At 44.8% G+C, this 288,358-nt stretch overlaps 5 protein-coding genes and 1 pseudogene across 8 annotated transcripts; 5 read left to right on the plus strand and 1 right to left on the minus strand.

Annotated features, from left to right (window-relative positions):
• The first annotated feature begins 35,867 nt into the window (after nt 1-35,867).
• MYH10 (myosin heavy chain 10) lies at nt 35,868-175,432 on the plus strand. 2 transcript variants are annotated; one of them, XM_060080534.1, is made up of 42 exons: nt 35,868-36,160; nt 42,786-43,161; nt 56,960-57,116; nt 70,355-70,382; nt 86,320-86,422; nt 93,082-93,174; nt 110,574-110,637; nt 112,431-112,529; nt 114,307-114,450; nt 114,704-114,799; nt 118,998-119,116; nt 119,744-119,896; nt 123,815-123,988; nt 126,418-126,591; nt 127,320-127,434; nt 131,808-131,870; nt 140,857-141,050; nt 141,144-141,265; nt 143,150-143,219; nt 143,308-143,468; nt 144,674-144,782; nt 144,885-145,016; nt 145,900-146,106; nt 149,790-149,927; nt 151,030-151,153; nt 152,442-152,613; nt 153,684-153,896; nt 156,350-156,494; nt 157,039-157,245; nt 158,362-158,466; nt 159,651-159,803; nt 160,145-160,393; nt 160,677-160,889; nt 162,468-162,680; nt 163,725-163,886; nt 168,264-168,392; nt 168,752-168,840; nt 169,719-169,842; nt 169,911-170,119; nt 171,446-171,554; nt 172,922-173,094; nt 173,856-175,432. In XM_060080534.1, exons 1-42 carry the CDS (start codon nt 36,102-36,104, stop codon nt 173,998-174,000), a joined length of 6,084 nt encoding a protein of 2,027 aa, XP_059936517.1. In that variant the 5' UTR covers nt 35,868-36,101; the 3' UTR covers nt 174,001-175,432. The 2 variants fall into 2 exon arrangements, with proteins under 2 accessions (XP_059936517.1, XP_059936518.1); XM_060080535.1 differs by lacking the exon at nt 131,808-131,870 and having other exon boundaries at nt 35,872-36,160.
• A 7,910-nt stretch (nt 175,433-183,342) lies between these two features.
• Nucleotides 183,343-218,651, minus strand: NDEL1 (nudE neurodevelopment protein 1 like 1). 3 transcript variants are annotated; one of them, XM_060081190.1, is made up of 10 exons: nt 218,563-218,651; nt 210,411-210,508; nt 208,414-208,567; nt 206,912-207,060; nt 204,835-204,971; nt 201,872-202,045; nt 197,308-197,399; nt 191,943-192,094; nt 188,000-188,076; nt 184,505-184,593 (listed from the first exon to the last, which is right to left on the minus strand). In XM_060081190.1, exons 2-9 carry the CDS (start codon nt 210,494-210,496, stop codon nt 188,034-188,036), a joined length of 987 nt encoding a protein of 328 aa, XP_059937173.1. In that variant the 5' UTR covers nt 210,497-210,508; nt 218,563-218,651; the 3' UTR covers nt 184,505-184,593; nt 188,000-188,033. The 3 variants fall into 3 exon arrangements, with proteins under 3 accessions (XP_059937171.1, XP_059937173.1, XP_059937172.1); XM_060081189.1 differs by having other exon boundaries at nt 184,506-184,593; nt 188,042-188,076; XM_060081188.1 differs by lacking the exon at nt 188,000-188,076 and having other exon boundaries at nt 183,343-184,593.
• A 17,813-nt stretch (nt 218,652-236,464) lies between these two features.
• On the plus strand, nt 236,465-236,922 carry LOC132478702 (ubiquitin-conjugating enzyme E2 B-like; annotated as a pseudogene).
• An 18,685-nt stretch (nt 236,923-255,607) lies between these two features.
• On the plus strand, nt 255,608-256,240 carry RNF222 (ring finger protein 222). Its single transcript, XM_060080423.1, has one exon. The coding sequence runs from the start codon at nt 255,608-255,610 to the stop codon at nt 256,238-256,240; it is 633 nt and encodes a 210-aa protein (XP_059936406.1).
• Nucleotides 256,241-263,672: 7,432 nt separating this feature from the next.
• RPL26 (ribosomal protein L26) lies at nt 263,673-268,857 on the plus strand. Its single transcript, XM_060080947.1, has 4 exons — nt 263,673-263,774; nt 264,580-264,752; nt 265,889-266,029; nt 268,686-268,857. The coding sequence occupies exons 2-4, from the start codon at nt 264,585-264,587 to the stop codon at nt 268,812-268,814; spliced, it is 438 nt and encodes a 145-aa protein (XP_059936930.1). The 5' UTR covers nt 263,673-263,774; nt 264,580-264,584; the 3' UTR covers nt 268,815-268,857.
• A 3,753-nt stretch (nt 268,858-272,610) lies between these two features.
• KRBA2 (KRAB-A domain containing 2) lies at nt 272,611-278,630 on the plus strand (the record flags this gene model as incomplete). The annotated part of the gene is made up of 3 exons (XM_060082787.1): nt 272,611-272,764; nt 272,956-273,141; nt 274,796-278,630. Coding segments are annotated over 3 exons (1,596 nt in total), but the record flags the coding sequence as incomplete, so codon positions are not given.
• Between the last annotated feature and the right edge of the window lie 9,728 nt (nt 278,631-288,358).

A 288,358-nucleotide genomic window follows, 5' to 3' on the forward strand; every position in this document is an offset into this window, starting at 1 on the left:
TTTAATAGATGAGGATACTGAAGCACACTTTTTCTTTAGTCTTACTGAGATATAATTAACATACAGCACTGTATAAGTTCAAGGTGTACAGCATAATGACTTGACATACATATATACTGTGAAATGTTTACCACAGTAAGTTTAGTTACATCCATCACCTTATATAATTACAAAAAAAATTTTTTTCCTTTTGCTGAAAACTTTTAGGATCTACTCTTTTAGCAACTTTCAAATATACCAATACAGTCTTTTTTTTTTTTTACAGTAGTCATAATGTCATACATTACATCCCCAGGACTTACGTGTCTTTTTTACTTGAGGAGGGGGTTCTTTTTATTTTCGGCTGTGCCATGTGGCATGCGGCATCTTAGTTCCCCAACCAGGGATCGAACCCGCACTCCCTGCACTGGGATCGCGGATTCTTAACCACTGGACCACCAGGGAAGTCCCAGGACTTACGTGTCTTATAACTGGAAGTTTGTACTTTCACCCAGTTCCCCCACCCCTACTCCCTTCCTCTGGCAAACCTCAAATCTGATCTCTTTTTTTATGTTTGGTTTGTTTTGTTTGATTCCACACATGCGTGAGATCATACAGCATTTGTCTTTCTCTGACTTATTTCATTTGAAGCTGTATTTTAATGGTACCCCAGATGAGTCTTACACCAGGAAAAATCAGGAATTGCTGTAGGGAATGGGACATCTCTAACCACCCCCAGCCCTGTTTTGGAGAAAGGAAGAGAGAAAGGAGATGGAAGCTGGGAGCGCTGGCATTAAGGACTCAGACATCAGGAACTGAGTTCCTGAGTCCTTCTGCCCCCCTTGGTGTCCCCACCTGCCATCCAGCAGCCCTGGAGCTCTGAATTTCTTCCATGAACTTGCCCACACGCTGGCACCCAGGAGAGGCAGCAGGAGGTCAGCACAGGGGTTGGGGGACACATTCCAGACCAGGGTTTAGGGACTTGGGGCGGGGGGGTCTGGCAGAGTAGCTTTGTGAGGCCTTGAGCCAGGGCTTGACTTTTCAGAGCCCCAGTTTCTTCATCAGTAGAATGGGGACAATTAATAAGCTCATTGATTGTCACATAGTCAATAAATATTACTGAGGTCTGTCAGGGTCTATCTTCAGGCTGCCGGCAGCATCCAGTGAGGTATTGATAGAAGAAGTGCTTTGAGCAGAACGAAGCTCTTTATCAGCATTTCCCGAGTGTGCACCAAGGATGTGGGCTATTAATAGCGCTCCATGAAAATAAAAAGGGTCTGTATTCAGTGAAGGAAGTGCTTGATTAAATCGAATTAAACCGTCTTTGATTTAGGACTTCTTGGAGTCTTTTATTGAATGTGCACTGACTTGCCAGGGCTGAGGCTGTGTGTGAGGGGGGCTGGGAGGGTAGAATTCAGATCTTAGACTGGTTTGTTTGGTGATACCAATAATTAGTGTAGTATCTCTTGTGTGTGTGTGTGTGTGTGTGTGTATGTGTATGTGTGTGTGGTGAAATATACATACCACAGACTTATCCCCACCATCCATCTCTAGAACCTTTCCATCTGTTTTCAAATGGGAACTCTGTACCTATTAAACAGTAACTCACCATTCCCTCTCCCCCTAGCCCCTGGCAACCACCACCCTACATTCTGTCTCTACGAATATGACTACTCTAGATACACTATATAGGGACTTCCCTGGTCGTGCAGTGGTTAAGAATCCGCCTGCCAATGCAGGGGACGAGGGTTTGATCCCTGAACCAGGAGGATCCCACATGCCAAGGAGCAACTAAGCCCATGAGCCACAACTACTGAGCCTGCGAGCCACAGCTACTGAAGCCCACGTGCCTAGAGCCCGTGCTCCGCAACAAGAGAAGCCACCGCAATGAGAAGCCCGTGTACCACAACGAAGAACAACGCAGCCAAATACATAAATAGATAGATAGATACACCATATAAGTGCAATCACACATTATTTGTCCTTTTGTGACCGGCTTATTTCACTTAACATACTCACTTAGCATTCATCCGTGTCGTAGCAGGTGTCAGAATCTCTGTCCTTTTCAAGTTGAATATTACCCCGTGATATGTAGAGACTGCATTTTGTTTATCCATTCATCTATCTGTGGACACTGGGGTTATTTCCACCTTTTGTCCATTGTGAATGATGCTGCTGTGAACAGGGGTGTGCAAATATCCATTTGAGTCCTTGCTTTCAGTTCTGTGGGGTAGATACCCAGATGTGGAATTGCCGGAGCATCTCTTGGACTAGTGTTCTGTGGAACACACTTTTGAAACATTGCTCTTTATAGCTCTGAGGGAGCACTGTTTAAGTGAGAAAATTCCCGAATTTTCCAGGGATGTTCCTGCTGTGGCTGATGCAGTGGGAAAACATCCTGGGTTAGGAGTTCGAACTCACATTCCTCCCTGATGAGGACCTCTGTGGACCTTAGATTCTGCAGCGGTTAATTGAGTATGACGAACTGGACGATCTCTTGAAATCTCAGATTCTCGGACCTAACTTGGTCTCCCTCCCACATGATCTGGCACCAGGATGAGGGGTGGGGGGCGGGGGGAGGGCCCGGTCCGGAAAAGAGATGGTGTGCAGCTACGGGACAATTAAATGTCTTTGTCTTTCAATCTCAACATTTTAATCTTTTTTACACCTGTTTCCTTTGGTGGGGGAAAAGGATATTTAGCTCTTTCCTCACCTTCTTGCTTCAGGGTCTCTATCTCCGAGTTGTCCTTTGCGTCTCTAGAGCTGGTGTCACAGCTGTGGCCTTCCTCTGCTCTTTCTCCTCAATCAACCAACTGCTAGGAGGAAAGAGAGAGCTGCCTGTATTTCCTCTTCACTTTCCTATTGGAAAAGTGACTTTCCTTTTCTTCTACCATTAGAAGCACAAAAGAAAGAGTAGTCACAGAAATTTGTCTGTAGGCTACAAATGATGAACCTCAGAAGCTCCCCTGTCCCACGAGAGAGGAGCGATTTTTCACTTTCTTCTTCAAAAACAGAGTCTTCCCTCTCCCATTAGGAATCTCTGGCTGCTACTTGAATTTTAAGTATAATAGCCAGGTTTATACATTAAGCAAGCTTTGCCTGGTTTGCTTAGCAACGGCTCTAACTTTTATAGCTCGTTCTAAAGGAACTTGCAGATTTCATGATAATAACATCCATCTCACTGATCCAGAAGGGAAGAAATCTTAACCTTTCAGAATGATGAAAATCTAAAATTAAGCCACAAAGCAAAACAAAACCCTCCAAGCCTCTGGAATAACCTTCACAAAATCCCACACTAAAGACAAGAGCTTTATTTGTGAGAAAAGCCTTTAGACCTGGAAATTCTATTCACTCTTTTTTAGCAGATCCTTCTCAACAGCGAGTCAAGACCTGGGAGGGAACCGCTACAGACAGACGTGTTAGCAGCAGTGTTAAACCATCTGGTAGCTTGAGGACAAAGGAGACGGAAACCTAAAAAAAGCAGACATGGAACTGTGCTGTGACATTTTTGACAGATTCCAATCAAAATGACTAAGGTCAACAAAGTATTGATTTTTGTAAAGATAAGCTTCAGTTATCTGGAAAACTCATTTGTTTTTGAAGAATTTGGTGCCAGCAGAGCTGCATAATTGAAGTATCACTGTGTTTTGAACCAAAAAGAAAAACCTAGCAAGACGTTCAGAGATTTAAAATCTATCCATTGGATGAGTCACTTAGTGGTGTGTACAGGGCTGGAGGATTGGGTGAGGTCTCGGCTAAGACCAAACTCCTAGATTTTTTGAAAGTTTGGTGGTTCTGTGTAGGAAAACCCAACACTTTAAATGCACAAGCTGTCCTCTTGTTTAAGTAGAGACTGGGATGTTGGTCTTGATTTAGAGGAAAACCTTTAATAGGCCTTTGATTCTGTAAAGGTAAAGTAGCCGTGTTACCCTGTTCTGGATGGGGAGGTTTGCTTCTCTGTATGATAATGTAAATGAGTGTCTTCCCGTGGGCAGAGCTGCAACACGGATGTTTCTAAGATTATTGTTTCTTCTGGAAAGATGTGTGATGGGGTCTTGTCCAAGACTAGGAGCAGTTATCAGAAGGTCCAGGAAAGCTGCCTGGAGCCTTATCTTCACTGCAGGCTGACTGAGTCCCCTGAAGGCAGCTAGATGGGCACGGCCTGAGGCCACCTGGACACTCCCACAGATTTCCGCCAGGACAGGTTATTCTAGAACAACCATGCAACCTAAGACCTTAGGAAATGTGCTGACTCCAGAGTACTGTTCTGATGCCCTTTTGGGGGCAAAGGGCAAGACCATATTTTTCTGGGTGTGGGTGGGGTTTCCCCTGCAAGGAATGGTTGTTCCCCTGATCAGTCATCCTGGGATCCAAAATAGGGACTTGGGGGCTTCCCTGGTGGCGCAGTGGTTAAGAATCCGCCTGTCAATGCAGAGGACCCAGGTTTGAGCCCTGGTCCGGGAAGATCCCGCATGCCGCGGAGCAACTAAGCCCGTGAGCCACAACTACTGAGCCCATGCGCCACAGCTACTGGAGCCCATGCACTTAGAGTCTGTGCTCCACAACAGGAGAGGCCACCGCAATGAGAAGCCCGCGCCCCGCAATGAAGAGTAGCCCCCGCTCGTCGCAACTAGAGAAAGCCGGCATGCAGCAACAAAGACCCCACGCAGCCAAAAATAAATAAAGAAAATAAATTTATTTAAAAAAAATAGGGACTTGGGAGGAACTTTAGACTCTCCTAGGGGAAAACTGCTCCTTGTGCATTGAGCTTTGAGGAAGGAAAAGCCTAGACCCTGGAAAGGAAGGGTTTATTCAGGATACTCCCGTGGTGGGAGGGAAGTCGAATTCTGCGATGGACAACACGTCAAGGGCAACTGAAAGACACCAGAAGGCGGCAGTGTTGCCAGATAAAATGCTGGACGCCTGCTTAAATTTGCATTTCAGATAAACAACAAATACTATCTTAGCGTAAGTATGTCTTGACTATTGCATGGTTCTTAATATTGCACAAGACATGCTGACACTAAAAAATTACTTGTTGTTTATCTGAAGTTGAAAGTTAATTGGGACAGCCTATATTTTTCTAAATCTGGCAACCCTAAGAAAGGAACCTCTGTGAAGACCCTCCATGCTATCTCTCTTGTTACCTCCAAGTTTCCGGTATTAATATATGAAATAAGTCTGGCTCAGCCTTGCTAGGGACACTTGAGGAAGAGGTCTGTGCTCTGCTGGGGTGAGCCAGACGGGCTGGGAGAGCTCGTCATTGCCAGAAGAGTCAGGCTCTGGGGGTGGGGGGAGGTCCTTGGGGAGAGGGGAGTAAGGGAGTTACCCAGGATGTCAGGGCTGCTGGAGGTGAAAGTGGAGTCAGGACAGATGTGTAGGTCCTGTGGGTATTTCGTCTGGCGTTCTAGAAAACTTGCAGAGGATCCTGGTAAAAGTGTGTGGTCAAGGGGGCTAGGGCCCTGGCTACTGTGATTGGGTCAGCATGAATATATCAGCTGATGACGTCTGGGATACTTGGGTTACAAATTCAACTTGAGGCATCAGGGTTGGAGTCTGTGATTCATAGTAAGAAATGTGTATTTGGTCTTTGATTCCATTTCTGGCACAGAGCTCCTAAAACCCTTAGCATTGCCTGTGTCTTTTGTTATGTTAATGGTGAGACTCTTGGAAAACACCTAGAGCTGGGGCTGGTGGCTGGGAGAACCAGCCACACGTGATTAGAGGGTAGGAACTTTCAGTCCCACCCCCCTGACCTCCGAGAAGGGCGGGGCTGGTGAATCCATCACCAGTGGCCGGTGATTGAATCAATCAAGCTTCTGTAATGAAGCCTCCATAAAAACCCAAAAGGAGAGGCTTTGGGGAGCTTTCGGGTTGGTGAACAGGTGGAGGGTCTGGGAGAGTGGTGCCTGGAGAGGGCGCGGAAGCTCCCCACACACCTTCCCGCACACCTTCCCACACACCTTCCCGCACACCTTGCCCTCTACATCTCTTCCTTCCATCTGGCTGTTCCTGAGTTATAGCTGTCAACTGAAAAAAAAAAAACATACAACCTAAAGCTGAGGATTATGTTTTATTCGGTGGACTTTCTGAGGACTTAAGTCCGGGAGGCAGCCTCTGAGTTAGCTGTGAGGGACTGCTCCGAAGAGGTAAGGGGGGAGCCAGGATACATAGGAGTTTTTGCAACAAAAACCCAAGTAGTTGGAACATCAAAAGATTACTGTTAACGAAAGAAAAGCAGACATCAAGTTAATGCATTTAGCGCCGTTCTGTGTATGGGAAGATGCAGGAGTCCGGGCTCCTTGAAATCATTCCTTTGATATGCACCTTAACTATCTAGGGTCAGTATCCTGCTTTTCTCCTTCCTGAATCCCCTCAGGGTTCAGAGTTGGGTGGCTGCAGGGGCTGGTGGCTTGATCACCTGCCACATACTTTGTTTACTAATATGGCAGGTGACATTTCTCATCCACATACCTTTTATAATAAACTGGTAATCTCGTAAGTAAAACGTTTCTGTTCTGTGAGCCGCTCTAGCAAGTTAATCGAACCCAAGGAGGAGGTCATTGGAACCTCCAATCTGTAGCTGGTCGGTCAGAAGCACAGAGCTGGTAACCTGGGCTTTCGATCGGCATCTGAAGTTGTGAGGGAGGGGGCGGTCTTGTGGGACTGAGCCCTTAACCTGTGGAATTGGACGCTGTTTCCATGTAGATAGTGTCAGAATTGAGTAGATTTGTAGGGCGCCCAGCTGGTGTCGGAGAACTGCTTGTTGGTGTGGGCAGCCCCTCCCGCCCTGCAAACACACCCACGTTGGAACTGGGTACAGAACCCTTATAGGAACATTTCTATGCAAGGGTGTCCTTTAACATCCCAAGTGATTATACACTTGGTATTAACGTGCAACTTTTCCTGTTGTCTGTGTTTCAGCTGAGGCCCCCGCGATGAGAACATAGGATGATAGGTGCCCACATATTCTCAGGAAAGGCTCCAGATCATCTATGCAGAACTCAGTAAAGTGATGCCCCCAAACTGATCAGGGCCTCAGAGCATCAGCCACTGGAGGCTATGCAGGCAGAGCTGAAGTGTCCACAAGGAGACTGGAAGGGGAAGGTTTCCCCAAAATCATGGGGTACAAAGGTGAGGAGGGGGTGCCCTTCCCTTTCCCAAGCCAAAGTGCCTGGCCTGTGTCCCCCTGGGGTGGCCTCACACTGGAACCTGCCACACCTGGAAAATAAAGGTGGAGCAGCTCAGGGCAACTTCCTGGGAACGGGCTGCACTCGCATTGTGTGTCAGGACACGGGTGAGTGGACTTTCCCACGGGCCCTGTGCACCTGTGGACAGTGGCCAGGCTTCAGTTCTCTGGAAAAGGAACTCCGCAATGAAGCTAAAAAGAATGATGCTGTGTGAAAGCAGCCCAACCAAAAAAAAAGAGTACATACTGTATGATGCCATTTATATAAAGTTCTAGAGAATGCAAATTTACCTCTATTGCCAGAAAGCAGATGAGTGTTGCTTGGGGGTGGGGGAGGGACAGGAGAGAGGAGTCACTGAGGGCCTCAAGGAAACTTTTGGGAACCATGGAATGTTCATTATCTTGATTTCTGGTTCAATGGGCCTCTTCAAAAGTCAAAACTTATCGGTAGTACACTTTAAGTATATATAGTTTATTGTAGGCCAACTATATCTCAGTAAAGCCGTATTCCATGTGAGTGGGTCTTCCGCCCCCAGCAGGAAGAGGTTGGATGCAGAAACTGGTCCTAAGTGGTTAGCCGGGTAATATATTACCTGGGCCAGAAAGTGGTGCTGTGGGATATGACTCTGGGGAATTCATAAGCATCTGACCACCTGCCACACCCAGAGGGCACTAAAACGGAGTAAGCCTTCTCCTGTCTCTTATCCTCCCCATCCCATCCCCAACCCTAATTCTGCAAGAGCCTGAGGCAGTCAGTTGAGTGGGGAAAGGGTGAAGGAGGAAAATCAGGCAGCCACCCATGACCCCCTTCCCCGTTGCAAATCTCCAAATGTGGGGCAGGAGAGAAGCTTTCCAGTGGTTGAGAGATAGGAGTTTTGATCTCAGTTTTAAAATCTCTAATGATGAAATCGTTTAATTCCTGAAAGACGATGGTGTGGAACAAAGTTGTTTCCTGCTCTGCATACCAGTGAGTCCAGCTCACTCAGTAACCGGTTATGTTTTATTGTCTACCGACCTAGTCTCTTCTACCTACTGGGGATCAAGTGATCTGCTGTTTATTCTTAATTACCTCCATGGGAAATGAAGAACAACAGAGCATACACGGGGATCTTGCCAGCTAAAGGAGTGTTGAAAGAAACAACAAAACATTTTCGGGCAAAGTGCACAATCTTTGGGTGCCTTGATCCCCTCATTTGTGAAAGGGGGATGAGGTTAATAGTCAGCTTAGGCTAAGTTGTGCTGTAATGACAAACAGCTCCAAAGACTAAGTGGCCTACACTAACAAAGATTTATTTCTTGCTCATATCACGTGTCTATCACAGGTTGGCTTTGGCTCTTCCCCCTGGGACCATACTGAAGGGGCAGCCCTTTTCTGAGACATGGCTGGTGTTAGGGCAGCAGGAAAAGAGTGGTTGATGGTGGATCCATGCACTGGCTCTTTTTTTTTTTTTTTTTTTGCGGTACGTGGGCCTCTCACTGTTGGGGCCTCTCGCGCTGTGGAGCCCAGGCTCTGGACACGCAGGCCCAGCGGCCGTAGCTCACAGGCCCAGCCGCTCCGCGGCATGTGGGATCCTCCCGGACCGGGGCACAAACCCGCATCCCCTGCATCGGCAGGCGGACTCTCAACCACTGCGCCACCAGGGAAGCCCCAATGCACTGGCTCTTAAGGCTTGTTTTTTTTTTTTTTTTTGGCTGTACCCGCGAGGCTTGTGGGATCTTAGTTCCCCGACCAGGGATTGAACGCAGGCCCGCAGCAGTGAGAGTACAGAGTCCTAACCACTGGACCACCAGGGAATTCCCAAGGCTTGTTCTTAAAAATGGCGTCTGTCGCCTCTGTACATTTCCTTGGCTGAGCATGATATCAACAGGGTGGGGAGAGACAATTCTCCCATAAGGAAGGGCAGAGAATATTTGGGCCAATAATGCAGTCTACTGCAGTACCTACCTACCTATATAAACTGCTTCAAATAGTGTTTGATCAGGCCATGGAAGTGCTCTATAAGGACTGTTCTTAGTACTTTCTTTTCCTCTTGAATTTTTGGGGACTTTTGCTAAGGAGGCCAGTTGCTCGCAGACCCTGATTTAGGAAGAGTCCCTACATCAGCTGCCCAATTCAGCAAGAACTACCAAAACACCAGAGAGGAACCCTAACAAAGAGGTTGCTGGAACCCAGGCCCCAAAGCCTGATGTGGTGTCTGATTGAAACATTCTAATGAAGAGGAATAAATAAAGCTGTGTTTTACTGGGCTATTTCTGAAAGTCTCTCCCGAAAGACAGGCGTCAGGGGATTGGGCGATCATTCCTCAGCTATTTCAGGAAGACTAGGACACTGCAGTGTTATTCTTGTCTCCAAGCAGACTGCAGTAGCTCCGCTTCTGTCAAGTGCTGAGACCATGGAGGGAGCGAGGCCGGGCTCTGGGCCGGCCGGGCTGTTTCCTCTTAGTATTGGGATCAGTATTATCTGGGCTGGTCACTGGCCACCAGTTTCCCGGGCAGCACCATGGGGACCCAGACTATCCCAGCAGGAGACAGGAGGTCTTCCTGGTGTGTGTTGCATTTGGGGTTTTAGATTGGGCAGTCAGAGTCTGCGGCTGGAGGCTGTCATGGAATCATAGGGAGGGGGATTTTTCACTGTCGTTGAGCCTCGAGGCCACTGCAGCCACTGGATAGGGACCATTCTTGGGTCTCAAAGACTCTTCTCGGCCCCTCCGAGCCTTTCAAAGCCCTCTGATCTACAGCATGCAAGAGACCCAAACTCTGATTGTTGCAAGTGGGGCACTGAGGCAGAGGAGCTGCAGAAGAGGAATAGCTAGATTTGTGATCACCTTTCAGTTCTTATTAGGACAGATTTAACTTTATTCTCTTTCTTTTAATGGCTTAAAAGCCTTTCCAGCATGCGCCCTACAGCTACTCTCTCCCTTATCGCTTTTCTCCTTATCAGTTCAATTCAAAATGACAGACGTTTATAGGTTACTTTCTGACTAGTGAAACTGGCACTGCCTGAGGTCTTTGGATGGTACAGACAGACTTTGAACCCTAGTCCTGTTGTTCACGAGTGGCAGTAAGTTTACAAGGGTCTGTACTGCAGGGCCAAATGTGATAAGGCTTCACAGAGCTCGGGAGTACTAGGCATTCATGCCGTAGGCAGATGATGAGGGCTTCCTGCAAGAAGTGGAACTTGAGCTGGGCTTTGAAGGGTGATGTTCCCCGAAAAGATTTATTCATGCTCTAACCCCCATACCTGTGAATGTGACCTTATTTGGAAATTGGGTCTTTGCAGGTGTGATCAAGTTATGATTTGGGATCATGTTGAATTAGGTTGGGTCCCCATCCAGTCACTGGTGTCCTCTTGGGAAATTTGGACACAGACACAGACGGGGAGGATGCTCTGTGACACCAGAGGCAGAGATTGGAGTGATGGGCTACAAGCCAAGGAATGCTGATGATTATTGCAGCTACCAGAAGCTGGAAAGAGGCAAGGAAGCAGCCTCCCCTAGAGCCTTCAGAGGGAGCATGGCCCTGCTGCTACCCTGATTTCAGACATATAGCCTCCAGAAGCACGAGAGAATAAATGTCTGTCGGTTTAAGCTACCCCGTTTGTAGTAATTTATTATGACAGCCCCAGGAAACCAGTATAGATGGGTAGGACTTTGAAATGGAGGAAAGGACTATGTGTAGACAGAGCCACTATGAGTGAATGTAACAACTGTGGAAAGCCTATGATGTCCTTGGGGAATAATCAGTAATTTGATATGGCTGGGGCAAAGGAGGTAGAGAAGAGGAAAGAGCCAAATTTAGTGGGAGGTAATGGAAATACAGACTGGCACCCAGAATACCTGGCTAAGGAGTTTGGCCTTTATCTTGTATGGGATGGGAAGCCATTAGCTTTTTTTTTTTTTTTTAATTTTTGGCTGTGTTGGGTCTTCGTTGCCACGCACGGGCCTTCTCTAGTTGTGGCGAGCGGGGACTACTCTTCGTTGCCGTGTATGGGCTTCTCACTGCAGTGGCTTCTCTTGTTGAGGAGCACGGGCTCTAGGCATGCGGGCTTCAGTAGTTGTGGCACACGGGCTTCAGTAGTTATGGCTCGCGGGCTCTAGAGCTCAGGCTCAGTAGTTGTGGTGCATGGGCTTAGTTGCTCCGCGGCTTGTGGGATCTTCCCGGACCAGGGCTTGAACCCATGTCCCCTGCATTAGCAGATGGATTCTTAACCACTGCACCACCAGGGAAGCTGCATTAGCATTTTTGATCAGAGTCTGAACTGTGCTTGAGATAAATTACTTTCATTAATCAAGGGTAAGAAATTGCCTTCCCATTATGGCTTTGGGTTTCTTCTTGTCCTTCTCACTGGTTTTGGCCCCAGTGATGTTAGATGATGCTGGGCTTAGTGCCACAGAATGGATGACTCAAAAGTAGGGATATGCAGAAAAGGCATTTGAAAAAATTCAATGTCCATTTATGATAAAAACTCTCAACAAGGTGGGTAAAGAGGGAACCTACCTCAACATAATTCAGTGCAATCCCTAGAAAAATTCCAATGGTATTTTTCAAAGAAAAGAGCAAATAATCCTATATGGAACCACACACACACACACACACACACACACACACACACACACACACACACACACACACACACACACACACACACACACACACACCCCAAACCCAAACAGCCAAAGCAATCTTGAGAAAGTAGAACAAAGTTGGAGGCATCATGCTTCCTGATTTCAAACCACATTCAAAGTGATAGTAATTAAAACAGTATGGCATTGGCATACAAACAGATACATAGATCAATGGAACAGAATAGGGAGCCCAGAAATAAACCCAAACATATATGGTCAGTTAATTTATGACACAGGAGCTAAAAATATACAGTGGAGAAAGAATAGTGTCTTCAATAAATGGTGCTGAGAAAACTGGACAGCCACATACGAAAGAATGAAACTCCACCACTATCTTATACCATACACAAAAATTAACTCAAAAATGGATTAAAGACTTGAATGTAAGACCTGAAACCATAAAACTCCTAGAAGAAGACATAGGTGGTAATCTCTTGCACATAGATCTTGACAATTATTTTTTTAATCTGATACCAAAAGCAAAAGCAACGAAAGTAAAAATAAATAAGTGGGACTACATCATTCTAAAAAGCTTTGGCACAGCAAAGGAAACAATCAACAAAATGAAAAGGCAACCTGCTGAATGGGAGAAAATATTTGCAAATCATATACTGATAAGGAACTAATATCCAAAATATGTAAATAACTCATACAACTCAATAGCAAAAAACAAACAAACAATTAAAAAATGGGAAGAGGATCTGAATAGACATTTTTCCAAAGAAGTCATGCAGATGGCCAACAGGTACATGAAAAGATGCTCAACATCATTAATCATCAAGAAAATACAAATCAAAACCACAATGAAATATCACCTCACACCTGTCAAAGTGGCTATTTTCAAAAAGACAAGAAATAATAAGTATTGACAAGGATGTGGAAAAAAGGGAACCCTTGTGCACTGTTGGTGGGAATGTAAATTGGTACAGCCACTGTGGAAACCAGTATGGAGTTTCCTCAAAATATTAAAAATAGAACTATTTATATGATCCAGCAATTCCACTTCTGGGTATTTATCAAGAGGAAATGAAAACACTAAGTCGAAAATATATCTGCACCCCCCAGATACTTGCGGCATTGTTTACAATAGCCAAGATATGGAAACAACCTAAGTAAACAACTCAATGGGTGAATGGATAAAAAAAATTGTGGTGTGTATATATCTAATGAAATATTATTCAGCCATAAAAAAGAAGAATGAAATCTTGCCATCTGACACAACATGGATGGACGCTGAGGGCATTGTGCAAAGTGAAATAAGACAGAAAAAGGCAGACACGGTATGATCGCTCTTACATGTGGAATCTAAAAACAAACAAATAAAACCCACAAACTCATAGTTACAGAGAACAGATTGGTGGTTTGGGGTGGGGGTGCCCAGAAGGATGGGGTGGGAAGAAAGAAAAAAAGAAATACTGGGGATAGTTTGACTGATTTATCACTAAACTGTGCTTTCCATAGTTGATGAGCGCACAATATTTGCTGAATGAAGTGAATGAATTGGCTAGTCAACTTTTGGTTTAGGAAACAACAACCATCCAAAAAACAAAAAAACCCCCTCTATTATATACTTTATATTAAATATGGGGAGTGGGATTGAATGCTGCAAAAATAACCTAAAAAAAAACCTATTTAAAAAAAAAGATAAGAACAGGGTCTAATTTGCGTTTGCATCCTTAGCGCATAGACTAGGTAACACGTGTTATTCAGGACTTTAGCTGTAAGTAATAGAAAACATTTTGCTTAAATAACCAGGGAATTCATTGGCTCACAAAACGGGGGAAAAAATGAGAAGGTGTATTAGTTTCCTAGGGCTGCTGTGATATTGTGATTTATAACACGAAGTATATATTTGGTCTCCATCCCAGTTCCTGGCGCAGAGCTTCTAAAACCCTTGGAATTTCCTAAGCGATGAGAGCTATAAAAGGTGTCTTGTTACGTTAATGAGGTGACTTTTGGAAAGCCCCGAAGTCATCTAAGGATGGGGGCTGGTTGACAGGGGAACCAACTGTGTGACTAGAAGTTTGGAACTTTCCATCCCACCCCTGACCTCCAAGGAGGAGAGAGGAGCTAGAGATTGAGTCCCGTCACCAATGGCTGATGATTTAATCACTCATGCCTACATAATGAAGCCTCCATAACATCCCGGAAGGACGGTGTTTGGAAAGCTGGGTTGGTGAACACGTGAAGGTTCTGGTAGTGTGGCTGCCTAGAGAGGGCATGGAAGCTCTGAGCCCTTTCCCCACTTGCTTTGTGCGTCTCTTCCTTCTGGCTGTTCCTGAGTTATGTCCTTTTATAATAAACCAGTAATCTAGGAGGTAAAATGTTTAAGTTCTCTGAGCCACTCTAGCAAATAAATCTAACTCAAGGAGGGAGTCATTGGAACCTCTGGCCTATAGCCAGTTGGTTAGAAGCTCAGGTGACAGCCTGGACTTAAAATTGGTATCCGAAGTTGGGGTGGGGACAGTCTTGTAGGACTGAGCCCTCAACCTGTGGAATCTGATGCTTTCTCCAGGTAGACAGTGTCAGAATTGAGTTGAACTGTAGGACACCTTGCTGGTGTCAGAGAATTGCTTGGTATGGGGAAGCCCTCACGCATCAGGGGTCAGAAGTATTGTGAGTTTGGCAGAAGTGTGAGAGTAAAGGAGAAACATAGGAATAGTGTAGGTTTCCTTCTCAGCTGCCCTAAGAACCTACCACAATCTGGGTGGCATAGAACAACAGAAACATTCCCTCACAGTTCTGGAGGTTAGAAGTCTGAAGTCAAGGTATCAGCAAGGTTACTTCCTTCTGGAAGCTCTCTCCCTCTCTGGAGGCTCTAGGGGAAATTCTGTTCCATTCTTTTCTCAGCTTCTGGTGTCACCAGCAATCCTTGGCTTGTAGACACATCACTGCAATCTCTGCCTCCATCATCACATGGCATCCTCCCTATGTATCTGTCTCTAGATCTCTTCTCCTCTTCCTGTAAGGATTCCCATCTTCTTACAAGGACACCCATACAACCTCATCTTAACTTGATTATATTTGCAAAGAAACTATGTCCAAATTAAGTCACATTCACAGGTGCCAGGGGTTAGGACTTCAACATTTCTTTTTTCTGTTTTTAAGAAATTGTTTAACTATTATCATTTTTTAAATTTTTATTTATTTATTTGGTTGCACCAGGTCTTAGTTGCGGCCGGTGAGCTCCTTAGTTATGGCTCCCCGTCTCCTTAGTTGCGGCACACATGTGGGATCTAGTTCCCTGGCCAGGGATCGAACCCGGGCCCCGTGCATTGGGAGCTTGGAGTCTTAACCACTGCGCCAGCAGGGAAGTCCCAGGACTTCAACATTTCTTTTTGGAGGACACTGTTCCACCCACAACAGAGATATAGCTGGCTTCAGGTATGACTGGCTTCAGGAGCTCAAGCAGTATCATCAGGGCTCTGTCCCTTTACTGTTCAGATGGGCTTTCTGCCTGATGGCCAACAGCAGACCAAGGATGTAAATATGTGGTGGTGGTACAGGTGGGCTTGGGCCGGGAAGTGGTGTTAAACAGCTCCTGTGTTTCATACTCATGGATGCTGAGAGGGATAGGGAACCAGGAAAGATGACAGTTAGGCGTGACTGGTGAGGAAGGGCAAATCAGAGACAAATGGAAGGTGGTTTGGATAAGGACCAGAGATGGGGGAGGGGACAGAGCTAGTGAGCTTTCATGGGCCTGGATACCCTGTTACCTGGTTGGCACAGATCTCCTTGTTTGTTTGTTGGTTTTTTGGCTGCACCACACGGCTTGCAGGATCTTAGTACCCCGACCAGGGATCAAACCCAGGCCCCTGGCAGTGGAGGCGTGGAGTCCTAACCACTGGACCGCCAGGGAATTCCCAGCACAGTTCTCTTTAAAAGCGTCCAGTAAAGAGCAGGTACCTAACACTAAGCTTGAGGAAAAGCACTCCTTTTCCATGGAGATTGGTCGCTTCTCCCAGGATGGGTGGGGTGGAATCTGTTGTCTTCCCTCTCCAGCTTCCATTCTGCATTCCTTGGTTAACAGCCCCGTCATTTTCCTTTAGGATAATTCCCTCCACCACCGCCTCCAGCTCTAGCTCCTGGGGTCTCTTGAAAACCCAGAACTGGACAATCAGGACAGTCCATCCCTTTGGCTAGAGCCAAAGTGATTGGCTCAGGGAAAGGCCTCCTCCTCTGTGCCTAGTGAGTTCTCATCCCTAAGCTTTTTCTGGAACTATTGGGAAAAAAGAAGCACCCTTTTTGGTGGAGGGTGTGAAATTGGTAGGGTGTAAGTGTGAAGCTGCTAGGGACCATCTGTGCCACCAGCTGGCGAAGGCTGCCTCTGAAAGAAACCAAGACAGAAGAAAACAGCTGAGAAATGGAGAAGAGGACCTGAGGCCCGGTGATGTGGTTCTAGCAAATGTATCGGAGCCATTCACCCATTTATCCTCCTGTTTGTCCAACACATATTTATTAAGGATCTACCAAGAGCTGAGTTCTTTGCTAGTTTCAGTAATAAGTAAACAAGACTTCATGAACTCTGCCTCCCAGGAGTCCCTGGTCTGTGAGGAAGTTAAAGACATGGTTTTACATTATAATGTTAAAAAGGCAGAAAAGGGTACATTTTATGAGAGCCCCAGATCAAATGATGTGGAAATTCAGGAGAGAGATTATTTCCACTAGGGAAATTGACATTCTTGGATGTCTTTGGAAGGCAAGGAGGATGTGGACATACACGGATGAGACGAAGGGCGTTCCAGGAGGAGGAACTGTATGAACAAAATAAAAATTATGGGGTGTCAAGGGGGTGGACCAAAGCTTGAATTTGGCTGGAACATAAGAAATAGGAGGAATAGGAGAACTTGGAAAGTTGAGTTCAAAGAGCGATCTTAGGGGCTTCCCTGGTGGCGCAGTGGTTGAAAGTCCGCCTGCCGATGCAGGGGACACAGGTTCGTGCCCCGGTTCGGGAAGATCCCACATGCCGCGGAGCAGCTGGGCCCGTGAGCCATGGCTGCTGAGCCTGTGCGTCCAGAGCCTGTGCTCCGCAATGGGAGAGGCCACAGCAGTGAGAGGCCCGCGTACCGCAAAAAAAAAAAAAAAAAAAAAAAAAAGAGCGATCTTAGAAGGCCAATGGGGACAGGCTAAAGAGATTGGGCCATATTCTGCTGACAATAACTTTCTTTTTTTTTTTTAAACAGGACTCCTGCAGCTTCTTCAAGAAAACCAACTGAGTGGTGTGGAGCATGGTTGGAATGGCAGGAGACCGAATGTAGGAGTCAGTTTTCCAGGTAAGAAGTTATAAGATCCCAAGCAAGGTAATGTTGCGGTAATGTATTGCTGCATTAACAAATCACCCTGAAACTTAGTGGCTTCAAGTGACAACAATAGTATCACATCTTATGATCCTGGAGATCAGGAATTTGGACTCAGCTGCAATTGTGTGGACCAGCCCAGGGCTCAGCTGAATAATTCTTCTATTCAACAGAGCACCCGACTGCAGTCACCCAACGGTATTCAGCTGGTAGGCTGAGACAGTCTAGAAGGTCCAAGAGAGCACTGCTCTTATGTCTGGCTCCTTGGCAGAAATGGCTGGAAGGCTGATCTCAGTTGGGCCTTTCTCTCTCTCCAAGTAGTCTCTCAGGGCCTGTCCAGCAGCCCAGGGCTATAAGCGTGAGAGTTTCAAGAGACAGGAAGTGGAAATTGCCAGCCTCTTAAATCCTGGGCCTGGGGAGTGGCACTCCATCACTTCTACCATATGCTATAGGTTCAAGTAGTCACAGAATCCACCAAGGTTCAAGGGTTGAGGACATACACCCCACATCTCAATGGGAGCATTGTCCAAGAATGGTGGCTCTCTTTAAACCACCATGGGTAGTAACAGTGGGAATGAGAGGATGACAGGTCGAAGCTAAATTATAGAGGGAGAAGTCAGAGGACTTGGCAAGTGCTTAGAATCATTCACTGATGAAATATTTATTGAGCATCTACTATGTGTCAGGCAGCGTTGCAGACACTGAGGACACGGCAGTGGACAAGACAGATCTCTGTCCCCTTGGAGCTCATATACTAGTGGTCTGGAGAGTGAAAGATGGTTTCCAGTGTGTGGACCTGGCAGCATGGAGGTGCCACTATCAGACAGAGGAAACCCAGCGGGGCCAATTTGATTGAGTTTGATAGTATAACCGAAAAACTATATTCTCAATTCTCCCAGCACTTCAGCTGTAATCATAATAGCAGTAAAAGCCCTCTGACTCCAAGCTGTTGAGGAAATCCAGGATTTTGCCTCCAACCTCAGGCAGCGCCTATAAGATTACGAAGAGAAAGACTGGCACTTTAACAGCCTCATAGATGTCCTGCCTTCCTCCAGCAGGAAGAGCCTTGGAATCACGCAGATCCTCTGCCAATTATACTCCAGTAACAAGGAGGGCGCTAATGTTGGAATTCACACTCTGACCCACTCAGCTTACTTCCCGCATGAATTTTTTTTCGGGAGGACTTTTCCATTGACCCACATTTTAAAGAAACAGAAGTCTCTGGCCTTAGGAAACTATTTTGGGGCCTTTGGGAACTCAGATTGGTTTTATTTCAAAGAGACTCAAATGCCCATGATACATTATTGAATTTTTTTTAAAAAGCAAATTGAAGAGTAATAGGTATAACATTCATGGAAAAAACTATTTTATACATGCACAGCGAAAGGCTTGGAAGGATATTGTATCAGTTAGGATGGGTGAGGTTGTGTCCCAGTGCTAAATCACTGTAAAAATCTCAGTGTCTGCCACGATAAAGGTTTGCTTATGTACACCAGGGTGTCATGGGCTGGTTGTGGCTTTGTTGTCTTCACTCTGGGATCGAACTTTCTGGAACATCGTGGCAGAAGAGAAAACCATGTTCTGGCTCTTAAAGAATCTCTGTTCTTTGGTCCAGCAAGTTCCATGGCTAAGCCTGAGCACAACAGGGTGAGGAAGCATACTCCTGCCTTGGAGTAGCATACTGACAATATCTGAGCAGTAACACAAAATCTTTTTTTTTTTAAATATTTATCTATTTATTTATTTTGGTTGTGTTGGGTCTTAGCTGCGGCACGCGGGATCTTCGTCGTGGCATGCAGACTTCTTAGTTGCGGCATGCGTGTGGGATCTAGTTCCCTGACCAGGGATCGAACCTGGGCCCCCTGCATTGGGAGCGCAGAGTCTTACCCACTGGACCACCAGGGAAGTCCTAGTAATACAAAATCTTAGCACAGAATCTACTGAAACATTGGTAGTGATTAATGCTGAGGTCAAGGGCCAGGGGTTAAGGAGATTTTATCTTTCACCTTCTACACTCCTGTATTATTTTAATGTTTTTCAAAAAGCATGCACTATTTTTGTAGTTAAAACCACATTTTAATCTTACTTATTTTTAAGTTTTTATTATGGAAAATTCAAACATAAGCAAAAGAGAAGAGTTTGAGGACACCCCCGACCATGACCTGTCACCCAGCTTCCAACCATTAACTCATAGACAGTCTTGTTTCAACAGTAATGCTACTCACTCCTCCCAGATTATTTTGAATGACTCCCAACATCATATTATTTTGTTTTGAATATATCAGCATGTATCTCTAGATAGGGATTCTTTAAAAAAAACCCAAAAAACTATAATATCATTATCACAACAAAAAAATTAACAATAATTCCTTAATATTATCAAACATCTAATGAGTATTCACATCCCCCAATTGTTCTATCTGTATATAATTTTTTAAACAGTTTGTTTGAATCAAATTCCAAATCAGGTCCATATATTGTTTGCTGATACATGTTTTGTCTCTTGATCTTGATCCACAGTTCTCTCTTCCACTCTCTTTCTCCCTTCTTTTTAATTTCTTTGCAATTACTGTTGAAGAAATCAAGTTGTTTGTCCTTTAAAATTTCCTGCAATCTGAGTTTTTCAGATTGCTTTCCTATGGCTATGTTTAACATGTTTCTCTGTCCTCTGTATTTCTGATAAATTAGTAGTGAGATCTAGAAGCTCAGTCAGAGTTAGGTTTGATTTCTTTTTTTTTTTTTGGACAGCTCAGAGGTTGCATTCTATACTTCCACCAGGAGAACCATGTCAGGTTGGTTTTGTTTTTATTATGTTAGTATCCACTGATGATTATTGTCTAGATCCAATATTTGCAGGGGGTTGTAAAGCAATGACATTCCAATTCTACTATTCCTTTGTCATTTATTAACTGTCATTTATTAAGGGAAAAAACTTTTCCCTAGTCAATTCTTTGTCTATCCTGCAGTTACAGTTTATATAGGAAAGGCAAGATAAATGCTTGATATTTTTTTAACGTCTATTTACTTGTTTTCTAAGTCATGAGATTGTTCCCTTGCCCTCTTCAAAGATAGCCCATGAATTTGTTTTTTTGTTTTAATCATTGTGAACTCATGTATTTAAACATATTTAACATGTTTCAATTCATTACCATTGTTATCATTATGATACTCAAGCTGTGGCTCCTGTATTTGGCCAGAGGGAGCCTCTTCAGATTAGCTCCTATGTCCTTTTGTCATAACTTAGTAGTTTTTGATATTTTGTTTCCTTGCTTTCTGTTATGATAAGATATTCCAAGCTCGTCTTGTATATTTCCTGTCTCAGACCTGGACTCAGCCATTTCCCTGAGGAGCCTATTTTTGATAGCATTTGTAGACCACAGTATAGAGCCACCAGGGGTGCTCATTGCTCTAGGGGTGCCCACTGTTTCTAGGCTTCCTCCGTGGGCAGAGCTAGGAAATACTTTTTTTTTTTTTTTTTGCTGTACGCGGGCCTCTCACTGCTGTGGCCTCTCCCGTTGCGGAGCACAGGCTCCGGACACACAGGCTCCGCGGCCATGGCTCGCGGGCCCAGCCGCTCCGCGGCATGTGGGATCCTCCGGGATCGGGGCACGAACCCGTGTCCCCTGCATCGGCAGGCGGACTCTCAACCACTGCGCCACCAGGGAGGCCCGGAAATACTTTTTTTAATGACAGAATATTTTCATCAATTCTTGCTTAAATTCCAGTTCAAATGCAGTACTGCAAAGTGTTTACTTAACCTCATTGATCTTACATATATACCTGCTTTCTCCTATACTGAAACGCCTGGTTCCTGGCAATATAACAGAATTACTCATCAGGTTTAACCCACAGAGTACACGTAACAGTGTCAGAATAGCAATATCAACCCTATCACGAGCAATATGGTTACTGAAGATGGTTCAAGATTTCTTCCCCGCTCCCGCCTCGTTCCTTCCTTCCTTCCTTCAAACAGTTCTCTTTGTCCTTAGGATTATCCCACTAGGAATGTGCACTCAAGTTTCTATGCTTTCAGGTCCCTTGGAATACTTTTGGGCTGTGTGGTTATGGCTCAAATTGGATAAAGAGTTGGGTTCTTTTTTTTTTTTTTCCACTTACTTTAGATTTTCAGTGAAGACCTTTTTTTAAAATTATTTATTTATTTGTTTGTTTGCTTGGTGCTTTTTTTTTTTTTTTTTTGGCTGCGTTGGGTCTTCGTTGCTGCACGGGCTTTCTCTAGTTGGGGTGAGCGGGGGCTACTCTTTGTTGCGGTGCGCAGGCTTCTCATTGCGGTGGCTTCTCTTGTGGAGCACGGGCTCTAGGCGCACGGGCTTCAGTAACTGTGGCAAGTGGGCTCAGTAGTTGTGGCCTGCAGGCTCTTGAGCGTAGGCTCAGTAGTTGTGGCACACGGGCTTAGTTGCTCCGCGGCATGTGGGATCTTCCCGGACCAGGGCTCGAACCCGTGTCCCTTGCATTGGCAGGCATATTCTTAACCACTGAGCCACCAGGGAAGCCCCAAGACCCTTTTTTTTTTTTTTGCGTTGTGGAGCACAGGCTCCGGACACGCAGGTTCAGCAGCCATGGCTCACGGGCCCAGCCGCTCCGCAGCATGTGGGATCTTCCCAGACCGGGGCACGAACCCGTGTCCCCTGCATCGGCAGGCGGACTCTCAACCACTGCACCACCAGGGAAGCCCCAAGACCATTTTTTTAAACTTTAATTTTGTTTTAGTTATATAAAATATTTACATGGTTCCAAAGTCATGTCTACCAAACAAGATATATTTAGAGAAGTCCAGCTTCTATCCTTGGGACTCTACTCTATTTCCTTTCTCTCCCTATAGATACTTTAAAAAAATAATAAAGTATGGCTTAACTTTTGTGATAAAAAAAAAAACCAATACATTCTTTCTTATATTCTGTACATACTTTTCTCTACCTTGCTCTTTTCATTGGAGATGACTCCAAAGCAGAACTTTCCTTATAATTTGGTAAAAGGATTCCCACCCTGGGTCCCTGCTCCAGAATCTGTGTTTTAGGGGGCTCCATGTATCACAAACACAAACAATACACTTGTTAAAGAGTGTACAAATGCAATAGACTCTTACATAATAAAACAGGGTTCCCCGGTAATGCAGAGTGTACCTGTTTCCCCACCAACCTTGCCAAGAGTGTGTTGTAAAACTTTTGAGTTTGGGCCAATCTGATAGGTTGGAAATGATATCTGTGTAGTTTTCATTTATGTTGTTCTTATTATGAGTGAGTTTGGGCATTTCTTCATATGATTAAGGTCTGTTTTCATTTCTTTTTTCTGTGAATTATCTATTCATATCTCTAGCTCATTTTCCTGTAGTGTTACTGGTTATTTTCTTCTCCATTTTTAGAAGCTCCTAATATACTAGGAATGTGAATCTTTTGTCTGTGAACAACTACAGACTTTCTCTGTAGTAGACTCTGGATTAGATTTGGTGGGGCGGTTCAACAAAATATAAGGCGTCATCCATGCCCTGACAGGAGCTTACAAGATTAAATAACTACAAGGGATATAAGTAATTTTATGAAACAGTAAGAAAAGAGAGACCTCGAAGGAAAAGGATGAGTGACAACCAATTGGCCACGGTACTGGGCAGTGACTAAATGCTGTGAAGGTCAGAAGAGCCCAGTGCCTTGTGCTTTCCTACTCAAAGCCCTAAGCATCCCCTGCCTGGACCCACACTTTTCCCAGCAGGAGCTGGCGTTGGTCTGGCACACAGATTCCTTGGCTGTGTTTCTTTGACAATTATAACTGAGGAATTCAGCTTATTTTGGGTGAAATCCCTGGAAGTCCAAGTTCAGATCTCAGTCTGGGCAATGCAGCCACATTTCCAATGAGTAACTCCTTCCAATATAACTCCTGGCAAACGACCCTATCAGTCGCGGAGAGAATGTGCCGTCACGGTGCGGTAAATAGTAAGACCACTGTGTGGGGCTTGACTCATCTGTCAGAGAAGGGGTATTTTGAAACCTTGACCTCATTTGCAAACATGTGTTTGCACATACCTTTCGTCAGATGCAAATTTTCCATTCCCAGTTTAGCTCTTCCAGATTTTCCCCGAAATGAAAGATGTGGCCATGAAGAGAGAGAAACTTTTAATAGGTCTTGACTCCAGGTATGTTCCGGGGAGCTCATTTGTCTCTAGGCCAACTTCCTGTTGACTCAGCAGCCAGGACGAGGGAGACAGAGGAGCAAAGTACCAGAATAGCAGCTGCCATTTACTAAGCGGTTACCTGTGTGCCAGGCACCGTGCTTATCACTTTATGTACAGCAGCTCCTGAACTCATGCCATGACCCTGACAAGTAGGAAGGACTTGACTTCATCCAAGGTCAAGTCACTACTGAGCTGGGATTTGAACTCAGGCTGTGTCTCCAAAACATCTCTGTTTAATCATTGCGCTGGATGTTATCAAGATATTACCTGCTTGGTCTTGAGCCAAGAGCCTCTGGCCCATCAGTTCCCCAACTGGAAAAAGTATTGGGCATTTTCACAGGCTGTCAGGCATTGCAGGGAAGAGAAGGTAACTGGATGTCTCCATGATTTGTGAATAGATGCTTTGGGGGAAGAATGGGCATCCCTTTACTTAAATCTCCCTCAGGCTTCTAGACCTATCTCCCCATTATCTTGATACCCTGTGCCATCCTCTCCCCTCTTCTGTCCAAGCTGGGAACCAGCCCTATTTCCATGAGTTCTTCCCCACTCCTCCCCCGCTCCCTGCCTAAACACACGAGCATCTTCTGAATTCTACAACCCTTTCTGAGATGCTCTGTATTATTTTTCTCTGCACACAGTAGGAGTGCTGCACACAGTAGGCACACCACAAAATTGTCGCGGCTGAAAATGACAACACACAGAAAATCCTGTATGGAGAGTGGACAGGTGACTTAGGGCTGAGTCCTCGCTCTGCAGTGATTTGCTCTGTGCTATTGGGCAAGTCCCTGACTCAGTGTCTCATCTGTGAAATGATGACTAGGCAGCTTCTACAGGCTCTTCCATCCATAAAGGTCTAGATTCTGTGATTCCCACATGTCTGTCTGAAGGGCAGATGCAGGTCTGGAGCTCCTTTGAGAAAGCTGGGTTCCTGGGCAGCTCCTCTGCCTCCCGCCAGCCAACTCTCAAATACCTGGTATGGAAAATAGTGTTATTATTATTATCAGTGGGCTCACACCCATCAGTGTTTTCAATAGAAGGAAATTGGGAAATCTTTCATGAGAACATTCAAGGGCAGAGCAGGAACCACCCTTTCCGAATATGCCAAAAATGCTGCACAACTATGAAACTTGAGTCTAAAATTGAGGAGAACAGGGGCCTTTGCTTGAGCTCCCCAGTGGTGTTTCTCACACTGAAGAGCTTCAACAAGGCTCCCTGACACAAGTCCTCCTGGGAGGACTTGTCCAGGTGGATTTGTGGAGAAAGGGGCCTCCAATGGAAATATAATAGCATAAGCAAAGGGGAGAAGATGGCCAGAAAAAAAAAAGCAAGACAGGGGCCTCCCTGGTGGCGCAGTGGTTGAGAGTCCGCCTGCCGATGCAGGGGATACAGGTTCGTGCCCCGGTCTGGGAGGATCCCATATGCCGCGGAGCGGCTGGGCCCGTGAGCCATGGCCTCTGGGCCTGCGCATCCGGAGCCTGTGCTCCGCAACGGGAGAGGCCACAACAGTGAGAGGCCCGCATACCGCAAAAAGAAAAAAAAAAAAAAAAAAAAAAGCAAGACAGATGGAGGAGGCCAAGGAGAGGTGATTATTAGGAGAAACAGCTGTAATGAAGGAGCAGGAGACAGGAATTTGAGAAGGTAGGTTGAGATCATATTAAGCAAGATTGTGAAAATCAAGCTGAGGAATTTTTTTTTTTTTCTTTTTTGGCTGTGCTGCGCAGCTTATGGGATCTTAGTTCCCCAACCAGGGGTTGAACCCTGGCCCTCGGCAGTGAAAGCACGGAGTCATAACCACTGGACAGCCAGGGAATTCCCTGAGGAATTTCTTATTTTTTCTAGGATTTCATTTCCTTTCCCTTAGAATCTAGCCCTTTCAGTAGAAATCATATCAACAAAAATAATTTTTGAATTTTATGTTATTGGAGAATTTCAAAGATATGCAAAAGTAGAGAGACCAGTAATGCAATGGAATGAATGTTATTTTGGGGGGACCAAAATCCATACGTTGAAATCCTAACCCCTAATGTGATGGTGTTAGGAGGTGGGGCCTCTGGGAGATGAGTAGGTCATGAGGGTGGAGTCCTCATGAATGGGATTAGTGCCCTTGTAAAAGAGACCCTGGAGAGCTCCTTCCCTCTTCTGCCACATAAGAACACAGTCAGAAGACAGCCATCTATAAACCAGGAATCGGGCCCTCATCAGACTCTGAATGTGCCAGCACCTTGATCTTGGACTTCCCAGCCTCCAGAACTGTGGGAAATGAATTTCTGTTGTTTATAAGCTATCGATTATATGGACTTCTTTTATAGCAGCCTGACTGACTAAGACAAGTGATAATAAACGCCCCTGTACCCATCACCCAACTTCAACAATTCATGGCCAAACTCCTTTCATCTGTACCCTCTCCACTTCCCCTCTTCTATGCCATTTTAAAATAAATCCCATGGACTTCCCTGGAAGTCCAGTGGTTAAGACTCCATGCTTCCAGTACAGAGGGCATGGGTTCGATCCGTGGTCTGGGAACTAAGATCCTGTATGCCGTGCGGTGTGGGGCGGGGTGGGGGACATATATATATATGTGTGTGTATATATATATGTGCATATTAAATCCCAGACACTGTATTCTTTCATCTGTAAATATTTCAGTGTAAATTTCAAAAATAAAAGGACTCTTTAGTGTCACATAACCACAATACCATAACCACGCATAAAAAAATGAGCAATAATTCATAATTATCCAATATTCAGTCAACATTCAAATTTCTATTTGTTTCATAAATTTTATTTTATACACACACACACACATATTATTATTATAATTTGTTTTATTGCTTGAATGAGGATCCAAAAAAGGTTTCATTGCATCAGGATCCAAAAAAGGTTTCATTGCAATTGGTTGATGTGTTTTTTTAAATCTCTTTTAATCTACAGCAGAGCCTCATCTTTTTGTTGTTGTCTATTTATTTATTTATTTATTTATTTATTTTTTGCGGTACACAGGCCTCTCACTGTTGTGGCTGCTCCCGTTGCGGAGCACAGGCTCCGGACGCGCAGGCTCAGCGGCCATGGCTCACGGGCCCAGCCGCTCCGCGGCATGCGGGGTTTTCCCGGAGTGGGGCACAAACCCGTGTCCTCTGCGTCGGCATGCAGACTCTCTACCACTGTGCCACCAGGGAAGCCCTGTTGTTTATTTTTTCCTTGCAATTTATTTGTTGAAGAAAGGAGATTGTTTGTCCTGTGGTGTTTCCCACAGTCTGGATTTTGCTGATTACATTCCTCTGATGTTCCTCTGTCCTCTGTAGTTTCTGTAAATTGGTAGTTGGGTCCAGAGACTTGATCTGATCCAGTTTGAGCACTTAAGGATAGCTAGATTCTATGACAAGACTTTCTAGGATTCAAATGCTGGGCCAAGCCTTTGCAAATATTATCATATTTAATCCTTAAAATAATCCTGTGGAATCTGTGCTATCATCATCATCATCACCATTATACAGATGAAAACACTGAGGCTTTGAGAGATTGTATCACTTGACCAAGGTCACATAGTTGTAAGTAGTAGAGCCAATTTAATTGATTGCTGAGTCCAGACGTTTATCTGCGGTGCCATACTACCTACTGTGAGAGGCCCTGTGTGACACTGAGATGCACTTTGAATACTGAGATTATCCCTTCACATTTCTCTTGCTTAGATGTACAGAGAAAATGCTCCTAAGTGTAGAGGTACCTGTATGTCTATCAGAGAGGACCTTTATAGGTAAGCTATTTGTGAGGTCTATGTGTGTATATATAACTTCCAGTTAGCATTGTTTGTCTACCTTTTTCTTTAATCTTTCGGCCGCACTGCATGGCATGTGGGATCTTAGTTTCCTGACCACACCCCCTGCATTGGCAGTGCGGAGTCTTAATCACTGGACTGCTGGGGAAGTCCCCACCTCATATATATATATATATATATATATATATATATATATATATATACACACACATTTTTTAAACATTTTGGGAGGGATTTATTTATTTATTTATTAGAAATTTATTTATTTTTATTTTTGGCTGCATTGGGTCTTCGTTGCTGTGCGCCAGCTTTCTCTAGTTGCCACGAGCGGGGGCCACTCTTCCTTGTGGTGCACAGGCTTCTCATTGCGGTGGCTTCCCTTGTTGCGGAGCACGGGCTCTAGGTGTGGACCTCAGTAGCTACGGCACGCAGGCTCAGCAGTTGTGGCGCACTGGGCCTAGTCGCTCCACAGCATGTGGGATCTTCGCGGGCTCGAACCCGCGTCCCCTGCATTGGCAGGCGGACTCTCAACTACTGTGCCACCAGGGAAGCCCCCCACTTCATATTTTTAATTTAGTTTTTATAAGAACTTTGATAGCCATAAATGATTTTTTTCTACAGGTTATGCATTCTTCATTTAAAACTCCAAGCCAGGGACAATACTCTTAATATACATCTAGAGAAAATAATGGAAGAACACTATCAGCTTCCTGAAAGGCTGTGTATAAGTCCTTTCAAAAGGGTAATGAGGGCCTCCCTGGTGGCGCAGTGGTTGAGAGTCCGCCTGCCGATGCAGGGGACACGGGTTCGTGCCCCGATCCCGGGGGATCCCGCGTGCCGCGGAGCGGCTGGGCCCGCGAGCCATGGCCGCGGGGCCTGTGTGTCCGGGGCCTGTGCTCCGCAGCGGGGGAGGCCACAGCAGTGAGAGGCCCGCGTGCAGCAAAAAAAAAAAAAAAAAAAAAAAAAAGGGTAATGATACTGCTCGTGAATATCATAGTCATGGCCAAGAGGAACGCTACTGACTGCTAACTTGTGCCAAGACCTTTACAAGTGTTACCTCACTGTATCTAAGCCTCATAGCCACCCTACTAAGCAGGTATTGGTACCCCTGTTTTGCACAAGAGTAAATCAAGGCACAGAGAGGTTAAGGACATACCCACTATCAGGCAGGATTTTTTTGGGCTGCACTGTGAGACTTGTGGGATCTTAGTTCCCTGACCAGGTATCGAACCCAGGCCCTCGGCAGTGAAAGCATGGAGTCCTAACCACTGGACCACCAGGGAATTCCCAGGCAGGATGTTTTACTTTAAAAAAAAAAAAAATTAATTAATTAATTAATTATTTGGTTGCACCGGGTCTTAGTTGTGGCAGGTGGGCTCCTTAGTGGTGGCATGCGAACTCTTAGTTGCGACATGCATGTGGGATCTAGTTCCCTGGCCAGGGATCGAACCTGGGGCCCCTGCAGTGGGAGCACGGAGTGTTAACCACTGTGCCAACAGGGAAGTCCCCCAGGCAGGATGTTTTAAACCAGGGGTCCCCAACCCCCAGGCCGCGGACCGGTACCAGTCCTGTTAGGAACCTGTTAGGAACCCAGCCGCACAGCAGGAGGCGAGCAAAGCTTCATCTGCCGCTCCCCATCGCTCCCCATCGCTTGCATTACCACCTGAACTATCCCCCACCCTGCTCCCCCGTGGAAAAATTGTTTTCCACGAAACCGGTCCCTGGTGTCCAGAAGGTTGGGGACCACAATTTTAAACAACAACAAAAAAAGCCTTTGATAAAATATATCTTTCAAGAATAGACTGATTTGGATTTTTAAAACAATCTCCAATGAGATGCCCACACGCTTTTTTTTTTTTTTTTCCTGAAGAGTCATACCCAATTTTAGCAAATCCAGGGCAATTTCTTGATTTTCTCTTCACCTAGTGAGTAGGACCAATGCAAACCAGGCCTGGCTCCTTAAGGCCGAGGTGGCAATAATGCTGCGTCATATAATAGCAATCAGGCTTGATTTCAAACTGCGGTTCTCTGCACCAAAATGTGACTCCCCCTCTTCCCACCAGGTCTGATCCACCAGGGACCACAGGTACTCTGAGACCAATGACCCTGTTTTCATCTCTAACCATTGACCAGACTTCAGACTTCTCCAGTGACCTGTTCCTCTTTCCCTCAAGACAACCTGGACCCTCTAGGAAACTTGCTTATTGTTTGTTATTTGCCAACATTCACACCAGCAGCTGTTATCACTTTGCTAATAACATTTCCCTTTCTTTTTGCTTCCTGGTCTTTTCCCTGCTGCCTCGTCCTCTCACCTCTCTTTTCATTTGTTCCTTAAATATTTACTGATGGAAATTACACTGGAAGTTTGGGAATCCCCAGATGTGTATAGGGTTCAATGTCAGCTTCCAGGAACCTCCAGGATTACTTCTCACCTTCTTTTCTGCAGCAAGTATTCCGTTCTTTAGTCAAATGCTGTTACTTCCCACCGTCTCCTGGTATCACTTTTCCCTGCCCATGCTTCGGTTCCTTGCATCCTTGCCCTTGCAGCCCATTATCCTCCACCATTGCAGTCCTGATAGGGATTCAGGCTCAGCTGAAATGACACCTGGAAAGCGGGAAGGGATCTCCTCATGCATTCATCCACCCATCCATCCATTCTTCCATCTTTCCATCTTTCTATTCAACAAGGATTTATTAAGCATCTGTTCTGTATCAAGCACTGAGCTAGTTCCTGGGGATGCAGCTGAAAACATTGACTTTGCCTGCAAGGAGTTTACACTCTAGCACTGTGGGGTCCACTGTGGTAGCCACCAGCCACATGTAGCTCTTGAGCACTTAAAATGTGGCCAGCCTGAAATGAGATGTGCTGTAGGTCCAAAACACACATCAGATTTTGAACACTTAGCACAAGAAAAAGAATGCGAAATAGCCTATTAGTGATTTTTTTACATGTTGAAATGTAATATTCTTTTTATATTGGGTTAATATGTTATTAAAATTAATTTCAATTATTTTGCTTTACTTTTAAAATGTAGCCCCTAGAAAGTTTAAACTTAGATATGTGGCTTGCATTGGTGGCTCCCATTCTGTTTCTCTTGGACAGCACTCATTTCGAAGGAGGATACAGGGATGGAGACAAAAAAACTTACAAGGAGTTTTTATAGGTGCTTTGATAAATGTGTGTACAGGGTACAGTGAGGGATTATTTTTATTCAAGAGGCCATGAGAAAGTGGAGGAAGGGAATCAACTTATACTCTGCTAGGCACTTGCAGATATCCTCATGCACGTTTGAGGCACTTTAACATCTTCATATGTTGGCTTGGCACTTTAAATATCTGTTAATCTTTGCAATTGCCATCACCACAACCTGACCACATCTTTTCCAGGCTACTTAGACCAAGTCACCATCATCTCTCAGATGGACTGTTTGTGGCAGCAGCCTCTTAACTGGCCTACACTGACCCCCACTTAAATCCATTCTCTGTATTATGACCAGAGGGATGCTTCCAAAACACAAACCTGGTCATTTTACTCTTCAGTTGAAAACTCTCCTATAGTTACCTCGCTGTCCTCCAGATGAAATCTAAATTCTGCCTCATGGTTTACACGTACGATCCGGCCCCTGCCTACCTCCTCAGTCCCTTATTTCACACTCCTCCACGCTTGTTCACTTTGCAGTAGCTTTGCTCTGAAATTCTTTCTGAGCTTGGAAAGCCCTGTACTCTCTCTCTATGTATTATTTTTCTCTGAAAGTATTTTCTTCCTTGGTTTGTCTGGTTAATGCCTTATTTTTCAGATTATATTTTCAAAATGACTTTCTCTAAGAAGACTTTCTGGAACTTCCCCCACCCCCACTCCTGCCACCATTCTGGGTTAGGTGTCCCTTATGTGTCCCCGGATCTTGCTGTACTTCCCATAATGTAGTACTTATCATGCCATATTGCATTCTTTTTTTTTTTTTTTTTTTTTTTCTGGCTGCATTGGGTCTTTGTTGCTGCACACGGGCTTTCTCTAGTTGCTGCGAGTGAGGGCTACTCTTCGTTGCGGTGCGTGGGCTTCTCACTGCGGTGGCTTCTCTTGTTGCAGAGCATGGGCTCTAGGCACGTGGGCTTCAGTAGTTGTGGCTCGCGGGCTCAGTAGTTGTGGCATATGGGCTTAGTTGCTCTGCGGCATGTGGGATCTTCCCGGACTAGGGCTCGAACCAGTGTTCCCTGCACTGGCAGGCAGATTCTTAATGCCTGCGCCACCAGGGAAGCCCCATATCGCATTCTTGCAATCTTTCTGGATCAGAGTCCTCTATGAGAATCTACTAAAAACTGTACAGCTTCTCCCCAGGGCGGGGGAAGAAAAAAGAACAATACGTTTTGCATACAATTTCAGAGGTTTTATAAAACCCCTAAAACTCTTTAGGTTTCCACAGACTCCAGATTAAAAACCCCTGCTCTCTTCCTAGACGCAAAAGACAGTAAGCATTTCTCACAGGTACAAATTGCTCTAAGACATTAGGATGCAAGGACTATCGTGCTTTTGTTTTTCTAAATCACATTAAATCTGAGTTAGCCTTATCCTGACTGGCTGGTGAGAAGTCTTAAATTAGTCATTTTCAGGAAACTTCTGTTTTTTTTCTTTTCCTCAAAAAACTCCAGAGCTTAAGGGGCCCAAGAAAATTCTGGAAGGTTCCTTCTTTCTCAGATCATTAGAAGTTTTCTGTTTGTTTGTTTTTAACTGTTCTTCCTTCTGTTTCAAAATGCCACAGTTGAGCACCGATCCTTCCTGTCAGTCAGGAATTATTTCCCCAGGGTGGGCTGTGAGGGCTCAGTACAGTAGCCTCTGCCCTGAAGTCCTGCCACTTCCAGGAATCTTGTTGAAACGGGGCCCCTTCTATTGGACACCCCAGATCTCCTACTCCTTCACCACTGTCAGGGAAATAGCTCTTTAACTCAAAAATACCACCCTTTCTCATATCTCTCTGGAATGATCTGACGTGAAATCCCTTGACAGGCATGACAGAGACTGAAAACGCAAATAGATGCCTAAAAAGACCAGGAAAAGAATGTCAATGAATAAAGCAGGTTGGCTTCAAGAGACAACAGGGAGTAGTGGTGACTGAGGCATGTTCTAGAACACAAGCTTTGTCTAAAAATGAGCAGCAGCTAAGGCATCAGCGAATTGGCACTGAATTTCCAGATCTTCTGTGTTTTCAAGGGAAGCCAGAAATCTGGATTTTCTTGAGAGAACTCTTTTTTCTATATTTTTAAAACATTACTTATTAAGGTATATTTTAAAAATCATGTAATTCACAGTATAATATTCAGTGACTTTTTAGTAACTTTATCCAGTTGTGTAACCATCACCATAAATCAATTTTAGAACATTTTCATCATCACAATAAGATCCCACATGTATATTTACTGTCCTCCCCACCCTGCCCTTACCTCAGGCAACTACTATTGTACTTTCTGTCTCTATAGCTTTGCCTTTTGGGGAGATTTCATGTAAATGGAATCATACAATATGCGATCTCTCTGTCTGACTTCTTTCACTGAACATAATGTTTTCAGGGCTCATCTGTGTTGCTTTCATGAATCTGTAGTTTGTTCCTTTTCATTGCTGAATAGTATTCCATGGTATGGGTATACCACATTTTGTCTACCCATTCACCAGTTGATGGACATTCCATTTTTTTCTGCTATTATGAATAATGCTGCTATAAACATTTGTGTGCAAGTTTTTGTATCCATATATATCTTACTTTTTTGTTGTTTTTTGGTAGATACTGAAGGATAGAATTGTGAGTTACATGGTACATTCATGTTTAACTTTTAAGAAACTGGCAAACTATCTTCCAGAGTGACTACACCATTTTCCTGCCAGAAAATGACTGAGGGTTCCTGTTTCTCTACACCCTCGCCAACATTTGTTATTGTCTGCCTTTTTGATTATAGTCATCTTAGTGGGTGTGAAGTGGTATGTCATTATGGTTTCGATTTGCATTTCCCTAATGGCTAATGATGTTGGATAGCTCTTGACTTCTAAGTGTTGGAATTCACTCAAATTTATATAAAAAAATGCTTCATATCAGCGCTGTACAGACGGAACAAAACAGCTTAGAACAAAACAGGTTCATGGCCTGGAACTGCCCTGAGGGAATGAGTTTGGACTTGTGACCTAGACTCTGCAAAACAGTGGTCTGTAACCTTTTTCTTTTGGGGGTAAAAGCAGCCTAGACTGCCAGCAAAAATTACTATGGAGAGAGGACAAAGATTTCTCACTCTTTTGTAATGAAATTGTAGATTAGAAAAAAAAGAACAATTTTCAATCTATATATTCATAATGCCATTTTTTCCCCCAGTTAATCATCCTGTTACATATTTGTTGAATGAGTCCTTCAGGTGTGTATTTGTATCCTTTTTTTTTTTTTAAATTAATTTATTTATTTTTGGCTGCCTTCAGTCTTCCTTGCTGTGGGCGGGCTTTCTGTAGTTGCGGTGAGCGGTGGCTACTCTTCGTTGCGGTGTGCAGGCTTCTCACTGCAGTGGATTCTCTTGTTGTGGAGCATGGACTCTAGGCGTGCGGGCTTCAGTAGTTGTGGCACACGGGCTTAGTTGCTCTGCGGCATGCGGGATCTTCCCGGAGCAGGGATTGAACCCGTGTCCCCTGCATTGGCAGGTGGATTCTTAACCACTGAGCCACCAGGGAAGTCCTGTATCCTCTTTTTAGAGATGAGGTTAAGGAATTTGTCAAAGATTAAAGCTCTAGTAAGTGGCAGAGATGGATTCAAAGCTCCTAAATCCCGCGTTTTCCTGATCAAAATGGCAAGAGGTTCAGGGATGGAGCTACATGGGGTGAGACTGGAGTCAGAATTCTGAGCCTGGCTTGCTAGATGACTGAGGTGGAGGAGGACATGATGGGGGAGCAAGGGAGAGGAAGGAATCAAGGAGGTTTCAAGGCTGGTTTCATTAACAGACAAAGGGAAGTTGGGAAGAAAGAGTTTGGGTGGAGGGATGAAGTGGAAGTGGGAAGAAAATAGGTTTGGGGCCTCCTGCTTTTGCAGTTGTCCTCCCATCCAGATAGGGACCTCTGGCAGACAGTTGAAAATGTAGGGCCCAAGGGCTGCATAGATGCCATGGCTAGAGATGCATTTGGGGACAGTTTCTATATTTTTTTGGCCACACCACACAGCTTGTGGGATCTAAGTTACCCGGACCAGGGATCGAACCCGGGCCTCTGCAGTGAAAGCGCCAGAGTCCTAACCACTGGACTGCCAGGGAATTCCTGGGGACAGTCTCTTTATTATTGATTTCTCTTCAAGACTGACATCTTTGCGATGTTGAATTCTGGTGAGCTTCCTGCCCTCCTCTTCTGATGGTCCACTGAGTTTGTTTTAAAATTATGGGAAACCACAGACTTGGTGGCTGATGGGACTGTTTGTTTGTGAATGCTCTAAGCATTCAGAAATGACTTAAGTGGCTGGCAAAGCTGAGACTCAGGCGTTAGAGATGGAGTGTTTGGTGTTCTCTAAAAAGTTTTTTTTTTTTTTTTAATTAAGAAGAGGAATACTGTTCACATGCTATGTACAGTTAACTTGTACTCCATGTGCAGGCTGCATTAAGGAGGACAGACTTCATGGAGCCAAGTCACAAGACACCTGGACAGGGGGCAGCTTACTCCAGGAGACTGATGGGGGTGGGGGACAAGATGCACTAGGACAAAGGACAGTACAGGACCTGATTCGGACTTCCCCAGGAGGGACTCTGCACTCAGCTGCCTTGAAATCTTCTCTGAATTGCACCACCTCCTCCTTATCGTTTCCTGCCTTGTTTTGTTTTTTGCTTTATTCACATTTTACCAGACCGGAAGTTTCCTAGGCCTAGCCACTTACATCATAAATAATAAAATGCACCCATATTCAACATGAAATAACTACATCTTGCTGTAAAATTTTTTTGAAAAGATTTGGATAAACTTCAGTTTTTGTAAGAATAAATCATTTTGTGACTTGTGACTTAAACTTTATTATATTTATATATAATTAATTAAGGGTCATGTTGCAGTTGACTAGATATTGCAGACGTTTCATTAAATATTGATTAGCTTTGATTTTTTTGGTTCCCTTTCCTTATTTGGGAGCTTTTTTTTCCTTCTTCTTCAGGTCTCAAACGTTTTCTAAGGCCTTTGAAAAGTTAATAGGCCCTGGAGGATAAGACAGCTCTACAGAACCTCCTCATAGCCCCTCTCAAGTAGAGAGCTCTGTTGAATGAATGAATGAATGAACGAACGAACGAATGAATGAGGTTAAGTCCTTTTCCCAAGTCTTCTCTCCAAGGGGGGTTCGCTTCTCAATCCTCTGGAATCTCAGCCCAGCCAGGAGTCTGGGTAGGGAGGCGTCTCCCCTTTCAAACATCAAAACTGCAGCAGCGGAGGAAGCTGTCCGGCGGCCGCCGCTCAGCGGGCCTGGGCAGGGTCAGCCAGGGCCCGGTCCGGGTCAGCCCGGAGCCGGGGGTCGCGACAGTGGCGGGAGCGCAGACCGCCGACTGAAGCCGGGGCCCCAGCTTCAGGGCCGGAGCGCATGGGCAGAGCAGTAGCCCGAGACTTGCCTCCCCTCCCCCACTGCAGGTGAGCCGCCGAGCCGCGGCCCCCACCCCCCCAGCTGCCCCGGGAGTGACGTAAGGCCTCTGGACCGCGCTCCGGCCCCGCCCCTGCAGGCAGCGCCCGCGGCCCGAGGCCCGCGACTCCGCGGTGGAAGCCGGTCCCGCTGCGGGACACGCCGGCTGCGACAGGCAGAGGAGGCGGCGAGGCACTTGACTGGGCTGCCCCTGCAGCCCGACGCCAGGGCGAGGCGCGTCCAGGCGGAGCTCGGGGCTCCGGCCGTGGCACACCTGCCCCGCCGTCCGCACGACCGAGGCCGCTGCGGGGTCCGCACCCTCTGCCCCGCGAAATCGCGGGGCGCCCAGCCAGCCGCAGCTGTCCATCTCCGCCCGAGCCAGCCAATCGCCCGCGACTGCCCCGGCCGCACCTCCCGGAATCTCTGACGGGCGTGCGGCTCAGCCTATGAGATGGGGGTCTCGGCGGCCTGGGCTGGGAGCGGGAGCCAATGAGCATCATTTCAGGTGGGTGGAGGGAGCGGACCTCGGGAAGGTAGCTTCTTTCGGGTTGCTAACGTTTTCCCTTGGAGATGGGCGCGCAAACGGACCAGTGGGTCTGGGGGCGGTGGTGACGGGCGTGGAGCTGGCCCAATGAGGGTGGGAGGGGGTGGGGCAGCCCGCAGTAGCAGTGCTAAAGGAGCCCGGAGGAGGCAGCGGTGGGTTTTGGACTGAGGCGCCGGATCTGTGGTCGCGGCTGGGGACGTGCGCCGGCGCCACCATCTTCGGCTGAAGGTGAGAGGTGCGGCTTCCCGGGTCCGAGTGCGGCGGCCGGGGACCGAGGGACGGTTTGTGGGGGAGGAAAGGATCCCCGGCTGGGGGCCCGGGCGGCGGAGGAACGGAGCCGAAGCGGGAGCTAGGGAAGACTGAAGGGGTTCTGGGCGGAGGGTTTGTGCTGCAGGGGCCGTAGATTCGTGCAAGGAAGGACCTTGGGGGTGGTTAACGGGACCCCGGTGGGTGGAGAGACCCCTGGAGGGGCGGGGAATGAGGTCCTTGAGAGTGAGACCCCTGCAGGGATTAGGGCCTGGGTGTGCGGGAGGACGACCCCTGGGGGGCTGGGGATGGAGATCTGCGAGTGGGCATGTGCTGACCTGGTACTAGGCGTGCGGGATCCGTGGGGCGCGGGGTTGGGGGTGCCTCGTGCCCTGGTGGGTGTCCCCGGGGATCCCGCGAGCCTGTGCTTGCCTCTCGGGAGGGGAGGGAGTCCTGGGGCGGGCTGGAAAGCGCCATCCGGGTTGGGGGTGGGGGAGCGCTGGACGGGGAGGGCCACTGAGTGGGTTAGGCCGGGTCCGGCATCCCGAGTGCGGTGAGGAGTTCGCCGAGGGCTCGGAAGGCGGGCGGCGCGCCGTGACCTGCGGGGTGAAGGGACCGGAGGGCAGGGCTGCGCACGGCCCGGGAGGCGTGCGGCGGCGGGTGAGGGTCTCAGCAGCCAGCCGCCGGCTTGGGGAGGGTCGGGCTCCGCTGGTCCCGGGGGAGCTGGGCGGGAGAGTGGGGGGGCGTCTTCCCAGGCGCTCTGGGGACGGCGGGGGCCGGGGGTGGACGCCCGGCCAGGCCCGGGCGGTTTGGGGGGGCGAGGCGGGAAATGTGGCGGGGGCGCGCTGCAGCAGGGCGGTCGGGGGGGGAGGGTCAGCCCTCGCCTCGGGATCCCTTTATTGTGTAAGTGATCTGGGCATGGCTCGGCGCGGAGTCTCTTCCTGGCCTTCTGCAGTGGGGGTCACACCCTGATCCCATAAAATCGGCCTGGAATGGGGTCGGAGGGAAGTTGAAGGCGCGGAGTCCCGGCGTCCGCGGGGGCTTTGTGGGCCTGCGGTGGGCGGATGCGGCCCGGGGACCGGCGAGGCCCCCAGCCTGGCCTGCCTGGTAACTAGGGCCTTGGGAAGGAGGTTGGCGACTCTGGTCTGAGCTCGGCTGGTGAGTTTTGGGTAACGTGGCCTCTGCCTATGACCGTTATCTCTGTTCCTTGGGGCCTCTGCAGTTCCCTTCGAGATCACTGCGGTGGAGGGAAGGGGGTGGGGTGGGGTAGGGGAAAGCAGGCAGGGTAGATCCCGACTGCAAATGAAACAAAGACTGCTGTTTTCGCTGAATAATATAATACCAAATATAATACTTCGGCTTTGCTGAGATTTTTGTTTTTTAACATTGAAGCTGAGGATTCTTTGAGTCAGGCTTAATTATTCTTGATAGTATCTCACTCTGGAAAACTTTAATGTATTTATTGTTTCATTTCCTTCATCAATCCACCTTTATTAATTACTCTTTCAGTTCCATGCTTTTGATGTTTAAGTATGCCCTGTCTGTCACGGACTCTGGAAAAGTGGCCATTTTATGCAGCTCCTTACTTCTGCATCTTAAATTCAGTTCTTCCTCGTCCTTATCTGGAGAAAGCATATGGTGTAATTGTGTGATATAGCACTAGCTTTTGCTGCAAAGGGATGTGACCCGAGAGGTTGGCTTTTTATTTGGGCTCCTTAGGGAAATCATTTCAATGAAGACAGGCTGGATGGAAGGTGAGATGGAGGAAATTTTGAAGGGCACGTTGTATGGTGAAAGACTATAGGCTTCAGCGGATGATGTACTTACTTGTCATATAGGAAGAATAAAAATTCCTGGTGTCGGCTCCACGTTTCAGAAACATTTAATACGGTGTAAAGATACTCACAGAGGTGGCTTGGGCCATGAATAGCGATAGTGTCCTTTTGCACTTAGTTTGTATTTCTGCTCATTTGGTTGAACAGAATTCTGATAAATGAACAGACTTGCAGGTCTCTGTAATGTAAGTGACCTCTGTGGTAGCGTTACACAAATTGGGACAATTCTGTTTTAGCTTATCGGTCTTAGAGAGATGCGCTATCATATGGATCCCTTATCCATCATTTTTGTTTAGCTTTTTATATGCAAGATATTCATAAAACTGTTTTCCTGTGCCTGTACCTATAGTAGGTGCTGGGAGGCAGTCGAGAAGTTTCCTGGGTGATATTTCATTGAGAGTCTAAAATGGCCTTGGAGATGGAGCCCAGGGGTGTGTGTGTCTAAAAGCAAATGAAGGGGATGGGGCTTTGGCTCTGTAGGGAGCTAATTTGTGCACAGATAAATGATTCACCTGTAATTAGGCAGTTATTTCAGATGACACCAAGAACCTTCAGATTCTGTCTGTTGCAAAGATGTTCCTGTTTATTCCTTTTTTCCCCCAATATAGGTATTTTTTTTCTATAAAATGCAAAGCCTTTGCTAGATTGTGCTAGTGCGTTCATTGGCCAAGCCTGTATTCTTTTTTTTTTTTTTTTTCTGGCGGCTTGTGGGATCTTAGTTCCCAGACCAGGGATCGAACCCCGGCCCCCGGCAGTGGAAGCGCAGAGTCCTGACCACTGGACCGCCAGGGAACTCCCTGAGCCTGTGCTCTTGAAGCCACGATTGATAATTGATCGAGAGGCAGTATGTAGTGTAGTACATGCCCTTCAGAGTTTTCTCCTTCTCACCTTCCATCCTTGTAGCATGTGCTCCGGAGCTGAACTGAGTTTACTCCCAGCCCTGCTCTGCGTTAGCTCTGTGACCTCCAGCCAGTTATTGGCTTTCTCTGAACCTTGGGTTCCTCATCTGTAAAATGGAGATATTAATAGTACCTACCACGTAGGGCTGTTGTGAGGATTAAGAGTTAATACATACATAAACTGCTTAGAATAGTGCCTGGCCATGATTAGTGGTATATAACAACAGTATCTGCTGTTTTCAAAATTCTAGTATTATCCTTTCCGAAAGGCAAAGCATGTGGGAGAGGTTTCCCTATTAAATACCAGCATTATCAAGATTAGGTACCCAATGTACAATGGAATGAAAAAAATACAACATATTTGGCAACCACAAGTGAAGAGTTAAGATGAACAAAACATCTTCACTGGCCTCAGGGACTCTGTCAACTAAACAAGGGTTTGAGCACCTACTACCTGAGTCCTCTGGTACAAAGGCGAGGGAGGGTAAGAAGAATGCCAGGAGAGCAGTACAAAATGTTAGGAGAAGGAGAAGGATTAAATTGCCAGGTTGACCTGAAGAGAGCTTCTGAAAGGGTGGCGTTGGGTTAGGATTTGAAGGAATGGTTAGCTTTTGGTGGTGGAGGAGAAGCTGAAGCTTACAGTGAGGGTCGGGACCATTCATGTAGTATTGACCAATAGGTATATAGAGGCCCTCCTGTGGACCAGGGGGTAAACTCACCGTATGGCAAAGACAGGAAACCATCCTCATAGTGTTTAGTTAGTTGTAGAAAACTCTGGAAAAGTAAAAATTAAAAGTAGTTTGTGATCCCACTACCCAGTGAAGACCCAATGACTATTTGTTTCTTTTAAAACAAAAAGAAAAAAAAGTGTTTATGTAATCCCCCCCCCCAACAAAATCGGGAGCATATTGTAATCACACTATTGTGATCTATTGTGGGTTTTTTTCCCTTATATTAAATGATAGGTGGTTCCCCACCTAGAAAAAGTACATACTGATAAATTTAAAATGTGTTGATTTGATCAAATAATTTATAAATCTGTGATTTACTTAAAAAAAAAAAAGAAAAAAGACCTGCCCTAGAAATGACCTAAGTTACTGTGATTTATAGTCATTTGCTAAATCTAAGCATATAATTACATGTCTAATGTAAAAGTAAAGAAATGTGTGCATACATACAGGCAGCAAGGCAGTTTCTGAAGTGTTGTATGGGGTATACAGTTTATACCTAATAAGAATAAGAGTAACTTGTTATCGTATTTTGTTCTAGTTGGATATTTTCCCTTTTAAGAGACTGTCCTTCCTAAGGCAGAGTGTGTGTCCTATTATCTGTATCCACATTCATCCAGGATGATTCCCATTTCAGAGCCATCCTCTTCCTAGCAGTGGGTAGTGAGTGTATGTATAGGTTGGGAAGACAGAAAACTTGTTAATAATCTTATCAGTGCAGTCCGGAGAGGTGATGGGTTCTTGAAGCTGTTCTTCAGAATGTACATGTGTGCATGAATATTTTCTCTATTGCCCTCTCCCACATGGATGCCTAAGAAGGCAACTGCAAGTATAGTTAGAGAGCATATTAGCAATTCTATCGGTAGAAGTCTTAATGTTACATGTTTTGTGATTTTTTGTTTGTTTTATTCTGTTTTGTGATTTTTGTTTTATCCAAGTGTATACTCCTTAAAACGTTAGCATATCCTTTAAATCAGGTTATGAATTCGTCTAAAACATTGGTTTTCAACCTTTTTTTCTACTCCTACATACCTGGTAGTAACAGTGGTTCACCATGGCAACCAGAGAACTGTGGAGGAATGGTTCTCAAAGTGTGGTCCAGCATTATCTGCAGCATCTGGGAGTTTTTGTTAGAAATGCAAATTATCAGGTCCTCCACCCCAGACCTACTGACAGAAATTCTGGGAATGGGGCCCAGCGATCTGTATTTTAATAAGCCCTTTAGGTGTTGCTGATGCCCTTGCCAAAGTTTGAGAACCATGCTCCAGGGCATGAGTGTTTGTAATCCTTTGCATTGTAACAACCAGTTTCTGAAGAATCTTAGATATTTGATTCTAGTACCTTCTTACTGGGACTGAAAGGGCTAGTATCTTGTACCCACTATCAGTGTTTAGTGTTTTAGGACAAAGATAAATAGATCCCTTTAAGAATCTGAAGAAAGTTATACGTGTTCTCCTCAGAAAAGCAACAGATATACAAAAAAGTTGTACAACGTTTTTAGACCATTTCAGTGATTTCATGGAGCTTGAACTTTGTCTACAGCCTCGAGGTTAAGAACCTCTTAACAACTTTGGATGACTTTATGATTTCCCTTGCAGCCTTCCATTCTCTTGCCTACCAAGAATCCCCATCATTTTGGGGAGAGGGAAAAGTTGGGAGGGTTTGATGGTTACTCACTTGCCTTCTTGCATTGATTTGAATGAGATTTGTAACAACCTGGAATTTGGAGTAATAACAGAAGTATTTAATGATGGTGTGGGATTCCAGAAAGATGTTGTCAGGCAGGAATGATGAGTCACATCAGAAAGGTGAGTGACGAATGTAAATCCTGTCCTGTGATCCAAAAAGTCAGTCCCACAAGTATAAGAGGAGAAATAGCTTCAAGGACCGTGAGTGGAGCTTTCGCTGACAGTTCCTTGTGAACCAACCGTAAATGAGCACAGTAAATCACTTAGGTCTTGAGATACTGTTCCTTGTAAAAGTCACAGAAGCAGTGCTTTCCCCAGTGTGGCCTAAGGCTGTGAACAGTTCCTTTTCTTCTGCACTGGTCAGACTGTGTCTGGAATATTCTGTTTGCTTCCAGTCCCCACACTCTAAAGGGGCATGGAGTCTGTTTAGAGGCGAGAGACCAGAGTGGAGGAGTGAGTCCTGATGAAGGACGGGATGCAGGAGAGGAACCAGCGGGGAGCAGCTGCGGGCCTGGGAGTGGAGACCTGAACAGCCCCCATCACATACTTGAAAGGCTGGGTGTGATGCCAACTTAGCTCATCCCCTGTGGTCTCGTGATCACACTGAGGCCACATGGGCCATAGCGAAGCTGCAGGGGGCTGGCTTGGGGTAATTGTAAGGAAGAACGTTGAGTCTGTTGTCTGAAGGTAGGATGGGAGTCACATTCTAGACCTGAGGGTCGGTCTGCTGGCAGCCACCATGCGTTTCTGTGGCTATCAATACATCCTGGTGGTCCAGCAGCACTCCATGGGCCTTTTGTCATGAAACTTTGTTTTCTTTTTCTTCCTTTTCCTTTCCCTTCTTAAGTCCCTTTTAATTTGTGGTGAGGGTGAAACAGGAGATGGAGAGGGAAAAAAGGGTGAAACTGGAACTTTGCTTTTCCTTCCTGCTTGTTTTCCAGCCGTCAGTGACAGGCTACATCTTGAGTGGTCCTCAGACGACCAGAGTCATCATTTGTGGTCACGCCTGAAATTTACCTTGGAAACCCAGTTAGTACGGCCATGGAGAGGGCTCCCCCAGCTCCTTCACTCAAAGTTCACGCTTTCTGTTTACCAAAGCGTTTGTTTTAAGTTTCTTAGAAGAGTAAAATTTGTGAACCATAGTATATTTTGAAATATCTGACTTTGTCCTCCTCCTCCTCTTCTCGCAGAGGCAATCGCTCTTGGATCCTCCTGTTCACAATGGCACAGAGAACTGGACTTGAAGATCCAGAGAGGTATCTCTTTGTGGACAGGGCGGTCATCTACAACCCTGCCACTCAGGCTGATTGGACGGCTAAAAAGCTAGTGTGGATTCCATCAGAACGCCATGGTTTCGAGGCAGCTAGTATCAAAGAAGAGCGGGGAGATGAAGTTATGGTGGAGTTGGCGGAGAATGGAAAGAAAGCAATGGTCAACAAAGATGATATTCAGAAGATGAACCCACCTAAGTTTTCCAAGGTGGAGGATATGGCAGAATTGACGTGCTTGAATGAAGCTTCTGTTTTGCATAATCTGAAGGATCGTTACTATTCAGGACTTATCTATGTAAGTATGCCCTCTGAATAATCATGTGCAGTGGTGACCGGGAATTCATGGAAATTATACATACTGTCCTAATCAACGTGGAATACCCACATACTCTCTGTCTAACATGTCTGTTTCTATTAAAGGTAGAAAGATTGTCCCTTGCTTACCCAAGTCTTGCTTTGCTTTAAATCTTAACACAGAATTTTAAATAATCCAATCTGCAATTAAATAGACTAAAATGGTATTTGAGACTTTTGTGTAGTGGTGCTCTGGAGCCTAATAAGAGGGGGGAGAGCGTGTGGCAGAAAGATAAGGGAATTTAATATGGTAATAAGAGTTGCATTAGTGGTAGGATACAGATGGCAGATTGGTAGGAAATCCAGTGTATATCCAGGGGGTATAAAGTGGCGGGGCTGCAAGCTTAGAGGTTTCAGAAAGGAGCAAGATCAAGGTCATTGGGTACAGGGAAGTCGGAACGCTGAATGCTGAGGTTTTTAAGAGGAAACAGTTCAGGGTGTGATTGAGGCTGGGGTTGTCCTGTGGTTAGCAGTTGACACATGTGTCACAGTTGCTGACGGTGTTGTGACCATATAGAAGTTCCCGAAAGTAATAAGGGATCGGGTTGAGAGGGAAATGCAAGCCAGATACTGAAAGAATCTCTAATGCCAAAAGAGGCTTGAAGGGATGGTGGACACGGGTGGCAATGATTTAAAGAAGGCAGGATAATTAGCAGCAACATGGATGGACCTAGAGATTATCATACTGAGTGAAGTAGGTCAGAAAGAGAAAGACAAATATCATATGATATCACTTATATGTGGAATCTAAAATATGACACAAATGAATTTATCTACAAAACAGAAACAGACTCACAGACATAGAGAACAGACTTGTGGTTGCCAAGGGGAGGGGGCGGGGAGGGATGGATTGGGAGTATGGGATTAGTAGATGCAAACTATTATATATAAGATGGATAAACAACAAGGTTCTACTGTAGAGCACAGGGAACTATATTCAATATCCTGTGATAAACCATAATGGAAAAGAATATGAAAAAGAATGTGTGTGTGTATAACTGAATCACTTTGCTATACAGTAGAAATTAACACATTGTAAATCAACTATACTTCAATAAAATAAATTTTAAAAAATAAAGAAGGCAGGGTAGATAGAATGTAGATTTAGAATGAAGAGAAGTAGAGGGAAAGGTTGACACTGTAATGGTCTGAATTTGGAAAAGAAAAGTTGAATTTTATGCAGAGTGTGGTACTAACGTCCATGTATAATTCAGAACTTCAGCAAAGCAGAAGTCGTCTTCCCATAGAATTAGTTTATTTAGTGGATGTTTACTGAGCAACCTACTATGTTCTAGGTGCTGGAGAGAGTGTGGTGAACAGGCCAGGCCAAATCTCTGCCTTTGTGGTACATCCTGTATGGGAATAAAACAGGGCTGTGGGATGGCTTTCCCTAGCGGGTCAGGGAAGGGCTCTTTGAGAAGGTAGCATCTGAGCTGGAATCTGACTGATAGGAGGGAGCTAGCTGTGGGAACATCTGAGAATGAGTAGTTCATTCATGACCTTTGCCAGAGTAGTCTGAATCAAGCCTGGTGGTCTCTTTTATTTTATTTTTCCTCTATGAGTTAGGATGCAAAGTAAGGGTAAGAGGCACCAGGGTCGGGAAGGTGGTTTGGAAAGGGGAGGAAGCCAAGGATAAGAAAACAATTGGAGATCAGCTTGGTGCTTTGTGACCACCTGTAGGGGTAGGATAGGGAGGGTGGGAGGGAGGGAGACGCAAGAGGGAAGGGATATGGGAACAGATATATATGTATAACTGATTCATTTTGTTATAAAGAAGAAACTAATAAAAAAAAAGAAAACAATTGGAGAGCAGCATTGGGAATCCAGCTGAGACTGAATAACAGAATGTGTAAGGTGGCCACATTTTTGTCTGGAGAGAAAGGAGTGGAGAGAGGGAGTGAGAAAACTGGGAAGTAAAGAGATTGTGGTCAGATCATTATGTTGACATCTGAGATTTGAGAGGTGGATCAATTTTGGATGATACTTGGTTCGGTGAATTGCGAAGGGCTGGAAATGCAGGGACATAACCAAAAAGCTGTGGAGTGCTGTGCTCTGGAAAGGAGCCTGTCTGCCCCCTGACCCCACCTTGCCCTCCAGGGCTGCTGCAGGGAGGAGAGAGGAGGGAAAGAGAAAGGGGAAGGAAGTTGTGGGTAAAAGGGAAGGAGGAGGGAAAAGACAATTTAGTTTATTTGTAGCCATTTCTCATGATAATTCTAAGACTTTGCAAGTATCTTTTATTGAGTTTGTTTGATTTTTTTCCAGCTTAATTCAGGGACAACAGGAGTGAATTTCTGGGTTTCTTTTCAAAGCATGGCCCCCTGGGCTTTACAGAAGGAGAATCTGAGTTTTTTCTTTTTTCAAAATTTATTTATTTATTTATTTTAGCCTACGTTGGGTCTTCGTTGCTTCCCGTGGGCTTTCTCTAGTTGCAATGAGTGGGGGCTACTCTTCATTGTGGTGCGCGGGCCTCTCATTGCAGTGGCTTCTCTCGTTGCGGAGCATGGGCTCTAGGCACGTGGCCTTCAGTAGCTGCAGCACGTGGGCTCAGTAGTTGTGGCTCACAGGCTCTAGAGCGCAGGCTCAGTAGTTGTGACGCATGGGCTTAGTTGCTCCGCTGCATGTGGGATCTTTCCGGACCAGGGCTCAAACCTGTGTCCCCTGCATTGGCAGGCAGATTCTTAACCACTGCGCCACCAGGGAAGTCCCTGAGTTTTTTCTTGAAGTACTAAGGTCACAGCAGAGGTGAGGGTTTGGGAGTATCACACCTTCAATTAGTAGGGTGGAGAAAGGGTTCCTATGGAAGATTCACGTTGGAGCCCTTGACTCTAAAGAAACTTACTAAGAGAGTGGGGCTGTGGACGGCCGTGGCTGCTGAACATTGAGTGAAGGGTGTAGTATTGGGCTTTGGAATTTACCCAGCACTTGAAATTGATCAATTGAGGTACCATGGTATAGACACTATAATAACTTGGATAGGACCTTTGGGACATATTTCTTTTTTTTTTTAAATAAATTTTTATTTATTTATTTATTTATTTTTGGCTGTATTGGGTCTTTGTTGCTGCACACGGGCTTTCTCTAGTTGCGGCAAGCGGGGGCTACTCTTTGTCGCGGTGCACCGGCTTCTCATTGTGGTGGCTTGTCTTGTTGTGGCTCGCGGGCTCTATAGCGTAGACTCAGTAGTTGTGGCTCAGAGGCTCCAGAGCGCAGGCTCAGTAGTCGTGGCTCACGGACCCAGTTGCTCCACAGCATGTGGGATCTTCCTGGACCAGGGCTTGAACCTGTGTCCCCTGCATTGGCAGGTGGATTCTTAGCCACTGCGCCACCAGGGAGGTCCATTGGGACATATTTCTATAGATAAGACATAACATGTTCATTTAGGTAAGTTACTAACAGGTTTGGTTATGTTATTTCCTTCTATTTTCTTTGGATTTAATCTCCCCAACTTCTACCTTCTCAGGTCATTAATTTTCATCTTCTTAATAAAACTACTTAAAAACTGCATATGTCTTCTCTACTACGTTTTAGCTTACTTCACACATTTTGACATGTAGTATTTTTAGTGTTCAGTTCTAAATATTTTCTAACTTCTATTATTTCTTATTTAACTTATGAACCATTTAAAAGTATACTTTTAAAATTCCTAAATGTTTTTTAAGTTATCTTTGTGTTATTGATTTTTAAATTAATTGCATTAATATAGTTCATATAATAACACTCCTTGTTTTTGTGAGACTTGCTTCATGTAGCATATTGTCAGTTTTTATGAGTGTTCTGTATGTTGGTTAAGAATGTGTTTTCTGTTGGGTGTGGAGTTCTATATGTGGCCATTAGACTAAGTTTTTTAATTGTGTTTAAACTTTACTAATTTCTGTCTTCTTGGTCTGTTGATTATTGAGAAGTGTCTTAAAATCTCCCAGTGTGTTTTCTCAAACTAAGAATGCATTCCTTAAACATATAGTTTAGTTTTGCCTGTTGATGAATTTTTATATGAATGCATATCTTAATACATACCTTTTTGTGTCAGTATTGTTGCTCAGCATTACAATTCTAAGATTCACCCATATTACCTGTGTCGATGTAATTCAGTTGTTCTCAGAGGTGCTCTAGAGACTCCTAGGGTTTCTTTAAGACCCTTTCATGGGATCCTTGAGGTCAAAACTATTTTCATGATTACTGAAGACTTTATTTGCCCTTTTATTGTTGACATTGGTACTGATGGTGTAAAAGCAATGGTGAGGAAAACTGCTGACACCTTATCGTGGGTAAAAGCAGTGACCCCAAACTGTACTGGTGGTCATACTAATCCAGTTTCACTCCAGAATGTCTTTGGTAAAGTAGGAGGAATGATTGAATTTATTTCAGCTCTTGAGAACACATCTTTTTTTTTTTTGCGGTACTCGGGCCTCTCGCTGTTGTGGCCTCTCCCGTTGCGGAGCACAGGCTCCGGATGCGCAGGCTCTGCGGCCATGGCTCACGGGCCCAGCCGCTCCGCGGCATGTGGGATCTTCCCGGAGAGGCACACGAACCCGTGTTCCCTGCATCGGCAGGCGGACTCCCAACCACTGCGCCACCAGGGAAGCCCGAGAACACATCTTTTAATATTCTGTGTGATAAAATGATAAGTATGCATAAAGCGCTTCTGCTGCATATTGAACCAGGATGGTTGCTTTGAAAAAAAGCACGTGTGTAACTATTTGAGTTGCAAACTAAACTTGCTACTTTTTTTTATAGAATACCTTTTATTTGATAGAATGGCTGATAGATAAGCTTTGATTAATTCACACTGGGGTATTTGGCAGACATTTTCTTGAAAATGAACAAAGTGAGCCTGTCATTTTAAAGGAAACAATTGAATGTATTTGTTGACAATGATAAAATTTGAGTTTTCACATGAAAATTAGAATTTGTATCTGCCACTGTGAACTTGACAGCTTGTCAACACTTAAAACCTTCCTGATGAGATCGAAGGCAATATTAATGAATGTGATTTTTTTTTTAAATGTCATATAGTGTGAAATGTCATCATTTGGAAGACTTGAACAATTCATTGAACCAGAGTTTTCCAAATGATGTGTACATGATGTTACAAAATCATGCCTGGGTAAAAGATTCATTCACCTGTGCAAGCTTAGCCAATGGATTTGATGTATGTAACAGAGTATGAAAAGTTCATTGACAGGGTGTCAGATGCTACATTGAATCTAATCTTTAAGAAATTCTTACTTGTCGAGTTTTGGTGTAGTATCGAAGAGGAATATCTATAATTACATGAAAAGGCTGTTAAACTACTCCTCCCTTTTCCGGTTAAATATCAATGTAAGGCTAATTTCATCTGTTTCAGTCAAAACAACATCACAATAGACTGAATGCTGAAAAAGAGTGTTGAGTGTTTTCTATTAAGAAAATTGAGTGTTTTCTATTAAGCCAGACAATAAAAGATTTGCAAATATAAAACCGTACCACTCTTCTCACTTTTATTTTGGAAAACAAAAGGTTATTTTTCATAAGAAATGTTATTTATTGTTATTTTTAAATGAATAAATACACATTTAAAAACTATGTATGTACGTATATTTGTATAAAAATATGTAAAACAAAAGATCTTTAGGATCTTTAACAATTTCTAAGAGTGGTAAAGGGCCCTGAACTATAAAAGTTTGAGTATTTTGTTCCTTTTTATGGAATGTAATGTTCCATTGTAAGATTTTGGACCCAATTTATTTATCCTCTCAACTGTCTTTGGACATTTTTTTTTCCAGTTTGTGGCTATTATTGTACAAACAGTGCTTCAGTGAACAGTTTCGGACATGTCCTGGTGCACATAAGCATGGCTTTCTATAAGGTATATAACTAGGAGTGGAATTTCTGGGTGATATAGGACATGCATATCTTTAACTCATCTTCAGCTTTTCTAGATAATGCCTGTTAGTCAGATTCCAGCAGGAAAAAGAAGGCCCTCTAACTAGGTATTCTGTGAATTTAATAAGGGGACGATTTACAAACATGTGAATAGAGTTTAGAAAACAGATGCAGAAATGTTGCAGTATCCCAGCACTGGTGATGGCCGAGAGCCCTGGACCCATCTTCATCTTTAAAGGAACAAAGAGCTGTACCTCAGCTGGGAGAGGATGCCATGTGGAGAGGGCTTCCTGGTAGGAATTGTGGCCGCCTTTAGAGGGAAGCGGACAACTAGCAGGGAGGGGCCTGGGGGATAAACATCCTGACTTCATTCTCCCCCTACCCTCAATCTCCTGCTGCCTAACTCAGTTTGAAGCCAGAGGAGAAGGGCATTTGGTGATATATTTCTTAAGGTCAGCCTCAGTTCCATTTGGAATTTAATTTTGTGTATGGTATAAGGTAGGGGCAAGGTTAATTTTTTTTCCCCAAATGGCTATTCAGTTGACCCAGTGCCACTTATTGAAACATAGCCCTCTCTCCACTGCTCTGAAGTGCCACCTTTGTTGTAAATCAGATGCTCATAAATGTGTACTTGACTACCTGTTCTGTTTCATGGGTCTGTGTGCCTATCCTTGGGCTGATACCACATTGTCTTGATAATTACAACTTTATACTATGGCTTGGTATCCAGTATGGTAAGTTCTCTCATTTGTGTTCTTTAAGATTGTTCTGGTTGTTAGGTCCTTTGCATTTCAGTATAATTTCAGAACCCACTTGTCAGTTTTTCATACACACACACACACACACACACACACAGCCTTATTGGAATTTCTATTGGGTTTTTGCTGATTCTGTAGTTCATTTTGGAGGAGAAATGAGATCTTTACAATATCTGTTCATCTAGTTCATTTATTTAGTTCTTAATTTTTCTCAATATGTTTTAGGGTTTTTTTTGTAGAGGCCGTGTATATCCTTTGTTGGATTTATTTTTTGTAGGATTTATTTTTAGGTGTTTGATTTTTTTAATGCTATTTAAATGGTGTTTTAAGCGGTGTTTTAGTTTTTATTTTTTAAATAAATTTATTTTTGGCTGTGTTGGGTCTTCGTTGCCCTGCTTGGGCTTTCTCTAGCTGCAGTGAGCGGGGGCTACTCTTCCTTGCGGTGCGCGGGCTTCTCATTGCAGTGGCTTCTCTTGTTGCGGAGCACGGGCTCTAGGCTCGCAGGCTCAGTAGTTGTGGCACACGGGCTTAGTTGCTCCACGGCATGTGGGATCTTCTGGGACCAGGGCTGGAACCTGTGTCCCCTGCATTGGCAGGCGGATTCTCTACCACTGCGCCACCAGGGGCGCCCTAAATGTTGTTTTTAAATTGTTAACATTAGGTAGAAATACAGTTGCCATGTTTTTTTACAGTTAACTTTTGTGTATTGACTTTATATTCACCAACCTTACTAAGTTTATTTATTGATTATAATAGTTGAGCTGAGGATTCTTTTGGATGTTGTGTTGAGCACACTCATGGTGTCTGCAGATAATGACATTTTTATTGTTTCCTTTCTAATTCTTGTACATTACTTTATTGCATTGTCTAAGAAGTGTAAATGTTTGTTGAATAGTAGTGGTTATTGGAGACATCTTTGTATCATTCCTGATGTCAGAGGGAAAGTTTTCAATATTTCACTATTAAGAAAGACTTGTTTTGTTTTGAATATTTTTAAATTAGATTCAGGGAAGTTTCCTTTTGTTCCTAGTTTTTAATCCTGCATGGATGAATTTTTAAAAATACTGATTGGTTGTTAATTTATCACATGTTTTTCCAGTTTCTGATCAGGTGATAGTGTGATTTTTCTGGTTATTTTGTTATTGTAGTGAATTATATACTATATTTTTTAGTGTTAAGACTAACCTGGCAAGGACCAAGTATTCTTTTTATGTATTACTGGATTCCTAGATTTTGTTTGCTGATATTTTGTTTAGAGTTTTTGCATCTATATTCATACATGAGATTGACTTAAAAATTTCCTTTCTTATGATGTCCTTGTCATATTTTGCTATCAAGATTATGCTGGCTTTATAAAATGAATCATGGAATATTTTATCTTTGTATTTTCTCTGGAAGAGTTTGGATAAGATTGATGTTATTTCATTTTAAAATAATGATATAGTTTCCTTTGCGGGGAAGTTTTTCTTTCATAGATATAGAATTTTTCAGATTAAAAATTTTGGGTATCAGTTTTGATATTGAGTTTTTCTGGAAATTTGTCTATTTCATGTAAATTTTCAAATTTATTGGCATAGTGTTGTTCAAAATACCCTCTTTTTTCCTGTAGGATTTGTAGTGATGTTCTCTCTCACTCCTGATACAGATAATCTGCTCTACCCTTTTTAAAATGAGCTTCACCAGAGGTTTATCAATTTTACTAATCTCAATCGTGTCTTAATTACTTGAGCATATTATTGTCCAAGTGTAATAATACAAGGCAATAAAAGTAGACTCACAGGGAACCCACATATTATCTTGGATTTTAGTCACAACTGTTGCCTTACGTGCCACTTACTGTATATAAAATTGTGAAGTTAATTTGAGGCTCTGCATGATATCAAGCTAGTTCTAGAGTTTTGCTCTGGGCAGGCAGTTAGATGAAGGGGATCGAGCACGTGTAGATCAGTCAGGGATTTACATCCTTCCCAACTGGGCTTTGGGCTGGTCTATTTCTGGTATACTCTAAACTCTCAGGGTGTAGCAGTTAGGGTCCTAGCTGAATGCCTGGGGTATTTACCCTCCTCCGGAGTAGCTTTTTTTTTTTTTTTTTTTTTTTTTTAAACCAAGGTCTGTTGTGCTGTTGAATTTCCCATAGTCTGGATTTTGTTGATTGCATACCTGTGGTGCCTTCTGTAAACTGGTAGTTGGATGCAGCGCCTTGGTCTGATTCAGATTCAGGACGCACAGGATGCCAGCTGTCTCTCAGTTTACAATGTTGAGATGGATCAGTGACTCAGTTTGGGCTTCGTCAGCCTGATTTGTGCTTTAGGAATGTCTACCTTCACCTAAGGGTTTTAGAGCCAGTGGTGGGCACTGTCCTGATCCATCATTTCATTAGGAAGCAAAATGGTGATAGTCTAATGTCATCATTCCTTCTGTTATTATTAGCTTGATGAATTTTTTTTTAACTCAATGTGTATTACAGCACCTCCCCGCCCCAACCAGGCACAGACAGTTTTCTTCAAGTTTATTTTTGATTACTGTTCTTTTTACAGAATTTTGACCTTTTTTCCTCCCTAAGGAGCAATGATTAATATTTTACTTATCCTTTCTTTGCTCTCCATGTTCATCTTTCCTCTATGTCTTTTTTTTTTTTTTTTTTTTTTTGCGGTATGCGGGCCTCTCACTTTTGTGGCCTCTCCCGTTGCGGAGCACAGGCTCCGGACATGCAGACCCCGCGGCCATGGCTCACGGGCCCAGCCGCTCTGCGGCATGTGGGATCCTCCTGGACCCGGGCACGAACCCGTGTTCCTTGCATCGGCAGGTGGACTCTCAAGCACTGCGCCACCAAGGAAGCCCTCCTCTATGTATTTTTAAAATTGGTTTTATCTTTGTACCTTCTTTTATTATTTACCTTTGTTTTATCTTTCTTTAAGAGTCCATGTTGTATTACATTCTGTTGCAGCCATAAATCTGTTCCCTAAAGTTTTCTTTTAGCTTATTTTGTAGAGAATGTCCAGAGGTCATTTCTCTCTCTGAATATTCTGGAAGATGATCCTTTCCTTATTACATAGGGTTGTTGTCTTTTAAATACACATGTGAATTTTATCTAGGTGTGGTGTTTGCAAATGGTGTGAGTGACCTATTCTTTCTTCTCTTCCTTTCCTTTCTGGGCGGTGGTCTGATTTCTTCTGAGAGCTGCGGTCGGGGTGTAGGCTGGAGTGATGCTCCCAGTTCAATCCCCTGTTCCTAATAAGAGACTGTTGTATCTGCTCTATTGCACTGATATCTATACTTGCCTCTGTTTCCTGGTTCTCTAATCCTTCAAAGCTATGAAGTAATAATGTATATGCATATCCCTGTTTTCTTAGACTGAGGCCTGCCCTAAAGGATAGCAACATTTCCCAATACTGGATAGGAGATGGGCATTCCGGGCAGAGTGATCAGGATATGTAGAAGCCTGGAGGCATAAAGCAGCACAGACTGTTAGGAAAATTTCAAGGTTGTTTTGGTGCTAATATTTTTTTTTTTTACATCTTTATTGGAGTATAATTGCTTTACAATGGTGTGTTAGTTTCTGCTTTATAACAAAGTGAATCAGTTATACATATACATATGTTCCCATATCTCTTCCCTCTTGCATCTCCCTCCCTCCCACCCTCCCTATCCCACCCCTCTAGGTGGTCACAAAGGTGCTAGTATTTTTGTATAATAACTGTTACTTGGTGTCTTAAAGCCTTTGCAAACTTCTTCAAGGCTTTGCAGTTCTTCAAAATGTTCTCATGGCTTTAGGATTCCAGTGTTTCCAACTGTTCAGTAGGCATTCGTTCTCCCAGGCTCCCTTATTGTAATGAATCTCCTTTTAACGTGCCACAATCTCAATGTTAAAAGGGGATTCAGTATCTTTCCCCACAAATCAAATGATTTTTCCCGTCCACTCGTCACTTTTCCATCTCTAAAGCTTGACAACCTTGGAGTCATCTTTAACTTGACGACCTCAGAGTCATCTTTACCTTGAGCCTTGAATGGTTTTCTCTATTCAGAGTCCTGACTGCTGTTGAATCTCCAGCCCGCTTTCTTCATGACTCATCCCTGCTCCGTTTTCGTCTTGTTTTTCTCTCCTGTAGGCCTGTTACTGTGCCTGGAGAGGTCTCTACCTCCTGCTTCCCACCTCTTGCCCCTTCGGTCTCTTTTCCACATGGCTGCCAGGTTTATGCTGATTCAGGAATGCCTCTTTCCTTCCATCACTCTTCTCTCCTGAACCTCTGATACCTGATCCCCCGGAGTGGACAAAATCTGCCTGTCTGGGCTCTTTTCTCTCACCTTCCACAGAACAAACTGTTGTCAGCTAGGCTGCGCTTCACTCTGCCGTGGATATACCCTGTCACCAAGTTTTACATTCTTACTATTTTATTTTTAAAATTTTTTAAATATTTATTGATTTGGCTGCTCCAGGTCTTAGTTGCGGCATGTAGGACCTTTGTTACGGCATGTGGGCTCTAGTTCCCTGACCAGGGATCGAACCTGGGCCCCTGTATTGGGAGCACTTAACCACTGGAGCACCAGGGAAGCCCCACATTCGTACTATTTTAATAGGAATTCCTTTATCCCTCCTTTTGACCTAATAGTCTTTAAAAGAGACCCTCTAGGTCTGGACTTAGTACCTAGTTGTACGGTTTCTGACAAGATGGCCATGACCTTCAGTGGGGTTTGTCGTGTGTTCCGCTCCAGAGTTTCTCTGTTTAAAAGGCTTGTTCATCTTTCTTTTTTTGTATCACTCTCTTTTTGGTGCCTTATATTATGTCTTGTTTGCTTTGTGTATCTTTATTGTCTTCATCCCCTAGAGCGTGTAAGAAGGTGCTTAGTATCTTCTGCATGTATTCAAATGCTTAATAATGACATTTACTTTGAACTTAAGGCCTCCAGAGAAATTAACAACACATCGCCCTCCTTCCATATGACTTGGGGAAGACAAAAGTGGTACAGTACTGGTTCAGTGCAGGAGCCCAACATTTGAGCTAATTTTCAAGATTAGAAGCTTAGCTTTTTAAGCACTTCAATTTACTATTTCCACTTAAACCTCTATTACTGCTCCTCTTTGGCAAGCATAGGATACTGATGATTATTCAACCTTGTTTTTTGATGACTTACTCATATTTGTGAGATTTACTCATCTCTGTAATCTTAGTCCTCAGAAAAGTCCCCAACACATGATAGACACACATGTTGGAATGATTTCTGATTACAAATATCATCATTAGGATCTGTTACCATGCCGTACATGCTATGGGATGTTAAACTGAATTGGCGTATTTTAACTTCCTTGGAGGTTTTGGGTTTTTTTGTTTTGTTTTGTTCTGTTTTGGCGGTCTGTAATTATTTTCCTCTTACAAAAGAAAGTGAAATGCAGAATTTGTAGCTTCATGATCGACTTTTATCTCATTTTTGAAGAAAAAGTGGAAGTTGTATATATAACAGTTCATTGAGATGTGTAGTTACGATTTGTCAAATTTCCTGTGTATAAATTAAACTCAAAAAAAAATTAAAATGTTGAGATTGCCTCTCCTTAGTTTTCTCACCCTTAATAAAATCTGTTTTTATTGTCTCTCGTTACCTTTTTGTCCTGTGGGTGGCAGAGAGAGGCTGGCCTAGTTAGACTAGAGACTCGCTTGGTAGAAGGTGCCAGGCTGCTGGGTGGGTGGCCTGAGAGCCAGCCCAGGTTCTTGGAGGTGTGATGCCGGACATGAGAAAGCCAACGGTTTCAGGCCCAGCGGTCACCCAGGGAGGGGCAAGTAATTACTGTGGCCTCAGGCAAACAGTAATCAGTTCAGAAATCAGGCAAACAGCCCAAATCAGTGAGCTCAGAGCAGGGCCCTTGCTTGCCTTTGTCTTATTCCCAAGCGCTAATCTAGGTAGGAAGTGCATTCCACATCCCGAGCCTGGGTTGGGAGGGAAGCAAAGATAAAGGAGAACAGCTGCGGTGGTAGTTCTGATCACTGAAACTTTTTTTGGCCTCCTTTCTCTTTTCAGCATCATTCACTGCAGCGTTCAGAATAGAGTGAGCTCGGCAGTGCCTCCTGGTGGCCACTGCCAGGGCTTTCAGCCTTTCTGAACACAGCTTGTTGGTTAGAAGCCCCTCGGTACTCCCTGGGGAGCTGAGCACCAGTGGTCCTCGGCCTTTTCTAGGATCCTCTTGCCTTTAGATTTAGAATCACCCGAGGTAAAGGGTCTGCTTCCCGGTGCAGCTGAGGTGCCTTCAGCCCCGCCAGGACTGGAGCATCTGGCAGCAATCCTAACCGCTCTTGATTTTCCATAATTCCCAGAGTCAGTTCTCAGAAATCATTCCATGTGAATTAAAAAAACCCCAAAGGCAAAAGTGCTCCTAGTATTAATTCTGAGTAATGATTACCCTACTGATGAGGAAGGCTTTTATCTTCTAGACTGGTGGCTCTTAAAACTTTTTGAGGGCCCCCAAAGAGCTTTTGTTTATATTTCATGATATTTACTGTGTTTAGAAAGTAAAACACAAATTTTAAATATTTATCAACTCATTTAAAAATAAACCTATAATAAGTTGACATAAATTATTTTTATGAAAAAAACCCCTATATTTTCCAAAGCAAAAAAAAATTAGAAGAGTAAAAATGTTTTACACTTAAGAAAAAAACCCTTTAATAATAACCTTTCCAGATAATTGTGGATATTCTCCTTTGATACTGTACCCAAACTTGGCCACCGGTATTTCCTTAAAGATGAGTTGCAACGTGGAATCTGAAACTACCTTAATGAACTTTTCATACCTCGCACACTCATGAGAGAATGAGTGTGAAAAAGCAAATGACATGTTGTTTGAATAATGACCCGTGGCTTCATGAAGCCATGAAGCATATATTATTATTTCCATTTGACAGATGAGGGAATTGAATCTAGGAAGTACCACTTAATAGGCTCTCTGTGGGAGAACTACTTGTGGTTTGGAATTGCCCATTATGGGTGAGATTTAATTTTAGGGATAGACTAATTGTGCAAATGATAAAGGTCCCCTGTTCAAATTACTGTGTGGTTTGTCTCCTGATTGGATCCTGTGGATATATGCAGTTTTTTTTTAACACTGTATTTTATTTTTATCTATTCTAGACCTATTCTGGACTCTTCTGTGTAGTCATAAATCCTTACAAGAATCTTCCCATTTACTCTGAGAATATTATTGAAATGTACAGAGGGAAGAAACGTCACGAGATGCCTCCACACATCTACGCCATATCTGAATCTGCTTACAGATGCATGCTTCAAGGTAACTGGAAATGTTAGAATACTACTCAGAATTTCTTAAATGTAATTTGGTTTTTTTTAGACTGTCTCAATCTTTTCTACAGAGGGCTTTACTTTTTTTTTTAAGATTAAAAAGAAAAGTGATAGATGTTTATTGTAGAAAAATTATGAATTCTTAAGATTAGACTAGGCAATATGGCCATTTCTATAGGCATCCGGTAAGTGTGCTTGGTGGTTCACAAATACTTCATGTTAATTTTTCTGTTAAGAAGCATCTAGTTTTTATATATGTTTGATCTCGCCACCACAAGACAGTATAATCAAAGCTCTACTGCATTAGTTTTTAAAACCAACAGGAAGAATAATAGAAAAGGTGGATGCATCATTGGGGAAAGAAAGATTATAAAATATCTTTTATTTAAATGCATGAAAAAGGACACAACAAAAGTTAAACAGCATGTGTGGAGTTGGTGGATTTTGATTGTTTTCTTTTTGGGTTTTGAATGAAATATAAATTTGAAGAGTCCTTAATTGCAATTATGGCTTCAGACACAATGATTTATGGAGGAATTTTTTTTGAAAACTAGAATGGAGCAGTTTTGAATGCATTTAACGTTATTGTGTAACAAGACTGCATTTTTTTTCCTTTTAAATTTTTAAAAATTTTAATTTTCTTGAAGTATAGTTTGATTTACAATGTTGTGTTAATTTCTGGTGTACAACAAAGCGATTCAGTTATACATATACATGTTCTTTTTCTTTTTTTTTTTTATTTTGGTCACGCCACGTGGCTTGTGGAATCTCAGTTCCCTGACCTGGGATTGAACCTGGGCCCCGGCAGTGACCTGACCCCGGTGGCCCCTAACTACTAGACCACCAGGGAACTCCTTTATATATTCTTTTTCCTATTCTTTTCCATTATGGTTTATCACAGGATATTGAATATAGCTCTCTGTGTTATACAGTAGGACCTGTCAACAAGACTGCATTTAAACGTGGGACTTCCTAGCACTATGTGAAATCTTCTATAGTAACTCTCCCTCTCTCTCCTTTTATTTTTTTTAAAAATGAATTCTGTAAAATAAAATAAAATCTACGAGGTCTTCAGGAAGCAGAGTATGTTGCATCCACCTGTCATCAAATCTCAGGTCCTGGAAAGGCTGCCTGGGTGCTGGGTCCAAAGGGTAGTGTGAGGGAGTTAATATGCATTTCCTACTCAGGTATCATTTGGATGCTTCTTATATACCTGGTCCTTGGAGACAAACAGGAAGTGCTTTAGGACTAGAATAGTGGCATAGATGGGTAAGAAGAGGTTCAGAATCCAAAATGAGCTTAGACTTAAAAAAGATTCAATTTAATAACCCTTTCTTAGGTTCAGAGCCAAGAATGTTAAGAAATGGCCACGACTGTGATAAATTGCAGTCAGGTGATGGAGAAGGAAAATCATCAGCTTTTTGTTTTGTGTCTCATTCTGTGTCTCCATTAAGGAGAATGATCTTTACGTGCAGAAAAGTATTTGTATGAATGAGCAAACTGCCTTATATGGGAGAAGAAATTGGCCAAAGTACACTCCTCCTCTGATTGAATGCATATTTTCTCTTCTAAACAAATACATTCTCACAACTGAGATTACTGAACCCCTGTTCTTTGAAGTATTGTATAGAACAGGAGTTTCCAGAAGGCTGGGATGGTCTCACATTATATAATTCTAATTTTTAAAAAGAGGAAGAAGCTCCCCTTTATATTAAGCTCAAGAGCTCCCACTCTTGAGCTTACTATACCTGCCAGGAAAGATTCTAGAATCTACTGTTAATAGTCTAGAAACAGCATGAAAATATTCCTCACATTACTTTACACTGAGTAGGAAGGGAAATATAGTAGACAGTGTTATCAGAGAATTAGGACTTCTCCATGGCGTTCCATGGTCCCTGTGATCTCCTCGTGGTTGGATGCTGCCAAGTTGTGCCTGAGATGCTGATTAATGATAGAGGTTGGCCAGGCGTCAGGGTGTGCACCAAGGGGTTTGTGCCTTTTCCAACATTCTAATCAATATACTTGAAGACGTAGGATGCATGCCTGTAAAATTTATAGATGACATGAAACTGGGAGGAAAAAGAAATACACTTGATGAAAAGAAACAGAGTTTTTAAAAGCTCTTGACAGGTTGAATGGTGAATTGACTCTAGTTAAGAGGGATAAATGTTAATGCCCCACTACTGGGTTTCCAAACCAACTATATGAATACAGAATGAGGAAGATGTGGCTTACCAGTATATGGTATGATTAATATCATCACTAATGCTAGAATGAACCTGTATTGAATATTATTATGTGCCAGGCACTGGGCTAAATGCTTTATGTGTATTATTTAATCCACAACAATCCTATAAAGTAAATAGAATTGCCGCCCCTATTTTGCTGAGGCACAAAAAGTTAAATAACTTGACCAAGAAAATGTAAATAGTAAGAGGTATGAACGAGGATTCAAAACCAAGACAACGTGACACATTCTTATCCACAATCATAAACTGCCACTTGAAAGTTAAAAGAATTAGTTGATAGTTTTGATTACGTAGTAATTTAAAACAGACAATAAAAAACAAAAAAACCCCACTCTAACCAATTCCACTGTATTTTATTCTATAAGTAGGGAGCTACCTGCTGATATAGGATACAACACAGTCGGGTGGGACGTCTGCTAGAGCAGTCAGACAACAGTCAACAACATGCAACTGCTCATGAAGCTCAGACCAGCTACCAATGCTCATCCATCTAGGTTTTCAATTACAAACGTGAGCAAATAGCTAAACGTCAGTGGGCCTATGAAGAGGACCTGTAGCTTGACAGGAGACCATGTGGAGGATTCAGAGCAGGTGGTCCTACTGAACAGAGTTTGGTTTTTTAACACAAAAAACAGAAGAGAGCTTCATTTTTTTCCTTAACTTTAGATTCTAGGGGATATTGCATCAGTAAAGTGCAGAAGGACTTCCCTGCTGGTCCAGTGGTTAAGACTCCGTGCTCCCAGTGCAGGGGGCATAGGTTCGATCCCTGGTTAGAGAATGACGATCACAACATGCTGCATGGCGCAGCCCCCCAAAAAACAGCCAGTGGGACTTTAAAAAAAAAAATGCAGTGTGTGCCTGGCACATAGTAGTTGTTCAAGAAATATTGATTGACTGCATGCATGAAAGTAGAGTCATTGGACATAAACTTGCTTGCAAAAATCACCAACTCTGAAAGCGTGGGATAGCAGAATTGACATAATTGGACTAAAGCAATGAATTAGCAGACCGACTCAAGTAGTTCTTCCAGAATACACAACAAAAAGAAACTGATGGAAATTATGGCAGAAAGAGTAGGAAACATGGTATATACTCTACATACGTGTAGACATGGTATAGACTCTCAGGGGCCATGAGAGAAGTGATACTTTTGAAAAAGTTTACCAGAACTGAAGAAGGACTTGAGTCTTGACACTGAGAGGGTTCACTAAGCCCCAGGCAGGAATCTTTTTTTTTTTGGCAGTACTCGGGCCTCTCACTGTTGTGGCCTCTCCCGTTGCGGAGCACAGGCTCCGGACGCGCAGGCTCAGCAGCCATGACTCACGGGCCCAGCTGCTCCACGGCATGTGGGATCTTCCCGGACCGGGGCACGAACCCGCGTCGCCTGCATCGGCAGGTGGACTCTCAACCACTGCGCCACCAGGGAACCCCAGGCAGGAATCCTGAAAGGAGACACATGCCTGGTCTAACACAGCGTGGTGTGGATAGGGCAACATCAGGTGATCTCGGTGGAGAGGGCGTCAGCGGGCTCAGACTTCTCATTCGCAGTCCTGCATGTTAGAAACTGAACGCAGCACACTGAGAGACCTGTGCCCGGTAGGTAATCATGCGAGGGGACCTAAGGCTATTACTATTCCAGGCTCCCCCAGCACCCCGTGCGCTCCTCCTCCTCTGCCCTTCCCCGTGGCTGTCCACCCCAGCCAGCTTCCACTCAGTAGCAGCCAACACTGCCTCCCACCTTCTGTTGACCTAGACAGATGTAAAGGCAAATTTTGCTGTTAACAGTAGTTGCAGGGGCCCCCATGCATATCTAAGACCTGAGATTCTACCTTCTTCCTGGAGTCTTAGAATGAAATCCACATCTCCTTGTTCTTTTGTTTCCCAGTCACATCTTCCTTTCCGCAATGCTCTCTTTTCATTTCTGCCTCAGGTAACTCCCACTCTGTGATGTGCAAACTTCCCTACGTGTTCAATGTCTTCTTCAAGTGTTTTCTTTTCCTCCGGGCTTTAACTGAAACTTGGCTTTCCCCTGAGTATGGGCCCTCCACTCCGATCCTATGCGCTAGGAGATGGGGTCAGTGTCCTTACTCGCAGTGCATCTGCTGGACTATTAACAAATACTCTTTCTCCTTGAAAACACTGCCCCTCCTCTGCCTGCCCCTCATCGCTTGTAGCAGCTTTCTTCTGGGTTCCCCTCCTCCCCTCCCACCTTAGTGCATCTGACCCCCAACACGTGGTCGTTTCCTCTCTGCCTCAAGCCCTGCCATAACCCTGTGTTACTTCCTAGTTTTTCGTGAACAGCCAGCCCCCGGTCTCTTAATCTTCTCTTAATCTTCTTCTCTTCTGACTTACGCTGCTGACACCCTAGACTGTGCCACCTTCTGAAATGATCTTATTTTTCAAATATTTCAGAAATTCTATTGCAAAATCCTTCCGTCCTGGCAGTTCAGTCAGCAAGTCTCCTGACCGTGTTCTTTGACTCCGTTTAGATCTTGGGTCCAAACGCTGTTCTCCTTTTCCCCTGTGGATTATCAGTACTGCCTGACTTTCTTCCTTGTGTAGTTTAGATTTTATAGTCTGTCATTTCAGCGTCTTCTGTCAGTATCCTACGCCCCCTGTCCCTTTGTTCTTTTGTTAACTTACTTGGCAAAATTTTCACCCTAGGTCAATCAAGATATTTGTCTTTTTTTAAGGCTCTTACTTGGGTTGCTGATGCCTCTGGAGTCTGCTGTTCATACAGCTGAACAGATCAATACTCCTGTTAATTTTGTGACCATGAGCCCAGACTCCAGGCAGAACACTGCTTGCTAATCCTTCCCTGATTGTCTATTAAGATTATAACCTCACTCTCCCTAATGATTGTCTCAAGCCCCTGCCCGCTTCAGCTCCCGAGGTCCCTGCGTCCCCTTCTCCTCCCCAGCTGGTGGCTTCTTCCCCTGATCCATGGAGAAATTAGAAGCCACCAGAGAGGAGCTGCCGCAGCTTCCTGAGCCAGATTTACAAACCGTCCTGTCCTGCGCCCACTCCTGTGAAGGCAGTCCTCCCAGCTCCTTCACCTCTGATGCCCGTCCCATCTCTCCTAGGAATCCGTCTCAGGAAGCTCACAGTGTTGACTGTCTTCTGCTTCCCTTTTTAGAGGCTCCTAATGTTAGCATTGAATGTGCTGAAGTTTTCCCCGTTACTTTAAAAAAGAAAATTCTCTCTTCCATCCTCTCCTTCCTTTCACAGCCGGGTTTCTTGAAAGCATCTGCTGGTTGGTAGGTAGATATGGTTGGTGGTAGGAACTTGTGAAAGCGCTCCTGTTTTCTCAGGGAAAGACGAAGCAGGGTCCCAGCTGAGGGTGAGGAGGAGGGAGCAGAGATGGGAGATTTAAGAGAGGAACGGAGGGAACAGAGATGGGAGATTTAAGAGAGGAACAGTGTGACATAATTCTCTAGAAGACTCAGATAATACTTACATTTATACTGTTGACATTGTGTCACATATTTAAAACAACAGCTATTGGAAATACAGGGGAAATGTGACCCACAATTATAGAGGGAGCTTTAATGTGTTTCTCTCAGAATTTGAGATAAGTAGGGAAAAGAAAGAATATAAAGAGTGTGATGAACACAATTTAGCAAGCTTGATTGGAAAATGTGTATACAGTACTACTGCCCATCAAGCAGAAAGAACATTTACAACCTTGGCTTGTAATTTTGATGCTAAGTCACCAGTAAAAATCTCAGATCAGGCCACATTCTCTGACCACAGTGCAGTAAGACAAGGTATTAACAGATTTCCACCTGGGTTTGTTCTGTAGGAGTGTTGATTAATGAGTTCTTCTTACTGTTTTTGCTGTTAGCCATTCATCTATATGGCTTTTTTGGTAAAAGAAGAAATCAAAACCGCTATTACAGATTCTTTAGAAGTTAACCACAACAAAATATCACATGTAAAAAATTGATGGCTTAAGGCAAAAACTGCTTTAAGAAAGAATTCATAGCTATAAATATTTTTATTAGTAAACAAAAATTTATATACAAGCCTTTTTACTCACAAGATAGATGAAAGACAACTTTATGATAATTTATTAAGCTGTATTGTCTCATGAGCTTTTCTGTGTGTCATTTCACACACACAAAAGAAGTTCTTTAAAAGTACAGCCTGGATGTTAACTTAAGACTTCTTGTGGTGATCATTTTGCAGTATATACAAATATTGAATCATTGTGTTGTACACCTGAAACTAATATAACATTACTTGTCAGTTATACCTCAATTTTTTAAAAAGTACAGCATGAAATGAACCTAAACAAGAGGAAAAACATAAAATTGTTAAGTAAAACTTGAACTGGTTCCACAAAAAGACCGTAAAATAGACAAACAATTTGGCAAGTGTGACTAAGAGAGAACCACCAGAAAGAATAAAGGTTTTATAACACTATGAACAGAGACAGAACTGACTCAAAATAAGGTGGAAAACTTAGAACAATGCCAGTGGGAGAAATGGTAAAGATTGTCAGAGGTTTTACCTTTATGTCTCAAAGACACAAGGCCCAGATAATTTTAGTGGTGAAGTCTATCAAATCTCAAGGACTAGATAATTCCTGTGTTATCTAAATGGTTTTAGACCATTAAACAATGCAGAATAGTCTGGATAACATCAAGATCAGAAATTGTCAAAGAACTTTGAATGCTTAAATTACTTTTTACTTTTTGTTAAAAAGTAATATGTGAAGATAGTTGAAATAAGCAAACACACCGTACAGCAAGGCTTACATTATTGAAAAAGAAACAAGAGATACCTGTCCTACCCCTGCCCATTCTGGATTTCCTCTTTAGAGGAAATCATATTTTAATCTGTTTCTTCTTGTGTATGTATATATTTCAAAGTAACAGGCTTGTGATATTCTTTATTTCTTTCTTTCTTTTTTAACTTCTGGTGTTTTCTATAGACTTCCTATTATGAAAGAAGAGTTTTTAACTGCCCACCCCCATCTTCCTGACAGGAGTCAAATCAACATTTTTTGGCATTTTAGTATTCAGCATTTAAACTATTTCTCCTACGATCACGTTTCCTTTCTTACACAATTTGCTGTTTTCCCTGGGGTTAGTAATTTTCCTATTTTGGGGGAACAGACTAGTTCTGCAATTACTACATTGATTTGACAGAACTACAAGTCTTCTTTCAATACGTAGACATGTATCACATAATTTATCAGTGTCTTTCCTCCCTTGGAGACATACCTCTGGGGACCCTTTATCCTCCAGTCTGTACTTAGTGGTCTTCAGACTTGCCTTCGCCTACACTCTGGAAATTCCTTGCTTCTTTCTGTGGACTGCTGGATCAAAGGGTATGTGTGTTTTAAGGGTATGTGTGTTTTGTGTGTGTGTGTATTTTATTTTTGGCCTCGCCTTGCGGCATTCAGGAGCTTAGTTCCCCGACGAGGGATCAAACCCGTGCCCCCTGCAGTGGAAGCACGGAGTCCTAACCACTGGACCACCAGGGAATTCCTCCTTGCTTCTTTCCGTGGTTGTATTTCTTAATTTATGGATCCCATATGCTGTTATTTTGGATGGAGAATAACCTCCAGTAGCTTCCTGAGAAACACTGGAAATAACCAATTGTTCTACGAATAAGTAATTACTTAAAAGGATGGCTCACTTACGTAGTGGAATCCTGAGCAGCAGTCTTGAAATGATGTCTGACACACCAAGGGATGTCCTAGTATAATAAGCACATATACCACCCCTCTCTTGTTTTAAGAATAAGTCTTTTAAGACTAGGATTGATATACATCAAAATGTGAACCTTTAAAATGTAGGTTAAAGTATTCTTTTTGAAAAATGTTGAAACTGGATACAAGTTTCTTACATTCGGAGAAAGGAAAGCAAGGAAAACAAACCATCGTTTAAAAGGAACATCAAGGAAGGCTTCAAAGGTCAGAAAACAGGTTAACACCAAATACAGCGGTAAATATAAACACTTTTAACCCCCTATAAATAACAGAGCCTAATATAATCATATGCCCCTTATAAGAGAGACATCTCAAAGTAGAAAAATAATAGCAGTGCAATGATGGGCATTTCCTCGGCCAAATGGGTACAAAAAGGGAGCACCAATTAAAGTCATCTCAAGTCTAAAGTAGACGTCACAGCAGAAACAGGGACAAAGAGCATTATTTTATGCCAGGAAAAGGAATGTTTTACAATGAATTACAGTTGCCTTGAATCTATGTATTGAATCTTATAATGTGGGAATACAGGCAGTGGGAGACAGTAACCCTCCTTACCCTGAGAAGCTGTCAAATGCAGGAAAACCCTTCTAGTGATTGTGTTAGAGAACTGTTATCTCATTGAAGATACAGGAAAATAAATAAAGACAATATCATAGTGATAAGTGCTGTGAAGAAAACTAAGAGGGTACAGGCATCAGAGTGAAAGGGTTAGTGAGGGGATGAAACAGTGATTTCACTGGGTGATAAGTTTAAAGATGTACTTATTCTTTAACCAAAAATATATATGGTAGCAGTGAACAAAAATAGGCAGAACCTGAATAAGAAATTGCAGAACTTTTTTAAAGTCTTAAATGTAGAGGCACAGCATGTTGCTGAATGGGCAAACTAAATACATACGATTTTAGTAGGTATCGTTTGCATACAGTAATATTCAGCCTTTTTAGTGCATAGTTTTTTGACTTTTGACAAATACATATAGTTGTGTAACTACAATCAAGATACAGAACAGTTCTATCTTCCCCCCAAATTTCTACACTTTCCTTATAGTAATTCCCTCCCCTCTAGTCCATGGCAACCACTGATTTTTTTTTCCTTTGTCACTATAGTTTTGCCTTTTCCAGAACATCATGTAATCATACACAAGTTAGCCTTATGAGGGTGGCTTCTTTCACTAACACAGTACATTTGAGTGTCATCCACCAATACACTCCTTTTTAGTTCTGAGTAGTATTCCATTGGATGCATGTTCCACAGTTTATTTATTCACTTACCATTCCAAGGGCATTTAGATGTTTTCCAGTTCTTGGCAGCAAAGACACTAGAAACATTTGTATACAGGTTTTTTGAGTATAAGTTTTAATTTCATTTGGCTCAGTACCTAGGAGTAGGATTGCTCGGTCACATGGTAGGTGTATGTTTAACTTTATGAGAAATTACCGAACTTTTTCCAAATGGCTGTGCCATTTTTCAACCTTACTAGCAATGGATTAGATTTCCAGTTCTGCATCCTGTCAGCACTTGGTATTGTCAGTTTTTTATTAAATTGTAGTCTCTCTGATAAGTGTGTGGTGATATTTCATTGTGGTCTTAAATTGCATTTCCCTAGTGACTAATGATATTAAGCATCTTTTGATGTGCTTATGCCACCTGTATGTCTTCTTTGGTGAAGTGTCCAAATCTTTTGACCATTTAAAAAAATTGGGTGGTTTGTTTTCTTATTACTCATTTTTGAGAATTCTTTGTCCTTTTTAGTTACAAGTCCTTTATTGGGTAAGTGATTTGCAATTTTTTCCCACTCAATCTGTGATCCATCTTGAGTTAATTTTCATGTACGGTGCAAGGTATGGATTGAAGATCATCGTTTTGCATGTGGATATCCAGTTGATCTTGGCACCATTTGTTGAGAAGACAATTTTTTTCTCCAGTGAATTGCCTTTGTCAGGATTCTCAATTCCTTTGATCTGTATGTCTGTCCTTTTGCAGATATCATACTGTCTTGGTTACAATAGCCATATAGTAAATCTTGAAATCAAATAGTGTATCTTCCACCATCATTCTTTAAAAATTATTTTCTCTATTCTAGTTGCTTTGTCTTTCAATATAAATTATAGAAATTAGCTTGTCATTTTCTAAAAAAGGTCCCACTCTTCACATTTTGATTGGATTGCATTGACTCTATAGAACAATTGGAACAGAATTGACAATAGTTTTGAGTCTTCCAATCCATGAGCATGGTTTATCTCTATTTATGTAGATCTTTAACTTATTTCATCAGTATTTTATAGTCTTTAGTATATAGATCTTGCACATACTTTGTTAGATTTATATCTGAGTATAACATATCCCTTAGTATAACTAAGCATTTCCTGTTTTTAGTAGTGTTAAATGGAACTTTAAAATTTTTAGTTTCCAATTGTTCACTATTAATATATAGAAATATTATTTTTAAAATATATATTGACATATTTTGCAACCTTGCAAAAGTCCCTTATTCTGAAAGGTTTTTTGGTGGATTCTTTGGGATTATCTCTATAGACAATTATGTCCTCTACAAATAGAGACATTGTTATTTCCTCCTTTTCAAGTCTCTGCTTTTAATTATTTTTCTTCTTTGTGATGTTGAATAGGTGTGAGAACAGACATCCTTGTCGTATTCCTGGTCTCAGGGGGACAGCATTCAGTTTTTCACCATTAAGGATGATGTTAACTGTCTGCAGGTGTTTTGTAGATGCCCTTTATCAAGTTGTTGAAGTTCCCTTTTATTCCTAGTTTGCTGAGTTTTTTGGTTTTGTTTTTGTTTTTGCTCATGAATGGATGTTGTTTTATTGTATGTCTTTTCTACATCTATTTAGGTTATTGTTTCTTCTTGAGTGAACTTTAGTAGTTTATGTCTTTTAAAGAAATTACCATTCATCCTAGTTGTCAATTTTTTTGGCAGAAAGTGGTTCCTAATGTTTCCTTATTATCCTTTCAGTATTTCTGGGATCTATAGTGGTTTTCCCTTTCTTATTACAGATATTGGTAATTTGTGTCTTATACCTGATCATTTTGTCTAGAGATTTATCAATTTCATCGATCTCAAAGAACCAGCATTTGGTGACTTTTTTTTTCCTGTTTCCCATTTCATTGATTTCTGTTCCTTATCATTTTTTCTTCTACTTATTTTGCGTTTAATTTGTGCTTTTCTAGTTTTTTAAGGTAGGAGCTGAGGTGACTGATTTGAAACCTTTTTCACTGCTGAAAATATGATTTAATTCAACATGGATTTAGAGTACCTCCGAATGTGTTTTTTGAAAGGTGCTTTGGAAAATAACTGAGCTATCAAATGAGTCTCTACTCTTTAGAAGGCTAGTTGCATTTTTGAGCATGAAGTTATTTCCCTTAAATGTCACTATAAGGCTGTCTCTGGTTATATTTATAGGTTTTTAGAGTATAAAGTTCATTGTAAACTATGAAGTGGAGTTCTATAGACGTTGCTCAGACCAGGAGAATTTGGGGTGTGAGAGTTCATGTTTAGAGTGAATAATATGCAAAAACTTGGTAAAATCCTAGTTTTATAGGTGAAGAACCCGAGACCAGGAAGGAATCAATGCCTCATTTATAGATCTGTGGGTAGTTTGTGGTGGGGCTGGAACTAGGACAGAAGATTCCAGTTCCTGGTGTCTTGCCAGTGCCCGGCCCGGCTCCTTGTACTGGGTTCTCTCAGTGGACGGATGGCTGACTGTTAATTCTGGGAATAAAGAAGCAAGACAGTCTGTGACCTCAGGTAGCACATGCTGGGGGGGCGGGCTGTTGGCAGTATCGTTTGTCTAACTCCAGAATACTGGTCAAAAGAAGGAAACAGGGAGGAGCCTGAGGAAGAGGGTCTGGGGAGGCTCCTCAGAGGAGATACAGCTGAGCTGAGCACAAAGGGCAGGTGGAGGTAATCCAAGTGGTCATGGATCCGGGAAGGACATGCCAAAGAAAGGAGATGGCGCATCCCTGGGAACGGGAACCCATAAAAGGGCAGACATCAACTATGTTGCCCATGGCAGCCAGAAAGAAGGAGAAAACAGTGGTTAGGAGCTATTATTAGGAATTAAATTAGACTCAAGGGGTCGGGCAGTAATATGCTCTTACTATAACTCAGTTTATATACAGTATATGAATGGATTTGTTTCTTTCAATAATATTATATGAAAAGAGTATGACATAGTGAAGGAACTCTTCATTTCTCTTTGATGGAGGTTATCTGTGCCTGAACTACTGTGAGACCTTCATTGGGCACATGATGGCTTTTCTGATGGAAAAGCAAGCACAGCGTAGGGAGCGACGGAAATGCTACCTGGGCCGGGCCCTCGTGACCACAGTTCCTTTTGAGGCAGTGACAGTCTTGGTCGGGAGTGTTGAGGACACAGGCACTGGAGGCAGACAGGCCCGGGTTCTCACCTGCATCCTTGTCCCCCAGTAGCTATGTGACTGGAGGATTAACTTCCTCAAAGAACATTCTCGTCTGTAAAATAGAGATAATGAAGCTCATAAGTGATTGGAAGTCATACAACCTACACAGGTGGTTTTGTCCTTGGACTACATACACATGGGTTTGCATTTCACCTTTTCAGTTGAAAAAGTGAGCTGAATATGAATACTTAAATCATTCATCACTATAAAATCATGTTAGATTTTTTCCATCATACGTCCTTTTGTTATTTTTGGTGTATCTCACATTCTGACTTGAGACAGTGGTTAAACCTCATATAGATGTTTATCCTCCTTCAATCTTCTTTTCCACTCAGTGTTTGATACTTTTTGGGTTTTTTTCTCCTTTAAGGTCAAATTAATAATGAGTCCTCTCTGGTGGTGGGTTTTCTTGAAAGGCAGTGGTTTCCAAACCTGGCCCTGCATCAGAATCACCTGGGGAACCTACTTAAAAAGAGGCTTTTCAATCCCTCCCCCTGAAGGTGGAGCTCCGCGGAGTTCATTTTTATAAAACTTCCCAGTTGACTCTGATGGGCTCCAGGTTGATGAGACATGTACAGTCATCTGAGCCTGGATTGTTATCTACCCCAGAGATTCTGGCATTAGAATGATGAACTTGACTGGACTTAGGACTGTATAATATATAATAGTGTTGGGAAGAGTTAACTTGACCTGAGAACAGCAGAGTTACTAGTATTTTAGAGGCTGTCACTGCAACTTTATTATTATATCAAAAATTTTAAAAACCAGGCAAATGGTCACTTTCTTTTTTTTTTTTGTTTGTTTTGTTTTGTTTTGTAGATCGTGAGGACCAGTCAATTCTTTGCACGTAAGTAAATGTTGAACATTCAGACTTCTTTTCGATTCTGTTGGAAAGTAAAAGCCATTATTTTTTTGTATGGGGGAAGGGGGAAGGGAGAGCAGTCACTTAAGAGGTTGATGTAAACCTCGCAGTTGTTGTTTTAAGACTACAGTATATAAGTTGCTTAAATTTGGTGTTACTCTTTGGTTGTCAAACTGGGCTTTTCACACATTTCATAACGTTAATCTGTGAAACTTACATCTTTAGTTTGTTTGTCCAAGTGTTGACCTCTTGGACATTTTGGGAATTTACCCGTACCACCCAGGAAGCATTATTATCACGTGCCTGTGTGCTGTGTGTGAAGTGCTGGAGAGTCAGGATTGAACAGAAACCATGTCAGGAAGCTTGGTCAGATTCGCACGTTAGGAAGGTCACGCTGGCTACGGTGGGGAGGATGGATGCACGGGGAAGCGTGAACACGTAAAGACCAGGTGGGAGGCTGTTGAGTTAGCTCCGCGAGGGATGGAAGTGATTTCAGGTGGAGAGGTGGTCGTGGAGCCAGAGGAAAGTGGGTGGATCTCGGGTGGAGTTTAGTTTAGGAGACAGGCCCAGCGGGACTCGGTGATTTACACGCTTGAGAAAGGGGAGCTCAGAGAGGCTGGAGTTGTGCCAGTTTCAGGGTGTAAGGAGTTCCGGTGGAGGAACAGGTTCGGGGTGGGAGGCAAGGAGTTTGGTGGAGGACACTGACTTTGAGGTGCCTGTGGCTCTCCAGAGTGGAGCTGTCACTAGGCCGTTGGCCCCGTGAACGTGGAGTCAGAGCTGTGCCCGGAATGCAGAGCCGGCGGCCTGGGTGACGGCAGCCACGCGGTGAGGTCGCCTCAGAGTGTGGGATCCCCGGGAGGGGCGACCTTCAAGGGCGGGGGAAGAGGGTGAGACGCCGCAGAGACGCTCAAACCGTGGGCCACAGAATGGGTCAGCAAGTCAGACGCCCTTGAGATTGAGTGAAATATACAGAACCATGGGTGTGGGATTTAGCGCTAGAGCAGGAGGCTGGCGGTGGTTGACTGAGGTGCACTGGGGGTGGGGAGGGAGGTTGAAGCCAGATGGCAGTTGAGGAATGACGGGGGCGGTGTGTGTGTGTGTGTGTGTGTGTGTGTGTGTGTGTGTGTGTGTGTGAAAAAGTTTTTAAAAAATCAAAAAGCCAAGTGTAGGCCTGCTACTTCCACAGGGTTTGAGAAAGTGAAAATTGCAGCAGTGGATTAGTGATGAGAAATCGACTTTTGTTGTTTTTTTTTTTTTCTTTTTTTCTTTTTTTTTTTTTTTTTTTTTTTTCTTTTTGCGGTATGCGGGCCTCTCACTGTTGTGGCCTCCCCCGTTGCAGAGCACAGGCTCCGGACGCGCAGGCTCAGCGGCCATGGCTCACGGGCCCAGCCGCTCCGCGGCATATGGGATCCTCCCAGACCGGGGCACGAACCCGTATCCCCTGTATCGGCAGGCGGACTCTCAACCACTTGCGCCACCAGGGAGGCCCGACTTTTGTTGTTTTTGATGGTGTGTTTAATGTGGGAGAGGTTAAATGCTGTAGAGGGAGATGGGGGCAGGGCAGAGAGAACTGAGGGGCGCGGAGGGCACGGGGTGGGTGTCGGGCCGGGACCTGGGGGCACGCGAGGCCTCTAGAGTGACAGGGAGGCTGGGAGTTGAGAAAGTTCCTATCTCGTGGCTTCTTCCCATGAAGAGAAACCTTGGTGTTAATAAGATGGAGGAGGGAAGAAGCAGAAATAGCTGACACTAGTCTCCCTGTTGTGTAAGTTTTCTTCCAGCATTGTTTAGCCTCTGAGTTATACGAATCAGTATAAATTTATTTATTTTTAAAATTATTTTATTTATTTTTGGCTGTGTTGGGTCTTCATTGCTGCCCACGGGCTTTCTCTAGTTGCGGCGAGCGGGGGCTACTCCTCGTTGTGGTGCGCAAGCTTCTCATTGCGGTGGCTTCTCGTTGCGGAGCATGGGCTCTAGGCACGTGGGCTTCAGTAGTTGTGGCTCGCGGGCTCTAGAGCGCAGGCTCAGTAGTTGTGGCGCACGGCCTTAGCTGCTCCGCGGCATGTAGGCTCTTCCTGGACCAGGGCACGAACCCGTGTCCCCTGCATTGGCAGGCGGATTCTTAACCACTGCCACCAGGGAAGCCCCTGAATTAGCTTTTCTTAAACCACAAACCACCCTGACACTTAATGACTTAAAGCAGTTTTCCCAGCAGTTGGGTTGGGCTCAACTAGGCCTTTTTAATGAGCGGGGCCAGGCTGAGCTGTCTCACCTGGGACGGGGGGTGGGGAAGGGGGGAGTTGCTGGCTGGCTGGCCCGGCTGCCTTGGTTGTAGGTCCTTTAATTCTCCAGCAGGCCAGCCCTGGTTTTAACATGGTGACAGGTGCCAAGAGCAGCAGGAGAGCGAGCTCCAGTGCATAAGGGTTGTGCACACTTGCTGCCGCCCCATTCCCAAGCCAGATGTGTGGCCAAGGCCAAGGTCAGTGTGTGAAACACTAGCCAAGGGGGTAGGTACAGCAGGATGTGAAACAGTTGGGGCCGTTGCTGTGGACCATCCCCCACAAGGGTGTTGGAATGGAACCAGATTCAATCCAACAAAAGCGGGGACAGTTTTTGTAAGTGGGTGCAGATGGGAGTCACTGAAATGAGAGAACTGAGGACAACTGTCACGATGGACCCTGCCTGGGATATGGGCAAATGAGGGGGGATTGATAGGGAGGAAGGAGTTGGGTCAGAGAACTAGAGGACAGGTCCCCCTGGGGACACCGGGGCAGAAGGAGCAGGCAGAGTGGGCAGTGTGGCCGCAGGTGATGAGATGGGAGCACCTCGGTGTGGCCACAGGAGTGGGCAGCTGAAGCAGAGCGGGAGCAGGAGGTCATCAGGGTTGAAGGTCATCGGGGTTGAAGGTCTTCGGGGTCGAAGGTATCAAGGTGCCAAGGGGCCTGGGTTGGGGGTGTGTCACTCACATGAGGAGAGGAGAGGCTTGACCACACACACCACACCACACACACACACACACACACACACACACACACACACACACACACACACACTCACACACACAAGTGATAGTGTGAGGATGGTGGCCTCCAGTAAGCCCTTCAAAAAGCTAAACTATTTCACTTAGAGGAATGTCCTTTATTCCAAGATAAGACCCTTTCCTTTTTTTTTTTTTTTTCTTTTTTGAAACGGGAATGGAGGTTTTTGTTTGTTTTTAATGATCTTACTAGACAAAATAAATCCAAGTGTCAGACCAACCGTTATGGCTGTATGTGACCTCAGAGAGGCGGGGACGAGGGGTAGAGGCCTTATAACAAGAGGGTCTGGAAGCGACATGAGGGAGAGTGAGAAGGATGCCCCTGACTTTCTTCCTGATCGTGTACGTGTGCAGGTGTGTGACGTGGAGCAGGGCTGGCGGAGGAGGGAGTGCTCAGTGAGGACACTGAGAACGTGGGTGACTTTGCACACTGTGGAGTGGGGGGCCCAGAGAGTACAGAGGAAAAGAGGGGGGCGGGGGCAGGAAATAATGGGGTTTGGGATCAGGAGAAAGAAAACATAACATGAGAGCAGAGGAAGGACACTTGAGGCAGTGAGCAAGGCTGGCAGGGGTGTGAGTCTGAAGGCTCCCCTGCAGAGTTCGTCTCTGGGCCCTGGTGCATTGGGGAAGGGGCGGGGGGGACTTGGGCCTTTGGGAGGCAGCGGCCTTGGCTGGTCCTGGCTTCTAGAGGGTTTCTAGCTCAGGTGGGCAGCCATGCAGCCAGGTGAGTTTCTAGACCCTCATCCTTGTCACAATCCCTCAGGACTTCTTAAAGAATCAGTGAACCTTCCAGGCATAGGGGACAGCGGTGAGAAATGGTGTCAGGCAATTCCACGTAATTTGGTCTTACGTGGAGCACAGGGTGTGAAGTAGGGAATAAATGCCAGTTTAAACTCAACATGCCTAAAAATTAACCTTTATTCTTACACAGACAAGATGCGTCTCCCAATAGCTTTCTTTCCGACATCAATGCTGTGTGTTTCCAGACTCAAGGTTTAAATCTTGCCCTGTGTTTGGACTCCCTGCTCTCTTTCATATCCCTATTTCTGGTTGTCACCTTGTTTCATATTTCTCCTGTCTTGTCCTAGCCCTACCCAGCAACTACTATCTGGCCCATCTTGGTGGACCCTGGCTGACTTCCTTGCCTTTTAGCCTCTTTTTCCCTCCAGGGAGGAAATATGCCCATCGATACAGCCAGTTCCAGCCCACACTGATTTCCCCTCATCAGGCCCTTTTTTTTTTTTTTTATAAACGGCAATTCATTACCTGTTTAGGTCGTGTGGGTCTTGTTTTATAACTAGACAGTAAGGTAGGAACTGTGACTTACCTTCATTGCTTTTTAATTAACCCCTGAGAACCTGGCACACTGTTCTGAACATACTTAGGAAATGGATAAAACTGCAAACAAAAGAATGCATCTCTTAAGTAGGAATCAAGGAAATAGGCTTACGTACAGATTAGGAAGTTTTAGAAACTAGTGAATACTGTATGTGTCTTCAAAGGGTAAAACCTTTCTGATAGCATTTTATAAAGGCATTTTATTTTGAAACTTCAAACCTACACAAAAATAGAATAGTTGGTAACCCCCATATACCCATCCCCTACTTCAGTGATTTTTTAATTTTTACATTTTCTTCATTTTTTTCCTTTTTTTAACCTTTGCTCATGCATTTCCCCAAGTTTTTATTTTAAAAAATTCAAACCTGAATTTTACTGAAAAGTTGAAAGAATGGTACTTTAAGTGCCCGTATACCCTTCACTTAAATGTCAGTTCTCTTTGGACACACACAGCACTTTTTTTTTTTTTTTAAACCATTTGCAAGTTTGCAGGCATCCCGACACTTTACCCCTAGGTACACAGCAGGCGTTTCCTAAGAGCAAGGCATTCCCACATAACCACAGACCATTGTCACACTTGAGAAGATTAACAATGATTCAGTAATGTCATCTCATGTACAATCCATATTTGAATTTCTATAACAGTCCTCAGCATGTTTCTAATAACTTTTAAATCCTGTCAGGCTCTCACACCTTGCATTCCTTACATCTCTTCATTTTAATTCTATATTCTAGAATAGTCTGTTCACTTTTTTGCTTTACTTACTTATTTATTTAATTCCATTGGCTGTATTCTTCCAAAAAGTCAGTTATTTAGAACGTGATCTGCAAATGTCTTTTTTTTTTTTTTCTTTTTGTGGTACGCGGGCCTCTCACTGTTGTGGCCTCTTCCGTTGCGGAGCACAGGCTCTGGACGCGCAGGCTCAGCAGCCATGGCTCACGGGCCCAGCCGCTCTGCGGCATGTGGGATCTTCCCGGACCGGGGCACGAACCCGTGTCCCCCGCATCGACAGGTGGACTCTCAACCACTGTGCCACCAGGGGAGCCCTGCAAATGTCTTTTTAAAACTGTTTCAAAGCACTTCTGACCCTGACTTCCTACACTGCACACTGCTCTACGTGGGCCTGCTCAGCAGACACCAGCCACAAGCTCTGGGGTTCCCAGGCCACCTGTACTTCTGATGAAATAAATAACTACACGTTTGGGGCTTGCCACTACCCGCTCAGATTCGATACTTTGCTAGAATGACAAGTCAGAGCCAGGCAAAAGAAGAGACACAGAGGGTGAGGTCTGGGGGTTCCCAAACGCACAGCTGCCATATACTCTGGTCACTTCCCTTCCCAGTGCATCAGTGTACATTACCAACCAAGAAGCTTATCTAAGCTTCAAAGTCCAGAGTTTTTATTGGGCTTCATTATGTAGGCGTGATTGATTGAATCAGGGTCCACTCCCTCTCCCCTCCCAAGAGATGAGGCTCATGTCACATGGTTTAAAGCCCAAACGTCTAATCACCGGTTTGGGCTCTCAGCTTGGCCAGTCCCCATCCTGGAGCTATTGAAGTGCCCACCATGAATAACAAAGACATTCCAGGTACTTAGAGGCTCCCTCCCAGGAATCAGGAACAAAGACCAGCAATTCTTTATTATACAGCACTGGTGAATATAAAGTCGCCACAAGAATCTAGTCACTGAAGCTCCATGAAATGAGCGTAATAAGTGAGCTACCTTCTTCTGCTCAGGAGCGAGAGAGGAATAGAACTTGTGTGCCACCTGTCTGCAGTGTCACGGTAACAGTGAACCTGCATGCAATATGCAGGGTACCAGGTGCAGGACATGGACCTCTCCTCTTTGGGTGGTTTGGGAGCTTGGGTGACCATTTTGGATAAGGACTGTTTGGAATGTCTGGAAGCAGGAAACACTTGGGGGAGGGGCTGACTGCTGTTTGACAGACCAAAGGTCAGTGAGCACTGATTTACTCTTGTCACCAAAAGTGCCCATTACAGGCATGCAATTAGATGGTCATTGTCATTTTAGACTGACATTTGCATCCATGGATAGGCTTGGATTTATGAGGTAAGTCTCCTAGCAGCTGGTTATCTCTTTGTGGACACAAAGTAGCAGTCATCCAGTACCATGTTTGTTTTCTTTCTTTTTTTTAAAATTGAATTTTCTGAACATTTTATTATAAATATTTTCAAACATAAAGCAAAGTTGAAAGAATTTTGCAGTCAGGACCCATATATCTATCACCTAGATTCTACCATTAATATTTTACTATACTTGCTTTATTATATATATATATTTTGTTGTTGTTGTTGTTGTTTGCGGTACGCGGGCCTCTCACTGTTGTGGCCTCTCCCGTTGCGGAGCACAGGCTCCGGACGCGCAGGCTCAGCGGCCATGGCTCACGGGCCCAGCCGCTCTGCGGCATGTGGGATCTTCCCGGACCGGGACACGAACCTGTGTCCCCTGCATCGGCAGGCGGACTCTCAACTACTGCGCCACCAGGGAAGCCCCCGCCTTATTATATATTGATCTGTTCATTGCTGTATCCATCTTTCAATCCATTTTATTGTTTGTGTTGGGAGGAAAACTTTTCCAGCTTGGGTCCTGTGGTTGGGTGTCTGCAAATTGACAACGGACAGATTAACAGGAGGAAAGACGAGGTGTATTCACGCATGCATGTGGGAGTGCTCAGTGATGAGTAACTTGCTGAAAACCAGAAATAAAAGGCTTAAATACTAAATTTAACAAGAGGAGGAGTGCTATAGGAGGATTAGGGCTTCTGGGGGAAAGTATGGAGGGTTCTACCGGGCTTTATGATGCCAGTGGACAGCTGAATTTGCACTTCCTGGTGCTAAGGGTCAGACTTCTCCCAATCCGGAAACTCCCTGGGATGGGGGTCCGTGGCAGCTGTATTTTCAGGAGGCTTTGCTTAAGGTGAGATGGCATTCCTTTCTGTGGCCGCTGATTGTTTAGATTGTTTTCAGTTTAAACTGAAAAACACTTTGATGGGCTGTTCATCTCTGCATCTGATGCATTTGTAAACGTCAGCACACTTCCCCCTAAATACTTCATACATAACGTAACTAAAGTCCAATATTTACATCTTTATCTTTTGAGATAAAATTTACATATAGTGAAATGCACAGATCTTAAGTATGTAAGTGCTGAGTTATTTGTGTAACGTAAACCCCTATCAAGATAGAGAACATTGCCTTTATGATCACCCCAGAAAGTTCCCTCCTGCCTCCAGCCAATTCCTACCCTCACTTCTTTTAGCCTCACCATATTTTAATTCTTAGTAATTCTATAATAATCTACCAGTTATGATATTTAATAACAAATAGCTTTTCATGCTTATATCTATTACAATCTACATTGTGACTTGAGAAATATGAAAATGTTAAACAAGGTATCCCAGACTTAAGAAAATATGATATGTTCCCTGGTGCCTTTGAGGATCCACCAAATAAAGAACTCTAGGAGTACGTAACCGGGGTCTTCTTAAGTTTAGTACACAGCTGAGCTAATTAAGATTTCTGTATGAGAAAAACTAGTCAGTTTTATTTAGTAGTTATTTTATATTAAGTACCTATGTTTGCAAGGGTATCACAAAGAGAAAATACAATTGGAAGCACCATTTTTTAAAAAAACCAGTACTTAAGTAATTTGACAGCTCCTGTTTAAGCTCTACTTTTTTAGTCATTTACTCTCTAATTTACTTTTCCCCCAGAAGGATGAACTTGTAAATTACCCTCTGGCCTCATGTGCGTACAGCTCCCCAACTAGCCTTTATTTCTGCAGACTCAGGCCAGGCAGTGTGAGCTCTCCCACTTATGACCAAGCAGGTGGCTTAGATCCTTTATTCTAGTATCCCCACAAGGACTTCTTGATCATGGGAGAGCACCCAATGTAATTGGAGGTGAAATCCTGTTAAGAGTGTAATCCTCATGTTGACTTTCCTTCTCATTATAATTAAAATGCACAGTCACCCTTGGTGAAGAAGTTACTCTGTTCTCTAAGCCCCCTTTTAAAGAATACTCTGCTTACATTTTATGACTCTAACTGCTGGTTAACTCTAGTTTTTCTCCTTTTACGTGTGTTTGTATATAATGTAACAATTGTATTATAAAACAATGGTTGCTTCATATCAGTCTTCTATCAGGATGTGACAATAGATTATTTTTGTTGTTAAGGAATTTTATGTCCTATACAAATACTACATTAAGTGGTAATGATAAGCCATCCTGGATTTCAAACAGTTAGTTGATTCTTGCTATAAGTAACCTACCTTAAAAGTTTTAAGTTAACCAAATCTATAGAATTGATTAAATAGCTAAGGCAACCTTGAAATAGACCCCATAAATGTAGTCATCTGATCTTGACAAAGGATCAAAGGCAATACAATGGAGCAAAGATTGTCTCTTTAACAAATGGTGCTGGAACAACTGGACATCCACATGCAAAAAGAAAAAAAAGAATCTAGACACAGATCTTATACCCTTCACAAAAATGAACTTAAAATGAATCAGAGACCTAAGTGTAAAATGAAAAACCGTAAAACTTCTAGAAGATAACATAAGAGAAAACCCAGATGACCTTGGGTATGGTAATGCCTTTTGTGATACAAAACCAAAGACATCTATGAAAGAAATAATTGATTAACTAGACTTCATTAAAATTAAAAACTTCGGGGCTTCCCTGGTGGCGCAGTGGTTGAGAGTCCACCTGCTGATGCAGGGGACGCGGGTTCGTGCCCCGGTCCGGGAGGATCCCGCATGCCGCGGAGCAGCTGTGCCCGTGAGCCATGGCCGCTAAGCCTGCGCGTCCGGAGCCTGTGCTCCGCAGCGGGAGAGGCCACAGCAGTGAGAGGCCCGCATACAGAAAAAAAAAAAAAAAATTAAAAACTTCTGCTCTGCAAAAGACAATGTCAAGAGATCAAGAAGATAAGCCACAGACTGGGAGAAAATATTTGCGACAGACACAACTGCTAAAGGACTGTTATCCAAAATATGCAGAGAACTCTTAAAAGACTCAACTGTAGGAAAACAACCCAATTTAAAAATGGTCCAAAGACCTTAGCAGACACCAAAGAAGACACACAGGTGGCAAAGGAGCACCTGAAAAGATGTTCCACATCATGTCACCACTACACACCTTCTAGACTGGCCAAAATCTGGAACACTGTCAGCATCAAATGCTGCTGAAGATGTGAAGCAACAGGAACTCTCACTAGCTGCTGGTGGGAATGCAGAATGGTGCAGCCCCTTTTGAAGACAGTTTGGCGGTTTCCTACAAAACTAAACATACTCTTATGATACGATCCAGCAATCAGACTCCTTGGTATTTTCCCAAAGTATTAAAAACTTATATCTACACCAAAACCTGCACTTGAAAGTTTATAGCAGCTTTGTTCGTAATTGTCAAAACTCGGGAGCAACCAGGATGTCCTTCAGTCGGTGAATGGATAAATAAACTGTGGTACATCCAGACAACAGAGTATTATTCAGTGCTAAAAAGAAATGAGCTATCAAGCTATGAAAAGACGTGGAGGAGCCTTAAGTGCACATTACTAAGTGAAAGAAGCCAATCTGAGAAGGCTGCATACTGTATGATTCCAGCTAGATGACATTCTGGAAAAGGCAAAACTATGAAGATAATAAGTATCAATAGGGCTTCCCTGATGGCGCAGTGGTTGAGAGTCCGCCTGCCGATGCAGGGGACACGGGTTCGTGCCCCGGTCCAGGAAGATCCCATATGCCGCGGAGCGGCTGGGCCCGTGAGCCATGGCCGCTGAGCCTGCGCGTCCGGAGCCTGTGCTCCGCAACGGGAGAGGCCACAACGGTGAGAGTCCCGCGTACCGCAAAAAAAAAAAAAAAAAAAAAAAAGTATCAATAGATTGGTGGTTGCTAGGGGAGTGGGGGGCGGAGGGGAGTTGAATAGGCAGACCACAGAGGATTTTTAGGGAAGTGAAAATATTCTGTGTGATACTATAATAGTAGATACAAGGCATTATACATTTGTCCAGACCCCACAGAACACCCAGAGTGAACCCTAATGTAAACTGTGAACTTGGGGCTCATCCTACGTAAATGTACCATTCTCGTGGCTGATGTTGATCACAGAGGAGGCTGTGTGGGTGCAGGGGTTACAAGGGAAATCTCTGTACCTTCCTCTCAATTGTGCTGTAAACCTAAAATTGCTCTAAAAAAATAGTCTTAAAAAAATAGTGAAGGCAACAAAAAGTGTGTTGTAGTTAAAAAACCGTTGTGTTGTTGGATAGGTTTTTTGGTTTTGTCCCAGCTCTCCCATGACCCTAGGTCAGACAGTGAGCTTCTCTAGACCTCAGTTTGCTTTTCTAATGACTCTTTGCTTTATGTGTCCTCATGTCTTAAAATGTGGGGGTTTTTAGATTATTGTGGCTGCATCTCAATGATAGCTATATTATGGGGAACGAGTATGCAAATCAACTTGTAAATAGAAGTTTAAAATGTTCCAGGCAAATGTTCCAGAAAAAGGAACTAACATCTTTGCAAATGTTATCTCCATGTATCTTTGCAATGCCCCTGTTATCTCCATTTACATACCACGGCTGACACTAGCTGGTATTAGTGTTTAATAGAAGACTTGAACCCAAGTGTATCTTGATCTTCCTAGTAAGCTGCTTTCTAATAGAACAGAGTTTTGAAACTGTAGGAAGTCATTGAGTAATGCCATTTATATATATGTATGTTTATATGTTTTATGTAAAATATGTGTTGTTTTTCAAATTGAGGTTATCTAAAGCAAGAACTTCAGGCAAAGGGTGTTTTTGGAGCTAGACTGAATTTGATGTTACAAATATCCAGAGAGAATAAAAACAAAACCAATTAAGATCTGGGAAAGGAGGGTTCTCTTCGGGGAAATACCCACAGTCCAGAAGGGATTCAGAGAAAGATCTCGGAACTGATCATGCATTAACTATCTGCATCACTGCTTCTCACCACTGTTGTTTTTTATGTTATTGTTTGGATTGCACATTGCTTTGAGAAGCCAGTGAAAGCCACAGATCTCTCTAGAAAACACAGATACCTTCAGGTTAGAAACTCCTGATCTTTTACATCCGTATGTGCTGCAACAGACAACAGGGCACCCCACCCAGCAGGCTGCTTGCTCTGTTCTCGCGTTAATCTTGCACTTGTGCCCCAGAGACCAGCAATGAAACAAGCAGTCCTTTACAGTATAGAACTACTGCATTGGTAGATCTTGTCTTGTTGGTGGAAATGAGGTCAGATTCTCTTTGTCTTCTTCACTCTTTGAGGGCTTGACCTGTTGTTACCTTTGAGGATTCTCCTAATTTTCTTCAAGAGGAGTCTGCTGAGCTTTCTTTGTGGTTCCCTTGACTGTTTACTTTTTTTTTTTTTAATATATTTATTTATTTTTGGCTGCGTTGGGTCTCCGTTGCTGCACGGAGGCTTTCTCTAGTTGTAGTGAGCGGGCGCTACTCTTTGTTGCCGAGCGCGGGCTTCTCATTGCGGTGGCTTCTCTTGTTGCTGAGCACGGGCTGTAGGTGCGTGGGCTTCGGTAGTTTGTGGCTCACGGGCTTAGTTGCTCCGCGACATGTAGGATCTTCCTGGACCAGGGATCGAACCTGTGTCCCCTGCATTGGCAGGCGGATTCTTAACCACTGCGCCCCCAGGGAAGCTCTGCCCATTTACTTTTGTTCAAGCTGCTTTATTTCCCCCTTTTCCATCTGGGACAGATGTGCCATTTCCCCTTAAAAAACCTTTCTTCTAAGAATTATATTCCTTTGATCCTGCCACGTCTTTCACAGTCAGATCCGAGGTTATCACCGTTTGACTTCTGTCAATTTCTTTATCATCACTGTTGACCATTGTCATAGTTGTTACCACTACTGACATGTATGGAGAAACTTCTGGCTGGGTGCCATGCTATGCTGTTTACATGCATTATCTCAGTCCTCTGAAGTAACCAGATCTCATTTTAAAGGAGTATAAACTGAGGCTCAGGGAGCCCAGTAACTTGCCCAAAGCCCCATAAGCTAGGAAGTGGTAGATGGGATTTGAATCTAAGTAGGTCACCAGGACACCATGGCTCACTTCTTAACCACTTTACTAATACTATGGAGAGTTTAGTAATTCACATGCCCTCCTATATGGCGGATGAACAGCTGAGTGGACAATAATGGGTAATGTTTAGTGACTACTAATTATAAGCTTTAGATGGACTGTATTTTTTTCCTTCACAGTAACCTTACGTGTCAGAAGCTATTAGCCCCATTTTGCGGTGAGAGTATAAAGCTGTCTCCCCTCTTGGGACCTCAACCGTAAGGTATTGGAATACATCTGTCTTTGAAGCAATATTTTCTATTAGCAGAGGTACCTTAGACCTGAAATATGGAAAATGTAGCAGAGTTCATAGGTGGTTGTCAAGTACAGCCAAGGAAGTGTGACAGATGGGGGCAAAAAATGCTTTCAGGACACACTGAAGCATGTCCAGTTGAGAGGGGTTAGCTGAGAAACCTCAGAGGCAAACCAAGCTGACGAGGACCAATCACAGCTGTTTTCAAGACAAGTCATCACCAGGCTATATGAGGCTCATTTCTTAATGTAATGAAAAATTATCTGTTTGAAACCAACAACCAACATCATGCTTAGCTTGAAACACTAGGTGTTTTGAATAAAGTTAAGAACAAAACAAAGAAAACCGACATCATAGCTCTTACCAAATTACACATGAATATAATCCAGATTCTTTCCCATGGCTCCAGGGTACATCACATCCACCCCTTCCCACCTCGCCGCTGTCTGCCTTGCTAGTTATTTATCTAAATCCTGCACTCCGGCCGCCAGTTCCTGGGATATACCAAGCTTTTTTCTGCTTTGAGGCCTTTGTTTGCATTTGTCTTTCCATCCCCCTGGATGCTCTGCCCCAGGCCCTCTCTTGCCTGGTCCTGCTCACCTTTCAGGAGGCTCCGCCCCGCCATGGCATCTCCAGGGAGTTGTCCTTTGCTTTTCTGCCTTTTCCCTTTCAGTCGCCTCCTTGTTTCCTTTGTCGCCTCCCTCACATGTAATTATCCCATTTGTTTTTCTTGTTTACTTTAAGTCTCTGATCATCTTGAGCTGCACAAGGACCCTGTCCACAGCTCTATCTCTAGCACTTAAAAGGATGCCCGACACATAGAAGATGATTTGCAAATATGTGTTGAGTAAATGAATGAACGAAAATCATTATCTGTGTACCAATGGTAGCCAGGTAGAAAATATAATGGTGGTGAAATTAATAACAGGAAAAAAAATTATCAAGTAGAGCCTAGAAATAAATTTGTAGGACGTATATTCATTTATTCAACAGAATTCAGCGAGTACCTGCTATGCTAGGCACTGTGACTTAAAAGATGAATAAGACAAACATGGTCCTTGCCTGTTTTGAACTTAGAGAAATACAGAATTTAACTGAGACAGATGAAGCCATCATTTCTCTTAAAAATAGCAAGTGTATTATTTAACTCAAAATTCTGTCTGACTATTTTTATGGGGGTGGCGGGCAGGAGGAGATGGGAGAGGTATATAGCAGAACAAAATTATTTGAAGTTTATATGAAAAAAATTAACCTCAGAGACTACTTGATTTATTTTTTAAAGACAGTGGTGGGTGCTCTGGTTAGTCATACTTCCAAACTACTGCAGTGTGGTACTGGCTTTGGAATAAGTCATAAGTGTAAGGTAAAGATAACATTTCAGATCGCTGGGTAATCAATGTCTTGGTCAACCATTAATGTTGGGATGTGGACTGAATCATTTGAGGGGAAAATGAGATTCAATCTTGACCTCAGACCATACATTTTTTTTTTCAAATTACTTAAAGACTTAGTTGTAAAAAGTGAAACCATCAAAGTCTTGGAAGAAAATATAGATGGTTTTAATAATATAGATGATATAGAAATGAAAATATAGATGGATATAATGTTAGTGCAGGAAAGGCCTTTCTAAGCCTGAATAGCAGGCAGAAACCTTAATAGAAGGTTTGGTGGATTGGAGTACCTAAGACTAGACTTAGATGGCAAAACAAAGAAGGGGACAGTTTTTAATACAACAGTAGATGGTGGTTAATAAGCTTAATATGTAAAATATTCTTAGACACCAGTAAGTGGGTTGTATCTAGAATCATCAAATCTTGGAGCGGGAAAGGGTCTAATCCTATTCCTACATTTTACCAATGATGATGTCCATTTCCAGAGAAGTTAATTTCCTTACTCAAAGCCATACAACTAGGTGATCAATAGGATCCTTTTGCCCAACCCCTCGGGTGTTTGGGTGCAGAGATTTAGGGAGGTAATGCAACCAGGAAACCTAAAGAACTCATGTTGGGGACAGTTCAGATAGTACAATTCCAAGTACAATTTCAAGAAAGGGTCAGAGTTCGAAAAAATAGATTTTCAAGCCTTAAATAAAAGAGGCATAGAGGATCACTAGTTGGCCGTGTGTATAATAACATTTTTGAGTTCCTGGGGTGTTTTTGTTGTTGTTTTTTAGAAAATTAATTTAGTTATATATTACAGTTTTTTATTTTAATCCAAATTGAGATTTTCATTCATTGTCCAGGTAGAATTGAGATTTTATTCATTGTCCAGGTAGGTTTGCTTTGCTCGGGTCTTGGGGAACCTCAAGTATTTGATCAGAGAGGCCATAATTCAAGTATCACACTGTATGCTAGCAGCTTGCCTGAATTTCAAGCTTAGTACTGAGTAGAAGTAAAAAGCAACCTTTGAAATGTGCCAGCCTCATTTGAAAATAGAAATCATAGGAAGGGATAGCATTTGTCCCAGTTCATAACAAAATTCGTAGTATTCCTTCATTTTCTCTACAAATTACGTCCTGGCTGTGTGTCAACACTGCACAAGGTTACGTGGATTAAAAAGAAACTACACAAACATACAAATCAGCAAACGCATGGGGCCTTATCCTTACCTCGGGGGAGGCTGGTGATCACTGTGAAGATTTGTGTATGAGGTTTGTACAAGGTGCCACGTGGGTCTAGGGGAGAGAACCACCGTCAGCCTGGTCTGAGGGATGAGCCAAGAAGGCGTCTAGTGGTCTTGAAGGTGCTGTCAGTAATCAGCGGACATCCCAGAGTTCATTCAGCTCCTTCAGATTAAATTACCTTAATTTAACTGTTTTAGGAATTCTGTTTCCAGTGCTGGATATGTTTCTGGTGCTGAGGCATTGCTTCACAAACTTCACAAACTAGTAAACTTCACTTCTCTGGCAGAGCGCCCAATTCCAAGGGGAAAAAAAAAATTGTTGTGAGCATTTAACTCTGTCCCCTTACCGGCATCTACCAAAAAAATATTTGGGTTAATTTATGCCATTTAAAAATAATAATTTTCCAACTACTGGTGATAGGTTTTTTTCCTTCTTCTTCCCTACTTATTCTCTTTTTATTTTCTACTAATTCTTGTTCCAGCTCAGTTTAATTTTGTCGATTATAGTTTGGGAATGTGTGTGCTGTGCTTTTTGTGAAGCAGCCTATGTTAATATTTCTTCCAGGGGCGAATCGGGTGCCGGGAAGACAGAAAATACTAAGAAAGTCATTCAGTACCTTGCTCATGTCGCTTCTTCACACAAAGGACGAAAGGACCATAATATTCCTGTAAGTGTTTGTTCTGCTGTTGTCTTTTAAAACCCTTAGATTTATTCTTTTGTAATTTCAGAAACAAGAATAAGGAAACAAGGGTACTCAGTATGCTTCTGTAATTGACAGCTCCTTTGTCTCCGCCACTCACCCCCCCCACCCCCCCACCCCCACCCCCACCCCCACCCCCCGCCCAGCAAGGAGGGAGCTAGGGCATCAGGAAATTGTTAGTAACTAGCGATTCCACCAGGGCAAACTGGAATTACGGTTGTAACTCGAAGCCTAATTTCTTACAAAGCTGTGGTGGGGATAGTTAAACATCGATGAGCAGTGTTTAGGAAGATTTCTTCGTTTCCACCAAAAGAAGATCCTCAGATATTTTCAGCGCTTCTTCCTGAACTTACAGAGCTTACCACCCACAGCAGCCTGAGGGGAGGATAGAAATTTGGGGAGAATTGATGATAGAAAAGGGGTGAGAATATAAACGTCAGTTATCCTTAATCTGTAGATATGAGAAGTGGTAGTTAACACTCCCTGAGAGATGCCAGGCAAAACAGCTTTCACGGTTCTAAACCGCACATTGACTTGGTGCTTTGGATGTGGCTTACCGCTAGGAAAAGACCCAAACTTGCTAACGTTTGCATTTATCTGTTTGTAACGAGCAGCAGGAATCACCTAAACCAGTGAAACACCAGGCAAGTGCTTTTCTTTATGCTTCTTAGTCTTGAGTGTTTGCACTAATTTCTGTCTTTGGATTGAGTCTCTACTAGAAACAAATACCATTAGTTCTGAGCAAAATCTCCTATGAACAAAATATTTAGTTGTGAAATTGTGTCGCTTTGAGGCTTATTCTTTCCTGAGAAGCAGCATGCCATTTTGCTTTACCTTTGTTTTATAGAGGAATTTTAATATTTATTTACCCTTTCATCATGTGACATTGAATCATATGTTTATGAAGCATGTAAACTTAGGGTTTAATGTGTCAATTACCAGGTGGAATTACTTTAATACTTCTTAAACAGGTGGAAACCTAACTTTATTGCCACACATTAAATTTTGAATTTGCGGCTGCAGCTTTAAAAGTTGCAACTTAAAAAATTTCTAATCTGTTAACATTGTAGGGCCTGGTAAGTGTTTTAACCCAAAAGCCTCATTGTATTTAATACATAAATTTAGAATTTTCTTTATCCAGGGCAAGTAGCAGAGGAATGTGATTCTCCCTAATTATCAGATGCCCGCCTTTTAGCTCCGCAGAGCATAGCAATGAACAAACCATGGACCGGAGCATTTCCTGCTACTTGGCAAGAGAGGGAGGGCAGAGCTGAGCCAGATGCCTTGGATAGAATGGGACGTCTGTACTTGGACATCCCATTCCCTCGCACTGGAACGGTTCTGGTTTGTCTGTCTTCCACAAGCATAGTGGTGCAAAGCTAGCATAGAGCAAGAAATGATAGTGTTATGAAAACAATCTTGTAATATAAAGAAATGATCAGAAACATCTAAAGGAATAGTCCCAGATACTGAGATTTTCAGATATCTTTTTTAGAATTCTTAAGAAATTCTCAGACACTAAAGCTGTACTATACCTATGAAGGCCCAGGATATCCTTTTGCTTTTAGCTGTAGACCAGACCAGTGATACACATTGGGAGGATGAATGAAATAATCATTATCCTATATGATATTTAAAGGCTTCTTTGCCAGTTAAAGAAGGAATCTCTAGACCAGCAACCAGCTTTTCTTTGTGTTTTAGAGTACATGCTAAATGACCTTTTAATATGTACTTAGATCACTAGCAAAATAGTGTTAAATAGTTAACATACAGATTTAGTTTTTCCAAATCCTCTGTGGATTACATAAATCATTATTGTTAACATTTTGTTTCGATGTCATCTTAAACTACAGAGTGGGTCCCTGTTGTGTGTGAGTAGCATGCCTACCCCTAGATTTTATTTTGGGTCAAATCAACCCCTGTAAGCAGGTATCCTCCGAGAAGGCGAGGCGACAGCTTCTCTGGGCCGTGCTGCACTGTCATTACTGATTTGCATGTCTTGTTGCATGTTCTCACTCTGCGCAGAATCTTCCCTGTTGCTTTCCCCAAGGTTATGTTAAAACTAGTCAAGTAGTAGCTATGCCATGTTTTTAGAAACATGAGAAGACTGCTGGTTCTCAATTACTTTTTCTTCCCCAGCACACCTGAGGAATATGAGATACTCCTGAGCATAGGGACTGGTCACACCCTGGGGAGGGTTGAATCAAGAACTTACTTCTCTCCCCACACCCCCTCCCCTTCCCGGGCACCCATAGGCATGACTTCCTTACCCCATTTTGAGGATGACTACCATAAAGTAATGGTTATACTTTGCAAAGGCAGTGTTTCTCTTGGTTTAATATCACTGGTTTCCAAATTTATGTTGAACTTTATTGGCAAAACTTAGATTCCCAGGAACAATTTGTGTCAATTGCTAGCATTTTATCACTAAACAGCAGTATAAATTGTAAAAACAAAGTGGAAGGCATTTGTAGGCTCCTGATTTTGTGAGTCTTTGTCTCTTTGCTCATTCTTTTTTTTAAATAACTTTATTAAGATTTAAATTCATGTCCCATAAAATTCACTCCTTTAAAGCGTACAGGTCAGTGTTTTGGTTTTTTTTTTCAGTGTATTCCCAGAGTTATGCAATTATTACTACAATCAATTTTAGAACATTTTCATCACCCCAAAAAGAAACCGTATACCTATTAGGAATCACCTTCCATGTTCTCCCAGCCCCTGGAAATCACTCATCTACTTCCTGTCTCTCTGCATCTGCCTATTCTGGGTATTTTATATGAACGGAATCATATAATATGTGGTTCTCACTGTGCATGTTTTCAAGGTTCATCCGTGCTGGAGCATGTGTAAGTGCTCCATTCCTTTTTGTGGCCAAATAATAATCTGTTATATTAAATTTGTCACGTTCTGTTTATCCCTTCACCAGTTGATGGCCATTTGGATTGTTTCCACTTTGGCACCAATATGAATAGTGCTGCAATATATAAGTTTTCACGTAGCCATACATTTTCAGTTCTCTTGGGTGTATGCCTAGGAGTGGAATTGCTGGATTGTGGTAATTTTCTGTTTAACATTTTGAGGAACTGCCAAACTTTTCCATAGAGGCTGCACCACTTTACATTCCGTGCAATGTTTGAGGGTGCCAGTTTCTCCATATCCTGGGCAACACTTGTCATTGTCTTTTTATTAAGGCCATCCTAGCGGTGTGAAGTGATCGATTTTTTTATGTTTACCTTATAACTTCATCTTCATTATAGAAATATGAACAAATGTAAGAAATACATTTTCAAAATTAAGGTCACAATATTTAAGAAGTGAAACGTTTACCTATCAACTTTTACTTACCATAACAAAATGAGTCCTGGTTTGGCTTAATGCCCCAGCCAACAGCAAGTACAGCTCCAGTGCCCATATTCCGCTCATCGTAGGTCACTGTTACAGACCCTCGATGTCTGGCACAGTGTTCAGGGCCACTCCAAAGCCTGGACATGGTACGATTTCAGAGCAGATTTGAGGGCGACTAATTTCTTAAACTGGACCATCCCCTGGGAATGACTCCTTCAAGCCAGCCCACCTCCCCACTGACTCCTGAGTCATCCACCTCTAGATGGCAGTTTCCGGATGACTCTGTATCTACTGGTCTAAACTGCTTTGAACTAAGACAAAAAGGTGATAGATAGCGAGTAACAAGCACAGAAATTAGAGCCTGCCACTCGAGATTAGAGTCTGGTTCTAAACATGGCGATTGACTGCTGCCGCCAGCTTCCAACCCTACTTTCTGGTCAGTGGGACGCCTGCAGCTTTGCCCATCAGGCCTACAAGGTGCAGCAAGAGTCCAGCCCGAGTCCCCTTGCTGGCTGAACTGGAGTTTTGAAAGAGGTGTATGTATACATATATATATCATTTTTTTAACCAATTTAAAACTCATCCTATATCTATCATATAGCAAGTGTATATAATAAATTATGTAATAAACACAAGGGTATAGTTTTCATCACGATTGGTAAACCTTTAAAGCATCATATAATTCTAAATACTTAGAACTTTAAAAATAATTTAAATAGCTAATGCTGATTTCTTTTCCCCACATTCCCAAGTGACATTTCTCATTACTATATAGAATAGAAAAGGGACATAGCCCATCCAAGTTCCAGCAGAAAGGTTAGCACTTAGTCACTGTCCCCTGATGGTTTGTAAATGGCTTCATAATTTGGTTGAGAGCTGTTAGCCCTGTTTATCTAAATGTGAAATTATTCAATGCAGAAATGATAAATTTTAGTGGTAATTTCTTAAAGATCATTTTTTTGTGTTTTTAATATTAGCTCTGTGTCAAGCTCTTTGTGATTCATTTATGAGTTTTTGAGATCTTTACTTGGTCTCCGTGATGTCAAAAATCCATTGGAAGAGAAGTACCACCACATTCCTGTTAATGTAGTGGCCTCCAAAGCAGGGACCCAAGCCTGCGGTTACCACAGTGATTATGAGGACCCTTAACCCAAATCTTACTTCCACCTCTGGCTCACCACCACCGCCTCCCCAAATACTACTAGAATGTCTTTGGACCGCTGATTACCCATCCATTCAGCAAACATTCATGGAGCATCATTTTGGCATGATACTGACTAACCTCATGCAGGGTATACAGCCGGTGCCTTTAAGCCAAGAGAAGAATGGAATCAGGATCAGTGGATCACATGCACACATGTGCATGTACACACACATGCGTGCATACACACGCGAAGGAGAAAAGAAAAGAATCTATAAACTTGACCCAAAGAATTCTTGAAGCCATGTCTAGGGAATATTAAAATGAGGTATACAATATTTATTTTACCTCCAAGTTAGGAAAATATTTTAAAGATAGATTATTATTGAAAATATTTTTATTATGATTTGGTAGGATAGTGTGTAATTTTAAGGAATCTGTATTCTAACTCCTTAATCCAACCATAGGAGTGTCAGGTAAAGGCAGTGCCCCACTTACCAAGTCCGGGTTTTTCTGACAGTTTCTACGCCCTGATCACACGGATTGAGTTAGGTTAAGGGATTCTAGAGCCCAAATCATTATTGCGGCGCCAGTGCACCAAGAGCTTTGCGAGATGTTAGCACAGACTCAGTGATGGCTGTGACCGCTAACCTCCAGGGGAAAGGCACTTCTACGTCACAGCACAATGGCTGCTATTCTTAGTGATGACTCTCAGACATTAACATTGGTTCAGGACACCATGTTTTAGAAACTTTGATAGCATGTAGCATTTAGAAAATTTACATCAGAAGTAGTCTGGTGTCTTGAAGTCCATAAATGGGAAGATCCCCTGTACAGGGAGCATATTATCTAAAGCCAGGAATGTGAGTTGATGCCACGTCATGACATTCACATGGCAGGACTGGTTCCTGACTGGTTTCAGTCGAACACAATAGTAGACTCTAGATAAAACCTGGGAAAATAATCCAGACAATCGGACAATCCAGGTAAATGCTCTAGAGTAGACGTGTAACACTGCAGCGCCTCACTGTGTGTCACGGGCTTCAGGAACATTTCCTACCCTTTCATTGGAGTGAACCACACCACCTAAACATCCAGCCACACCTGGGTTAGATGCCGAGACTGTGTGTGTGGCATAGATTTGTTCCCGATTTTGGAGTCGATGATAGTGTAATACGTCACAGAGCAAGTGGCCATTAATTTTAAAATCTTATGTGAGCTTCCTTGTACTCTTTTTTTTTTTGCTTAGAGAATCACAGTAGCTAGCAGTTTTTCTTTCTTGAGGTCTAGTATACTGCGGGTATTTTAAAATACAGGGGTAAGATCTGTGTTTGGAAAGAGTAGATTTATTTAAGTCCTACAGTGTAATTCTGAAATTACATTCCAGGGATCCAGAAATGCCTCATGCTTCCCCATGCAGCCTTCTGTTGTGTTTCGTGATTAAAGCATATATTAATATACTTACGTATTTTGTTTGTAAAATCTGTTTTACAGCTTAATTTGCATATAAGTAATGACCATTATACCAAATACAGTGTACTTAGCTTTTTAAATACGTGCAAGAATTCAGTAGCATCGCCATCTTTGTCATCTCTGAAACTGGAGATGAGGACATTGCCCTGTCTACATCGTTAAGATACTATGTGAAACCCTTGGAAAAATGGCAAGTCTTATTACCAGTACAGTGGAAATTATTAGAATTTGCTGCCTTAAATCTTTGGAACCAGGCAAAGTAGAAATAAGCAGAAGTATAAGTATTACTATGTCCTCAATTGAAGTATCATGCTAAATTTCATTTCATGAAAACCAGTTTGCTTTATTTTTAAAATTCTCCACTTAATTTATGTGCCCCGTCCTTAAATTTACCATCACTGTGCAGTGTGACATTTTCTTCTCCTTGTGAGCACATGATAGATGCTAATTTTTTCCTTTAGCAGAGCCCATTAGACCAAGGTAAGAATCCAACAACAAAGCTTGCTGGATAGCAAATAAAATGAAAACACTGAGCAAAAGAGGCAGTGTTTGGTTTTGCTTTGTTTTTTTTTCCCTGAGGACTGGAGTAGACATGTTAGATTAACATATATTTGCTTTTATTTGTGTGTGTGTGTGTGTGTGTGTGTGTGTGTGTAATGTCTTTTAGGGGGAACTTGAACGGCAGCTTTTGCAAGCAAATCCAATCCTGGAATCATTTGGAAACGCAAAGACTGTGAAAAATGATAACTCATCTCGTTTTGTAAGTTTAAAAGCACCAGAAACTTTTCATTCCTCAGACTTCTAGTTGAATGTCTACTATGATTAAGCAAATCAAGTACTTTCCTTCCTAACAGATGTAGTATGGAACGGGGCTGTCCAATAGAAATACAATGCAAGTCACGTGTAATTAACATTTTCCTAGTAGTCACATTTTAAAAAGCAAAACAAATGGGAAAGTAATTTTAATCATATGTTTATTATATATAGTTATGTATATAGATAGTTATGTATTATTCTGTGGATGTATAATTGTATAACCTCTCTGAACTTATTTCTTCGTTTTTGATTGGGGATGATATATAATTACGAGGTTGGCGTGGAGATTAAATGAGATGCGTGCTGAATACTTAACACAGAACCAGGCACGGTAAACACTCAACAAGCAAAGTTGGAATTGGATGTGGTAAATTGTTCTTTTCATACATTACCATTTCTATGGGATGTGGACCTCAGAATAATTTGTCCCTCACATTTTGTCTCCTCAAAAATTTCCTCTCAGCCGTTCGACTCTCTTAATTCGCTGAAAGCTTTACTTTCTTCCTCAGCCCGACCGGCTTGCACACCTAGTCTGGGGATGTTATCCTGAGTGACAGCCGGCTCAGGGTGACTTACAGGACACGGCCCTCCCCTTTCCAGCTGCTTAGAGTCGACACTCGAATAGCAAATCATTCAACTTCTGTTACTTCTACTTAAGTCATTCGAGTTAATTCTATGTTTTTCCTCCCTCCTCTGATATTAGACGTCTTGGTTAAAGTTAAGAAGGCCAGAATCAGAGACTTCAATTCTAACAATCCCTTGATGGGCAGTTTCTGGAAATCGGGTTCACTGTGACATTCTTTACTCTGGGTCCGCACGTTAATCTCCTGATGATGAGGTTTCTGTGATTAGGAGATGCCACCAGATCACAGGGGACCCAGGAAATACAAAGGTAGCTAGATAACCCTCTGTATGCCTTTGCCCGGGCTGCCAAAACAGAGCACCACAGACTGGGTGGCTTAAACAATCGACATGTATTTTCTCACAGTTGGAGGAAGTCTGGGATCAAGGTGTTGGCAGGGTTGGTTTCTTCCGAGGCCTCCCTCCTTGGCTTGTGGATGGCCGTCTCCTGTGAATTCACGTTCCCTTCCCTCTGCGTATCTGTGTTTGTTCTTCTCTCATAAGACCCCAGTCATATTGGATCCGGCCCACCCTAGTGACTCATTTTAGCTTAATTACATCTGTGAAGACCTTTTCTTTAAACATAGTCATGCTCTGAGCTACTAGAGGTCAGGACTTCAACATATGGATTTGGGGGTGGGGGGTGATTCAGCCCGTAACACCCTCAGAGGTAGTTTAAGTGCAAGAGACTTTCCAAGTTATGTAACAAGTATGGGACTATTTGCTTGGAATATTGTTTATTCCCAGTAAGATAAAATCTGAAGATTTGCTTAATCCAAGTTCATTTAGTAATTATTTTAGCTTTTTCTGTACAAGTGGGATAACAAATGTGCCCGTGTCAATAGGAAGCATGGCTGTGACTTCTGGCTCTGGGGAAACTGAGCTGCTTTTTGAGTTTCTATCACTCTGTGGATCATCAGCACTGAGCTGGAGCCACAATTAAATCTGAAATTCTTCCTCCTGAAAGCCCTGTGTTTAGTGGCTGTGTCATGGGATGGGAGACACAGTGAGCTACCAGCTTTGGTATGTGAATCTCCGTGACGATTTTCAAGGACTTCTTAGTGGAAAATGTTTTATTTTACCACATAAATCAAGTTACCAGTCTATTCTGATTTCTACCTCCCCCCAAAACCACACTCTAAATTCAAGAAAAACACTTTTGTACCCATTAGTCTCATTTTTGCCTAGAAAAGATAAATTGCTACTAACCAGTCATGTGTGTCCTTTGGTAAAGAATGTAGCGATTCTGTTACTAAGTGGTAAAGATTCATCTACTGAGGTTTTGTGTTTGGGACAGATAGACCTGTTGCTATGTAACAAATTCCCCTAAGACCTAGTGACATAAAACGTTTATCGTCTCAGCATTTCTGAGTGCTGGTTCTGGCCCGTGGTCTCCCATGAGGTCGTCATTACTGTGTGATTGGCTAGTGCCGAGGCATCTGAAGGCCTGCTGAGGCTGGAGGAGCTTCCCAGCTTACTTGGGTAACTTTTGGCAAGAAGCCTCAGTTCCACACCTCAGTGGTCTCTCTGCAGGGACGCTTGCTCACAACATGGCAGCCGGCATCCCCCAGAGCAGGTGACCCGAGTCCCAGAAGGTAGGGGTTATTGAGGCCATCTTGGAAATTGGCTACCAGAGATCATTAGATTTCCATATTGACATATGTAGGTTATAATCTGTAATTTGCATTACTCTAGATCAGTGGTTCTCAATTTAGGGTCCCCTGGGGATCCCACATTTGACATCTCGTGGGTGGAGGCCAGGGATGTTGCTAAACATCCTACAATGTACAGGACAGGCCCCACAACAGAATTATCCCCAAATGTCAGTTATATAGAGGTTGAGAAACTCGGCTCTAGTTTGTTCCTTTAACTTGCAGTCTAAATTAAGCTGATCACTTTTTGAAATTCATTTGCAGAACAATTACTGTACTTAAGTCTCCTTAATGCTTGTTATTGACACATCCTGTTCCAAAGGTTGATAAAATAATTCTGGTGGGAACTTCTTTTACATTCTACTGGTGGGAAGAATTTCTTAGATTGTTTCCTAGTAAGATTGATTCTAGCAAGAATCACCCATTCAGTGTGAATTCTCAACAAACCCTGATTCAGCTGAGGTTCCACCTTCCAAAGTGCTTGTACTACTGAATAATCATCATTAAGTATGCTCAATCTAATATAGTAAAAGCTAATCCTTTTTTTGGGGGGGAGTATAATTGCTTCACAATGCTGCGTTAGTTCCTGCTGCACAATGAAGTGAATCAGCCATAGGCATACGTATATCCCATCCCTCTTGGACTTCCCTCCCACCTCCACCCCCATCCCACCCATTTAGGTCATCACAGAGCACTGAGCTGAGCTCCCTGTGCTATACAGCAGGTTCCCACTAGCTATCTATTTTACACATGGGTAGTGTATATATGTCAATCCTAATCTCCCAATTCGTCCCACCCTCCCCTTGCACCCCTGTGTCCACATGTCTGTTCTCTACGTCTGTGTCTCTATTCCTGCCCTGCAAATAGGTTCATGTGTACCATTTTTCTAGATTCCACATATATGCGTTAATATACGATATTTGTTTTTCTGACTTACATCACTCTGTGTGACAGACTCTAGGACCATCCACATCTCTACAAATGACCCAATTTCGTTCCTTTTTATGGCTGAGTAATATTCCATCGTATATATGTACCACATCTTCTTTATCCATTCCTCTGTCGATGGACACTTAGGTTGTTTCCATGTCCTGGCTATTGTAAATACTGCTGCAGTGATCATTGGGGTGGATGTGTCTTTTTGAATTATGGTTTTCTCAGGGTATATGTCCAGTAGTGGGATTGCTGGGTCATATAGTAATTCTATTTTTAGTCTTTTAAGGAACCTCCATACTCTTCTCCGTAGTGGCTGTATCAATTTACATTTCTACCAACAGTGCAAGAGGGTTCCCTTTTCTCCACACCCTCTCCAGCATTTATTGTTTGTAGATTTTTTGATGATGGCCATTTTGACAGGTGTGAGGTGATACCTCATTGTAGTTTTGATTTGCATTTCTCTAATGGTTAGTGATGTTGAGCATCCTTTCATGTGTTCGTTGGCAATCTGTATATCTTCTTTGGAGAAATGTCTGTTTAGGTCTTCTGCCCATTTTTGGATTGGGTTGTTTGTTTTTTTGATATTGAGCTGCATGAGCTGCTTGTAAATTTTGGAGATTAATCCTTTGTCAGTTGCTTCATTTGCAAATATTTTCTTCCATTCTGAGGGTTGTCTTTTCATCTTGTTTATGTTTTCCTTTACTGTGCAAAAGCTTTTAAGTTTCATTAGGTGCCATTTGTTTATTTTTGTTTTTATTTCCATTTCTCTAGGAGGTGGGTCAAATAGGATCTTGCTGTGATTTATGTCATAGAGTGTTCTGCCTATGTTTTCCCCTAAGAGTTTTATAGTGTCTGGCCTTACATTTAGGTCTTTAATCCATTTTGAGTTTATTTTTGTGTATGGTGTTAGGGAGTGTTCTAATTTCATTCATATGGTAGTTCTATTTTTAGTTTTTTTTTTTTTTTTTTTTTTTTGCGGTACGCAGGCCTCTCACTGTTGTGGCCTCTCCCGTTGCGGAGCACAGGCTCTGGATGCTCAGGCTCAGCGGCCATGGCTCACGGGCCCAGCCGGTCTGTGGCATGTGGGATCTTCCCGGACTGGGGCACGAACCCGTGTCCCCTGCATCGGCAGGTGGACTCTCAACCACTGCACCACCAGAGAAGCCCTATTTTTAGTTTTGTAATGAACGTCCACACTGTTCTCCATAGTGGCTGTATCAATTTACATTTCCACCAACAGTGCAAGAGGGTTCCCTTTTCTCCGCACCCTCTCCAGCATTTATTGTTTGTAGATTTTTTGATGATGGCCATTTTGACAGGTGTGAGGTGATACCTCACTGTAGTTTTGATTTGCATTTCTCTAGTAATTAGTGATGTTGAGCATCTTTTCATGTGCCTCTTGGCCATGTGTATGTCTTCTTTGGAGAAATGTCTGTTTAGGTCTTCTGCCCATTTTTGGATTGGGTTGTTTGGGTTTTTTTGATATTGAACTGCATGAGCTGTTTGTATATTTTGAGGATCAGTCCTTTGTCAGTTGCTTCGTTTGCAAAATTTTCTCCCATTCTGAACGTTGTCTTTTTGTCTTGTTTATGTTTTCCTTTGCTGTGCAAAAGCTTTTAAGTTTAATTAGGTCCCACTTGTTTATTTTTGTTTTTATTTTCATTACTCTAGGAGGTGGGTCAAAAAAGATCTTGCTGTGATTTATGTCAAAGAGTATTTTTCCTGTTTTCCTCTAAGAGTTTTACAGTATCAGGTGTTACATTTAGGTCTTTAATCCATTTTGAGTTTATTTTTGTGTATGGTGTTAGGGAGTGTTCTAATTTCATTCTTTTACATGTAGCTGTTCAGTTTTCTACTGCACTGCTTATTGAAGAGACTGTCTTTTCTCCATTGTATGTTCTTGCCTCCTTTGTCATAGATTAGGTGACCATAGGTGCATAGGTTTATCTCTGGGCTTTCTATCCTGTACCATTGATCTGTATTTCTGTTTTTGTGCTAGTACCATACTGTCTTGATTACTCTAGCTTTGTAGTATAAAAGCTAATCTTTTTAGAAAAGATTTTTGATTAAGGCAGTATTCTTAGCTATTCATTCAACCAAGAAACAAACGTATCTTTAATATTGACTTTGGGCTTTAATTCTTAGAAAGTCAACTTTATATTGATACGTACAGTATTTTTTTAAAGAATTTAGTAGCTAGCTACTATTATCATAAGGCATTAACTGCACAATACAGCAAGAACTTGATTTTAGCAGGTCCATAAAAAATAGTGAAGTAATTAGTTCCGTTGACTGACTCTTGTTCAGTTAAAACACCCTTTAGCAGTTTCCTGTGGGTGTTGCCAACACTGGTTCTCAGGGGGTTAGAGAGTAGCCAGTGTAGACTCATTTTTAAATTAAATTTTATTAATTTAGATTTTTTGTTGTGCATTTCAGTTAACTGTTAAGCACCTATTCTTTGCCAGGCACTGTGCTGCTTACTTGTTATCTCCATTGGATGTCTAATGGATTTCTTGAATTGACAAATGGAACTTTTATTTTTTGGTTCAAAATTTCTTTTTTTAAGTCTGATGTCAGTAAATGGTACCATCAAGTCACCCGGTTGCTTAAACTTAAAATAAAAACAACAAAACCTAGAAAAACAAAATACCTAGGAATCACCCTTGATTGAGCCTTTTTCTCATGGCCCATGTCCAAGCCAGGAGTGAATTTTGTGGTTCCACCTCCAGAACGTATTTCACATCTGTCCACGTTTCTCCTTCTCCCTTCCCTAAACTCCTTGTTCGTCTCAAACCTGGTCTGAGGAGGTTTCCTCTGTATCCTCTATCCCAGTGTCCTGCTGATTTCCCTTGTAGCACTTAACACAGTCTGTAGTCGGCGCTCTGCTTATCTGTGATCTCTCTCCTGCTAGCATGTAAGATCGCTGGCGGTAGGGACCCCATCCACCTTGCTCTCTGGATCCTTAGTTGCCTCTGCCTCCCACATGTAAGTACATAGTAGGTGTATGTATTTATGGAATCCATTGTTACAGTGTGGTTGCCTAGTAAGTGCTTGACACTCTTCTATGCCCTGGGAATATATCAGTGCACAAAACAAAGGTCTGCAACCTCACAGAGCTCACCTTCAGTTGAGTTTTACCTTTAATGTGTTTTTGATGACATGCCATCATGTACAGTTGAGCTCAGGGAGTGTTGCATGTGCCAGGCTCTCTGAGAATATGCATGCCCCAGTTTGGGGTTTTTTTTTTTAAATTGAAGCATAGTTGATTTACAGTATCATGTTAGTTTCAGGTGTACAGCAAAGTGATTCAGTTACACATCTTTTTTTCATATTCTTTTCCATTATAGGTTCTTACAAGATATTGAATATCGTTCCCTGTGCTATACAGTAAATCCTTGTTGCTTATGTTTTATATGTAGTAGTGTGTATCTGTTAGTCCCATACTCCTAATTTATCTCTCCGCACCCTTCCCTTTTGGTAACCATAAGTTTGTTTTCTATGTCTGTGAGCCTGTTTCTGTTTTGTAAATAAATTCATTTGTATTATTTTGTAGATTCCACATATAAGCAACATCGTGTGATTTGTCTTTCTCTGTCTGACTTACTTCACTCAGTATGATAATTTCTAGGTCCATCCATGTTGCTGCAAATGGCAATGTTTCATTCTTTTTTATGGATGAGTAGTATTCTGTTGTATACATATGTACCACATCTTTTTATCCATTCATCTGTTGCTGGACACTTAGGTTGCTTCCATGTCTTGGCTACTGTAAATAGTGCTGCTGTGAACATTGGGGTGCACATATCTTTTCAAGCTAGAGTTTTCGTCTTTTCCGGATATATGCTCGGGAGTGGGATTGCTGGATCATATGGTAACTTTTTACCTTTTTAAGGAACCTCCACCCTGTTTTCCATAGTGCATATGCCCCAGTTTTAGAAGTGTGGGCAGAAAAGGTGCGTGGGAGCTGCTGGCCCCACAGCCAGGCCAGCCTGGGGTTGGGGCTGGGATTGGGGTTGGACGTCAGACCGAGTGACGTGACGTTAAAAGATGAGTTGTGTGTACAGTGGAATTCCGTGTAGTCATTATTTACAAGCCACATGCCTGCAGTGAAAATATTAGAAACTATAAATTCTGTAAATTTTAGAATCCACTTGTTTACATTTCTTTGATCTGATATAGACAAGTAATTTCCTGAAGAATATCTTTTCTTTCAAAGGTGACTAGCGCATGGTTTGTATTGAAGGGGATTCTTTAGGAGAGCATTGCCCTTATGAAAATAATCGTTCACAGTTAGTCCAGCTCTCTGTTTATGGGCAAGTGAAATGTGTTCCAGATGGAGGAGATTTATGTAAAATGAATGTCTTGTAATGAAACTTTAGAAACGGAGTTCAGTTTCAAAATGATTGTATCAGCAGATATGTCTCGTCTTAGAAAGTTTTAGTAGGGATCACTTTCCATATCTGCACAAATCTTTTCCTTTATTTCTTCTTTTTTTTTTTTTTTTCATTTGCAAAGATTTAAGCCGATTTGGCAATTCCGTGTTATGTACCTTGTGGTAGCTAATTAGCCTCTAATTTTTGAAGCTAGATAAAGCCTCCAGGTGCCTTCTTACCCCTCTCAGCTACCAGGTTACAATGAAAGTGAGTCAGAATTCTGCACCCTCACGTGTATTATCGAGCAGGCACCAAAATCAGTTTTGTGGGTAAATTGAACACAGTTGCTGCTCTGTCTTGTGTCGTCTCACAGAGCCTTTCTGTAACGATTTACCGAGGCAAATGTGACAGTACCAGACACAGAACATGGTCTGCACCACGCAACCCCCATCCTCCAGATCCGCGGCTGCCCTCCCAACCCTGCAGCCCCTGGGGCTCACTGCAACCTTGACACCCGGCCCACACCAGACTGGCTGGCGGACATCTGTGTATTTCCAATCAGCCCATGGCTATTAATGTCACTCATTTTTCCCCAGGAATTTCTAACATCGGTTACACTAAGTAACAGGGCCACTTAGTTCACAAGAAAACTCATTTTACTAATTAACAAAGCTTCCGGTGTAATCTGGAGATTAAGATAGCTGAAGCATTTAAAATAGCCATCTGGCCTTGGGATTAAATCCTAACTAATTACTTCCCGAATGGGTTTTCCCATTTAGGGCAAATAGCTGCCTCCAGAGTGGAGATATTTCCTGGAGCAAACTAATGCACATCCATGGCACGCTATCTATACTAACATGTTTTCAGGTAAATTACAGATCTTATAACAACTTTAAATACCAAATTAGGAAGGGGGAAGTTATTTTTAGAGCATGAAACAAACCTGCATTGTCCCTGTAGTAAGTTGCTAGCAATGTAGGTTTAATAACTATGGATACGTCATAACCACCCACTGAAAAAGTTCCAGAAAGTCGGTGTCGATTCAGAAGGAATAAAATTCTTTAAGTAAGGTAATTTTCTTCTTATTTTCTTGACAGTATCAAAATATCCAAGTTGTCCTATTGCACCTTTGGAGTGAAATTCTTTACAGTTTCTGTTTTACATAAGAGAGAGGGTTCTAGCCATCTTTGCTGTTCAGACTCTTGCAGTAGCATGCTGTCTTAGTTGTCCTTGGATTGGGAAGCAGTGTGCATGGCATCAAAATGCATCCTCTATCATTAACACATAATGTACTTGTCCTATTTTTTGCTTTTCCTTTGTTGTTGTTTTTATTGGCGAAATCCTGGTTGAATATTCTGAGTACCATAATCTGACCTATATGGGAATCAAATACAGTGTGGGCATCTTCACCACAAGTTTCTTCACATCATGTCTAAAAGATGAGAGGACCCAACCCATTTAAAAGTAAAACTCTGCTTGTTTTCCACTTTAGATTTGTATGTTATTAAAAATGTTAATTCTGAAAGAGTATTTATTATGTATGTGACGGAAAAGCTTTTCAACCTATATATTTTATTTTCTCCCCTGACCCCGCCCCAAGACTAACACTGAAGTGATTTCACATCCCCTGGCCTGCCTCTTACCTAATTTGCCAGGATGTTCAACATTAAGGGGAATATTTAAATCCTAGACCATTTGGGGGATGTTTAGTAAAGTATTTCTTTTTGGTTCAGAAATTTTGCTTTTTTCTGTTGTCAAAGTATTGGGCTTCCCTGGTGGCGCGGTGGTTGAGAGTCCGCCTGCCGATGGAGGGGACACGGGTTCGTGCCCCGGTCTGGGAAGATCCCACATGCCGCGGAGTGGCTGGGCCCGTGAGCCATGGCCTCTGAGCCTGCGTATCCAGAGCCTGTGCTCCACAGCGGGAGAGGCCACAACAGTGAGAGGCCCGCGTACCGCAAAAAAACAAAAAACAAACAAACAAAAAAATAGAACCAAGATTTATTAGTTACTAAGTAGATTGTTTTCAGAGTTACTGGTTTCTTTTGGGGTCAGGACAGGGCCAGAGGGACACCCCCAGTCCACTCTGCCTTCTCCCACATGTAGGCTTTCTCATTCCATCCTCTTTTTTCATTAGTTTTTTTGCCTGGCCCTTCTCCTTTAGCCAAAAGAGATTTCTCTGGCACGAGCTGTAATGGTTAGAGCAACTACGGATGCCAGTTATAAAAAGGAAAGGGAACCGATTTGGCTAGGGAACTGATGAGCAAATTAGATGTCGTATGTTGGTGACTTTGTTTATCCAGGTAAGTGATCACATGTCTAAATTATTTGGGGACATTTCTTTTTAGGTTACCTGTTCAGAAGCCTGTGTTTTTAGTTCAGAAGAACTAAAAAACTTTAGTTTTTTTTTTTTTTCTCCTTTGAATCTAACTTCCTTTTTTAGTTTATATTTTCTCATGAAGTAAAGGAAAAATAAGTTCACCAAATATAAAATGGGTAGTGTTCAATTTAAAATTTTAAAGTTATTAGAGTTTAACATTACCAGTGTGATAACTTTGTCCTTTTGCCCAAATAAAGAATTTCTTTTGTTTAATGAATTTTGAACTTCTAATGTAGAGTGGTAAAGAAAAGAGAATAGGAAATAGTATAAGAAGTTGAAAGCTTAAACAGCATGTAGATAAATACATAATAAATTAGACAAGTTATTGAAAGCTGAAAGTTTGTATTACTATATAATGAATTTTTAAGTGAAATATTCAGTAAGAATTAGGTGATATGATATTTTGATTAACCTTTCTGCAGGGTTAAAGTGAGAAGGGTTAAAGTGAGAAGTTTGAAAAAGTATCTGAGCAGTTGTGTTGGCAGTGTAATCTTTGCAGCTTTGAAGTAATAACATTGTCTTGACTACTCTCTTAAAATAGTAATTTTTTTATTAACTCAATGAAATAGTGTATAGATGATACAGCTGTTTAAAATTTGTAAAGAATTTTAATCCTCATTATAACATCAGGACTTGATTTTAGTTTTTGAGTTTCTTTTTTTTTTTTTTTTTTTACGGTACGCGGGCCTCTCGCTGTTGTGGCCTCTCCCGTTGCAGAGCACAGGCTCCGGATGCACAGGCTCAGCGGCCATGGCTCACGGGCCCAGCTGCTCCGCAGCATGTGGGATCCTCCCAGACCGGGGCACGAACCCGTGTCACCTGCATCGGCAGGCAGACTCTCAACCACTGCGCTACCAGGGAAGCCCCTTGAGTTTCTTTTTTGAGCCGTTCTAATGATTTGTAAGGACTGATAGTTTTGAACTTTATTGTTTCTTAAGGATCTTCCACAAAACAAGAACAAAAATGACTTATTTTAAAAATAGCATAAAACTCATTTTCTCTCATAATTACCATATGAGTCCTTCGGGCCATTTTATAAATCTAAGAAAAATTAAGGGTTTTAGTGATCTTATTTTCTTCTGTATTTTGTAACATTTTGCTATTTCATCATCCTTGGAATTGATTCATCATTACTCATCAGTTATTCCCAACGGTGTTTAAAAAGACTAAAATAGAGGCTTCCCTGGTGGCATAGTGGTTAAGAATCCACCTGCCAGTGCAGGGGACACAGGTTCGAGCCGTGGTCCAGGAGGATCCCACATGCTGCGGAGCAGCTAAGCCTCTGTGCCACAGCTACTGAGTTTGTGCTGTAGAGCCCGCACACCACAACTACTGAGCCCACGGGCGTGCCTAGAGCCCGTGCTCTGCAGCAGGAGAAGCCACCGCAATGAGAAGCCCGCGCACCACAACAAAGAGTAGCCCCCTCTCGCTGCAACTAGAGAAAGCCCGCGCACAGCAACAAAGACCCAACGCAGCCAAAAATAAATAAATTTATTTATTTTTTTTTTTAAAAAAAGACTAAAATAATAAGACTAATGGAATTGCCTAGAAGGAGGCTATAACAGTGACTGTTGCATCATCCTTTCGTTTGCTTATTGTATTGCCCCAAAAATTGCATTATCTTTCAAGAAGGTATGAAAGAATGCTACAGACAGCATTTTTGTAGTCTGCTTTTAGATTTCAGTGAACATAGTTGAAAAAATCAGAAGTTTTCACCTTAGTGACAGAGAACTGACAGAGGAACACATTTCACAGATACTAGATGAATCAGAAGATGAATGCAAAGAGGCAGCGTTGTAGACTCTGATGACAGTGAAATTTGTTCTGTAAGTCTCAGGTTGAGTCTTCAAATGGTGTAGCCTTGAATTTTCTCAAACTCAAGAACAATCTATTGGGCCTCCCTGGTGGCGCAAGTGGTTGAGAGTCCGCCTGCCGATGCAGGGGATACGGGTTCGTGCCCCGGTCTGGGAGGATCCCATATGCCGCGGAGCGGCTGGGCCCGTGAGCCATGGCCGCTGAGCCTGCGCGTCCGGAGCCTGTGCTCCGCAACGGGGGAGGCCACAGCAGTGAGAGGCCCGCATACCGCAAAAAAAAAAAAAAAGAACAATCTATTTCTAAAGACAAAAAGGAAATATGTCATTGGCATCCAGTTAGTCATTCAACAGGAAGGATTTCCTAACTCAGAATTTTGTAGTAAGAATCTGGACCGCTGGTTTTACTAAACGGCCGTGTGACAGTGTTCTTTCATCTTGTGTAATGTTTGTGGGTCAGCATTTATGCAGTATGGTTTGTAAAGGGACAAATGCTGAAGGCAGAATAGTATATGAAAGTGATTGGAAGGAAGTAGACGGTGTAGAAATGAAGAGATTCATTGGATTGACCATTCTAATCGGTGCTTGTAAATCTAAAAATGAAAATGTTTTACAATTACAGAGCCAAAAAGGACTTCCACTCATAAACAAAATTATGGGCTGTCCGAGGTTTTAGGTATTCTTCCAGTATTGCATTCTGACAATGCAAGGGCAATAATAAGTGAGAACCTGTTGGTGGAAGGGAATAAAGGTATTGATAGTTGCCACTCTGAACAGCTGTTACCCCAGGATGTTGTATCTCTTGAAGATAAGGGAGTAGTTTTGCTTACAACTTAGAGGTTGAAATCAGACTGCAGTGTATCACAAGACTACTGCTCTCTGTAGTAGTTTTATTTTAAGAGAACATGAACACAGATCCTCCCTTTAAATTACCATTTAGCTTGAAGCTAACGGATCTACTTGATAAACTGTAAGACTACTCAGCTCCACTGGGCTGTTTCTGGGAATCCTTCTTCTGTTCCCATAGCACCGCCTCTCAGTCCTTTGGACGTGCCCAGACCATGTTCTTCAGGTTCCAAAAAAACACTGCCTTGGTTCTCCTGAAGTTGGGGGGCCACTTGTCAGCATCTCTCAATGCCACAACCATATTATTTGTGTAAACTGGTTGTTTGTATAAAAGTAATACTTATATGATATCACAAGAGCCCGTCTGAAAAGGAGGAAAAGTTTTTTTCTCACATTAAAAACAAACAAAAAAACTTTCTCTCCCGCTATAAAATAAAACTAACCAAACAAGCAAATTGTGATTTTTATTTTGTGACGCTTAAGTAATTAACAAGTTCTCTGGAAGAAATTGTTCAATACTCACCAGCAGCCTCTTAAAGATTTGCATGGTAGTCCGATGGAATTTAAATTGTTACCTCATTAAGTTCGGTGATACAAGATCAGCTTTTAAGCTAGAGGGCGTTGCTGGTGTTTGTGTCACCATCCTCATTTCCAATTTCATGTTCTATTCTGTTGTCTGCACATACTCAGTTACAAATGTTAGACCCGTGTCCAGAGTTGTTTTGGTTTAGCCAATGTTTTGATAACTTATAAATGTGGTGAGTGACTTTATACATGACTGTGTGAGGGGTGCTAAGAGGCTGTTTTTCACAGAATGCCTTTGCTTCCTCCAGGACTCATGTTTTTCACCTCCCTCTTGAACCCTTTGGGGTTTAGTGGCATCTGAGGCAGACCCTTAATGGAATGCGTGTCTGTTATTATGACGGCATGATACCTTAGCCATACCAAACTAGCCATGCATTTCCTGTGCAGAACAAGGCTTTTAGAAAATATGAGATAGAATATTTACATTTTGGTGGCGGGGGGCGGTGTTTGAAGGACACTTTGGAAATGGTGAAGGGGAGAACTGGGGTGGGGAGGCAGCTCCTTGGTGTGTACATGAGGGAGACTTCACTGCTGGAAATCAGCATTAGGAACTTTCTCCCCATCTTCCCCATGTACGATCTCTTTTCACCTTGTTTTCCTAGCTTGGTTTGAGTTTATTAAAATTGGAAAACTGGGTGAGTTCTTACTGAGTGCTCATAATATTGAGCAAAAAATATGAGTTCTTTTTTTAAATTTAATTTATTTTTGGCCGTGTTGGGTCTTCGTTGCTGCGCGCAGGCTTTCTCTAAGTTGTGGCGAGCGGGGGCTACTCTTTGTTGTGGTGTGCAGGCTTCTCATTGCGGTGGCTTCTCTTATTGCAGAGCACAGGCTCTAGGCGCGTGGGCTTCAGTGATTGTGGCTTGCAGGCTCAGTAGTTGTGGCACACGGGTTTAGTTGCTCCGTGGCATGTGGGATCTTCCCGGACCAGGGCTCGAACCCGTGTCCCCTGCACTGGCAGGCAGATTCTCAACCACCGCGCCATCAGGGAAGCCCCAAAATATGAGTTCTTGATTTTCGTAAGTTATCCCTTTTTTCAGTTTTGAAAATCAACATTATTGAGATATAATTTACCTGCAGTAAATCACAGTTCAAAAATTCTGTGGTAGCATCCGAATACTGACTACTCATTTTTTTCTACTTAAAGTAAATATTTATACACTGAAAAAAATAGCATTGGAAAGGTGAGAAGAGTCCTGAAGTCATAGGTAAAAGAATGGGCAATTGGAGTGGAGACACAAGTGAAGAGTGTAAATCGGCATTTCATGAGGAAGTAACGTTTAATTTAACATTTATTGTAAATCTAAGGAATAGATGTTTAATTATATATTTTTAAATGATGTTTATCTAAGGAGGCCTAAGATATCTCCCTTGATTATTTTTTAAAATTAGTTTATTGAGTTACATTTTGCATACAGTAAAATTCACCCCTTTCAAGTGTACAGTTCGATAGATTTAGATGAATGTAAATAGTAGTGTAACTGGCACCGTGATCCAGAGATAGAATATTCCCATCCTCCAAAAAGTTTCCCTCCTGCCTTGACATAGTTAGTCCCCTCCTCCTAACTGTAGCTCTGATAACCACTGGTCTATTTCATCTCTATAGTTTTGTTTTCTTTAGAATGTCAAGTAAATGGAATCATGACATAAGTGTAGTGTTTTCCATCCAGCTTCTTTCACACAACATAAAGCTTTTTTAGATCCATCCATGTTGTCGGGTATATCACTGGCTTGATCATTTTTATTGCTCCGCGGTGTTCCATTGTGTGAATATACCACTATTTCTTTATCCATTCACTCTTGATGGACATTTGGATTGTTTCTTTTGGGGGACTGTTAAGGAGAAAGTGGCTGTGGACGTTCACGTGCAACACTTCGTGTCATGTGGTAACTTATGTTTAACTTTATAAGAAACTGGCAAACTGTTTTCCAAAGTGGCTGTACCAGTTTGCATTCATTCCAGGGTTGTATGAGAGTCCTAATTGTTCTATATCCTTGCTGGTCTTTCTTAAAAATTTTACAGAGTGGATATGTAGTGCTCTCTCATTGTGCCAGTTTTAGTTTGCGTTTCCCTAATAACTAATGCTATTGAGCATCTTTTTTTTTTTTTTTTTTTTTGCGGTACGGTGGCCTCTCACTATTGTGGCCTCTCCTGTTGCGGAGCACACGCTCCGGACGCGCAGGCTCAGCGGCCTTGGCTCACGGGCCCAGCCGCTCCGCGGCATGTGGGATCTTCCCGGACCGGGGCACAAACCCGTGTCCCCTGCATCGGCAGGCGGACTCGCAACCACTGCGCCACCAGGGAAGCCCTGAGCATCTTTTCATATACTTACTGACCATTTACATATCTTCTTTGATGAAGTATCTGTTTAAATCTTGTGTCCAATTTTTTTTATTGGATTGTTTGTCTTGTTACTGGTTGTAAGAGTTCTTTATATATTCTAGGAACAAAATCCTTTATCAGATAAATGTTTTGCAAATATTTTCTGCCAGTCTGGTTTCTCTCTCTTATTTTTTTAAAATCTTCTCGACAGCGTCTTTTCAGTATATGTGCTGCTGAAACGAGCACTGCAGTGTCTTTTAAAGAACAGAAGTTTTAAATTTTGATGAAATCCAGTTTATCAGTTTTTTATTGTATGGTTTATGCTTTTCACATTCTATCTAAGAAATCTTTGTCTAGCTTAAGGTCATAAAGATTTTCTCCTGTTTTCATTAGCAAGTTCTTTTAGAAAGTTTTCTTTTACAGTTTTAGCCCATGCATTTAGGTCTATGATCTATTTTGAGTTAATTTTTGTATATGGTGTGGGGTAAGGGTCTAGGTTCTTTTTGTTTCATTTTGCATATTTTTCAAGCACCACTTGTTGAAAAGACTGGCCCTTTCCCTGTTAAATTACCTCGGCACCTTTGTCAAAGATGAACTGACCGAATGTACGTGGTCTGTTTCTGGACTCTACTCTGCTGCATTGATCTGTATCTCTGTCTTTAATCAATACCACACTGTCTTAATAATTTTATAGCTTCTTGAAATCCAGTAGTGCATGTCCTCAAGCTCTGGTCCTCTTTCTCAGAATTGTTGTGACTTTTCTAGATCTTTTTCATTTCCCTTAAATTTTAGAATCTGCCTGTGCACTTCTATAAAGAAAGCCTTCCAATCCCTTGCCTTTTTTTTTTTTTTTTTTTTTTTTTTGCGGTACACAGGCCTCCCACTGTTGTGGCCTCTCCCGCTGCGGAGCACAGGCTCCAGATGCGCAGGCTCAGCGGCCATGGCTCACGGGCCCAGCCGCTCCGCGGCACGTGGGATCTTCCCGGACCGGGGCACAAACCCATGTCCCCTGCGTCGGCAGGCAGACTCTCAACCACTGCACCACCAGGGAAGCCCCCCTTGCCTTTTCATTTGCTGAATAATAGTAGTATGTTTACCAGTATCAGTCCTTGAATTCTTGATCATTATTATGTTCCTTTATTTTGCAAAGTATTTAATTTGGCCTTTTATATCAGTATTTATAAGTAAGATATTTGCTTTTATTTTGCTTTCCCTTTTTTATGATATCTTTACCAGTTTGGGTATTCAGTGTTATGATAACTTTATAAAATGAATTATGAAAGAATCACTATTTTCTGTTTTCCTGAAACAGTTATGTAGTAAAGCAATCAAATATTCTCTAGGAATTTGCAAAACTATTTAAGACCAATCCATCATTTTTAAAGGGATAATTATATTTTATTATTTTCTATGATTATGGTCCGTTCAAGTTTTCTCTTGTTGTTTTCCTGAATGGATTTCTGTTTTCTTAGGAAGTCATCTATATTATTTACTTTTTTCAAGTCTAACATTATAGGGCTGGGCATAGTGTTCCTTTAAAGCTATTAAAATCTTTCAGATTATTTAGAAGAGCTTTTAAAAAGTTCTAAATGCTTAGGGTTTCATTTTTATTATGTCAAGGAAAGTAACCTATCCTAGCCCTACATTTAAAAAAAAATTTATTGAGGCTTTTTCTTTTTATTTGGGGCAATATATAAGATCTGCTTTTGTAAGCAATCCATGGATACATGACAGGGTACTTTGGCTTATTGTTTGATTATAGTGTTCAGATCTCCTATGTCCTTAATTTATTTTCAATTTTCTCATTGTGATTTATTTTCAGGGCAAGTTTATTCGGATCAACTTTGATGTAACTGGCTATATCGTTGGGGCCAACATTGAAACATGTATCCTTTTTCATAATCACATTATTCAAGATAGAGAATGATTTAATCTTCCTATGGCCTCGGGGCAACCCTCTGTGGTACCTCTCCCATTATCCAGATGATAAAACTTTAGCACAGAGAGATTGTGACTTGTTCAAGTACCTTCAACTTCGGAATATGAACTCCAAAGTGGTATTTTGTTGTCGTTCGTTTTTAACACCAGGTCATGATCTAGTCACATGGCTGGGGAAGTGGAGGGTCCCACTGAGGTGAAGGGTACCTGTACATCAACCCAGGAAGTGTTTGTGTGCTGTAAGGACATTTAGGTGAATACCGCTATGTTGAAAACATCTTCAGTTACTGCTGTGTTAGCCCATTTTTTACCATCTACTTCTGATACTAGTGGGGTGAGCGTGTCCCATCGACGAAACAAACCTTATTAATGTACAGAGCTGAAGTAGTTTCAGTTAGTGTTAAGCAGAATAAAACTAGAGGCAAAAAAAGTCAAATACATAGACTAGTCTTAAGAAATGTCACATGCATAGAATGGCCTTAAAGAATGATAGGTATATAAAGAATTAATTTGATTTAAGAGATAATAAATTAGAAATGATTCTGAATGATAATGTGTCAGTTAGGAAAGATACAGGTGACAATTCTCTGATACTTGTTAAATACTCTTCAGTGGTAGAAATACACTGCTTCTATCCCTCAGGTGAGGGATAAATCAAACTTTTCCTGTTAATTCAGGACTTTGTTTTATGCCTCTAAATATGCTCAGAGCCAGAAAACACAAGAAGCACTTGAAAATGACAGACGAATGGAGCTAGAGTTCCTTCATACTGGGGAGCATCGTTCATGTGAATGTACTTTTCGCCGAATGTGGAGGATGTGTTTGGGGTAGTCTGATTTAAAATCAGGCTGTATGGCACACACATAGTTCACTTTGGTGGCCCCTGGGAAGGTTTACTTCAGAGGAGTCAGTCCTCTCCCAAAGCAGTGAAACTGAGACTCTGAGAGCCCAGTGTAGCTGTCAACCCAGAGACACGCCGGGAGCATCAAGGCCCCGTGAACAGAGAACCCAAACAGGCCCCAGATGTGCGTCCTGATACCCAGGTGGAGGCGCGGTGTTATGACGTGCAGGTGCTGAGTGGGGACTCGCAGGGGTAGGACAGGAGTTATGCACATGTATTTTGGAGTTCAACAAAGTTTTGATTTGTACCTCTACCACTTATTAGCTGTTTTTTTTTAAGTTTTTCTACATAGGATGCTTCGCATTTTTATTATTTATTTGTTTGTTTATTTGTTTATTTTTGGCTGCGTTGGGTCTTCATTGCTGCGCGTGGGCTTTCTCTAGTTGCGGTGAGCAGGGGCAACTCCTCGTTGTGGTGCGGGGGCTTCTCATTGCGGTGGCTTCTCTTGCTGCGGAGCACGGGCTCTAGGCGCACGGGCTTCAGTAGTTGTGGCACGTGGGCTCAGTTGTTGTGGCTCATGGGCTCTAGGCGCACGGGCTTCAGTAGTTGTGGCACGTGGGCTCAGTTGTTGTGGCTCATGGGCTCTAGATCACAGTAGTTGTGGCGCATGGGCTTAGTTGCTCTGTGGTACGTGGGATCTTCCTGGACCAGGGCTCGAACCTGTGTGCCCTGCATTGGCAGGCGGACTCTTAACCACTGCGCCACCAGGGAAGTCTCAGCTGTGTTATTTTGAGTAATTTCTTTGTGCCTTGGTTTCCTTATTTGTGAAGTTGTGATAGTAATTCTGATGTTAAAAGGCTTTTTCTGCCTTCAGTGTCACCCTTAACCTCCTTTGCTCAGACCTTCTGGAAAAATCTCGTGCTGTTCGTCAAGCAAAAGATGAACGTACTTTTCATATCTTTTACCAATTGTTATCTGGAGCAGGAGAACATCTGAAGTGTAAGTTACAAAGTTTTTTACTCTTTTATATTCAGTTGAGTATCTTTTTTAATATTAAAACAATTTTTTTGAGAAAGAGAACAGTTTTGGGAAACAGATTTATACACATACACCAGAATTCTAGCTGGTTAAATTAGGAAAATGATGTTGAATTTCCAAGCCATGGGGTCAGTGCTTTAAGTGGCAAGCATATAGGTGGCGTTATATTATCTTTTGTACTTTTGTTTCTTTTCTTTTAAAATAATTTTAAATTAGAAGACAAATGATGTGTTTTTATACACATTCCATTTCAAAGTTTATAAATACAAAAGTAAGAAAAAATAAATTTATTTAATAAAATTAACTTGAATAAACATGTGTATTCCTAGATTTACAACTGAATATGTGTTATGCTTCCAGTAGTACTAGAAAGAGCCTGTGCGGATTTTTATTTATTTATTTTGTGAATCACAGGTTTAGGGTTGGACAGGGTAAAAAGTAAATTCTGTTGTGGGTCAGAGTTTTGCTGGGTCAGGAGGGAGGGGAGAAGGTACACAACTTTCCAGTTTCTTCTGAGTTTCAAAGTCCATGCTTCTTCTCTAGAATTAGTATGTATATTATTTAGATATCACAACAGACATATAAAACCCAGTAATACTTTTCTCATCTGGGGTCTAGGCTTTTGTTAACCATAGGTCATCTGTGGAAGCATTAAACCCAGAAATCAGTTAAAGAAAGACCTGCAAGGAAAAAATAATAATAATAATAAGCAGCAAGTAAATAGAGTAATTGCCAGTGAGAGACTAAAAATTCAAGATTATACATTAGGTAATGCTGAAGGGAAGAAAACCCTCAGGCTTTCAGACTGGCAGGTATTCTTAAGTAGTAATGAATCGGAAAAAAAAGACACCGTTAAAAGAAGGAGATTAAAAAAAAAAAAAGCAAGCAATACCTGGTAGAAGCTAAATGTGATGTAAATAAGAATTAAGGGATGGGGGTGATCGGGAGAAATCCTCTGCAGCAGAGCCAGTTACACAGAAAGCTAGGAGCACGTGATAACATCTGCTGAAGGGATAACGACCTGTTTTACTATTTTGAGTGCTCCTGAGAACGTCCTTCTGCTCTTAAGAACACATTTCTTGAAGGAGTCAGTTAAGTTCTCTCTAACTCATGGACCCTGAAGTATAGAGTCAGTGGGAGTATCCGTTATAATACCCTGTCAGACTATTACTGTGTCAGACAGCACTCTCAGAGGCAATGTACCACTAAACAGACTGACTTGGAGAAAGAGTTTCAAGGCATTATCTGGGCTCAGCATTTACCTGGTCCATATTCTACACCTTCCATATCCAAGTCTTTATCTAAGCCCATGCAGTCTTCACGTGGACCTCAGTGTTTGCTATAAACTCCTTGCTAATATAGGAACATAGAATATGGGTTTGAAAGCTTTCCCTCAAAAGATGCCTAAAATATTTAAGTCTGAAAATCAAGTTTAGTTATCTGGAAGATTATCATACCCCAGCCTTCTGATTTCAAATATAATATTATACAAACCGCTGTTCCCAAAAGCCCCTGTTTAGATGTTTGTTGTTTATATCATCATTTTCCTTCATTGTACAGATAATGGAAAACTGTCTTATGTTTGTGTATTTAACATGAGCATATAAAGAAAGAAGGAGTACGTGGTGGTGATGGGTTGGATGTTCTTCTGCCATGTGGGTGCAGTTTGAAGGTGGGGATGTGCTTTAGTCTGTTGTTGACTATTTATTATGTTGTATTCTGTTATGTTTTCTTTCAGCTGATTTGCTCCTTGAAGGATTTAATAACTACAGATTTCTCTCCAATGGTTATATTCCTATTCCGGGACAGCAAGACAAAGATAACTTTCAAGAGACAATGGAAGCAATGCATATAATGGGCTTCTCCCACGAAGAGATTCTGTGTATGTGTGATTTCTCTAATAAGATTCTGATGCTCAGTTTTCATAAGACTTATAAATTGGGGATAAATAACCTAAACTAGAAAATGATTGAGAAACTAATGGGAACTGCCTGTAATTTTATGAAATCCTGAGATTTGTCTTACTGAAAAATTTTGTATAGCTAATTTTTAGCACAAAATAAGTTAGAATATGTCTCTGCTACATTTTGATGCAGTATCTTAATTAATTTTTTTCTTTTTATATCAACATAAAGCAATGCTTAAAGTGGTATCTTCAGTGCTACAGTTTGGAAATATTTCTTTCAAAAAGGAGCGAAACACTGATCAAGCTTCCATGCCGGAGAATACAGGTAAATTGATGAATACTGATTTTATTTCTATTTCCGTGGTCTGTTGTCGTGTTCTCCAAAAACATGTTACAACGCAAGCATCAAAGCCCTCCTGAAGTGTTTCCGATGAGACTCCACGTGCCTAGGAGTAAGGGTCAGTCTGATTCCATAAAGGAGGGAAGAGAATGGGGTGCAGGGTGAGACGCGGCAGTGGAGACTCTGCCTTAGCCATGGGGCGTTAGGACTGGGCGGGTGGGAGCGGGCACAGGCTGCAGAGACCACAGGGCTCATCTGAAAGGGAGCTGCAGCTGCTAGGTTCTATAGCCAGTTTTCTCCTTGCCAGCAATATAGGCCCAGGGCTGCCAACTAGAAATGATTTTTCAAAGAAAGGTGGAAACCTAGATTTTAATATGAAATCTTCAAGCTTTTAAATATCGAAAATGGATTGAAATTCACACGGGTCAAGGACAGAAGTTTGTGAACCATAAAATGTGTTTGCAAGCCTTATGAGGTCTGCTTCCGAAGGTCTGGAGACAAAAAGAAAACTGAGGAATCAGTGTATTGACTCCAATGCTTGATCACCCGAGGACGTTATCCTGCCTCACAGGATCCACCGTGGCCAGTGAAGGCTGACATGCATCACAGTCTCTGCCCTGGAAATCGGCCTTCTTTGTTGTAACCAATATTAATTTAATTCTGTGTAACCCTTTTCAGGGACCTGTCCGTCTCCTGATACCTCATCACCACCATTTCCTGACAAAGCCTTTGCACCTCATCTTAAATGTTTAGATTTCCAGGATCATGAAATGTATCATTCAGTCAAAGTATTTTAATTGTCATTTGGGCCAACTTCTTCTATATAGCTTTCACGTGGTTAAGTAAGACTTAAAATCGAGCAGTTTAAGATTTAGAACAAGAAATGTATTAGTGTAACTTTGCTTGGAAATCTTGACCTAGAGGTAGAAGAGAATCAGGTCACCCTTCTGAAAGACAAGGCAGCCAAGTGTGTTTCTACTTTTTAAAATATAATGTGATAGGTTTTCTGCTTGTTATTTTTTTTTCACCTTTTAAAAATATTTATGTATTTATTTATTTATTTGGCTGCATTGGGTCTTCGTTGCTGCACACAGGCTTTCTCTAGTTGCAGCGAGCGGGGGCTACTCTTCGTTGCAGTGCGCGGGCTTCTCCTTGCAGTGGCTTCTCTTGTTGTGGAGCATGGGCTCTAGGCGCACAGGCTTCAGTAGTTGTGGCACGTGGGCTCAGTAGTTGTGGCTCGCGGGCTCTAGAGTGCAGGCTCAGTAGTTGTGGCGCACGGGCTTAGTTGCTCTGCAGCGTGTGGGATCTTCCTGGAGTAGGGCTCGAACCCGTGTCCCCTGCATTGGCAGGCAGATTCTTAACCAATGCACCACCAGGGAAGTCCTCTACTTGTTATTTTAAGATAACTTTTAGCTTGTAATGGTTGGTTTTGTTTTCCTTCTTTTTTTAATGCCCTTGATTTGTTATTTTTCATACGATTTTATAGACTGGCATTTGAAAATTTCCCTGAAAATCTGGAAATGTCTCATAATGGCAAGGCTTTCCCCCTCTTTTTGTTTTTTCTCCATTCTTTTCCTTTCTTTTCTTCCTTTCTTCTTTCCTTTATCTCTTTCTAGCTTTCTTTTTTTCTTTCCATCCTTCCCTCCTTTTTCCTTTTTTCCTGCTTCATTTACAGAACAGCTGTTTTTTTTAAAAAAAAAAAACTAAAATGGCTCCAGTGTCATTGCTTCACTGCTGTTCACTACATCACCAGTAATGAAAGTAAAATAAATCTCTTTCTAATTGTATGAGAAGCTTTAAAAAATTACAACTCTATAAATAATTTTTCTCAAATTATTACCTATATTAGGTAGTGGTGGTTAATTAACACTTGCTCTGTTGCAGTGTGTAAGAGTTTGTACTTTTTAATTACAGTAAAATTTAAACATTTAAGAGAAGAGAGAAGAGTGTAAGGAACTCCCAACATTCGCGTCACCTGGCGTAGACAGTCACCAACTCATGGCCTGTCGTGTTTTATTCATACCACCTCTCACTTCCCCTTTTCTGGATTATTTCAAAGCAAATCCCAGATATTTCATTTGTAAATATTTCAGTCTGATGCTTGACTCAGGATTAAAAAATAAGGGCCTGAAGTGAGCATATACACTTTGACTTCTTTTAGTATTGGCGATATTTCTACTTTCTCTTACCAGCGTTTTTCAGGGTATCGATATTTTTAAAATTTTTAATTGTGATAAAATTACACATAACAAAATTTATTTTGACCATTTTTAAAGTGTACGGGTCAGTAATGTATATTCACATCATTATGCGATCAGTCTCCAGAATTCATCTTGCAAACTTAAACTCTAAAACAACTCCCCATTTCCCCTTCCCCCAGCCCCTGGCAACCACCATTCTAGTTTGTTTCTATGAATTTGACTAGTCTAGGTACCTCGTAGAAGTGGAATCATTCAGTATTTGTCTTTTGTGACTGGCTTATTTCATCAGGTTATTAATATGTTATTATACATTAATTTCCCGTCGCATTTTTACATGTTGGTACCAAAGAGGCATTTCTTTAAAAAGACTTATTCTCTACTATTGTCTATAGTACTAAAAGTAAAATTATCTTTATTAAACATACCAATCTCTATAGCACATTCCTCCTTATCCACTCTCCGCCCCATGAATAAGGTAAATATAGCAAATAGCTGTTAACCAGTGGTACCAGGGCACCACAAATTCGAAAGAAAAAAATACATTTAATCACAGAAATTTATCACAAACGTAATAATGAACCAAAAGGAAGAGCACGTTTTGATTATTGGACTTCGGATATAAGGCAGTTTGAAACTAGATAAAATCTGAAAAAACAATCACAAACAGACCAAGCAAGAGCTGGGAAATTAGGGTCATTATTGCTTCTTCAAAAACAAAAACGAAAACCAAAAAAAGACAGCCAGATCTAACCACCTATCTATCTGCAGGAGAACAGAGGCTGGAGGCACATGTTAAATGACCACGGGGTGCAATCAGGATGAATGGTTCCATTTCCAGTGATGCTGAAACATTTACACGCGCCTCCCTGGAGTTGCCTTCAGAGCAATATTGGCAAATTATTACCTTTTAGATTGAATATGACTCTCTTAAAAAAGCATAAATGGCAAATAAGAGGATAATAAGGCTTAGAAGTAGAAAATGTGATGCAATTATAAGGGAACTTGTTTTCCTGGTAGAGGAAAGTAAGCCAAGATATAACCACACTATAAAGTCTATTTTTTCGCTGCTAAAATGATGTTTATCATGATAAAGCAAGAGAGTGTAGGCAATTTGCTTTTGCTTCTTTGTATTTTTCAACTTCCCATTCGATACGTGCACACAAGCAAACATATGTAGGTTAACTAAAAGGAGGCAGGATGTAGGGGTTGAGGAGGGCAGCTGGTAAAAGCTGGCGAGAAGAGTCACAAACCAGAGGAAGTGCTCCCTGAGGCACGGCCTGCCCTGCCCACCCAGGGTGCTGCTAGGTTGCCGACAGTTCACCTGGATCCCAGGGGGGTAGGAGGCAGTGCGTCTTTGAGAAAGAACTTGGTTATGCTTCTAACGTGATTTAAAATGTACTTACCCTTATAGAATTTTATTGTTGTTTTAACACTTAATCAAACATTTATTGTAATAATTGGAACACTTGTTGGACCTTAGTGACATTAGACAGTGAACTTCTGCTGAGGAAGGTGCCCTAATGCTGGTGAGAATCAACAGTAACAAAATTAGCAGCTTTTTATGTGAGCCGAGAAATCAAATAATTTTAATAACCTTTAGGCTTCTTGCCTACTAAAATATTATTAGGATCACTACATGGGCATGATAAGTTGTCTCGGTAACATGATGATTTAAACTATTTTAAACACCATTTTTCTCATTCTGTGCATTATCCATGGGTTCTAAGACTTAGTAACTTGCATTAAATTACCCAGAATAAGTAATTGCTGACTAATCGTCTCTTATATAGCCTAAGGATGAGTATTATTAATTTGAAAGGATGAAGGTAGTTTTCATCAGACCTAAAACTTGCCCAGCCTTATACCTTATATTTAATTTCTTAATAATCTGATAACTACTAAGTGTTTCAAGTGTTGACTGAATATATTGTGACTCGATCATGAGTAGAAGCCTGGTATTTAGGAGACCTTTTACCCTCTAGTTGCCCAGAAACTCTGCCATCTTCTTGGCATGAACGTGATGGAGTTCACCCGGGCTATTCTCACCCCCCGGATCAAGGTCGGCCGAGACTACGTGCAGAAAGCACAGACCAAAGAACAAGTAAGTTTAACATCAGTTGCTGTCACACATTTGTTTGAATGATAACCGTGGCCATTAGACCTTCCGATGGGCATGTAACCAACTGAATCAATAGAAGCTCTATTATATGGATGTTTCTTGGTACTAATTGAGTACTTTATCTCAGAACATTTTTAGCGGTGACTTGTTAAAAAAAGAAATCTGAAATATCGCCTTGAGTTTTCCCCAGGTAGATAGATCGTCCATGTTCCCCAGGACATGTACCTCGGGATCCCGCCCAACAGGGGGTGCCCTGCTTGCTCCCTTGTCCCTGTTGGGGGGAGGGGAGACAGCGCCAAGAATGCAGGAGTCGGATTCACCCGTTTCCTGGTGGACTCTGGGCAGATACGCTGCCTAGGACCCCAGCGGCAGAGGGAAGAGTTTATTTTTACTGGGCATCTTCAGCCATTTCCTACATTGATTATCTCCAGTTTACATTTAATTGTACTAATACCCTCTGTTGATGTATAAAATTCAGAGAGGATTAAGCAGTAAGTGCCCTTTTAGGGTTTTGGCGGGCGCTGTAGATCATTAAACTCCCTCCATCAAACAGCTGTTAGTGTTTTGTTGAGATGATCTCCGGAGTAAAAGGTTGATGTCTAATTACAGGCAGATTTTGCAGTAGAAGCTTTGGCAAAAGCTACCTATGAGCGGCTCTTCCGCTGGCTCGTGCACCGCATCAATAAAGCTCTGGATAGGACCAAACGGCAAGGGGCATCTTTCATTGGAATCCTGGATATCGCTGGATTTGAGATTTTTGAGGTATATCTTTCTCCCTCCTGCTCTTGCTTCCTTCTGTTTATTCTTTTAACAAAGAACACTTAAGGCTCCCTCTGTACCAGCTGCAGTGCCAGCCACCAGGGATATGATGGTAGATAAGTAGGTACAGTCCCTGCCATTCTATTGATGGTAGAGAGTCAAGCATTCAGTGACAGAAACCCAAAATTCTCAGAATTTTGGATAATGAAGTGAGGGGGGGCTGTGATAGAAGGAATTGGGGGGGGCCACTGTGGAAGATGTGTCTGCAGCAGTAGGAGTGGAGCGCGGGAAGCCCCCGGCCTCAGGAAGAAGCCCCAGCATAATGAGAGTAGGTCCAGTGGTCCTGTATGGGAGGGAATTTGTCAGATGTGAGAAACTGCTAGGAAGCCAGTGGGATGAGATGTAGCTGACCAGAGAGGCAGAGGAGCTGGAGACATGGAGCGTGAGATGGAAAAGCAGAAGCAGGGAGACCGTGGAGGATGGCGTTGCCATAGCCTGGCGGCCCGATGACACTGGCTTGAGCGCGAGTCAGGAGCAGCTGTGTGAGATCAAGAGATGAGGAAACATAGTGGAGTGTGTTCTGAAGATACACCCACAGGATGTGGTGATGCACCTCAATATATTTCATTACTAATCTGACGAGATTTCTTCAAACACTCACCATCCATCCATTCAAAGGTTTGTAGTCACATACCTGCTGTGGTTTTGCTAAACGTTGATAAAATTTTGGTCTCCCAAAAATGTGTATCTTTATCTCTCCTTTGATAGACACTATATAGCAAGGCACAAATACTCAATTAAATACTTCTTGGGATCAGTGTGATGCTTTGACCAGTTGGATACTGAATTGTCCTGTTTTAAAATGAACCCCTTTGGACTATATAAGTCTGTCCTCATAAAATCTGAACTGTTACTGGTATAAGCAGTTTTATCCCCCAAACTGCCACTAAAAAAAAATTGCTTTAATACGTTTTATGTTTTTTAATTTATTTATTTTTGGCTGCGTCGGTTCTTCGTTGCTGCGCGCCAGCTTTCTCTAGTTGTGGCGAGCGGGGGCCCCTCTTTGTTGTGGTGCTCGGGCTTCTCATTGCAGTGGCTTCTCTTGTTGTGGAGCACGGGCTCTAGGTGAGCGGGCTTCAGTAGTTGTGGCTCGCGGCTCTAGAGTGCAGGCTCAGTAGTTGAGGCGCACAGGCTTAGTTGCTCCGAGGCATGTGGGATCTTCCTGGACCAGGGCTCAAACCTTTGTCCCCTGCATTGGCAGGCAGATTCTTAACCACTGCGCCACCAGGGAAGCCCCAAGATTGCTTTAATATGTATGTATTGATTTGTGAATAACTGAAAAAAACATGAAAGGTGGCTGCGTGCAAATTGCATGTCTGGGGCCTCCCTGGTGGCGCAAGTGGTTGAGAGTCCGCCTGCCGATGCAGGGGATACGGGTTCGTGCCCCGGTCTGGGAGGATCCCATATGTCGCGGAGCGGCTGGGCCCGTGAGCCATGGCCGCTGAGCCTGCGCGTCCGGAGCCTGCGCGTCCGGAGCCTGTGCTCCGCAACGGGGGAGGCCACAACAGTGAGAGGCCCGCATACCGCAAAAAAAAAAAAAAAAAAAAAAAAAATTGCATGTCTGTTGCCTTCCTGTATATAAACAATCAGAAGATACAGTGAAAGAAAAGACCCCCACTTCCAGCTGCCAACAAGAACAGATGAAATACCTAAGAAGAAATGGGCAAGATTTAGTTGAAGACAACTTTACAGTGCAACTATGAAAAAATGAAAGACTTAAATGTAAAAATATAGCTTGTTCTTCAATGAGAAAATTCAGCATTGTAAAGATGTAAATCTTCCCCAAATTTATCTTTTTTTTTTTTTTTTTTTTTTTTTTGTGGTACGCGGGCCTCTCACTGTTGTGGCCTCTCCCGTTGCGGAGCACAGGCTCCGGACGCGCAGGCTCAGCGGCCATGGCTCACGGGCCCAGCCGCTCCGCGGCATGTGGGATCCTCCCAGACCGGGCACGAACCCGTGTCCACTGCATCGGCAGGCGGACTCTCAACCACTGCGCCACCAGGGAAGCCCTCTTTTTTTTTTAAAATATGTTTTTAACATCAAGAAAGAAGAGCATAGATTTTATTTTATTTATTTATCTATTTATTTTTGGCTGCATTGGGTCTTTGTTGCTGTGCTTGGGCTTTCTCTAGTTGCAGCGAGCGGGGGCTACTCTTCGTTGCGGTGCACGGGCTTATCATTGCGGTGGCTTCTCTTGTTGTGGAGCACGGACTCTAGGTGCATGGTCTTCAGTAGTTGTGGCGCACGGGCTCTAGAGCACAGGCTCAGTAGTTGTGGCGCACGGGCTTAGTTGCTCTGCGGCATGTGGGATCTTCCTGGACCAGGGCTTGAACCCTGTCCCCTGAATTGGCAGGCCGATTCTTAACCACTGTGCCACCAGGGAAGTCCCCCAAATTTATCTTTAAAGTGAACATACTTGTTTAAAACCTATTTCAAGGGGTAGAGGAGGACTAGGCAACCTGCTTCTAAAACTAATTTGAAAAATAAGTTAAAGTATAGATAGTAAAATTCTGAAAAAGAAATGAAAAGAGGATATTAAGAGATAAAACATTATAAAGCTGTAGAACTTCAGAAGTGTGGTTTTGACATGAATATACACAGTAAAAAAAAAGTTTTAGTTAAGTTTTTTAAAAAATCAGGGTAACACACATTTATGAGTGCACAGACTATTTCTGGAAGGATCACAAGAAATAGGTGACAGTGGTTGCTTATAGGAGAGCAAGTGGGTGATTGGAGTGAACTTCTCAGTGCAACTCTGTACATTTTTAATTTTATACCATGTGTTACCAATTTAAAAATTGATTATTTTAAAATACAGTTGGTAGCTTAAATATGAAGACAATTAGAAATCCGTTAAAGAAAAATACCATCACATGTAGTAGCTCAGGCTAAATAGAGCACTAAGATCTCATGATCTTAAGGCAGAGCAAAACCCATTCACATAAACATAACCAGGCACCATCGGGCGGTCTGCAGGTGTTGATGTGGGTCCCTAGAAATACGGTGTTGAACACGGCAGACTCTGCCCTGGCCCTCCTAGCGTGACCTCGTTCTAAGACGCTGAGTGTGACACCTCCCAGGGAAGATTGGAATGGCTTTTTCAGACTAATAAATCTATTCTTTGGGGCTTGATTAAACCTTCCCTAATTACAGATCACTTTATAATGAAAGAGGTTGTTTATGGGCCCATGGTACTTGTGTGGACAGCATAGAAGCAGAAGAAAAGGCTGAGTACTTCTCATATAAGGCGACTGCTTTAAGAAAATTATCCCTGTTACTTCATCCATCCATGTTTCATCCCATCAGCAGCACAATAGAGAAATGGGCAGATTTCACAGAGAGGGAAAAAGAAATGTCTGTAACAGATGAAAAGGTTATTATTCTTTTTCATTATTGTTTTCCTTAACTCACTCTGGAGCCGGTGGCAGAGGAGGCCGCAGCCCATCTGTCCTCTGGACCCTCAGACCTCACGGAGACGCGCTTGCCTCCTTGGCCTCTGGCCTTCCCAAGTCTCTTTGTTTCTCTTCTTTTTTCTCACTTTCTTTCTCATTTATTCATTTCTCTTCATTAACCATTCGCTAATCAAAATGGTTTTATTTGTAGATACTCAGCACACTAAGTTTATCATTTTCTCATTTTAGCTTTGCAGTAATGTGATATGGGTGTGTGTGTGTGAGTGTGTGAGTGTGACAGAGTTTAAGAGAGACCCCCCTCGGTTTAGTCACTGTCACCTGATGGACTCAGTAGGGTAGTCAAGACCTGATGAATAACGCTTCGAGAACTTTCTGAGAACGAGCTAACTCATTATCCCTCCCCCAACCCCACCCCCCGTTTGGAACGTGGCTCTCCTGGCACCTGCAGCTGAACTCCTTCGAGCAGCTGTGCATCAACTACACCAACGAGAAGCTGCAGCAGCTCTTCAACCACACCATGTTCATCCTGGAACAGGAGGAATACCAGCGTGAGGGCATCGAGTGGAACTTCATCGACTTTGGGCTGGACCTGCAGCCGTGCATCGACCTCATCGAGAGACCCGTAAGATCCTCTCCCCGCCCTCTGGCTCTCGGCTCCTGCTCAGGCGGTGCCTTGAGTTTTTTCTCACCATCAACTGAGACGGGAATTATCCTGTCTCGTGGGTGCTAAGATAATTTTCTAGTCTAAATTTCCTAGGAAAGGGATGCCCATTTGAAATATCCATTTGAAAAGTGAGTAGCACGCCAGTAAGACCCTTCCTGAGCTGTCCTTTCTCACGGCCGTATCCTGTCCTCGCGTGGGGCCGTGTGCTGGCAGACGTGGTCCTTCGCTGCCCGCAGGTGCCACGGTGGTGGCGGCAGCTGCCTTCACTCCAGCGCTCGGCATGTGTCAAGGGTGTGGGGCTCTCCTGAGCACACATCTGAGGTGATAGAGGGGCGCCGTGTCTAGCTGGGAATAAGACAGGTCATGCAAATCCATTCTGGGGGGTAACTAAAGCTTATCCTCATAAGTACAAAGATGCTTTTTTATAAGGTTTTTCAAAACCTTGTAAGAGGTTATAATCATAGGGAATTTAACTATAGCATATAGAATGACACGGCATCATGGTTCCAGTGTAGGTCCTTTCGAAATGGAGAGTGAGGACAACTTTTTCCAGAAGGAAAATAGCTAAAACGACTCTGTCGGGGCACCTGCCTGTCCCGGGCATCTGTCCTCATCTCTCACAAACCCAGGCCCCGCCTGGCTTCTTACAGTACTCTGACCACGAGACAAAACATGGTCTCCCAAACTTAAAGCTCTTTAGAAATCCCCAGTGAAAAGGAAAAGGGATGAGAGATCTTGACACTGAAAGATGAAGTAGGAAAAATAAAAAGGAGACAAAATCATGGATCTTCTGAATCATGCTGTCACTTAGTCCTTTAGAAAAGATTAAACTATATTTGGCTCCTTTTTCAGAATTTAGAAATATTTTCATTGAAACAGATTAAAAATGTAAAAATTATGGCAGAAAGATGGGTGTTTCACTTATCTTAATCCAGAACTTCATTTCTCAAAGTTGTCAAATGAGTGGGGTAAATTGGGTTAAATGCCATCCTGGACCCTAGGATCACCTAAGCCTAGTGGCTTTAGATTATAGTGTTCTTTTAGCAGCTCAGAACCCCGTAAATCCTTTCAGGTAGAGGGGCCACAAACTAGACAGCCAGGGAGTAAGGGTCTCAGTCCTGGGCTCCTGGAGTGGGGAGGATTCTCTCAGCTGCTTCTACCTGCTCTGTTCTGTTAACCTCTGCCTTCCTGTGACCGCAGTATTACACTGTTCCATTCATGTTTAACTAGAACCTCCAGTTACTTTTTAAGCAATATTTGCACAGAGCCAGCTCTTCTGCAGTAAACATAAAGGCCTTGTGAGTTGAGGAAAACTGGTCTTAAGAGATTTATTCCAAAAGCTGATTTCATTGTTGTGCCCTAGAATTGGTACGCTCAGTCTTGTATCAGAAACTTGCCATATTTGCAGTATGGCAATAAACGATGACCCCTGAAGCACTATAAAATAGGCCATCGTTGTTTAAATATTTCATTTAGCTTTCATGTGTACCCCACTTTCCTCCAAAAAAGACGTCGTTCCATTGATTTCCGAGCTCCCAGAGAAAGGCAAGCTCTGGGCATTTTTTAATTTGAGACATAATTCACTATCGTAAAATTCACCCTTTTAAAGTATGTAATTCAGTGAATTTCAGCATATTCACAGAGTTGTACAACCATTACCACTGTCTAATTCCACAACGTTTTCATCATCCCAGAGGGAAACTTCCTACCCTTGGCAATCACTCCTGTTCCCCTCCCCCAGCCCCTGGGCCACTAATCTATCTTATGTCTCCGTGTCTTTAAGTCTCTAAGGCTTTTTTCAGTGAACTAGTTGAGTGCAATAAAGGCTCTATTTTATTTGTTGATAAACCAATGAAGTAATTGATAACTTCTTTCATCACCTTCCATATATTCTACTTAACAATAGTTTTAAATATTTCACCAAGTGTGAAGTGCTCGTTTTATTTAATCATCACTTAAATAGAAACTTAAATTGACTAGGGTATAAAATGTCTGAAGCATTCCAGCTAGTTGAGGGTTTATAACAATTTATCCAGCCAGTCATTGAATATAAAGATTCAGTTTTGTCTCTACACCTTTCAGTTCCTTTCTGGTGTCTTTTATTTGCTACTTTTGGGAGAGTTATCTACTTGGAATTAGTTTTTTATAAGTTTGTGAGATACAGTAGTCATCCATGTTCTTACCAGTACTTCTTGAGCAGTTTGAGATCTCAGTGTTTGCATGATAGTTACGATTTGGCATTACCTGCTACCCTAGCAGTTTGATTTGCACAGATCTTCACGAAGCTCTAACTGTTTTGGAAGTTAAACTGCCAAACCTGGTGGAAAACATCCTTATATGTACAGTGACGTGCAAAACGTGTCAGTTCTTCTTGCCTCTGTTATCAGGCTAACCCTCCTGGCGTGCTGGCCCTTTTGGATGAAGAGTGCTGGTTCCCTAAAGCCACAGATAAGACCTTCGTTGAAAAACTAGTTCAAGAGCAAGGGTCCCACTCCAAGTTTCAGAAACCTCGTCAACTAAAAGACAAAGCTGACTTTTGCATTATACATTATGCAGGGAAGGTAAGAGTGAAAGAACTCCATTAAAAGTGCTGTGTTTGAGATTTTGCTGCATTTGATGAAGGTTGTAACAAATGTGCTGATACACACTTATAAACCCTTAAATATAGTACATATTACAAATGCACTTCCTTCGAGACAACCCATTTTTTGGATTGTTCTATGAACTTATTTGGGGGGTGGAACAAGGGAAGTACAGAGAAAGGTTTGTTGCAGGGCCAAGCGAGGAGAACGGGTGGCTCATGCTCAAAACCCCTGAGCCCCCGATAGTTTGGGGGAAAGGTTTTTTTTTTTTTTTTTTTTTGGCGGTACGCGGGCCTCTCACTGCTGTGGCCTCTCCCGTTGCGGAGCACAGGCTCCGGATGCGCAGGCCCGGCGGCCATGGCTCACGGGCCCAGCCGCTCCGCGGCATGTGGGATCCTCCCGGACTGGGGCACGAGCCCGTGTCCCCTGCATCAGCAGGCAGACTCCCAACCACTGCACCACCAGGGAAGCCCCTGGGGGAAAGGTTTTTATAGGTAAAATTTGGGGTGAGGGCTGCAGGGTGTGTGACTTTCTTCTGATTGGTTGTTGGGGAGGGAACAGGGCGGGGCTCCGGGAATCTTGGGTTGAGTCTGCAGTTGCCATCCTCCACCGGGGTTGGGGGGTCTTGTGAACGTTTTAGGTTAAGGCTGGACATGTTTCTTGTTTTTGTCTTTTCCCTCTTGCCGCACCCGGCTCTGGCCCGGCAGGTGGACTATAAGGCGGACGAGTGGCTGATGAAGAATATGGACCCCCTGAATGACAACGTGGCCACCCTCCTGCATCAGTCCTCTGACAGATTTGTGGCGGAGCTCTGGAAGGATGGTGAGAATGTGCTTGCGTTTGTAATCGAACTTGGCCGAATCTTTTACAGTTAAGGCTTATATGTGGTTCTTTTACTTATAGATGTGTGTAGACTTTTTTACTTTAAAGCTGTTTATTTTCCCTAGAGCAGGGCTGCCGTTGTATCGGAATTTACCCACTTTAAGAAAACTTGGGTAATAAGACATCTGCCTTCTTGGTCAGGTGCTGTAGGAACATTCTACTAGCAGAGCCATAAAGAACTACACAGTTGCCTCAGGCCACCCTGGTCCCAGTGCAGTTGTAATCCAAGGGTGTTGGGATACAAAACCTGAGAAGCCTTGTGCGTCTTCTCTGTGTTGTGTCCAGGTCAGCCGAGCTGCGTCCTCCCCCGGTGCCCTGCCCCGCCACACACACGCAGAGTGGCTGGTGAATAAACTCAGACCATCTGCATGTAGATCAGTTGTTTTTATTTCCGTCAGTCCTCATAGTTCTTTTGTTTACATGAACCTCAGGTGAAGGTTTTGGTGATTTTATCATAGACTAGAGATTTTGCCGGTACCAGAAGAACAAAGCAGCTGTGTGTCTGTATGTGTAGTGGGACCAGCATCTTCTGGCAGTTAGCTCTCTCTACACTTTCATCCTGGTTGTCCCCACCGCTTCACTTGGCCTCAGGTCATGCAGTACCTTAGTTTAGCTCTGGATCTGCCCCTGCCTAGGCTTCGACCCTGAGGCCAGGCCTGTCAGTTAGCTGGCTCACTTCTGCTTTTTCTAGAGCATCTCAAGACCTTGCCATCTAGCCGTCTCCTCAGGTAGAGAGAAAGAAACCCCGAAGGCAGATCAGAGGGCTTAGGGCAATCAGGACAAAAGGAAAGAGACAGAAAGAGAAGAACAACCACAGAGAAAGTGAGCAGGGGGATGATGACCCTACCAAAGACAGCCTAGTCAAGGTCACGTACATCGGCTCCAACAAGTGCGAGGGAACCTGCAGGGGTGGGCACACTGCACACCTACACGCACGTGTCCTGGGGAGAGATCGTGTGCATGAGGCAGTGTACAGGGAGGGATTGGGGGAAGGGTTAGGTTTCCAGCAAGTAAAACAGAAGCTTTTAATCACGCTCCCGTTGGATGGACGTCTTCACCTGGCTGCTGCGTACTACTGTGACTTGCGGTGACCTGGTCAGCCTAGGGGGGCCCATGAGGACTGAGGCGAGAGCAGGACCCTAAGGTGGTGTCTGTGGTGCCCACGCGGCTGAGGGACTCTTAGCCCTGTTCTGGGAAGTGTGAGAGTGGGTCTGAGAAATGGATCTAGCGTGGGAAAAAGGGACCCTGAGCTCTGATGGCCACCAGGTCCACAGGGCTGGGAAGACCAGCACAGGTCAGTGGGAAAGGGACACAGGAAACGTCACAGAAAGAGGAGGAAGGAGTAGCGCTGCCCATCAGAAATGCTGTGTTCAATCTGGAGTCAATTCCCTTGTGCTGTCCCGGGCAGTGTGGCCCACGGAGCCCACCATGCCCACCCCTCCTCCTGGCTCCGCTCAGATCTCAGAACAAAGGAAGTAAGACGTGTGGACAGACGGCTGAGTGTCGCAGACCCCTCAGATGAATGCCGCGGGGACTGCCTTGTTCCTGGGGTGCTAAGGTCAAATGTCGTGAAGGATGAGGCAGTTTTCCTTGTCCTCGAAAAATAATACTTTGTTGAAGAAACAAAGAAAGCCAGCATTTCCTGAGCACGTGCTAAGGGCCGGGCAGTCTCCCAGCACCCACTGACAAACATTCACATCCTGTCGGGGCCTTAACCACGGAGGCTGAGTAGGTTTCTGCGGACCCACTCAGCTAAGGATGGGTGGCATTTCTAGGAGTGACGTTGGTGTGGAAGAAGCGGGGGTGAAGCCGGTAGAAGGAACGGTCACAGGACGGAAGTGGAAAATCCCAGCTCGGGGTGAGTGTCCCGTTGGGGCGTTAGGGCAGGGTTGGGGCCAGGAGGCAGAGTGAGCAGGAAATGAGGCCGGTGATGGATGGGGCGGAGCACGGAGTGACGCGGTGGCCAGTCTCAGGTGGATTTGACTTCATTGACTACATGGCATCGGTAGTTTTACGGGCCAGGGTAGGGACACAGTGTGAACTTGAAGAAGCAAAGCAGGCAGTGGTTTGTTGGCTCGGGGTGAAAGACCCCGGAAGCGGGGAGTTCAGCGCGAGGTGACTGTGGAAGGAAAGCCAAGGAGAAGAGGAACAGAGGAAACTAGCATTTTACCGCTCAAGCCTCAAAAACAGATTTTCTCTCTTCATTTTGAATGAGAAGAGAAGCAGATGTTTGGGGAATCATGGCAGCAGGTCCCGGGCTTACACACTGGTTCTGACATTGTGAACCACTTTTGACTCTTGTCTTTTCACTTCTCAACCGAAAACAATATTGTGGGGAACACCTTTGGAGCCCCTGACCTGTTCCTGTGACCCTGCACGTCCGCTGGACAAGCTCACCGCCCATGCTTGTCAGCAGTGAGGTGGCTTTGGGAACCATGACCGGCGTGTTCCTTGCTGACCAGGGCCTTCCTCTGGATGGAAACTCAGGACACGCACACAGGCGGGAACGGGACTGAGGCGCCTCTGCCTCGGCTTCCTCCTTCCAGGCTCCTTTAACTCCCTGCCTCGCCGTCCAGGTACGGGAGGGCCTCTGGTGGCAGCGGGTCAGAAGTGCCAGGAATGTGAGATCCGGCAGGTGAGGGTGGAGATGGGGGCTGCAGCTGCAGCAATGATGTGATGCACATTGCGTGTCACAGGTGCGGGTGACGTGTCTCACAGGTACGACCCCATCTGCAGAGCCCTTACCTGCCTTTCTGTGCTTTTCATGGACTAGCTACAGACAGGTTACTCACTTGATGGCAGAAGCTCTGAGAGGAAAGGCGTGTGGCCTGCGGGGCCCTCCCGTCCTGGCTCAAGCCCTGTCCACCTGTCCTTGGCCCACAGCTCAGGCCCTGCCGGGGCCCTCACCTTTCTCCACGTGACCAGCTTGGGAGCACGTGTGGCCACTTTTGTCCAAATGGGCTGAGCGGAAATCCTCTCCCCATTGTGACCTGGCTGTGCCAGTATCCGCTCCGGAGTCATCCTGTGTGTTTGCTCTCCTGATATCGCTTCTCTTAGTGGGAAGTCCTGCCATCCGTCAGCTCAGGTGGACGGTTACTCAGTTTAATCTGAGTGACAGGCTCTCAGAGGTGACCCACCATCAGGGTGAGGGGCAGGCAGAGCCTGATGCCAGGCTCCTCCGATTTCGAGGACCGTGTGTTGCACGCGTGAGGTCAGCGGCAGGCACAGGACTTTGAAGAGGGTCGTAGGGTGGAGAACTCGTCACGCTCACTGTGGACATAGAGACGTCTTGGGAAAAGGGGAACTTCTTCTCTAGGAAAAGAAAATAGCCCTGGAAAAGCATGTGATTATTCTTCTCTCTTTACAGCCACATCAACGCAAAGGCAGAAAATGACAAGTTGACTGAGTGTATGAGTATATGATGTATGAATATAGTTTGCCTGTGAAGGTGCAATGCCTTGAGTATAAAACATTTCATGTTAAAATAAACTTTGTGTTAGAATTTTCTCCATGCCAAACCAGGAGAAATAAGATTTATTGGTGGCAGCCCTGCCCTAGAGATTCATAGTGCCCTACTTTTTTGCTGAAAGATGTTTTGCGATCTCTCTACCAGCTGCACACGGATTTCTTGCCACTTCTCGGGGCTAATATACCAGGAAGAAAAGACCTAAAAATTACATTTTCATGTAAATGTATCTCCTGTGATATTTTCATGAGTAACGGTATGATCAATAGGTATCATCTTAGTTATGATTTGAAGTTGCTTTAACATTTTGTACAATTTGCTACAATAGAATTTTGTTTTCCTTAGTGGTAGTTACCTGTTCGTTGTTTGTATTTGAAGTAAATTATATTTCCAAAATCTGGATTGGAAATAAAATTACACAGCAGTGTGAATTTTTGACAGTAAATGCCACTAATATTTACCTTTTCCAGAGTAATCTAACTTGCTGCAGTCTTGTCCTAACTTGCTAATTGGAAGATAATTTTATGAAAGACAATGCAAATAGTACCTTACTACTCTTAAATTTCATCCTGCGTTTACATGGGGGTAACCATTTGACATTAATATGATATAATGCTCACACCTGGAGTTGGGAATGATTCAGCTATATACATTTATTTTATACAGAACTTTGTCCAGATGTGCAAATTCTCTAAACAGTAATGTTTGCATGGGGTCTGCCCTGGACTAGCTGCTTTTGTAGCCCAATTGCAAAGTTGACTTGTGATGTCGAATGTCTTTCACACTAACTGAAGTGTTTGTGTATTTGCCCTTCTGTCCTCCTGTTTTTGCTGTTTCTCTGCTTTAGAGATTCAGAATATTCAGAGAGCTTCTTTCTATGACAGTGTTTCTGGTCTTCATGAGCCACCAGGTGAATGGATAAAGCCTGTAGGTCTTCCAAACACAAGGGGTTTCAGCCCAGAGGAAGAACTTGCGGGGTGGGGGGCGTGGCAGGGTGGCCGGGGAGGACGGGGGCTTGGTTTCTGGGTTTCTGTTTTTGTTTTGCTCATAGACCTGCATGAACCTTCATTTCATGCTCAGTTTTATTATCCTTCAAGGCAACTGTTTGAGCGCATAAACAACTCAGTCGCTACTGCCTACACATTGCTTCTTTTATGCGTAGCCCGTAAGCACCGCAGAGCAAAAGGTCTGTCAGTACCTTTTCCAGTAGTGCCGTTTGATACACTGTCCTCTAAGGGAGTTGTTAGGAATTGATGTGCCCGGTAATAGCTCCTTGTCTTTGAGTTACCTTTAAATTTTCAACTCTAAGGAACTCCAAAGGCTAGTAGGTTTTCTTTTTCTTTTTTTCAAGTCATTAACATTTTGTGAACAAATAATTACATAATTAGCTCACGTATGTTGGTCTCATCATCATGCCTTTTATTTGGAATTTATGTGCATATCTGGCTACTTGCCCTTTTCTTTTGAACTGAAAACCATGAAACTATCTACAAGGCTTGAGATGTGCACGTTGATATGAAGAGTGGAGTGTTAGAACCTGTACCTTGAACCTGGAATCGAGCTTCACACATTTGGGCCTTACGGTTTGAATCCTTAGCCCTGTTTAAAATACAACCTAACCTGTAAATCGACTGTACTTTAAAAATAGATAGATAGATAGATGGAAGGAAGGAAAGAATACAGCCTAACCATGGTGAAGAGGCCCTCCAAAAGCCTAATATAAATGAAGATCACCTAACCTTCCAGTTGTTCAGTAAAATTGCCAAGTAGTAAAAACTCAAAGGTAAAGTCAAATTCATCTTATAAAATTTCCTTCATGATTTTTGGAACATAATGCTGAGACCCAAACCCATCTCAAAAGTGTTTTAAAAATATGTTAAAGAAACATACCCGTTTTAATCCAAGATTCCTGGGGTCAATTCTGGCTCACACACTGTGAAAGAAGTAGGTTGCAAGCAAGGGGGCGGAGGGAGGGAGAGATTATGCCAAAGGTTGCTCCGTGAGCTGGGATGACTAGTCCAGAGGAGAAATCTTCGAGGTCAGTCATCTTGGGCCTTGGGGGTACTGAGAGAGTTGAGGAAGTTGGGAGAGAAAGAGCTAGATGGTAGTTTGAAGCTTATGGTCTGCCTGGGACTTGTGCTTTGTTGAAAGGTCAGCGCTCGATCTTTTGGACTTTCTCCCAAAGTAGAGCTCCCTCTTTAAATTCATTCCTCCAACTCTTGGATTTCTAACGTTTGAGAGACTTCCAGCCCGTGGGCCCCCACCACTCCCCCGCTCCTGGCACCAGACGGGCGCACCGTGAAGTCTGTGGGTGGGTGTCCCACACCCAGCAGCTAGGGGCAGCAGCCTCGCCCAGCCCTCCCACCATGGCCTTCCCTCTCCTGCAGCACAGATGCTCTTTCCTGTGGGGCCCTGATCTTCGGGGTCTGTGGACCAGGTGCTTTTCTGTACCTGCAGGATCAGGTACAGGGCCACCCTAGACAAAACCATTCCCTGAGGGAGCCGGCTCCCTCCTCCCGTCTGCTTGCCTGGGCACTGGAAACGTGCCTGGTCCGTCTCTCTCATGAGGTGGCCTCTGGTTGAGTCAGCCAGCTGACCCGAGTGTCGGGGTCTCAATCTCTCCCCACCCCGGAGGGCCTTCCATCCACCATGGCCACAGGTGGTCTTCGAAGTTGTAGGTAGTATTGATATTTCTACAGGAGAAATGTTCTCCTCAACATGTGCTCATGGATTCAAACCCCAGGGAGGGGTAACGGGTTTTAAATGAAAACATGGGCTTTAGTATTTTCAGGGATTTCTCAAGAGGGTGGATGAAGGGGGTCCTCAGGATCAAATCGTGATGGCCTTTGACACACTGAGGTGGGCGGTGCCTCTCTATGAGATGACAAAGAGCTGCCGCGGGCCCTGTGCGTCCAAGTAGAGTCATAAGGTTAGGAGAACAGCATTAGAAGAATGTGCGGGATTTTGAGGAGAAAGATGAGAGATGCGGGTAAAGAGAGGTTTCCAAAACCATCAAAGAACAAGTGCAGGAGAGAAAGGAACAGAATTCCTAGAGGCAGACAGAATAAGGTCATACAAGTTTCTGCTGTAAACCAAAGGACTGTTTTCTTCCAAATATATTTTGAGAATCTAGACTCCTGGGATAAACTAGTAACGGAGGATGCAATGAATTAGCAAAGCGGGTTCCTAACCTCAAAGTGGTAGGCGGGGTTTTTAGACTAGAAGGGCCTGTGATGGTAGGGGCGGCAGCTTGTGGCTTCGGTCCTGACGCGAACTGTGTCGGAGGGACGGTTGTGTGTAATCTGCCCTAACGCTAGCGGACACCTGCCGTGTCCTTCACAGGGTAGTAAGTACCCTTAGGTTCTCTGACCCCCCACGAGTGCTGGACGGCAGCTGACGGGTCTGGAAGGGTGACCACCGGAGACATTGTGAGAAGTACAGGAAGCCAGTTTTAGTCGTCGATAGAGAACTCCCTCCACCCTTCTCAATCTCTCGTAGAAGCAGCACTTGAAACGTGGTGGCAGCAATTCACTTGGGGCTGGGAATCAGCAGGGAGAGCTCGGTCCCGGCCTGCGGGAGGGCTGCCCCACTGGGGTCTCCCTTCATCTCCTAGTGGCCCCGGAATTCTTCCCTTCCTTCTTGGCATAACAGAAATGATGCTGTTCTGACTTCGAAGACTTTGAACCAGTCTTTTTTTTTCCTTCAGTGAGTCGTTAGTATTCAGTAGCATGACTGATAAAAACGGTCATCATTGGATCTCCGTGTAGATTATATCCAGTGGTCCTAACCCCTATTTTTAGTGCCTTTTAGACTCTCCGGTTTAGGTCTGATCGGGTTTCTGTACGCAGTTTCATCGTCTTCGTGTTCAGTGGATGAAGGTTTTATACGTCGTTGCATATTCTACTCTTTCCTATTTTTTTATCTTGAGTTCTAACCAGAGTTGGGAGCTCGAGGAGAAGCAGCTTCTGAGGACAGCACCTCCAGTTCCCGAGGTCCAGTGGGGACAGTGACACTTAGTTCTCAGGGTTACCGCGAGTATCAGACGAGGCAGCGAGAGGCTGACCCGGCCCGGGAAGCGCCTGAGCACACGCTGCTGCCTGGCCTTGCACTTGCCCTGGCTGCCTCTGCAGCTGCCGTGATTGCTGTTGACCCTCGTTGCTGCTGCTGTTCTAATTATAAAAAACAGAGAAAATCAGTAAATGCTTATTTCCTTGGCCATTGTCTCACGCAGGTCCTCTTTTCTTCACAGTGCCCCGAGGCCCCGCTGACAGGCAGTCATGCTGTGCTGCCCGGGGTGGGCATGAATCATATTCATGGGACCTGCCAGTGGGAGAAAGCAGGAGTAGCCGTGCCGGAGGCGCTGGCAGGAGGTGTGGGGCTCCCTGTGTGCCCAGACTTTGGCTTCTGCAGGGGCAGAAAGTACAGATGGGGAGGGTGGGTAAGGGAGACAAATTTCAGGTCACCTTAACGCTGGCGCTTGGAGAAGGGCAGATTGCTCTCTTCCTGAATCACACGCTCGCCGTCAACTGCTGAACTTCCTGGAAGTTTTCTGAAACTTCCCAAACACTCTAGAACATTTAACAGATTGGTTCTACAACCCAGTTATGTAACCACTGTAAATTTGTTATTACTGTGTAATAGCCGTACCCTGGAGATAGACTATTCAATGTTAAGATTGTTTCTGGGAATTCATAGCAGTTAAATATTTGTTTCGGAATCATTTTCAACTGTTAGTAACATTTTAGTGTACCTTAAGAGTAGAACAGGCTTAGTCTATGTAAATGAGCACTGAGAATCCACCATGTGCCTGGCACAGTGCTGGGGACTAGAGGCTTCTCTAGGATAGGAGTGTGTGATGTAGTTCCTAAATCGTTGTGTCTGGGTATTAAAGTTAACATTAAGACAGTTTTCTCCCCCCCTTTTTGGTTTCCAGCTCTATTATCTAGAGAGAGTTTCTGAAGAACTGGCTTAAATACTTCAAATGAAATAATAGCACTAGTATTTTGGCCCATGCACAGATTTAAAGAACACAAAAATCTCATGTATTCCTCTTGTCTCCTGAGACTGTCCGCTAGAAGAAGGGCCAGTTAAGTATTCCGGCTGTGGACGATACCATTCCTTACGTAAAACTGTTGATGGCAGTTTTATGAGATAGAGGATTACAGTTGCTTTTTTTTTTTTTTTTTTTTTTTCCTCTTAAACTCTGAACATGCCCTTAGAGATCGCAGGTCTGTGGGGCTCATCTCATTTCTGACTGTCCGCGTAGGGTTTATTGATTAATAAGTTGTTAATATAAAATACTTGGAACTCTTTTCAGGCCACGGGGCAACCAAGTAATGAATTGCAGTGCCCACCAGCAGCCTAACCAGCCTCTCCTGGATGGAGGAGGAGGATAAACAAAGCCATTCTTTCACCTTGAAACCCTGGGCAGTAGACACTTGGAGGTTTTAGCAGTGATATTAAGTCTTAGAAGAGGCGGTGCTGCTCATTTCAGGGGGCTGCTAGAATCTTGTCTGCATTTTACATCTTTGTCTGGTTCCTGCCAGAACAGTTTTCAACAAGAAAATATTCTTTTAAAACAGAGGTTTTTCTAGGTCTTGATTTTTGAGTGAAATCGTATATGATTAGTGTGGCCCAAATCGTTTAATGAAGTTCCCAAAGTGTTTCTCTTTTACCCAGTAATTTTACTCATTGGTAGAAACTAACCCTGAGTTTAAGTTTTTGAATTAAAAAAGAAAAAAAAAAGTCTGAAGCATTAATTTTTTAAAAATCTGAATATTTAGCTTTGGATTACCCTTATTAAAGTTAAATTTGAAAATCAGGCTCATTATGATTATATTTTTTGTTTATTACTTTAAAAAACAACAAAAAAAAGTGGTCCTTGCCCGGGGCTGCGCCGCGGGTCCCTGCCATCCTGCCCTGTGGAAGAGGAGCTGCCCCTTCAGGGAAAGAGCTGCAGACCAGTGCGGCTAAGTCCCCGCAGTCAGCGTGGTGCTCCTTCTCTTTTGTTATGGGTGTGACTTGTTCTTGTGGGTAATTTTGTGTTCATTCAGTGGGTATTTGTTTAAAAAAAAAAAATTACTGTGCCAGGGACCATGCTCAGGCCAACATCAGGACGTGGGGAAGGCAGAAGAAGCCATTTGAGCTGGTGATCGGGGGGGGGTCCAGGGACACCAGGGATCTGCTCTCAGGACCCCGTGTGTGTTCAGTGCTGGAGAGAGACGTTCCCCGAAGCTTAGTCCAGCAGGAATATACAGGGAACAGAGTGGAAGTGTCATCCCAGGGTCTGACGTTTGTGATTTGAAGCTTTGAGGAGGGAGTGGCCTGTTTAGCCTGGAGGCAGGTGGACAGGAAGAGGTGGTAGGGAAAGGGATGGAGATTCTAAAGCCATTATGAGTTCGCTAGGAGGCGGGGTTCCTGGCAGAGAGAAAAGGATGGAGACTTGAGAGCTTTGTGTCCTTGAGAAAATGCAGCTGGTTTGTAGAGTTGGCGTCTAGGGAAGGTGACAGGAGGTCCCTTCGCCGAGCACTTCATGCTTTCTAGGCACCTCGGTTCTGTAAGGTAAGTCACCTTGGCTCCATTTCACAGAGGAACAAACTGAGGCTGGGAGAAGATGGGTAACTAGACCCAAGTTCACGCACCTTGTAGGTGGCAGGTGTCTCTGACTCTCTGGGTAGAGTTCTTCATCCCTGTGCTCTGCTGCTGGGTTGTTATTTGGACTGTTTCCTACAAGCTGTAGGAGAAATAGAAGGATTTTAAGTTTAGGAGCAAGGAACTTGCTTAGTTTTAGACACAGCTGTTAATCGTGACAAAGGTGTAACTGGAAAGCACATTGTGGCTGCAGGGGTGGAGGGTGAAATGGGAGAGTGAGGCTGGAGGAAGGAACCCGGTAGGGCACTGTCGCACAGACCAGGGCAGTGGAGAGGAGGGGTGGACTGAAGACTCCGGAAGCTTGTCCTGACTGGTTCCGGTAAATCAGCAGCTGGATGTGGGAGAGGCCTGGAGGCCGACTCCCGGTTTCTGGCGGTTTCTGGCTTGAGTAACCCGTGGCCACGTCTGCACTAGATATACAGGAGGAGGGACGGGGAGAATGTGCTTCAGTTTAGGACATTGCCCTTGGGCCCCCCTACGTCCAGCCCCTTCTCGTCCTCCTTATCGAACTCCTCCGTCTGCCCCAGCTCCTTGGGGCCTGCCCCACGCCCCCATCTCTGGTCATTCGCCCTTTAGGGAGCTCATCCAGTCCCGTAACTTTAAATCCTAGCTGCAAGTCAGCAACTCCCAAATCTACCTTTTCTCCTTCAGACCTCTTTTCTTACCAGCAGTCTGTCCGCTGTCCACTTGACATCTCCGCCTCAGTGTCTCACGGGCGCCCCAAACTTAAATAGAGTTTGGAGCCATCTTTCTACCCACAGAACCCCCTTCTCTCCCCATCTTCCCAGTGGTGCCACCAGCCACTTGCCTGCCCAAATCCCAGGAGTTCTCGCCCTCTGCCTTATTCTCCACGCCAAGTTCATCCTAAGAGCAAGACAGTCCTGCCAGCAAAACACATCTGGAATCTTCCTTCTCCACCATCTCCTCTGTGATCTTACAAGTTCAGCCTACCATCGTCTCTCTGAGCCTGGACTACAACATGGGTCACGCCTTGCTCCCTGACCCCTCCCCCAGTCCATTCTCTACTGCGTGCGTGTCCTCACCTCCTTGCTCCTGAGGCCCCAGTGGCACCAGCTTCTTGCACTTCTTCCTGCCTCTGGTCCTTCACGCCTGCTGTTGCCACTGCCTGCAGTGATCTCTCCACTGGCTCATCCTTACCCTCACGGCATTAAACGTAATTTCTCCAGAGAGGTCTCTAACCGCCCATCCTTCTCATAGCATCCTGTTCTTTTCTTTCAGTGCATTTCTCACTGTTGGTAATTGTGAAAGCATTTAATGTTTACTCATTTATTTGCTAACATTCATGTATCAAGCATGTTATATGCCAGACGTTGCACTAGGTTAGAGGGGGGTGATACTGAGAAAAGCAGACGTGAGAGGCACTTTGTGGAAGGCAGAGGCAGCTTTGTGACTTCTGGGTGGACAGGGGAATATAGGTGTTTAGTGACTGGTGCTGGGAGGTCAGGTATAATGTGATCGCCCAGGATGAGACTGGGGCTTGAGGAAGGCAGAATTCTGGTCAAGTGCTGTCTGCCCGCACTTGTGTCCTGTCTTATTCTAGAAAGGATTTTAGGTGAGCTGAGTTTGGGCCCTTAGTGAGCGTCGTGATGTACAGAAAACGCAAAAGAGAAGTCATCAAGGAGAGTGCGGTAGTTAGAGAGGTGGGTCGAGGGCCAGGAGAAGGCGGGGTTCATAGTCCACAAGGGAAGCCAGGCGTGGAGAGCTTCTAGAATGCTGCTGTGATGGTGGACAGGTAAATGGATGGACCAGGGTCAAGTTAAATAAGGCCCGGGCCTGTCATGGCCTGAGTGGAATGGGGTGTCGAGGGAGGGTGGCCTGGAAGCCAGTGGGCTGCACAGTGAGAAACTGGCGGGAAGGATGAGGAATGGCAAGTGTGGGAACCGCCTAGAAAGAGGCCCAGCTGTGAGGAGACAGAAACGGGCGGGCTGACGGCAGTTCATTGTCGTGGCGCGTGCAGGGGCAGGCCTGGTGAGGAGAGACGGGCCGAAGGCACAGGAGAGAGTGGTGGTCTCCAAGGGGCGCAAGGAGGACTAGCTTTGACCTAAACCCTCGAGTCTGGCGGCTTCACTGAGGAGAAAGTGTAGGTAGTGTGCAGGCGTCATCCACCCTTCTCGCAGCTTTTCCACGGAAGGCCTACGTGACTTGGACAGTTCCCTTACCTCCTGGGCCACGGTTGCCTCTTCCATAAAAACCTCACTGGAAAGCAAGGATTGGAATCAAGACCGAGGTCTTGCTGAGAGCGCACTTCACGTGGTGCCAGGTCCCCACGTGCTTTCTGCCCTGGGGCGCAAACGGAAGAAACGGAGGGGACCGCTAGGGTCGAAGAGAGCGTTGATGGGGTAGTTCAATTGATATTTCGGTTTAAAAAAAAATTTTTCAGTTGTGTGTTTCATTCATTCATCAGATTTTTTTTAACGAGAGCATATTAGGCACCGAATGTTCGGCTGGCGGCTGGTGCGCTTGCCGGGCTTCTGCGTGTGATCCCATCACTGGAAGCGTCAGGTGTGTGGACAGTGGAAACTGTCAGCTGCTTTAATAAGAGCGTAGCATCTGAGAGGTTTAACCATCGTTGAACTCAGCTCGGGCACTGATTACTTTTCAGAAGACTCCTTCCGCTGGAGTCTTCTTGCCCTTTCACGAGTGTCATCCATGCTTTGAGGAGAGAGTTGAAGTTTACTCCTTCCTAAAAACCTGAGCTGATGTGATCTAATCTTCCTGCATTTGTTGGCCTTTCTCTTTGGAAATCTAATGACCCATAAGAGACGACTCTGGTCCCCACTTGCTGAGCATATTCACGAAGTGGATTTGCTTTGTATAAATGTATATCTTAATATACATTTTCAGAAGCCATTTCCTATTTTGAGACTTGTCACAGTGTCGGCTTGTGTATCAATGCCAGCCAATAATCTTTCAGTTACCAAACAACTGTATACGTAACAGGCAAACGTTATCAGGCAGTGAGTTCCTGAAACTAGCGCAGCGGAAGGCACCTGCTGGCATGTGGTACGAAGTTGTCAAAGCACTACAGCATCCTGCCCTAGAAGTGTGTGGCTTTTAGTTCCACGGCTTGTGCAGTGTCTAAATATGCTGACTGCCTTCCCTCTATGGCTCCTCTTCTCATTTGTCCCACAAAGCTTGTGCTGCTGCACTCTTACTCTGTCTTTCCTTTCCCGCTAAACAGTTAGAGTTGGTTTATTTTCCCTTGTCTTTTTTATTTCCACCAGTGGACCGGATCGTGGGTCTGGATCAAGTCACGGGGATGACGGAGACAGCTTTTGGCTCTGCCTATAAAACCAAGAAGGGCATGTTTCGTACAGTCGGGCAGCTCTACAAAGAATCTCTCACCAAGCTGATGGCGACGCTCCGCAACACCAACCCTAACTTTGTGCGCTGCATCATTCCAAATCACGAGAAGCGGGTACGTGCTTAGCAAAAACGGATGCGGGTGTTGAAGACTGATCGAGGTCCAGTCACAAAGATGAAGCTCTAAAACTATCATCTGCTTGATTAGGCTGGAAAACTGGACCCGCACCTAGTGCTGGATCAGCTTCGCTGCAATGGTGTCCTGGAAGGGATCAGAATCTGTCGCCAGGGATTCCCCAACCGGATTGTTTTCCAGGAATTCAGACAGAGGTATTGCTCACCTTTACCTGGGCTCTGTGTGTATCAAAGCTTATCTGAATATGAATCAAACAGTGAGATGATGAGAAAAGACTTTTCCTTGTTCCCTGGAGGGTTTCCGTTCTCTTTTCATCTAGGAGGGCGGTCATCATTATTAACCTTTATCGAGTGCCTGCTTTACAAAGAGGCAGGGTGCTCATAACTTCTCTGGGCGCAGCAAAGGCCACTGCCTGTCCTTGAGGCCCTGAGGCAGCTGTGAGGAAACACAGAGAGCTGAGAACTTACAGTTCACTCATTCAGGCAGTTCTACCTGGGATTTAAACATAACTCTTTTTTGAACTGATTTTTTCAAATATAGGAATAACGTATGTTCCTTTTAGGAAAAATTTTAAATACGTTAAAAGTAAATAAAAATTATTCAGGTGTGACTCCTAAAAGCACTTTGGGACATTTCTTTCCATCTTTTTTCAATGAATATATCTGCGTACGTGTGTATGTATATATTTTTCCCACTCTGTGTGCCCGTGTGTGTGTTCTTACAATCCTTTTACTGAAGTAGGGTCGGAAATACAAGAAATTAGAAAAGAATTAGGAAAAAAACAAGAGGGAGAATATCAGTGTGTAATAGAAATGGATGAAAACATGATGGGCAACAGTTTTTTTAAAAGTGTATTATGTCATTTTCTTTAACAGTTAGTCTAGTTTGCCTTTTTCCTCTTTGCTCCTGGAAATCAAGTTTCCAAATGTGAAGCATTTGTTTTTCCATAAAATAAACAGTGCTGCAGGTCGAAGAGTAGCCCTTTCTCCCAGAGGGAATCCAGTTGAAAAACTGTTCCAATCCCTACAGGTTTTCAGGGAAACCCTTATTATGGCCCCACTATATGATAAACAAGCTGGTAGATTTTCCCTTTTTATTTGATAGGAGAAAATGGAACATAACTGGCATCCAAAATACAAAGTTGGTCGAAGTAGCCAAGATTCATCTTTTAATACAGCCACTGTCTTTGTGCTAAAATTTATTTTCTTGGGGTATAACCCACATATAGTATAAATGCACAGACCTCAAGTGTGCAGGTAGGTGAACATATGTGCACCCAGCTCTGCGCTGTTTTGAGTCACCCTGAGACTTCTTCCTGTTCTTTTTTTTTTTTTTTTAATTTATTTTAATTTATTTATTTTTGTGTGTTGGGTCTTCACTGCTGTGCGCAGGCTTTCTCTAGTTGCAGCGAGTGGGGGCTACTCTTTGTTGTGGTGCGTGGGCTTCTCATCCCGGTGGCTTCTCTTGTTGCAGAGCACAGGCTCTAGGCGCGCAAGCTTCAGCAGTTGCGGCACACAGGCTCAGTAGTTGTGGCTCATGGCCTTAGTTGCTCTGCAGCATGTGGGATCTTCCCAGACCAGGGTTCGAGCCTGTGTTCCCTGCATTGGCAGGCGGATTCTCAACCACTGCGCCACCAGGGAAGTCCCCTTCCTCCTGTTCTAAACAGAGGCCTCCAAGCATTGCTCTTACAGCCTTTTCTGTTATCTAATAAATGCCTACAAGTTGACTCAACACACGAAGAGCCAGATTCTCCTTGCATCTTAGGGTTGTGGACAGTTTGTGGGAAATAAAAAACAAAAAGTTTCTAAAATCACCATGCTTTTGATTCCTCTCCACCACCACTTCTTAAACATGGTCTCTGACTTGGGAGAATTGACTGCATTTTCATTTTGCTGCTGCTTTTAAGAAATAGAAACTAGATCTGCAGAAAACCTCAGATTATCAGCTGGTCATTTCTTTAATTTGACATGACTGTTGCCCATTATATTCTTGCCTCTTAGAGAAAGCAAAACTCATAGTTAGTAGGTAAACATTTCCACAGATTTTTACAAAAGGCTTTTTGGCTGCTTTTCTTACAGATATGAGATCCTAACTCCAAATGCTATTCCTAAGGGCTTTATGGATGGCAAACAGGCTTGTGAGCGCATGGTAAGCTCTTCTGGATTTTTCTGGTTCGTGGGCTGTTGACACAATCTTTCCTGTAGCAAAAATAACAAACAGACTCTTTCTGTCTCAGATCCGGGCTTTAGAATTGGACCCAAACTTGTACAGGATTGGACAGAGCAAGATATTTTTCAGAGCTGGAGTTTTGGCGCACTTAGAGGAAGAAAGAGATTTAAAAATTACCGATATCATTATCTTCTTTCAGGCTGTTTGCAGAGGTTACTTAGCCAGAAAGTAAGTGGGAAATCATGTATTAAATGCTTAGAGTGTGTGCTTGTGCTAATAAGCATGTGTTTTGTGCTAGAAATACAAGAGCGCATGAGACTTGAGGTCCCTGTCCTGTGGGACCGAGAGCCAGGTAAGCAGATACACGTTCTAAATAAGGACACAAACACGGGGCCAAGACAGACAATAAAGGGGTCCTGCTTCAGCGTGGGTCCTCGGGGAGGGCTTCTCTGAGCCCATCTGTAAATGAGGGTGTCAGCGTGATGATCTGCAGGTCCAGTGCAGGAGGGAAGGAGGAGAAAGAGTACCTTAGGAAGAAAGAGGGATGTCTCTCCTGTGACAGATCCAGAAAGAAAAGAGTATCTAATAGAGGATCGATGAAGAGCACAGCAAAGGGAAGGGGAGAGCAGGGCCTTGTTCACACCTGCGTGCACACGCACACGTGTGTGTCTGGGGGTAGGTGGTAGGGGCCGTTTCTGGCAGCGTCTGTGAACAAAGTGCCAGGTCCCGTGACAAGAGTTGAGGTCGGCGGAGCAGGCCCGCCATCCGGCAGGGACGTGGTCATGTCCCCGATCCCCAGCCCAGCCCACAAAGAACATTCACCTCTAGGAAGCCTCCTAGGACAGCAGCTGTCAAATCCAGTTCTCTCTTTTTTTTTTTTTTTTTGCGGTACGCGGGCCTCTCACCGCCGCAGAGCACAGGCTCCAGACGCGCAGGCCCAGCGGCCATGGCCCACGGGCCCAGCCGCTCCTCGACACGCGGGGTCCTCCCGCACCGGGACACGAACCCGCGTCCCCCGCATCGGCAGGCGGACTCCCAACCACTGCACCACCAGGGAAGCCCCCAGTTCTCTCTTATTTGCCGTAGACTGAATGTGTCCCCCAGACGCATGTGCCAGAATCTAATCCCCAGTGGGATGGTGTTTGGAGGTGGGGCCTTTGGGGTGATTCGCGCATCAAGGTGGAGCCCTCGCGAATGGGATTAGTGTCCTCAGGAGCGAGACCCCACAGAGCTTCCTTGCCCTTCCCCCATGTGAGGCGACAGCAAGAAGCAGCTGTCAGTGAGGAAGCGGGTCCTCGGCAGACACGGGATCTGCCGGGGCCATGATCCTGGACTTCCCAGCCTCCAGAACTGTGAGAAATAAATGTTTGTTGTTTACGAGCAAAACAAAACCACAGTTTTCTTTAACCCGTCTTCCTTCCTCTTCTCTTCAGGGCCTTCGCCAAGAAGCAGCAGCAGCTGAGCGCCCTGAAGGTGCTGCAGCGCAACTGCGCCGCGTACCTGAAGCTGCGGCACTGGCAGTGGTGGCGCGTCTTCACCAAGGTGGGTGCCCGGCTCCCCCGGGACGGCGCGCGCGGGACCAAGAGAAGCCCCGGGGCAGGGAGGGGCGGGGTGCGGCAGTCAGTGTTCAATGTGTGAATGCAGGTGAAGCCGCTCCTACAAGTCACTCGCCAAGAGGAGGAGCTCCAGGCCAAAGACGAAGAGCTGCTGAAGGTGAAAGAGAAGCAGACAAAGGTGGAAGGGGAGCTGGAGGAGATGGAGAGGAAGCACCAACAGGTACAGCTCACCAGTTCCCGCTCAGCCCTGAAAGAAGACACGATCCCGCCGATAGGGACCCGCCCAGTGAATCCCAAATAAACAGCACCTTATTTTGTGTGTATTTTTCACTCCTTTCCAAAGCATAGACGTTTGAGCATAGAGGTAGCAGATGTATTAGGCCAAGCATTGGGGTATATATAAACTGAAATCAGCTTGACCTCTTGCATTTTTGCGTTTGTCACCCTTTGGACACCCAGATGATCACGTTTGCTATCGGGTGTGCGTTGAACACCAGTGAGACGTCTCCTGGTATTAGCACCTTCCTGTGACTGCTCACAATGGACCTAGAAAAAAGTAAAAGGATGAGACAGTACAAGGCACCCCCCTGCCTGTTCTCCAGCCACAGTGGTCTTGAGTCCACATCCTGTTCTCAGGAAGCTATGCTTCATAGACAAAGCAGAGACTCAGGAAATGTTTGTAGTTGACATTGATAGGGCTGATGTGTTCAGGGCCAAAAAGTTTTAACAGTAGTGGCCAGAATATCATTTGATGCCAGACGGCTTCGGTCACCATGAACTTCATAGCATTTGCATAATATTTCCCCTCCTATTCTTTGGTCCCTTTGTGAATTACCTTAATAGTAAGAAAGGAAATTCTTTAAAATAGCATGAATTTAATATATATTATTCAGGATAACATTTTTCGTTGTTTCTGTTGTCTCAAGTTTTCACCCAGCTTATTTTGCTAGAGCCGAAGATATATTTGAAAGTTTTGCGAGTGATGTTACATATTTTTAACTCCGGGTTTCTTGGGTGACCTGCACTGACCACTGGAGTCCCAGTGACTGTCTCTTGTACATAACCGGCCAGTCATAGCACCGGACGCTTTATTGTGATTGCAGCTGCTAGAAGAGAAGAATATCCTGGCAGAGCAGCTACAAGCAGAGACTGAGCTCTTTGCTGAAGCAGAAGAGATGAGGGCAAGACTGGCTGCTAAAAAGCAGGAATTAGAAGAGATTCTCCATGACTTGGAGTCTAGGGTTGAAGAAGAAGAAGAAAGAAACCAAATCCTCCAAAATGAAAAGAAGAAAATGCAAGCACATATTCAGGTATCTGTGATAAGTTTCATTTAGGATTATAGTTTGGGTTTTCCAAATGGATCTGTTGAGTGAATAGATGCTATGGGTTTGGATTCTTGTGTCCATTGAAGAGCAAAAGGAGCACAAGTCATTTCTCTCCCCCCCCCCTTTAAAAGATCATTTGAAGCACACATGTAATAGATTCCTTCAAACGTAGATTTGTTATTTTGAACAGGAATCTTTTTTATGTTCTGATGTGGCATCTTAGAGGCTGCAAAGTGATTCAGAGTAGAAGCATCCCAGGGTCTGTGGGGATGGAGTTTGTTCGTTGTGTTATCATTAATAATTCCACTGCTCACTCTATTCATTAGAGAGACACCTACGAGGTAGTGGGGTTCATAATAAATGCTCAGCACTGACGCAGGAGGTGGCCAGGAATCAGAATAAAACACTTAGCCCTTCCTGCTAGTAGCTACTTTCTTATTGAGATCCAGCTGTCCTCACATGAAGCACAGTTCTCTCTGTGATTGAATACCCAGATGAGTGATCCAGACAGCAGTGATTATGCCTGTGCCCTGAGACACGTTCTCCTTGAATCCTTCCCCAACCTCTCCAGTATGGCCTTGAGTGTCAGGGTGTCTGTATCTGCCACCACTGCTTCATGGGTCCAGTACCAAACTTTCTTTCTTCCAGACCTCTCCCTTAATTTTATCCCCACCACTTAGCTTATCTTTGCAAAGCACAGACATTTCAGACATTTCTCAAAACCGCAAAAGATATTATATTATTCCTTAGCAAATACCCCATACAATAAATTGTCCAGGCCCTCTCCATTCTTCAGCACAAACAGCTTTCCAGTATCCCATAATAGGTTGGCAAAATATCACCAAAGCTGTAAAAAGTACACATTAATCCAGCAATTCTAGTTCTAGGACTTTAAGCATAAATCAGTGGAAGCCTACTAATTATCTAACAATAGGGGATTCTTAAACTACGGTAATAATATACAGTTATAAATTTAAAAGATGTTTATTTTTATGGGTATTTATTATACATTAGTAAAGAGTTGCAAAAGAGTATATACAATAAGCTCTAACTAAAAGTATATAACTTACAAACTATGTATGATTTTTATAAGGGAACATACAGAAGATCTAGAATAATAGTCACCAATAGTAGTGAGTTTTGGTGGTATTATCAACAGTTTTGATTTTCTCTTTTTTTTTAACTTTTTATTTTATACTGGAATATAGCTGATTAACAATGTTGTGATAGTTCCAGGTGTACAGCAAAGTAATTCATTTATACATATACATGTATCCTTTTTCAAATTCTTTTTCCATTTTGATTTTCTCTTTGTTTCAGAGCATGTGCTCATTTCAGTGATAATATTTTACTCACACAGGGTAAGGACACCCAAAGCCATCTCCAGTCTCCCCAGCCTACTGTTTTATGCTCCACGTTTAACAACTTCACATGAAATGCTTGCATTACTCTCTTTAGAAAACAAGCATTTCCTTGTAAGAACAAGGGTTTCTTTGTTGTTTTTTGCTTGTTTTGTTTTTCAGTACTTTTCATCTTCATAACCTTTACTCTAGACTCTTTCACTGGGTTTTTGCACTGTTATCTTAATGTCTCCATTGTAAATTCAAACACATTATATTTATGGTAATGTTATTATTAAATATTTTCCCCCTCTTATGGAATATCTGAGATTCTACATTAACTTCATGGCTCTTGGGAAAACCCAACCTTGTTGGTCTCTTGTCCTTCTTTTTTTCTCCCCCCCACCCCCCCGCATGTGAGGCTTTCAGGGATTTCTGATCTGTCTCCTTTTCAACCAAAAACTACTAGACCTGTTTTTGGTTTTTGCTTTGTTTTCAATATTAATTTCCTGATTATAACACTATATTGTAGAATACCCAGAGAATACAAAATAGCACTTAGAAGTCTCCTCCCACCCATCATCCCATTAATCCCTATTATTTTTTTGCATATATTTCTGAACAGATATATGTGGATTCATTTATTAATTGAATTACACTGGACCCACTGTTCTGTTCACTGCTCTTGTCACCTTAGGAGTGTGCAGTGCAGGGATGCAGTGGACAAAATCCAGACTCTGGGAAACTGTAGGACAAATGACCTGTGGGGTTTTTGGGGGTTTTTTTTAAACAAATAAATGGTGAGAAAAAGGGAGGAGAAAGAAATTTAAGGGAACCTAGAGATTAAAGCAGTCTTAAGGGTCTTATCAGTCACTCACAACGTGTGAACCTTATTTGGATTCCAGTTCAAACGAGTGTATTTTTAAATGGTCTTCATGTTTTAGAGATAGAGCCTGAAGGTTGACAGGTGAAATATGATGTCTGGGATTTGCTTCAAACTAATGCAGTGGAGGAGGGAGAAGCTGGGGGTTTAGAAGTGACCACTGACCATGAGCTGATGCTGGTTAAGCTTGGGCTGATGCATTTGTGTCGGGATCACCATGCTACTCTGTACTTGTATGTGTGTTTGAAGTTTTTCACAGAAAAAGTTAATCTTGTGCAGAGGTTTCATTACAGAATCAACCATGATAAATTATTTAGCCAAAGTTACCCTTGAAAGTTTTTTTTTAACCTCTGTGTTTATGAGCTTTTATTTATTCTTATTATTATTTTTTTAAATAAATTTATTTATTTATTTATTTTTGGCTGTGTTGGGCCTTTGTTGCTGTGCACGGGTTTCTCTAGTTGCGGCGAGCGGGGGCTACTCTTCATTGTGGTGCGCGGGCTTCTCATTGCGGTGGCTTCTCTTGTTGCGGAGCATGGGCTCTAGGCTCGCAGGCTCAGTAGTTGTGGCGCACGGGCTCGGTTGCCCTGCGGCACATGGGATCTTCCTAGACCAGGGCTTGAACCCATGTCCCCTGCATTGGCAGGCGGATTCTTAACCACTGCGCCATCAGGGAAGTCCCTTGAAAGTTTCTTGAACTGGCCATATATTGATTTGTATGTACAACTCTGTTCTGTAATGCATGTTTATTAGCTACAATAATGTAGGGTATGAAATAAAGAGAAGCGTGTTATGGGAAAACCATGTGTAAACTCTGGAATCCCACCCAGTTTGGTGATGCGCTCATGTTGTGAACGGCACGGCACGCCTGACCTGAGACAGCCCATTCTCACCAACCTGTACTATTTCCATGGTTGTTTCTGAGTTGTCTTCTCTTTTGGCTAAACATACATAGTAGAATGAATGAAGTATGTGTTTGATGTAGTTGGACTATATTATTCAATTTCCCTGTGTTACTACTCTTCTAAAGTATGGATTTTAATAACTACACGTTATCCCATTTTAAAAATATACCCACTTTTAATCACCAAGACTTTTTTGAAGTATGTTCATAGTTCCTCAGTATGATAAATAACACTTTGCTACAGGTCTTTTAAATATAAATCACATCTGTGCCTTTTCCTGAAATTGCTGGTTTAAAAGAAATGCTCTTTTTCAAAGCTGCTGCATTTTCCCATGTTGGCTTCTAGAAGGACTGACCCACTTTGTAGTTAACCTATAGTGGACACAAGTGTCTGTTTCACATAATTACATTTTATATTTTTTAAAATAACCCTGCCATTTTGACAATCAAACACTGGCCTTTCATTTTGACCTTGCTTGTTAGCATGTGTAGTATCTTGTAGAGAAAGTGTGGAGACTGACCGCATGTACTTCTCCCCAAGGACCTGGAGGAGCAGCTGGACGAGGAGGAGGGGGCTCGCCAGAAACTGCAGCTGGAGAAGGTGACGGCAGAGGCCAAGATCAAGAAGATGGAAGAGGAGATTCTGCTTCTCGAGGACCAAAATTCCAAATTTATCAAAGTAAGAGACTATTTCTATTTAAGAGCTGATTTTATTTTTATTTTTATTTTTATTTATTTTTTTTTTTTGCGGTATGCGGGCCTCTCACTGTTGTGGCCTCCCCCGTTGCGGAGCACAGGCTCCGGACGCGCAGGCTCCGGACGCGCAGGCTCAGCGGCCATGGCTCACGGGCCCAGCCGCTCCGCGGCATATGGGATCCTCCCAGACCGGGGCACGAACCCGTATCCCCTGCATCGGCAGGCGGACTCTCAACCACTTGCGCCACCAGGGAGGCCCTATTTTTATTTTTTTAATAAATTTATTTTATTTATTTTTGGCTGTGTTGGGTCTTCGTTGCTGCGCACGGGCTTTCTCTAGTTGTGGCGAGTGGGGGCTACTCTTCGTTGCGGTGCGTGGGCTACTCATTGCGGTGGCTTCCCTTGTTGCGGAGCACGGGCTCTAGGCGCATGGGCTTCAGTAGTTGCAGCACGTGGGCTCAGTAGTTGTGGCTCGCAGGCTCTAGAGCACAGGCTCAGTAATTGTGGTGCATGGCCTTAGTTGCTCTGAGGCATGTGGGATCCTCCCGGACCGGGGCTTGAACCCATGTGCCCTGCATTGGCAGGCAGATTCTTAACCACTGTGCCACCACGGGAGTCCAAGAGCTGCTTTTAGAATATGGAAAATACTTGTGTCAATGCTCTCACTGAAAGTGGCTTCAAACAGGGAATTCTCAAGATTTCAAGTTCATTTATTCAGTTTTCTCTCTTAAGTCTCTACAGATTTATAGTCGGTATAGATTTCTAAAGACAGAAACTATTTAATTGTTTTAATCCACCAAACATCCTTCTAATCCCTGAGATGACTGAACGTGCACATTTTGTGCCCTTTGGACACTCACCAACGACTTGTTCCCACCTGGGCGGTAATACATTCAGCACCTGCTGCAGGACTGCAGGCCAGGTGGGCGGGCGAAGCTCTGGAAGGTCATGAGCCTCCCTTTCCTGCTTTTTTGGAATATACGGTCTGCTGGGGGAGACAGTGCCAATGTTACTTGCTTTCTAAGTAATAACCAAACCCAGTTGTCATTTTGAATGCCTTTTCTGAAGCCGTTTTTCCTATTCAGGAAAAGAAACTCATGGAAGATCGCATTGCTGAGTGTTCCTCTCAGCTGGCTGAAGAGGAAGAAAAGGCAAAAAACCTGGCCAAGATCAGGAATAAGCAAGAAGTGATGATCTCAGATTTAGAAGGTGAGTGTTGGAGGTTAGAGAAATTTAGGGCTAGGACATGTGAGCCTTTAGATTTTACTTAAATCAGAACATGCTGTAACAGAAAATGTACATGGGGATCGCTCATCAGTTTGGGTTCAACTATTAAAATAGCCCTCTTATATGGTGTTGTCATTTGCCTAGTCACCAAGTATTTAGTGCCATCAAACGGCACTAAATTATCTTTAAACTTTTACTTTTTAAAGTTAGGTCCTGTAGTAAAATAGATTGCCCTTTGGTGGACACAGTTGGGACCTAAATTAAGTTTCAGCTGTACGGGCCGTTAAATTTGTATGTGTTTAATCTAAATGCTGCATCGAGGGCCTAGGTTTCCCTTCACAAAGGGACAGCTGCTGACACAAAACCTGGCAGGGACAGGAGACTCTGTGCACGGTAGCAGTGTCTCACTCTGATGGCCCAAGTCATGTCAGCAAATGCTAGGATTTTTGCAAAATGGATCACTACCTTCTGCAGAAGAAATAAGAAAAGAGGGTAGAAGTTGGAAAGAGCCCAGAAAACCTTCCCTTTGACCCGCAGCTGGAGACTGGCATCGACAGAGGAGGAAGAACGTGCCTCTTAACACCCTGCTGTCGCGTGGTCGTTTATAACGGGGAGAAAATGAGTGGTTTCTAAAACAATATTTAGGATTTTGTTGTCAGCCTGAAATTCTTTCCATAAACCATTGCTACCTGTAGGCAATTCTTCTGGGAAGGGTAGGTAGGCCTGTCCTTCTCTCACCTGACTGATGAGCGGGTGAGGACAGTGTGTGAAGAGAGGCATCCCCGGCCCTAATTAAGGAATCACTGCAGGATTCAGAGGGCAGGCGGGAGAGATGCCCACACTCTGCCCTCTCGCCCTCAGGGCTCAGGAACTGCAGTCTGGGTTCAAACCAGGGATTCCCGGTGAAAGGGGAGCGGGGGGACAGGAGTCACATGCCACCCGGCCTCTGCCAAGCCCTCTGCGATCCTGGGCACAGCACGGGGTCCAGGTCACTTAGGCTCTGAGAGTGGGGGCCCGCTCCCTATGGAAGGACATCCTTGGAATCCTCCCAGTTCCTTCCTGAAAATTCCACCCTCCTGCTAATGTATCTCGCCTTCGGTTTGATCTTAAGGGGTTTCAGGTGATGGAGCGGTTGGCAGGATGATATTAAGGCAGCGACGTGCTTTAGATACAATGGCTAATTTTCAACTTTAATCAGTTTACATTTTGAATTTGTCCATATGGAGTGACATTCAGTGTGTTGAAGGGCTTCTTGTTTCTTGCCCTAAAGAGCGCTTAAAGAAGGAGGAGAAGACCCGCCAGGAACTGGAAAAGGCCAAAAGGAAACTGGACGGCGAGACCACGGACCTGCAGGACCAGATCGCCGAGCTCCAGGCGCAGATTGACGAGCTCAAGATCCAGGTGGCCAAGAAGGAGGAGGAGCTGCAGGGCGCCCTGGCCAGGTCTGCGCTAGGCATGCGGCTGCAGGGGGTCCCGACAGAGAGACCCCGGGACACCAACTTATGGCTTCCTCGTCATTGGGTGTGACACGGGCCTGGGAGACCTGGGAGCGTGTGTGTTGGGGCAGTCAGAAAATCTCATCAATCCTTCTTGGTATTTACACTTAAAAATCACGAGTCATATCATGAAATCCTTGGAAATTCACACCTGAACCAACAGTTTTAACCATATCAAATGCTCTGGTTTCTGTACGTTACAGATTAATTTCAATATGATTTAGAAGTTTAGAGGAAATCACTTTTCAGAAATATTCCCGCCTCTTCTAGCATGATTTGCTATTCAGTCCTAAACCATTCAGTTACAGAATGCAAGTCATATATAGTGAATACATTTATACTAATATTTCATTTCTTTATAAAGAATAACTATTTGGCTACATGGTCATAGGACTCAGTTTAATTTATAATTTATTACAATCAAGAAAATCTTATAACAGAAATTCTTCTCTGCCTCTGTCACTGTTAGTCTTTCTTCGGCCACTTACAGAGGTGAGGGCTGGGACCCAGAACTAAAATTCTCCACCTGCTCCCATGTGTCAGCTTCCCCTCCTTCACCGCAAACTTCCCACCCATCCCCGGTCAGAACATCCACCCACATTAAACCACACGTGAGCAGAAAGATGCACCAGAGGGTAGAGGAAGCGTAGGGTGGAGGGTGTGAAGGTGGCGGGTCTGCTTCCACTTTGTTCCAAGAACTTCTCTGAATTTGCAGATTCGCTGTGGGCTGGAACCACTCTGACGGACAAGACCGCTACCTTGAGCAGTGTTTTAACTAGAAAAACATTTGCTTGAGAGGGAATTTTTAAATATTATAATCATTAAAGTGAGATGGTCCTACCTTTTCACGGAGAACTTTATTAGCCCTTTGGACAGGACCCAGACTCCGTCCTGATACCAGCTCTGGGCCTCCAAGCCGTGGGCCGTGGGCTGGGGGTGGTGTCTCAGGGTCTCCTTGTGGGAAGAGTCCCCGGGCGCCGGCTCTGAGCGCTTCCCGTGCCCGGGTGTCTCCGCAGGGGTGACGACGAGACGCTGCACAAGAACAACGCGCTTAAAGTCGTGCGAGAGCTGCAAGCCCAGCTTGCTGAGCTGCAGGAAGACTTTGAATCCGAGAAGGCTTCGCGGAACAAGGCGGAAAAGCAGAAGAGGGACTTGAGTGAGGAGCTGGAAGCTCTGAAGACAGAGCTTGAGGACACGCTGGACACCACGGCAGCTCAGCAGGAACTGCGGTGAGTGGGCGCAGGGCAGAGCTGCTCGTCCTCGGGGAGTGGGCTGTTTCCCTGTATGATGTCACTTCGAGCATCCTCTCTCCCTCCTGGAAACAGTGGCACATGGAACAGTGACAAAATCTCGGTGGTTAGAAACCAACCGGCCTGTAGGTAGAAAGCACAGGGTGGGTGGATGCACCACAGCCAGGTGCGCAGAGGGAGGTGTGATCAGAAAAGCCCCAGGTACGCACACGGGGCTGGAGGGAGAGTTACACCTGAACCAAGTAAGGGGGGCACAGGGACCAGAGGGCTATAGAGGGGACAGACACAGAAACAGGAGGAGATGGGGGTGTTTGGGCATCTGCTGGCTGCAGCAATTGGTCTGATGAACAGTGGTGAGGAAACAGACGAGAAGGAGGCCTGTGTCCACAAAGACAAAAGGACAGGTGAGCGCAGGTACCCACGTAACAGATGGGCCAGCCGCCGAGCGTAGGCAAGAGGAAAGTGACGAGCGCAGCCAGCCACGACTCACGGGAAGTCCCGGGAGAGCGCGCGCAACTAGCGGTGAGCAGGTGGGCTGCCTGAGGCCCTTGCTGGCCTCCTCCTGACCGGCTCCTTCCTCCTCAAGACCCAAGCTGCCGGGCACTTGAGGCCAGCCCAGGAATCCCCAGGCTGCCTTGGCGGGTAGACCTGGCTGTGCACATGCTTGCACACGCACACACCCACACACCCCTGCCACCTGTCCCAGGCTGTGAGTGGTGGGAGGGGGAGCCTGCCCCCGAGAAGGGGGCTACGGGAAAGCCTGCAGTAAGGCGAGGGCAGTAGGGGTCATTTACAGAGGCAGCTGGGTAGGGGCGTGTGCCCGTCAGGTGCTGGGCCTGGAGAGAAGCCGTGCCGAGCCGTCAGGCTGAGGTCAGACGGTGGGTGTCCGGAGCGCTCAGTGCTGAAAAAGCGGAGGAGGTGAGCCTGACAACGTGCCAGGGACTTTGCCCGCGAACACGCAGGGCCTCACAGCAACGGGAGGGTGTGTCCCCGCAGAGCCACCTGAGCCGGTGGGGCTAGAGGCTCCTACCCGCCTCCACAGAGCAGCTCTACTTTTAGCAGTTTTAAGTCCTGGCCTTGTCTTTAAAATACCTGCTTTTTAAATATCTGGAAACCACGAAACTGTGGGTTGGAACCCACAGTCTAATGATTAGACTTGGTTGAAATAGCCTTTCTCAGCTGGGCTTTCAACCAGGATAGAAAAAAAGGTTCTGCTCACTTCTTCCCTTCAACTCCTGTTTAAAAAAAACAAAAAAGTACCAATGATACACGCTTTTTTTTTTTTTTTTTTTTTGGCCACACTGCATGGCTTTCAGGATCTTAGTTCCCCAACCAGGGATCAGACCCACCCTCCTTGCATTGGAAGCACGGAGTCTTAACCAGTGGACCGCCAGGGAAGTCCAGTATGTGCATATTTGTTAAAACCGTGGATGTGCTCCAACACAGCACTCCCTGCTTCTGCTGGTGAAGGGGTCGGATGGCCTGCAGTTCCGATGTGTCAGGGGAAATGGTGTTGCCGTCTGGTAGATGGGGGGTGAACTGAAGTAACCTCGATGAAGTCTGTCTCGTTGGGCTGATGCTTGGATGCTCGTGCCCCTCCTCCACCTCCAGCATCCATCCCTTCCTCTGCACGGAAGCTTGCAGAGGACAAGGCCAGACCCCCGCACGCCTTTCACCTCCAGTGAACGTGTGGCCGAGCCAGGCTGCACCACCGCGACTCTGGTGGCTCCCTTTGGTGACCTGCCACCACGCAGCTAGCAGCCACCTGGGTGCCTTTTCTCTTTGCCGCAGCTGGTCGCAGCCCCTAGATTTCGCTTCCTTGTAAAGAGAGGAAAGTGCGCCCACACAGCAATCGGCACATATGTCACTGTTCTAACTGGCTACGGGTTTTAGAGCAAGTTTGCCAGAGCTGTGCTTCAGGAGATTGGAAAGTGACTGCTCTGTAAGCTCTCGGTGTTACGGCAGCTCTCAGCAGGGGTGGTATTTACCTTAACTGGTTTCAGTACTAAGCTGTGTGCTTAAATTAAAGGTGGTGCTCAGGCCCACTTTTGTCGGGGTGCAGTGTCCTGCCTGATGAGCCTTTACCAGCCCTTTTGAGGATTTACCCTCTTCCGGTTTTATTGAAACGCCTGCTGGTGCCGTGGCAGGCATTTTGGCATCTTGTGTTAAGCAGTGCCTGGCCTGTGATACACCCAGGCTGCCCCGAACATCCGAAGACCCTTAGGGACGTTACACCACGTCTCGACTGTAAGTCGCATGTGGAATGGGGGTCATGCTGGTTCTGGAAGGTTTCCCGCTGCCATAGTAACAGACACGCCAGCCTCCTGGAATCCATGTCATGTTTCAAACAAAAGCAGAACTTTAAAAATGTGCATTTAATTTAGTCGTTCAACTAATTCTGAGCTTCTTCCTCTCAAATTATGTTTCTCTAGTACCAAACGTGAACAAGAAGTGGCAGAGCTGAAGAAGGCTCTTGAGGAGGAAACGAAGAACCACGAGGCTCAGATCCAGGACATGAGGCAGAGACACGCGACCGCCCTGGAGGAGCTTTCGGAGCAGCTGGAGCAGGCGAAGAGGGTAGGGGCACGTCGGTGGGCAATGCCGGGGGCCAGATGCCCCCGCAGCGGCCGCTTGCTGAGAGCACAGTGCTGGCCTGGGAGAGCCAGGGGCCCTTGATTTTATTTTCAAATCGCATATTCCTCTCGCTGATAGCCCTCTTTCTCCTGATGACTGAGCTCTAGAGCTTCAGCAGCTGGAAGTCCTGGTCTCGCTCACCTGCTGCCCGGAAGCCGCCAGGCCCCCCAGGTGTTCCCGGTGCCCTGCCGCTCCCGCCCCCCGCCCCTCCCGCCTCCAGTTTGTCTCAGGCACCGCACACGTCGTTGCCCTTGCTTCATCGTTCCCGCCTCCACCTCTCAGGTGCTGGCTCCCCGCACTGTATCTGCTGCCCTGAGCGGTGTGTACAGGGGTGCTCCGCCCACAGAAGTCTTCACACTCCGAGAGCAGCGGGTGTCGACTGCAGCCTCCCCCCGTGTCAGCACGGTTCTCCGGACACCAAAGCCGTGCCCTTTGCGTCCTCTGTTGTAAAACTGCTAGTGGACGGTTCTCCCCTTCTCTCTACTAGTTCAAGGCAAATCTGGAGAAGAACAAGCAGGGCCTGGAGACAGACAACAAGGAGCTGGCGTGCGAGGTGAAGGTGCTGCAGCAGGTCAAGGCCGAGTCTGAGCACAAGAGGAAGAAGCTGGACGCCCAGGTCCAGGAGCTCCACGCCAAGGTCTCGGAAGGAGACAGACTCAGGGTGGAACTGGCCGAGAAAGCGAATAAGTTACAGGTAGGCCTGGAAAGCCTTTCCTGGACGTCGCCCCCAGCGTCTGGCGGGGTGGGGAGGGGAGGGGCCTGACATGGGGGGCGCCCGGGCTGCCCCAGGTCCACATAAGGCTCCTTGTGTTGTTCTCCCACTTGAAGCTCACAGCGCCCCCCGGGTGAATCTGGTGGACGAGGACGTGAGAAGCTCGCCTGCCTCTGGGCTCTGCTCAGTCCACAGCCCTCCCCGCCCCACTGCTGCCGAGACTGATGGGGTGGGGGGATCTCTGAAGGGCTAACATGAGGAAGGACAAACGTCATCAGCTTGAGTTTCAAGTGTAGAAACGTCCTCCGTGTGCCTTCCCTTTGCTCACGTGACTAGAGGACAGACTAGAACGAAGGGCGACTCCTGTCCCTTTTGTCTACGACCCACTGTCCCCACAAAAGAACACAGACGGTCTTACGCCATGGGGGTTTCTGGCGGGGGGAGGTATTTTAGAGCTATCGTTAATTACACACGAAAAAGAAAAAAATGTTTTTACCACATTATTCATAAAATCTGACCATAAGAAATAGCTACATATTCATGATAAATATATCATGCCAGATTTTCTTTCACCTTAAAAAGAAGGGTGGGCTGTGACTCTTAGAATTTAAACTTCTTTGAATCTGTGTGATAAAGTTTTCAAGTTCTCTAAGAAAATGAATTATACTTGCGCCCCCTACCCACCTCCCCCCAGCACATGGATAGTGCATCTTCGTGTGGAAAAGGGTTAAAATAAAACACCTGCTGACCTTGAGCCTCCTCACATAGGACAGCAGCCATTCGTTCAGAGGATTTGGTATAAGTTTTGTCTCTTGACGCTGAAAAACAAGATAGCAAGCCAGTTAGAACGCCCTCCACGTGTGGGCTCTGCCGTCCTAAGCCTCCCTGTCCGGGCGGTAGGTGGAGGCTGTCTGCGGTGGCTGGCTCAGGGCCGGCTCACGGGGGCGGGAGACTCTCGGTGGTGAGCCCTCCTTAGCTGAGACTGACCCCTCCTCCCCGCGATATGCTCGCTTTGTGTGCCTTTAGGGTCCAGAACCACCACTCTTTTCCCTCTGCCTACTGCTGAAGTGAGTCATAACCTTTCACTCCTCCTTGCAGAATGAATTGGATAATGTCTCAACTCTTCTAGAAGAAGCAGAGAAAAAGGGTATTAAGTTTGCCAAGGACGCAGCTGGTCTTGAGTCTCAACTCCAGGACACACAGGTATTCCCCCGGGGGTGGAGTGTTAATGGTAACTCTGCTGTTTCTGTGATCTGTAAGTTGGTGAAACATGCTATTCCCAGAACTGCCCTCTTATCACCTCTTTCTGATTTTCTGCTCTACTTTTTTTTGCTTTATATAAATTTATTTATTTTGTTTATTTATTTTTGGCCGAGTTGGGTCCTCGTCGCTGCATGCGGGCTTTCTCTAGTTGCGGTGAGCGGGGGCTTCTCTTCGTTGCGGTGCGCGGGCTTCTCATTGCGGTGGCTTCCCTTGTTGCGGAGCACGGGCTCTAGGCGCACGGGCCTCAGTAGTTGTCTCCCGGGCTCTAGAGCACAGGCTCAGTAGTTGTGGCTTGCAGGCTCTAGAGTGCAGGCTCAGTAGTTGTGGCGCACGGGCTTTGTTGCTCCGCTGCATGTGGGATCTTCCCGGACCAGGGCTCGAACGAACCCGTGTCCCCTGCATGGGCAGGCAGATTCTTAACCACTGCGCCACCAGGGAAGCCATTCTGCTCTACGTTTATTTTCAACCATCTTGCACCAAAACCAGCCCTGATGCTCAGGAACTCACCTTTGAGTTCATATCTAGAGCCTGTGGTTCCTGTGTCTGGCAGGCACGTGGGTGCCTGGGAGGCGGCTCTTGCTGTCTGGCCGGGCACTGCCTGAGGTGCGGTTCACCAGGCGGCGGTCCTGTTACACATTCGTGCACTGCTGGCCATTTTAAACATTTTCTCATGGCTTTTGTTCATTAACGCTGACCTGAGAGAAACAGGAAAGGATTCCAGGAGTGATAAAAGATGTGGGAAAGGGAAGCTCGCAGGTCCCTGGCCTGGGACCCTGGGGGGGTGACGATGCCATTGCTTGTGAACAAGGTTGTTTTTGGTTTTTTGGCTACACTGCACGGCTTACGGGGATCTTGGTTCCCCGACCAGGGATTGAACCCGTGCCCTCGGCAGTGAAAGCGCGGAGTCCTAACCATTGGACCGCCAGGGAATTCCCTCGTGAACAACTTTAAAGCAATATTGTATTGAGGGCACTTGTTAAATGATCAGGTGTGTTTTAAAATCACTTGTTTGTTAATATCACTGGGTATTTCTCACACACTGAGACTCTGTTTTTTTTAACAGAGGCATTGTGGTTTGGGTGATTACCATAATCTAAGTACTGACCGTTTATAAAAATAAACAGGAGCTTCTTCAGGAAGAGACACGCCAAAAACTGAACCTGAGCAGTCGGATCCGGCAGCTGGAGGAGGAGAAGAACAGCCTCCAGGAGCAGCAGGAGGAGGAGGAAGAGGCCAGGAAGAACCTGGAAAAGCAGGTGCTGGCCCTGCAGGCCCAGGTGCGTGCATCCACTCGGGGCGCTGTGGCCTCAGCGTGTGTGTTTAGCAGCTGACGTCCCTGCCCTGCTGGGTGGTTTCAGCTCCATTTGGGACAGTTAATTGGGTCTTGTTGGAAGCAAGGTAAAGACCCTCGGACTGTGTCAACTATGTAAATTCCAATCCAGTCATCCTTTTATAGATGATTAGCGAAGAAATTTATGGTCTAAGATTCATTTGCTCAGAAACACATAGTATTGCCTTATATTATTTCTTCTGACAAAATATGGAAAAGAAGTTTTATCTTTATTCCTCAAGTGTGAAATCCAGTTGAGTTCTTTAATAGTGATCTTTTTTCCTTCAGTTGACAGATACCAAGAAGAAAGTAGATGATGACCTGGGGACAATTGAAAGTTTGGAAGAAGCCAAGAAGAAGCTCCTTAAAGACGTGGAAGCACTGAGCCAGCGCCTGGAGGAGAAGGCCCTGGCCTACGACAAGCTGGAGAAGACCAAGAACCGCCTGCAGCAGGAGCTCGATGACCTGCTGGTGGACCTGGACCACCAGCGCCAGATCGTCTCCAACTTGGAGAAGAAGCAGAAGAAGTTCGATCAGGTGGGTGCCCAGCGCTCCCCACCCCTGGGCTCCAGGACCAGCGCCACACGTGTTTCCTCCTGCCAAAGCTCTCGCCTTTGTCATTTCGGCTTAAAATAATCCTTTCTTATTTAAGAGCAATATATATTTATAGCCGAATTGGAAAAAGCAGACCAGCATAAAGAAGGAAACAGGAGAACACCCCTGATATTCTTAGCAATAATTCAGGCATTGTAGCAAATGAGAGGAGTCTCTGTTGCTTTTGAAATCGATTTTTACTGTTTCCCAACGCCACCCCGTGTAGCTGTTAGCAGAAGAGAAGAACATCTCTGCCCGCTACGCGGAAGAGCGAGACCGGGCCGAAGCAGAGGCCAGAGAGAAGGAAACCAAAGCCCTGTCCCTGGCCCGCGCCCTTGAGGAGGCCCTGGAGGCCAAGGAAGAGTCTGAGCGGCAGAATAAGCAGCTGCGGGCAGATATGGAGGACCTGATGAGCTCCAAGGACGACGTGGGCAAGAACGTGAGTGTCCTGGGGACCGGTGCCTTCGGGGCAGGCAGGCGACTCTGGGAAGGCCCAGCCCTACAGTGAAGCGGACTAGGAGTGTCTTGGCCTGTATATAATTAGGGGGTTAAAGACTCCAGGATAAGCCATCAGGTTTTCTGCAGTCTGTTCTCAGTTATCTGTGCCAAAGCCAGGCGGGGAGTTCTTGTCGCTTTCACGGGCCCTCCCCGCCCTAAGCTGCATCCTGGCAGGGGTCCTTTAAATGAAGGGTTTCTCTGTTCCTGAGTCTCAGGTGGTTATCAAACGCAAGTACCTGAAGTCCCCTCAGATTGAGGGTAGTGGGATCTGTCTCCTGCACCGAGTGGGGAAGCTGGAGGGGAGCCAGGTGGGACGCCCTTGTCCTCCCACTGCACACGCCTTCCCCAAGAGCTGCTGTGATTTTTATTTACCCTACCCCCCTCCCCTAGTGTACGAGGTGTTGAGGATAGTGATGGGGACCCAGGCCTGGGGGTCAGAACAGGTTCGGGGCTTGAGTCTCCCCCAAGCTCCCATTTAACCTGTCTAAGCCTAAGTTTCCTCTTCTGTCAAATGGACGTGATACTTGCCTATTTCATGAAGCTGCTGCAGCCGTGCTCTGAAATGCATAAAGTCCTCTCTAAAGATAAAAGCTCATTTTCCTGGGACACGGACTCTCTGGCCACATCATAAGGGAGGAAAGACTGTCCTACCTTCCTGCTGAGTCTCCTACAGCCTGGGGACCGGCCCCGTGGACAAGAGGAGGCCTCCTAGAGTAGAAATGGCCAGGATTACATAGTAAAATGTAGAGAGAGAATTCCACCACTGATTCCATTTTCTTGTTCCATATTAGTTTTCTTTAGAACAAACGACAGTCCCACATTCATTCCACAAGCGTTTCCTGTGTGCCCGTGAAGTGCCGGACACTAAGAGACACAGGCCCTCCTCACGCTGTAAGGCTTCTCCTGCCCGCGTGAGAACTGACAACATGGCAGTGAACCCCAAAGGCACACATAGTAATAGCACCTGCGCACGCCTGCCTGAGGACTGTCTCCAGGATCAGAGGGGACGTGAAGAGGGGAGCACCCAGCACAGCGCTTGGCACCGAGAACTTAGTAAACGTGTGTGGTGGGGCTCTTTGTGCAGAGAAAGGTCAAACCTCTTTTTCACTGTACCCTGCTTTGCGGGCCTCACACACCTAGTGTGTAAGTCTCCACATGTGCATTTTCAATACAAATGACCTTTTCCACAGCAAGAGGGATGTACAATGTTAGACACAAACCTCAGGCCAATGGCCAGTCAACAGGCGATTCCCCTGACACCATGCTCTTTTTATTGTTCATGGCTTTTAAAGATCTCTCGGCTTCAAGGTCATGGGAGAGTAATGATCGACTCTAGAGCACACGTGAATAAAGAAATCAGGCCTGTCATTCAGATGGCGCGCTCTGAAACGAGGACTAGTGTAGCTGCAGTGGGAGGGGAGGATGTATATGGGGGTGGGGTGCCTATAAAACAGGAACTGCTGTCCTTGCTTGTCCCTCCACCAAGGGTCATCCCCTCCCTGTGCTTCCTGTGGTCTAGGTTCATGAACTTGAAAAATCCAAACGGGCCCTAGAGCAGCAGGTGGAGGAAATGAGGACCCAGCTGGAAGAGCTGGAAGATGAGCTTCAGGCTACAGAAGACGCCAAGCTTCGCCTGGAGGTCAACATGCAGGCCATGAAGGCCCAGTTCGAGAGGGACTTGCAGACCAGAGATGAGCAGAACGAGGAAAAGAAGCGGCTACTCATTAAACAGGTAGGTCCTGGAAGAGTGGCCCCCGGAACAGGAACTGGTTTGTCCTCAAAGCCCAGTTTTGGGTCAATATCTTATTCATTCACATTGGAACATATCAGCTGGAGGCAATTTTTTTGGCCATTTGATAATTTTATTCTTTAAAATGTAATACAACTGGTTTTGATTTCCTATTTCTCAGATAATACCACTGCTACTTACAAGCCAGGATATCCATTGAAAAGCTCTTAGTGGAATCCCCAGGGATATGTAGTCAGGTTCAAGTTCTGTGAGTCTCATGAGTATCGATAAAGGGAAGAATCAGTATGTACCTGACAAGGTGATTCAGAGTATTCCGAAGGTCAGATCACACGTCCTCATTAAGCCACTCTTTAAAGGGAAACCTCTAGGTATTTACATTTTTTTAATTTTAAGAAGTTGCTTGGGCACTTATGATTTATATACTTTCCTGAGTGCCTATTAAACTTCTAATTTAAAAGTTTACTTTAAAAATTAATTGTGGATATTTTCTCAGTCCCTTGCAGTTCATGGTATCAAGTCTTGGATCTGAGATATATTTAATTTTCCTTTGTTAGTTGCAGTCCACTAATACTTATTTTATTAGTCATTTACTGCTAGATAACAAATTACCTCAAACTTAGTGACTTAAAACGACATGCATTAACTGAGTTTCTGTGGGTCAGGAATTCAGAATGGACTTAGCAGGGTGTGTCACCTGAAGGCCCGACGGGGGCTGGAGGGTCTGCATCCTGGCTGGCTTGCCCATGGGGTGCTGGCCCGAGACCTCTGCTCTGGGCACGTGGGCCAGTCTCGTTGCATCGCCAAGACCATGAGCTCTGCCCCCTTACGCGCCTTTGCTGTGGTCAGTGGAAACGGTTTGTACCAGTGGTGGTGGTTAAAGACCTCTCTCTACAAATTCACTGCTAATAATAGTAATAACTGCCCAGTGGCAGGCAGCACCTTTCCAGAGTAACCCGAGCCCTCCTGTGCCGGTTCTCTGTGCGGGCACCTGGGTCTGAGCAGACGTAACCCAATGCGGTCCATTAGGTGCGGGAGCTGGAGGCTGAGCTGGAGGATGAGCGGAAACAGCGGGCCCTTGCTGTCGCTTCAAAGAAGAAAATGGAAATAGACCTGAAGGACCTGGAAGCTCAAATCGAGGCTGCAAACAAAGCTAGGGATGAAGTGATCAAGCAGCTCCGCAAACTCCAGGTAAGTGCGGCCAGCCGTCCGTCTTTGGTGGTGGTAGGTGCCATCTGGCCCTACGTAGATCAAGCGCAACATGGCCCGTGAAGCTGGGGAGAAGGGCTCTGGGCAGCACCCAGCCTGGCATCTTGCCCGCAGGCTCAGGGTTGCCAGGTCACCCCTGCAGAGAGCACAGTGCAGCCGTCAGCCTCGGCTGTGGGTTGGGGCCACAGGCCATAAAGATGGCACGTGTGTAGCTCCAGTGTCTACAGTGGGCCAGGGTTTGCCCCACTTGGACTGATCGGGGTGGAGTCACCAGCGGGGGGCGGGGCAACCACCGGGGACAAGCTTTTGGGGCTCTGAACAGCCTCTGATGCTCAACTAAACATGCAGCCACAGAGCCACCGAGAGGAGAGTAGTGTCGACTTCCCTGCGCTAGCGCCGTGAGCTTTAGTGAGCCTTTCCGTCTCATTGAATCATCACTTTTGCTACCCAGATGGTGTGCCGGGTTTCACTATCACAGTGACAAAAAGTGATTTCTGTAGTAACTCACGGTATTGGCAGGATGTGATGGGCCCTTTCATATAAGTAGGCACAACTTCCCTGGAGGGAAGTTTGTTAGGACAGAAGCTTTAGAAAGTTTCCATTCCTTTGACCTTGGTGATTCCGCATCTTGAAAATTTATTCTAACAAAATATAAATACGAGGAGAAGTACTTACATACAAAGATCGTAGCTGAAGTGTTATCTATGATGGCAAAAATGGAAATAACCTAAATGTAGGTGGACTGCCAGCCATTCAAATGATGGGGATATGTATGCAGTGACACAGGAAGATACAGTGTAGGGAGGGCAGTTCAGTTTGTAACTCAGCACACGTGTGTAAACTTCTATATATAGACATGTAGATACACACACTTAGAAACAAAGTTTAGAAGGAAAAATCGTCTCTGGATAATAGATTTATGAGTAACTTATTTGCTTCCTTACACTTTTTTAAAAAGCTAAATACAAAGGTTTTTACTTTGACCAGCTAATTACAAAGAATATAAATTATATTACTGTGACTTTAACAGCTTTATGGAGATATAATTCATACAACATTCAATTTACCCATTTAAAGTGTTTTTGCTGTTTTTTTAGAATATTCATAGGGGCTGTGCAAGCATCACCCACTATCTCATTTTGAACATTTTGGTTCCCTCTAAAAGAGACCCTGTGCCCATTAGCTGTGACTCCACACTATCTCTGCCACATCCAACATTGATCAACCACTAATCTACTTTCTCTCTCTATAGATTTGCCTACGCTGGACATGTCATATAAATGGAATCCTACAATATGGCTTTTTGTGACCAGCTTCTTTCACTTAGCATGTTTTCAAGGTTCACCATGTTGTAGCATAAATAAGTACTTCACTCCTTTTTATTACCAAATAATATTCCATTGTTTGGACATACCATATTTTTTTTTATTAATCCATTCATTAGTTGGCAGTTGAGTTATTTTGACTTTTTAGCTACTATGAATACTGCTGCTATGAACATTCACATATATTTGTGTGGATGTGTGTTTTCAATTTTCTTGGGTATATACCTAGGAATGGAATTGCTAGGTTATACGGTAATTCTGTTTAACTTTGAGGAACTGCCCGGTCTTTCCACAGCGACATTTTACATTCCTACCAGCTATGTATGAGGATTCCAGTTTCTCTGCATCCTCACCAACAGTTGCTAGTGTCCATCTTTTAATTATAGCCATCCCAGTGGGTATGAAGTGGTATCTCATTGTGGGGTTTTTTTTAATATAAATTTATTTATTTACATTTGGCTGTGTTGGGTCCTCGCTGCACAAGGGCTTTCTCTAGTTGCGGCGAGCGGGGGCTACTCTTCATTGCGGTGCACAGGCTTCTCATTGCGGTGCCTTCTCTGTTGTGGAGCACAGGCTCTAGGCACGTGGGCTTCAGTAGTTGTGCCACACAGGCTCAGTAGTTGTGGCTCGTGGGCTCTAGAGCGCAGGCTCAGTAGTTGGGGCACATGGGCTTAGTTGCTCTGCAGCATGTGGGGTCTTCCCGGACCAGGGCTCGAACCTGTGTCCCCTGCAGTGGCAGGCGGATTCTTAACCACTGCACCACAAGCAAAGTCCCTCATTGTGGTTTTGATTTGCATTTCCCTAATGACAAATGATGTTGAAAAGCTTTACATGTGCTTATTGGCCAATATCATATGTGGGAAAAAATGTCTTTCAGTCCTCTGCTAAGCTTTTGAGTTGTCTTCAGTAATTGAGTTGTAACATTTCTGTATATATTCTGGATGTTTCGTAGGAGATATACAGTTTCCAAATATTTTCTTTCATTGTCTAGATTATCTATTTACTCCCTCAATGGTATTGTTTACAGCACAAAAGTTTTAATTTTGATGGAATCCAATTTATCTTTTCTTTTGTTTCTCCTGTTTTTGTTATGTCTGTGAAACCACTGCCTAATCCAAGGTCCTGAAGATTTAGTCCTGTGTTTTCTCCTAAGAGTTTTATATTTTTAGCTCTTTTTCTAAATCCATTTTGAGTTAATTTTTGTTATATGGTTTCCTACATGAACCCAATTTCATTCTTTCGGATATGAATATCCAGTTGTCCCAGCACCACTTGTTAAAAAAACTAGTCTTTCCCCCCTTGAATTGCCTTGGCACTCTTGTCAAAAATCAGCTGACCATAGACTTGTGTTTATTTCTGGACTCTCAGTCCTAATTCCATTGATCTCTATGTCTGTCCTTCCACCAGTACTACACAGTCTTGATTACTGTAGCTCTGCAGGTTTTGTGGTTGGAAAGTGTGACTTCTCCAACTTTGTTCTTCCTTTTCATGACTGTATTCTGGGTTCCTTGCAATTCCATTTAGGATCGACTTGTCAATTTCTGCCTCCCCCCACAACCCCCAAAGCCCCCCACTTGGATTCTTATATTGTGTTGACTTGGAAGATCAACTTGGAGAGTATTGCCATCTTAACAGTACATTGCTATCATTCCACTCATTTTGCTATTCTTTAATTTTTTTTCAACGATGCTTTACTTTATAGTTTCTGGTGTACAAGTCTTATACTTCAGCTAAATTTTATCCTTTTTGATGCTAAGTGTCATTGCTTTGTTAATATTTAGAATGTTTATAGTTAGTATATAGAAATATAATTGATTTTTGTACAGTTGTCCTTTGGTATCCAAGGGGGATTGGTTCCAGGACCCCCCTACTCCATGGATACCAAAATCCTCAGATGCTCAAGTCCCTGATGTAAAATGGTGTATTGGGATTTCCCTGGCATCCGTGCTTCCACTGCAGGGGGCACAGGTTCGATCCCTGGTCAGGGAACCAAGATCCCACATGCCGTGCAGCACAGCCAAAAAAAGTGGGGGTGGGGGCAAGAAAAAAAGGTCTCTCCTTCCCTAAGTACCCTGCTAAAACGGTGTATTATTTGCATATAACCTATGCATATCCTCTTGTGTACTTTAAATCGTCTCGATTCCTTATAATCCTACCTAATACAAGGTGAACGATATATAAATAGCTGCCCATGTGGCAAATTCAAGTTTTGCTTTTAGGAACTTTCTGAGAATTTTTCCCCTGAGTATTTGTGATCCACTGCGGGTTGGTCCACGGCTGTGGACCTCACGGGTAGGGAGAGCTGACCGTGTCGGTCCTGTACGCTGCGGCCTCACGGAACTCGTGTATTAGTTCTAACCGTGTTTTAGTGGATTCCTTAAGATTTTCAATATATAAGGTTATATCGTCTGCACACTGAGCTAGTTTTACTTCTTCTTTTCCAATCTGAATGTCTTTTCTTTGTCTTGGCCTAACTGCTTTGACTAGAATCTCCATTACAGTGCTATACAGAAGGGGCGAGGTCAGGCATCCCTGTCTCGTTGCTTATCTTAGAGGAAGGCATTCAGTCTTTGACCGTTAAGTATATTAGCTGTTAGTTTTTCACTGATGCCCTTTATCAGAGTTTCCTTCAGTTTATTGAGCGTTTTTATATTGAAAAGGTGTTAGATTTTGTCACATGCTTCTTCTGCATTTATTGAGATGATCATATAGTTAATTCATTTTTTGGATATCAAATCAACATTGCATTCCTCAGATAAATCCCACTTGGATGGTGGGATATAATGGTATATAAATATACACAGTGTATAATTCTTTTAATATGTTGATGGATTCCATTGGTTACTATTTTGTTGAGGATGTTTACATCTGTATTCATAAGGGATATTGGCCTGAATGTTTTCTTATTCTGTCACTTCCACATACTTTTATATTTATAATAAATGCATATATATTATAATCTGGAGGAAAATATCATATGTTTAAAAACTAAGAATGGACACTACCCCAAAACTTTCTTCCTATTGAATCTTAGGCTCAGATGAAGGACTACCAACGTGAATTAGAAGAAGCTCGTGCGTCCCGGGATGAGATTTTTGCTCAGTCCAAAGAGAGTGAAAAGAAACTGAAGAGTCTGGAAGCAGAAATCCTTCAACTGCAGGAGGTTTGTTTGTTTACTTATTCATCCATTTGTTTAAAAAAAAATACCTGCCCTTGAAATTTCTCTAAGACCAGATAAATATATTTTAGTGTCTTTGTAGCCTAGTGTAATTTCACTATTCATGTTTAATATGGTACTGGACCATCTTACTGCTTCAGTTGGGCAAACTAAGTGGTCATACCTTGACACTGTTCTACGTGGCTAACGTCAGAGAAGTTGATGGGTAATTTCTCAATCTGACTGCAATTTGAGGCACACTTAGTGCCTTGAGCAAGGTGGCAGCAGCTACAGGCACTGTCGGATTTCACACTTGAGGAAACTGTTAACAGCCAGAGCTTCAATCACGGTCTGAACTTATTCAGGAACTTGCCTCATCTGAGCGAGCCCGCCGACACGCCGAGCAGGAGAGAGATGAGCTGGCGGATGAGATCGCCAACAGCGCCTCTGGCAAGTGAGTCTCCTGGCAGCAGGTGGGAAGGGGCGGGCATCTCACAATCAGTGGTGGCCCCCCCGTCTTCATGGGCACTGGGCCCATTCCCCTGGGGCATGCCCGTGGCACTGAGACAGCCATGGGGGTCGTCTGGCATCTAGGAGTCGGTATTTGGTTTGCTCATCTGTTCAAAGTCTGGAAAGATGAGCACGAGATGCTGAGCCTCCGGGCTGCCTCGGCCCCTGGCTGGCTGCACAACCCCGGCAGGTCGCACCTCCCTGTGCCAGTCATGCCCACATAGGTGTGCAGGAAAGACATTCAGAACCAACCTGGTTTCCATAGGGTGCACAGCCTTGCAATGCAAGTTCTCACTTTCAGATTCATTAGGTTTGACAAGCACATTCCTTAGACTTACCTTACCCTGGATGCATTTTTCATTAAAAGTCCTTTTTTTTTTTTTTTTTTTTCCAATTAAGAGGTTGCTTTCTCCATTTAATTACTGTACTGAGTATTCATCATGGTCATTTTCTAGCACACCATCGTTTGGACCTGGCATTTGATCTCGGTGCACTAGAAAAGCTAGGGAATGCCAGGATGTTTTTACACTTTTAAAGCTGACATTGGCTGCCGAGAAGAGCTGGAGAAGGCAGCAGGGCGGTCAGCTGGAAGGCTACACACCGGTCCAGACGAGAGACGATGGGGCCTGGCCTGGGTGGTAGGCCTGGGGATGGAGAGAAGTGGGTGGTGTGTTTGGAAGCGTAACCAGCTAGGCATGGCGGATTGGGGTGGGAACAGAGGAAAGAGAAAAGTCAACAATGCTGCTCGGCTTCCAGCAGCAGGGTGGGTGGAGGCGCCCTCTGGGAGTTTCCCGTGCGAGCTGTCGCCTCCCCGCCTGGCAGGTCTGCGCTGCTGGATGAGAAGCGGCGTCTGGAGGCGCGGATAGCGCAGCTGGAGGAGGAGCTGGAAGAGGAGCAGAGCAACCTGGAGCTGCTCAACGACCGCTTCCGCAAGGCCACGCTGCAGGTGGGCGCGCGGCGGCCGCCCCGGGAGGGCCGCGCCACCCCCACACGACTCACCCACCTCCTCTCCAGGTGGACACGCTGAACGCAGAGCTGGCGGCCGAGCGCAGCGCCGCCCAGAAGAGCGACAACGCGCGCCAGCAGCTGGAGCGGCAGAACAAGGAGCTGAAGGCCAAGCTGCAGGAGCTGGAGGGTGCTGTCAAGTCCAAGTTCAAGGCCACCATCTCAGCCCTGGAAGCCAAGATCGGGCAGTTGGAGGAGCAGCTTGAGCAGGAGGCCAAGTAAGAGGTTTTTGCTGCTGTAAACCAAAGAAAGGTTTTTACAGTGTCTCTGCTACAGACCAGGTCCAGGTTTAGCCTGTGAGTCAGAGATGACACAGACATGCCCCTTGTCCCATGGGAGCTCCCTTGGCAGGGGAAGAATGACAAGAACACGTGTAACCAGAGAGAAGGTGGTGTGAGCCCTCAGGGTGTGCTGGGCTCCCCTGTCAGCTCTTCCCGGACTCAGCTGAGGGCTCATCACACTGTGCCCCGTGACCTCCTGGTGCCATAGTTTACATCTCTACCCGAAGTTGATTGCCCGAGTTGGTGGCATCCCGTGAAATGCTACTATTTGTTGGCAGAGAAGAAATGCAGTATGACAAAAATACAAGCTTTTTTCTCCCTGAGGAAGGGACTGCTCAATGGTTTCCATTCTGTTGTCGTAAACCGTTCTGAAACTCCTGAGGAGTTGCACAATACAGCTTTTGGGAGGCATTTACAAATCTGTTAGAAGAGAAATCCCAGACTGCCAGAGCTGGAGCAGCCCTTCAGCTCACCCTCCTGTCGGGGAGCTTGGGGCCCAGAAATGCAGGGTCTGTGCTCAGAGCCTGACATCCTCTGCAACCGGCATCCCAGACTTGCCCCTGCACTCAACTCTAACAGTTAAGGGTTTGTTTGCTGTTGGCTGTAATTAACATGACTTGCCCTTTCAGCTGACTCCATCACTATCCTTTTTGCATAACATTTGTGGAGGAACAAAAGAACTTGTTCTGTTTTCAGTGGAGTCCTCCAAATAAGCTACCTCTGCTTCATGTGGGACAGTGGAGGCCTGTCTAGAAACATGGTGCTTTGACTCCTACGTGAAGCGTGGAGGGATGGGGGCGTTGTTTCAGTGTCAGCTGTTCTAGCATCTTCGTACGTAGTCAGTAACTTTTAAATTGAAACCATCGCCTAATAAATTGAGTCTTTGTTTTGTTTTCCAGGCTGAAAAGTTAGTTAGGGGATTAGAGTAACCAACTAAGGTTTTTGTCTTCAAAAACTCTACACTCAAATAAGTGACAGGTAGCTTGTATGTAACATTTGATCTTTGGTAGATCACTAAATAAAGTGATTAACATCTGTGTGAGGGAATAATGCAGTTTTTCTACCTGTCAAGCGTTAGAATACATTAAAGGCAATCCATAGTTTGACGAGAAAGGAAAAGTTTCTGGGCCACATTGATCACGATGATACAGAGGTCCCGGAAAGCACTCTAACAAATGCCATCTTCCAGAGAAAAGGACTTAAAAAAAATCTTCATTTCAAGAATTGCGAAGACTAACGTGTTGATCATTTTCATTTTCGTAGGGAAAGAGCAGCCGCCAACAAACTAGTCCGTCGTACCGAGAAGAAGCTGAAGGAAATTTTCATGCAGGTTGAGGATGAACGCCGCCATGCCGATCAGTATAAAGAACAGGTAAGGGCAGAAGGCAGGGTAGGAGGAACACATCTTCCACTCTAAATGCTGTAGCAAGGAGATGGATGCAAAACCAGCCATGTTACCATTTGACTAGCTGAACGAGGAAGAGCTATTTGAAACTCTTAATTCTAACGTTTCAACAAACATGTGCTGTTCCTCGTTCCTGCCACTCACTCCCAGGGTGCTGGGAATACAGAGGTGATTAGGACCTGGCCCTGCCCCGTGAGTCCCAAGTGCCCCAGATACAGGCAAGGGGTGGGCGAGAGCGCGTCAGGAAGGCTTGAAGTGTGAGGCCTGGACTGACCTTAAAGTTATCACTAGAATGGACGCTACATGAGTGCAGAGATTTCTGCCTGTTTCACCCACTGTCATCTCTTGAATGCCTAGAATAGTTCTGGGCACAGCTGGCCGTCAGTGAATATGCTGGCTGGAGGGGTGGATACAGGAGGTGTTGAATGGAAAGGGAAGAGAAAGCAAATGTACCGCCTATGGAACCCGAGTGGTCCTCCTTGTCTGCGTCCAGGCATCTCTTCTCAGTGCCAAGGACATGTGCTGATAGGGCTTTGGACTGTGGTCAGGTCTGCACTGGCTAAAACCTGGGTGGGGGCTGTGTTCTCCTCTGGCTCTCGGTCCTCTCTCAGACCTGCCGCCGTGGCTGGAGCTGAGGATCCACTGCCTCTGGCCCAGATCCTCCTCTCCTCCTCCCCTGCTCCAGTTGGGCACCCAGCCCAGCCCCACGCTCAGGGCCTAGCAACACCGAGGGCAGTTCTGGGTGGGTGTGAGCTGGACCCGCAGGGCACTGGCCAGTCTCTGTGGTTCAGGAGTGAGGGATCCAGTGGGCAGGCTGAGTTCTCCTGTCAGGTCTTCCAGAGTGGCTTTGTACTTGAATCAAATGGAACGTCGACACACACGTGTTGAAAAGAGGTGTAAAATGAATGGAGCATCTCCTGGGGTTGGAGACTGTCCACACCATAGGCTCTTCTGCGTCTTGCAGGACTAGCCCTTCCCTTTCACAGTCCCATAGGGCACTCGTGTGAAGATACTAGACTATTAGACCGTCATTTTCCTGCAGAAAACTCAGGGATGAAAAGCGGGGGGTTTTTAAGTTTCCTTTAGCATAATTTGCTGCACAGACATGGTTTTACTGAGAACGGCAGGCTGGTCAAAAGGCCTTGGGCCAGGCCCCAGTCTCATTTGTGTCAGCACACTCGCACATGTATATGCCTGTCGTGTGTGTGGGTACACTCGTGTGTGCACTCGCGTGGCTGGCAGGGCAGAGGCCTATGCTGACACACTCAGGATGCAGCGATGCCGAATTTGGATTCACCGGTTTGGAGTGACTTGGTTCTTGTAACTTCCCCGAGATGGAGAAGGCCAACGCCAGGATGAAGCAGCTCAAACGGCAGCTGGAGGAGGCAGAGGAAGAAGCCACACGTGCCAACGCGTCTCGGCGCAAACTCCAGCGGGAACTGGATGACGCCACCGAGGCCAACGAGGGCCTGAGCCGCGAGGTCAGCACGCTGAAGAACCGGCTGAGGTGAGCGCCCCGGGCCTCCGTGAGGTCGCACCCAGAGCCTGCAAACAGCTGCGTCCATGGGCTCCGGGTGCAGTGGTTTCTCAGGCTCCTATCCAGCTCTTCGTTCTTGCCTGTTTACCCGTTCAGGATCCCTGACCGTCAGTAGTCCTTGAGGATGGAGGAGCAACAGGCGCACTCATTTGCTCCGCGTTTCCTAGTGGGCTGTGTGAATACACGGCTCGAGGCTTGAGAGCCAGCCCAGGTGTCTGTCCGCGTCCCGGGTGAGGGCGGAACACGGGGAGCCAAGGCTACACCTTCTCTCCCCCAGAAGGACAGCTTAGCACAGGTGTTGGCAAACCGTGGCCTATGGGCCAGATCCTGTCTGTGCCCCGCTCTCCTGTACAGCCAGGGAGCTAAGAATGGTGTTTACACTTATAAAGGCTGTAAAAAGACAAGAGTGTGCAACAGAGACCTTAGGTGGCCCACAAAGCCTAAAATAGAGCATTTATTCTCCACCCTTTGGGGAGAGGCTGGCCCATGGTGAGCAGGTGGTGCTCTCCTCAGTGTGTCCATCACAGAGCAGGGGATTGAGTCCAGCCACCCCCAGGGCTCCGGGGCCCTCCCAGGATGATGTTCTGCAGGCGGGTGTGGGAGAGGTGGGGAAGCACGGAGCCGGAGCCGTTCCTGATCTGCCCACAAGGAGGTTGAGTCATCAGGTGGTTGAACGACTTGCCAGCCACGTGCTGTTGCGGTTGTGCCCACACGCTTTCTTTGCTCTCCAGGCGAGGAGGCCCGATCAGCTTCTCTGCCAGCCGATCTGGCCGGCGCCAGCTGCACATCGAGGGCGCTTCCCTGGAGCTGTCGGATGACGACACAGAAAGTAAGACCAGTGACGTCAATGAGACACAGCCACCCCAGTCTGAGTAGATCCGAGGAAGCCGGGGGAGGCGATACCGAGGGACACGCAGGAAGTCACCCAGCACCCCGGCAGATCTGGGGGACTGGCGAACCGCATGACTCCTGAGAGATCAACTGTGTCTTAAGGACTTGCAGCCTGCACAACTGTCTCCTGCTTCAGATTTAGGTACAGTTGCTCCCCTTTTTATATATATACACAAAACCTACACATATTAAACAGATCGTCTCACCATTGCGTCTATTTTCCATATATCCATCAAGAGACCATTTTATAATACATGTTAAGAAGAGAACCCTTTTTCAAACAAACTCTAGACCCCGTTGCCGGTCGCTGGGGCAGCCCCGGGGTTGCTGCCCAGTCGCTCTGCATGCTCTGTCGTACGGACAGCTACCTTAACCTTAGTTCTGTGTTCATGTGGCCCCTGCCTCCTCTGCCACGTCAAGTCTCTTAGAACGTTGTGGAACCTAAACTGCACTTGTAGCTCTCATTTCCTTCAAATAATGATCAACACTATTTCAGTGAGCAAACTGTGAAAGGGGCTTTGGAGAGATTAGGAGGGGTGGGTTGGATGGGGGGAAGCGGCATCCGTCGGGGGGTGGCCATGCCCACCTCCCTCGAGTCGTGGTGTGCCCCCATCTCTTCACGTGAACTGTCCTCGGCCCGGTCTGTGCATAGGAAGAACAGCGAACACCACCCAGCTGAGGCCCCGGGGGCAGCCATCACAGTGACTTCAGGAGGGCCTCCTGAGGCCCCGGAGCAGAAGCTCGGGGGATACCCTCCCTCGCCAGCCAGGCTCTCATGCTGACCTTGCAAATTCAGTCGCTGCTTTGAGCCCAAAATGGGAATATTGGTTTTGTGTCTGAGACTTGTTCCAAGTTTGTTGGTGAGGTTGACAGAACCTCGAGAAGAGATGCCACCTGCCTGAATGTTGACATGCCAGTGGATGTGACTCCTTTTTGATTTCTCCTTTCCCCTCCCCCTTGGGACAGTGTTACAGTGAACATTTAGCATTCTGTTTTTGGTTGATAGTTAATCAAACTGACATTACAGAAAGTGCCTTAGACACTACAGTACTAAGACAATGTTAAATATATTATTTGCCTCTGTAACAATCTAATGTATTAAGTTTTGACTGTGCTTCATATATCACGTACCTCTCTAGTCAAAGTGGTATTATAAACATTCAGTGACAATGAATCAGTGTTAATTATAAATCCTTGATCCTCTGCAACATGCTTGAAAACACAAACCTTTTGGGTTAAAAGCTTTAACATCTGTTAGGAAGAATTTGTCATGTGGGTTTGGAATCTTTGATTTTTCCCCTTTATGAATTGTACTGGCTGTTGACCACCAGACACCTGACTGCAAATACCTTTTCTTGTATTCCCATATTTCTAGACAATGATTTTTGTAAGACAATAAATTTATTCATTATAGATATTTACGCCTGCTCTATTTACTTGGAGGAAAAAGCACCCGTTGAGAATAAACAGACCTCAATAAACAATAATCATGTGAATGTGAAATCTGTTTTCTTACCTTCTGTTTGCGATTTCCCACCTGTGGTCTGATTGGAGGTTGGAAGCGACAGAGTTTAAATGCTGACAGCCAGGCTGCTTTTATCTGAGGGCACTGCACTCGCAGAAACTGTCGGACGACGGGCTAATTCTCTGGGCAATCTTGGCGACAGATCCTGTTCTCACCGACGGCCTCCGTGTGTAGCTGCATCAGGAAGGAAAGGGCTGCTGGAGCCCCAGCTGTTAATGGAGAAGGGAGCAATCCAGGGCTGCAGGATGAAGCCTTGAGGAGGGTTTCCGGTCACCAACCAGTGAAGCTCATTACTGGATTAAGAGGTCCGAGACATTTCAGACTACATTTCCAGGCAGGATGCACATTAAACATGCTTTTGGGAGGATTCAGCAACGAGCTCCAAGGGCACCTGTGAGCCAGTTAGGACAGGCCAGATAGAAATACTAGGGGAACACAAGCATGTAGAGAATGCTGGGGGGTTTTCCATGATATGCTCAGCTTAGGCTGGTTCTGGTGGTCTGAACTATATACCTAGGCTGCTTGGCAGTTGTGGGGATGTGAAAAATGGGCAAAAGTGCTCCCTTTCTCCTGTGTCACTACCGTAGGGAAAAAAAGGTGAGTTGCACTTACCGTGTCTCAGGTGTGTTCTCACCCCTGCATTCAATATCTCAGTCCAGGGGTTTGTGGAATTCAGAGGCTTGTTTTTCTCAAAAAGAATCCTTCCCTGCTGGCTGGTTTAACCAGTGTTAATGTCACACTGTTTCCCAACTACTCAGCCCATCAGGAGAAACATATAATCTACATGAACAGATTTCCAATCCATGATTCCAAAAAGATGCTAACTAGCAAGGACCTTTCTTCACTAAACAGACCACCACCATCATAGCCTAAGGTAGTTCGTGAAGCATTCGCGGGGCATTTAAAGCACAAGGAAGATAGCTGATGGGAGCCAGGCTCTGCGTGTCAAAGACAAAGTAACAGGCCAGCTCCCATCCCACAGGTGTGTATGGTCCATCGTGAGGAAGGGCTCAGGCAAGACGTGGGAAAGCCTTAGCCTTTTGTGGAAATGAAGTTTAGATGAGCTCTGCTGGGGTTTTAACTCTGTCATGTACATTTTAAATGCTCTGTCTGCCCTTGCCACACCATAGTTGCTGTTTTTTTTGTTTTGTTTTTTTTTTTTTTTTTGCAGTACGCGGGCCTCTCACTGTTGTGGCCTCTCACGTTTCAGAGCCGCTCCGTGGCACGTGGGATCTTCCTGGACCAGGGCACGAACCCTTGTCCCCTGCATCGGCAGGCGAACTCTCAACCACTGCGCCACCAGGGAAGCCCGACCGTAGGCACTTTAATTACAGTTAATGTTGTCTTTGGAAACTGGCATCATGTCATTATACCTTTATAGTGTTTCATATTAGATTTCTGAAAAGAATTGTATGATTTGCTAGATTCCCAAATGATAGGTGGCTAACACGAGGAAGTAGACTGCCTGGCTGGTCCTGACCGTGCACAGGACGTAGCATTCTTGCAAATGCTCAGCCTTTGGGAAAGCTCTTGGTGAAGATCTTGTCCCTCCCAGAGCGACTAGGAAGCTTTTGTGGATGGGGACTCGCCTCGGGTCTCAGCCACGGGCTTCACCCACCACTCTAGGGGGAGCGGAGCCATGTCTCCACTTTCTAAAGATTCCAGCCTATGGCCTGCTGTGACTTGATTTTTTTTTGTTTGTTTTTAGGGGCAGGGCAGGAAATGGTGGTTCCTAGCGTCAGACAACTGTGAGCTCTTTTTCCACAGTCTTGACAGACATGTCTATTGTCATAGCAACGTTGGCGTCAGGAGGAAGGGGCCATGGGTCAGTGATACCCAGAGCCATAGGGAGGGCCGGTTGTAAGAAATCAGTCTTCCAGCTCATTTCATCTTCATTGAGGTTTCCAGGGATGGGGAAGATTGGTGACAGAAGGAAATGTGATAGGGCACTCGTCTTTCTGGTATCAGAATACCCAGGACAGTCAGGCTAGGAACAGATGTGTTATCCATACCAAAGTAATTTAAAAGAATTTCCTAGAATGTCTGCATTAAAAAGAGCAGCAATTAGGGCTTCCCTGGTGGCGCAGTGGTTGATCGTCCGCCTGCCGATGCAGGGGACACAGGTTCGTGCCCCGGTCCGGGAATATCCCACATGCCGTGGAGCGGCTGGGCCCGTGAGCCATGGCCGCTGAGCCTGCACGTCCGGAGCCTGTGCTCCACAGCGGGAGAGGCCACAACAGTGAGAGGCCCGCATACCGCCAAAAAAAAAAAAAAAAAAAAAGTGCCTACATACCATATGCACGAAGTATGAACACATCCTTCACCCCTAACACCAAGACTACAAATTCGTGTTTGATGAATGACAGCAGTGAGGTCTGTTTATCTTTTTCAAAGTCGCCAATAATGGAATCCGTCCCCGCTAACTGGATGTCATGAAGCCTTATTCAAGATGTAACGTGACATAATCAGACTATTAAACACTGGGTCTGACTGAGACATCCAAGCAGAGCGTTGGCTCCTTCAAAGGAAGCTAAGATGCTCCTCTTCTCACATGTGTAAGCTCATGCATCTCATAATCACTTTCAGGAGGTGGCAGCTGTCATGTGGTTGTGTGACTGCTGGTAAGGTCAATAAAGCCCAGCGTCAGATCTTGTAGAATGAGTATCAGCAGTTTTGAGTAAAATTCTGGAGTCAGCAGCAGAATATGCTTTTCAGAAGTTCTGTAGCACCAGTGTTCACCACAGTGTAGAGGAAGACACGTCTTGGGAAAAATGGACAAGGACAACTGTGGGTCAAAGTGCAGTTCAGAACACTGGAATCACAATGAAGTTTTAGGAGTATCTCTCACATTTTCCTTTTTGTGTATGAATTAAGTGTGATATGATGAAAGTCTGCATAAAGAAGTCTTTTAGACTTTCAATAAATACAAAGTCTAAACGATAGGCGTTTTCATAGTTCCAGCTGGCACATTTTTCTTACTGGTTTACAAAATAAAGGTGTGTCTTATAATTGCTGGCATTTGAGAGTCCATGAAATACAGAACTCTCCTCACTAGGCCGGTGCTGGGGTGGAACCTGGGGAAATCTGCATTTTAAAATTTCCCCAAGTATGACTCAGCCCAGTCATCTGGCAGGTCAGGGAGCCCCCTGCTTTGTGCTACTTGGTCAACTCTCAGAACTACTCAGCACAAGTCTTTAGGCCAACTGGGGCAGTGAAAGAAAATCAGTCTCGTTACTTCAATTTTTAAAAAATTTGAGCAACTGGGCTTCCCTGGTGGCGCAGTGGTTGGGAGTCCGCCTGCCGATGCAGGGGACACGGGTTCATGCCCCGGTCTGGGAAGATCCCGCATGCCGCGGAGTGGCTTGGCCCATGAGCCATGGCCGTTGAGCCTGCGTGTCCGGAGCCTGTGCTCCGCAGCGGGAGAGGCCACAACAGTGAGAGGCCCACATACCGCAAAAAAAAAAAAAAAAATTTTGAGCAACTTTACAGGAAAATTTAGAACCCACAAACAGTAAACTATTTTCATCTTTTCATTTCACTTCTGATTTTTTTTTATAAAGCTGCAATTGCATGTTCATCTATTTTGTGTCCTCACTGATCATTTCCATTCCCATGGATTAGCACGACTGCACACTTACATTTCAGTGGCTCTGTGGTCTTTTGTTCAGCTAATAAGTCATCCCAACCATTCCATTCCCCTGCCATCAGACATTTCTATTAGTACTGTTGAGACTGATTTTGTTTGTTCTTACTACCATAGATGAAGAGCTGTTACAGCTTATCACATTGTTAGGTTGAGTCAAGACTTACAGAGGATAATTTAGTGACACCAATATATAAAAGTGTACCTAGTCCCCTAAATTCTAGGTGACAGCAGGATTTGCTGGGGAGGGTAGGCAGTTAAAGCACTCACCTTTTTTGGAACCAAAAAACAGTGCTTCATAGCTCCATCTACTGACAAGGCTCTGAGCCTCACACAGACGTCGCTGCTGATCCACACACAGAAAACTTGCCCAGTCCTGCCAGCCCAGCACCCTCATTCCCAGGCCTCTCCACCTGCATATCATGACCCAGGCAGGAGGTCCATATTTCAATGGGGGCAGCAAACTTGATACCGGATTAGAAAACACCCCACAGGTAAACAAGTGAAACATCTGTTCAGTTTCCAAACACTAATATAACTCCTGTGGGTGCAGGCAGGCAGCAGGATAAAGCATGACTCCAAATCATAACCCCATGTGGCATAAAAACACCAGCACCATAAGCGTCGCTCTGTTTTCAAATTTGCCTCTTCACATGCACTATCTTATAAAAGAAGTCTGTTACATTAATATTTACTAGAGGTTGTTTTTCCTTAAAATTTAAAAAGGGCTACTGTATTCCCATATATCATATTTTTAAGTCATGGGACCAGTTGTTAGATAAGATGCTCTAAGTCACAGGAAGATGATTTGCAAAGATGCCTCCTGCCCCCGCTCCCATTTTTAGAAAAGAATTCAGTAACACATTCAAATTTTAAAGGCCAAGCTAGTGCTCTCAATTTGTTTCAAACTTTGAGGCAAATAGAGAGAGAAAAACAACCCATGAAGTAAAAGTCAGAATGTAGAAAAGGCTTATCTTAGCATCCTCTAGGCAAACAGTGCGGACAACTGACAGCCTGGACCCAACCCCCCTCAGGCCCTGTTCCCACCAGCGGCCAGGCTAGCTATTCTCGGTGTCGGCCAGGCAGGAGAGACCTGGCTACAGGCTGCCCAAAGCCACTGCCGCACCCCAGGTCATGTCCCCTTCCCCAGAGGTGCCAGCTTCCACCTTGGCTCTCAGGAGATGCTAATGGCATCTCCAAGACAGCTTCTGAGAGAAACAGTCTACACACAACAGACAGGATTGGGAGAGGAGGGTGGATGAGCCGCATTCCTCCTGCTGCAAAGGCTGTGCCGCCTTCGTGCACATCACTTCCAAGCATTCAAAATCACCTCACCTCCTGAGGCATGAGACAGAGTCAAGGCCAGTGAGGCCTCGAGTCTGACAAGATGGTGAAGACAGCAGAAAAACACTGGGCTCCTTTCCAAACCTGGCTCTTCCGTGAACCAGCTGTGTGAGCTTAGGCCAGTCACCTAAACCCTGGGCCCGCCTTCCCGTCTGGAGACCGAGGCAAAACCAGCTCATCCTGCGCCCAGGTCACTGTATCTAGTTGCCACTTGCCTACTTGTGACTCAACACCCCAGCTGTGGCTTCTGGCTCCTCACTGAGTTGGTGGGGTATCGCTTCTGGCCACTCAGCTGGCTCCTATTTTATGTAGGAAGACGTTTCAGGAGCAAGGGGATGGGAATGGGTGGTGAGATGAAAGTATCTGGAGATAAGAAGCTGTCCTTTGCCACCTGGAAAATCAGCCCCCTCCACACAGGGGAGAACATGTGGACCCAGCTCAGGGGCAGCTCATTCCTGAAGGTTTCAGTGTGAGCCACGCAAACCTGGCAATCAAGCAGCCCTAGGAAGAGAACCCACTCAGAGGATCTTTAGCTACACAGGCAAGCAGTTAGTAGAACTTTCATACCAGGAAGCAAATGCTCTATTTGAGCAAGTACAAAGCAGCATCTTGAACCAGATACAGAGGGTCACTGACTTACAATGGTTTAAGATTTTTTTTGATTCTACCATGATGCAAAAGCGATACACTCAATAGAAACCATGCTTTGAATTTTAGATTTTAATCTTCTCCCAGGCTAACAATATGCAGCCCGATCCTCTCTCACAATGCTGGACAGGGCAGTGCCCGGTCAGGCACACAATCACGAGAGTCAACAACAGATACAATTACAACCATTCTGCACCCAGACGACCGTTTGGTTTTTCACTTTCAGTACACTATTCAATCAATTAGATGAGATAGTCAACACTTAATTATCAAATAGGCTTTGTGTTAGATGATTTTGCCCAACTGTTGGTTAATGTCTAAGCGTTCTGAACATGTTTAAGGTGGGCGAGGCTAAGTTACGATGTGCAGTAGGCTAAGTGTATTAAACGCATTTTCAGTTTACAATGAGTGGGTTTACAGGGACGTAATCCCTCTGTAAGTGGAGGAAGATCTGGAATCTACAGAGAAAGCTGAAAGAGGCTTGGGGAATCAACCAGCTTCCTCAGGGGGTCATATGCCAAGGGCTGCTGCAGCTATCAAAAACCAAAACTATGTGGGAGTCCCCTCCTGAAGGGGCCAGAAAGAAGCCGAGCAGCATACTCTGTACTTTCACGGGTCTGGCCTGCACTCTCCTGGACCCAAAGCAGTGGTGACATCAGTGAATAACACATGGGCCCCTGCAGCCAGGGCCCTACTCCCAGCCACTGCCTGAATAACAACTGGTGAGATGATCCCAGGGGTGTGCAGCTGGAGAGGAAGTGAGAAATCGCTGGGGAGCCAAGGAAAAGGATTGAAGCTCCAGAACTCATCCTTACTTTAACCAGAGTAGCTCTGTTTGTTATGTTTTAGATTTGGGGTTCCTGCATAAACAAAGAGGTCTGCTAAACGTTGAAACCTCTGATCTAATCCAACCCTTCCAATGATGGCTGGGAAAGAAGCTGGGAGTCTGCCCATCAGTAAGAGACCTGGAGTTTTCTTTTCAACTGTTCGGCCAGCAGAGCTGGGCACAGCACACACACACCAGGACAAGCGTCTCTCGTGAGTCAACTTATGACGAAATCTCCAGGAACAACTAACAGAAGCTATTCCTGCCTGCATACTGACAGACAGAAGAAAAAACGTTTCATGTATCCTACCTTAATGTTTCTTATTCACTTAGGAACTGGATTCACTTACTTTTCATTTACATATAGTCTTAAAACTACAAACTACTCCATTTATGCTCTTTGTTATAAGCAGTGCTCAGAATCGGACACATTTGTACAGATGCCCCAGTTAACTTGTTCCTCAAGTCCAGTGACCCTGTCTCTTGCTACTAAACATCTGGCACCTTCTCTCAAGGGATGAGGAGAGAAGCCCGGATCCAAGTAACCTCTAATCCCAGAACAGCAGCACGTGTCACGAACGGCAACCCAGCAGGAGGACCAGCTCCTGGATCCATCGCGGTTACTCCAAGACTTAGCAAGCTGCCTCCCTCAAAGTGCAGGTCCTTCCTCCCAGATTTCCACATGGGGCCAGGGCTATTCTCAGGCTGCTCCTGGAAATCACAGCTAAGAGCAGAAACCAGCACCAAGAATCAGCATGAGGAATACATAAGCCACAAGGATGTATTGTACAACACAGGGAACACAGCCGGTACTCTGTAGTAACTATTAATGGGATATAACCTTTAAAAAATGTGAATCGGGCCTCCCTGGTGGCGCAGTGGTTAAGAGTCCGCCTGCCGATGCAGGGGATACGGGTTCATGCCCCGGTCTGGGAGGATCCCATATGCCGCGGAGCGGCTGGGCCCGTGAGCCATGGCCGCTGGGCCTGCGCATCCGGAGCCTGTGCTCCGCAACGGGAGAGGCCACAACAGTGAGAGGCCCACATACCGCAAAAAGAAAAAAAAAAAAAAAAAAAGTGAATCGCTATATTGTATACCTGTAACTTGTGTAAAATTCGACATCAACTATACTTCAATTTTTTAAAAAATAAGTAAAAAACAATCAGCATGAGAATGCCTGTTCACACATCCTGAGGCCGCCTGAATTTTCTTTGCCTTATTCCACAGCTGCTGTCCATCCCCGTGTCCCATGTCACAGCAGAAGTGACATTTGAACCTGGCTTTGCAACTCCAGCTCCTCTCTCCCAGGATAGCAGAAACCCAATAAAGCAACCTCAATCCTTTTTCTTTTTTTTCTGTGAAATTTATTGTTTCCACATTAAAAGATTTTTTTGAGGGGGAGTATTTTTTTTTAACCACATGATGATCCTACACAGCTGCCCAGGGTAGGACACCATCATAAGTCTTTAACATGCCATATGAGTTCTGAATAAATAAAAGCTACAAAGCCCAAGTTATATACAAATATCTTAGGCAATAATGTTTACAAACCTATGTACAATAAAACAAATGTAAACAGTAAATGCAGCATGAGAGTAATCAAAGGATGCACAGGGACAACCACTTATGGTCAGTCTGCCCCCAGGAGCTGGCACCAGCCGGCCCCTGGAATCAGGCCACTCAACCCTTCCTAACACAACTGGACAGGCCCTCTGAAAACAAAACAAAAACACTCTGAAGGTGTCATTTAACTGAAGGACCAGAGAGCTGGCGAGGAGGTTGCCACCACCCCCTGCCCCGAGTCTCAGGCACATGGAGGAGGAGGAGACGGCAGGGGCACAGCCCTGCGCGTGCCCAGGTCCCAGAAGCTCCTGCCACCTGGGCTCAGACAGGCATTTTGCTGCTCTGGGAGGGTAGTCTATGGAATGATAACTGCTAAAGTAAAACCAGAAGGTGCAGAAAATGTTCCCTAATTCAGTGACCTTCCTGACTCTTTGCCAGCAACAGGCCCAAACCGTGGGGGGTGGAGGTGGGGGACCCATGATCCATGAGCACTGGAGATGCCTGGGTGGGAGCTCAGGAGGAGAGCGCACGTCGACCTGATTTGGGGGAGAACCTCTAGAAGATCTGCAATGTCCTAAACATAACTAAATCCTATCAGTACAGCAGGGAGGGGGCTATGAGGCAGGTGTGATGAATGGGTACTTCCGCATCCAGTGACCAAGTAATACGTGTATGTATCACCTTGTGACCCACAAAAGTGCAATCATGTGAAACCAACGGCACTACGGCGAGAAGAGAAAACAGCCAGTATTGATGTCGCGCAGAGTCCTGGGGCTGGGCAGGGCCCAGCAGCCGCCACTGCATGCAGCCTGCCCTCTGCCGGCTGTGGGGAGGCAGACGGAGGGGCACGAGCTGGGCCCGGGCACCGAGGGGTGAGGCGTGGGTGTCCTGGGTTGTTGCCGGAGGGCGGGAGCCCCGACCTGGAGGCCGGGCTCTCACACACTGAGAGGCAGCATACCTGGTGCCGACGACGGGCGCGAGGAACCCAGACCGGGAGGAGGAGAAGCCGGGTCAAAGCCGTTTACTGCCCTGTGGGGGTGGCCAGAGCAGAGGAGGGAAGAGAGAAAGAGACTGTCATTTAAAATCACTCGACACACAGAGAAATTCATTTGCTCTCTACAACGATTCCTCTTCCCGGCCTAGAGCAGAATCCTGATGGCCCAGGGGAGAGAGCTGCCTAGAGAGCATGAGCTGGTGAGAGACTTGAGAAGCCCGTGGTCCTGGGGGTGATGAGACTACTGCTCCCTTCTCGGCAACTTCATCACACTGGCTGTGGCAGCCACAGCCCTGACTGATTGCCCAACAGAGCAGGTTAAACGTCTACCAGTAGGGAACTACCTAAATAAATAAGGGTACAAACCAACAATGAAATATCATACAGCCATTAAAAACACATTCCAGAGTTCTTAACAGCACGGAAAATATTCCGAATGTAATTAACGCTAGGTGGAAAAAGCATCAGGTTACCAAACTGGATATGCTCCATAATATGAAGGCAAAAAAGTGAGTAGTATATATTCTGGACTACAGCCCCTTATACAGCTAGACATTACCACCCAGAGCTAAATCTAGAATGTGTGGACACACACACACACTCCCACATATACTACAGAAGGAAAATGTAACAATAGTTACTCTTCTTCCCTCTGAGTTGTGGGTAAATTTTATTTACTACTTTATACTTTTCTGTTGTTTTCCAGATCTCCTACAATGTACAGGAACATTTTAAATAAGGGGTAGAAAAATAACTCTTTTAAATTGTTCAGCAAGCAAAGCCAGATGGGTTGGCTTCTCTGCCACCTTGTGAGACACCAGCCCCGCCCAGTACAAGCACCTGCAGCCAGGACCCAGCCCCGCCCCAGCCCCAGCGCCCAGCAGCACAGCCTCAGGAAGCAATGAGGGAGTGAGTGCAAGGCCTGCAGCACCTCTCAGGACACCACTGCAGCCCTTCCATACTGACAAACTTCCTAGGAAAATGTGTCCCACTCACAACTTGGGAGATGCCGCCAAGTGCAAGGGGCTGGACTGCCCCACACGTGCCCACCACTGTCCCCACTGGCCTACTCATCAGAGGGGCCCAGGGAGCTGAATACAGACTCATGGACAGAGGTTGTCTTAAAAAAACAAAACACAGACACATATTCCCCACCAAGAGCAAGATGATGGTTTCATACACTGAAGAGGTGAGGTCAACCTCCTGGAGAAACAGGCATGAAAAGAGACTTGACTAATGACCCTTGACTACTTTGAAAAACAGTTAACATCTGAAGAAACTAACCTGCATATAGATTTTGAGTTGGAAATCAGGCTACCCACACAGGCCAAGATCAACAGAAGAGGCTCTGACCAGTGCAATCTCTCCCTGTTGTCCATTTTTCCACCTCAGTGATGCACAATCAAGATTTCCTCTTTTCTCTTTGGGCTGGGGAGGTCTGATATTTGAGCTTCATCACATTTGAAAACTTTAAATCATCCCTCTCCATCCTCCAAGGCTGTATGCCTTTGCCTCTTCTGGGGACATAGCCCCTTCTGTTGCTCTTGGCCTGTATGCCATCCTATATGCCATTGCAGCCCTCACATAATAAGCCATTTGTCTGTCATTTGTCTGCCTGGTCCCAGAGCCCTGATGCCTGCCTCTCCTAGAACCTCAAGGAGAACTAACTAGGCAACCCTCACAAACAGCTTCAGCTTTACACGTGTGAACATCAGATTCCCAGCTGCACAGAGCATGGCAGCAGGCAGGGCTACAGACAGTCCCCAGAACTCGGCAGAAAGGGAGCACTGCTGGGTGCCGAGAAGAACCTGGCACCTGTTCCACAGGGCGTGCAAAAGCAGCAAACGTGAGGATGGCTCCACATGCAGGGTCAGGACTGAGATTCCTGCATTTTCAGGAATGGACCTTTAAGGAATGTTAAGTTCATCCCCATTGTTATACTGCCAAGGAAACAAAAGCAGGAGAAGGTCCAGCCATTCACCTGAGTGCACCCTGTGAGCTTGTCAATGGGGAGCTGGGCCCACAACCTGCCTCCAGATGCCCAGGCCATTATTCTTCCTCAGTTTCCTCCTGGCCCAGGGACACCTGACAGGCTCCAGTGAGCAAGCACGTTGATGCTCCCACTGCAGGTTGCTCTAATGGGAAAAATAAGCAGTGCAATCCAAAATATAAAGGGAAAACAAGAAACTAGATAAAGTAGCTTCTCTGTGTGGACAGAAAAGGGAATTCTGGATTTGAAAGTTCGATGGGAGAGAGAGAGAATAACAATCCACCAGGGTCTTACCTACCACCTCTCTTTGAGTCAAGAATTAGTAGCTAAAAGACCAGGAGAAAGGAGAAAGCTGAACCTAGAGGCAGAATTATCAGTCTGGTGAGGTCCCTTGAGGGAACCGTAAACTGTGCAATGAGGAAAGGTTTCCAGGAAAAGAAACACCTCCATACTCACCACATTTGGTTTTAGGGAGCAGCAAAAGAGCCGAAGGGCAATGTCCCAGTGGACAACACAGGACTGAATGGATAAAGAATGGGCAGGGATGGAGATACAGATCTGGGAATCATCTATGTAAAAAAGGTTCCGGAAGCTATAAAATTTCCTGATCATACCACAAAAATCTAGTTTAAGAGTCTGAAAAATAGAGAATCCAGCTAAGACAAAGAACTAAGGTCAGCTGTAAATGGCAACAGAAGAAGTGAAAGAGGGAAAAGAACCAACGCATGTTTAGAAGCTGGTGAGGAGGATAATAAATTTAACACAATATAGATAAAGCATGGGGACTAAATCTGTCAAAGCAAGGACAGGTACACCTGAGAGGGCAGGAAAGAAAAGGAAGAGACTGGGCTAGAGCTAATTCAGGAGAGCAGGCAGACACACTCCAGACCCCAGTCTTCCAGTTATATGGATAAATGGAAGCTCAGCACAGCACCAGTCCTCAGCCCAGGCTCTGCAAACTGAAATTTACATTCCTCAAAAGGAAGGCAGCCCTTATACATGTCCCCATCTACCATTCCAGTGTCCTGAGGGAACACAAGTGTGAGCACAGAGAAGAGTCCCCACACAGCAAGGATCCAATATCATTAGTGCTGCTTTGAGAAAACAGAAGACACTGGGTAACAGGAAGCACCCCAGGCCCGTGGAGGCAGTCAAATGCGGGTCCCAGGGCCTGGCAGTGGCCCCCAACCCCCGCCCCCCAGACGGCTGGCGTCATCTCTACCACACTCCCACCTGTAACAGGAGTACCATCAGAGCACTTCACAACCACCCCAGGACCACTACAGCTAACTTGTTTTTGTTTTGCACAGCTGAACCAATAATAATGGTGCACAGTCAAATCAAACAGGAACTTGAAAGCTCACTCATGGGCTGGAAGTTGGTTAAAGCAGTCAGCCCCATGCAGTTAGTAAAACCAGTTTGTTAATGTTAACTTGTCTTCCACCACACACCATGATTAAGAATGAAAGAGCACAGCAAACAAGTTCAGTTACCCATGAACAACGTGGGAAATATGACTTTTTCTTGCCTAGTAAAAGAAAGGAAAAAATATTAAACAGTAATACAAATACTATTTTCACACCATGCCCTAAAATTAGTCTACATTCACCTACACCCAACCCAAAAGAAATCAGACTGGCTTACAAAATTAGGACAAGTGATACGTAAGAAGCTAAATAAAAGCTATGGATAAAAAAAGAACATTTTTGAGAGAACTCAAGTGACTGCACTGCACGTGAACTGGTGTCCTTTTGGATGAGTGATATGAACGGCTGGTAGTGGTTGGAGGAAACAGCAACAACAGGGAAGTAGGCCCAGCAACCCGCATTTTAGGGACTGAAGTGATCACAGACTAGATAAAATCCTGACTCCAAGAAGCCCTCAACTAACCAGAACTTACAAAATATTTTCAAATCCCATAAAGCAATACATAACAATAAGGCTTTATGTTTACGTGGTAAGGCGCTGCTTCATCTCAAGATTTTGAGGGAAGCAGGAGCACACAGTGTATACACGTACATTCAATACGTGCACGCACATGCAAACAACTTTGGCAAACTCTCCCAAACAGTAACAGTGCTACAGACAGGCTCCTTAGGAGTGAGGGGCAGCAGGCAAGTTTTAGAGCCAAAGGCTTGTTTTCAATGCAAAAGCTTCTTCTCATGCTGAAACTACTAGCTACACTTCTACAGGAACTGTCATTTATGCTTTTAACCAGCCAGGTCTAATAATGGAGCTGGGAGTGGGGCTATTTACCCCTTCCTTTTGCAGCAGGTATATGCCATCATGGTTTTTATCTAGTCACCAGGTGAGCAGGAAGGAAGGCCAGAGGTAAAAAGCCAGGCAGGCCAAAAGGAAGCCAGAATCAAAGCAAAGCAGCAAGGAAGTAAGAACATAGCAAAACCCACACAAGAGTTATCCTCAGGAAGATGGCAAATACAAACGTAACTCGAACAATAATAGGTTAACATTTGAGTGTGCATATACAATCCATTTACCATATAAACTAAACACTTGAGAAAAAGCCAATCCACAAAACCATATTTCATTCTTAACAGAAAGAATACAATTAAAAATTTGTTCTATTTAAACCAAAACTAAACATTATCTGTAACTAGTTCTACTGAGAAGCATATTTCCAGATTCAGTTCAGGACATAAAGCCTATACCTACACCTAGGATGCTCCTCAAGGGACAGGGTCTCCGTCACAGTGCCCAGGGCGCCCTCCTCATTCCAGGTTACACTGAATCCTCCGCCATCTACCTAAGACTGGGTTCCTCTCTGGGAAATCACTGCCCTGTTGCTCTGCATCAGGGGTCAAGTAGAAGCCAGGCTCTAAGGAAGACAGAGCAGTGAGGCGGAACTGATAATGTTATCCCTCCTTCATCGTGACTGTTCTAAGGACTTTTTATCGCAAAGGCATCTGCCCGACCAATCCATTTATGGTTTGCCTGTTCTCACATCATAAGATTCCCAAGGGGGCTTCCCTGGTGGCGCAGTGGTTGAGAGTCCGCCTGCCAATGCAGGGGACACGGGTTCGAGCCCCGGTCCGGGAAGATCCCACGTGCTGCGGAGCGGCTGGGCCTGTGAGCCATGGCCGCTGAGCCTGCGCGTCCAGGGCCTGTGCTCCGCAATGGGAGAGGCCACAACAGTGAGAGGCCCGCGTACCGCAAAAAAAAAAAAAAAAAAAAAAAAGATTCCCAAGGCCCATGGGAAATATGATTCCAGATAGACAAATAACTACTCTATTGGAGGGAATTATAAGTTGCAGGAAAAACAATTAGGCATGACTTCCAACACTCATGAAGACTCCCCCATAACCTCCCCTGTACTGTTTTGGGGAAACGCCATCTCTAATGTAAAAATATCTACCTACTTATTCCACTTATCATTATAGTATAAAAATGACACTCCTGGGCTTCCCTGGTGGCGCAGTGGTTGGGAGTCCGCCTGCCGATGCAGGGGACACGGGTTCGTGCCCCTATCCCGGAAGATCCCACATGCCGCGGAGCGGCTGGGCCCGCGAGCCATGGCCGCGGAGCCTGTGTGTCCGGAGCCTGTGCTCCGCAACGGGAGAGGCCACAGCAGTGAGAGGCCCGCGTACAGCAAAAAAAAAAAAAAAAAAAAAAAAAAAAAGACACTCCTCAAGGTTGCCTGGAACTCCTAAACATGAGGAATATTAATTTTATTGTTACCACCACTGAGGAGCCCCAACGGTTAGAATAAAGTTCTGATTTATATGTTGATAGTTTAGAATGTGCTTTTAATGAAATGTGTATAAAGAAAGCCCTGATTTATATATTATTTTAGAATGTGCTCCTTAATGAAATACATATACTTCAAGGTAGAATTCTCTTAAGGGACAGAGAAAAACCAGAACACTCCACTCCACAAGGATGAACAAAAAAAGCTTTTTAGAGTGGACTATGTATCAAATCAGGGCCTCCACAAATGTGCCACCGTCACTGAGGAAAGCAGAAAATACAAGTTCCTTTAAGAAGTTGTGAAAATTTCTATATTGCTTTCACAGAACAAGGACAAGCTGCCTCTATGACTCAAAGCAGAGACAGTGGCAAGGGACCACTGGTGCCTCAGTTGTTGCTCCACTACCAGCTACCTTAAGTCACACAGTCAGCGTCTCAGACCATAGGTCCTAACCAGTTACCTAGACTAAGGCACACCCGTATAAGAGTATACCCATGCAGCATTTTGTTGGGTTTTTTTTTTTTTAATTGAGTAGAACAATATGCACTGACACGGAAAGATACTGGCAATGTAAGTCACCACAGGCATATTGCAGAGCAGTATTTAAAGTATCCCAGGGACTTCCCTGGTGGCACAGTGGTTAAGAATCCGTCTGCTGGGCTTCGCTGGTGGCGCAGTGGTTAAGAATCCGCCTGCCAATGCAGGGGACATGGGTTCGAGACCTGGTCCGGGAAGATCCCACGTGCTGCGGGCAACTAAGCCCATGCGCCACAACTACTGAGCCTGCGCTCTAGAGCCCGCGAGCCACAACTACTGAGCCTGCATGCCACAACTACTGACGCCCACGCACCTAGAGCCCATGCTCTTCAACGAGAAGCCACCGCAGTGAGAAGCCCGCGCACCACAACAAAGAGTAGCCCCCGCTCGCCGCAACTAGAGAAAGCCCGCACGCAGCAATGAAGACCCAACACAGCCAAAAATAAATAAATTAATTAATTAAATAAAATAAAGTAGCCCATAAGTTTTTAAAAGTGTATAGCAGATGCATAAAAATATGATTTTACATGCCTAGGAATAACTATAAGGATACAAAAACAGTGTGAAAATGGAAAACACTTTTTACTTTATATATTCTGTACCAACTGACATATTTTTTGTATTAAGGATGTACCACTGCTTTAATCTTACAACAATTTTTTTTAATTCTCAATTCCCCAAAAAACATCTTCACATCATACAAAACTTGTATCTCCTGAACTGTACTTGATCCAGTGGTTTTATATTTTTCTAAAATCTTCAGACGGAGGGTTTGTTGAAGAGTTCACACATACACGATCATCATCATGTTCTCTTCTACTCATAACAAATATTTGCCAAGAAGGTCTACTAGCCTGCAAGCACCTTGAGCACAAGGACCGTATCATAGTCATCTTTAATCCCCAGAGCCTAACACAGCTGCCTTTCAAGAGTCTGCTTCCCAGTACAGAAGCTTCAGAGTCAGGGTTCCCAGGGCAACAGACTCCATGGGGACTAGAAGACAACAGACTTCATGTCCCCTAAGATCTCAATAACAACGCTTCAGGTAGGTTTATCAAACTGAGTTCATCTTTTCAAAGTTCAACATGCTCACTTAATAATGGGCAACTTCACTATCCAAAAAATGAACGTTTAGAATTTCCAAGACTTACCCTTTGTCGAAGAAAGACGTGTGCCCTGATCGAGAGAACTTCGTGCCGTTGCTATTCATCACCCCACAGTTAACATTACCTGAAGTATAGGATTTTCGTGATGCTTGGTCCTTTGCAAAATTCCTGCAAGCTGCTAATTTGGATTCTAAAGCCTACAAAAGGAAGAAGGAATGATTTGGTTGTCAAAACAGTAGCTGCACATAAAAATTTGCATTTCAAACCATTTCTATTTCAAGACTCAAATCTTCTTCTCTCAGTTGATAATGCTGGCTGTTTAAGCCATATCAATCACCTAATAGAAAGAGGGAATATTTATGCTGACTCCCTTTCTAATGAACTCAGAATATATACTTCTCTCAGTGTTACTGAGGGATACAGATATAATCCTCACCTTACAACTAAGAAAAATGTGGCACAGTATACAGAGATGGATCCCAGGTCTCTTGGCCCTATCCACTGTTTCTTTCTAAGTTGTGGACTGTTAGTTTGCTAGTTGGGTGTGTGCGTGTGTGTGTTTTGGGAGCAAGCATTTTAAAGAATGCAAAAACATCACTTGAAAATTTTTTAAAGCAGCCAATCCTTTCTTTAGGGCTTCAGGTTAGTCGTTTCTACTGTATCAGACTGGATAAGTTCATTTACAACACCTCACATGAAGTTAAATGTTATTCTACTTCTGAGAGCACACTGTAAAACGTCTAATACCCTTCGTCTATAATTAAATAATTCACCTGAAAATGACACCAGCCCATTAGCATTTACCTCTAAACTGAGTGCCTGCTTAGCACCTGTCACCACAACACCTGGTCAGTGCCAGGCTCTACAAACCAACAGATGACATGAAGAGAACAGAAGTTTCTCATCAATTTCCATCGCTCACAAATATCACCAACTCCCCCTTTCCCGCAAACACTTTACCAAATCATACCCCTCTCCCCCCCCAAAAAAAAGACAAAAAATAGTCCAATCCTATTATCCATGACACTAAGGAATGTGGAATACATAGATAAATTAAACCCACAGGGACTTCCCTGGTGGCACAGTGGTTAAGAATCCGCCTGCCAATGCAGGGGACGTGGGTTTGAGCCCCAGTCAGGGAAGATCCCACATGCCGCGGAGCAACTGAGCCCGTGCACCACAACTACTGAGCCCACGTGCCACAACTACTGAAGCCCGTGTGCCTAGAGTCCGTGCCCCACAAAAAGAGAAGCCACTGCAATGAGAAGCCCATGCACCACAATGAGAAGCCTGCGCACTGCAATGAAGAGTAGCCCCCGTCACCGCAACTAGAGAAAGCCCACACGCAGCAACAAAGACCCAACACAGCCAAAAATACATACATAAAATAAATTTAAAAAAATTAAATCCACAGATAACATATCCTACTCTGAGAATCCTCCCCCCATAATTTCAACAACAGCTATTAAGACAGAGAAACAAAAACAGACTGAAACTTCTCTTCTCCTTTCTTAAAACAAAAGTACCATGACCTAGTAAAATAACAACGAAAGAAGGAAGAGAGGTAGTGACCTTGTAGGACAAGCTCTGAATAAGCATTTTTTCAGCATCTTATTAAATAGACACATACATAATAAAAATTGAGAGCCACTAATTTCCTATACTCAAGACACCCATTTATTTGTTCTGATATTTGCTGAGAATCTATCATATAACAGGTACAACGTGTGTTTGAGGTGTCGGTGAGACAGCCTAATGCAAGCACTGGGTCTGGCACTCAAAAACAGTGGCCTAGAAATCAAGATTTAAACTATATCCATACCAAGTAGGAGATGAAACTGTGGTTGTGAAGAAGATCAGAAAGGTAAAGACAGAACTCTGAGCAACATCAACACCGAAAGGGTGGGCAGATGAAGACCCAACAAGATGACAGACAGGAATGGGCAGGAAGGCAAGCAGACGTGACACAGTGACACAGCATCAGAAAAGCAGAGGAAAGGCGGCCATTGCAAAAAAATAAGTCAGTGTTGAGTGTTTCAAGTAAAATTAGGACAGAACAGCATCCCTTGGATTTGACAGCACTGAGATCATCAGTGAGCAATTTGAGTGGAGTGAGCAGGAAACAGAGCCCAGGCCAGGCTATCTGGGGAGTGTGTATGCCATCAAAAATGCTAACAGTAAATGGAGACATGCTTTCAAAAACTTGGCTGGGAAGGGAAAAGAGAAACAGAATGACAGCTAAAGAGAGACGAAGGGTAAAAGGAAAGAATAGCTGCTTTTATGTTTGCTTTTAAGGTTTAAAAAGTGTATAATATGTAATATATAAATATTAGATATAAAGTATAAATAGTAGATATAAAGTATATATATGTAATACATTATACATAAATATTGCATATAAATATCAAAACATATAGTAAAAGTCTGAAGATACAGGAGACATAAAGATGAGAAGGCTGGAAGGAATGAGATCCAAAGCACAGAGGGACAAAATTAACCACGGGAGGAATGTGATACTTTTACCACTGAGATAAAAAGGAAGAGCAGCCACAGAGGTAATAATAGGAGAGTACTCAAAGAAGGTTAAGAGAGGAAAACAAAGTTTAAATAGATGGCCTTGATTTCTCAGTGGAAGAGGATGCAAAGTGGGAATGGGGCTTCCAGGTGAAGTCAGTGGACAAAGTAGTGTGAAAAAGTAGAAAATGAAATATTCATAAAAGTACACAGGGGCTGGAGGATAACAGCAGATCAAAAACTCTAACGACACCTTAAAGGACAAACTGTCAGCTGAACGTGTAAACAATGCAAGGACTCTAAGTTCAACTTTCGTGCACCATTTCTAAATAAATTACTTAAGGTACTAAAGCAAAACAGGGAACAAAGATGACAACATGGGGTCCAAGAACAGGCAGAACTAACCCAAGAGTATAATGAAGAGAAATTCAAGGCTGACAGCAGTGCAGCAGCCCTAGAAGCATATCAGAGCACTCAGTAAATAAGAAGCCGGAAGGTACAAGATATAGAAAGAAAGTGTATGTTTCTTCCCTCCACAAGAAAACAATGGTAATCAGAAATGCTAAGACTCATGATAACAAAAATAGCCAATGATACACAAATTATATATGCATACAAAGGCTGAATGTAATTTTTTTTTTTTTTTTTTTTGCGGTACGCGGGCCTCTCACTGTTGTGGCCTCTCCCGTTGCGGAGCACAGGCTCTGGACACGCAGGCTCCGGACGTGCAGGCCCAGTGGCCGTGGCTCACGGGCCTAGCCGCTCTGCGGCATGTGGGATCTTCCCGGACTGGGGCATGAAACCATGTTCCCTGCATCAGCAGGCGGACTCTCAACCACTGCACCACCAGGGAAGCCCTGAATGTAATTTTAAAAAATAAAAATGGTTGAATTTGTTGAAATGACAGGATTTTAGCTTTTTTCTTTTTATTTATTTTATTGTAATCTTGTAAAAATTGTTTTGCAGTGAAAATTAAAAAAAGATGGCCAATTAAAAAAAATGTTAAGAAAAAGACATACATTTCAACTGTGATACAAATATGAAAAAACCTAATATGGTTTTGAGTAAATAATAGGTAAAGAACAAAATGTTTGAAACACCTGTTGAGCAGCACAAGTAAAACAGCCCTAGAGCCCAGCTCCTCCTCTATGATTATTCAGTAAATAATACACATGTAGGCATAATATTTTAGGTGCTGTAGGCTAATTTTCAGAACCAACCAATGGAGAGCTCAAGAAGGGACAGAGACACACACACACAACAGGGAGGTGAGATACAGTCTAATAAATTCAGAAACACAGGTTTAAGCATGTTATTTAAAGTTATAAAAATAACCAACAGAAGAACAAAAAATAAAAAATTAGGAGGATGTAAGTTAAATTCCTCATCTTTTTGCTTAAAGTTAAGATACTGAAAAGCAAGCACATTACTTCAAGTTATAGGTTACAACAAATAGGTTAAACTATTACAACGTAACTCTTACGACAGCTAGGTTAAAGAAATTATGTTAGGAGTAAGGGAAGATTACTCTATGTACTGTATAAATGATTTGTGCACATTACTTTTTTTTTTTTTTTTTTTTTTTTTTCGGTATGCGGGCTTCTCACTGTTGTGGCCTCTCCCGTTGCGGAGCACAGGCTCCGGACGCGCAGGCTCAGCGGCCATGGCGCGCAGGCTCAGCAGCCATGGCTCACGGGCCCAGCCGGTCTGCGGCATGTGGGATCTTCCCGGACCAGGGCATGAACCCGTGCCTGCATCGGCAGGCGGACTCTCAACCACTGCGCCACCAGGGAAGTCCCACATTACTTTCTATAGTAACTTTAAAATGCAGATTTAGAGTTAATCTGATGGTCAGACAACAATTTTATAAGCCAGAAAAAGTAACAACAGGACCTTCTATCTTGGCCTCGCATTTCTTCTTTATGTAAAGTATAATGCAATTTCTGCTTTTTTTAGAAAGAGCCACACACAAAACATAAATAAGTGAATGGGCAGTGGATAGTGGGAAGTTTCAGGGGTAGATTATTGAAAAGAGAAATAAAAGTCACTGAGGGAAACAGGAAAGAAAACTGACTAACGCTAGAAATGCTAACTTTATAGTGGTTTAAAAATCCACAAGGTCATATAACTGTTTCCTGTGATCTGGATGCAGGAAAGAAATCCAGTTCCTTGACTGATCCAGGCTGCAGGTCTCCTCCATGGCCAAAGAGCCCATGAGTCAACAGTGGCAGAGTAAGCGATCCGTGGATCACAGATGAGTAGCAGCAAAGTGAAAGCAAGAGATAACCGAAAAATCAAAACAAGAGTACTGCTCTCAATAAAGTCAAAGAGTAGGTATTACACAGAGTAAAAAACTGAAGAAGCACAAAACCAAGTTTAATATTCCAAAAGCCGAAATGTTCTGGAATACAAGGTTAGAGCCAAGGAGACAGCACTGGGGTTGAGGGGGCCAAGCAGCAGTAAGATGTGTATGACTAAGAGCAGAAATTCATGTCACGAGCCCATGCGGAAGCCTTATGAAGAAAAAGCCCGGGGATGACCAGGAGAACAGCAGGCAGAGCAAAGAAAAGGATCAGAGGGCGGTATAAGACACACAGCCTTAGAGGAAGCAGGAGGAATCACGATGTTTTAGTGATTAGTAACAGCCATGGGGAACAGGAAGAAGGCCCAGTGGGAACCTGGGAGCTAAGCGCAGGGACCCTCTACAGAGGCACTGGCAAGGCTGAGCCCTGGAGGTGTTCACAGTCTCAGCTGGTCACTGGATGCTCTTGCTTCTCAGCTTAATTACAGACTTTACCACAGGAAGGTATCCTTTTTTCTTCCCTCACTGCAAATTAAGAAATAATTCATTACCTTGGCAGCTGAAACACCTAGTGATAAATAATTAAAGGCTTACCCCTACTTTCCGTAAGAGGTCCCCCACGATGTTTAGTGCCGATATCCTAGCTGAAGGAGTCAGTGGACTGGTACCAAAGCCGTTTGGTATAGCTAGAGAAAGATAAAAGGTGAGTGATTACTCTTGCAGTTCCCTTTACATTTGGGTTTTGATGTTACAAAGCAGTATACACTCAATGAAAAATCAATATAGCATTCCAAACTGTGGATAAAGTATAAAGTGGAGATACCACAAATATCTCCACTGGATGTTTAGATTATATCCAATTTTTCATCACTATAAACAATGCTAAAAGGACATATACCCTTAAAACATCTAGACAAGTATTTCTGGAGAAGAGCTTCCTAAAAGTAGAACTGCTGAGTCAGAGGATATGCCCACATTTTCACCTTAATATCCTGCCAAAATGTTCTCTAGGCTGTGCCAATATCAGCAGTCTGAATGGTAATGCCCTCAATAGTATTAGACATCTTTTTTTCCTGCCAATTTGATAGCCACTTTGTTTTAATTTTTGTTTCCCTAATCAAAGAGTCATTTGAATCTTTTTTTCTGGAAGTCATCTGTTTAATCTCTGCACTTTTTTCTACTGGGTTGTCTTTAATCAACTTGCAAGGGCACTACACACTATAGATATTCACCTTTTCTCCTATGTATGTTGTACTTCCCAGTGTGACATTTATCTCTTAAACTTTGTGGTTTGCGGGGGGAGCCTTGGGCTTCCTCACTGCAACATAATAAAACTGTTCCCCACATTTTCTCCTAATGTTTTTCTAAAAAACTTTTTACCACTTAGATTAGTAAACTCATCAAATATCTAAATTTTTCCCCTCCAAATGGATATCTAATTGTCGTAATACCATTTAGTGAAAAAGACTTATCTCATCTGAAACGGCACTAAAACCACACACTGAATTCTCTATACATTTCAAGTTCCATTAAATTATTTGTCTATTCTACCACAAATATGCTGCTTTAGTTATTATAGTGTTAAAATATATTTCCTAAAGGGCAAAGCCTCTTCTTGTTACTAACCTATTTCAAACTTTTATTGACTATTCTTGCACATTTACTCTTCCAGAGTAACTTTATTAAAAATAAAGTTTTCTTTTTAATTTTTATTTTATGTTTGGCTGCACTGGATCTTCGTTGCTGCGCGTGGGCTTTTCTCTAGTGCAGTGAGCGGGGGCTACTATTCGTTGCAATGCGCAGGCTTCTCATTGCGGTGGCTTCTCTTGTTGCCGAGCACGGGCTCTAGGCGTGCAGGCTCAGTAGTTGTGGCTCGCGGGCTCTAGAGCGCAGGCTCAGTAGTTGTGGCACACAGGCTGAGTTGCTCCGTGGCATGTGGGATCTTCCTGGACCAGGGCTCGAACCCGTGTCCCCTGCATCGGCAGGCAGATTCTTAACCACTGCACCACCAGGGAAGCCCCAGAGTAACTTTAAAATCAACTTCACAACTTTAAAAATCCTATTAGGATTTTTATTAGAAATTTAAACTATTGATTGATTTGGGGAAAATGGATATTGCAACTAAATTAAGTCTTCCTATTCTGAATCATGGTATTTAACATGATATTTATTCACATCTTCTTTCATGCCCCTCAGCAAAGGTTTTCAGTCATGCACATTTCTTCAATTTATTTTTGAGATATTAAAGCATGGCAGTTAAGAGCTCTGGAGCTAAACTGCTAGATACACATCCATCTCTGCCATTAACTGTGTGACCTTAAGTAACCAAATGTGAAAGGGGGCTAATAATAGCACTTAAATCATAAAGTTGTTAAGCTTAAATTCATTAATAAATTTTGTTTTTTGGCCGTGCCTCGCAGCAGGCAGGGTCTTAGTTCCCTGACCAGGGATTGAACCCACACCCCCTGCAGTGGAAGTGCAGAGTCCTAACCACTGGACTGCCAGGGAAGTCCCAAAATTCATTAATAAATTTTTTAAATGCAGAGCACACAGTAAGTGCTCAATAAATGTTACTATTATTTTTATCTGCTTTCTACAGAGTTGTAATCAGCAGGTAAAATGCTTTTGTTGCTGCTGCTGCTACTATCCTTGTCCTCTAGAATATAATCGCATTGAAGGTAGCAACTTAGTCTTATTAGACCACTATCCTCCCCGCGTCCTGAGTAATACATGACATGTAACAGGTGCTCAATGTGATACAAATAAACTGCTATACTTCTCTTGGCAGGAATTTCTGGATCTTGTTTTTCCCTATTCCCCTCGAATTTTATATTTTAGGTATCATTAAATCTGTACTTTTATGGTAAGTTGTCTTGAATGCTTTTTGGAAACAGGCATTTTATCAATAAAACACAATTAGAGCTAGACCACTTCGTAGAGATCAGCTCTTCAATCTTGCCACTAATTTCTCTAACCTCTGGCTTCTCACTGTGTCTGTGCAGACTTTGTCATGAAACGGCAGCTTTTAGGTCAGTGAAAGCTCATGCTATCAGTTCCAATCAAAAACGTGTCTGGGGCTTCCCTGGTGGCGCAGTGGTTGAGAGTCCGCCTGCCCATATGGGGGGACACGGGTTCGTGCCCCGGTCTGGGAGGATCCCACATGCCGCGGAGCGGCTGGGCCCGTGAGCCATGGCTGCTGAGCCTGCGCGTCCGGAGCCTGTGCTCCGCAGCGGGAGAGGCCACAGCAGTGAGAGGCCTGCGTACCGCAAAAAAAAAAAAAAAAAAAAAAAAACGTGTCTGTCTGGACAAATATCACTGCCTTAGGGTTGACATTATCTTAACTGTGCCAGAGCCAGCTCTATGTCCTACTAACACCCCTTTGAGGCTCCAGACTATTCTGATTAATGCTCAACTAAAGAATTTTCAGAATTTATCTGCATAATTCTAATTAGTAACATAAAAGCAAAGCTTTGTTAAATCTCAATTCTAAGGTCCTCAAATACACAAGCAGCCATTCCGAAAAAACGAGAGCTTCTGATGATTGCTGTAATCTATATACTGCCTGCTCTGTATTCTCAGCAGCAGAGTCAGCACATACCAGTACAATCAATAACGTAACTATATAGAATTTTCACATACCTTACCTCACCTCATAAAAAGACAAAAATAGGGTGAATTATCTATTCAAGGGCTACTGAGCACTTGAAATGTGGCCAATGCAATTAGAAACTCAATTTTAAATTTTAATGCATTTAAATCAATAAAAATTTAAAATTTAAATAGTCACATTGGAATAGCTACTGTATTGGGCAGCACAAATGTGGAGTGCACTAACCACCCAGACAGAAACCTTCTCGTATCACTCTGAAAGATAAAGTCCTATATTTTTTTTAAAAGTGTGAAGAAAGCTTCCATTGGGGGAGAAGTACAGGGCGGGTGTGGAAGTAGCTGAACTATGATCTCCAAGCTGCAAAAACTAAATTAATCTCAATTGAGAGCTTCAGGGTTCCATTCTTAACGTTCTATCTAGTGGCTACTAAATCGTTTTTCAGCTTACCTGGATTTAAAAAAACACCCTGACTGATGGCAAAAGGCATATTCTTTCTGTACTATTCATCAGTTACTCTGAACATCACCTATGAAAATGGCAGCTATTAAGGCATGTTATAGGATGGACATGTCCACCCAAGCCAATCTTAGACAAGTCTGAATGGTAACTCAGTGAGTCTCTGTACTTTCTGTGTATAAAGCCTTCTAGTCTCCCATGGTATGTCAAGTGGCAAAAGAAATAAAACTGCATTTAAATACAATCCCAAACACAACACCGTAAAGCAACTATACTCAAATAAAGATTAATTTTTTAAAAAAATATGATCCCAAAACTTGTGTGTAACAAGGTGGCACAAACACAAAAAACCACACACAATAGAAAAAAATTCCAAGTGTTAACAAGAGTTGACTTTGAGCCCTAAGATTGCAGATGGATTTTATTTCTCGTTCTTAAATTTTTCTACATGAACATGTATTACTGCTATAGTCAAAAAATAAACTTCCCTTAAAAATCTTTATTAAAATTTCAACTTATTAAGCTGCTCTTGTCTTAAATGTAGCCCTCATCTCACTGTTTCCTACTAATGAGTTGGCCTAGGAGAACAATGCCTTCTGCTTCACACAGTGCTAGATTTAACCAACTTTTAAACTAAAATGATTGCTTAGGGAGTTCCCCGGTGGTCCAGTGGTTAAGACTCCATTCTTCCAGTGCAGGCAGCATGGGTTCGATCCCTGGTTGAGGAACTAAGATCCAACATGCCACACAGCATGGCCAAAAAAAAAAAAAAATTAAAATGATTGCTTAAACCTTAGCAACCCCTGCTTCACCAGCAAAGCCTCGTAAGTGGATAATCCACCACAGGTTCAAAAAGAAAAGACATGGGCTTCCCTGGTGGCGCAGTGGTTGAGAGTCCGCCTGCCAATGCAGGGGACACGGGTTCGTGCCCCGGTCCGGGAAGATCCCGCGGAGCGGCTAGGCCGGTGAGCCATGGCCACTGAGCCTGCACATCCGGAGCCTGTGCTCTGCAACGGGAGAGGCCACAACAGTGAGAGGCCCGCGTACCGCAAAAAAAAAAAAAAAGAAAAAAAAAGAAAAGACACTACAAACCTTTTGGTGAAGGAAAACTGTTCTCTGTTCCTTTGCCAACAGGAGTAGCTGGCAAAGAAAGTGATGCTTGGACAGCAGAATCCATCTTTTCACAGTCTAGAGTTGGAGAACTGGGAGCCGACTTTCTAGTTACTTCCTGTTGTCTCTCCCGAACAGCTAGTTCTTGTCTTAAATCTGTAAAATGTTGCAAAAGTAGTAATATTCACTAGAGGAAGCAAATACATCAAGCAAAGTCGCATCTGAAATGGCATAAAGACACTCTTCCTAAATTACTACTTCTCAAAAATGAATTTCCTATTTAACAATGTTTATTTCCAGGGGAATAAAAATGACAACAACCCTACTGTCTACATGATCATTTAGACTTTAAAAATGCTATAAACTTAACAGAATAATTATTTATGCCTATATGAAAAAAAAAATAGGGCAGAGTCCAAAGTAGAACTCACAGTGAACATATGACACAAAAGTAAAAATTCTTTACCAACTCATTTGCATTTATTTTGAAATGATGATGTAGTTGGGGATTATTACAAAATCAATGAAGTGCATTTTTGTCATTTTAAATGGGTTGGCTTTTTTTTTTTTTTTTTTTACTAACTATCCTATGAAATACTTTGTTTTAGAAAGGAAGTAGTCAAAATAGTTGCAAATTGCTTTGTTTTGAAATATTAAATTTTTAACCCAAAATTAATGTTTTCTTTTCCAGTTATGCAACTGACCTACAGAATACTTGCTTATATTAAAAAAAAAAAGATACAAAGTTACCATACTCCTGGGTATATATCAAAAAGAATTCAAAGTAAGACACTGAGATATTTGCACATCCATGTTCATGATGGACACATGATAAGTGAAATAAGCCAGTCACAAAAAGATAAATACTGTATGATTTCACTTATATGAGGTATCTAGAGTGTAGTAGTCCCTCCCTTATCTGAGGAACATATGTTCTAAGACCCTCAGTGGATGATTTACGTCCACTGAGCGTGATGGTGCAAAATTTCATCCTGCTACTCAGAACAGCACACAATTTAAAACTTATGAATTGTTGATTTCTGGAATTCTCCACTTAATATTTTCAGACTGCAGCTGACCATGGGTTACTGAAACCATGGAAACCTAAACCTCAGATAAGGGCGGACTACTGTAGTCATACCTAACAACAGTAAGTAGAACTGCAGGGCTTCCCTGGTGGCACAGTGGTTAAGAATCTGCCTGCCAATGCAGGGGACACAGGTTCAAGCCCTGGCCCAGGAAGATCCCACATGCCGCGGAGCAACTAAGCCCGTGCGCCACAACTACTGAGCCTGCGCTCTAGAGCCCGTGAGCCACAACTACTCAGCCTGCATGACACAACTACTGAAGCCCGTGCACCTAGAGCCCGTGCTCCACAACGAGAAGCCACCGCAATAAGAAGCCCGTGCACCACATGGAAGAGTAGCCACCGCTCGCCGCAACTAGAGAAAGCCCGTGCACAGCAACGAAGATCCAAGGCAGGCAAAAATAAAAATAAATAATTTTTTTTTTTTTTTTTAAAGAGAGAGAGAAAGTAAAACTGCAGTTGCCAGGGGCTGGGGAAGGGAGAGATGGGAATTTGTTGTTCAATAGGCAAAGAGCTTCAATTCTGCAACATGAAAAAGTTCTAGAGAGCTAAAAAACAATGTGAACATAGTTTAACATTACTGAACTGTACCCTTAGAAATGGGTAAGATGGTAAATTTTATGTTACGTGTTTTAACCAGAATTGTAAACTTAAAAATAAATAGGATAGAGTTAATATTTTATACATTATATAAATTATGAGGAGTTCTTCAGATGAATAAACCCTCCCCCAAAAAAGGAAAAGTCATGAAAAACCTATTTTTAGAAGAGCCAATAAACATTAGCAAAAAGTTTTCACAAGTAGTAACCAAAGAACTACAAATTAAAAACAATGTGATATCAATTTTCAACTTTCAAATAGATTTTTAAATAATTTTAAAATCTGTTTTTATTATTCACAATACTAGTAAACATTGTGAGAAGGACACTCAGTTATTGCCAGAGTGTAAAGTTACCAACTTTCTAAAAAGTAATTTAGCGGCATCATTACAACCATTAAAGATACTTATATCCTTTGCCACTCCAAAGAATCTAAGAAAATCAAAGATACTCCCCAATATTATGTACAAGGACACTATTTACAGCAAAAAATTAACCACCAATAATAAAGGACCCATCAAAAAAAATCATATATAATAGATTATATATTTTTAAAAACCTGTTTCACAAGATTTTTTTTAATGGAATGGATTACATTCACTATATTAAAGGAGGATAGAAAAAAATATATTTGTATATATAACGTGGTTCCAATTATATAAAGGAAAAAATATACAGGTATGTTTATGTATAGTCACAGGGAAGAGTGGAAAGAAACACACCAAACTCTTAGTGCGTTCTCTCAAGATAAAGGGATTGACAGAGACTTTTAGTTTCTTCTTTACAATATTCTGCATTCTAACATGAAAGAAAAAAAGAGGGAAGGAAGGAGAATTTTAAAAGAAAGTATATATTCTCTATATGTATAATATGTATACAGCAATATGTACACATATGTAATGCTAATATGTGCATGACAAAATTACTTAGGACAAGCAAAAAGGAAAAAATCCAAACAAACCAAGCAGTATATATGCAGTGGTAATGGTTAAGGCTTTGGGAAACAGACCAGGGTTTGAATCCCTACTGACAACACAACCTCTCTGTGCCTCAGTTTTCTGACCTATAAAATGGGGATAATAATTCCTACCTCCTAGAGTTGATGATGTAGATACTGAATAAACAGATTAAAAGTACTTAGCATAGTGTTTGACAAAAGCATATAAATGTGTAGCTTTAAAAAGTTGATCCTGAAGCTAGTTTAGCACTCTGGCTCCGGGACAGTAAGGTAATAAATATTCTTTAAGTATAAATTTTACCTCTTGCTTCATCCTTTAACCTCTGTACAGAGACCAGCAAAGATTCCTTTTCATCAAGTTCACTTTCTAAAAATGCATTTCGTTCAATGGCTTGATTTAGCCTTTGTTCAAAGTCCTCCAGCGAAACTATTGTTGCCCTAAAAAAAAAAAAAAAAAATTAGAGTCCATGAATTAAATAAATAACGTGCAAATAGCTACTACAAAAGGAAACTGTCAGTTTATCTCATGCCATTTCCTGACCTAGAAAGCCTGGCCCAGTTAAAAGAGAATGACCTCGCCCCCTTCTGACCTCTGGTGCATTTAGTGTCTCTACTATCATTTGGGGCCATTCGATGTATTCTTTTGTCTTAAATTCCCATCTAAATTCCTTCAAGTTTCTTAAAGGAAGCCTACTTATCATACAATTTATATCTCCCCATTGGACTTTAAACATGAGTCAATGAAGTTTACATATTTTCAGGAAGAAAACTTTTCAATAGTTTTAGAGTATGTTAAGAATTAACTAAGAATTAGTTTAAAATGCGGTCCCAGGTCCCACTCTATTTACTTTCTTCCTACCAAGCTTTTCTTCTTCCTGTATTTCTCATCTTTTTTATTAAGCAAACATTGACAGGTACCTGCTACATGCCCTCTACCCACTATGTGCTACAGAAATCAATTTTCCTAACCTCAAGTTAGAACTCTCAGTGCCAGGGGTCCCCAGCAGGAGGTGAGCGACGTGAGTGAGCGAAGCTCCATCTGCCGCTCCCCATCGCTCACATTACCGCCTGAACACCACCCCCACTCCACCCCCACCCACCCCCACGTCCCTGTCTGTGGAACAACTGTCTTCCACGAAACCGGTCCCTGGTGCCAAAAGGTTGGGGACCGCTGCTCAATGCCGTGTCCATTTTACCACCTCCTGTCAACTGTCCAAATGCCTCTCAATTCCATTTGCTCTCCTCCAACCTTCTGCCCTTGGCTTAATTCTTCATCCATCACCTGGATTACTCCTCAGTAGCCTTCACATCTCCTCCTCCCTACTTTCAATTCCTCAGTATTATCTTCCCAAATCACAATCTGATAATACTCCTTTGTTTAAAAATTCTTAAGGAGCACCTCTTTGCCTACAGAATGACTTTCAAACATAGCCGAGCACAAGGTTCTCCACAACCTGGCCCCAAACATCTTCCAGTCTCATCTTGTTCAGCCATACTGTCTTTACACACTTCAGTCAAAGTGAAGTATTAATACCTCATGCACTTTCCTGCCTCTCTGCCTTCGCATCTCTCTCTTCACCGGTTAACATCTACTCCTCCTTGCAGACTCAGCTTCCCCAGTTACCACAGAGTACTTTACCTGTGCCCTTCTCTATGCCCTGGAGCAGTCTGTACATTCCTCGTACCAGTGTTTACCACGTGGATTGTCTCTGTCACGCCCAAGGGCAGTGGCTAGCTTATCTATGTATCCTCAACTCTAGCATCATGCCAAGCATTTAAGTGTCACTCAGATACTAAGGAAAGGAATATCAGACAATAATTGTAAAGTAATAGCAATTAAGTTTGGAATGGTTAAGAAACAACTAATTATAGATATATGCAATCTTGGCAAAGTAATGGCAAGCCACTATAGGCTGTTCAGCAAAATCATAATAAAAGCATTATTTTGAGATAATTCATTGGTCAGTATTAAAACAGAAGAGAATAAAAAGCAGTGAAAATTTAAAGACAGATCAGCTAGGAATTAACTGCAGGATTCAGGTATAAGATGTGAGGACCTTCAAGAAGTGTGGTAGTACTGAGAACATACAGGGAAGATGGAGGAATGAATGAGACATGTTTTAAAGAAAAACCAACAGGATCAACAATGGTACCTGAAAGAAGGAAAAAGGAAAAACAGAAAGAAAAGCGTGGAAGGGCATTATCTGGGGAGATCAGGATTTTGGTAAGTTTCAATGTGACGAGTTACAGGTGACATGAAATACCAAAAGGAAATGTTCTAGAACTTAGATCTAGGTGCTAGGGTTAGCCTAAAACCAAATTCTAATCACTGACTGCCACCTTCGGTCACTGCAACAGAAGGCACACCGCTCACGTACCGCTTCGCCCGCTCCAGGTCGTCGTTGGCCTGCTCCAGCTCCCTCACGTACTTATGTAGCTGCTCCTTAATGGCCCGGGTCTGACTTAGATCATCTTCTAATACTGAGACCTGCTTGTAGCTCTGTGCATACTGATGCTCCAGTTTCTCCTGAAGGTGTGGGTATAGGAAGGAAAGCATGTGTCATTAACATATCGTTTTCTTTAATAAAGGATGTAACCCAAGTAAGGGGTGGGACGGGGGCGGGTGGGATCCAAGAGATTCACCCACAATCTGAGTTGATGGTACCCCTCTCTCCTTTTTACACTATTTAAAAACAATAGGGGGCTTCCCTGGTGGCGCAGTGGTTGAGAGTCCGCCTGCCGATGCAGGGGATACGGGTTCGTGCCCCGGTCTGGGAAGATCCCACATGCCGCGGAGAGGCTGGGCCCGTGAGCCATGGCCGCTGGGCCTGTGCGTCTGGAGCCTGTGCTCTGCAATGGGGGAGGCCACAACAGTGAGAGGCCCGCGTACAGCAAAAAAAAAAAAAAAAAAAAAAACAATAGGGCTTCCCTGGTGGCGCAGTGGTTGAGAGTCCGCCTGCCAATGCAGGGGACGCGGGTTCGTGCCCCGGTCCGGGAGGATCCCACATGCTGTGGAGCGGCGGGGCCCGTGGGCCGTGGCCGCTGAGCCTGCGCGTCCGGAGCCTGTGCTCCGCAACGGGAGAGGCCACAGCAGTGAGAGGCCCACGTACCGCAAAAAAAAAAAAAAAAAAAAAAAAACAATGACACATTCATTCCAAGTGCCTTAACTCATATAAAATTAGTCAATCATTCTCCTCTCAAAGAAATCTAATAATGATCTCTCTGAAAAGAGGTAAAATAGTGAAACCGTTGCCTTAAAAACCTCAATCTTGGTGGGGGAACCTCCAGGTTCTTAGGCTGAATGCAGCCCAGGGTAAGTACAAAGAAGTTGACTGACAAGAGTTCAAATTCCCTATACCTCACCTTCCCCAAATCTACCCCACTGCCCAGACACAGGAACACCCCAAGCATCTGGCTTAGGCATGTGAGGAAGAGCAGCAAAAAGGGGTTAATCTTTCACTCCTGAAAATTCCTTGTTAGAAGGGAATTTTTTAAAACTAAACTCCAAAACTAAAGGGACTACACACCATAATGAAATAAATGTGTATTTCATACAAATAGAATTTTAAAGTGCCACACAATGAGGTACTCTGTCAAAACAAATAATCAGGCAGCTTTTGAAAATTATAGGAACTACAACATAATATCATAGCTAGGAACATTACAGCTAAAAAACTGACAGCTACAGTTTCCACGTGAACTCCTGAACTCTAAACCACCTTTCCCTTGGTTCCATGAAAGCAAACAGTTTTTGTCAAAAATTCTAGGCCTTTTTACATTTTTATGTTGCCTGCTGCTCTTAAGCTCCACCTAAAAGAATGTATTTCTCATTTTAATAAAACCCAGCAAATGAGACACCAGCTTTTACTGCCACAATTACCTTTAATGCTTCCACTTCATACTTCAGTCTTTGGTTATCAGCTTGCAAGTCTCTATTTCTTTGTTCAGCCTGTACTAACTGTGCCTCCAACTCTGCTTCTAATTCTCTGCTTCCTTCCTGGAATTCAACTAGCTCATCCCGAGCTTCCTGGAAGCTAATCAAAAACAAAGCGGGAAAGATCGGTTATAGTAGAAGCATAAGGATCATCCTGAAGATGATTATATATCAATTCAATAATTTTTGCCTGAACGTTATGCTACCATAAAATATACTAAACAATAAAGGCCATCTATTTTGCATCTCTTACGCTATATTCAGGGTTCAATGAAAATAAGTTATGAGCCTCAAAAGGATTGATTTTTTATACGCTCACCCCTCTTTCTTATTTAACATGTTGATAAAGAAGCACATATTACTATCCACAAATTAGTTTAACATTTAGATTTGTTTTTTCAATATAATTGGTTTCCTCTGTAATTCTACTATTTAATTTTATGCGTTTAAAAATGTTATTCTGGGGCTTCCCTGGTGGTGCAGTCGTTGAGAGTCTGCCTGCCGATGCAGGGGGCGCGGGTTCATGCCCCGGTCCGGGAGGATCCCGCGTGCCGCGGGGCGGCTGGGCCCGTGAGCCATGGCCGCTGAGCCTGCACGTCCGGAGCCTGTGCTCCGCAACGGGAGAGGCCACAACAGTGAGAGGCCCGCATACCGTGAAAAAAATAATAAATAAAAAATAAAGTAAAATAAAATAAAATAAAAATGTTATTCTGAGAAGGGGTCCATAGGCTTTCCCCAGCCTATGAAGGCACCTATGGCACAAAAAGACTAAGAACCCCTGCCACAGACGCACACTTTCCATATCCACTAGCACAGTACAGTATCTGGCTTCAGCAATAACAGTGAAATAGCAATAAAAGGTTTGACAGGACTTCCCTGGTGGTGCAGTGGTTGAGAGTTCACCTGCTGAAGCAGGGGACACGGGTTCGTGCCCCGGTCCGGGAGGATCCCACATGCTGCAGAGCGTTTGGGCCTGTGAGCCATGGCCACTGAGCCTGCGCGTCTGGAGCTTGTGCTCCGCAACGGGAGAGGCCACAACAGTGAGAGGCCCGCATACCGCAAAAAAAAAAAAAAAAAAAAGAATCCGCCTGCCAATGCAGGGGACAAGGGTTCAAGCCCTGGTCTGGGAAGATCTCACATGCCGCGGAGCAACTAAGCCCATGCGCCACAACTACTGAGCCTGCGCTCTAGAGCCCACGAGCCACGACTACTGAAGCCCACGAGCCACAACTACGGAAGACAGCGAGCCTAGAGCCTGTGCTCCGCAACAAGACAAGCCACCGCAATGAGAAGCCCATGCACAGCAATGAAGACCCAATGCAGCCCAAAAAAAAAAAGGTTTGATAAGTCTTACTAAACTGTTAACCAAAGTTGGAAGATGTATATATATTTTAGAAAGATTTCATTTTAAAAAGAAATTTAAGATAAGTTTTGGTACTTAAAAGGTTATCTACAAGTTTTCCCAACTAATTGAAATGACTGAGATTTTATAAAATGCTCCATATACCCCTGAAGCTCTTGTCCCTCCCTCAAAGCTTTGCTGGCTCCAGACACTGATAACACCTGCCTGAACAAAGTCTACCCTATGAAGCCCTAGAGAGCTTATCAGAATCTCCAAAAGACCAAAATGATGAGGCAGAATCTGTGCACCGAGCAGGCCAAAGATGGCCAAGAGCAGTAATAAGCTTTATAAAAGGAGGTAAACTACCAGGAGAAATCATAAATGACAGTTTTCTTACTATTTTAATAATTTGAGTAATATAAGGATTTATGTCATTTTTATATTATTTAAATACAAGCAATGCTATGACTATTTCTAGAATCTTAATCCTATATCAGAAACTCTAAATTTAGCTTTGTTAAAAAAAAAAAAAAAAAGGCACAAACTACAGATTATGTATTCCAAAGCCCTCTCCTATCTTTAGGATGCTTTTCAACATTACCTTTGTTTATACTTCAAGGAAAGTTCCTTCCAATAAGCAGTTTCCTCCTTTAAACTTGAAAAATCTGGTATATCTTCACCATCCATGATCAAGAAAGCCTGTGAAATATTAAAGACGAAAATAAATTAATAGAGAACATAAGAATCTTAGTAAAAGTATAAAGTCTGGGATGACACTAAATCTCCAGCATTTTGGAGGGAGTCAAACATGAAAGATTCTAAGAGCAGTTAACTCTTTATTACAGTAAGCTCAGGCACCTAAATCTCTTCACTGCCCCACTCACAGGGACCACCAGCATTGTGGACGGGGTCAGGAGAGGAGATGAACAAAGTCACGGAAGCCACGTGAAGCCCTTCTGGTGGCGGCACTAGGTTCTGGGGAGTTGACCCCACAGAATCATCCTGCAGCTGGTTCACAGCGAACTGATCTTCCGGGAATCAGGTGACAGAAAACAAGCTTACTGTCAGAGTTGCTACTGCTGCGTGCCCTTCTCTGTTGTACAATTGCTTCAAAACACCTGCTTGAAACATTTTATGCCAGGTAGCCTTTCGAGGAGATCAGGGACCACATTCCCAATAATTTACTATCATTACACTTCTAAAAATCTCCTGTTAATTATCTTTTAAGTCCCAAGCTTCCTCCATAAGCCCACTAATTCTTCAACTTCAATGTTCTTTCACCTTGGTTCGTCTCCCAAGGCTTTCAGAGTGGGTTAAAAAATATCTATTTAGTTAACCTTGCATTTAGACTGGCTACCTAAAATTCCCAACTGACTGTCAGGCCCAATGGAATACCAAAGACGTTGGGCTTGTCCTAGATTCACACCTAAGTGTTTCAGTCTTACCTCCTACAACCCTTGCCCCAAGCATCCTACTTTATATTCCAGCAATACTGTTCAAAAATTCCAGCAATACTGTTCAAAATTGTCCTAACGCACCATTCTGCTTCAGGTCTGGATATTTTCCCTACCTGGAATGGCTCTCCTTCCTTGTGCATTTAGAAAGCTCCTATTTATCCTTTAAAACCTAGCTGTCATCTTTTGCAGAAATAATTTCCTGTCCTCACCCAGACAGCACTAAAATCTCCCAAACTCTTGGCCCCATGAATATGCTTTCATGCATATATTTACCACATAATAATGCATTTGCTTACACCTCCCCCTATTAGGCTGTGAATTATTCTTACGGATTTCAACCCCAGCACATTGCCTGCACAATAGCAGATATTCAATAATATTTATTAAATTAAACCAAAATTGATTCAACCTAATCCATACTGGGTAGCAAGAATTCAAGGCCAGCTTTAAAAGTAAATTAATAGGGATTTCTCTGGTGGCACAATGGTTAAGAATCCGCCTGCCAATGCAGGGGACACGGGTTCGAGCCCTGGTCTGATCCCACATGCCACGGAGCAACGAAGCCCATGTGCCACAACTACTGAGCCTGCGCTCTAGAGCCCGTGTGCCACAACTACTGAGCCCACATGCCACAACTACTGAAGCCCACATGCCTAGAGCCCGTGCTCCGCAACGAGAAGCCATTTCACCGCATCAAAGAGTAGCCCCCTTTCGCCGCAACTAGAGAAAGCCTGCACACAGCAATGAAGACCCAAAGCAGCCAAAAATAAATTTAAAAAGTAAATTAAAACTTGAAGTTGTAGAGAACACGTAATTCATCCAGCAGGACCCACTACTCACGAATGTTTAGAAAAGACATGGACAAGAACAAATACAGAACTTCAACTTGAGGGTAGGTATACCAAAGAGACACAAGAATGGCTTCTAGTTGAATAAAATTAAAATGTAACTATCAATATATACATTTAGTGTAACGCTTTTGCGGCCTACTGTGACTTCTTCCGGTTTTAGTCAAGTCTTTCCTGACCACATCGTCTATTATTACTTTTGGCATATTAGTCAATCTTCTAATTAACTTAAATTACCAATCAGCCTAAGAGTTCTCTGAAAAGAGATGGTCCTTGACATACTTGGCATCTCTTCCTGGCACTAAGCACAGCACTTTGCTCAGAGAAAGTACATAGCGCTTACAGACGTTTACTGAGCACCTACAATGTGTCAGACATTGTTAAGTGCTGGATAAACATTCAGCACTTAATGCACCCTCCTCTAATCTTATTACCCCTACACTGGCACACTTTTGTCTGTTTTTCTACTCTTGAAGATACCGTTATAGCATGACAGCATACTAAAATGTAAAACCCACAGAGTTAGGAGTCCTGCTGAGACTGGGTTCTAGGGTTCCCACTCTGCCATTAAATTCCTTAATGGCAATTAAGCAATCTGCTTAATCTCTTAAAGTCTCAGTTTTTTCATCTAATAAGGGTTTGGACTATATTAGCTGACTTGTTTCTTCAAATATGTATACTGGTTAGTAAATAATACTGATTAATTTTATAATCCTATCTCTTCATCAAAGTTCCCAATTCCTACTCAATTTCCCCAGATGTAGGGATAATCTTATTTGTAACTGTAATTTAATTTGTAGTAAGGTGTGAATGAAGATGAGGCTAATCCAGTAGCAAGAGGTTTATTTGTATCTCAGAAGAGTATCCAGAGCAGTTAAGGGCATCACCACGTGGTATCAAAAACCCCTCAGGGGCTTCCCTGGTGGTGCAGTGGTTGAGAGTCTGCTTGCCGATGCAGGGGACACGGGTTCGTGTCCCGGTCCGGGAAGATCCCACATGCCACAGAGCAGCTGGGCCCGTGAGCCATGGCCGCTGAGCCTGCGCGTCCGGAGCCTGTGCTCCGCAGCGGGAGGGGCCACAACAGTAAGAGGCCCGCGTACCGCAAAAAAAAAAAAAAAAAAGAAAGAAAAAAAAAAAACCCTCAGACTCATTGCTTAAGTCTCCTTGACAACCCAGCTGAAGATATAATTACAGGACACATGAGAGAAGCGCCTCAGGGTGAGGCAACAATCATTGTGTCCCTTGAATCCTCTATATAAGGTCTTTTCCCAAAATGCAAAAAAAAAAAAAAAAAAGTTAATTACGTTTGAAATCTATGAATCTAGCCTTAATCTATGAATCCAGCCTTAAAGAAGCTCCTGGGTGCTGGTCCTCAAATCTGGAGAGACACATTTGCCACTGGAACACTGGCAACCATGTATCAATGTGCACCTCAAATATTCAGTTTCTCATACTCAATCAATAAATTATGGTTTTGCAAAATGTTATGAAGATCTAAGGGACACAAGAAGCAAAGTTCTGCTGCTACTTACTCTATTTTAAACAAGAAATATTTGAAGAGCGATGAAAGGTTGTGTCTCTCCAGGTAGTTTCCAAGAGCAGGACTGTGTCTTACTTATAAATCCCTTCTGCCTCACCAGGAACATGTAACACTGTAGAAGTCTAATATTTGAATCTGACTTATAATCTTTTTTCCCTATTATTCCCTCTTTGCTTTCAAAGTACTGCTTTCCTTTATTAATATAGAAATTCCTATTTCAGAAATGGTGTAAGCCAAAAGATGTGTGGGCAGTTTATTTCTACCTCACAATACACCACCATGTATTAAATCAGGATTATAAAACCTATCATTCTCCGGCTAGACAAAATTATCAGTCTGAGGCAGGCCAAGCCACATTCACAGTCACTTATAAAGCTCAGCATAGGCTCCACATCACAGAATAGGGAGCTGCTGGGACTTACTGGGGAGAGCCTTGGCAATAACCGCTGCACACTAGCTACCTAAAATAATCACTGTCCAGCCTTTAATTCTTAAATATAAATGGACAACCAAGAACCACCAGACAAATGAGAAAAGCCAGCAGCATGAGTAAGAAAATCCTAGGACCTACTGAACCTAGAGGAAACAGGTAATTCAGGAAATGAGAGAACTCTTCTCATACAAGAACTCAGGAGGGTTACCTCCCACACATCTCCTGAGACAGTTACAAAAGAGAGAACAACAAGACCTGGATGGCACAGGCTATAGGAAATAGTGGCTCCAACCCAGGAATGCAAAGAAGAAACATCCCAAGATGAAGCCTAGTCCATCACGTCCCGAGAGTCACTCAGTCCAGATGGATGGCTCCAGGAAAACGGAGGAATCCCATAACAGACACCATGACTGGGAAGCTGGATAGATCTGAGGTTATGATAAAAGGACATCACTCTTGTGTCAACAAGAAAAAAAAGCAAGTTGGAAACTCCAGAGAGATCAAAACACAGTATATTTGGTCTTAAATTTACCATATATTTAGTGTGTTGCTCCCTTTAAAGATTCTAGGATTTGGTAAACAAGTCTGTATTCTTTTTTAGGCCCTAATTCTGTAGACTTTGATGATAATACCTCTCAGCCTTGGTCTTCTCAAAGTGAATATTTCTTATCCTTTTAGCTTTGTATTCACTTGGCAGCCATCTGGATCCCTTAAATATTTTTGTTGTCTTGCTTTGGAACTTCTCTAGATTACAGACATGCCTTTCTGGAGTTCAGTGACTGATGCTACTTCAGCATGTCAACATTTTATTCGCAGGTAGGATACTTGTACAGTTTCCAGTACTCCTTCTGTTACTATGCAGTATTTGATGATTCTGGCGATTGGTCCATGGGCCAATGTCCTTATGGAAGTTCATAATGACTACTAGATGCCTCCTTTGGCATCTAACATTTACTTGAATGTATTTGAATGTGGAGCCAACCCTTCTACAAATAGGGTTAGGGTTGTTTTTATCTACAAATGTTATCGTTCACATGCCCAGTTTGAAACTTTTCTGTGTGAGGCTGTTTTTCATTGTTGTTGTTGACCCATTTATACAGTATCAGAGGACCTACAGCTGTTATTACTCTGAAGAGTGCTTAGCTAAGTAGTGTCCCCTGAGGAATCTCACTGTTTACACCTCTGGGTATACTATAAAGTGTCCATTTGTCCCTGTTTTTTTGGTTCTTGAATAGGGCCGTATTCTTAATACAACTACTAATTTTTCCATCAGTGTCCCCTGGAGACTCAGGTTTTAAATAGCCTTTCGTGTGAAACTTCTTGAGAATCTAGTTCTATTTCTTGTATTTTCCTTGTCCAACTACTTAGCTCAGTGTCAAATAATTCTAGCCAAATTATTTTAATATGTGTTTTTATTTCATACTCGCTTCTGTTTTCTTGCTGAATCTTATGTGAATTGAGCATAGACTACAATTTTTCTAATTAACAGGTTACTTTTACAACTCACTTATTGGTCCCTCAAACAGCAATCTATGCCAGAAGGCTTTTACTAAAATGACCATCAGCTTTTCCAAACAAATCAATTAAAAACACTGAAGAGGGTAACAAGCGGTAGGAGCAGCACAGCACAGCAGTTAAGCGCCCAGACCCTGGAGCCAAACGGCCCAGGTTGGAATCAGAGTCCTCTCTCTACTCACTAGTGGACCTTGGGCAAGTTACTTCACCACTCAGGGACCCACTTCCTCACCGGTAAAATGGGGATAATAATTAAGATAGGGTTGTTTTGAAGATTAAGTGTGTTAACATTTGAAAGTACTTAGTACGAAGTCTGGCACAGTAAACGCAGCATAAATTTCATTTTTTTATGTGGTTGCACCGGGTCTTCGTTGCGTGGTTAAATTATTTTAAAAAACTGGTCGTTCAGTTGCAGACCTTTGAAGTATAACCACAAAATAAATGTGCTTCAGAATTTAAAACATACAAATGATTCCTTAAAATTAATCACTTCTGGAAGCTATGTGCATATTTCAGTGATACCACCATTACTGAAAACATTTCTAAAACCTCTTCTGGAATAGCCTTGAAGAACCAGATTAAAAATTAAACAAAAAGCTTTCTTTGTGGTCATACCTCATTTCTACTGCCTAATTGGTATTATCCAGCTTTATCACTCTAATTTTATTCACGAGACTTAGCCTTTACAGAAATTGGATTTTTTTTTTTTTTTTTACAAATAACAAAAATTTGCTACCACTGCAGATATTCAAAATACCTTCTCAGGGGCTATAAAGACAATCTGTTCATTTTGCTTCAAGTTACAGCAGGAGGATGTGTTCACTGTGTTATCTGAAACTATGTAACTGGAGATATTAGACTACAGAAAGTTAGTCAATACAGAAAACTATACTGCTACCAAAAAAAAGAAAAAGCTTTAATGACACATCTACAATCTTCTGAAGCTGAAATGAAAGTAGATAATTATATACTCTTCCCCACTACCCAAATCTTCCCTCAATACCGTGTCCCATACAGATGGAGTGTGAACCCCAGAAGTATGACAACTTCTACATGGGGCATTATCATACTGTATGTGACCTTCAGATATCTAGCAACTGACAAATCAACTCATTTGGGTATAAAACTGCCTGTCCCAAATGCTATATTTACAAAGAAACTATTCTTTGTGCAATGCTAAGAAAATCCATTTTATATGATATTGTCTCCTTGTTAACAGTTGTAGGATGGACTAGTGAGACTGGAAGAGTTCTTCTGGAACTCACAATAGATAATAGATACCTTTTTACCAAAATTCTTCTACTCCCAAATGTGACACGTACAGAATTTTAAACTTTTCAAAGTCAATCGTAAATATGGTCTCCCTTTGGTCCTATCAAACTTCTTTTTCTACCTTATGAAGTGCTCAGAAACTTATGTCAGGAGTAATTTTAAGCTTTAGTAACCAAATTTATCCCAGTATGACTTAAAATGAGAATAAAAATAAGTTTTGGAGATGTCACAAAAGCAATCTAAGTTTTTACTGAGGTTTCTACTTAAGTGTTCCTCATCCAATTTCAATTTATTTAATTTAAAAAGCCAAAACAGAACAAAAAAACAACTGCTTCATAAGATTTCTACCTGGACACAGTCAACTTCAACCAGGACTAACCAAAGGTTTTTTTTTTCGTTCCTTCTGATCTCTGATTTTAAATAATAACTTTAATAAAGATTCAGAGGAGATATTTTAGTTCCCCTTTATTCTCTTCAACACATGACTTAATGCTGCATTTTACCCCCACCAACTTCATGACTTAGCAAAGCCATTACCCTGTTTCATAAATGGATTAAAAGCAACACAATTTATCGGACAAAATAATTAGCCAGCAACCATGACCAAGTACCAGCGTAGGATTTCTCTCACAACTGAGTAGCAGTTCTTATCCTGGGTAGGTCTGCTCAAAAACATTTGAACACATCTCCTATTAGCTTCTGGTATATTTTTGGCATGTCAAATTTTCTACTTTGCTTTCTAGCTGAGAAGGGTATAAAAATCCCACAAAAAGAAACCAGAACTCCAAGCCGGGAGATGTAAATCCTGGACCAAGCGAAGCCACTCACTGACTGGTAGAATCCACAGTAGAAATCACTTAAGCCCCCACCCCATCTGGTCTCAATTTCCCCATCCGTCAAATGGCGAGAAGAGAATCAGGCACAGCCACTAACCAGGTGATGAGGTTCAAAGGAGATAGCGAGAGTGTTCTGAAACGAGTAAAGGCGCTACAGAAATGTAACGAAATGATCAGGAGTGAAAGAACCCTCAATTCCTTGGCAAAACGTAAAGGGTTACTTCGTTGCTTACCAACAAATAAAAAAGAAAGAAAGGCCAGCACAAGCAACTCGAACCCGTTTGGTGACACTTTTCTGAACTCCAAGAGGGGTGATGAGCAGTTCGGGACAGGCAGTCACGGGAATGCCACCGGAGCCCAAGGTGGGCTGCTTCCGCTCTGGCCCCCCGCGGGGGAGAAGCGAGGGGAGTTCAAAACCCAACCCGGCTCCGAACCACCCTCCCAGCTGAAGGGATGGGGGAGGGGCGGTGGAGGAGGATGGCTAAGCTGCCGCCACCACCTCCAACGGAGCCGCTCCTTGCGCCACCAGCGCCCGGGCCCACGGTGCCACGTCCCGGCCTTCGTCCCCGCCATCCCTCACCCCACCCGCGGACGCGGGCACATCCTAGGGAGACCGCCCGGCTCGCTCCCTTCCAGGCGCCCCGGTGGGTCACACCTCGGACCAGGGCGGGAGGGGGCATTTAAAGCGGTTGGAACAGTTACCGCCGGACTGGTCGCCCCGGAACCCGGGCCGAGCCCGGCCCGGCGGGGCCTCGGACACAGCCCCCGGGCTGGCAGGTTCCCCGGGGACAGGCCTCGGCGCCGCCGGCTCGGCCCGGCGCCCTCGGGAGCGGCCCCGCACCACAGGCTCACCTCCAATGTGTCAAAAGCTCATGTTCGCCGCCGCTCGACCGCCGTCTCCTCTCCGCTGGCCTGGCCAGGCCCGCCCAGTCGCTCCGCTCCGCTCCCCTCCACAGCCTTGAGCTCCACTCCTCGAACCTCCGCGCCCGGCTCCTCCCCGACACGTCTGAGGTTGCTTGGGTGTCACAGGCCATTCTGTGACGCACGGGGGCGGGGCTCTGAGCATGCGCGCAAGCGCGGGGGCGGCCTGAGCGGGGCTGTGACGAGAATGGTGTCACAGGGGGCCGGACCGCGCCGGGCCCGGCGCGCTGACGTCAAGCTGGCGGCGGCCTTCTGCGCCGGTGTTCTGGGCCCCACTGCGTGTCGTTTGCGACCTTCGTGGTTCCCCAAAAAGGCTCTATGTTCGGGAAGGTGGCATCACCGTGGATGACAACCTGCCTCCCGGTTTTCAGCCATCAAGTCCTCCAAGCGTCTGTTTCAGTGTTCCCGTTTGTAAGAAGAACCTCGGCTCAGATTTCACCTCCGAGTCCACCTCGACCACCCAATGCAGGCGTGTTCTAGCCCCCTCGTCACTCCCTCGCACAAAGACCTCTGTTGTTTCTACGGCATTCCCACTAGCTGAAATTTTATACTACTTCTTGTCTTCCTCTAGTAAAATGTAAGTTCCATGAGAACCGGAGCCTCATTCCTTTTTTATCCCAACAGATAGCTTGGTCCCAGGCACAAAGTGGGAGCTCACATATTTGCTGAATGAATGACTGGACTCGTTGAGGGCACCGAGGGAATATAAATATTTCCACTTGTATATTTTATATATCTAAGCGTATATTTATTCATGTAAATATGCGTGTGTATGTGTTTTCATTCCCTTGGGCCCCCAACTAATGGAATCCATTTTATTTATACATATTCCCCCCCAGAAGACTTGGAGAAGGGGGGGCGGGGTGAACTGGCTGAGATAGAGGAGGATGGGCAACTGCTTAGGGAGTGAAAACGAAGAAATAGAGCTGTTTTTAAAACAATCTTAGGAACTTCTGCTGTGTGATGTATAACATAATTCTCTCTGATGTCAGTGCTCTTGGGATTGGGTTTGTGAGGTTTCTGGACACAGTGATGTGTAAGGTCTCAAGGTGAGAACAAGGTGAGCCTGGGAGGTCCAGTTATATTTTTGAGGGCATGGACATAAACAGGAGCAGTGCAAGATAGATTCTAAGAGGTGTCCAAATCAATGAAAATCAAAGAAGTAATTAATGGGATTGTGGGAAGGATGGCACCTCGAACTAGACTCTGAAAAGATATGATAATAATAATGAGTGGTTCACTTTTGTTGTGCCATTTGTATGTACTGGCAATTGTGCTAAATGCTTGGTTTGCATAATTTAATTCTCACTATGACCCCATGAGATAGGTGCTGTTATTATTCCCAGTCTACCAAAGAGGAGACCAAGACCCAGTAAGATGAGGTTGCCCAAGGTCATTTAACTAGAATAAAGAGGACTCAAGGTTCAAACCCACCTAGTCTGGATTATCTAACTCGAGAAACCACATTATTAACCACTACTCTACTGCCACTCAAGAAAGGGGACTATTAATAACGACCACTTATTGGGCTCGAGCCCTGTGCTAAGAGCTTTACATACATCTCCTCACAAGCTGCTTGTGAGGCTAAAATTATTACATGCATTTTATATACTGGAAAATTGAGGCCCGGGGAGCTGAGGTTTAAACCCAAGCAGGTCTTTGTGCAACCCCAGTGACCTGGGACATCATGGAAGCCTGTGACCTCATCCACCAGGGCACAGCTTCAGCCAGGAAAGCAGAGCCCCAGAAGTGATGAGCAGGGAGGCCTTCCTGTGAATCTGGTGCCAAGAATGAACAGTCCCACCCCAGGAGCAAATAAAGGCTGCAGCTCTGGTCCCTGCCAAGTCCTGGGAAACACACTGAGTCACCTAATGGCAGGCCAGGCCCTGCAGAAAATGTGGGTGTCATCTTCCAGGCCACCACTCCTCCCACCCAGCCTGGACCAGAACTGGTATTTGTCAGGACTGGTGTGTTGGCCCCATGTTAATGAATGGCCTTTGCTTGGCAGGGCTCTCAGAGGTATCAAAGCCCTGTACTGAACTCCCTCCTCTGTGTTGGTTGAGTTTTCTCCAAAGTAACAGCAGCCTTTGCCCCACTCCCTGCTTCCAGTTTGTCCATCCCGGAAAAATAAAGAGGTAAAGACGGAAGGCGGCCTCTAAGGGGAACAGAAGTTACAATCAGCTTTGTGAAGGTAGAAAGGTGAGTGAGGGTTGCCCCACCCTCTGCCTTCATAAACCATTAGGAAGGGGTTTGCTGAGGCATGGGTCCCAATCCAAGGTGTTTCTTGGATCAAGCCAAGGTGGTCAAATATCACAGTCCCTGAGAGCATCCCATCTTCCCTACCACAAACTCCGAGACCCGGGAAACAGAGGCCAGGTTCCAACGCTGGAAGAGGAGGGGTTGACCAGCTGCCTTAGGAGAGGTCTGGACGCTGACAGACTCCAGCCAATGAGAATGTGGACTCCAGCCACTTCACACACTCACAAAAGGTGATGCGGTGCACACAGGCCTGCCATGAAAACTCTGAGGAGATGGGGCATGTGAAGCTAGTGAATCAGGGGATCAGACACCTCAAACTCAAAGGTTTGATTCAGTCTGATCTCCATTATCTCTTTGGCCAACTGTTTTCTGCTAAGCTATAGGGGCATCAATCAGGCTGGGCAAGGGACACCCAAAGGCCCGCTAGTTACTAGTGGCCTGCTGGATACGTCCACGAGATTCCCATCACCACCTCCAGTTCTTCGTGTCTAAACCTCAAACACATTCTCCATTTGCCACAGCTGAAATTTCCAGAAAGGGTTTCACGTTTCTGCCAATGGTGTCATTACTCCCCTAGTCACAAAGGCACAAAAGCCTCGCCAGCTCACCCTTCATCATCCCCTTCCCCAGCTTTCACTTCACCCACGTGAAATGAAATCTGACTTTCCCATCATAAACTCTCAAATACATTTCCAGTCTTCTGCCCCTGAATCTCCCCAGTCCAAAGTATCCCTTCCCGAACTTCTCTCCCTCAAATTTCTTGTTCCAGCCCTGCAGTGCACACCGCCAGCAGGATAACCTTTCTAAAATCCCACTGTGTACAGAGCATCACTGGCAACAAAACTTGTTTTGGCGTCCTACTGCCTTTGTGATAAAATACAAGGTCCTCCCAAAGCAACTCCAACCCACTTCTCCTGTCTCCATCCTACAGTCTACCTAGCTGGGACTAATCAGACCCTCCACTGTGTACCCCAAATGGACAATTCCCTTCCTCTCTGGGCCTTTTTTGTGTGTGTGTATGTGTTACGCGGGCCTCTCACCGCCATGGCCTCTCCCATTGCGGAGCACAGGCTCCGGACGTGTAGGCTCAGCGGCCATGGCTCACGGGCCCAGTCGCTCCGCGGCGTGTGGGATCCTCCCAGACCGGGGCACGAACCCGTGTCCCCTGCATCGGCAGGCAGACTCTCAACCACTGCGCCACCAGGGAAGCCCTCTGGGCCTTTTATTGACTTCCACTGCCTGATGCGCTACAGCTGCTCCCTAGGGCCAGCCTGCATTCTTCTCTGCCTTTTGAAGTCTCACTCATTGCTACCTCTTCCAGGAAGCCTTCCCTCATACCTAAAGCCCCAAAGTGAGTGCTCCTTCCTCTCGGGAGGAAGGAACTATGTAGACCCTGCATAGTTCACAGGAGACTTACTGAACACGGCCTTTTGGTCATGGAGGTGTCTGACCTCCCCCAAGGAACCAAAGCTCACTGAGCACAGGAAAAATGTTGATTGTCCTAATATCTGCCAGCAACAGGCACTTAGCAAACACTCATTTAACATGCTTCAATGAAAGTGAGAGAGGGAATTCCCTGGCAGTCCAATGGTTAGGACTCGGCGTTTTCACTGCCACAGCCTGGGTTTGATCCCTGATTGGGGAACTAAGATCCTGCAAGCCACACAGTGCAGCAGGTGAGAGAATGAATCAATGGTTTGGTGGCAATAACTCCAAAAGCAAGACTGATAGCACTTTCTGGAAAATGCCCCACATTCCGAGAAAAATTACCACATAGAAGATTTTCACTGGTCTGAAAGGCTGAACTTAGGTGATGCTAGTTTACAAAAGAACTGGGTTTTGGATCATGAGCAATTATGACTTTTCTCTTGCCCCAAACTTAAAACTCAGTCTAGAGGGACTTCCCTGGTGGCGAAGTGGTTAAGAATCCCCCTGTCATTGCAGGGGACATGGGTTCGAGCCCTGGTCCGGGAAGATCCCACAGGCCACGGAGCAACTAAGCCCGTGAGCCACAACTACTAAACCCCTGTGCCACAACTACTGAGCTCACATGCCACAACTACTGAAGCCCACGTGCCTAGAGCCCATGCTTCGGAACAAGAGAAGCCACCGCAATGAGAAGCCCGCGCACCGCAACAAAGAGTAGCCCCCGCTCGCCGCAACTAGAGAAAGCCTGTGCGCAGCAACAAAAACCCAATGCAGGCATAAATAAATAAATAAATAAATATGAAAAAAACTCAGTCTATAGCACCCACAATCTCCAAAGCAACATCTTTTGCTTTCGTAATTTACGATAATTACTAGTTGTTGTTTTTTTAATTTAAAACAACTATACACTTGGACCTTGAGGTGAGAAGTGATTTGATAAAGTCTTTCACTCATCAGCTATGGGTTTATAGTGCTTGTTCTGTTCTAGGCCCTGGGGCTTCAACCATATAACTATAAAAAGCACACCCCACCCCCATGGAGCTCATATTCTAATGGAGAAGACAGTAAGCAAATAGACAAATTTATTTCTGTCGGGTCATGACAAGTACTATAAAGAAATACACCAGGGCTTCCCTGGTGGCGCAGTGGTTGAGAGTCCGCCTGCCGATGCGGAGGACACGGGTTCATGCCCCGGTCTGGGAAGATCCCACGTGCCGCGGAGCGGCTGGGCCCGTGAGCCATGGCCGCTGAGCCTGCGCATCCGGAGCCTCTGCTCCGCAACGGGAGAGGCCACAGCAGTGAGAGGCCCGCGTACCGGAAAAAAAAAAAAAAAAGAAAAGAAATACACCAGGATAAGAGGATAAGGTGTGGCAGGGGCTGCTGCCTGAGGGAAAATAGGGCTTAATGCTCAGGGGATTCTTCTCTGTAAAACTGTCAAGGCCCTTAAAATAAAGGGCAACGGAGATGTGAAATTAAGAACGTAAAAATATGTGCAGATGCCTTAAATAGATAAGTTTATCTTGCTTTCCATCATAGTGCCTGGCAGAGAGTGGCCACTCAGTAAGTACTGGTTGAATGAATGACTTGCTAGGTGGTCTACAGAATGCCAGAGCCTTCAACCAGATGGTAAATTTCCCCTTTCAAGATAAGGAATGATAACCAGTTCATGGCTGATTCAAAAATGCCCACTTCTGTGCACCCCTATGTTCATAGCAGCACTACTCACAATAGCCAAGACATGGAAACCTAAATGTCCATCAGCAGATGAAAGGATAAAGAAGATGAAGTATATATATATCTATACATATACAATGGAATATTACTCAGCCATAAAAAGAATGAAATAGGGGCTTCCCTGGTGGCGCAGTGGTTGAGAGTCCGCCTGCCGATGCAGAGGACACGGGTTCGTGCCCCAGTCTGGGAAGATCCCACATGCCGCGGAGCGGCTGGGCCCGTGAGCCATGGCCGCTGAGCCTGCGCGTCCGGAGCCTGTGCTCCGCAACGGGAGAGGCCACAACAGTGAGAGGCCCGCGCACCACGATGAAGAGTGGCCCCCGCTCACTGCAACTAGAGAAAGTCCTCGCGCAGAGACGAAGACCCAACACAGCCAAAAATAAATAATAAATAAATAAATAATCTTTTTTTTAAAAAATGAAATAATGCCATTTGCAGCAACATGGATGGACCTAGAGGTTGTCATACTAAGTGAAGTCAGTCAGAAAGAGAAAGACAAATATCATATGATATCGCTTATATGTGGAATCTAAAATATGACACAAATGAACTTATCTACAAAACAGAAACAGACTCACAGACATAGAGAAGAGACTTGTGGTTGCCAAGGGGGAGGGGAGGTGGGGGAGGGAGGATTGCGTGTTTGGGATTAGCAGATGCAAACTATTACACATAGAATGGATTAACAACAGGGTCCTATTGTATAGCACAGGGAACTGTATTCAATATCCTGTGATAAACCATAATGGTTTCATGAAGAATATGAAAAAGAATGTGTGTGTGTATATATAGACAACTGAATCACTTTTCTGTACAGCAGAAATTAACACAACACTGTAAATCAACCATACTTCAATAAAATAAATTTTTTTTAAATGCCCACTTCTGGTGGGTCCCTAACCCTTGACCCAGCCAGCCATCAAGAGCTCAGCCTAGGGTATCCCTGTACCGAAGGGAAAAGGAAGTTCCATTTGTTGCCTTTATTGCATCTTCGGTAGCTTCTTGAGCAAACAGTGTTCACCAACTACCCAAAGCAACTCAGGCTCCCAAACCTCAGCTCTTCCATAGAATTTGTCCCCTAAACTTCAAACTCCATTTGGCTGTAAGTCAACAGAAAGGCAGGAAGTGGGTACAATGACTTTGTTATGAGGGGTTTTAGGTTCCAAATCTCCTTGCTCTTCCTTCCCTTTCTGTGGTGTCTGAAAATGCCGCCTGCTTCTGGCCCTCGCAAGATGCTTCGCCCTCTGAGGGCCTCCAGGTGTAGCTCGCTGACAAGTGGCTCTTGCAGGTGAGAAAAATGAGGACAATTTAGGTAAAGCCTACAACAACAGGCCTTCCTGCCAGAGTCCTGCCCTGATTACTGGTAGCAGGAAAGAAAGGGCCCTCATCCTCATCTTGGGGGGCAAACTGAGGTTGCCAGAGTCTCTTTCCCCTATCGACGGCCCCGGATATCCTGCCGTGCCCCCATGAATCTCTTGGAGCTTCCCCATTTCTTCCCCAGAAGCCTACCTGAACTGTGGAATTCCTCCTGTTCTGGAGCTGTCTGCAGCCTCGTGGGCTTCCTGGCTTCAGAGCCTCCACTCCCCCAAGCTTCGGTCTTCACTGTCAGCCCTGTCCCTCACCCCAGCCCCTTCATGGTCACTACCCACACCCCAGAGTGACAGCCACATCCACAGAATAGGATGGCACAACACTGTTAATTGCTAATTTGGTTAACACCTGGCAACCCCAAGGGCTGCTGACATCACACCTACATAAACAGTGTGATTGTCCCCAGACAAAAGCGATATCTGCTCATTCACCTTTACACAGACAAGGTGGCACCAGTTTTGCCTACTCCCAAACCATTCTAATGAAATGACAGGGCTTAGAAGAAATGGAATGTTTCTTACCAACCTGAGCTGATTGTCATCAGGCAATTTCAGCCAAATTCCCATTACCAGTAACCAATGAGTCAAAGTTAGCAGGAATGAAAGATCATGAATTCAACCATTAAACAAATATAATTGAGTGCCTGGCACTGTTCTAGGCCCCAGAGATAGGGCAGGCAACAAAACAAGCTTACAGAAAAGAAGGGAAAGAATGGAAACCGAAAACAGATAAAGAAACATTAGCATGTCAGACAGGTATAAGTACTGAGGAGGAAAAAAGGAGCCAGGACTTTCCAATATTTTATACTTAGGGTGGCATTTAAGGTAGCACCTGGCGTGTGGTAAGCCCTTAACATTTGTTGAGTGAATAAAAAACCTGCAGAGAATGTTAAGTTCTGAGTTATTTTCGTTGCTCTCTTCTGCTGCTCCCTCTTTCTCCTTTTTCTTTCTTTCATCAAAGCACTTTTATCATTTAGAACTCTACTAAAAAACTCCCCTATTAAAAAATGAACAATTGACAAAATTGAAAAACACAGGGGGCTAACAAACATATCACATTCCACCTTGCTCCAAATCAAAGCCATTCAAAGTAGCACAGCAAAGAAGGGATTCTATATTTCATCCAACAAACATATGAGATTTTTAAAACATCAGACTACAAAGTGGAGACAAGAACACAGAGAAACCAGCACTCTCGTGTACAGTGCGAAGGAGGTGCCCCACGTTTGAGTTTTCCTGGCAGACAGTTTAGTGGCATGAGCCAGAAACTTACAAATATGCAGCCCTTGCGATCTAGCCTCTCCTAGGAATTTACCTGAAGAGAAGTCATCAAGGATGTGTGCAAAGATTTATCCATGAGGATGTTCATCAAAGCACTGTTTGGCAAAAAAATTAGAAACAACCTACACGAAAATATCAGTTAAGTGGAATTATGTGATAGCCACACAATATAATAGTAGATAGCTGGTAACAATGATGGTATGAAAGAATATTAACAATGAAACAGATGAATAAAGCAGTTAACTCACAATATGTATAATAGGATTCCACTTTTGTAAAACAGAAATACATACATATGTTCTACATAGAAAATGTCTGGAAAGATAGATACCAAAATGATGTTAACAGCGGTCATCTATGGAAGGTGAGATCACAGGTAATTTTCTCTCATCTGTCCTTCCTTTTTTGTTTCTTTTCTGTATTTTTAACCAAAAATAATTAACTGTATAATATTTTAAGTTTTTTTAAAAAAAAGAATGCATCCAAACTTGATAAAGCAAGATCATTTCCTCAAAATTCTTTCCAAATGATTTTCCTAAGTTTGTGGCTTTAGGACCATTTTAAAATCCAGCCTTTCAGCCAAGTCACTCTAGCAGATACAAGAGTGACATGGCACTCAGGTGTTGGTAAACTTCAGTAGGAGGGTTCCTAATTCTATAGCACAGATCATAAGAATTAATTCCCTTCCCTGGAGGTCCAGTGGTTAGGACTGTGTTTTCACTGCCAGGGGTGCAGGTTCAATCCCTGGTCAGGGAACTAAGATCCCGCAAGCCACGTGGCGTGGCCAAAAAAACCAAAGAATTAATTCCTCCTGCTATGACTCCCTAGTTAGCCCAATCTGATGTTATTCTCTCCGGTAAACATATATGTGCTGGTTCCACAGGTGTAAAGTTTCCACCCCACAATCTTTTAAATGTCATATCTTCTACACATCCATTAACTGATGACATAATGATATTTGGACTTTGATAGAACCATCTGGGATGTCAACTATAGGTAATCTGGAATGTAAGGATTGCTTCTCCAGGGGTCACTTGTCTGGTGACCATTGTCTAAATAAGGGGAACAATACCCTGACCATTTATAATTATAACCTAATATGGTAAAATGACAGTCCATGGGACCTCAGAGGCAATTTCATGCTAGTTTTCATCTATTCCTGTACAATAACAACACAGGCCTTGATGTCCACTTTGAAAATTGCAACAAGGGGGTTTTGGGGGCCTCTACATGGAAAATATCTTCTGCTCAAAATTAGGAGAAAGGGCTTTACTCGGGAGAGTCCTGGCCACAGAAGCCAATTTTGACTCATAAATGCTGAAATGCAGAAATAAAACATCCTAGGTTTGCTGTTAATCACAGTAGAAATGTCCCTTCTATGAAAAGAAAAGAAGCATCCCTTTGGAGGAATGCAGCCCAGGCAGAAGAGAAGACATTAATTAAAGTGCTGGGGGCAGGAGGAGCGGGGAGCAGAGAAGCCCTTTCTTCAAGCGTGTTGCTGTTTCAACAATGTTCGAAAGTCTTCTGTTGACGGGATGGTTCTTAAAACCCTGATAAAAAGATATTCGAGGAAGCACAGGACTTCCCTGGTGGCGCTGTGGTTAAGAATACGCCTGCCAATGCAGGGGACACGGGTTTGAGCTCTGGTCCGGGAAGATCCCACATGCCTTGGAGCAACTAAGCCCATGCACCACAACTACTGAGCCTGAGCTCTAGAGCCCATGTTCCGCAACAAGAGAAGCCATCGCCATGAGAAGCCCGCGCATGGCAACGAAGAGTAGCCCCTGCTCGCTGCAACTAGAGAAAGCCCGCGTGCAGCAACGAAGACCCAACACAGCCAAAAATAAAATTTAAAAATATATGTATATATAAAGCAAGAGGCCCAGACACACAGGGGAGGTGATCAAAGGGTGGCAAGATCCACCCTCCACCCCGAGCCAAAGGTGCAGGCACCACCCCTTCTCAGGGCTCCCCACCCTGGTGTGAAAGCCCAGTCCTGCCTACTCGTCTTCCCTAACCTCCACCTTAGGAATTCAGGTGTTTACTCCTCTCTGGAGAATCAGCCCCATCATAGGTGATTTTGCTTCCCTTCTCTGAGCCTCAGTTTCTTTATCTGTAAAATGTGCAGGTTGGACCAGGTGATAACAGTTCCCGCACCCTCCTGGGGGTGCTTAGACCCTGCCTCTCCTTGGCCAGTTTGCCCAATGTGATGGCACGGTCAGCCCTGTCCTAGATGGGTGGGGGTAGATGACCAAGAACAGTTTCATTCCTGCCAGCGTTCCTTTGCTATGCCCCGGGATCGCTGAACTTGCAGAATAAACCGCCTTCAAGTGCATCTAACATCTGGTGTATTCGTTTCCTGAAGCTGCTGTAACAAATTACCACAAGCTTAGCGCTTAAAACAACCCAAATTGATTCTCTTACGCTTCCGGAGGTCAGATGTCCAAAATGAGACTTATGGGACTAAAATCAAGGTATTGGCAGGCCTGGTTCCTTCTGGAGTTTCCAGGGAGAACCAGTTCCTTGCCACTTTCAGCTTCTAGGGGCCACAGCGTTCCTGAGCTCATGACCGCATCACTCCAGTGGCTGTTTCTGTTATCACATTGCCTTCTCTGACTCCTGCCTCCCTCTTATAAGGACCTTTCTGATTACGTTGGGCCCACCCAGATAATCCAGCCCAGCAGGAGGAAGAGGAGGAAGTTTATTCTCTGGGGAAACTAAACCAGAGAAGCTCCAGACCTGGGACACCGAGCATACCGGACAGCAACGCTGAATCAGTACAATATAAAGGGAAGCAGGGGACTTCCCTGGTGGTCCAGTGGTTAAGACTCCGTGCTCCTAATGCAGGGGGCCTGGGTTTGATCCCTGGTCAAGGACCTAAAGATCCCACACACGGCAACGAAGATCCCGCACAAAGATCTCGCATGCCATGCTCAAACTAAGACCTGGCACAGCCAAATATTATAAATAAGTAAATAAATAAAGTTAAAAAGCGGGGGGGGGAAGCCGGAGAGGGAGGGGGAATACTTCAAAGGCTGAATATCAAATGAGAACCCAGCTTCCTTCCCTGATGGTCTCCCAGAATGCCAACAGCCTGTACCCTCCAAGCAGGAGATCAGAGAGCTCTTCTTAACAGGATAATCCCCCCATCGCAAAATCCTTAACTTACAACCGCGAAGTCCTTTTTGCCGTAAAAGGTAACATACTCACAGGTTCTGGGGATTAGGACCTGGACATCTTTGAGGGCTATTATTCTGCCTACCATATCTGATGCTCCAATTTTACCACCTTCACGATATTTGCCATTTCTGCTTTTCATCTTTGAATTTTTCTTCGAATCAGATCACTTTCTAAGAAAATGAACTTAAAAAATAATCATATTGGGGACTTCCCTGGTGGTCCGGTGGGTAAGACTCCGAGCTCCCAATGCAGGGGGCCCGGGTTCGATCCCTGGTCAGAGAACAAAATCCCACATGCCGGAACTAAGAGTCCACGTGCTGCAACTAAACGATGCCACACACCACAACTAAAAAAAGATCCCATATGCCGCAACAATTATCTCACATGCCAGAACTAAGACCTGGTGCAGCCCAAATAAATAAATAAATATTAAAAAAAAAATCAGGGCTTCCCTGGTGGCGCAGTGGTTGGGAGTCCGCCTGCCGTTGCAGGGGGACACGGGCTCCTGCCCCAATCCAGGAAGGCCCCACACACCGTGGAGCGGCTGGGCCTGTGAGCCATGGCCGCTGAGCCTGCGCGTCCGGAGCCTGTGCTCTGCAGCGGGAGAGGCCACAGCAGTGAGAGGCACGTGTACCGCAAAAAAAAAAAAAAAAAATCATATCTATGAAATTATAGAATTGATTGCTAGTCGTATTTTCCCTACTATTTCATAAGTTAAACACATAACTATTAAGATGTCAAATGTTCAAGGACCTATGTACAGCACAGGGAATTCTACTCAATATTCTGTAATGGCCTATATGGGAAAAGAATCTAAAAACAAGTGGATACGTGTATATGTATGACAGATTCACTTTGCTGTATACCTGAAACTAACACAACATTGTAAATCAACTATACTCCAATAGAAATTTTTAAAAATATATATATATACATTAAAAAAGATGTCTGTACACCTGAAAATATCACAACATTGATCAACTATACTCCAATACAAAATAAAAAGTTTTTTTAAAATGTCAAATGTTCATCTCTGCACCACATAACATCACTGTGCGTGCCACCAGTAGTACACAGACTGTCCTTTGGGGGAATAAAATAGAATCCAGCCTCCTGATTTTACAGAATAGGGTAATTTATCCAAGCAGGCACAGCAGCGAACAGCAAAACTGCAGCTACACCCACGACTTCTTCCTCCTATCTCCGTGCTCATTAATCACAGCTTGAAAGGATGTCAGCTTTTTCTTAATAGCATCTCGCGTTGGTGATTCATATCATTTAGGGCTCAGTTTCCCTTCGGCTACACTCCCGGATATTTTATATTTGGAAAGTGGGGTTTCCTATTGCTTCCCCTATGGACCAACATCCATACATCCTTCTTATCTGTGTTGAGCAGAGGGTGTTTACTTGACCCATATCTGGACAGCGTCCAGGTCCCAGGGAAGAATGCACTGCAAAGGGAGGTCTGAGCCAGTGGTGACTTTGTACTGTGCCCCTTGGCATGTGTCCCAGCTGCTGACTGAACCTGGAAACAGCTTTTAAGAAGACAGAGTTCCTTTCCAATACACAGGGTGTGGGATGATATAATTGCCCTCCTTTTACATAACAACTGGCATGCAATAAAAATAGTTTTCAGAAACGAAGTTGAGTTATTTGTAGTGAGGTGGATGGACCTAGAGTCTGTCATACACAGTGAAGTAAGTCAGAAAGAGAGAAACAAATACCATATGCTAACACATATATATGGAATCTAAAAAAAAAAAAAAGGTACTGATAAACCTAGTACCTAGTTGCAGGGCAGGAATAAAGAGGTAGACATAGAGACTGGACTTGAGGACATGGGGTGGGAGGGGGAAGCTGGGGCGAACTGAGAGTAGCATCGACGTATATACACTACCGAATTTAAAATAGTTGGCTGGTGGGAAGCAGCAGCAGAGCACAGGGAGATCGGCTTAGTGATTTGCGATGACCTAGAGGGGTGGGATAGGGAGGATGGGAGGGAGGCTCAAGAGAGAGGGGATATGGGGACACGTGTATGCATATGGCTGATTTGCTTTGCTGTGCAACAGAAACTAACACAGTATTGTGAAGCAATTATACTCCAATAAATAACTATTAAAAAAATTAAAAATTAAAAAAAGCATTTATTGGATACTTCATCTGGGACAGGTCCTGTGATAAGTGCTTTACACACATCCATTTACAACAACCCTATGAAGTAGCTATTAGTGTTCCCGCTTTACAGTTGAGAACACCATGTCTCAGAGAAGTTAAGCAACTTGTCCAGAATCACACAGCTAGTAGGACAAAGTCTATATTCATAGAACCTCAGAAGATAAGAGAACTTAGAAATCTACCTGAGATGAGGAATGCCAATGAGGAAACCAGAGAGGTTGAGCAACCTGCCCAAGGACACACAGTTTAATGGCAGACTCAGGGACAAAATTCAGGTCTTCAACTCTCAGAACAGTTTGTTCTTTCAGGTTCTCTCTCTCTTAAGCTATTATTTCTTGGATGATTTTTTTCAGATGCCTGCCTGGTCAGCTTCTTTTTTCTCATTATTGCATACATCTCTCCTCCCTACTGCTTTTGCCCCTCATCATTTTCTCTCTAATTGAAAGCTGTGGAGGAATCTAATGAGAATCCCAGAGTGACCCTTCCCCATCTCTCCCTCTGACCCACAGAAAAAAAAAGTGCTAGAAAAATCTCCCTGAGTCTGTATACATTAATTTGGAATGAGTAATAATTTAACCAGAAAAGGATCAACGTTTACCTTCATCCTTTCCCCCTCCAAAAAGAAATTGCTAAGCAGATTCACAGTGGAAAACAAGGTTATATGGGGCCATGATCAAAAGAGGAAATTGTTAATGCAAATTTTAACCCAGTAAGACCCTAAATGTCCATCAAAGGGAACTGACTGAATCAATGATCATATATCCACACAATGGAATACCAGGTAGCCACGAATGATAATGTAATAGAACACTGTGTAATAATATGAGAAGAAATTATGATTAGTAAGTCGAAAGCATGAATACAAAATAAAATGACTCCGCTTTTATTTTTATAACTATATACCCACAGGAAAAAAAAAGACTGGAAGGATATATTTATAACTGGTGGCTATCTCTAGGCAATTTATATTTTCTTTTTTGTGTTTATCTGTATTTTCCAAATTTTCTATACTGAACAGATTACTTTTATAATCCAAGGGAGAAAAAAATTCATCAAATTCTTGACATAGTCATTAAGAACTGCTGTTTTCTGAAGCTTATGCTCTGAGATTGCATATACAAGAAAATAAGGGATCGACCACAAACCTCTTTCCTGAGCTGGCCATATGTTAACAATTTAACAATTATTCTACTCCAGTAGAAAGATGAGCAATGAAGATAAATAAGTGGTTCACTGAAGAAACACGAACGGCCAATAAACACGTGAGAAGATCTTCAATCGTTTCATTAATAACTTTTAAAATGACAATGAGACATTTTTACTTATCAAATTATCAGAGTTTAAAACAAATGATAGGGACTTCCCTGGCAGTCCAGTGGTTAAGACTTTGCCTTCCAACGCAGGTGATGCAGGTTCGATCCCTGGTAGGGAGCTAAGATCCCACATGCCTTGTGGCCAAAAAAAGAAAAAGAAAAAAAAAAAAAAACATAGAGCAGAAGCAACGTTGTAACAAATTCAATAAAGACTTAAAAAAAATAGTCCCTCAAAAAACATCTTTAGGGGCTTCCCTGGTGGCACAGTGGTTGAGAGTCTGCCTGCCGACACAGGGGACGCGGGTTCGTGCCCTGGTCCGGGAAGATCCCACATGCCGCGGAGCGGCTGGGCCCGTGAGCCATGGCCGCTGAGCCTGCGCGTCCGGAGCCTGTGCTCCGCAACGGGAGAGGCCACAACAGTGAGAGGCCCGCGTAGCGCAAAAAAAAAAAAAAAAAAAAAAAATCTTTAAAAAATAAAACAAATGATAATACCCAGTGCTGGTAATAGTGTGAGGAAGCCAACACTCTCAGACGACACTGGTCCAAGTGAAAATGCTACAACTATAGCAGTTACCACAATGGATTGAATACAAGTATCTCCACTTCCTCCTGAAATGTCACAAAAAAGACAGGACAAATTTTAAAAGGTAGAAACCCATCAGGACAGAGTACGAGAGAGCAGACGTCAACAGACTTGGAAGACAGAAAGCAGAATGGTGAATGACAGCTGATGGACTGCATCAGAGAAGGCTGGAAACTGAATGCCAACCAGAAGCAAGCAGGGTGTGCCTCTGAACCACAGAAAGGCCCAGGAATTGGAGATACCAGCTATGTCAGAAGACGGGGCGGGGTGGAGCCAAAAACAGGAAGGGCTGTTGAAAGCACAGTGTGTTTACAAAGCACTCAGACTTCACAGCCCAGGTAACCGACCAGCCAAGGCATTTAGCTCTCCCCCTGCCCAGCAGGAGGAGGACGCTTCTCCTCTGGAGAAACTAAACCAGAGAAGCTCCAGACCTAGGGACACTAGGCACACCAGAGGGCAAGGCTGTCACTACACTAGAAAGGGAAGTGGGATAAAGGGAGGGAGGATTCTTCAAAGGCTTCATGTCAAACGATGAGACCCCAAATTCCCTCCCCTACTGACCCTCCAAGAATGCTGGCAGCCTGGATTCTACCCTCCAGGCAGGAGATCAGAGGGTCTTTCTCAACAGAACCAGATGGCTTGGGACTTCCCTGGTGGCGCAGTGGTTAAGAATCTGCCTGCTAACGCAGGTGACACGGGTTTGAGCCGTGGTCCGGGAAGATCCCACATGCCTTGGAGCAACTAAGCCCGTGCTCCACAACTACTAAGCCTGCGCTCTAGAGCCCACAAGCCACAATTACTGAAGCCCACGCCCTAGAGCCCGTGCTCCGCAACAAGAGAAGCCACAGCAATGAGAAGCCCGCGCACCGCAACGAAGAGTAGCCCCCACTCGCCGCAACTAGAGAAGGCCTGCATGCAGCAACAAAGACCCAACACAGCCAAAAATAAACAAATAAATAAATTTATTTTTAAAAACACAGAAAATGAAATAAAAGTAACCTCAAACCCTGAGAATGGCGTCTTATAGTTTACAAAACACTTTCACAATCATTGTCCTGCTCAAGCATCACAAACATCCCACAAAGCAGAGACATTTTACAACTGTGTAGACCAGAAAACAGGTTCAGAGGAAAGGGACTTGCCCATAAGTAAGGCAAGAAGCCAAGACTTAATCACAAGCCCTCAGCTTGGCAAAATTGCAAGCAACACACCAGCTGTGTCTCCGTCAACCTCAGATAAACCTGTCTGAACCCAAGGGGTTCTCTCTGCAACCCAGAAAAATGCTACCTAGGCAGCTCAGGTAATACACAACCAAATCAAGGTGATGGGATTTCAGGAAACCACCAAACCACCAAAGCCAACCCCTGGTCTCCCCCCACCCACAGGGACACAGCCAACTTCACAAACTGACCTCAGCTTCTGACAGTCCCCCGACCACATGGACAGAGAGGGTCCACCAGGAGCCCCCCACCCCGACTCTGGCGTGTTGCCAGCTGGCCCTCACCTGGCCCAGACCTTGTCCAAGCTGACCCCCCACTCCCCACCATCCCAACGTACCTGGTCCCGTGTCCCAGCCCTCGCTGATCCCATCAACTGCTGCCGGAGCTGAAGCCGCTGAAACAAAATAGAAATCAACAGGAAATGTGAGAATCACCTTCTGACAAAAGAGGCACAAGGACAGGAAGTGGGTTCAGGCCAGGAAGGCTGGGGCCGGCCTTCTAGAAGTGAGGCAACCCTGCCAGCCTCATCGCTCAGCTGTTGTTGAACAAGACTTCAGGGCTGGGGAAGGGAAAAAAAGAAATTCAAGCCCTAACTCTTTAGCCAGAACTTCAAGCTTCCCCATGTCCACTATATGCATGTATGTCTCCGGCCTTGTATTTGAGGGGAAAGGCGAGGGGAAGAAGAGATGCACAGAGCCTGGCAGAGCACACATGTGGTACTTAAAAAAAAGAACTTGAAGTCAGATAACCTCCACCTACCATTTTTAGCGGCGAGACCTTGAACAGGTTGCCGTGCGTCTCGGCATTTTCCCAAAATGAAATGCTGTACTGACCTCACACTATTGTTTGGGCTTAAATGAGATAACGTGTGTAATTGGCTTCATATGCATCCAATTAGTCTCTTTAGTGGGTTGTGGCGTCCTCCCTCCTTTCTGCCTCTCCAAATCTGACCCACTCCTTAAGTCTTTGTCAGGTCAGACCATCCTGGTCTGAAGAGTCACCCCCAAAACCTCTCACCTCCACAGCGGCTGCAGGTCCCGTGTGTCATTAAGTCCCACCACGTAGGACAAGCACCATTGCTAAGAACTGCGACTGAGGCCCTTCACTGATAATTCCTTCCCAAGGCGATGTTTATCTCCCCAAGGTCACGCAGAGAGGGAAAGGGCTGCATGGATTTGTCTCTGTATCCCCAGGAGCATGGAGCAGAGCACTGGAAGTTAGTCCATAAATGTTCATGGACCTTTAAGACGCTACGGAGCTTTCAGACTGACTTCTGGGCAGCTGGGGAGCATGCCCACCCCGCCCTGGAGGAGGCTTATGCAGGATTTCAAGTGATTGCAAGAGGACCCACCTGTGGGTGTCAGTGGGGCACCATCTGAAAACAACATCATGCACTGGAATGCAGTTACATTTGGACCAGAGGGACATCCTTCGAAGATGGTACTTTTAAACCAGTAATAGAATTTTCTCAAGAGTATCCAAATATACTGCCAGCTGTTAGGTTTTTATCCAAAATGTTTCATCCGAATGTGTATGCTGATGGTAGCATATGTTTAGATATCCTTCAGGATCAATGGAGTCCAATATATGAAGTATCTTCTCTCTTAACATCAATTCAGTCCCTGCTGGATGAACCAAATCCAAATAGTCCAGCCAATAGCCAGGCAGCACAGCTTTATCAGGAAAACAAATGAGGATATGAGAAAAGCGTTTCGGCCATTATTGAACAAAGCTGGAATGATTCATAATACACAACTGGTCTGTTAATCTTTTTCATCATTGCTGTGTATAATTTACCTCGCAATAGAAAGGCTAACAAATTTTAAGTGCCACAGGTTTTAAAGATTCTTCAGAAAAAAAAAGTCCTTCAGTTTAGAACCTACAAAAGCTAGTGTATCTTGATTAATGTACTTTTTATTGCATGGTGTGAACTAAGTTGTTGCTTACATAAATGTGTAATATATCCTGCTTGTATTTTTTCCAAGTGTATAATGTTAGTGTGGAGTTTTCATGACAGAATATGAACATTTTGTAAATCTGTCCTTTTTTCAAATATTGAATACCTTATTTTTGAATTCTTTAGATTTTTTAATTGGAGGAAAACACTTAAAGCTTTTTATATATGAACATTACACGTAAAGCCGTTAAAATACATAACTTCAGGGCAAAAAAAAAAAAAAAAAAAAAGATGCTATGGGGCTTCCCTGGTGGCGCAGTGGTTAAGAATCCGCCTGCCAATTCAGGGGACCTGGGTTCAAGCCCTGGTCCAGAAAGATCCCATATGCTGTGTAGCAACTAAGCCCTTGCACCACAACTACTGAGCCCACATGCCACGACTACTGAAGCTCACGAGGCTGGAGCCTGTGCTCCGCAACAAGAGAGGCCACTGCAATGAGGAGCCCATGCACCGCAATGAAGAGTAGCCTCCGCTCGCTGCAACTAGAGAAAGATGCGCACAGCAACGAAGACCCAATGCAGCCAAAAATAAATAAATAATTTTATATATTAAAAAAAAAAGATGCTATGGAAACACCGCCCTATTTGACACATTTCGGTAAACTCCGGCAACTGGGCTGAGGTTGCCACTGCAATGGTTTTCCAGGCTGTGGCAGAGCCTTGCAGGAGGGCAGGACCAGGGCGATCCCTGGCTCCTCTTAGCTCTTCTCACAACCTCTAAAGCCCCTAAAGATGTGAAATGGGGGAGTGTGATGAACGCTGCAGCTCAAGCTGCCTGGAAATACTGCTTCCCATCCTGCCCCCATCTCCCGAAGGAAGCCCGCGTAGCTTGCAGCCTACTTAAATCTCCCTCAAAAGCAGCCTTACGTTTACAACCTGATCAGGAGACCTGCTCTCCTCCTGGCTCTCTGTCCTCAGCCAGATGACAAAAAGGTCCCCTTTTTTTCAGATGACAGATATCTTGATAGCTAAGATGGCATCTTCTTAAGGATTGCCCCTCACCTCTTGCTCCCTCCAAGGTACCACCCCACCAGGGCTGCCCGTCTCCATACTTCACATAGTGTAGCCCCAAGCCTTGTTGAGGCTTACTAGGCACCAGGCACTGTGTTGTTTTACATACAATATCCTGCTTTAACCTTCAAATAACTCTCTAAGTAAAGGCCGCCACCATTCCCATTTTACAGATGAGGAAACTGAGACCCCAAGAGGTCACACAACTGGCCCAACTTTAACTTGTAGACATTTCAGATTTTACTCCAGGGATTTTACTCCAGGAAGCTGCAAACTCTCCCACCTCCCACATCGCACAGAGAAAGGACCTTAGAGTCAGCATGTTCTAAGTTTCGGAACTACTGAGTGTGAGTCATCACCAGGGAGCTAGTTAGAAACGCAGAACCTCAGGCCCCACCCCAGTCCGACTGAATTATAATTTGCATTTTCACAAGAGAACCAGGTGATCGGTTTGTTCATCAAGGTTTGAGCCACTGAATTGAAGAGATGATGCAATACAGGTGCCCACAGGCAAAGCAAGCATAGAAAAAGAACCCCACAGGGCTCTAGATCTTGGGGATTTTGCCTCTAGAGCAGGGCTCCCCAACCCCCAGGCCGTGGACGGTACCGGTCCGCAGCCTGTTAGGAACCGGGCCGCACAGGAGGAGGTGAGCAGTGAGCGGCGGGCGAGCCCGAGAAGCTGCTGCTCCTCATCGCTCTCCGTGGCTCGCATGACCGCCTGAACCACGCCCCCACCCCCACCCCCACCCCACCCCCACCCCCACCCCGTCCGTGGAAAAATTGTCTTCCACAGAAACCCATCCCCCGTGCCAAAAAGGTTGGGGACCGCTGCTCTAGAAGAATCACAAAGCCAAAAATTAGGGGTCCGAAGCTCCCGGGGCCTGAGTTTCCACTTCCTAGGCGCTCAAGCAAAATCTCAACTCTGCAAGTCTGGAGAGCAATCGGACGTCTTTAGAGCGCCACCTGGTGGTCGTGATTAGCTATGCATCACACGTCTCTGCTCCAGGCATCCCCTCCCAAAGCGGCAGCTACTTGTGTGCAGCGGCTGAGCCTTCTCTTGGGGATTTTTGTAGTTTTTCCCAGCCCGGTTTATTTCTCTTCCTTCTTTAGACTTCAACATTCACCATTCGTTATTCCTATCACTGGTTCAGATAACTCCATACTCTCTAAATGACAATAATGCAGCACCTCAGGTTTGCTTGCTCCCTTGACCTCAGTTCAGTTCAATTGATTAGGGGTGTAAAGCCTAAGACTTGACCATTTCTCTTTTCACTAACATCAAAGCAAGTGGTGAAACCAGGCCCTAAGTGTTACAACCGAGGCATAAAGATTTAAAACTGATCCCTAGAAGAAAGTATTTGCAACATTCACATGGACATATTCCTACTTACCTATATTTACATCCATCTAAAATCAATAGCAGAAGGAAAGCATCCGAATAGTATACAGGGCAAAAGATACAGGTAAGCTCATAGCAGAAGAAATATAATTAGTCAAAGACATTTTTAAGAAATGTCCCTATTTTAAACCTTTCTTTCTTTCTTTCTTTTTTTTTGCGGTACGTGGGCCTCTCACTGTTGTGGCCTCTCCCGTTGCAGAGCACAGGCTCCAGACACGCAGGCTCAGTGGCCATGGCTCACGGGCCTAACCGCTCCGCGACATGTGGGATCCTCCCGGACCGGAGCATGAACCCGTGTCCCCTGCATCAGCAGGTGGACTCTCAACCACTGCACCACCAGGGAAGCCCTCTTACCTTCTTTTGAATTAGATTTTTAAAATTATTGCCTCTCCCATTATTCAAATTATACACTCTTTCACTATTATTTTAATGGTTATCAAGCAATCCCACTCCCCAGCTAATGCAAGAATCTTAGGATTGATTTAACTCCATATATCCTCCTCCTGCTTTTTGGCTATTATTGTCAAGTATTTTAATTTTTCATGCATTTTTAAACTTAAGGTATTATCAATATTATTCTATACAGTCAATATTCGTGTATTTTTCCCACACATTTACCTCTTGTCATTCATTCATTCCTGCATGTCTTTGCTTCCATTGGGGTCACTTTCATTCTGCCTAAAGAATGTTCTTTAGTAGTCCTTTTAGTTCAGCTCTCTCGGCAATGAAGTGTCTGTTTTCGTTTGTAAACCTCTTTGTTCCACCTTCATTTTTTTTTAATTAATTAAAGTCTTTTTATTTATTTATTTATTTATTTTGGCTGCGTTGGGTCTTCGTTTCTGCACACGGGCTTTCTCTAGTTGCGGCGAGCAAGGGCCACTCTTCAATGTGGTTCATGGGCTTCTCATTGCCGTGGCTTCTCTTGTTGCGGAGCACAGCCTCTAGGCACACGGGCTTCAGTAGTTGTGGCTCGTGGGCTCTAGAGTGCAGGCTCAGTAGTTGTGGTGCATGGGCTTAGTTGCTCAGCAGCATGTGGGATCTTCCCGGGCCAGGGCTCAAACCCGTGTCCCCTGCATTGGCAGGTGGATTCTTAACCACTGTGCCACCAGGGAAGCCCTCAATTTTTTAAAATAATCTTTGACTTTGGTTTTCAGAAGTTTTACTAGTTTGCCCAGGTAGGGATTTTTTGTATTTATTTTGCTTCAGATTTGGAGAGTTTCTTAAATCTGTGTTTTAATGTCTTTCACTAATACTGTAAAATTTGTAATCAGTAACTCTTCACCTATTGCTTTAGAATGACTCACTCACTCTCCTTGAGTCCAATTAAATGTATTTAGACCTTTACATCACATTCCATACTCTCTTATGCTCTTTTCTGTATTTTCCATCTTTTTTTTTCCCACTCCCGTGCTTCAGACTGCATATTTTCTACCCATCTGTCTTTCAGTTTACTAATCCTGTCTTCTGTTATATCCAAACGGCTGTTGGGAATTCCCTGGCAGTCGGTCCAGTGGTTAGGACTCGGCACTTTCACTGCTGTGTCCTGGGTTCAGTCCCTGGTCAGGGAAATAAGATCCCACAAGCCTCCCAGTGTGGCCCAAAAACAAACAAACAAGCAAACAAACAAACTGCTCTTAAACCCACCTATAGAGTTTTTTTGTTTTGGTTTGGTTTTTGGTTTGGGTTTTTTTTTTTTTCCTGTTTTTAAGTAATTGTATTTTTCAATTCTAGAGTTTCCACTTGGTTCTTTTTAAAAAATTGTTTCTAGTTCTCCATCTACTTTCTTGAATGTATTAGAGTCCATGTACAATAATACCAATATCTTTTTCTCCTTCAGGTCTACTGTTTATTTTTTTCTCTTGGTTTTTGTTCATTTGGTCTTGTCTCTTAGTATATCTGTTAACTTTTGTTAAATGTTGGATGCTGTGTAGAATGAAAAACCATAGAGGCTCTGGATTATGTTATTTCTCCAGAAGAGATGGAAATTTCTGGGTTTTTTCTTTTGTTTGGGGGGGTGGTTTTGTTGTTGTTGTGTTTTTTTGTTGTTGTTGTTTGCAGGCAGTCAGAGTAGGGTTAAATCATTTAATACAATCAGGAACTGAGATGTTTCTGGCTTTGTATGGGCTGGTATGTTTCTGGATTGCCCTTGCTCCTAGATCATAGCCCTTCAGGGATCTCCGCTGAAACCCTGAAGTGTTTCTCAGGTCCCTCTTTCTTGTCAGATCCTGAACTCCTGAGCCTTGTGATAACACCAGAACTTTAGGCCACCATTTTCTGCTCAGCCTCAATGCCTCCCAAGCAAATCAGCAAATTAATGTAAGGAATTTCCTTAAGGAAAGCAGTGGAGATGATCCCCCTCACTTCAAAGGGTTTTCCTTCTGTGCAGGATCCTGGTTACTTAAGTTCTGCCCATTTGGCTACTCTCTAAAGCCTTAAAACAGCTGTGAGTGTGTGTGTGGGGTGGGGGGGGATCTAATTTTTACATTGTTCTCTAAAGGAATCCTAGCCTGATACAAGCTACTCTGTCATGACCAGAAGCAAAAATCAACTAATGTACATTTTTTTTTACATCTTTATTGGAGTATAATTTCTTAACAATGATGTGTTAGTTTCTGCTTTATAACGCATTTAATCAGTTATACATATACATATGTTCCCATATCCCCTCCCTCTTGCGTCTCCCTCCCACCCTCCCTATCCCACCCCTCCAGCCAGTCACAAAGCACCGAGCTGATCTCCCTGTGCTATGCGGCTGCTTCCCACTAGCTATCTACCTTATGTTTGGTAGTGTATATATGTCCATGCCTCTCTTTCGCTTTGTCACAGCTTACCCTTCCCCCTCCCCATATCCTCAAGTCCATTCTCTAGTAGGTCTGTGTCTTTATTCCTGTCTTACCCCTATGTTCTTCATGACATTTTTTTTTCTTAAATTCCATATATATGTGTCAGCATACAGTATTTGTCTTTCTCTTTCTGACTTACTTCACTCTGTATGACAGACTCTAGGTCCATCCACCTCATTACAAATAGCTCAATTTCGTTTCTTTTTATGGCTGAGTAATATTCCATTGTATATATGTGCCACATCTTCTTTATCCATTCATCCGATGATGGACACTTAGGTTGTTTCCATCTCCGGGCTATTGTAAATAGGGCTGCTATGAACATTTGGTACATGACTCTTTTTGAATTATGGTTTTCTCAGGGTATATGCCCAGTAGTGGGATTGCTGGGTCATATGGTAGTTCTATTTGTAGTTTTTTAAGGAACCTCCATACTGTTCTCCATAGTGGCTGTACCAATTCACATTCCCACCAGCAGTGCAAGAGTGTTCCCTTTTTTCCACACCCTCTCCAGCATTTATTGTTTCTAGAAAAAGATAATTCTGGGGACTTCCCTGGTGGCGCAGTGGTTAAGAATCTGCCTGCTAACGCAGGGGGCACGGGTTCGATCCCTGGTCTGGGAAGATCCCACATGCCGCGAAGTAACTAGGCCCATGTGCCACAACTGCTGAGCTTGCGCTCTAGAACCCACAAGCCACAACTACTGAGCCCACGCACCACAACTACTGAAGTCACGGGCCTAGAGCCCATGCTCCGCAGCAAGAGAAGCCACCACAATGAGAAACCCACACAATGCAACGGAGAGCAGCCACCACTCGCCGCAGCTAGAGAAAGCCCGTGCGCAGCAACGAAGACCCAACACAGCCAAAAATAAATAAATAAAATTAATAAATTTTTTTTAAAAATGAGAGTGTATGGGAGTACCCTGGTAGTCCAGTGGTTAGGACTCTGAGCTTCCCTTCCACTGCAGGGGGCACAGGTTCAATCCCTGGTGGGGGAGCTGGGATCCACAAGCTGCAGGGCGTGGCCAAAAAATAATAATAATAAAATAAAAATTAAAATGAGGGTGTAAGAGAAAATTTATTGGGGAGCACAAGATAACAATTGAAAAAAATCAGATCCTGAAAGTATTTATTCAGTGTGATCCCACTTATTTTTAAATCATCACATATTATAATTATATATTATATAATATCTAATTATCTTTAGCATATCATATATATATACATATATATATATATATATAGGGGCTGGAAGAATAAACACCAAAATAGTTATAATAGTTATGTGTAGAGGTGGTATAGAGCTTATGTTTTTCCTTTTCGCGTGTGCTTGTATGAAATTTCCACTTTTTTTCAACACTAGTGTTTTTTTTTTTTTTTTTTTTTTTTTCGGTACGCGGGCCTCCCACTGTTGTGGCCCCTCCCGTTGTGGAGCACAGGCTCCGGACGCGCAGGCTCAGCGGCCATGGCTCACGGGCCCAGCCGCTCCGCGGCATGTGGGATCTTCCCGGACCGGGACACGAACCTATGTCCCCTGCATCGGCAAGCGGACTCTCAACCACCGTGCCACCAGGGAAGCCCACTAGTGCTATTTTTATAATCAGAAAAAATACAAAAAATTTTTTTCACTCCTGACTCTGTCCCTGACCCTGGTCTTACCTGTCTCAAGCATTGAGGCCTCTCATCTGTCAGGGAGGCTTTCAGTTCTGGGATGAAGAGTGAAGACTCAGAAAATCCTCCAACAAAGACTGATGTCAAGCAGTCTTTCTTCTGCAGCTGCCACCACCCCCAGGAAGTGGGGAGAGGTTTCCCTTCCACATACCGCCCAGCGAGCAAATCTCTGGGCTTCCCCGCTCTTTAGATTCCCTTTCCCCCACCTGTCTCAGAGCATCTCGGCCCCCTGCCGTTGGCGATTTGGGGTCTATGTGTTTTTAGACAGTGGGAGGGCGTGGGGCGGGGCGCACGCAGACCAGGTGAGTTGCAGGACGCAGCCCACGGCGCCTCGTGCGCGGCTGCGACGTGACTCAGCCTTCTTGCTCTCCCAGTACCCCACCCCTGCTGCCTTCTGTCTCCTCCTGCAGCCCGCACCCTCGGGTGACCGTCCGTCCTTGCCAGTTTCATTCTCAAGTCCAAGCTATTTTTCTCCTTTTCTCAGGATTCCTTCGGTTGATCTCACTCTGTGGCTTCCCGTCCAATGGGCTCTCAAGCATTGAAAGCCAGCCTCGGGCTCAGCCTTGAAAAATCCTGAAGTGGCCTCTTTCAGCTCAGATCCCGAGCCGCTGTGGCTCCGGACCTTGGGGGTCGTCATCCCCCAATCGTACGTCTCAGATCAGCGTGCGCCAAGGCCCGTGCGCGCCACGACTTCCGGTGGTACACAAGAGAAACTTTTTAATTTTTTACTTAACAGTACGTATTCATTTTGCTGTTTATTAAAAATATAATTAGAGCATCAGACCTGTGATTTCACAGAATGGATGCTCAGAATGAGAGAGTAGGTTTTTGTTGCTGTTGTTTAAAGAAAAATCAAAAATCTACTTAGGTGTGGCAAAAATTACCAAGACAAACCACTAAATTAAGATTTCCCCGGGGGGGATTCCTCCTTTAAAAGCCCCAGATTCCGGACACAAGTCCCTCCCTCTTCCCCGGCCCATCTTCCCTCCTCTCCCCAGACTCACCTCCTGGAGAACCTGTCCAAGATCATGCTTTTTCAAAAACAACATTGGTGTACAGTGGCTGAGTAAGGCTCTACCCCGGTGGTGGGCTCATCCTCCTGTCTCCAGGCAGACCTGAGGTTTTCAGTCCACTATGACTTTGAGGGGGGAGTCTTGGTATGGATTCCAAAGGCGTCTAGAATAGAAAGGAGAATGACTTTGAGAGAATGCATTGTCCAAACTTCTCTTGTGCGCCACCCCTCCACACACACACACCCCATACACGTGAGCTAGGCTTCAGAGGTTACCTTTATTCATTTAACAAACATTGATAGGGACTTCCCTGGCGGTCCAGTGGTTAGGACCCCGAGCTTTCACTGAGGAGAGCCTGGGTTCAATCCCTGGTCAGGGAGCTAAGATTCCGCATGCTGCCTGATGCAGCCCAAAGGAAAAAAACAAACAAACAAAAAAACACATTGATTTATTGAGCACTATTGATAGACACCAGGCCCACAAAAATGGACAGAGATGAGTTAGGATCCCCTCCTTCAAAGTCTTAAAAGTTAAAGATGCCAGAGGGGGGGTGATGAGGTAGAAAGGCATTCCAACCAGGAAAAAAAAAAATTTTTTTAAGACATTAAAAAAAAATCACAGAGCCCCAAAAGCCCAAGGCCTTCAAGGTATCTAAACTAAAAGCCAGCACTTTGGCCACGCCGCGTGGCATGAGACAGCCAAGGGCAAGGGGATGTCCAGAGACAGTCTGGGAAAGGCAGTGAGGCCCTCACGTGCCGGCTGAGGAGGGTGAGCTTTGTACTGAGGGCAGTGGGGAGCCATGGAACTCTTCAGAGGCAGGAGAGGGATGCAGGGTAACATCTGTGAAGATGCTCTTTGGCTGCTGTGTGCTGGGGCTGCAGGTTGGACTGAGGGGGCTGAGGGCCAAGGGGGGCGAGTTGGGAATGAGAGCAGCCCTTGTCCGCCTACCAAGCCAGGTGCCCTGGCAGGGCCTGTGTTCTGTTCAAAGGCCCCAGGTCTCCCCTGTGCTACCAGCAGCCCCAGACTATGTAATAATGAGCGGAGAGCCCAGGGGACAAAGGGAACAGGTAAGACAGAGTGAGAATTTTCAGGGGTGTGAATGAACTGAAATCCCAAAAACAGCCTCTGAGCTGGCTGGAACCAAGCAGGGCCCCCTGCAATTGGATGCAGGGGTGGGCACTTGACACTTGATTTGCATTTCCCTGATTGAGGCAGGAGATAGATGGGCTTCAGGCTAGACATTTACAACTAGCCTCCTGTTTACACTTCCTGGGGTGAGAAGAAGATGGGCTCAGGCCAGACATTCATTACCAGCCCCCTGTTCACATTTCCTGAAGCAGAGACAAACGAGCTCCAGGACTACATATTTATGACCGGACTCCTGTCTCTATTTCGAGATCTGCGCCTCGATATAAAAACCAGCAACAGAAATAGGGTAAATAACCAGATATTGGACATTTTTATGGCAGGGATAGAGTGGGACTAAACTCTGTTAAAAGATAAACAGGTCATACATTTCCCATCCTTGGAGCAAGGGAAGCATTGCACATGTGCAGAAAAGCTCATTGGCGGTCAAAAATGAGGGGGCACCAACCCATAATATGTGACGCTAAGGCTATCCCACAGGCCTCTGGGCTGTAATCCATCTTAGAAAAAAGTTGCCCACGCAAGTTGGGGAGGGTCCTAAGGCAAGTCAGGTGTGGAAAAAGAAACCAGATAACTGGCCAAAGGTAAACAAAGATCGGGAAGAACTGCCCTATATAAATGACTTAACCGCCTATTTACCGCACTCTTCCTCATTAGGGAGGACGCCCACACGCTTTCTCTCCCGGTGTGCATCTCTGTCTTGCTCCTATCTTAACAAATCGTTTCTCTGTGTGCTCTCCCATTTGTTGTTGTGCTATGTCTCTAATAATAAACTTTGTACCTGTTTTTACAGTTTTGCCTCCGTGAGAAATGCATTTTTCACTGGGGGCAAGAGCCAGGGGGTGTGGTGGCTAGGATTCATCCAGGCTACCCAGATTCAATTCCTGGGCAGGGAATTAAGATCTGGCTTCACACCACCACTCACTGCTGCCTCTCTGAGATCATGCTGATTAGCAGTGTTGAGCATCTTTTCATGTGCCTATTGGCTCTCTGCATTTCCTCTCTGGAAAAATGTCTATTCAGTTTTTCTGCCCATTTTTTTAATCAGGTTGTTTGTTTTATTTGATGTTGAGTTGTATGACCTGTTTGTATATGTTAATCCCTTATCAGTCATATCATTTGCAAATATTTTCTCCCATTCAGTAGGTTCAGGCACCTTATTTGTATCCACTCATTTAATCATCACAATCCTATAGAGTAGGTAATATCACCTCCATTTTTCAGATGAGGTAACTGAGGGACGAAGGGATTAAGTAACTTACCCCAAGGTACATGCACTTCCTCTTTATATAAACACACAAAGAACCCTTGTGAACGCTCATGCACTGATCTCAATTTCCCCACACGCCCTACTATCAAATCCTATAGTGTGGGTCCTCCTGGCTAATATACCTCGGCTCTCAAGCCTTCCTGATCACTAATCCCCCTCTACCTGTCAAAACTTAACAGCCTGGGGCTTTCCTGGTGGCACAGTGGTTGAGAGTCTGCCTGCCGATGCAGGGGACATGGGTTCGTGCCCCGGTCCGGGAGGATCCCACATGCCGCAGAGGGGCTGGGCCCGTGAGCCATGGCCGCTGAGCCTGTGCGTCCGGAGCCTGTGCCCTGCAATGGGAGAGGCCACAGCAGTGATAGGCCCGCGTACCGCAAAAAAAAAAAAAAAAAACTTAACAGCCAGGAGTTCCCTGGTGGTCCAGTGGGTAAGACTTCACGATCCCAACGCAGGGGCCCCAGGTTTGATCCCTGGTCCTGGAACTAGATCCCACATGCATGCCGCAACTAAGAAGCCCGAATGCCGCAACTAAGAAGCCCGAATGCCACAACTAAGAAGTCTGCATGCCACAACTAAGACCCGGCACAGACAAAATAAATAATAAATAAATAAATTTTTTTGAACTGTCCTATGTCCTATTCTGCTAGGACCTTGCTAGATGGCTAGAGGCAACCTGATAAATAAATTCAAGCTAAGGTTTCCCCAGCTGATATACTTACTCTCTCAGGTAAGGGGTGTTTGTGTGTGTGTGTGTACGCATACATATACATACATACGTAGCTATGATTTTTAAAGTGGAATTCTTATTTTGGAACACAAAACCATGACAGACTATGATAATAAATACTTATATATTCAAAGTAATCCTCAAAGTCAAGCCATGGCAGGGCAGGACCAGTGGAAAAGATTTTCCACTATAACCACATCACATTAGACCAGGGGTCCCCAACCCCCGGGCCGCGGACCAGTACCGGCCTGTTAGGAACCCGGCCGCACAGCAGGAGGCAAGGGGCGTGAGTGAGCGAAGCTTCGTCTGCTGCTCCCCATCGCTGGCATTACCGCCTGAACACCCCCCCACCCCCGCGCCCTCCTGTCCATGGAAAAACTGCCTTCCACGAAACCGGTCCCTGGTGCCAAGCAGGTTGGGGACCGCTGCATTAGTCTGAGTCAAAGGACAGCCTGGCCTCAGTCCCCTCCCGGGGGGACACACAGCCTTGATGCTGGGTATTTGGGGCTTCTTTTCAGGGACCCCCAGGAAGCCCTGGCAGAGTCAGAAGCCACACTGCTGAAGGTGCCCCTGGAGGTGCGGATAAAAGGAGAAAAATTTGGCCAGGCCTCTGGGACTAGAGTTGCAAAATGAAATATAGGATGCCTGCTGAAATTTGAGTTTTAGATAAGCAATGGATAATTTATTAGTATAAATAGAGCCTAAGTATTAATTTTTTTTGGTTTATAATGTAAGTTTCATGCATATGTTTTATTTCTACTTCTGTATGCACTCCAGTGTGCTCACCACCGTAAGTTTAGTTTCCATCTGTCACCACACAGTCGATCCCCATTACCCATGAGTAGGTCCCAAATATTGCACTGAGCACCCTTATACTAAAAATTGTTTGTTTATCTGAAATACAAATTCATCTGGGCTGTCTGCTTTTTTTGGGGTGGGGGCTGAGCCACGCAGCTTGTGGGATCTTAGTTCCCCAACCAGGGATTGAACCCAGGCCCTCGACAGTGAAAGCACGGAGTCCTAACCACTGGACCACCAGGGAAGTCCCCAGTCTGCATTTCTATTTGCTAAATTTAGGCCTGCCTGGGTCTCCTCACAGCCAGTTCCTGGGGAAAGAACGTGAGAGACCGTCGTGACCGCTGGTACAGCGTCCGTGGGCGAGGTGACCAGGTGAGATGCCCTGACTGTCCTTCCCCACCCCAGCCTCAAGGTGGCCATGGAACCAGGCCAGGGTTGGTTGGGTGAGGGAGGGGCCGTTGTGGGGTGCCCTGGGGGGGGTCACACTCGTGCTTGGCTGTGCCTTGGATCCAGGAACCTCCTTTGTCAGAAGAAAACCAATTTCTCAAGGACTCCTGCCTTATTCTATTTTTTTAGGCCTCGCCACACGGCATGTGGGACCTTAGTTCCCTGACCAGGGATCGCACCTGTGCCCCAGCAATGGAAGCACAGAGTCTTAACCACTGGACCGCCATGGAAGTCCCTGCCTTATTCTTGATTATTTTTTCCTGATCTTGAAAGAAACACATTCAAATATCACAGGAATGTATAAGTCAGAAAGTTCCTCCAGGGACTTCCCTGGTGGTCCAGTGGGTAAGACTCTGTGCTCCCAATGCAGGTGGCCCAGGTTTGATCCCTGTTCAGGGAACTAAATCCTGCATGCCAAAACTAAAGATCCTGCACGCTGCAACTAAGACCCCTAGCAGTCAAAATAAATAAATTAAGGAAAAAAAAAAAGTTCCTCCAGAGATAAAACTATCAAGTTGGATGTGTGTTCCAGATTTTTCCTCTATAAAAATGATCATATATTATCATCATTTCCATAAACAGAATCACACAGACTGTTCTGAAACTATTTCATGTGATATCAGGGACTTCCTTCCATGCAGGTGTGCATCTCTACTTTGTTGGGGTTTTTTTAAAAATGAATTTACTTATTTTTTTTGGCTGTGTTGGGTCTTTGTTGCTGCGCGCAGGCTAAGCGGTGAGCTGCAGTGCCCGTGCTTTTCATTGGTGGCTTCTCTTATTGCAGAGCAGGGGCTCTAGGCACGCGGGCTTCAGTAGTTGTGGCACTCGGGCTCAGTAGTTGTGGCTCGCGGGCTCTAGAGCGCAGGCTCAGTAGTTGTGGCGCACAGGCTTAGTTGCTCTGCCGCATGTGGGATCTTCCCAGACCAGGGCTCGAACCCACGTCCCCTGCATTGGCAGGCAGATTCTTAACCACTGCACCACCAGGGAAGCCCTACTTTCTTTGTTTTACTCTGCCTCCTTCTTTACCTCCATGGTGTTTGGTCTTTGGAGCTCTGAGCCCATTTGAGTGTGAGATGAAGGACAAATGTACATAAGCACATCACCCAAATATTTGTGTATGACTTTGGGTGACAAAGCATTACTGACCCCTTTACCCTATCATGGCAGGGGAGCAGGGGGCTGGGGGAGGATCACTGAAATGGGTCCAGGAGGCTGAAGGACTGTATGACTTTTATTGTTGGGCTGAGGAGACCCATCTCTGGGGAGCCTCAGTCAAAGAGGTCCTGGATCACTGCCTCCATCGTGAGACCCTCTGCTTGTCTCCAGCACCCATCCCTGGGCTCCTCCTTAGGCAGGGGCCCCTCCTCTCCTAGCATCCTCATCGACATCACCTGACTCCAGCAGGGGCCAAACCCCTGGGCAACGCCAAGAGCCTCCCGGCCTCAAACGGGTTGGCCGGCATTCACTTCCCGGTGCTGTCCTCCCGACCTGCTCAGTCACTAGGAAATGCCTTGGAGGCAGCAGCTGTCACAGTGACAGCGGCAGGAGGACGTGCCACCCGCCCAGCACCTCTGGGTGGCTCAGATCTGCTCCATGGAGGCCCCGGGTGGAGAGGCAGATGCTGCTTGCCCTGGTCCCGGCCAAAGTGAGTCTGGGGGCCGGGCTGGGGGAAGGGAAGGAGTGGGATCCAGTCAGAGCTTGGCAGGGCTCTGCACTGACATTGGAGTGATGCCAGGGTGTGAGAGAGAGAGAGAAAGTGTGTGTGTGAGTGTGTGTGTGTGTGTGTGTGTGTGTGTGTGTGTGTGTGTGTATGGTGTCTAGGGGTGAGGAAGTGGTCAACAAAGCCTTGCCTTGGGAATCCAGGAGGGAAACCCGGTGCCCACAAGTCTCACTCTGCCTCACTGTCCCAAGGTGGGGGGCGGGGATCGTCTGGGCTGGTGACACCCCCCTCCAGTCCTCGAGGTGAGCTGCTGTGGGAGAAACTAGGCACTGGGGCTTCATGAGGACGGCTCCCCCTGAGCTGGCCCTCGTCCTCCCCTGCCTCCCAGGCGGCTGGAGGGGCAGCCCCGTTTACAGTCACTCTGAGGAGGGAAGTTTGGGGAGTCACTTTCCCATCCAGGTTTCATCTATTCCTTAAAAAAAAAAAAAAAAAAAAAACCTTTACTGAGGTATGATTGACATACAACAAGCTATATATATTTAACATATACAACTGGATTCTGGAGCTCTCGTGAGGTATTTTCATCCCTGGATGTTTGTTAGATCAGTGTTTCTGTAGAGAAACATTCTGTGAGGGCTGGGACCTCTCTCAATTCTTCACCTACTCCTTGGATCAAGGTCTGGAATGCCCTCCGTGGAGGCATCCGAACCCTTGCTACAGGAGGTGGTACGCAGCATGGGCCACGCAACCAAACTGACCTGGCCTCGAATCCTGGTTCTGCCCTGGACTAGCAGCCTGACTTTGAACAAGTTACTTAAGCCTCGGGGTTCCTCATCCGTAAAATGGAAATAATATCCACCTCCCAGAGTCGCTGTCATGATGAAATGAGGAAGGGATGCAAAATGCTAAGCACATAATTAGCGTTCAATAAATAGTCGCTGTTACAATTATGTATTAGCTCAACACTGGTCCCATCTCACCTAGGAAGACTTTTCAGCCCTCCTTCCCCGAAATTTTCTGAAGCACCAATGGGGATGCCTTTGGCAGATAATGTCTTACACTGTTATTTAGCTAGTTTGTGCCCAAATCAGAGCATTATTCCTTGCATTTCTTCTGCTGCCCTCTCCCCTGCCCCAGCACCCAAGACAGAGTCAGGCCCATAAGAGGAACTCAAGGATGGAGAATGAAATGGAATTAAGAGAAAGGGAGAGACGCAAGGAGGGAGGTGTCAGGGAGACTGAGAAAGGGAGGTGAGAAGGTGGGGATGGAGGGCGGGTGGCATTGTCCAGACGTGAGTGACATGCCTCACCCGAAGCACACGATGGGGAAGGGACTGCACAGAGAAGCCACCAGAGGGGACCTGGGATGTCTTTTGCATCCCCTGCATTCTTTTAATTTTTCCTCCAACACAGTCCTCCCTGCTCCCCTCTCATCCCAAGGAGGAAAGTGCTTCCTGATTTGGCTAATATCTACTCACCCACCCAACCTATCAACTGATTCTAATGTTTTCTATACTATCTATGAAATCTCTCTCTCTCTCTCCCATCTCCCTCTCCATTCTCTTTCCCAGGTGACCTCAGACAAGTCACTTCCCTATCTCTGGACCCGGGTCTGCTCACCTATAAAACTAGATTTTCCTAAATGGCCTCAGAAGTCCTTTCTTCCCCCAGCATTCTCTTATCTGCTTTACTTCTCTTTTTTTTAACTTATTTATTTATTTATTTTTGGCTGCGTTGGGTCCTCGTTGCTGCACATGGGCTTTCTCTCATTGTAGAGAGCAGTGGCTTCTCTTGTTGCAGAGCACGGGCTCTAGAGTGCAGGCTCACTACTTGTGGCGCACGGGCTTAGTTGCTCCGCGGCATGTGGGATCTTCCCAGACCAGGGCTCGAACCCGTGTCCCCTGCATTGGCAGGCGGATTCTTAACCACTGCGCCACCAGGGAAGTCCCTGCTTTACTTCTCTTGCCCGTCTTGATAACTTATTTCTTAGTTACCCAAACAACTTAAGCGATTGATCATTCCTCCTTTTGAAAAAATCTTTTTTCAAGAAAACTTATAAATGTCCCCTAGGCTCTAAAGTTTCATGAAGGGCTTTCTTGATCACTGCTTATCTCCAATGCCTGGCTCAGTACCTAGCCCGCAGCAAGCGCTCAATAAATATTTGTTGAATAATTGGATGGATGGATGGATGGATGGATGGATGGATGGAATTGCCACCACATGCCTGTGGGGAATAATGAGATGCAGGGGGACATGTTAGCAGTTGGTCGGCTTAAGAAAATCAGGGTCATCCTGAGAATAACCCCAGTTTAGACATTTGCAAGTGTGTTATGGAAACAAAAAAGTTAAAAAGTCTGAGAAACACTGGAATCACCATCTTAATGATCTATTGCCCATCACTTACCTAATCTATTGTCATCTTGTTCAGTTATTCTACTTTGAGGGGAGCTGCCCTCTGTCAGGGGTGTGATATTCTTGAGTCACTTACGTAATAAGGAACATCTGGGGAGGAGAGGGAAGGCCAGAAGGCAGATGCCAGGAGGGGAAAGGGGTCGGCCTGCCTTAACAATGACACCTACCGTTTATTGAGCACTTACTGCGAGCCAGACTCTTCACTCATGCTACCTCACTTAATACTCTGGACAACGCTGAGAGGAAGGTGGTACGATTATCATCAACCCCACCTTAGAGATGGGAAACCGAGGCTCAGATAGGTTATACAGACAGTAATGGGTATATCAAGGATTTGAAGCCAGCTTCAGAGTCTGAGCACTTGAACCCTCACCCCAGCCTGGAGGCCACACTGACCACTTCAGAGACCAAAGCTTGAAAACCCCTGCAAAGGCTTTGGTGTTGCCACCAGGGTCCCCAGTCCCCTACCCCTCCCTTTACTTTTTTTTTTTTTTTTTTTTTTTTTTTTTGCGGTACATGGGCCTCTCACTGTTGTGGCCTCTACCGTTGCAGAGCACAGGCTCCAGACGCACAGGCTCAGCAGCCATGGCTCACGGGCCCAGCCGCTCCGTGGCATGTGGGATCCTCCCGGACCGGGGCACGAACCTGTGTCCCCTGCATTGGCAGGCGGACTCTCAACACTGCGCCACCAGGGAAGCCCCTCTCTACATATTTTTGCTCTTTCTTGGTTATGGGACCAAGTTTTCAACTTGGCAAAATGGACTTGGAACCAAGCCAGGAGGGGGGAGAGATTCCAAAAGATGTGTGATTGAACCAACTCTAGTTTGTCCTTCCTATTAACTAATCTTGTTCTCACTACGTCATCTCTCAGGTCTGGGGGCTGCCACACAGCTCTAGTTGTCAGTGTGTCCAGGGGTCTTTTGCCTACGTCACTGATGTAAGAATATATCAATAACAGGTGATCACGGTCCTTCTAAAGAGGCTGTTCCAGATGAGTTTAGATGACACAGCTGTGGTACTGGGGACACACAGAAGAATGAGAACACTTGGACCGCATCACATACCCAAAGAGGTGTTTCTCATCAAGGTTTACACCTTGGGAAACTGGACTAAATCCAACAACGTTGCCATTGCTCAGAGCATCGCTGGAGCCTGTCTTTAGCTCTCAGATAATGTGAGAAACCCACCTGTTACATCATGGCGACTCCTTATCTTTGATTTAAAACAATCTTATGCCACTTGAGCACTCATTTGCTTTCTCACCAGAATGGGCACCCAGTGACTTTTGGCCATTTCCAAATACCAGACGTATCCTCGAAGGATGAAAATCTGCCTTCACAGAGGTTAATTAGAAGGTTCTCTCGCAGCCTCAGGCAGGCCTCTGGGAAGAGTCTGAAGGATGAGTGAGCTGTGATGGGCCGAGGAAGGCGCCCACAGCTCCCTGACGTGACCGCGCGGCCGGCCAGGCGTCATTTGGATGTGTAAGTTTTGAGTTTCATTTTCAAAACCCTCGTTGCTTTACAGCCACACGTAGCACACAGGAATGTGATCCAGGGGCTGAGCACAATCCAGTGGGTCAGCCAGCCCGAGCGGGGAGACGGAGCAGCAGCAGAGGCTTTTCTGGAAAACGGCCACTCTGGGCACACGCCCACAATGAAGCCTGGACTGAGGCCACGGGTGCATCCGCTTAGCCACCTGCTTTCCCAGGGAAATGGGTCCTCCGGCCTCCACTTCGGCCATGGAACCAGGAAGGGGGAGGGGGTGACCTCACAGCGAGTGCCCGTCAGGGTGGAGGTGGGAGGCTACACCTTCCCCCGCCACCCACCTCCTTCCAGAGCTCAGCCGTTATTTGTCTCCCAACCCCCCTTCCGGAAGCGGCCCCTCGTCGCCTCCGGAGGGTCCAGGGTTTACTTCCGGTAGACCTTGGAGGAGGAGCAGCGGGAGAGGACCGGGGAGGAGGGGGAGGGGGAGGGGGCGGCAGGAGGCTCGGAGGGGTCAGGCAGGGGAGCGAAGGAGGGAAAGGCGCTGATACTCCGGCCCTTCCCGCCCACAGCCAGGGCCCTGCCCTCCCGTGCGGCTATGTCCGAGGGGGAGAGCGAGGAAAGCTCGGGCGGCGAGTGCCCCGTGTGCTACGAGAAGTTCCGCGAAATGGAGGGCGCCAGCCGGACGCTGAGCTGTGGCCACATGTTCTGCCATGACTGCCTGGTCAAGTACCTCCTCTCCACGCGCGTGGACGGGCAGGTCCAGAGGACCGTCGTCTGCCCCGTCTGCCGCTACGTCACCTTCCTAGGCAAGAAGAGCTCCTGGCCCTCCAAGCAGGACAAGAGCTCTCAGACCCTGGCCGTGCCCATGGGCCTGACGCCCATGCCACCGCCGGACACCCTAGGCCACGCTAACCCTCTGGCCCTCTCCCAGCCTTTCTGGAGGCCGTCCCCGAATCAGGGCGGCCAGCTGCCCTTGGTCCCGCCGCCCGGCCTGCCCCGGGAGCCGCAGATCTTCATCATCAGCTGCCACGGGATGCCCCTGGGGAAGCAGGACAGCATCCTGCCCGGGCGCAACCTGGCCGAGCTCTCGGAGGCCTCCCTGGTGCCCAGCTCCACCCGGTCGTTCTGCAGCTGCTCCCAGGCCCTACTGCTCATCATCCTCATTGCCGTGGTGGCCGTGGTGGCTGCCATCCTGCCCTGGGTGCTGGTGGTGAGGAAGCACGCGTGAGTGGGGCACCGGCCAGACGGCCGCTCTGGAAGCTGCCCGCTCACACAGCCAGGCTGCCTGGGGGGGGGCCAGCCGAGCCCTGAGGGGTGGCCAGGGGCAGAGGGCGTGTTAGGGCGGTGCTGGCTGGAGGTCCAGTGGCATCTCCCCACCCCGGCTCCTTGCCCCCAGTGCATCTCAGACAGAACAGGGGGGCCAGGACTGGGCTGAGCAGCCAGGCTCTCGGCTGAATGAAATGGAAACTCCAGGCTCCAGGCCAGGGAGGAAAGCGTGATGGACACCCCTGCTCAGAAACAGCAGTAGGGGCATACTCTCAGGGGATACTGGCCCTTCCTCTAGGCTAGAGCCGAGCAAGGCAGGGAGATAGGCGGCTGCTCTGTCCTGTGGGCTCACCAGCCCCGAGGGGTAGTCCTCATCTGCCAGGTGACCTACCTGAGGCCAGCTGGGGTTCTGCGTGGGGTACATCCTGGAGGGGGCCCAAGGGCAGGACTCCTCCAGGTCAATTCCCAGCCAGGGTCCTCCAACCTGCTCCGAGCAATAAACAGAAGGAGGAGTGGCGCAGGGGCCAAAGGCACTTGTGTTTCCTGGAGTCTCAGCCCCCATCCGTGACGCCCCACAGCTGGGCAAGGGTGCCAGCCTGGAAGGTCTTCCCTGAGGGAGAAGCTGATCTCAGGGAGCTCCTGGAGGAAGGAACAGAAAAGGGGAGCGGAGGCCACGTCAGGAGTCGGAAGTTTGTTGACAGAGGCTGAGGCCAGCAGAATGGCCCACAGAGCCAGAGGTCTCCCCAGGCCTCCCCGGCCCAAGAATGGTCCAAATCTTGAGTCCTGGGGTTTTCAAGGATAGTCTGGAAGGCGGGCAGTGCAGGGGAAGCCTGGTGGCCGGGACTTGAGTCAGCTGAAAACTATGTGGGCAGACGAACCCCTGGGGGCTCCCTCCCAGCCCAGGTTCTCCTCTTCCTCATGACCAACCACTCATTAGAGGCCACACCAGCTGGGCCAGTTCCCGGGGTGGATTCCCAGGCTGGGCTGGGTGAGGAAGGGTGGGGAAGAAGACAGCTGTGCTTGGCAGGGATGCTTCTGTCTCAATGCACACTGGAACCCACGGCGCTGGCCAAGGTCACATCACCCAGGGACCCTGCCTGTGCTGGAGGTCCTTGATGAGGACACTAGAAAAAGCTCAGGTTGGGTCTTGTCTGGGGAGCGAGCCATTCGGGGACAGCTATTTTCTGTTTACTAAGGCCCATAAGTCAGTGGGCCATCATCTTAATTTTAGGGCTAAAAACAGCAAAAATCTCAAGCTGTTTTCTGAAATGGGTGGTTGTTCAGAGCCCAGGTGTGCCAACAGCCAAACTCTCCACGGCCTCTGCCTCTCTCAGCAAAGTTCGCTGTATGTGGAGAAAGAAGTAGCGCCCTCTTACCTAGTTCCTAAAAGCCTGTAGTGGTGGTCATTTGGGGACCATTAGGGGATGGGATCCACCTGCAGGGGATATTGGGAGACAGGGAGAGTTGATTTAATACACTTACGGGCTTCTTTTCAAGACTAGAGAAGAACATAGGTGCTATTGGGGGAGGTACAGGTGGATTCATGGGAAAAAATGTTTATTACAGGAATTAAAATGTTAAATTTACAAAGACTCTACTGAGTCAGTTTTAACCACACCCAGGCTGCTTCAAACAGTGTCATGAATTTCTGGGGACCTGCTTTTAGCCTTTCCAGATTCTATTGTGTTTGCCAAAAGTTAATTTTGAAATACCTGTAGTGTTTCCATATTCTTCAGTCGTGACTTGTAGATGGCATTTCTTTTATCTTCAAACAATGTCAAAAGCTATATATTTTCTCAAAGATTCCAGACACATTGTAAATGCATGTGGGAAGCGATGAGCCTGGACTTTTAGGATAATTCATTTTAAATGAAAAAGACCATCCGAAAACACAGATGCAAATGGCTCTTAAACATTTACTCAGCCACACTTGTGAGAGCAGTGCAAATGACAATTCTGCTGGCATCCCATTTTTCACCTATTAGCTTGTCTAAACTCACCCTGCTGCCAACGCTGAGGGAAGCAAGTGAGGTTGGTAGGAAGGGATACTGATAAAACCCCTAGGAGGGGAAATTTGACATTATCTATCAGATGTCCACTTTGACCCAGCAATTCCCGTTCTAGAAAGGTATCTGACAGATACACTTGCATATTGCAGCACTGACATATGTAATTGCAGTGTTCCTAAAAACAAAGAATTGGGAAAACCCTATATGCCAGTCAGAAGGGGCTGGTTGTGTAACTTAAGATGCAGGGACTGTCATGCAGCTGTAAAAAGAACAAGGAAGGACCTGCAAACTGACTCTGAAAGTCTCCAAGATCCAATGGCCGATGGGCAGAGGCAAGGTGTGGAATGCTGGGTATCCGATACTACAACCTGTGTAGAAAGTGGGGGCATAAGAATTTACTTTCCGGGACTTCCCTGGTGTCCAGTGGTTAAGAGTGCGCTGAGAATGGACTTGAGGACACAGGGAGGAGGAAGGGTAAGCTAGGACGAAGTGAGAGAGTGGCATGGACTTAGAAATACTACCAAGTGTAAAATAGCTAGCTAGTGGGAAGCAGCTGCATAGCCCAGGGAGATCAGCTCGGTGCTTTGTGACCACCTAGAGGGGTGGGATAGGGAGGGTGGGAGGGAGATGCAAGAGAGAGGAGATATGGGGATATATGTATACGTATAGCTTATTCACTTTGTTATACAGCAGAAACTAACGCACCATTGTAAAGGAATTATACTCCAATAAAGATGTTAAAAAAAAAAAAAGACTGCACTTCCACTACAGGGGGCACGGGTTCGATTCCTGGTCAGGGAACTAGATCCCACATACCGCATGGCGTGCCCAAAAAAATAAAAAAGAATTTATTTTCTGATTTGCTTATTTGTGCATAAAGCAATTGGGACTATTAAAAAAAAAACTAGTAAGAGTGGTGAACTGTGGATGGGGATGAGAAAATGATGGAATGGGAAGGGAACTTCTCCCTTTAACTTCGGTATTTGGGGATTTTTGAACTAAGTAAATGTAGGTATTATCTGAACATTAAATTGAAAAATTATATTAGAAGCTAAAGATATCTTCAGTGTACACACTTGTTGCCTGGTGAGTCGGCCCCGAGAACATTTGGGAGCCGCCAGACTGCTTGTCCTGTGGTTCCAGAGTGTAGCTGATGTGTCTCGTTCGAGGTAGGACATCTTAGGCTTAACAGGCACCCAGGAAGGAAGGTAAAAACTTTAATATTCTCAGCGTTCCTGAGTTCCTCTGGATTTCTTTGGGCCCCACCATTTAATGTACTCATTTTGATTCCCTCTTTCTCGATTTTTTTGGCCGCGCTGCGCGGCTTGTGGGATCTTAGCTCTCCAACTTCCCAGGCCCCTGGCACTGAGAGTGGGAGTCCTAACCCCTGGACTGCCAGGGAATTCCGTTTTGATTCCCTCTTCTCTATCTTTCCTTTTCTTTCTCAAATAAAATCTTTCGCTTTAAGCAACCACCCTGGGGTCAGGGCACTACAGGAAGATAACACAGATAGACAGATAGGTAGATAGGCAGACGGATGCCCCGAGGTTGAACATAAACTGTCACTCCTCTCTTTCTCCCCTTGTCCAGAGGCATCCCCCCGCCTTTAGACTCACACACACTCTCACACTCACACACACTCACTCCCTTTGCCACCTCCCATTACAATAACCTTTAACTCTCATACACAGTCTAGGCCGACCCAGCGAGCCGAAGGATCCATACTTCACTGGTGGGCCCCAGGCCGGGGCTGCCAGGAGCCTGGGCAGGCGCATCAGAGACCACTCTGCCCCTCGGGCCCGTGACCTCTGCCCTCAGTGAAGCCTGAGGACGCGGGCAGCTCTTCTGCAATCACCACTTCTCTCTGTGACCTCCTTCACTATCCAAATGTCCTTTTTTGATATGAAATAAACCACCTTGGCCCCACCCTCACAACTTGTCCCTTTCCCTCATCCTCCTCAAACCCAGAACAAAGGAACGCCACACAACTAATTCTCAACAGAAACTACTGGCAGTTCCTACAAGCCGTGCTGGTGCAGGCCTCTGGGCTCTCGTTTGGGTAGTTCCCTCCACCTGGAACACACTTCCCCCGTTGTCTACCTGGAAAACTCCTACCTAGCTTTCCAGAAACAGTTCATGGGTTACCTATAAAACCTCCCCCAACCCTTACCTTGGTTAGAATTGGCTGCACCTGGGCTTCCCTGGTGGCGCAGTGGTTGAGAGTCTGCCTGCCGATGCAGGAGACATGGGTTTGTGCCCCGGTCCGGGAAGATCCCACATGCCGCGGAGCGGCTGGGCCCGTGAGCCATGGCCGCTGAGCCTGAGCATCCGGAGCCTGTGCTCCGCAACGGGAGAGGCCACAACAGTGAGAGGCCCGCGTACCGCAAAAAAAAAAAAAAAAAAAAAAGAATTGGCTGCACCTGTGCTGTGTCCCCCACTGCATTCCACCATCTTCCCGAGACACTTGATGATGCGAGTTTGTTGACAAGTCCGTCTCCTCCTTCTAGACAATGTGCTCCTTGACAAGAGGCTAGATCTTAACTGATCTTGCTAAGATCATACCAAGTGTCTGGCACAGAATTGAGGAAAGAGTCGAAGCTGGATAAATATTTGAAGAATGCATGAGTGAAGGAATGAATGGATGAACAAATGAACAAGTGAACAAGTAAACATGACGGTTTGTGGTCCAGGAAAAAAGTTTAGTCCAGGGATGTAGGCCTGAAGTCTGGATAATACCTACTTTGGTGTGTCTTAGGGCTACACAAAGACCACCCTCAAAATGACCCCAAGGGGCCAATTTAAAAGGACTCACTTGGGGACTTCATTGGATGTCCAGTGGTTAAGACTCAAAAAAGAAAAAAAAAAAGGACTCACGTAAGAAGAATGTGGAGAGAGGGCAGCCAGGCGAGGTGGCCAGAGGTTCATGTAGGGTGGAGCCATGACACCCAACAGACACTTGTGAAGATAAACGGACTGTATAACTAGGCTAGCAGTCATCTGAATCTGTGGGTACAATTTCCAACAGGCTTCACACTGTATAAAGTGGTTATGCTTCCACATGGTGGGTGGGCTGGAGTTTAATTTCGATGACTGTGTTGGATGGAGGGAGGGAGGCCTGAGAGGCTTGGGTGATAGCAGAGAATGATGGGGAGGCTGAAGAAACAGAGAGGACCTTTGTGGGAAGAGAGAAAGATGATGGGGAGGCCTGAAGAGAGGCGATTAAGGAAACTAGTAAAGACAATAAATTAGTAAAGACTAGGAAAGAGAAGGTGAAGACCAGAAAGGAAGGCAGGAGCCTTCAGCAGCTCCCTACGACTTTCAGCATCCAAATCAAACTCAGCTCAATCCCAGAGCCCCATGGGCTCCTCTCTGAATCCCTCTCATGCCAGCCACAGGGGCCTGGCACCTGGTGACAGTGTGTCATGGGCTTCACACCTCCATGCCTTCCCTCAAGCTATTCCTTCTGCCTCCTGGAGCTAATTTTAACATTCCTCAAAAGTCACTAAAGGGTGACTTCACCCCAGGTCTTCCCGGACCCCAGAGTTCTCTTCTCTTCCCGAAGCACCCAGGCACCAAGGACAGCCAGGCTCAGCAAGCACTTCTCTGGGGTCCTGTGGTTGTTAATTTTGTTGTTTATCTCATCTCTTAGACAGTGAGCTTCCCGCAGGCAGAAACTTTGACTAATTTCCTTTTGTAGCTCCAGGATGCAACCTGGCTGGCCCATGAAAGATGTTCCATAAACACTTGTTGAAAAGAATTGCGGCAGAAGAATTCTGCTCTCACTGAATTTCTGAATAACAAATAAAATCCGGGGCTATATCTTCACAGCGTATTTAAGAACACAACTATTTTTAAATCATGAAAACACATGTTCTTCACTGACTCCACTCTGGGCCCTCAAGGATATGGTTTCTCACTCCTTGACTTGACCCCAGTGGGTTCCTACAAATTGGGACCATATAGGGAATTATCAGAAGGGGCTGGGAAGCCAGGCTGCACGGGTTCGTCTATAACCTATGGGTTCTGTATAACCTTGCACGAGCTTCTCTCACTTCTCTGTGGCTCAGGGTCCTCATCTGTAAAACGGGACAACAATACCAGGATGGCAAGGCTATTTGGTGGATTAAAGGAGCTAAAAAGGCAGTGAGTAGAAGGGTGTCCCTAAGACTCTGCAAGCTTACTATGTCTTAAGTATCATGAAACGTGTGTCTTCCCCTAGTATGACACCTGTGTTATTCATTCAACAGAAACCGATCGTTTACTAGGTGCGGGGCCAGGCATGCGGCGGGAGTTCACTCAGCACTGCAATCCTTCTTCAGGAGAGCGCACCCCCTTGCCCTGCTTCCATCAGATCCTGAACTGAATGTGAGCAGGCAGTAAAATTAAGAAAAGGGCACAGTGGGGCTTCCCTGGCGGCACAGTGGTTAAGAATCCGCCTGCCAGTACAGAGGACATGGGTTCGAGCCCTGGTCCGGGAAAATCCCACATGCCGCGGAGCAACTAAGCCCGTGCGCCACAACTACTGAGCCTGAGCTCTAGAGCCCGTGAGCTACAACTACTGAATCCTGCGCGCCTAGAGCCTGTGCTCCGCAACAAGAGAAGCCACCGCAATGAGAAGCCCGCGCACTGCAACGAAGAGTAGCCCCCGCTCACCGCACTAGAGAAAGCCGGCGTGTAGCAATGAAGACCCAACGCAGACAAAAATAAATAAATAAAATAAATAAATTTATTTTTAAAAAAAGAGAAAAGGGCACAGTTCTCTACGTGGAAAGGCTTCCTCACGCCGCGCTCCTTCAAAGTGTGGTCCCGGACCAGCACCCTCGGCATCACCTGGGAGCTCGTTAGAAACGCGGGTTCAGACCTACTTCCGCGGGGTGGGGGGCGGACCCGCGGCCCCAGTTCTCGGAAGGCCCCTCGCCGGCGGGAGCCGAACCTCGGGCGGGCCCCGTGGAGCAGTCAGCACACACATTGGTGTTGGGGCGGCTGCGGGCGCCGGGCTGGAGCTGGTTGGTTACCTGTCAGGCACACTCGACAGGCCCACGCCCTTGGCCCGGGATGTCCAGGTAACCGAGGTGACCGGCCGGCCGGAGTCCCAGCGCCACCTGGCGGTCAAATATAGGACCTGCCCTTTCCCGGCTAAGGGAGTACCCGCTGCCCGGTGTTCAAGTGAAGGGACACGGGTCCTTGGGGCCGCTCGCTCCCTCAACATCCGCCGGGTCAGTCAGACCCCAAGCAGCCCCCGCCACTTGCCCGGGAACCACCGTTCCCAGAGGACGCAGCGGCAGAACCCAGAGCTCTGCAGTTCCCCTCCGAGCCATGAGATGGCGCTAGTTATCAACTTCTTTCCCAGTTTTCCCTCCGCGTTCAAACTCTGCGCTTCTCTCGCTCCAAGAAACAGCGGTCTCGCGATACCTCTCGGAAACTTACAAAACCGGAAGCTGTGTGTGGATCTCTTCCCTTTTGTGGCCATCGCAGAAGCGCCAACGGGTGAGTTTGCCGGGAGAACGCGTATAATCCGCAGCCATCCGTTTATGGGCACGGTGTATCTCGACCCCGGGGGCCCCTATACTGTTCCGGTGGCCGAGTAGCAGCCGGGAAGGGGGGCCAGGATGGTCTCGACCTTCCTCCTAGCTCAAGGACCGCCGGGGTGGGGAAGGGAGGAAGAAAGAGGATTTGGGGACTTGGAAACGGGAGCTGAAGAGGAGGGAGCCTATGGTGATGGAGTCTAGTCTGGGCAGTGTAGTTTCCTAAAGAATGATCTCGAGATAGCTTCTTGGTAAATCTACGGAACTTTCAGACGGCGCTCGCCCATTGGAAGGCTTTTTGGACCCGAGTTATGTGCATTTTCCAGGTTCGGGATGAGGGCCTGATTTCATTCATTTGGGGATGGGGCTAAATGTGTTCACGCTCAAGTTCGCAGATTAACGTTGCTTGGTCTTTCTAAAATGTGATGTGATATTTGAATTGTCAGTCTGCTTTGCCCTAATTCAGCAGAAACATAAGTCCTGTTTTAGCTTCCTTATGCAGTAGATATGCAGTTTGAGAGAGTAAACAAAAAGTTTAATCACGACAGGTGTGTTGGTAATGGAACGTTCTTCTGTTCCATAAGCAAATACAGAAAACATCCCAGTAAAGCAATTCACTACAAGCAGTTTTTGATGAAGTTAAAGAGTGTAACAGCTTTTGTGAGCATTCTAAACTTTCAAGATGAAATTGTTGCAGTTACTTGTTTGTAAAACTGAATGAGATTTGGTCATTTAAGGGTTTACACCTCTTCTAACTCTTTATTTAGCCGAAATGAAATTCAATCCCTTTGTGACTTCTGACCGAAGCAAGAACCGGAAAAGGCATTTCAATGCGCCTTCCCACATTCGCAGGAAGATTATGTCTTCCCCTCTTTCTAAAGAGCTGAGACAGAAGTACAATGTCCGATCCATGCCCATCCGGAAGGATGATGAAGTTCAGGTATGTGCCGTGTTCAGGTCATCTCGGCGAATATCCCGCACATTAGGCACAGACGCTGGATTGCATTCTGAGAGTGATACAACTGAGACATTGGCTCCCACAACAGGACTGCAAAAGGAGTTGAGCTGGGGACTAAACAAAAAGTATGCAGCTTTCTTCACCTTTACACTTTGGTGAAAATCAGTTGTCTCAAGCGTCAGATGCAGTCATAATTAAACAGAAGAAAGGGGGTTTGGAACCAGAATCTTAGTTTGGAGTTATCTTTTTCTGGGTATGTTTGGGCATTGGAGAGGCATTTGAGGACCAGTAAACAATTCTGTGTCTGAATCAAAATCCATATGTAAGTTACAACTGAGCTGTAGTTTCATATGATTGTTTGAGAGTACCAGTAAATAATTTGTCAAATCTATTTAAGTGAAAATTTCTATTAATGTTTCTTAGCTGTAACTTGCAGCTAGTGATTAAGATTCAAGCAGTCTCTAAAGCAGCTTACATGTTACCAGCATTTCTTGAGATGAATAGCCATTTGTCGCTCCTGTGCTGGTGCTAAAATTGCCAGTAGGTTTCGGAGGCCGTCTCCTCTGCTTTCTGTAACTGGGAAAGAAACATCTGCTCAGAAGCACTTTGGCAAGCTGAGGATCGCTGGGACTCCCGCGTACAGAACGATGTTAGTTAACCTCAGGGAAAGAAGTGGCATGTTTCCTTAAATATTAGCTGCTGCCCACTCTTTGGCTCTTAGTTGGGCCCTTTAATGGGTTGTGAATTTAATATTTATGGCCTGTTGTTCCCTTTGAGATGGAGCGACAGTTTCCTTGTCAACTTGGTACAAAAAACCAAGGTGGGCTTGTTCCTCGTTTTTAACCTTTTAACAAGCCCACCATTGCTGGTGGATCATCAGTTGTAGGATGCGCTCTACATCACTGTAGATTGATATGGAGCATAGTTTATTTCCAGGTTAATTGAAGCCAGAGATAGAATTATTGGCACATTTCCATTAATGATTAGATCTTTCAAAATTGGAAGATCCTGTATATCTGATGAAGTGAATGATGTTTACCTGATTCATAGGTTTCCTGATTTTCAAGTTTAATATTCTTTTAACCACATATATCTTTTATTTTTGAATTTGCATTTAGGTTGTACGAGGACACTACAAAGGGCAGCAAATTGGCAAAGTAGTCCAGGTTTACAGGAAGAAGTATGTCATCTACATTGAACGAGTGCAGCGGGAGAAGGCTAATGGCACAACTGTCCATGTGGGCATTCACCCCAGCAAGGTGGGTGTTTTTAAGAATGCTTGAGAGGGGAGAAGGAAATTTTAACAGTTATTCTGTATGTGTATTTGATGTAACTTTTCCTTAAAAGCTATTAGTAAGCTGATCGATCAATCTAAAAATGAATAGATCTTAAAATATAGGAAATGGGGTAATTTTTAGATGATATGGAGCTCATACCCTGTGTATTAAACAGAATTGAGTAAACAGTAAGGCACATTTACAGCCCTGCAAAGTAGGTATTAAGTCATTTGCAGATGGAAAAAATCTGGACCTCAGAGTCTAGATCCCATTGATAGTGGTATCTAAGCCAAAATAGAAGATAATGGTCTGATTCTCATGTCCTGGACTTTAATGTGAATTTTCCAATACTGCTGTCTGATTTCTCTCAATTAAAAAGATATGTTTAATATAAAGGTAATAAATGTGCTTGGTGCCTATTCAAATAATGAGGTGTTCTTTTTTTAAGATCTTGAGTTGGCACCACAAATCTAATCTGCAAACTACAGGGAAGTCGAAAGACTAGTACAGCTGTTGCGTATCTTTCACCTAGAATTCACAACTACCATTTTCTTTGCCCTTTTCCCTACCCACTAGTGGATTACAAACATCGTGGCACTTCACCTCTAATTACTTCAGTGTGTATCTCTTAAGAGCGAAGACTTTCCCATTCTTCACTACAGTCTTAGTTGCCCCCAACTAGATCAGTCGTTGTCAAGGTCACCAATCCAGTGACCGATTCTTAGTGTTTTATGAACTTAATGCAGCATTTGACAGTTGATCTCCTTCTTTATGGCTCATCTTCATCTCTTATTCCAGACAAACCTCAATATCCAGTTGACTAGTTTGCATGTCAACTTAGATATCCAATCAATACCTCAAACCTGACATGTTTAAACTCCCGGTTTTATCCTTGAAGCCTCTTGCAGTTTGTTACCGTCACTGTGTGTGGCAGCTTTGTCCTAATGGCTCAAGCCAAAATGTCATTCTTACTATATACCCCACATCAGTCGATAAGCCCTGTTGACTGCTGTCACACTGTATCCAGGATATTGTTACCATCAGAGTGGCCTACAAGACTGATCACCAGCTGCTACTTCTTTTTGTTTTTTAATTTATTTATTTTTGGCTGCATCGGGTCTTCCTTGCAGCGCGCACAGGCTTTCTCTAGTTGCGGCGAGTGGGGGCTACTCTTCATTGCGGTGCGCTGGCTTCTCGCTGCACAGCACGGGCTCTAGGCGCGCGGGCTTCAGTAGTTGCAGCACATGGGCTCAGTAGTTGTGGCTCGTGGGCTCTAGAGCACAGGCTCAGTAGTTGTGGCACACGGGCTTAGTTGCTCTGCGGCATGTGGGATCTTCCCCGACCAGGGCTTGAACCCGTGTCCCCTCCACTGGCAGGCGGATTCTTTTTTTTTTTTTTTTTTTTTTTTTCTTTTTTGCTGTACGCGGGCCTCTCACTGCTGTGGCCTCTCCCGTTGCGGAGCACAGGCTCCGCGGCCATGGCTCGCGGGCCCAGCCGCTCCGCGGCACGTGGGATCTTCCGGGATCGGGGCACGAACCCGTGTCCCCTGCATTGGCAGGCGGACTCCCAACCACTGCGCCACCAGGGAAGCCCGACAGGCGGATTCTTAACCACAGCGCCACCAGGGAAGTCCCATCACCAGCTACTCCTTGATGTCACCTTATTCCACTCTTCGTGTTCTAGTCCACTAGCCTCTTTACTGTTCCTACAGCCGTGCTCCTCAGTGTGTCTGCTGGTTGGCAGCATCACCTGGTAACTTCATGGAATTGTACATTCTGTTCCCAGGTCTACTGAAGCAGAACTTGGGGGTGGGACCCAGGGGTCTATTTTAACAAGCCCTCCAGACACACTCAAATTTGAGAAACACGCCTGTTAAACTTAGAAGTTCTTCTGCCTCTGGACTTCGGTGCTTGCGGTTCTGTTTGGAATACTCTACTTCTCTTATCAGGTCTGTGTTCAGATACAGACCTTTCCGTGAGGCTTTGCCTGATCTCGATTATGATTTAGCCCCTGTCCTCCAGCATTCCATCTCATATTAGATACAACCTCCATGGCGGTGGAGATTGTCTTTTGGTTGCTATGCTATATTTCCAGACCTTGTTCAGTGCTGTCTTTGCCTTTCCTCACCTTCCTCTCTAAGACTAAAATTTATCATAATCTGGGTGTCTTTGGTGACAAATCTGTTGGAATAGGTATGTTCCATGACTTCACTAAAGGTTTTGCAGGTTGAAGCATGTGTGAAGGCTACATTTAATTTCCAACTTTGTGGTACTAACGTTACTATAGAAACAAATGTGTATGACTTTGTTAGCTTATAAAACTGAGAGGAGTGGAATAGTTGAAACGTTTTGCAGTAGAAAAAGAAGCTGATTTTCTAATAAAGCACAGAAGAGGACGTGAGAAGAAGCACCAGTGCCACATTGCCTTCTCCTTTGTTGGCTGAGTATTAGTGAACATTTAAGCCAGGTTTGGGGGTAAAGAATCATTTCTGGCACTTCAGAGTGTGTGGAACTCCCACAGGTGTGGGGAATGGCACTCCCACAGGTGTGGGGAATGGCACTGAATGTTGGGCCTTCCCATGTGTTCTGTGTTGGTAATTGTTTAAAGCTCAGGAGCATTTTTTATTATTTGTCTGCAGGTGGTTATCACCAGACTAAAACTGGACAAAGACCGCAAAAAGATCCTCGAACGTAAAGCCAAATCTCGCCAAGTAGGAAAGGAAAAGGGCAAATACAAGGAAGAAACAATTGAGAAGATGCAGGAATGAAGTAATCTTGTATAAAACTTTCATTAAAAACTGTTAAAATGAAGAGCCTTTGTTTATGTGTGGTGCTTTGAGACGCTTACTAGATTTCGGCGGGTCAGTTTTCAGGGAAGTTCAGGTGATGTTAGCTATCTAGAGGCAGACTACCCTTATCTTGTGGCTTGATTCCAGTAATGAAAAGTACTGTTTAGAGAGAGTTGGTTTTTTAACCAAATTTGAGCATCAGTTCTTTTTTTTTTAATGTATGTATTTTTAGCTGCGTTGGGTCTTCGTTGCTGCCCTTGGGCTTCTCATTGCGGTGGCTCTCTCTTGTTGGGGAGCACGGGCTCTAGACGCGTGGGCTTCACGTGGGCTCTAGACCACAGGCTCAGTAGTTGTGGCGCACGGACTTAGCTGCTCTGCAGCATGTGGGATCTGCCAGGACCAGAGCTCGAACCCGTGTCCCCTGCATTGGCAGGCGGATTCTTAACCAATGCGCGACAAGGGAAGTCCCAAGCATCAATTATTTAATGATTGAAATGCTTTCTAACGATATTCCGAAATCGGGACTAATAAAATAGTGATTTTCTTTTACAGCAGGCAGCAGCACTTTGGGGTAAAGCTGAATACCCGAGGACCCCCTTTACCACCTTGTTTTCTGCACTGATGTTGTGTGAGTGCTGTTAGACCAAAATGAATCTTTAGCTTACAATCTGAAGCAAAAAGTGCTCACCTAAAATGCAGTTTTTCCTAGAGGATTAAGCGATACCGTGCACAGAGTAATTGTTGACAACACCTTCCTCACTTTAGACCTAAGCATTTAAACGTGTAGGACGATGAATGGGGTTTACTTTCCAGGCTGGAGGCGAGCATTCATTTATCTTGGAGCCTTTACGACAACGTGGGGAAATAGGTGACCAATTTTGCCACCGCCGGAGACCAGTTAGTGGCTGGCTTAGCCAAGGTCGCACCTGGGCCGGCCCCAGCTATCACCTCAGTAACCTCACTCACCGCAGCTTCCGCCGAGCACGCTGCAGGCTGGGCAGGACCCCGGAACACAGCCTTCATTACCGAGAAAAGGAATAAGGTTTCTCCCCGCCGCGGCGTCTGCGGACGGCCCCTCGGGAGGGGCGGGGCTTCCGGCCGGCGCGGAGCCGCTTCCGGCCGGCACGGCCGGCCTCCGCCGCCGCGGGCCCACGCAGAGCGGGAGGGGACCGGGCGGCGCTGGCGGACGCAGCCGTGGGTGGGGCGGACTCCCGACCCTGCGGCCCTGGCGTATTCCTTTTCACTTCCGGACCTCCCTCTCCTGCAAAACCACCCCGATCGGTCTCTCTTCCCGCTGGCCTGGCTCATTCATTTCACTCCTCCCCCGGAGTTGGCCGCCCTTGGAGGAGTGGGCGGGCCCGACTAGCAGGCGGAACCCTCGTGGAGCCTGGCGCGGTGGTGCAGAGACCGCGGAACTTAGGACGGCACAAAGGACTTGATGCCCGAACCAGGTTTTCGGGAATAATCGGGAGTTGGTATTGTGGAAGGTGCGGGGACACTGCACTAAGTGCATTATCTGCATTATCACGGAGTCTTCCCAACAACTCGTTGTGATGGAGAGTGGTATTCTCCCCATTTTATAGTTGCGGAAAATGAAGCCTCAGAAACTTTGCCCAGCCTACTCACACAGTAAATGATAGCGTCAGAAATTGACTTACCATGCCTCTGCAATGCCTCTCTTCCTTACCTGTAAGCCAAGTGTTTGACAAATGCCCTTTGAACATCTTTCGTCTCAGCCCTGTATTCATCTGCCCTCTGAGGGGATACAGCGAGGTAGAAGCCTCAGCCCCTGCCTTCTAGGTTTGTACACCTGAACCAGTCGACTGAAAATGCAAAGCGCTCCAGTGAGTGGTGCAGGCTGTTCAGAGGCAGGAGAGATGGCAGTCAGCTGGAGTGCATCAAGAAGGATGCTGATTTGAGCTGGGTGTGATTTGGAAGAACCTGTTGCAGGTCCGGGACAGCCAAAGCAAAGACTTGCAGGTGGGTGAGGAAGGAAGATCTTTCCAGTTTTCTTTAATCAAACAGGCTCATTTATCATCCCACCAACACAGATCACACCAGGAAGTTGGCCATCTTTCTTTGGGGCCTCGTTTCTTTCCTTTTGCTTTAGAACAGGTGTTGAAAACTCAGGTAACTACAGGGGTGGGCAGCTAAGGTGAATAGTTAGTTGCTGGCTTAAAGACTGTGGGAAACAGAGTGTAGACTATCTAAAGGGAGTGGCTGCCTCTCCACTCCAGCCAGTTGTTGCCAAGTAGCAAAGCTCCCAGTATGGCTGGATCGTCCCATTTTTCATGAAAGCCAGAAATCTAGATTTTTATATGAACTCCCCAGTCTGTAAATATAGGTAAACCATTCAATTTTTAAAAAACAAACACTGGGTAGACTAACCAACATATGTCTGTTAGTCAAATGTGACTCCAGGGCTGTGCATTAGAATTTCATGGTATAGGGTAATAAGGACCATTTCTCATATTAAAGACTGAGATTTTTCCATCTTTTGATTATAAACTATTTCTAGTGTGTCTTCTTCATTCTTTTATAGGATGGAGATGAGGTCTTTCCTTCCCATGTAGTTCCTTGAAGGGCCTCAAATAGCAGCCAGTGCAGCCAGTTTCTGAGAGATGCTGGTTTCGGTGAGGAGTCTGGAAGGTCCTCCTCCTGGATCCCGTTGAATATCTTGTGGTTTCAAGTCTCTTCTAAGGACTGTGGGATGATAATACATATTCTTTGGGAAACAAAGCCCCATGTCAATGATTATATGGGACTGGTGGATGAAATAGACCGGCTTATTTACTGCAGGACTTCTCGGAGCCTTTAAAAATGTCAGTTTGCACTGAGGGTCTTGAGCTCAGGCTTAAAGAGCATATTATAAACATTCTGTTTCTTCGATCCTGAAATGCATATTTTTCACCTTTAAAAAATCTGGATGTGTGGGCAGTTCCTTGGCGGATCAGTGGTTAAGACTCTATACTTCCACTGCAAGGGGCACGGGTTCAACCCCTGGTTGGGGAACTAAGATTCCGCATGCCGCGCAGTGTGGCAAAAAAAAAAAATCTGGATATGTTCGTTTAATATAGGGCTTCAGTTTTTCCTCTCAAAAGAAAATAGTCATTATGTCAGTGGTTTTACAGTCAGTAGTGTCTTTAGAATCAGGAATGTTCCATGGTTAACCAGTGATGCCAGTCGAGGGAATTCGAAGCCTTTTTAGTGGAGGACATTCAGGATCTGGAAGCAGGCTCAGCTTAACTGAGACTCTTGCTCAGAGCTTTTAATTGTTTCCATCGGGACTTCCCTGGTGGTCCAGTGGTTAAGACTCCACATTCCCAATGCAGGGGGCCCGGGTACCATCCCTGGTCAGGGAACTAAATCCCACACACATGCCACAACCAAGATCCCGTGTGCCACAACCAAGACCCAGCACGGCCAAACAAATAAATATTAAAAAATATATATTTTTTAAAAATATATTTCCATCTTTCTCTGCTTCTCAGGATTCTGCCCTACCCCTCAGCTCTTCATCTGATGGCTGGCATCTCGGGGATCTTGTTTTCCTAAGATGATTGGAATTCCTGTGATCATCACATGAACTCTTCCCTTGGCCTCATCACCATCCTGTGTTCCAGAGTTGTTCTAACTAAGGAACCTTGGTTTAGACACCTGGGTATCAAGTTCTCTTCCAGAAGACTTCTCCGATCTTGGTGGAGTGTGGACTCCATCTGGGGGTATCTCTTTGGCATGGTAACCTCCTGACATATCTCTGTGTCCCTAGATGTAACCTTTTCATTTCTGGAAACAGCCCCTGCTGCCTCTTCAGAACCATCAAGCCTGTACCTGGAAGTGTCTCCCGGCCTTGGAGTGCTCAAGTTCTCTTGGACTCTCTGCTTCGTTCTGGAAATATGTGGCCTCCAGCTCAGGCAGTGTCAAAACAGGTCAGGCCTACAGACCTCCCAGGAGAACAAAACCCCTCTTCCTCACCCACATAGCTGGACTCATCTTGCTGGATATGAGACCTTTCCTCTCCCTCTGTTATCTTTTCTTTGTGTAATACTCATATGACTGACATTCAGTCATGCCTGTGGGCACGCCTTTGATCCCAGTACCTCCACTGTCTCTTTCCTAGTCCTGCTGCAGCTACTCCTTAGCCCAGGACCCAAGACAGAACCATCTCTGTGGCAGCAGCTGGCATCATTTCAGGAGGCAGTGACATTTGAGGATGTGACCAGAGATTGCAAGAGTCAAGAGGCCTCTCAGAAGGATTGTAGCAGGGACACAATGCTGGACAGTTGCAAGAAGCCAGTCCCTCAGCGTAAGGACTTGTCTTCTTTTACTAATCCTGTGTACAATCGATGGGAAAAACCATCATTTAAAAATATCCCAGGAATTCCCTGGCCATCCTGTGGTTAAGACTCCACACTTCCACTGCAGGGGATCCGGGTTTGATCCTTGGTCGGGGAACTAAGATCCCCCCGCCCTCCCCCCACAACCCTGCCGCAAGCCACGTGGTGCGACCAGAAAAACCCAAAAAAAATCCCACTGTGTTCTCCTTCAGTCTCCTAAAATGAGGACAGACTCTTCAACCACAAGAAATTAAGTTGATTGTGGGAAAGCTAAAAGCCCTCTCTGGTGCTAACTTCAAGTTCACAATTTACTATTGTTATGTGGGTTCCTTCTAGCAACATTCTCCCATTTATATTATTTTAAAAGGAATGGAGGATGAGATATCAGCCTATTATTGCCTTAGGAATTTCCATTCATCCTCTCCTCTTCAGTTAGCAAAGACAAGTTAATAGGTTTCACTGTTTGAGCTAACAGTTTTATTAATTACTCTGTTTGCCTAAAGTCAAAAATTACTACATATTTGTGTATATATCTTGCTGATTTAAAATTCTGTCGAGGGGCTTCCCTGGTGGCGCAGTGGTTGAGAATCTGCCTGCTAATGCAGGGGACACGAGTTCGAGCCCTGGGCTGGGAGGATCCCACATGCCGCGGAGCAACTAGGCCCGTGAGCCACAACTACTGAGCCTGCACGTCTGGAGCCTGTGCTCCGCAACGAGAGGCCGCGATAGTGAGAGGCCCGCGCACTGCGATGAAGAGTGGCCCCCGCTTGCCACAGCTAGAGAAAGCCCTTGCACAGAAACGAAGACCCAACACAGCAAAAATAAATAAATTAATAAACTCCTACCCCCAACATCTTCTTAAAAAAAATAAAATAAAATAAAATTCTGTTGACATGCTCTGGTTATGAATGGGCCCAGTGGGCCCTCTAGTTATCTTTATTCTTTGTTTGTTTATATATTTGGTTGTGCCTGATCTTAGTTGCGGCAGGTGGGCTCCTTAGTTGTGGCATGCGAGCTCTTAGTTGCGGCATGCATGTGGGATCTAATTCCCTGACCAGGGATTGAACCCGGGGCCCCTGCATTGGGAGCACAGAGTCTTAACCACTGTGCCACCAGGGAAGTCCCTCTAGTTACCTTTATTCTGTTATTGCTTTATACCATTACTTTAGTAATCTTTCTTCCATATGTTCAAGAATCAGATGAAGGGGCTTCCCTGGTGGCGCAGTGGTTGAGAGTCCACCTGCCGATGCAGGGGACATGGGTTCATGCCCCGGTCCGGGAAGATCCCACATGCCGTGGAGCGGCTGGGCCCGTGAGCCATGGCCGCTGAGCCTGCGCGTCCGGAGCCTGTGCTCCGCAACAAGAGAGGCCGCGATAGTGAGAGGCCCGTGCACCGCGATGAAGAGTGGCCCCCGCTTGCCACAACTAGAGAAAGCCCTCGCACAGAAACGAAGACGCAACACAGCAAAAATAAATTAATTAATTAATAAAAACTCCTACCCCCAACATCTTAAAAAAAAAAAAAATCAGATGAAAGAGTTAATGAGGAACTTTGAAGGGAAAGTCTTCCAGATGGAATATCAGCAAATTTAGCCTTGTTCTGTTTCTTTCTGCCTTTCTTAGGATCCTTCTTACAGTTCTCCATGATGCCACAGAGAGCTGGAAATGATCCCCCTGGTGTTTCAAATCCAAGTGAAATGGAAAAGGAGATAAGTAACATGAGAGAAAAGTTTCTCATCAGCGTGACAAAGTTAGTGGAAAGCAAAAGTTACAACAGCAAGGTATTTTCCAAAGAAAAGTACTTTCAAACAATAAAAGAAGTGAAAGAAGCTAAGGAGAAGGGGAGGAAGTCATCACGTGATTATCGCCGTGCAGCAAAATATGACGTGATCTCTGTACAAGGCACGGAGAAACTAATAGAGGCTACTCACGGAGAACGAGATCGAATACGGTATTATGTACACAAGGAAGAGCTGTTTGATATTCTTCATGACACACATCTCAATATTGGCCATGGTGGGCGGACGCGCATGCTCAAGGAGCTGCAAGGAAAATACGGGAATGTCACCAAAGAAGTCATTGTCTTATATCTGACTCTGTGTAAACAGTGCCACCAGAAGAACCCAGTATCCAAGAGAGGCCTTGCACCCAAGCCCATGCCATTTAAGGACATTGACTCCAGATGCCAAGTTGAAATCCTTGACATGCAGTCAAATGCTGATGGTGAGTTCAAGTTTATTTTATATTACCAGGACCACTTGACCAAGTTTATTATTTTACGGCCATTAAAAGCCAAACAGGCCCATGAGGTGGTCACTGTCCTGTTGGATATTTTCACAATTCTTGGTACACCCACGATGTTAGAATCTGACAGTGGCTTGGAGTTCACAAACCAGGTTGTCAATGAGCTCAATGAGGTATGGCCAGACCTAAAGATTGTCCCTGGTAAGTACCATGCTGGCCAAGGCCAAGGCTCCCTGGAGCGAGCAAGCCGTGATGTCAAGAACATGCTAAGTGCCTGGATGCAGAGTAACCACTCACATCACTGGGCCGAAGGCCTGCGATTCATGCAGATGGTGAGGAATCAGGCCTTTGATGTTTCCTTGCAGCAAAGTCCATATGAGGCGATGTTTGGTTGTAAAGCCAAATTTGGACTCTATTCCTCACACTTACCCCGGGAAACCGTGGCTGTCTTACAAACAGAAGAAGAACTAGAAATTGCTGAAGAACAGCTAGAAAGCAGCCTTTGGATCAGGCAGGAAGAAAGAGCTGAGGTCGGAGCAGACCGATCTGACATGGACGAGGACATCAATCCCACTCCTCCCAAAGCTGCAGAGCCCAGCACCTCCCAAGGGGCCCCAGGTCTCTTCTGCTGGTGAACAGACACCTGCCTCTGGGCACCGTGTAGCCACCTGAGAACTGTTGCCAAGGCCCCAGATGAAAGGAATGAAAGCCACAATCTCAGGAAAGCTGTCCATGGTAGTCCTGGCTCACAGGGGGAAAGCAACTTGGGTCTCTGATCTCGGGCTGCCATACAAAATTGCCACAAATGTGGAGGCTTAAAACAACAGCACTTTCTTCTCCCATAGTTGTGGAGGCTACAGGTCTGAAATCAAGGTGTTGGCAGGGTTCTTCCCTTCTGGAGGCTCTAAGGGAGAATCCATTCCATGCCTTTCTCCTTTGGTGGCTGCCGGCAGTCCTTGCATCCCTTGGCTTAGAGTAGCACAAATCCAGTCTCTGCCTTGTCTGCACGTGGGTCTTCATGTGGCCTTCTCCCCTCTGTCTGTCTGTCTGCTCCTTTTCTGTCTCTGACAAGGACACTGTTGGACACCAAATCTATGTCATTGGACTTAAGGCCCATCCTAATTGAGGATGATCTCATCTCAAGATCCTTTTTTTTTCAATTAATTTATTTACTTTTGGCCGCATTGGATCCTCGTTGCTGCGAGTGGGCTTTCTCTAGTTGTGGCGAGCGGGGTCTACTCTTCGTTGCAGCTTCTCCTTGCCGTGGCTTCTGTTGTTACAGAGCACAGTCTCTAGGTCTGTGGGCTTCAGTAGTTGTGGCACACGGGCTCAGTAGTTGTGGCGCACGGGCTCAGTAGTTGTGGCTCATGGGCTCTAGAGCACAGGCTCAGTAGTTGTGACGCACAGGCTTAGTTGCTCCATGGTGTGTGGGATCTTCCCGGACCAGGGCTTGAACCCGTGTCCCCTGCATTGGCAGGTGGATTCTTAACCACTCTGCCACCAGGGAAGTCCCTCAAGATCCTTAATTTCATCTGTGAAGACCCTTTTTCCAAGTAAGGTCACATTCACGGGTGCTAGGGGTTTGGACTTGGACGTATGTTTTTGGGGGGCTGCAGTTTTACCAACTACAGTCAGTGGAAGAGTATGTTTGCCTGCAGAACATGAACTGATGGGGTCTGAGGCCTGTAGAGCCGGTGGGACTGCCCTACATATATCTAGTGCCTGTTCCTGCTTCTGACACATAACCCAAAAGATGGGGTCATCAGAGAAAAAGATGTAGGTGAAGGACAACGAGAAGAAAAGAGGTTCATCTAACATGGCCCCGAGATTGCCTGCCCCACCAGGCAATCAAGTTTCCTGCTTCAAGAGAAACCTGATGTACCACGCCCGCTCTCAGAATGGCACCCACAGGGATTATTGTGTGATGTGTGTGAAACATATTTTAAAAATAGGTCAAAATTAAGGCATGGTTGGGATTTGGGTCTGAGTCTGCCAGTTTTCTATGCCTCAGGCACAGCACAACATGTATTCTTGGAAAGGGTCAGTGCATTCCAGGAAGTGACTAGTAGCAGGGAAACAACTAAGCACTCTGGAGCAAAATACAAAAGTTGGCCTGAGGTCACTGCTCCAACCAGAGAAGAAAAGAATAGAGCAAAGGCCAGTCTGGGTCATAGTTCAGAGTAAAGGGAAAAGTGCCCAGGATCTGTGCCCTGCTGTATTCTCAAAGCCTGGAAGCGTACATAGCCCATCGGAGGTGTTCAGTAAGGATTTGCTGAGTGAACAAATGACTCTTCAGAGATGGACACTGGGAAGGGGAAGGGGCCTGCAGTCCCTTATTCTCCCGTTCATTCTTCCTGCATCTCAGAACCATGCTGATTGCCCCTGGCGCTGGTTTCCTCTTCTGAAGGAGGCAGGAACAGTCCTGATGCCGCCACCTCATGGGGTCATTGTGAAAGACGGTGAGATAATGCATGTGGAGTTCTAGATGTCAGTTGTCCTTGCTATCAGCAGATCTTATCCTTGTGATCGTTGGAGATCTCTGTCCGTTGCCATTCCTTTGCTGATTAAACAGTGTTAAGCTGGATATCCAGGAAGGCTGCATTATTATTAGAAAGATGATAGCACTTTCCCGCTTGTTTGGAGGGGGGGGACCAGAATCTTGCTCTATCCTTGGCCAGCACCTCACGTTCCATCTTTTCTGTGTCACTCAGGCTAGCAGGGCCTTGGAGGCCCAACTCCACTGATGTTGCCACCCCTCCCTGCGTGCTGACTTCCTGGTTGCGGAGCAAACCAGGAACCACATCATCAACTCGTGTGGGTGAGAGGTGAAATGAGGCACGACAGTACTGCCTTTCCCGGGGGTGGCACAAATAACCTAGGCTTCCGGAGCTGCTGCATCTGTCTTCCTCCTTTGCTCCGTAGGGTCGGCAGTGGAGAGAGCGGGAGTGGACACCTAGACCCAATCCAGCCTTACTCTGCATTAACACATTTCAGCATCTGGAACAGAACTGACTGCTTTCCATTTGCAAATATATTTTGTCCACCTAATGTTTTTTCAATGTAAAAAATGAATTGCCATCACTTTCAAAACAGAAGATTTCATATAAAAATCTGGATGTCCAGCACCTCTTGAAAACTTGGAAGATCTGGCCCCCCGCATTTTTTCATGGCAGCAAAGAACCAAGTGGTAACCCCCAGGAAGCAGGCCTGCGTTCTACACTTGGCCACCATCTGGGCCATTCCAGTATTTTTGCATATGCATTTCTGTGGCCTGTTGCTAAAGAAAGGCAAATGAAGTCAGAATGTAAATAAAGGTCAGAAACAGACCCATGCCTCTAGGAATTTATGATAAAAGGGGCATTTCACAACTGGGGGGGATTGTATTATTCAGTTAATGGTGCTGGTCAGTTATACCTCAATTAAAAAAAAATAACGGTGCTGGATCATATAGCTATCCAACTGGAAAAAAATGAAGTCTGATCCCTAAATATAAAAAACAAAACTAAAAAATATTGGGGGCCTCCCTGGTGGTGCAGTGGTTGGGAGTCCGCCTGCCGATGCAGGGGATACGGGTTCGTGCCCCGGTCTGGGAGGATCCCATATGCCGTGGAGCGGCTGGGCCCGTGAGCCATGGCCGCTGGGCCTGTGCATCCGGAGCCTGTGCTCCGCAGCGGGAGAGGCCACAACGGTGAGAGGCCCACATACCGCAAAAAGAAAAAAAAAAAAAAAAAAATATTGGGGAAAAAGGAGATTTGGGGGATCTTGGAATGGAGAAAGCCATAAAAGAAAAGGTTACTATACTTGGCTACATAAAAAGTTTAAATATCTATGAAAAATAATACCTTTAAAAAAGTGAGGAAAGGTAAATGACAGGCTGGAAGAAAATATTTGCAACATCTAAAACAGACATAAGGGCCTGTCAACTGAAAAAAAATGCATAACCTAAAAGTTGAGAATTATGGTTTATTCAGCAGACTTACTGAGGACTTAAGCCCAGGATACAGCTTCTCAGATAGCTCTGAGGGACTGGTCCAGAGAGGTAAGGGAGGAGCCAGGATATATAGCAGTTTTTGGAAAAAACAAAAACAAAAACAAAAAACCCAAAACAGGTAACTGAACATCAAAAGATTGCTGCTAATTTTTTTTAAAAAACAGACATCTCAAGTTAATGAAATTTAGCACTTTTCTATGTATGGGAAGAGAGTCTGGGCTTATTGAAATTATCCCTTTGATATGCATCTTAACTAGGGACCAGTATCCTGTTTTTCTCCATCCTGAATCTCCTCAGGGTGCACAGTCGTGGGCGGCTGCAGGGGCTCATGACTTGATGGTCACAACATCCTTTGTTTACTGATATTGCAGGCGACATTCTTTGTCCACAGAACCTAATTTTTAAAAGAGCATTTACAAATTAATGAGAAGAGCAGCCAAAAGGAAAGAGCAGAGGTTAACTGCAGAAGAAAAACAAACAGGTAGCTGTGCCCTGGTGCAGCTGTGGTGGGATGGAAGTGCACTGGACTTGTAATCAGATCAGGGCTGTCCATTTATATGAAACAGATTCAAGTTATTTGAGGGTTTTTATTTTTTCTGCCATGCATGGGGGAGAGGAGAAAAATGTTTAGTGATACTGTCTTGTTTTAACAGATATCTGACTGATAAGGAACTACAGTAATGGTCATACTGTATTCAGGACAGCAGTTTTCATTTCCTGGGGCTGCTGTAACCAACTGAGTGGCACAAAAATTTATTGTGTCACAGTTCTGGAGGTCTTAAGTCTGAGACCAAGATGTCAGCAGCGTTGGTTCCTTCTGAGTGCTGTGAGGAAGAATCTGTTCCGGCCCCTCTTTTAGCTTCTGGCGGCCTCAGGCGTTCCTTGGCTTGTAGATGACATTCTCCCTGCGTCTTCACATCATCTTCCCTCTGTGCGTGTCTGTCTCTGTGTCCAAATTTCCCCTTAGCAGAGTGGATTAGGGCCCACTCTTGATGACCTCACTTTAACTGGATCATCTGCAGAGACCCCATTTCCAAATAAGGTCATATTCACAGGTACAGGGCAGGAGATGGGGGTTAGGACTTAAGCATCTTTGGGGTGACACAGTTAAACCCATATAGCAGGAGCCAATCAGTATGACCGTTTTTTAAGAGGTAGTTTTTATGAGGTATGGCAACAATTTCCAAAGTCTCAGAAGACCTACAAAACCCTCCTGTTTAAATGATACTTACAAGGGCAGATTTATTTTAACAGAAAACAGAAGTGAGTTACCAGTTACAAACATTCATACAAATCTCCAATATCAATTCTTGAGAAAGATCTTCATTTAATACCTTGTCCAACTAGATTATTTGGCTTTGTTTTGGCAGAGTCCTAAACACTGTACCGCCAGGGAATTCCCCTTGGCTTAATTTTAAAATGCAGAACAGTGTCTCTCCCTCCACATCGTCCGCAGGAGAGAGGGAATGTTGCCATATCTTTCTGAGGCTCCTTTTGTTAATTATGAAGACTTACATTTTTAAGACACTTTTTTTTTTTTTGCGGTACGCGGGCCTCTCACTGTTGTGGCCTCTCCCGTTGCGGAGCACAGGCTCCGGATGCGCAGGCTCAGCAGCCATGGCTCATGGGCCCAGCCTCTCCGCGGCATGTGGGATCCTCCCGGACCGGGGCACGAACCCGTGTCCCCTGCATCGGCAGGCGGACTCTCAACCACTGCGCCACCAGGGAAGCCCTAAGGCACATTTTTTTAAGGCTAATCTCTGGGATTCTGTTATGTGGCCTATGGAACTCAGTTTTACCAGGAAAAGTAAATGGAGAATGGGCTAAAGATGATTTGACTTAACAGTGAAGTGAGGATCCTGCAGCATTTTTTTCCCACAGGCTCAAGCCTGTAAACTTGATATGTAACCTTGAACAAATCCCCTGAGCTCAAAGCTCACCTGTAAAATGGGGATGTTGATAATAATAATCCCAATTGTGATAAGGTGTGTGAGAGAGGATGGGCATGGGGGGAGGGGCTTGTTTTCCATCCAGTTTAGGGAGCTTTCACAGAGCTCCGTCTCTACCCAGGATGACCAGCCAAACTAAGGCAAGTCCTTTCCTCCAAAAAAAAAAAAAAATGAGACTTGGAGGCAGGAAAGCAGCCAACGTGGGCAAGTCCTATTCGAGTCCATGCTGGACTGGGTCCTCCCTCCTGGCTTCTGCCACTGGTGCAAGGTTTCAGTGCCCTGTGCCTATTCACCCATCCAGCCACATTCCAAGCCACAGGCCCGTCCTGGAGCCCTGGGTCAGGACACACTCAGCCCTTCAAGGTTGAATGCACCTCGGTTCTCCATCTGCCCCCGGGGTGGTTCAGGAGTGCAGTGGACAGAGCAACTCCGGTTTTCAAACATGCTTCTGCTGTGGTCAGAACACTTCACATGAGATCTACCCCCCTTAACAAAGTTGAAGTGTATTGTTGACTATAGGCAGAGTGTTGTATAGCAGATCTCTAGGATTTAATCATCTTGCATAGCTGAAACTTTATACCCCCTTGAGTAGCAACTCCCCATTTCCCCCTCCCCCCAGCCCCTGGCAACCACCATTCAGTCTCCGCATCTATATGTTTGACTATTTTAAAAAATACTTCATGTGAGTGGGAGTGGAATTACACAGTGACTGGCTTATTTGATTTAGCATAGTGTCCTCAAGGTTCATCCATGTTGTCACATATAGCAGGATTTTTTTCTTTTTTAAACCTGAATAAAATAAACTTCCATTATATGTATACCACATTTTCTTTATCCATTCATCTGTCAGTAAATATTTAGATTGTTTCCACATCTTGGCTATTGTGAATAATGCTGCAGCAAACATGAACGTGCAAATATAGATCCTGATTTCAATTCTTTTGGATAAATATGCAGAAGTGGGGTTGCTGGATTATGTCTTTTTAATTTCTATTTTTAATTTTCTGAGGGACCTCCGTGCTGTTTTAATAGCAGCTGCATAATTTTACATTCCCACCAACACTGTACCAGAGTTCAGTTTCTCCACATCCTTGCCAACACTTACTTAGCTTTTGTTTGTTTTTAGTAATACCATTCCTAACAGGTGTGAGGTGATATCTGCTGTGTGGCATGTGGGATCTTAGTTCCCCAACCAGGGATCAAACCTGTGCCCCCTGCAGTGGGAGAGCAGAGTCTTAACCACTGGACTGCCAGGGAAGTTCCCCTTTGCCTATTCTTTAATTGGTCTATTTGTTTTTTTGCTTTTGAGTTGAAGGAGTTAAATATTTTGAATATTAACCCCTTATCAGATATATGGTTTGCAAATATTTTGCGAGAAGATGGGAGACTCAGAGATTGATGCTTTAGTGAATATTTTCCACTTATGACTTTATCAAAACTAGCCTAATATTGTGGAATAGAATCTGCTTTTTTTGCAGCTGTAGGGAAAGAAAAAACATTTTCTTTTGATATTTCTGAGATTCTATTCCCAGTAGTTTTTTGAGTCTACACGTTGGAATGTCATTAGTTAGCTCTGAGACAGGAAGGGGGAGGTGTCTGAGAAGCTCAGACTTAAACTCTTGCTTCCAAATTATTCTGCATGCTTTCTGGACATTTGTGCAACAGACCATTTAAAGCATGGTTTGCCAAGGTGAGCTTCAACACTGTGTGGGCCAGTTACCTCTGCCTAGTTATTTTAACTTTTTCAGATTTGGTGGCTTTGGGTTGTAGCAATAGAATTTTAAGGGGAAACATTTTGGTGGGGAGGGGAGCCCGTTTTTAAATATGTGATTTACACATCTTTCCTTTTGTTTTGGAGAAATTTTCCAGAAATTGATTTGAAACCTGAGATACTTTGAAATATAAAAGAGTAAGAACCCTCTGTTGTACACAAGTTAGCCAATGGCAGAATAAGTTTGTCCCTGGAATCTTCTTCTGAAATTTATCCAAAATTCTATTCCTTTGAATTATTGAAACTTGGTTTCTTTTTTTGGTTCCTGGTTCCACTTTATCATTGTTATCTTGGCACTAATCTTTGTTTACCCAGGCTCTGATATTTTTACCCCAGAATTAATTACCCCAGATGGTCTGCTCTGCTGTGTTTTCCTAGCAAACAAAGTGGACAGGAAATCTGAGCTTCCTGAGGCAGTTGGCTTTCCGCTTTAATATGAGGCTTTGCGTTTCACAGACGCATTTATCTTATGTCTACTTTTCTTATTTATAATTGATTAAATATATGTATTTTTTGGCTTAGATCTAATTATATTTTCTCTTTTTCCATTTGAAATTTGGTCCTGACATTTTGTCTTTTGCTTCCCCAAGTCTCCTTTGTAGAATCTTCCTGTTCTATTTAATTTGAACTAGTACATCCTTTCTGTCGAGCAGCTCTGTGTTCAGAATAACTTCTCTGCTGGTCTAGGATTTCTTTTCACTTTTAGGCACTTCCCTTGACATGACTAGCAGATGAGGTCTTATCAGCCTTTCCTCCTTGGGTTTTGCACAGGTGGGTCATGCAGTGACCAGGTGTTTGCCCCCCTCTTTTCTCTTCTTTGGAGGATGTCCCCTTTCCCTATGCCTTTCTCCTGATGCAGTCACAGGAATCCTGGAAATGGCTGCCTTAATTGCAGGGACACCTAGGATCTTGCCTCAACACTTACCCCACATCACCAGTAATAACCCTGAAACACTGTCTCTGCCCTCAGTGGAGTGGAGGGAGCCAGTCCTGACACCTGGCAGCTGCCACCCTTCCGCATTTCCAGATGCAGGTGTTCTCTGTACGAGGGAGAGAGCCTCCTTGAAAACTATCAGTCTTGGCTTTCCCTCTTCCATCTCTCCTCACCCACCCACTTCTCTAGCCTATCTCTTTCATCCATCCATTCGACATTTATAAACACCAACCATGTGCCAGACATCATGCTGGTTTACCATCAAGTCATTGGTCGTGATAGAGAGTGCTAAGTGCTGAAATAGGGCACAAAGCAAAGATTTACAAGGGATCCACACAAAGGTCACTTAAGCTGAGTTTTGAAGGACTGTTTGCAGTTCACCAGTGAACGTTCTCCATTCTGCCTCCTTTGCATCAGAGGACTTCTTACAGGGGAAATAGACTTGGTAAGATCCTCAGTAGAAAAACCTGGCAGATACCACCTTAACGCAGTGGTCAAATGAGCATCCCCGTTGTTGGTGCCTCCTGATATGATGCACTGAGAAGAACACAACATTTCTCTGATGTTTCTACCAAAAATGCATCACCCGAATGTAATTATGAAGAAACATGAAACCAACCCAGATGGAGGGGCATCCTATGAAATAACTGGTCAACGTTAGGAACACAAAGAAAGACTGAGAAACTGTTGCAGTTAAAGTAGGCGAAAGAGGGCTTCCCTGGTGGCGCAGTGGTTGAGAGTCCGCCTGCCGATGCAGGGGACACGGGTTCGTGCCCCAGTCCGGGAAGATCCCACATGCCGCGGAGCGGCTGGGCCCGTGAGCCGTGGCCGCTGAGCCTGCGCAGCCGGAGCCTGTGCTCCACGATGGGAGAGGCCACAACAGTGAGAGGCCCGCGTGCCGCAAAAAAAAAAAAAAAAAAAGTAGGCGAAAGAGACATGGCAAATGAATTCAGTGCATGATCCAGGACTTTCTTTTCTGTGGACATCACTGGGACAATTGGCAAAATCTGATGTTATATTATTATATCAATGTTAATTTCCTGATATTGAGACTTGTGCTGTGGTTATGGAAGAGAATGTCCTTGTTTTTAGGAAATACACACTGAAGTACTGGGAGGGAAAGGGGCATCATGTCTGCAACTTAAATGGTAAAGAAAAATACGCGTGTATGTGTGTGTGTGTGCATGTGTGTAGAGAGAGGGAGGGAGGGAGGGAGGAAGGGAGGGAGAGATACAAAGCAATGTAGTAACGTTAACATTTGGGGAAAATCTGGGTGAAGAATATAAAGGAATTCTTTGTACTGTTCTTGCAACTTTTCTGTAACTCTGAAATGGTGTCTCCACCCCACCACAAATTTTTTTAATTGTCAGAGTCCCACCAAGAGGACAGACAGCTTTGCCTTCTTGTGACCAGTCCTTAGGCCTGGGGACCTGTGAACATGGGGATACAGGGCAGTAACTCTTAGGCTTGCAGAAGCAGGGTTCCATGCAAGCACGGCCGCGTCATGCAGCTTGGGGAATCTTAGCTCCCTGAGCATGGATTGAAACATGGCCCCAGCAGTGAAAGCTCAGAGTCCTAACCACTGGACTACCAGGGAATTCCCATGCAGTCAGTCTTCATCGCCCAGGCTGCAGATCCCAAAAGGTGACTGAAAGTCCCCAGCCCCTGTGCCATTTTCCCCTCTGTACATAAGTATATTTCAAGGATTCAGTAGAACGTAGTGTCTGACAAATCCTTGTGCGTATAAACAGACACAGAGCCAGAATTCTCACAAATACCACGGACAGTTTCTATCCCACTGACCAAGCTTCACCCTCAAACAGTGGTCCCCCACAGAGAACAATTATTCCTTCCCAGTGGTTGAATCCTTCAATGACATTCCTTGATGTACAGCAAAGGTTCTCAACCTGTTTCTGTCAAATGCTCTGTGGAGGCCGGAAAGTATAACCCTTGAGTTTTCTCCATTGTAGAAAATTAAACTCTATATTCTCTCTTTCTTCACACTTGGTTTTTTCCTTTTTTAAAAATTAATAGAATTTATTTTTGAGAGCAGTTTTAGACTCATGGCAAAATTGAGCACGAAGTACATAGAGTTCCCACCTACCCCCCGCCCCATACACACACACAGCCTCCCTCACCATCAACATCTGGCATCAGTGTGGTACATTTGTTATAATCGTTGGACCAACATTGACACATCATTGTCATCCAAAGTCCATAGCTTACATAGGGTTCACTCTTGGTGTTGTACGTTGTATGGGTTTTGACAAATGTAAAATGACATGTGTCCACCATTATACTGTCATATGGAATAGTTTCACTGTCCTAAAAATCCTCTATTTGTCCCTCCCTCTCTACTCTCTAATGCCTGGCAACTGATCTTTTCACTGTCTCCATAGTTTTGCCTTTTCAAGAACGTCATATGGTTGGAATGATAGAGTATGTAGCCTTTTCAGACCAGCATTTTTTTTTTTTTGGCTGCGTTGGGTCTTCATTGCTGTGTGCAGGCTTTCTCTAATTGCGGCAAGTGGGGGCTACTCTTTGTTGCAGTGCGCGGACTTCTCATTGCGGTGGCTTCTCTTGTTACAGAGCATGGGTTCTAGGCACACGGGCTTAGCAGTTGTGGCGTAGGGTCTTAGTTGCTCCGCAGCCTGTGGGATCTTCCCGGACCAGGGAGCGAACTCGAGTCCGCTGCATTGGCAGGCATATTCTTAACCACTGTGCCACTAGGGAAGTCCCCAGACTGGGTTCTTTCACTTGACTAATAGGCATTTAAGTTTCCTCCGTGTCTTTTTGTGGCTTGATAGCTCATTTCTTCATATCACTGATCAATATTCCGTTGTATGGATGTATCACATTTTATCCCTTCACCTATTTTTTTCTTAATTTTTTTTTTTTTTGTCCATGCCACATGGCTTGTGAGATCTTAGTTCCCCAACCAGGGATGGAACCCAGGCCTTGGCAGTGAAAGCACCAGGTCCTAACCACTGGGCCACCAGGGAATTCCCTCCATTTACCTGTTGAGGGACATATAGGTTGCTTCCAATTTTTGGCAATTATAAATAAAGCTGCTATAATTATATGCAAGTTTGTAAGTGGGCGTAAGTCTTTCAGTTCATTTGGGTAAACACCTAGGTGTATAACTGTGGGATTGTATGGTAGCAGTATGTTTAGTTTTGCAAGATGCTTTCAAATTGTCATCCAAAGTGGTTGTACCATTTTGCATTTTCCACCAACAATGAATGAGAGTTCCTGTCGCTCCACATCATTGCCAGCATATGATATTGTGGAAGTTACCATGTGACCCAGAAATTCCACTCCTAATTACATACCCTAGAAAATTGAAAACATATATATGAAAACATATATTAATGTTTGTAGCAGCATTATTCATGATAGACAAAAGGTGGAAGCAACCCATATGTCCATCAACTTACAAATGGATAAACAAAGTACGGCATATGCATACAATGGAATATTATTCAGCCATAAAACAGAATGAAGTACTGATACACTTTACAATATGAATGAACCTTTAAAACATTATGCTAAGTAAAAGAAGCCAAACACAAAAGGCCACATATTGTATGATTCTGTTGTATGCATATGCCATATTTTGTTTATCCATTTGTAAGTTGAATGAATTGCCCAGAATAGGCAAGTCCATAGAAAGTAGATTAGTAGTTGCCAGGGGCTGGGGGAAATGGGGAATGGGGCTTGATTAGAGTGGTGAAAATGTTCTGGAATTGAATAGTGGTGATGGTTGCACAACACTGTGAATATACTAAAACCACTAAATTGTGTACTGTTAAATGGTGATTTTTTTTTTTTTTTTTGGACACCCTGCTTAGCTTGCGTGATCTTAGATCCCTGGCCAGGGATTGAACCCTGGGCCCCAGCAGTGAAAGCATTGAATCTTAACCACTGGACCGCTAGGGAATTCCCTAAATGGTAAATTTTATGTTACATGGATTTTATCTTTTAAAAACAAAGGAAGAAAAGAAAAAGGAAAAAGAAAGAAAGAAACTGTGGAGACTTACTCCTGGGCAGAAGTAGGATTGAGTTCTTTTTTTTTTTTTTTTTTTTTAATATATAGGTATATTTTTTTGGCTGTGTTGGGTCTTCGTTGCTGCACACAGGCTTTCTCTAGTTGCAGAGAATGAGGGCTACTCTTCCTTGCGGTGCGCAGATGGCTTCTCTTGTGGAGCATGGGCTCTAGGCACGCAGGCTTAGTAGTTGTGGTGCACGGGCTTAGCTGCTTTGCAGCATGTGGGATCTTCCCGGACCAGGGAGCAAA

The sequence above is a fragment of the Mesoplodon densirostris genome, chromosome 18 (assembly GCF_025265405.1).
Source record: "Mesoplodon densirostris isolate mMesDen1 chromosome 18, mMesDen1 primary haplotype, whole genome shotgun sequence".
Taxonomy (NCBI): domain Eukaryota; kingdom Metazoa; phylum Chordata; class Mammalia; order Artiodactyla; family Ziphiidae; genus Mesoplodon; species Mesoplodon densirostris.

Excerpts from the sequence above, each read along its gene's own strand:
- NDEL1 (XM_060081188.1), bottom strand. The coding sequence starts at position 210,496 with ATGGATGGTGAAGATATACCAGATTTTTCAAGTTTAAAGGAGGAAACT. Across the intron at positions 208,568-210,410 it reads TCCTTGAAGTATAAACAAAG|CTTCCAGGAAGCTCGGGATG; the intron begins GTAATGTTGAAA and ends GTTTTTGATTAG. Across the intron at positions 184,594-191,942 it reads ACGTCTTTCTTCGACAAAGG|GGCAGTAAACGGCTTTGACC; the intron begins GTAAGTCTTGGA and ends CCACCCCCACAG.
- MYH10 (XM_060080534.1), top strand. The coding sequence starts at position 36,102 with ATGAGATGGGGGTCTCGGCGGCCTGGGCTGGGAGCGGGAGCCAATGAG. Across the intron at positions 123,989-126,417 it reads TCGACCTCATCGAGAGACCC|GCTAACCCTCCTGGCGTGCT; the intron begins GTAAGATCCTCT and ends CTCTGTTATCAG. Across the intron at positions 153,897-156,349 it reads GCAGCTCAGCAGGAACTGCG|TACCAAACGTGAACAAGAAG; the intron begins GTGAGTGGGCGC and ends ATGTTTCTCTAG.
- RPL26 (XM_060080947.1), top strand. The coding sequence starts at position 264,585 with ATGAAATTCAATCCCTTTGTGACTTCTGACCGAAGCAAGAACCGGAAA. Across the intron at positions 264,753-265,888 it reads GGAAGGATGATGAAGTTCAG|GTTGTACGAGGACACTACAA; the intron begins GTATGTGCCGTG and ends ATTTGCATTTAG. Across the intron at positions 266,030-268,685 it reads TGGGCATTCACCCCAGCAAG|GTGGTTATCACCAGACTAAA; the intron begins GTGGGTGTTTTT and ends ATTTGTCTGCAG.
- RNF222 (XM_060080423.1), top strand. The coding sequence starts at position 255,608 with ATGTCCGAGGGGGAGAGCGAGGAAAGCTCGGGCGGCGAGTGCCCCGTG.